Genomic DNA, 229,197 nt, shown 5'->3' with positions numbered 1-229,197 from the left:
CTTCCATTGTGCATGGATGATTGAGTTGGGGCAGACCAGCTGGTGGCTGCAATCCTGTACAGTGCTGAACTCACACATGATATCTATATCTAATGCAAGGCAAGGAAGCCCCATTTCTGTAGGTTAGTCTTGCACCATGGCACTCCCATTCTCATGCTGTTTAATATACTCCACACTGTATAGGGTAGGTCACCGCCAGGAGCCAGGTCTTCTTTCATTGGAATTTCAGAATTATCCAGCTCATTTCTCCACTTGGTGATGTGATTTGTTTCCTATGAGTCCTTGAGGATCCGTGTTTGATACAACAAACTCTTCCTGGACTTGAGCCATTGTGCAGCAGGCTGGTGTTCATGCAGAGGATGATAGGAATCTGCCTCCTGCTTCATTCACACCATATCTGCAGCGATGTCCATTTGGATGCGAGGTGGGACTGTTCTGCTGAGTGGGTAGAGCTTCTGGACTGCTGTTGGCTTGAAGCATCCAGTCACAATCTGGCACTTTCATTAACAGAAACTTCTATCTGCTTCACATTGATTGATTGATTGATTGATTGATTGATTGATTGATTGATTGATTGATTGATTGATTGATTGATTGATTGATTGCACTTCGCAGTTGATGATGACATTGAACTTACTGTCCACTGTTTTTGAGGAAAATGATGAATTGCCCTTAACATATGTGACGCAGTCTAGGAAACCGTACCTTAAGTCGGAAAATTGCATTTTTGGTTTGTTTTATATTTAGATAGTAGATAAATTTTCAATCATTTTTGTGTTAATCAGAAGTCTCTAGCTTAGAAACTGATCATTTTAAAGTAACTTTGAAGTTTTAAGTCAGAATTCATTGAATTTTGATAAAATTGATTGGAAATTAGGGTATAGTACCCTGATAATACACAGTATATTAAGGATTTAAGAAAATCTGACTGCTTCACTAGATAAAGGAATATCAGCTTTGCATATTAAAATAATGTTTGGGCCGATGACCTTGATGTTAAGCCCCTTTAAACAACAATATATGTAAACATGTTCAAAATGTAAAAACCTGAAAAAGGAAGTCTTGCAACACTCATATACGCAGAAGTTCTGTTTCAAGATTTACAAACAAGATATGGCTATACAAATAATAATAATAATGTTAGATATTTTAAAAGATCATTCTGAAACTGCATACAGTCAGTTTCCAACTAAGGATTTACATTACTAATCTATCTTGTATCCTATTGTAACAAAACTGAATTGTTGTTCATTTTTCTGGAATGTTCTTGCTGTAATTATGTACATATGTCTTTTCCTTTTGCGCACACAATCCACCTCGCTACTTGGTCAAAGTTTAGCGGCATTGATGTTGCCTGGCCATGGGCACAGCAAATCCCTTGTTTCTACTGTGTAGTAATGTAGTAATGTAGAATTTCCAAAAAGAAGCATGAAACATGTCCTGATGTTAATTGCTAATTAAAGAAAAAAAATTAGTGTAGTAAAGGTGGAACCTTTGACTGTACCTTAAAAGGTATCTCAAATGTTGTGACGTATTCAGGAGAAATTGGGTTCGAACCCCAGTGTTGGCAGTCTTGAAGATGGTTTTCCATGGTTTCCCATTTTCACACCAGGCAAAGGCTGTACCTTAATTAAGGCCACGGCCGCTTCCTTCCCACTCGTAGCCTCTTCCTGTCCCATTGTCGCCATTGTCCAAAACAAAAGTAATGGAGTGCAGTCAAACGAAGGCAGGTGATCTAGGAAATATTAGATTAGGAAATGAAGTCTTAAAGGAAGTAGATGAATATTGTTACTTGGGTAGTAAAATAACTAACGATGGCAGAAGTAAGGAGGACATAAAATGCAGACTAGCACAAGCAAGGAAGAGCTTTCTTAAGAAAAGAAATTTGCTCACTTCAAACATTGATATCGGAATTAGAAAGATGTTTTTGAAGACTTTCGTGTGGAACGTGGCATTGTATGGAAGTGAAACATGGACGATAACTAGCTCAGAAAGAAAGAGAATAGAAGCTTTTGAAATGTGGTGTTACAGAAGAATGCTGAAGGTGAGATGGATAGATCGAATCACGAATGAAGAGATACTGAATCGAATTGGTGAGAGGAGATCGATTTGGCTAAATTTGACGAGAAGAAGAGATAGAATGATAGCACACATCTTAAGACACCCAGGACTTGTTCAGTTGGTTTTCGAAGGAAGTGTAGGTGGTAAGAATGGTAGCGGTAGACCAAGGTATGAATATGACAAGCAGATTAGAGCAGATGTAGGATGCAATAGTTACATAGAAATGAAAAGGTTAGCACAGGATAGGGTGGCAAGGAGAGCTGTATCAAACCAGTCTATGGACTGATGACTCAAACAACAACATGGAGCACACAAAGCATAAGGAATAAATTTTCCCCATTTAACTGTTTAGTCAGTCATTGCCATCAGATGATTTAGATTCATTGTCACTTGTTTCTTTTATAGGTAATAAATTTCAGAGCAATATAATGTAAAACAAAAGCTACTGGGTGAGTTGGCCGTGTGGTCAGGAACGTGCAGCTGTGAGCTCACATCCAGGAGCTAGTGGGTTCAAACCTCACTGTTGGCAGCCCTGAAGATGGTTTTCCATGGTTTACCATTTTCACACCAGGCAAATGCTGGGGCTGTACCTGAAGGCCACAGTTGCTTCCTTCCCATTCCTAAGCCTTTCCTGTCCCATCGTCGCCATAAGACCTATCTGTGTCGGTGCGACGTAAAGCAACTAGCAAAAAAAAAAAAAAAAAAAAAAAAAAACAAAGAAACAAAAGCTAAATGTTTTCACCTATTCAATACTATTTATTGCAGCCTTAAAAATGTTACGTGTATTTGATGAAACTAGTTTCAGTCTTGCTGGAGACCATCATCGGACAAAATCAATAAAAGTTAATGCAAGACATGAATTATAGATAAAATTTGTGATGCAAGCATGTGTTATTGAAATTCAGTGCAAGGTAAGTAAAGATTTGGATATTCAACACTCAACTGTAAGTTCTCAGTTTTCTTCCAATTTGAAGAATGCACTTCACAGAAGACCAGGTGAAACGCTTAAAATACTCGCACTTGAAGAATCTTCTAGAATTCAGTTCAGCTGAAGCAAGTGTGAACAGAATGATGTTGATGGGAAAGTGTTCAGATGTTCATTTGTTTCTGACATGAATCATTAAAAAAAATAAAGCTGAGTTGTAGATGGGAGGCATAGTGTATCCTACGGTGGGGCTGAGGGATGTGGAATGGTCGGTGATTGCTGGAGAGAGTTTGGAGAAAAATAAAGAAGAGAGTTTAGAGTACTTAATTTATTTTTATTGAAAATAGGAATTAATAGACCAAATAAAGGGTTTGGTTTTTCTGATATCTCATTAAGGTTGAAATTGGGATTAAAGAATTGATCCAGGTGGATGAAACAATTTTCAAAGATATTGAGCAGGGAGCTCTTTTTATATTTTTAGATGTTGATTTCAACAACACATTCTTGCTTCATAAATTTTATCTATAATTCATGTCTTGCCTTAACTTTTATTAGAAACAAGATTTCCACTTCTGGAAGTGCATATGGTCCTGAGGTTCACTTGGCCTACACTAAAAATGAGTACCAGGTTAATTGCTGGGGCAAAGGCAGCCAGGCATAGAGCTAACCAATCTACCCCATCAAGTGCCGAGGTTACGGATAGTGGAAGCCTTTACCTTCCACCCCTCTAAGGGCCTTCATGGCCTGCACGGAGATGACTTTTTTTCCCCTTAACTGTTATTGATTTTGACTGATGATCATCATATAAAGTATGTAACATTTTTAAGGTTACAGTAAATAATACTGAATAAGTGGGAACCTTTAGCTTTAGTTTTACATTATACTTGTTTCTTTGATACTGTCTTCAAAAAGTGCATTAGAGATCAAACACTTTTTAAACACACCACCAACAATTTTTCATGTAGTGTTTGGAGATAATGTTGGAATTTCAAAAGCGTTGATTAGTAGAATTGTTTGCACAGTTTCTATAGCAGTAGCATCCATGAGAAGATTACTTAGTATTTCTGTCAATAGAAAAATATAAATAGGTTATCCATGATTCCTATTAAATATGCAGTTGTGACTGTGTTTTAGGTGCAACAGATAGTACACCTGTAAACCAATCACCTAGAGGCAATACATCTCTAAATATGCTGAAATTGTAAGGGATACTTTTTTCCATTATTGTTCAAGTAATTAATGATCCTAACCTCCAAATTAAGGAGTAGTTCTGGCCAGGTTCAGTAAATGACAGTATAGTATTTAATAACTCCCATATCAGAGTACAGTTTGAAGTGGGTACAAGTTACAAACGGATCCTGAACAGTGTGAAAAAGATGACGAGGTCTGTAAAAGCATGTTTCATGTTCTTAGCTGGTGACTGTGATTCAAATGTTGAGACATTTGAGTCTACATGATGGTGAAAACTTACCAATGATGGCTTCTGGTGTTTAATTTTTGGAGCTTTTTCCCATTGTGTCGTTAAAGGGTGTCTCCTACTTCACTAGCCATGTTAATAGTATGGTACCAATTCTAAGCTGAGGGGCATTTTTTAAACAAAAAAGATAGTAAAAAAACCTTTGTTTACAATGGGTAAACAGTATGTCCTATATATTCTCTATTGTGGCTGGGGATTTTGCAGGCCAATACATTTGACTGATGTCATGACTTTGAAGATTTTGAAGCTTTGCTATAGTACTTTGAGGTTTTACAATGTGATCTACCAAGCTCACCAGTTTGTAGAGCCTGACAAAGTCATCTTGAGCCTCTTGAATATACCGATGGGCACTCAGACCACCATAGAAAGGAATGAGATGAGTCTGCTGACAAACCATTATTCCAGTCCAGAACATGACATTTTTGTCATCAAATGGATGGACATACTGAATGTAGTTGTATTGTTGGAGTTCTGGAAGGCAGAACATCTGGTTTCAGATCACAAATTAATATTAGTCTCATCATGGGGCCGGATTCTTATGTAATTACACATTTCATTTCTTTACTTGTAGACCACTGAAAACAAAAATGTTGACAAACTATGGTTCTGATGTGAATATACTTGGGTTTCATTTTACATATTTTACATCTTCCTTGTAATATTACATATTTTACATATTTTATGAAGAATATAACATTTTTGTACATATAAACAATATTACTTTATCTAGTAATATTTATTTCATTTTCAAGGCATAATGGCAACAGAAAATTAGGTACCGGTACTACAATAAATTGTGTAAAATTTGCAGTGCAGTTCGCCTGGTGGCCATGATCATTAAGGTGTCAAGACCATATGGTGTGACACCATGGTTAGCCAGCTCGAATCCCATTGGTCGAAAAATGTTTCACCATCAGAATGTTGTCCGGCTGGGTAGGGGAGGTGGAGGTGGTGGTATACAATTTCTAATCACTAGATTGCATGCCAAAAGTCTGGATTCAATTCCAAACTTCTCCATAGTGTTCATATGGAGCGAGGGCATATGACACTGTTGGTGGTGATTCATTCATCAGATGTCTGGCTCCATGGCTAAATGTTTAGCATGCTGGCCTTTGGTCACAGGGGTCCCAGGTTTGATTCTAGGCAGGGTCGGGAATTTTAACCATCACTGGTTAATTTCCCTGGCATGGGGGCTGGGTGTATACGTTGTCTTCATCATCATTTCATCCTCATCGACGTGCAGGTCGCCTACGGGAGTCAAATCAAAAGACCTGCACCTGGCGAGCCGAACCCGTTCTGGGATCTCCTGGCACTAAAAGCCATATGCCCTTTCATTCATCGGATGGGGATGTTAAGCCTTGAGCAGACCCCTTTATGCGATTCAACAGGAGTAGGCTATGTGGCGGCACCAGGTTTCACCCTCTCCCTTCCCACTGCCACATATGTTGTTCATTTCATCTCATTAACTCCTCTGATGAGGCTGATGTTAGTGATGCGCAATGCTCTCCCTCGAGACTCCTAAGACTGAGTCATAGATCTCGAGATTCTCCTGTGCTGCAATCTGTGCAACATCCAATAACTACGAGTATAAGCTTAATAGTATATCATACGCAGTTATTGCATGAAATAACGTTCTCATGTGGAGAGGTGTGAGTTGATAAATTTTGGCAAAAGCCTGGAAAAGTACTGCATGTTCAACTATACCTTAATACCATTAATGAAAGTGAAAACAGAATGTTGGTATCTTAAACTGTTCACGACTCATTTGAGGTGGACATCTTAGCTGAATAACCCTGCATAATTTGTGCATAACTGTTGATAGGATGTACACTACCTGGATACTAGAGATGTGCTTTGCTCCATATGCAACCACCATTACACATGAGTGGAACATGTAACCTAAAATGCCCGAGTTTGCTCCAGTTCTTTCGACAGAGTAGTGATGGGAAATGCTCTCAAGACCGATTCTCCAGTGCTGTTATATTTGTGATGTCGCAGTAATTACAAGCATAAGCTTGATCAGCAGTTCTCATGGAAACGTGTGTGCCGATAAATTTTGTCTTGGGGCCGATGACCTGCAATGTTAGGCCCCTTAAAACAACAAGCATCATCATCAAATTTTGTCATAAACCTAGAAAAGTACTGCATGTTTAATTATGAGCCCCTTAATACCATTAACGAAAGTGAAAACAGAATGTCACTACCTCAAACAGTCCACGAGTTATTTGAGGTGAACATCTTAGCTGAATAACCCTGTATAATTTGTTAATAACTGTAGATAGGAGGTACACCTACCTGGATATATCGCAATTGTTGTCGGCAGGGTAGCTTCTTGTGATGCAGGCTGAGTCGGAGGTGTTCTCTGTGACGAATTTTTAAGTGTTTTATGTGTTTTTAAGTACTGGTTTATCCCAGCAGTATTTCTGCTGATGTATTTTACTTCTTTTGAATAAAGAACACAGCGGGCTGTGTTATGTGGCATTTCTTCAAAATAACCTACATCCACGACTTACATTGCATTTCGGACATCGTCTTAAAGTTTTCGCATACAATTAGACACAATTACACATTGCACCGTCATATATCGAAGTACCTAATTATGATGCAAATACTCTATGATATAGTAAGGAATTATTTCCTTCGTCACCAAAATATAGGTGAACACAAGCACTGGAATGTAAGGTCTGATAACGATGTACACCTACAGTATCCATCAACTTCTGTACTTAGCCTACTCATTCATGAATTTTCTGCTGCGTACAATGCCAGAATGCATATCCTTTACAATTATGTTATACTGTGTCAAAATAGACTTTGGTAGAAATGAACGAATGCCTTAGTTGCTTGTTAACATGTATTTACTGAATGGAGAAGCCTCCATTGTTGGCTGTTCGCATAATCGGCACAAACAACATTCAGCTCCTTCTACCTGTAGGCCTACGACAAGCTGCTCACCGCACAATGGGAGGGGAGGACAATGCTCTCGAGATCTCTCGAAATTTCTCACGAGAAACAGTGCCTGGGCTAGTTTCAAGAAATCTCGAGACCCCATCTCAGACTGCCCATCAATAGTTGACGTCAGGAAGGGCATCCAGTCATAAAAACTCACAAGGAATATTCATCTCATTTTCATACCCAATCCTGTAGAGAATTGAGACATGGGTTGGATATATGCTCCACGATTTACAGTGTACGGTATCCTTTTTAAAATTTTTGAATTGTTTTAATTATGCCTTTAATTTTATTATTTAATAAGTAACTATACTTACTGCCAAAATTAGAGAACAGTAGATCATGTAAATTATCTAAAGCAACAATGATAAATTTGTTGTAAAATTGGAGGTATTTAAAACAATTTTATTTTCTCAAATCATAATAAAATGAATACACAAATATTTTTTGTAAATTTAATGTATTCATTCTACTACGTATTTTATGAATATTACATAATTAACTGATATTTATTACATTTTTATGTATATACTTCTCACTTCGATATAAATCCGGGCCATGCGCGTAGAGGCGCGCGGCTGTGAGCTTGCATCCGGGAGATAGTAGGTTCGAATCCCACTATCGGCAGCCCTGAAAATGGTTTTCCGTGGTTTCCCATTTTCACACCAGGCAAATGCTGGGGCTGTACCTTAATTAAGGCCACGGCCGCTTCCTTCCAACTCCTAGACCTTTCCTATCCCATCGTCGCCATAAGACCTATCTGTGTCGGTGCGACGTAAAGCCCCTAGCAAAAAAAAAAAAAAAAATCCGGGGCCTACTCATCAATGAGTTTGGTTCTCTTAATGCAATTAACAGTGTCTAATAGACCGGTGACTAACTGCCTGTAGTCTTCACCATACATTTGATTTTAAATATGAACCCCTGTAGCGCAGAAGAAGTTATATTTACCCCTTAAATACAGTCATCCACTACTTTTCACACCCCTAATTCTAGGAACACTGTTGGCCTTGGAGATCTGCACGTCTCAGTAGCTTCTTCATTCTCAATCTACTGCCTGTCACCACAGCAGTCAAAGTTGGAGGTGCTGGGTTTTGTATTATTAACGTGACGTCCGGGGAGTGCACGAATGTGAGTGTGTAAGTCGGTGACAGACTGAACATTTTTTGCATTCATTGTGTTCATTCGTCTTCCCGTATCTGTTGATGACAGTAAGTGAGGAACTATGTCAGGTGACTAGCCCATTGTATGTGAATACGAACAATCCAAATTTTTAATAAAACGATTAGAAAATTATTCATAACCTAGGAAATGCTGTATCAGACTTAAACATTTATGATGAAGAGGGTGGTGATTCTATACATAGCGAACAAGACACGGGCTCTTATGTCTCAGACGACAGTGAAAATGGAGAGGAGATAGCCGAAGGAGAATCGGAAAAACTGGAAATCATTCAGAGAAAATACTCATATTGGAAAGGAGAGAATTTGGACCTTGTATATTATGTGAAATGAAGAACTTTCTTGGCCTTCTTGTCTACACTCTGGTTTTCAAATCAAATAACGAAGATATTTGCACTCTCTTCTGTACAGACGGGACAGGTCATGATATTTTCTGTATCACAATGTCATCAGAAATGTTTGCTGTAATTCTCAAGTGTCTGAGATTGGATAACTCTGATGACAGGGAATTATGTAAGATTTCTGATCCAGCTGCTGCTATAACGAACATTTTACAGAAATTCAATGAAAATTCGTAGAGGTCCTAAAGTATAGGGGCTAATGCTACTGTGGATGAAATTTTAGTAGTCTTTAGAGGGTGCTGTAAATTTAAAATGCATATTCCTTCCAAATTGGCGAAGTATGGCCTGAAGCTTCAATGTCTCGCCGATTCTAGGACTAACTACGTGTTCAACACTTTACTGCGGTAAAGGTATTGATGGAGCAGGAATTCTCCAAGATGAGAGGAAGTATGCTGTTCCTTCTCAGGCTGTTCTGACGCTGTGTAAGCCAATAGCAGGTAGTAACCGAAAGATTACCACTGATAACTGGTATGTTTCAATTGAACTTGCAGATGTACTGCAGAAGAATGGTTTGACCATAGTGGGGACATTGAAAAAGAACCAAAAGAAAATTCTTGAATCTTTCTTGCCGTCAAAAAAACGTTAAGTTGAAACAAAGTTGTATGCATTCACGGAAGACATTGCACTATTTTCCCACGTGCCTAAAATCGGTAGAGCGGTGATTCTCATATAGACAATACATCACTTCAGAGAAAACTATGTGGTAACAGGAAAATCTGAAATTATAGCCCACTATACTAACACAAACCGGGATGTTGATACTGTACGTGAAAAGAGCGCCAAATACTGTTTCCAACGTACACAGTGCTGGCCTATGGCTGTGTTTTGTGTGTCCTTGATACGAGTGTTATTAATACATGTATTGTTCACCAGTCCTTCAAGGAAAGAATTGTACTTAGCAGGATGGACTTCACGAAAGCTCTCATGAAACAACTGATTGTTCTCTGCAAGAAAGATTAATGAACAAATGCCTTCCACGAGAATTGCAATTTTCTATTGGTTGAGTTGTGGAAGCCAAAGTACATCTCCATGAAGATCTGGACCAGGAGGACAAACTGCCGAGGGATGAAAGGAAGACATGTCAAATTTGTCCACCAAAAAAAAAAAAAAAAAAATTAGGAAGACAGGTTACTTGTATTGCAAGTGCAAAGTTCCAATTTGTTTGGAATATTCAAGTTAGATGTGTCTGCAGCAGACTTTTCCTGTATAGGGAACAGTTGTCAATTTTAAGATCAGTGAGTCCTGTATAACATTAAATTACAATATTCAAGTTTTCAGTAAGGAAATATCTTTAGTTACTTTGATTCATGTCCATGTATACAAATTTTGGTGTGAACTTCCACAATGACGAAACACATTTTGTAAACCTGTTACATTTTATGTTTAATTAAGGAACAAATATATAGTGCAAAATGCAAGAAATGGTATTAGGACATTTTTACATATTTTACCCAACTTCAAAACTATAGTTGTGTACAAAGTATTCACGACTGCGATTGAAAGTTAAGAAATGTGGGTTTACAGTAGATGTTGGTTGACTGCAATGGTGGCTTGTGGCCTGAAATGAAGATGAAGCACTGGAACATCAAAGTGAGATGGGGCGGGGATAACATTTTTGTTAATCTTATTGATATAACAGATAATGCACTTATTGGATTGGCAACATTTGATCATTTTCTTTTACCTGAATTTTCAACAAAGTGGATCAGTATTTAGGTTTTTCTGGGAGATGTAGAAGGTTGCTAACCTCTGCAGTTTGCAGTGGCCTGTGGTGCAGGTGAAAGGGAAAGGGAGCGTGGAGTTGGGTGGAGAAATTACCATTCTTTGCTGTAAGCCACTTACAGCTAAACCGGGATATTTCCCAATTGCAATGTATTTGTTGTTAATAATAATAATAATAATAAAAAACAAGGAAATTTCAAAAAATACACTGTCTACAGCTGATTTGAACCTAACATGGATTATCTTACTGTACAATTTTAAAAACATTTTACAGAAACACACTGGGTTACAAGTTACTTGACTGCAATCAAAATGTACCTTAACCAAGCTAAAACCTGGAATGCCCACAAATGCGTGCATGTCTGTAATTAGTATGATGTAAAAGTGAAACTTACCTGCGTTTTGTAGGTTAAATTCATTCCTCTGTTTTTACAGGTGGAGTATTGTTCAATTATGTCATCATGGAATAGCTGTTTCTCCATTAGATGGCATATAATATCCTTATAAATTGAGATGTATGACTGAACTGCAAAGATCAGTCTTTATACGGTTGAGTGCAGGGTGAATTTGCTCCACCAAAACACATGTAGATGGGAATGTTACAAGTACAGGTCATGTTACAGGTCATTTGTGTTAAGAAGCTGTAGTTCTGTTTTCAAGCACTTTATCTTAAACAAACTTGGATAGTTTTTTGAAGGGTAGACAGTGTATTCAAAGGAAAAGCTGTGGAATGTACAAGAAATTTGAGGAATCAATGAGGGAACAAAACTGAAGTTGATCAATGTCTTCAAATTTAGTGCTAATTTGCATCAGAATCATATTAAGGATTTCAAGAAACTAATTGTTTATATTTCTGGAATAGACTGTCCTGTGATGGCTAACATATTATTGCCCTGAGAGTTTGATCCTTTCTTTACCTGTTCTGAAAATTTGGGCAAACATTTCATCTTTTCTTTTTTTTTTTTCTTTTGTTTGTTTAATCAACTGTGCCTTTTACTTGTCTCCCACAAAAAACATGTCCAGTGATTTCTTTTGAAAATTAGAAAAGACTTTAATTCAAAAGAAGATACACTAGAGTTCCATTAATCCAATCCCTGTTAATCCGAACTGAAATATTCAATTTTTTTTTTTAAAATTCTCCTTATTAAAATGAAAAAACATATTATAGAATGAAGATTTACTTGCATTATATTAGTCATATTTTACTACAATAACTTAATGTAAACATAATTACACATCATAAACCATCAATCACTGGTCGTTTATCTTTACAAAGTCTGTTAGTTTCTTTTGTCGTAGTGATTGGAACCTACTCGAAGACACAGTGTTAAACCAACGTCTCATAAACATCACATCAGTGGGCATAGCAGCGGAGTGTTGCTTGATGTAACGTACAGCCAGTTCTAGGGCGGCCGCGGCATCTGAATGTGGCACTAGTTGTTCATTGTGGTCTTCTTCGTTGTCACTCTGTTCCTCATTAACTCTAGATTCTTTCTCCACCATAGCTATAATTTCTTGCTCTGTTTGTAATTGATGACAGTCGGCTTCCATCCACTCGCTAATGTCATTTTCATTGTCATTTTCTTCTCTATGGGTTCTTAACTACCCTACTGTAATTTTATACAGTATTTTATTAATGCAACTGCTAAAGAATGGACATTTCAAATTACAGTATGTACTGTACTGTATTGTAGAAACTATTTTCCTCAGATGGTTGAGGTGCTGGCCTTCTGATCCCAACTTGGCAGGTTCAATCCTGGCTCAGTCAGGTTGTATTTGAAGATGCTCAAATACGTCAGCCTCGTGTAAGTAGATTTACTGGCACGTAAAAGAACTCCTGCAGGAGAAAATCCCAGCACCTAGGCATCTCCGGAAACCGTAAAAGTAGTTACCGGGACGTTAAAACAATAACATTATTATTAGAAAATATTTTCCGGTTAATCCGAAAATTTTGTAATCCGAACAGACTCTGGTCCCAATTAGTTCGGATTAATGAGACTCTACTGTATTAAATTTAATAACCAGTAATGCAAATTCAAAATCTATATATATAAAATAAGAGTTTTGTCTGTACATTGCTCAGAATTTAAAAAGGATGGTATTTCTGTATGTCTTGTCCATAGTAACAAGGAAATGCACTTTTTAATTTTACGTAATTTCTGTCTGTCTGTCTGTCTGTCTGTCTGTCTGTCTGTCTGTCTGTATGTATATATGTACACGCATCACAAGGAAACGACTGAAGATAATTTAATGAAAATTGGTATATACAGTCCGGGAATAAGACACTACAATCTAGGCCATAAATAATCTTATGCACGCTAAGAGAAATGGTAGTTTAGGGGAAGGCCTAAAATGTAATTCTCAAATATTTGTTATTAGTGCCCCTACCTTAATAAAAATCGGTATTCAAAGTCGGGAAGTAAGTCGCTACAATCTAGGATATAAATAAGTTTATTTACGCTGAGTGAAATTGTAGTTTAGGGGAATGCCTAAAATTTAATTCTCAAATATTTGTGTTATAAATGATCCTATTGACAAATACTACATAACTAAAGTTATATAGTATTACATTTCTGATCATTTATGTCTTATACATTTTTACCGTACCGGCTATGATAACAGAGATATTCATGAATTTGGATTTTTGTTGCTAAGTCTATATCAGCGCCGAGTCATGAGAAAATGTGTAAACAGAATTTAATGAAAATCAGTATGTAGAGTTGGGGGAATAAGGAACTACAGTCTACGCTATAATTAATTTAGTAAGACGCCGTAATATTATTACAGAGTCGAAAGAAAACAAAATGTGAAGTCCTACAATACAGAAAGCTCATAACATTGATTAACAACAACATTACATTTACCATTGTTTGTTATGATGTGCTTTGTGTCTCTGTTGCCACTCATCTCCGATAGATCGGATTACTGCTGTATACCGATTTTCTTTTTTTTTTTCCCTTTACGTCGCACCGACACACATGAAACTGGCGACGAGGGGATAGGAAAGGGCCAGGAGTGGGAAGGATGCGGCCCTGGCATAGCCCAGCATTTGCCGGGGGTGAAAATGGGAGAACACGGAAAACCATCTGCAGGGCTGTCGACAGTCGGGTTCGAATCCACTATCTTCCAGATGCAAGCTCACAACCACGCGTCCCTAACTGCACGGCCAAATCTCCTGGTCGTGACGAGTATAACAGCCTGCCTGAATATTGGCAGGAAGTAGCTGGGGAGTCAGATAACTTTCTTCTTTAACATGGCATTCCTCTGGTTCATAAAATTTCCGATACTACTGGTACGTGACAAACTGGTTCATCATAGCATTCGAGCTATTCAATCCCTACTGTGAGGCACTGATTGGAGTGATCAGTGTGCATATTTAGCAGAATAATGGCAGAGGAGTGTTCACAGCTCTCTGTGGCCCGGTCATTCCAGCTCTAGAACTTTGGACTGTTAGATCGGCACCATAGTACTGTTCGTTAAAAGTGAGAAAATATGCGGTTTTTCATTTGATTGAGTATTTAATATGATAACATTGCTTTCAATCGCTACTTTTCTACTGACGTTTTTGTAATTGTCTAAGTTGACTTCAGTTAGGAAAACCACAAAGTTAGTCTTTCTGAAAATCCCGTAGCAAAGCACAGATACATCAGCTAGTCATTCATACTCTTGAGGAACTCATTTGAAAGTCTGCTGTATGATTAGATTCAAAATCATTAGCTATTGTCTCAAACACCAATTTCAAATCAATCCATTATTTTGCAACTACTTTCACCCATTTTGAATTTGAACTGCATCTTATATCTATTACAGTGGGTATGTGCCTGCCAACAATTGTACAAATACTTAACTTCTCTTAGCAGAATGATGAAGATTATATCGGATTCCACCAATATCAGCTGATGATGATGATGATGCTCGTTGTTTAAAGGGGTCTAACATCTAGGCATCGGCCCCTAATGGTACGAAATGAGATGAAATGTAATGACAATTTAAAAGTCCAAAATCATCCCCTGACCAGAATTCAAAAAGTGATGATGAAGAATGAATGGATGGATATGAACTTAAAACAATCAGTGGATCCGACTCGCAATGCCCCACATTCCCACAAACTAATGTTAAACAATAGTATAACTGACTAAGGGATTGCTTCTAAAGCACAATCCTGAATCGATGATGCTTGTAGTCTAAAGGGGCCCAAAATCCAGGTCATCGGCCCCTCATAAGGGTACTTATCACCATGGTGTTTGTCCTGTTGCGGTACTAATCAAAAGTAGCAAAGACTCACGGTATTCCACACATTATGATACTACTCACAGGTAATGTAATGCACACATGTAACAGAGACCGAGGGTGTCTCTCACATTGCGCAAATCTATGGTGTTCCTCACATAGTGGTTACTAATCATAGGCAAGGCAGACCCATGGTGTCGCTCATATACTGGTACTAATCACAGGTACCGTAAAACTCACCCTGATTCACACACTGTTGCCACTAATCACAAACCCATTGTATACCTAACATAGTGGTACTAAGCACAAGTAAAAGTGACCCATGGTGTTCCCTGCGTGATGGTACTAATTAAAAGTAGTCTCATGGTTCTAATTCGATCATCCCTTGGTCGCCCCTTTTAGTTGCCTCTTACGACAGGCAGGCGATACCATGGATGTATTCTTCATTTGAACATGGGTAACAAATGAAAGTAAAATAATTTGCACCTATTGCAATATTTATTCAATGTGTGGCCCATAAAGTGAATCTGGTATTACAATACTCATTGGAACAGATATCTGAATGCCATGTTTCTTTTGGTGATATTGGTATCACTTGAGGGTTGGGGACACAAAATAAAGCAAGCTTTATGATGGCGTGATTATATTTTAAATTCGTGGACTAATTCAAATTTTATTAGCATTTAAACTCGACCGCACATACTTTCTGCACCAACAGTAGGGATGAATTTCGAGCGATTTTGTAATTTGTACACTTGAATGACAATCGAACCTATGTTTCAAAATGTCAACCCAACCATAACCCCCTCCATAAGATTAGACCGATTTATTATCATTTTATTAGAAAATGTACGGACAATTTCTATCCCATTGAAAATTTGACACTTAAGTGGGGGTGGGGGGGATGAATTGAAAAATTAGTTACATTTTTTCTTCGAGGATACTAAAGATGTTACGGACATGACAAGTAGTATTTAGAATCTCCTTTTGAAAATAAAGAAACAGGTCTTCTTTTGTTTTTGAAAAATCTGCTTAAGGTGGGGCGAAAGAATTGAACAATTAGTTGAATTATTTGTATGAGAATACTTATACCTAAAAAACTAAAGATGTTACATACATGATAACTGGTATATGGAATTTCCTTTAAAAACATACACTTTTATTTTCAGAAAATCAACTGGGGGGGGAGGAAATAAGTAAAGAAGGAGTTGAATTCTGTTTATGAGGACAGTTGTATTTCAAAAACTGAAGATGTTACAGACATGAAATTTGGTATTTTGAATCTCCTTTAAAAATAAAGAAACGTGTATGTTTTGTTTTTGGAAAGTCCGCTTAGCGGGGAGGGGGTGGAAAGAAGTGAAGAAGAAATTGAATTCTTTTTATGAGGATACTTATATCCCAAAACTGAAGATGTTACAGGTGTGGAAATTGGTATTTGGAATCTCCTTTAAAAATAAAGAAATATGTGTATATATATATATATATATATTTTTTGGAAAATCCAGTTTAGGGGCTGAAAAGAATTGATAAAGCAAGTGAATTTTTAAAATGAGTACCGGTATATCTACAGTGTATGTCAAAAACTTGATGTGTTTCAGACATGAAACTTGGTACTTGGAAAGTCCTTTAAAAATACAGGAACATGTATTTTTTTGTTTTTGGAAAATGCACTTAACGGGGGTGAAAAGAAGTGCAAAAAGAGTCTAATTATTTTTTTATGAGGATACTTATATCTCAAGAACTGAAGATGTTACAGACATAGAAATTGGTATTTGGAATCTCCTTTAAAAATAAAGACACATGTTTGTTCTTTTTTTTACTTGAGAGAAGACTGTTTCTCACGTGTACAGTTCTGTGTCACATGGTCATCTTAGCCCAATAGGCAATATCACAAACGTGGTTTACAAAGAGTTTCTGGGATAAATGAAACTCAATTTTTCGGTGAGGTTTTATACATGAGGGATTTTCAGATAATGTCTTAGTTCAGTACCAAGGAACGATTACTTTTATCAAATTACGAAATCCACGCGAGCGAAGCCGCGGGTAACTACTAGTTAAAAGATAAACTTGAGGCTTTGTAACACTTAGATAAAAAGGAGAAAGTCGAACAAAATTAGCAGGTGAATTCAGGATTGGAAAAGCAACGGTAAGTGACTGGAAAAAAAATCGAGACAAGACAGAAAATTTTTGCAGAACTGTGACAAAGGAGGTAAATCATGGAGCAGCATACATCAACATTTTCAGAGTTTGACAAAGTTGATGAAACCATTTTTGTATGGTTTTCACAAAGAAAACAGTGAGGCGTTCAGCTGAGTGGTTCAGTAATCCAAAAAAAAGCACTCTAGCTCTGTAAACTGATAAATAGTGACTTTTGTCAAAAGGTACATTCAAAGGTTCCACCTTTACAATACCAAAGGATTTTTTATTTAATTAACAATTAACAAATATCGGTACTTTTGTCTATCTTGTAGATACCATCAACCGAATAATTGTAAGAATAAGTCCTTGTCCTTGTCTATTGTACTCACTCAGCGATAATAATCAGTGGTGCTTAGTGTAAGAAGTCATTCTATATTGTTGGGCAACTTCACATACAATGCGAATAAAATGCGCTTAGTCACTACCAAATTGACATAACGCACTTTGCACGCACAGAATAAAGTGTTGAATATTACTCAGTGTGGTAAGTCACGAAGGGCAGGGCATAACACACTTTGCACACCCGAAGTCTGGCTGAAGTCACTTTAACACATAATACACAACTCAAAAACTTCGTAGCCACAATATGACATAACACACTATACACGTGCAAGCAGCTCGCTCTCCTCTCTTCGTTGCCACTATTAACTCAGTTCACACCATTTCTTGACTTAATGCACTTTACACAACCACCTGCCATTTAAGTCAAACAAGAATGAATGTTGCAACATTAACAGAGACAAACATATTAGACTGGTTTCTTGAAATCAGAAATAATAATCAACTTCCATTGTTAAGGATGATTCGCAGAGTCATGTTTTAAGGTAAAAATGCAGAATTCTCCAATGCAGCAAAGCCAATGGTAAACCTATAGTAGTGTAGTAGAAGTACAGTACTACTGTAGGGCTGTGTTAGATATTAATATGTTCCTCACAAAATCAACATATTGTATACCTCAAAAATTTATTGCAACATTCGGCTCTTTTTTTCATTTTGACAACAATTTCTCTATAAGAATCATTCCCGCACCCCCAGGAGAACATGTGAGTACCCCCTCATACCTCCGGGGTACGTGTACCACAGTTTGAGAATCGCTGCTTTAAATGATGTCTGTGACTTGACGATAGATCGAGGGAGTCAGTATGTAGGCAGGCACATAATCATACAGTGACTACCTGATATTCTATATGTATGACCTAGATATTGATGATTGCTTATGTACATCCTACCAATAGAACTTTTCATATTCTGTGTATTTCAACCTTATAAATTCTATCATTGATCTACAAAGTTTATTTAATGAAGGAGAAATGAATGGTAGTATATTTCTTACCTCATAAATGCAAAGACAGTATTAAACTGCCAACAAAAAGGAAAAAAAAAGTAGTACTAATAACATTTGCCTTTCAGCGTAGATCAGTCCTCTTAACAAAGTCAAGCCATAGTCCTCCTTTAGCAATTGGAAAGAAGGACAGAATGTCTAAAATGAGAGGAACTGGAGTCTTCGGTGATCTGCAAATCTCAAACTGTGACACAATAGTTGCCAAACCAACCTTTATCTGTGTCAATCCAAACTTTATACCTGAAAACAGAAAGAGATGTTTCATTGCACTTCTCATCAGGAGCGAACTCTGCATCATTAACTAAAGTGGTGAGCTTTTATGTTTGTTTGTTGTAATCATCAGACAAATTAGTGTGACAACTGTGAGATATTCCAAGACAAACATTTAGTCCAACTACTTGAGAAAACCATTTCAGTTTTCGTTTTACTTATAATCAAGAAATAATGGGAGAATGTATTGATTCTAATTTTGCAAGATTTAGGTTTCAACACAGTCTAAGACAGTTTTTACTGCTCTGTCCAATGGTGCAGATATCATATATGAAAACTGTTTACAAAGATTAAAATAATGTTCCTGTAGTAACATTCTGACATATTATATTGTATTGTAGTCTGACTCCTTGGCTGAATGGTCAGCCCTTGATACAATTTCCAGCCAGACTGGAGATTTTAACTGTGTGGTTAATTCCTATGGCTTGGAGACTGGGTGTTAGTGTTTACCCCAACACTTTCCTATTCATATTCACACCAAACACAACAGAAACATGCCATAGTAAATACATCCCTCCACTAGTAGCGGCTGGCTCTAAAAGGCAGAGGGCCACGTGCTCCTCCAGCTAAGTAACTATTATTGTATGGTTTTAAAAGTACTGACACTCTGAATGATGATGCATTCAGTTTTGGTACTAGGCACAACATGCAGCTAGTGGGGCAATGTTTTCACGTGACTCGTAGATAGTTTCCTCCAGCTTGCTTACCAGTCATGCTAGGCCTCTGCTCTTCTCTGCTCGCTCCTTCTTGGGTAAGTTTGGTTCACGCCTGCATAGAACCTACTATTTCTTAACCCATACAGAACAGGAGATTTGGCATTGGTGGAGCCAGTGCTCATATCGGAAATACACAAAGGGTTATTGCACTGAGTCCAACACCTGTTTCAAAGGTAAGTGTTGTAAATCTGTCTCTGAGAAGTGTGTTATCCTGGCTAATGAAATTAGCCAATATCCTACCATATTTAGTGTGGTCAAGTTAAAATTAAATCTGTCCTATGCACTGTGCAGATATACAATACTCAAATGAGGGATATCACAGATATACTCACAGGTACGATTAACCTGTAGGTGACATACGTAAAATTTGTAGTTCTTCTAAAACACTAAATTCTGTTAGTAATATTATAAATAGATCATTTCTACAACTGTCCCTAACTGAAAAGACAGAGATAAAGACACTTGGTCAACCAACAACTCATTTAAAACTGGAATAAACTGGGCAATAGAAAACAGTATAAATGACCTAGATATTAGGCCCCTTTAAACAACAACCATCATGTACAAAAAGGGCACGAATATTGAAATAGATCCCCGCAAGTGGTGTATACAGAACACAAATACTTGCGTGGCTGTGACTTAAGGAATGCGTTTTTATGTTTTCCGAGCATGTTATTCGGTCTTGACTTGGATGGAAACAAGTACGGTAACAGATCTCAAACAATTGAAAGAAAAAAATTAAAAAGCATGAAAGTTTCTCCCAACATTTTAATTCATGCATGGAATATAGTGAATAGAGTGACTCAACTGGATTCTGCTTACCACCAATCCATTAACAAACATGAAGATCAGGTTAGGAAAAGCAAGGCATCCATTTGTTTACTTGTGTGTGTTTAGTAAGTGTATAAATGTGTGAAAAAGTAGTGCCCCTCACTCAGTTCCACTCTACTGTCCACCACACAAGGTTAGCATTAGGGAGGGCATTTGGCCATAAAATAGGGTCAGATCGACATGTGTGACATCATTTTCACCCATGACCCCACAAGTGTGGGAAAAAGCAGTAGAAGAAAGAAAGAAAGAAAGAAAGAAAAAAAAGAAAACAGATATAGTAGGTATCCTTTTTCTTCAGCCATTCTGGTCCAACAGCCCTCATTTTTGTCAGTAGTCTCCCATGGTCTACCCTATCAAAAGCCTTGGATAGGTCAGTAGTGATACAGTCCATTTGACCTCTTGAATCTAAAACATCTGCTATACCTTGCTGGAATCCTTCAAGTTAAGCTTCACTGGAATAACCTTTCCTAAATCCAAACAGCCTTGCATCAAACCAGTTAGGAATTTCACAGACGAGTCTAATATAACCAGGAAGAATACTTTCCCAGAGCTTACAAACAACACATGTCAAGCTGACTGGCCTGTAATTATCCACTTTAAGTATGTCATCCTTTTCCTTGTACACTAGGGATACTGTTGCAACTCTCCATTCATTTGGTATTGCTCCTTCATGCAAACAGTAATCAAATAAGTATTTCAGATATGGCACTATATCCCAACCCACAGACTTAAACATATATCCCCATAAATCTTATCAATTCCAAATGTCTTTCCAGATATCAACATTCGTATCTTTTTGTAAATGTCTTTAATATCATAGGTAAATTTCAGTAATATGCCAGTATTAATTGCCTCCTCTACCTGGACATTTACTTTATATTCAAGCCATGTGGTGAATTTACGTCGGCACTGTCAGTAGCCCTGAAGATGGTTTTCCGTGGCTTCCCATTTTCACACCAGGCAAATGCTGGGGCTGTACCTTAATTAAGGCCACAGCCACTTCCTTCCAGCTCCTAGGTCTTTCATATCCCATCGTCGCCATAAGACCTATCTGTGTTAGTGCAACGTAAAGCTACTAGCACACAAATTTACGTGTGATCATGGAGCACTAACGGGTAAATACTGGGAGAAGGAGAAGCCTTTGTTTTTAGTATTAGTGGACCTTGGGAAAAGCCATGACACTGTACCGAGGAAAAAAATTTGGCAATGCATGAAAGATGAGACACAGTCATATACAAAGTGAAGATGTTGCACAGGGGGAACGGAAGCTGTCATCAAGTAGGTGGTAGTTTTGCAGACTTGTTTGAATTGAAGAGAGGAGTGCAGCAGGTCAGTTCATTCTTTTTTTTTTTTTTTTAGTTCAAATATTGGTTCCGTATCAACGTCAACTATACATATATTAAAATGTTATAGATCCACCTATTCAATTCTTCATTAAAAACCTCTTCTGATCATTGTTATGATGGATGTCATAATGAAGCCATTTAAAAGAAAAGGACATGGTGACCTCAAGCCTTAAGATTTGCAGATGACATTGTCATCTAGTGTGCACCAGAAAAGAAACTGGAAGAGAGACTGCAAAACTGGAGCAATGAGTTTAAAAGCTACAACCTAAACATCAGCAAGACAAAGACAGTAGTTAATGCAGTGCAGAAGGAAGGAGATGAACCAGTAGTCAAGCTCAATGAAGCAAAGCTGGATAGCATCCCTGATTTCAAGTCCTTGGACAGTGTTGTCTCAAAATACAACTGGCCAGATCATAAGGTGAACTGTTGGAATGTTGTGGTTTTCTCATAAAAATAAAATGTCATGTATCATATCTTGTACATATTTTAAGGAAAACAACATTGAGGTTATGTGTTGAGTGGTTTATCTCCGTTTGTTTTGTTCTTTGGATGTTTTGAATTGCCATGTGTGTGTGTGTGTGTGTGTGTGTGTGTGTGTGAACCAACGCTAGTACTTATTCTCTTTGAGTTGTAGTGAACCGCTCATAATACATGGTTGTATGTGAAGAAGGTGGTGTTTCAATAGTATAATTTGATTACCTAAACCTGTGTAACTAGCAGAAATGAAGATATATCAACAGGTTATGGGCCCAGAGCGCCAAAACGCCGCAGTAAATTTCGGACCATATAAGTGAAAATGGAGTAACGAGAATTAACGTCGGACGAAGCAAGGTGTGACATTATTGGCGGGGTAAATGGCGACCTCGTGGACCAGCGAAGAAACACTGAATAGGAATGTGGCCAAGCTTACAGTGGAGAACTATTTTTCGTGGGCATTGAAGGTGAAACAAGAGCTGTTGTTGAAAGATGTATGGGAATCAGTAATAGGGTATGAGGATACGCCAGGTTGTCAGCTGTCTCAGATAAAAACGAGATGACGAGCGCGAAACAATGTGATCACGTTAGCGGTTATTTTCAAATATGTAGGAGAAGATTTTGAAAGTGACATTGCAGATATTGAATCAGCGAAAAAGGCATGGGAAAAACTGGACGAGTTGTACAATGACGGAGGGCTAATGAATGGTGCTATGACCCTGAAACAGTTAACTCATTTTGTGAAGCCCAAGGACATGAGTGTTCAAGAATACTTCGCAAAAATAAATCAACTGTGGAGGAGAACGAGCAAAGCTGGATACGAGTTCACAGATCAACAAGTTGCAGGAATGATCATCGGAAATCTTACAGAGGAATATGCAGTTTGTATCCCTTCCTTCTGTACCCGATGCATTTACTGGACCTATTAAAAATGGCGCCTACGGAAGGTAGAGGCCAGCCAAGGCAAAGAAATGTGTAATAGGATATCGATATTGATGTATGCTAGAAGGCCATGACTAATTTAAACCTACCACTATGAAGGCGGTGTACAATGGTGTAGAATCGATAGAATTGTTTTTTTTAAATAAGAAGGATCAAACAGATTATTAAAAAAACTGACTTAAAAAATTGACGTGGGAAGGACAAGATATCCCGAACATCGCTTTCAAAAATAAGCAAGATTTGCAATATCTAACGTGAAATTTTAAGCTGAGAGGACGGAAATATTAAAAGAAACGAAGAGATAAACGTTGAAATACCGTAAAGAGGGAATAAAATCCAGTAGTTTTGAAAAGTCCATCCAAATACTTAGACGCAAAGTCGTTTGGAAACAAGAAGTGGATTGAGACGTGAGAGCTCGAGGTTGAGCTATATTAAGTGGAAATAATAGCAAGGACAGCCTAAATAAAGAAGCAATCATTATAAAAAATATATTTATACTACGCAGAACCATGATGAATTCATATTTTCCAGAATCGACGCATATTGTCTACTGTGTTCCTGAACAGATGATGGCTTGCTAAATCGGCATAGACCAACCTGGAGGGAGATGTCATCCTGGCTGTTAAAACCACCCGACCCGTGTGGAGGAGGTCACTCTACTTGAGATACCAGTGGTGGAGATCCTGCCCAGTTCCCAATCCAAGGCCTGCGACCAGACCGAAGAGCAACTAAGGCCCGAGATATTGAATGGCGAGCTAAGTAATAGTATTAAGTAGTATAATTTCTTATGTAGAGTATTACCAGTATATGCAATAGATCTGAATAGCCTAAGCGTGAGATAATTAAGTGTGCAGTGAATATAAGAAAGTGCAGTGTGAAATATTTAAGACGATATCTCGTGACAGAATGGTAACGTGTTTACTACATTATCTTATCCAAGGATGAAGGAATACGATTTAAAATGTGACATAGTGTAACAGCTGTTTTCAAAGAATCCCGGTTAGTTAGAAAGATCCTTGAGTGATGTAATACCAGTCAAACCCAGTTACGTCACAGAGGGATGCATGTTTGAATTGGTTAAGTTAAATTACCATACTCTTTGCTGTGTGAATATATTGAAAGAATAGATACTGAATTTGGGGTTATATGTTGAATTGTATGACAAAATGCGTTTTGAGGAACGAATTCTGCGCTATTGGAGTGATACGTATCGTTGTGTTTAATTAATATTGGAGGTTAAACGCGGTAATTATAGATGTTAAATGAATTAAATATGGGTTGAATTGAAGGTTAATAATGAAATAATGGAAGTATATATAGTATTTTAAATGATATATTGCGCAGATTAACAGGGAGTAAAACGTATATGATATATATGATGTGCGATATAGGAGCACATGTAAAGCGACTACGGAATATAAGTATGCCCCAGGGAGGAACTATAGCAAGGTATGGACAATAAAATTACGCATATTTTAATGAAGTGTGAAAGTGGTTTGACAATAATAACAACCGGTGATGGGTAAATGAATACATGATTGTATCATATTCTGAATGTATGGTAATTGCGTGGAAGATCAAACTTGTACGCAACTAGTATGATAATGTAGTGTTGAAATATCTTTATGTAGGCATTTGCACATCTATATATGAAAAATGCTTATTGGCTATATGTATATTGAACTGGAATACGTTACATAAGAAATTATATAGCTAGAGTAGGGAAATTATTCGAGATTTACGTAGGATATCATCGATGTTTTGTTGATCTGAAATATTATTAGAGCGAATATTTAGTTAGGAGCCGTAATTTAAGTGGCAATCGGACCGAGAAACTTAGTGCGTCATTCAATATTTCATTTTCTTCACTGTAGTCTGCACCAACGAACTCAGATAATTTTCAATGTAACTTAGGTCACTGATATTTGTATTCAGGACACTTTATTCAAATTCAGTTCATTTCCGCGATAACTTGAACAATGTTATGGTTGTATTTTTGATGAAGGTGTATAATTAACACCGTGAGGGATGGAATAACTTATTGATATACCGGATCTTGACCGTGGTCTGAAGACTTTGATGTAATATATACTTAAGTGACCAGATGTAAATTTTAATAGGAAGATGAAACAAAGCAATAATTAATTTCAGGAACACGCGACCCAGAATGTTAAGATATGTAAACTTAGTTTAGGAGTAAGGCAGCGCTGACCTAGAATATTTGATTCAGTAATTAAAATATTTGTTTATTAGGTTGATAATTTGAAGATTATAAGCAATATTTGACATTAACCATTTCTTTCGCGAATCTTGATAGTTTAATAAATGTGTTTCTTGATTAATTTTTATAGAATGGAATGAGTTTTCATTTATAATGGTAGTCAGTAGTTGTACTTAGTGAGTAAGGTTCTCGTTGTGTGGATGTGTTTTTTTCGAAAGGTTGACTGATGTTTACGTTCGCAAAATCCATTACTGAGCGTTGAATTACGTAATTCTGAACCGCGTATGACGCCGTTACCTTCTCTTTGAACACACGTTAAACCAAAACATAGAAAAATTAACCATTTTTCTGGAGGCATGAATACCCTGAGATATGTAACTGACTAGTTGGGAAAATACTGTGGTCACCCTGACCCGTAGGGTGCACTTGGAAGCTGATTTGGTGAAACTGACTATCTCGAAGGTGAAGGCGAGATTACTCACGGAAGAAAGCAGAAGGAAACTTCAGCAAAATGGAGGAAAGGCTTACGACACTGGAAAACATGAGGAGGATGAAGCTCAAGCCATGGTTGTTCAACAGAAGTGAGATATCAAGAAAGAAGACGTGGGACGAGGAAAATATAGTTGCTACAATTGCAGTAAACAGGGACATGTATCTAAATATTGTCGCAGTACCCAAAAGTGCTTCAATTGTGGTAAGTCGGGACATTATTCAAAAGTATGTCCAACAAGGAAGTGTGACGCATCATCGCAGGAGAGTAGATCAGTGAATGCGAGTGGAAAAGTGGTAAGCTCAGAAATCATACATGTAGTAGATAAGGTGATGAGCATGGTAGTTACTATAGGAACTGAGAAAATTAAAGATTGGCTGTTCGATTCAGGTGCATCCTATCATATGTGTCCAACAAAGGAGATGTTTATGGACATGTTAACAAATGTAACCGGGAATGTAGAAATAGGAGATAACAGTAAGCTGGATATCAAAGGTATAGGTAAGGTGAAAGTAAAAATGTCCACACGATGGACAATTAGGCTACATTTACAGACGTGTTGTACGTACCAAACTTGTGTGCAAATTTAATATCAGTTAGTAAGTTAACCAGCAAAGGCTTCAAAGTAGGATTTGCAGGTGATAAAGCAGTGGTTGTAGATAAGAATGGAGATGAAACATTGTTTGTTGCAAACAGGAGGAATGATGTGTATGTAGTACAAATAGAGGGGAGAAATGATATTGTAGCTGTGAGTGACTGTGATCAAATAATAGATCAAGAATGTAATAACAATGTAGCATTTAAAAGTGTTGGGCAGGTTAGGTTGTGGTATGAGAGATATGGACATGTTCATTCTGAAGCTTTGTTTAAATTGCCTATGTTAGAATTGAAAAGGAGTAATGATATTAATACTTGTTCTGTATGCATTCAGGGGAAACTAAGTAACAAGGGAGTACCTAAGTCTTGTGAGCGTAAGGCAGAAAAACCACTTGATGTTGTGCACACTGATGTAGTTGGAAAAATTAGTCCACCATCACTTCGGAAAGCTCAATATGTTGTAACTATGATTGATGAATACTCCAGATTTAATGTGACTGTATGTATGAAAAATAAGGATGAAGTGTTGGAGGTGTTTAATAGGTATCAGCCAAATGCAGAAAAGTTACATGGTTACATGGTGTAGGAATTAAGGTAGTGCAATCTGACAATGGTACAGAGTATACATGTAGCGGGTTTCAAGCACAATTGCAAAAATGCGGTATTACTCATAGGAGGTCAGTACCGTACACTCCACAACAAAATGGATTAGCAGAGAGGCAGAATAGAACGATGTTTAATACTGTTAGATGTCTGTTGATCCAGTCAGGGTTACCAAAGGAATTCTGGGGAGAAGCGGTAATGACTGCAGTGTACTTAAGAAATAGGTGCCCATCCTCAGCAATAAATTTTCAGATACTGTATGAACTCTGGTTCAATAGGAAGTTGGATCAGGAAGAAATAGGTAGATTGAAAGTATTTGGATGTCAGGCGTGGGCTGTGAGAGCAGACAGCAGGAAGTTAGATCCCAGAGCAGAGTCATGCATTACAATAGGTATTGCAGTACGTAAAGGTTGTATAGTAGAACATCTAGATGTAACTAGTGCTTACTTAAATAGTGAAATCAGTTGTACTGTATACATGGAACAACCAGAATTGTTCATAGAAAAAAATGTTCAAAACTATGTATGTAAATTGAAGAAAAGCATCTATGGACTACCTAATTCGAGTAAAGACTGAAATGCTTGTGTTGATGCTATAATTAGAAGACTAAATTTTAAGAAATGTGTCAAAGAAATGTGTGTATGTAAAGAAGTGTTGTATTATTGGCTTGTATGTTGACGACATTATTGCAATAGGTGACAAAGAGGTTGTTAAGTTGGTTAAAATAAGGTTGGCAGATGAGATTAAAGATCTAGGGAAAGCAACAAACTTACTGTCAATAAAAGTAGAACAGACAAAAGAAGGGTTTATGTTGAGTCAAAATTTATACATTGACAAATTACTTGCTGATTTTTCTATGAGTGACTGTAAACTGAGTAAGACTGTTTTACCAAGTGGGTATTCAGCAGCTGAAAATGATGAGCAGGAATTTGATTGTACCATTTATTGCAGTGCAGTAGGAAGTTTGCTATATTTGTCAAATAATACTAGACCTGACAATGCATTTGCAGTAAGTAAAGTTAGTCAAAATTGTCAAAAACCTAAGTTTAAAGATTGGAAAGAAGTGAAGCATATCATGAGATATCTCAGTGGTACTAGAGATCTAAAGTTGTGTTTCAAAAATTGTGAGGAGTCAGTACAAGTGTTCTGTGATGCAGATTGGGCAGGAGATACTAAGTCTAGAAGATCAGTGAGTGGGTATGTAACCACAGTGGCAGGGGGAGCAGTATCATGGTATAGTAAGAAACAGAGTTGTATTGCTAGATCTACCATGGATGCTGAATACATGGCAATGGCAGAGGTATCTCGAGAAGTAACTTGGATGAAAGATTTGCTATCAGAGCTAGGGCTGGAAAGCTTTATGGATATACGGTACCTTGTAAAGTTTTCGCTGACAATGAAGCAGCAATTAAATTGAGTAAAAACAATATTGTGAGTGATAGGTCAAAACATATTGACATCATGTACCATGTATGTAGAGAACTAGTAGAAAAGGGGTTTATTGAGTTTGTATATGTAGCATCAGAGAGAAATGCTGCAGACTTGTTCACGAAGAATTTATCAAGCAACAAGCTTAAGAGTTTGTATAAGCATATAGGTTTGCAATGAGAGGACAATTGATTGAAGTGTAGTATTTTATTTTTTTGAGAAAAGTGGGGAGTGTTGGAATATTATGGTTTTCTCAAAAAATAAAATGTCATGTATCATATCTTATACATATTTTAAGGAAAAACAACGTTAAGGTTATGTGTTGGTAATTCATATTAATTTAGTTGAGTGGTTTATCTACATTTGTTTTGTTCTTTGGACATTTTGAATTGCCATATATATGTGTGTGTGTGTGTGTGTGTGTGTGTGTGTGTGTGTGAACCAATGCTAGTTGTAGTGAACTGCTCATAATAAATGGTTGTGTGTGAAGAAGGTGGTGTTTCAATAGTATAAGTTGATTACGTAAACCTGTGTAACAAGCAGAAATGAAGATATATCAACATGAACAACCAAATCAGCAAGGCAATGCAATTCTACCATTAAGTAAGGTGGCTGCTGTGGGATAAATAGTTACCTCTGAAAACAAAGATACAAGTCTTGTTACACACCAGTTCTTACATACAGCCTTAAAACCACCACAATGACCAATAGGGATAATTCTAAACTCCATGCAGCTGAAATGAAATTCCTCTGCTCCATAGTACAGAAGGATAGGAAGGACAAGATCAGAAATGAGAAAATTAGAGAAAAAGTGGTTTGGATGCATGAAGAGGATGCCAGTGACCAGAACTGCAAGGAAGAATTTGAAAGAGAGGTGGAAGGAAGACAACCTGAGGGCAGACTGAGAAGACAGTGTAATGATTTAGTGAAGAAGGATGTACTGCAGAGAGGACACGACTGGAACAAGTTAGTGGACAAGACACCACACCCAGACAACTGGAGATGATGATGATGATGATGATCATCATGATAACTTACCATTTTTTTCTTTTCTTTGCCATTACTTACATAAACATACAAGTCATATTTAGGAAGACAAGAATATTAAAATGACAAATACAATGATTACAGGTCAGTGTGGAAAGAGGAGATGAGGACAAAGATGAAAACACAAAAGGACAAAAAAAAAAAATATCAACATCTTTGTTCACTGCTGTCTTTAAACAAATGTGTTCTTTCCTCATTAGTTCAAATTATTCTACATCCATTTCTTCTCAGCCCCAAGGAGCTTGTTTCTGCTTCTCCGCTTCATCAGAAGTGTGGGTATCAATATTCACTGAGGGGGTCAGATTTTAAGTCTTGATTTTGGGAAGGGTAGGATAAGAAGTAAGCTGGATAAAGATAGGATAAGAGAATAAAGAATAATACAGGCATAAGAAAACTAGGAACAGAAGACAAACACAAGAGGAGGAAAAGATCCCTGCAAGTCAATATAAGTAATGGAAAGAAACTAACTACACAGTTCAAAAGAATTAGGGGAACATGTTTTTTAGCATCTGGTATGTGAACGTTAATTTGGTAGATAGGCTTCCAATGGTCGTACAGCATACCATGAGACCTTAGCTACTCAGGGTATGTCCAATTGAAGTTATACTCCATCTGTAGCCATGCATTAAACTAACAGGTGACCCCTCAAAACAAAGTGAATGGCGGTGCGTCCAAGTGTCGTTGTGAGTTACACAGACTACTGCGGTCATTTGAGCATGTTGTACATAAACCAGCACATCCCATGAGACATCTTAACGAGGTTCAAGTTGCAAGGGCCATCATTTGATCCAGGAAGGATGGACTTTTTGTCGTGTTGCTGTGGATCTCAATGTCTCTCCGTCAGTTATTCAACGCATGTGGAATTGTTATAATGAGACAGGCCAGTTCACAAGGAAGGTTGGACAAGGTCGTGGACACAGGATGACCGATATTTGACCATCTGTGCATTGTGGCATTGTTCAGCAACTGCCAGAGAACTGCAACAAGACCTCAGGAGGGCCACTGGAGTTCACGGTATCTGACCAGACAGTAAGGAACAGATTAAGAGAAGTGTTCTTATGACCCAGACGTCCTGTTTGAATGCCCCGTTTAACGCAGCAACATTGTGCAGCTCGCCTTCTGTTTGCTCGTACTCACGTCAACTGACAACTTCACCAACGGAGACCTGTGTTGTTCACAGACGAGTACAGATTTCCCCTGACACAGTATAATGGACGTCAAGGTGTATGGAGACACTGTGGTGAGCAGTACATGCCAAATGCTGTCCAGGAAGGTGACAGATTTAAACAAGGTTCTGTGATGGTGTGGGGAGGCATCAGTATTGATGGCCATACGGATCTTGTCGTCGTCCGTGGTAATCTTACCGCTGTGGGGTACATCGAACAGATGCTACTACAGCATGTGTTGGTTGCTGCATATGGTGTTGGCCCTGAATTCGTCTTGGCCAGCAGTGAGTCCTGACCTTAATCCCATCGAGCATGTGTGGGATAGGCTTGACATAAGTGTTCGTGGGCATACTGTTCCACCACAGTCTCTCCAAGACCTCGAGCAGGCTCTCATTGAAGAATGGGACCTGATACCACAATGTGACCTCCGTCGACTTATACGGAGCATGCCACATAGGTGTCAAGCTGTGATAAATGCTCACGGAAGACATACACCATACTGAATCTCTCCAACTGTGATAAAAATCCACCCTAGAGGACTGTTTACCACTTTGTTTTCGCCCCTATTTTGACATTTCCATTTGTGTTCTGAAAATGAATGTGAATCCATTGATGTTCTTTTGTATACTTCAACGGTAAAGAATAAAGGTTTAGTTGGTAATGTACCTGGGTGTGAGGTATTGTTTGGTGGAGCATGGCATACATTCAAAAACATATTCCCCTAATTTTTTTGAACAGTGTATTTACAAATCAAGTCTCATATAGATAGACAGGAACATGAAAAGGAACATCTGATAGTATTAACATAATACGAGGTCAGTGTGGGAAGCAGGAGCTACAGAAAGAGGAGATGAGGATAAACATAAAATCACAAAAGATCAATTTCCACATCTTCATACATAGTTGTTTAATAAAGGGCTCTCTTCTCATAATCCTAGTTACCCTTTTGTTATGAATGATAATCACTGAAGAGTTTAATCAACAAATATCATAATCATGAACTACTTGGTTACCATTATTACATCAGTGGTATAATACACTATACTTACCTAAACACTGGCGTGGACCCTCGCCAAAAGGTATGTAGGTGTACCGCTTGATACTGGCCTTTTGTTCCTCAGAAAAGCGCTCTGGGTTGAACTTATCAGGTTGTGGAAAGTGTTCTGGATCCTTGTGAAGTGCTTCAATGGGGATTAGTACTGTGAAGCCTTTTTCTATAACTACATTATCACCATTTGGAAGAGACAGCTCGCATGTCCTGTTACAGATACGATCTGTTGCGATTGCAGGGGGATGGATGCGCAGACTCTCTGTACATTTAGCAATTCAAATTTAAAATACGTTTTATAAATTACTTATTATAAAAAGCATAAAATTACAAATTTAGCCTGACAATAATGTATTAGCATTAAAAAAATACAGAAAAACATTGAAAATATAGTAAGAATGTAAAGTACTGCTTGATACAAGTAAGTTACAAGATCATTTTCTATGTGGAAAAGCCATGGACCAAGGATCCTTCCAATATTTAACAACCTAATTTGTTGAGAATAATGAACATTTCATAAGTAGCTAGAGATGCTAAATCTACATTAAATTGCTAGCAACTTATTATCCCTTCGAGTATATTTTTGAAAATTCAAGGTCCTTTGAATTTTTAGTCAAGGGAAGTTACCTCCCATGACTTTATTATCACTCTTTATTTCACCTTGTTCAGGAAGGTCCACTGAACCAGAGAGATCTTCCCATTACATTGCACAGTGGTGCATAAATATTATTACATGTATGGCCTTTTATATACTGAATGTACTAAGCACAACATTTCTATTTCTTCAAACTATTTGTAACAGGCAAAGATTAATCCAAAATAATGTTTAAAATATTGCAGACTAGATAAGAAAAATATGAAGAGAAAGAGAAACTGTCCTTGTTGAGGGCATGACTGACTACATTCATATAGAAAAATTAAGGATACCCATAATTGCCAATGCAATGCAATGTGGTGTGGTATCATTTTTTACTAGCATGAAAACTATGTTATACTCCCAACCTGCCTGTTAATGTGGAGCCTCCATAGGCTCTTAATACAGCCAGTGGCAGATGGTAGGAAATCACAGACCTATTCATGTCATACAGAGAGCGATATGAAGATGAAAAGGAATTATAATAGGACAAACACAATGAGAAGTCAGTCCGACTCACTGGCTGAATGGTCAGCATTGAGGCCTTTGGTTCAGAGGGTCCCGGGTTTGATTCCCGGCCGGGTTGGGGATGTTAATCGTCTCAGATTAATTCTTCTGGTTTGGCGATTGGGTGTTTGTGCTTGTCCCAACACTTTCCTCTTCATATGCACACAACACACTACACTACCAACCACCACAGAAACACACAATAGTGATTACATCCTTCCATATAAGGTTGGCATCAGGAAGGGCATCCGGTCGTAAAACAGGGCCTGCGACCCCACAGGTGTGGGAAGAGCGGTAGAAAAGGAAGAAGAAGAACATAATGAGAAGTCGATGTGTGAAGAGGGAGCAAGGAGACAAGGACTAACATGAAAATACAAAAGATCAAGGACAGTCTCCACATTTTCATACATTACCATTTTCAAATAGTTAGGCTTTCTCCTCATCAAACCCAGTTCTCCTACATCCATCTCTCCTCAGTCCCCAACAAGCTTCTTCTCATCCTATACTTCCCACAAAAACGAGGTATGTCAAGATGGCCCCTCAACGAGTGTTGATGCTCTCTCTCCTGATGAAGCTTACAATCAGAAACAAGCTTGTTGGGGACTGAGGATAGATGTTACAAAGAGTTTCTGAGGTAAATGAAACTCAATTTTTTGGTGAGTTTTTATACTTTAGGGATTTTCAGATAATGTCTTAGTACAGTACGGAGGAACGATTACTTTTATCAAATTATGAAATCCACATAAGCGAAGCTTATTTCTGATTCTGAGCTTCACCAGGAGAAAAGGCATCAACACTCATTGAGGGGCTATCTTGACATATCTCATTTTTGTGGAAAGTATAGGATAAGAAGAAAGCCAGATAAATAACAGTAACTGTCAAATTGATGGTGATCGTCACGTATGACATCATGGGTGTCATTGTTTGCCACTTTGTTCCACATGGCAGAACAGTGACTGCACAGTACTACAGGGACTTCCTGGTGTGACAGGTATGAGGTGACATTCGGGAGAAACGTCCGGATCTTGTGGACAGTGCAATAATCCTATACAACAATGCAAAACCACATAAAGCAGAGTGTGTAGGGCAGCTATTGCAACATTGGGGATGGGAAGAATTGGAGCACCCACCGTACTCTCCTGATATTTCACCCTGTGACGTTGATCTCATTTGAAAGATTAAGGAAGCACTGTGTGGTAGGCGGTTTGCAACACGAGAGAACATTGCTAATGCTGTGTGCCAACAGGTGACCCGATTCACACATGGTGTGGCATATGCTGAGGCAGGTGGTATTCAGTGCTTCTAACATCGTTGGCAGCGTGTCGTGTCAGTAGCAGGGGACTACTTTGACGGCCTTTAGGCCCAGGTTTGTCATGTCAACTTTATGTGTACTGTGTTGTCATTCTTTTGCACCGGGAAGGCCATAATGACTTGTATACTACCGTAGTATGTTATGATATTTCAGTGCTATTCATTGTCCACACTTGTGGTTAACACCTTGTCCTTTCGTTTGTATATGTCACATTTTCCAACTGAACTGGTATCTTCAAGAAAAAAATAGTTGCCATGACTTTTGCCCCAACCCTTGTATTATTGAAATAATTCAAGTAATAATCTGAAGTGCATAAGGACAAAAATGAACTCTGATAAGCAAAAAAAGGTATTACGGTACAATGGTAACAGTTACTGATATGCGAACAGCCACGAACATGTTAACGGACATACCTAAATCCAGAGGAAGTACCTGTAATGAAGCTGGAAAATACTTTTTTTAAACAAATGTGCTTACCACTTAGTACCATATCCAGGTAGATCATCTCTTGTATAGCTTCATAACACAGCTTTCCATTGTGTTTCTTTAGTACTGAGTCCACTTCCATCCGAAGCTTGGTTTGTACCTCAGGATTGAGTGCTAGCTCATAGAGAGCAAAACTTAGTGCTACAGATGATGTTTCAAACCCATCAATGAAGAAAGTGAGTGCATGGGCAGTGATATCTTCCTCTGTGTACTCTAAAACAATGTAAAAGAAGAGAGGTCACCTGAGAACTACTATACTCCTTCTTATGGTTATAAAAAATATATTTTAAGAGGAAATCTTGGAATAGTGGAAAAGTGTAACCATTACATGGTCTTTGAATATTTATTTCTATATGTCCTGCTCCTTCTTTAGAAGAGAATACCAACATAACGGAGGTTGCTAGGCACAGGCCTCTTGTACCCAAGGTTAACACATAAAAATCCAGTGCAGTCAATCAGCATTTATAAGTGCTTGAAAAATTCACTACAATAGAGAAGGACCTAACAATTTTACACACCATAAAAAAAGAAGGAGATCTAATGAATATCTTTGAATTAATTTATATAGAATTAGACCAGAAACAAAACCCCAGTTTCAACATCAATGATATCACAGAAAACACGAACATACTCCTAGATGAAATTTAAACATAGATCCACAGAAAAATGTAATCTAAAAAGATACTAAAATGTATGCAAACTCCCCACTAATACCACCATAATACCACTCCTACTCTCCCCTCCGTTCCCCCTCTCATCCTCCCAACTAGCCAGTAGCCTAATATGAACAGCCAGCCAGCAGATAGCACACATACAACAAGAGCAAATGGGACCAGCGAGGAGGTATTTGAAACATTCTAACCCCTCTACTTCACTATAGCAAGGCTTCTTCATCATAATAAAAAAAAAAACCTTTTTTATATTTTTAGACTCCTTACATCAAAATTATTATCGACAGATAACACAACGCATCATACCTAACTTCAACTGTTGTATCAGAGGAGTTTCCCCTGCCAAACAGTAATAGACTGTTCCATTAGAATTCAAAACAAATAGTTACAGATCTTACATTAGTAACCTCAAATTAAGAGAGCACACTCCACTAAATCCCTAAACAGTGCCAAGGACAAAAAAAGCACTTCAATATCTAGAAGACCTGGGATAAATTACAGACTGCAGAGACTGGTGTTTAAAACGCTGGTGCCAGGCAGAATATTGTATGGGGCAGAACTATGGGGTTTAGAGGACAAAAAAAAAGACATGTTGAAACAGATTATATCCAGATTCAGCAAAATAATAATGCAATTACCACAATGCACGGCTAATGCCGGGGCATTACTAATGTGTGGGGAGTGCATCGAAGCTGATTGTGTCAAAAGAGCACTAAAATATTGGATGAGACTTAAAATAGGAGAAGGGGGTGTTCTTTTGCAAGCAGTGTATCTCCAACAGTAGAGGCATATGTATAAGAGGTGTTGGCTTACGAAAATTAAAGCGTATTTGAATAGGATCGGTATGGGGTATATCTGGAAGACATTGTGGTACAGGAAAGAGAACTGTAGACTGAGAGAGATAGTAGGGAGAGTTAAAGACATTCAAAGGCAGCATCTGATAGAAAGGTAGTGAGAAGTATAATAGCCTGTATAATGAAATCACCAAAGAAGCAAGAATAAGCATTACCAATGTAAACAGAGCAGAGAGAAGAGGTATGTTATGGTGGTTAATGGGGATGTATAAGAATAAGGGATGGACCAGAAGGGCAGATAAGTCACAGTGTTTATTATGCGAGAAAGTGTCCAATGTATTGGGTTAGATGTACCGGTAAATTAGTAGGAGGTGGTAAGAGGAATAGTATATTTGTTTTTTATGGGTATGGTGAGCATGTATCTGGGTGAAAGCCTGCTATGTTCAATGGTCAATAAATAAATAAATAAATGTCTAGAAGAAGAAGAAGAAGATGATTATTATTACAAACACTCATAACAAGCATATTACGAAGGCAGATCAAATATAAACAAGAATTCAAATGTACTGCTGCTTTTAATAATAATTCTGAGGCAGGTTTTTGTCAGAATGTTGGTGAGGTGCCTGGAGAATGGGTTTGCACACGTGAACGACGGTGTATAGCTAGGCTGCTTCAGTACGCCATGAGTGAGCAAGAGAGGCACACATCTGTTGTGCAATGCAGCATTATTAAATTTCTCGCAAAAGAGGGCACCAAACCTTCTGAAATTTTGAGATGGCTCTGCGCGCAGTTTGGGAGAGGAACACTTTCACAGACTCAAGTGTATGAGTGGGCAAAAAAATTTGTGGCAGGAAGGGAAGCTGTGGAAAATGAACCTCATGGAAGGAGACCACAGACAAGCATCACTGCAGACAACATTGTTGCCATTCATGTCATTATTGGTGATCTGCAAAACAAAATTTTTGCAAATTGTTTTAGCCGTAGGAATAATTTGTAAAAAGCAAAGGCAAAGTCACTATCCATAACCTCGGCACTTGGTGGGGTAGAGTGGTTAGCTCTATGCCCGGCCACCTTTTCCCCCCAGGAATTAACCTGGTACTCATTTTTTGTGTAGGCTGAGTGAACCTCAGGGCCATGTGCACCTCCAGAAGTGGAAATCTCGTTTCCAGGAATAAGTTATGGAAGTGTTCAAACCGTCATCTGAGATGACCTCCATTTCAGAAAATTGTCTGCCAGGTGGGTTCTCCGTCTCCTCAACCAGGAACAAGAAACTTTACACCAGGAAGTTTGTCAAAGACTCCTACATCGCTATGAGGAGGAAGGAGAGGATTTCTTGTGTTGTATTGTGACTTGTGATGAAACTTGGGTGCATCATAACACCCCAGAATCAAAGCAAGCAAGCATGAAGAGGTGGCGAAGAGATGAAGCAGGTCCAGTCAGGTCCAAAACGTCCATCTGCTGGAAAAGTGCTTGCAACTGTCTTCTGAAACTCAAAGGGCATTTTGCTGGCGGATTTTCTTCATGAACAAAGGACAATTAATGCAGCCTATTATTGTCATCTTTTGGATGAAGCAAAGACTGTGTATCGCAACAAGCGATGCCGGCAACTGTTCCCAAATGTCATTCTTCTCCATAACAATGCAAAGCTGCATACTGCCGCTTCAGCGTGGGAAAGAAATGGAGGGAATTCACTGGACACCTCTGGAACACCCTCCTTACAGCCCAGATTTATCACCCTGTAACTACCATTTGTCTGGACCACTCAAACAAGACCTAGGAGGACAGCAGTTCGATGCTGATGGAAGTATAGAAGAGTTCATGCACAACTGGCTCTGCACATGTCCCTCTTCTTTCTATCAGGATGGCATCAAAAACTTATCAATCCGATGGAGAAAATGTGTATTGAAGGCAGGACACTATGTAGAAAAGTGATCTCTATATGTGTATTTTTTGTTGATGCAATAAAATTTTTAAAAATAACTCCTGTTTATGTTTGATCTGCCCCCATATCAATGCTCAAAATTTTTTTACTGTCTCAGTCAGGCAGCCCCTAATAAAGGGATACATATGCTATATATTAGTTTTATGTGATATAGGAAAATAATTCGTAGTCTTACAGTTCAAACTGTCAGGCACACATTGTGATTTACAGAGTTCCTGAGTTGCATTCTTGCATAGTGTAAGGAGCAAGAATATTCTGGATTGTCCCTGCTTTCTTAGAGGCACATGTAAATTTCTTCTTCTCATGATTTCTGATGTATTACAATAATAATTCGTAAAAAAGTTTCCAGGAGGAAATCATAATTACATCAAGTGTGAATATTAAAGTATTTGACCTCTTTAGGTTTTTTCAATTGTGAAATTACTGGCATTTCACCCCAGTGTAGCAGTGGGCTTATTGGTTGGATTGCTACACCTTTCCTGGATGTTGGCAGCATGTGCACTATAGAGGCACCACTCCTATGTAGGGCAATGCAGTGATGGAGCACTCAGGGATTTATGTACCTCCACTTGTATAATTGCTTGCCTTTGGCTTCTATATAAAAAATTATGTTGCAAGGAGGAAACCGTAATTAAATTTCATTGATTGTGAATTCAAGCTCTTTGGAAAGGTGTGGCAATCAAACTGAAAAGTAGACACTGGACAAGGGAGTGGTGAGGTAGATGAGACAAGAGAATTTATAAAAAATTAGTAGTTTTCTCATGTTAATGCCAGGTGCTTCCCTACTTCTATGCATCAGCGGATGTCCAACTTCATAATTTCTAAGGGCAAGAGGGTAGGACGTCTTGCAGGACAGTCATTAAATGAAGTTCAGCACTTCAAAGAAAAGGATATGAAAGTACTGAAAGCAGCAGCCAGCTGTAGAGGATGAGTTTGGCAGTCACAGCGAGAGGACGTACGTGCTTCCTGCTACTCACTCTCCTCACTAGGCTATCTGTACTTTCCAAGTACTAGTCAGGCGCATGTACTTGTTAGTACATTTCTGAAGGACATTTGTCTACAGTATGTACTTTTCAGTATACACTACGTTCAGTGTCAGGCAGCACTTCTCAGTGCTAACTCTTTTCCAGGTTTCTATTTCAGGAGTACAAGGATAGATTCGCTTCTGATCCCAGTCAGACCAGCCGACTATGACTTCATACAACTCAGGCATCCAGAAGGCAGCCACCCAGACGTCACAGGCGACGTCTACCGTCGAGATGCAGACTACCAGGAGGCAGAGGCACAAGCAGGTGGGCACAGACCCATGCTTCTTGGCTCCTCGGAGCCAAGAACCGGGAACAGTGCGACCAAAGTCAAATTGCCGTACTTCACGAAGTACACGCAAATCAATAAGGCCAAAAACCATCCACCACCTACCTGGGCCACCCAGGGAAGGCCCACCACCTGGGCGAAGACCGTGAAGGTGATCCAGGCAGCAGAAGGCAGCATGGAGACAGATGTCCCCGGGCGTTCAGAGGCTGCTTCGCAGGCTCGGAGTGCTAGTGACTTGTTCACAATGCAGATATCATTGTGTGCCCCACAGGACAGGGAATGCAACAAGGTGTTGGCAAACAGGAGGAGGGAGGAGCCGGTGCTGCAATGGGGCCACCCACTACCCACGGGTCACCAGGCCAGGAAGAGGGCCACCAGGACAAGGCCTCTTCTCCCACCGAGAAGAGACCCACACCGCCAGGAAGCAGACGCTGCCCCCGGACAAGGAAGAAGAAGAGGACGCAGGCCCGTCAGGAGAGGGCCATTCATCTGCAGTCCAGAACTGCTCCCAGAACAGCAATCCACCGAGGAGCTAACCAGGTGAGGACCTCAGCAGGTAGTGGCAGTCAGGTGAGACCTGTACGTCCCCCTCAGCAGCTCTTCCAGTGTTTCCACTGCTTGAGGTGGGGCCACTGACAGGATAGGTGTGGGCTCCTAGTGAGGTGCAACCATTGTGGGGGTGATCACCACTACATGGCCTGCGCAGCACTTAAGGAGGTGCCGGTGTGCGCCAACTGCGCGGGGGACCACCCGGCCTCTCACTGCAGTTGCCCTGTTTACTGGGCCATGGCATGGGCAGAGAGGAAGGAGGCCCGGTGTCACGTCCCACCCCTATCCAGGAGTGTACCAGCAATATAAACATTTAAAAAAATACTCATTTAAATGTAACTTATGTTAATTATATTGTTAACCTTTCCCTTTGTAAGAAGCAAAGATTCCACTAAAGTGTTAGTAAAACAAAAACAAAAATTATAACATAAAGACAAAAATTACTGAATTTTAAACAACTTTTTATTTTTTATTTTTAAGATGGGCTTTGAATATAAACCTGGAATCTTCCTTATCTGTGGTTTGAGGATTATTTGTATTATATAATCAATTCTATAGACTCTGCACTCTTTTAGGTAAAACAATCTTAATAATTTCATTACACATTCTATTTAATATTAGGAGAGGATACTCACCCAGGTTCACGCCACCAACTCGTATGATGCTTGTGTCATCGTCAATTCGCCCCTTGTTCTTGATCTGAACCAGCATATTTAGGTAGTCATTGCGAATAACATTGTTCTCTTCTCGATATGAGACAGTTTCTTTGATTATTCAACTGAAGAAGTTGGATACATCCACGTTCATAAATCTATATACAGTGATTTGGAACATTGGAAATTAGTTTTTGATCAACATAGGCTAGTTATTTTTCCTTCAAACATAACAGCAAATGTACTTCTACCTTCATCTTATATTCAGAATGATTCTTATTGAATACAGTGCATAGCAGCTTCAAAGAGTTCCCAGAATTGGTTCATTTCACAGAAATAAATAACTTTAGATCCATTAACTCAACATTTCCTTCAGTCAACTTAGATAATGACACATTATTTCCAATGTGAATAAAATATAAAACCTTCCTGAAAAACATTTTTCAATATTTCAGTCATGTTCTTGTTACCTGCCTTGTAACCTATGTAGTGCTCATAAATAATATATACCCAAAAAAAATCTACAGTTTCATTATTGCTATCTGATCCTGGTGTCTAGCCCTCTTACTGTCACCACAAAGCAAAACAGGCAGTCTGTTAAAAAACAGGCTGCTGTTATACTAACATTGTGTGATTGTGTAGGTCTTTCATTGTATTGTGTATTTTTTATGTGATCAGTCTAGTGTTGGCTACTGAGTGTATGCTTGGAAGCAGTGTATCAATTCATTCAACTGTCCGAGTGAATCGAATTACAGCAATGGTGAACTCACGGCACACAAGTCAGCTGATTTGTAGCAGACAGTGTTGAGTGGCACACTCATGAATCAGTGAGACACAACACGCACGGTTCATTATCAGAACATTGGACATTGTCAGGAGCCAAACTTCCGCTGTGAGCAAGACATAAAGAGCCATGGCTCACTCAAAGAATTACACACTTATGTTTTTTTTTTTTTTTTTTGGCAGACTCTTGCTCTCAGCTCATTGAAAACAATACAGTCATTTATATTTCCACTAACAGAGAGGTTTAAATACTAGTTGGATTCATTTGCAGTGTTATAAAAGCAGTTAAATTATAATTTCAAAGTAGTATTATAACTAAGTTGACATTTGACAATTGATTCAACTCAACTCTCTAGCCTATACTATGACTAGGAATAATGCTCATGACCTCCAAGAAATATGTTTTATAATGGGAAGAACAGCTCAGCATTCTCTCAATTCATATATTGCATCATTGCACAAGACTTCAATTATCAAATCATGAGCTCACTGGTTGCACACAGACATATATTTTTACATTTAATTCTCTATACTTATTTAATGGAGTTGTCACTGTGATGCAAACGTTTTGTAATACCTAAACTTGATTTGAAGAATTGGCCGCAGCAGAAACTCAATCTGAAGGCAGGATGACATGCATAGGAAAGCAGTTGATAGAATGAAGACCAGATGGGATGAGTGAGCATTGAATGTTGTTGCTGCTACATTTGAGTACACACAGATGTAGTAGGAACAGTGATTGTAATGTGCTGTTTATCAGGTCACTGTATCAATTCAGTAATGTGAACGGAATCAAATGAATTGATTCTGTAAACTGAATTGAATATCCCATCACTAGATTAGTCAGTGAGCGAGTTATGAGTATAGACAATCAGTTGTTGATGAAGCTAGCCTCTTGCCCCAGCGCTGGGACAGGAGGCAGAGCTTGCGACTGCTCCAGAGCCACTTCACCCCTGGCCTTTTATAGCCGATTGGCTTGGCGCGTGTAGGGGGAAGAAGCACTGGCGCAGCCGCGCTGGGGTAAGAGGCTATAGAGCCGTGAGACCCCTCAGAGGGAGGTGGTCCCACCGTGCTTTTATTTAAAAAGGTTACAGTAGACTAATGGCAAAGCACATACATGAAATATACCCAAAGAGTGTAAGCAAAGATACATTCTGCTATAGATCAGTCATACCACAAGTTATTATAGATCAGTCATACCATATTGATACTGCTTTGCAGATCAATTCTAAATGATTATGTAAATATTTCAAGTGTTGTTGTATTTGTGTTGAGTGTAAAGATATATATACTGTAAATATAGTCAGTGATAGCAGCAGTGTCATTATAACTACATCGCTGCATCTGCGTCAATGTCTACATCATACTCAACACTGCTGATGCAAGATCCCAATTGTTTGATCAGCACGTACAAGCTTTCCTTGTTTTCTGAATCTTCCACATACTTTATGACTTGATTTGCACCAGTTTGTTCCTTTTCATTACTTACATACTTACACGCTATGTAACATTCTCTATGAACTGACACAATTCGAATCACACATATTATACAAAGGGCATCCCAAAAGAAAGTTTACAAGACATTTATCATCTGTAGGGCCGGCGACCTAGATGTTAGGCCCGTATAAACAGCAAGCATCATCATATCATCTGTAAGCATGATGCTGGACTGACTGCAATTGTAGAACTTTGTTATGTTTCAGTTTATATTTTTGTATCAGTTGGTAGGACTATGCACTACCATCTTTGTGACAAAAGCTAGTTAAATATAGCAGGTCAACTGGAGCAGTGGTCCAAGCAGGAAGTTTGATCTGTTTTTCGATTTCTCAATGCAAAGATTGTACCAGCTGCGGAAATTCATCATCAGCTGATGGAAGTCTATGCCAAATGTGTTGTGAGTCATTAGAGCGTGGCAGAATAGTGACAACAATTGATTGTGGACAAAGCAGACCCATAACAGTTCGCACAGCAGAGAAGTGATTTTCATCTCTCTCCTGCTTTGAAAAAATATCTTTGGCAGCATAGATTTCAAAGTGATGATGATGTCAGAACAGCAGTGAGACACTGGCTAAATGGTCAAGACAACACATTTTACAAGAGTAATGAAATGGCGAAATGGCGTATGGCTTTTAGTGCCGGGAGATCCCAGGACGGGTTCGGCTCGCCAGGTGCAGGTCTTTTGATTTGACTTCCGTAGGCGACCTGCGCGTCGTGATGAGGATGAAATGTTGATGAAGACGTCACATACACCCAGCCCCCGTGCCAGGGAAATTAACCAATGATGCTTAAAATTCCCGACCCTGCCGGGAATTGAACCCGGGTCCCCTGTCACCAAAGGCCTGCATGCTAACCATCTAGCCATGAAGCTGGACTTTGGTATTGAAAAACTTACAAATGCTCAATTACTTCATTAATCCAACTGGTCACAACATTTTTAATTAAATTAATTAAATTAAATTAATCACATGTTTTCTATTTAAGGTATTTTCTAATATTTATTCATCTTGTATTAGCTTTGATAGACTGGAAACTTAAAAGGTTATTCATTGTAAACTTTGGACACGCCTTGTACAATGACAGCAAATATTCCTGTCAGTTACTGAGGACAGACAGTTATAATCTGTAGAAGCAGCCATTATGAGGTAATTTATTTGTCATAAAACTTGTAGTAAAGTGTTAATCATGTACTGGTAAGGCAAAATTTCTCTGAAGTTGTTCTCTTTTATTTTATTTGAGATATGATTCCTACATCGATATATCCTTGGAAGTTATATCCAGGTACTGTATATTACTAGACAGTAGGAAGATGTGGAAAAGACTGTCAGTACAGCTTTTAGAACAGACCTGTAGAGTTCAGATTTCCTGCATATCCATTTCTGAATGGCATAAGTAGTATACGGTACTCAAAGGAGAATCCAAGATCCAAGTGACTTTCCAATCTTCAGACACAGTGTTAAGAGAGGGCCAAGAGTTAACTAGACTACTCTGATGGGGATGTGGGCCATTAGTTAATAAATTCTACAGCAAAAGTCTATAAGGTATTGTAGGTTTATGTCACAGATTTTTGTGATATCTCTCAAAATGCTGGCCATGTTATATTTTGTTTAAGATGTTTATCAAAGTACTTTCCACAAGTCTCTATGATCTAGGCTAATTTAGTATTATAAAATACCTGGTTTTATTAATCCAACTAATCATTACATTTACATGTATCAATTAAATGAAACAACATAACTGTTAACTCAATAACATTTTAGTCAAAATACTGTGGCCTGAAAATTGTTAAAGACCAAGTAATAGTCAGTCCACTTTTAATCTACCAGATCTCTAGCCAGAAAGCCGCCTCAGTGGATCAGTGGATCAGTGATAGAGTATCCAATTCATGATCACTAGTTCACAGATCTATCAATAAAAAATCTTGGCACTCCTTTTGACATATTAAAGATCTCAGGTGGTACATTCAATTAACTCAACAATCTGGAGAAATCTGCTTTCGGTGCTAGATATCACGATTGGAATATCTATAATGGTTGACAGGCTACCTAGGTTGCACCAGTTCTAAAAGTCTGCAACTCGGTAACTAAGGTGGTGGTGGTGGTGGTCGTGGTGGTGGTGGTGGTGGTAGTGTTCAGATGACCTACACATAGATAACTGTTTGTTTCTATTTATTGCAATAACATCCCCGTAAACTCTGCTAAAGTGTTAAATTTGCTCTGGGAAGCAGAACTTGGATTAATTTATCATCTTAAGAACATTATAGAAGTTGGATGATCAAGGTAGCAAACATGATCTTGTAAACTAACATGAGTAGGTGAGAGATGTCCTCTTGTGTTTGCTAGTGGTTTAATGTTGCACTAACACATCAAAGGTTTTCGACAACAGAAGGATGGGAAAGGGCTAGAATATGGGAAGTAGCAGCCATGGAAATCCACCTTTATGGCTGCCGACGATGGAATTCAAACCCACCATCTCCCAAATGCAACCTCACAGCTATGAGACCCTAACCACACAGCGAGATATCATTTGTTGAACTAGCTGAGCTAAACCCCTCCTCAGGACAAGAGGTATACCTAATTATAATTAACATGAGTTGAAGCTGTGAATATCATTACCTTATCATTTATAATATTTCATATCATAATACACACCTAGCTTTTAAGAATTTTCCCAAAGAAGGTAAGAAGAATAAAATCATAAATTTGATTTTATTCCACATCGATGTAGACAGAAGATCTCTTCCTTTATTTCTCAGCTCAGCATTTTCATATTTGAGTGAATTGCCTTCAATCCCAAAAGCACATGTAGCCACTATGTCTGTTGTGAACTTTGCTGCCAGCTCCTTGGCCTCTATTCCATCTGAAACATAATTTAACTGAAAACTATTGGACTCTTCTTTTTGTCAGCTGTGGTGATTTAGTGGAAAATAACACTGAAATAACTTTAAAATATACTAAGGCATACATATGCATACAGGGTAACATAATAAATAATAATAATTTCGTGTGGCTATTTCTAGCCGAGTGCAGCCCTTGTAAGGCAGACCTCTGATGAGGGTGGGCGGCATCTGCCATGTGTAGGTAACTGCGTGTTATTGTGGTGGAGGATAGTGTTATGTGTGGTGTGTGAGTTGCAGGGTTGTTGGGGACAGCACAAACACCCAGCCCCCGGGCCATTGGAATTAACCAATGAAGGTTAAAATCGAACCCGGGACCCTCTGAACCGAAGGCCAGTACGCTGACCATTCAGCCAACGAGTCGGACGGTAACATAATTATATACACATACTAAATACTTTTCTTTTCTTTTAACATATCGTCAAAACGTAGAGTAATAATAATAAGAAGAAGTGTAAGCTCTTCCACTTCTACACATAAGCCGACTGAAGAGAGTCATGCCCCGCTGCAGACCAGCGGCACTTTCATCTGAAATAGCAGCATGCTAGTATTGCCATAAGTGCATGATCATGTTTATCTGAAGTCTTCTCAAGATTTGCTAATCATTTTTTTTTTGCTACGGGCTTTACGTCGCACCGACACAGATAGGTCTTATGGCGACGATGGGATAGGAAAGGCCTAGGAGTTGGAAGGAAGCGGCCGTGGCCTTAATTAAGGTACAGCCCCAGCATTTGCCTGGTGTGAAAATGGGAAACCACGGAAAACCATTTTCAGGGCTGCCGATAGTGGGATTCGAACCTACTATCTCCCGGATGCAAGCTCACAGCCGCGCGCCTCTACGCGCACGGCCAACTCGCCCGGTGCTAATCATTTTGTTGCTATTCATTGTCTATGTAAAAAACGTCTAGGCAGTGTAGTTTTCACCTTATTGCTTAATTAGTTACTGAGCTTTATGTGTAAACCACATAGTATTTGAAGAGAGCAACATGGAAAAGCTGGAGCAGCAACATATCCACATGTTTTATATCCGAATGTAGATCTGGATATGACCGATCTTCCTCAGGTAGACATTTCTTCAGATCACTTAAAGACAGAAAAGCTTTTTCAAAATGGAAGAAGGCTATCCCTAGAAAGGCCAGAAAGCTGACTCATAATTATTTTGTGTGTGATATTCATTTTTCCGATAACTTCTTAGTGAAAGTAGACACGTTCTTAATAAATTGTGAAAGAGTAGATTCCAAGATAGAGGTGGAAATTAAAGTCACAGGCAGTCTCTCATATCTTTTGCAGTCTATCTAAATATTTCTCTTGGATATTCCACTTTTAAAAATAAAGTCTTCCAGAACTGGGATTAATTTATCGTCTTAAGAACTGTATGGAAGCTGGCTGATCAAGGTAGCAAACATGATCTTGTAAACTGACATGAGCAGGTGAGAAATGTCTGTTGTTTTTGCTAGTGGTTTACAGTACTGTTTCACAACACATCAATCACTTTTTCCAATGGTACACTAAGGCATTGATGCCAGTATGGAGGAAATATACATCCAGCCCCTGAAGCCACAACATGATGGCATGCAGACATATCTTTGTTGAATCGCTTACCACTGTGCCCATTGCATTTTCTGATGTGTTCTAAAATGACATCAGAGTGGAGGTATAGCCCACACAAGTCAGAATTATATGAAGTGAACTATAATTTAAAAGTTCACAGGAGGCCAAGATCGAGTAAAGAGCGCACAATTTCAAAGGCTGTGAATAGAGAACATAAAAATATCAAGTCGATTGTTTGAAAAGAAACAAGTACATGTTAATATATTATCACTCTAACTAATTTGCCGAGATACTGGACGGGCACAGAAGATTTCAGCTGCGTCAGAAGAGAAAGATATTAGTCAATTTGAAGCAAAATACTCATATATTACTTGTTTTATGAATAAGATACGGCGTAATACACAGTATTCAGTGCAGAAGAAAGGAATTGTGGCGTGCAATAAGGAAATTTGAATTAAATACGCCCATCAACTGGTCTGACAAGGATCGCAACAACATGTTGAAGCTTATTTGAGGATAGAGATTGGAGGATGGAAAATAGCCAAGAATTATTACCAAGAAAGCAAGATTAAGAAATTCTTAAACTTTAAAGAGCAAAATTATTACATAAAATTCCATGTAAAAATGAAAGCAAAGATAAGATTGGAAATACACTGAACCCAGTGTTAAATATTTTGAGAAATGTCAGCTCAATAAGCAAATATAAGAGTATTGATGAAATATTTGGTCTTCAAGAAACATTAAAATGAACTCCTACTTGTTGGGATTATTTTATGTTGAGAGAGAAGAGAGAAGATGCTTATGACTTGCTAAATTCGTGTTGGACCGACCTGGAGGTGAATATGTAACCAGCCAGCCAACCAACACGATGAAGGAGAGGACCTAGGGCCACCTAGAGAGTGATGCCCTCTCTGTGGCCAGGAGTGGTGACCGGGTTGTGGAGGTTTGCTGGAGTTAGGAGATGGGTAAAGGAGGAGATTTTATTAGGGTGATGTGGAGATGGGGCCTCTTCGCTAAGAGGCAGCCTGTTCCGTGCTTTTATTGGAATTGTTTTACAAGTACATACCGAAATATACAATATTATATAGTAGGAAGGATCCACCTTTCAATACTCCGTTGTTAAGTTGAACCAAATAGAAGTTATAACTTGTTCATTGGGACCGGTTTCAACACATTAGAAGTGTCATCATCAGCCAATTAGCAAAGCAGTGCAAAAATTAAGTCATAAGATCTAAAAACAACTAGCACAATGATCACAGACAAAAAATAAACTATATTTCATGTCGAAGCAATTCGAGTTGATGTTCATAACACAAAGATCACAGTCAAAAGAGTAAAAAGAATGCCACAATTTTGTGCCGAAACAAATCTAGTTGAAGTTCATAAGCAGGTCTAGTACAATCCTGTTATGCTGCATTCACATATGAAGACGTATGAAGATGTTGTATTTGAGATCGATAACGAGTTAAAGAATTTGTTCTAATATGCAGACTTGAAGGATAACTCGTTATGAAACTGAACTTGTGATATGCAGTTATGTATAGTTTTTGCTAGGCAGGTCTTGTAGGCATTTGTTTCTCCGGTCGAAGAGTAAGAGGTGATGTAATTGAAGTCTTAGGGAAACAGTGTAGGACTTACTTTCGACAATTCGAAGCGGATATATAAATTAGAAAATAATTTAAATCTTTACAAATAATAACACCAAGTAAAATATATTTTTAAAAAAGAAAAAGGAAGAAATTTTAAAAGAAATTACAGTGTGAAGCTCAACTCGAAACAGCTTCTCGTGGTGATTGCTAAATGAATGTGAGATGATAAATAGAGAAAAGGGTGGGGAATAATGAGGGTGGGCGGGAAAGGAAAATGGCGGGGGTGTACATAAGGAGGATCATGGGGGTGTTGTGAAAGGGGGAAGTGGCATGAGAGGGTGTTGTGTAAATTGTGAAAGATTGATTGCTTACTTGTTGACTTCAGGTTATTTAAAATGGAGATGAGAAAATCAAAAAGGGCATTGGGCTTCTCAGAAATATCATTTAGGTTAAGATTTTGATTGAAAAACTGGTCGAGGTGCATAAAACGGTTTTCAGTGATGTCTAGGAGGGCCTTTATTTAGAGTGCTGATAATTTCAATATCCTGGTCTATTGTAGTGAAAATATGTTTTGTGTCATGTATGTGTTGTCCCACTGCCGAAAATCTGTTGTATTTTATTGCATTAACGTGTTCAAAGTACCTAATTTTGAAGTTACGACCAGTTTGACCTATGTAAGAAGAGTTACATTTGTTACACTTAAAACGGTATACGCCTGATTTAGAAAAGACACTTGTTTTATTTAAGGAGTTGGAGTTATGTAATAATTCAAGGTTTCTATTATTAGTTCGAAAAAAATCACGGTACCGGTATTGTGTTTTTTGAAGACATTAGCAATACGGTGGGAATTTACATTGAATGTGAATGAATATTTTCACTACAATAGACCAGGATATTGAAATTATCAGCACTCTAAATAAAGGCCCTCTCCTAGACATCACTGAAAACTGTTTTATACACCTCGACCAGTTTTTCAATCCAAATCTTAACCTAAATGATATTTCTGAGAAGCCCAATGCCATTTTCGATTTTCTCATCTCCATTTTAAATAACCTGAAGTCGACAAGTAAGGGATCAATCTTTCACAATTTACACAATACCCTCTGCCGGGCTGAGTGGCTCAGACGGTTAAGGCGCTGGCCTTCTGACCCCAACTTGGCAGGTTCGATCCTGGCTCAGTCCGGTGGTATTTGAAGGTGCTCAAATACGTCAGCCTCGTGTCGGTAGATTTACTGGCACGTAAAATAACTCCTGCGGGATTAAATTCCGGCACCTCGGCGTCTCCAAAAACCGTAAAAGAGTAGTTAGTGGGACGTAAAACAAATAACATTATTATTATTATTATTATTATTATTATTATTATTATTATTATTATTATTATTATTATTATTATTATTATTATTATTATTATTATTATTATTGCAATACCCTCTCATGCCACTTCCCCCTTCCACAACACCCCCATGATCCTCCTTAGATACCCCCCGCCATTTTCCTTTCCCGCCCACCCTCATTATTCCCCACCCTTTTCTCTATTTATTATCTCACATTCATTTAGCAATCACCACGACAAGCTGTTTCGAGTTGAGCTTCACACTGTAATTTCTTTTAAAATTTCTTCCTTTTTCTTTTTTAAAAATATGGTATTTTACTTGGTGTTATTATTTTTAAAGATTTAAATTATTTTCTAATTTATATATCCGCTTCGAATTGTCGAAAGTAAGTCCTACACTGTTTTCCTAAGACTTCAATTACGTCACCTTTTACTCTTCGGCCGGAGAAACAAATGCCTACAAGACCTGCCTAGCAAAAACTATACATAACTGCATATCACAAGTTCAGTTTCATAACGAGTTATCCTTCAAGTCTGCATATTAGAATAAATCCTTTAACTCGTTATCGATCTCAAATACAGCATCTTCGTACGTCTTCATATGTGAATGCAGCATAACAGGATTGTACTAGACCTGCTTATGAACTTCAACTAGATTTGTTTCGGCACGAAATTGTGGTGTTCCTTTTACTCTTTTGACTGTGATCTTTGTGTTATGAACATCAACTCGAATTGCTTCGACATGAAATATTGTTTATTTTTGTCTGTGATCATTGTGCTAGTTGTTTTTAGATCTTATGACTTAATTTTTGCACTGCTTTGCTAATTGGCTGATGATGACACTTCTAATGTGTTGAAACTGGTCCCAAATGAACAGGTTGTAACTTCTATTTGGTTCAACTTAACAACGGAGTATTGAAAGGTGGATCCTTCCTACTGTATAATATTGTATATTTCTCTATTCAATATGGAACAATCATGAAAAATTTTTAACTTTAAAAGTACATACCGAGTTACGTATACAGATGTGTTATATATACAATGCAGCTACAGATTCAAGGTTTACTGAGTTACATATACAGATGTGTTACATATATACAGTGCCATTACAATTTCTGACTTTACATATATGTTGGTGGGAAGGAGAGATTTGGTCTGGGGTCGTTTAGGTGTAGTGTGAGGAGATGGATAGTGGCGGTGAAGTTGTAGAGGGAGGTTATGAGGAGGTGAAAAGGATCGTACGTTGGTTGAAATGGGAGGTTGAGACCTGTTTGGGGATGGGGGTGTAGTCTTGTGGGTATGGGGGAATTGGAGTGGGGGTGGGCGGGGGCGGTGATGTGCAGTGACTGGAGGTTGGCGGCTGGGTGGGGGTGGCGAGTGCGAGGGCTCTACTCTGTGATAATGGTCTTGGATTTGGACTCCGGTGCTTATTAGTTGTTTGAGGTTATTTTCAGTTGGTAGTTGCAGACACACCATGTATGTAGGGCCATGGGCGCTGCGTATCCTGGTGGCTCTTTGTATAGGGATGCCTGCTGCTCTAAGTTCTTGAAGTATATCGGTGTCTGTGATGTCAGGTGCTACTCCCCGTAGCACGCAGCTGAACCTAGCTTGTGGAGGCGGTGATGTCTGGTGCGTTGTTGCTGACGGGGTGACGGAGTTCGCTGGTGCCAACGGTGGAGCAGCCTCAGTTACTTCTTACGTGGTGGGGGGGTTGCTGTGGTGAGGAAGGTGTGAATTTTGGTGGGATATTGACATTATTGGTGAAGGGTGAAAGGAGGTGCAATTGGTGGTTGGAATTGTGGAAGGGGTACAAACAGAAGTTGTGATAGTTGTTGTGGTGGTAGTTGATGGTAGGGAAGGCGATATTGGGGGGGTTGTATAAGGTGGAGGTTCCTGGAGGATGGGAATATGGAGGGGGTGTGCGGCAAGCTATCGCAGGATATATGGGGGAACTGGTACCACTGCATAAGTCCTGTTATGAATTGTGACACCTGAGGTGAGAAGGCGGCGCTTGTCTTGTTCCTCCATTAGATGTACTATCACGTGTTGTTTTCTTTGCGGTGCGGTCCATCAGTCTATAGGCGTTGCTAGCCGGGATGTCCGCAGCTATCAAGTCTTCATATATGTCATCTTCAGGCATAGCGAGGTCCACGCCTGGGATTATGCAATATGACATGGTTGGGGAGGCGACTGCCAACTTGGCGTCTACCTATTTATGTTTTTATTGGGCTGACTAAGTTGCGGTAGAAGATGAGGGCCACCCAGCCGAAAAATTTTTTGAGGCGTGTATTGCTTCGATTCCGAGTTTGGTGAGGAGAGGCGAGGAGAGGACTCCAGCTGACCTATAGTATCCAGCCGGCCAAGGACTACAGATGTAGTGCAGAGAGCTACAAAGTCGTCATAGCCAGAGAATGACAAGCTAAGCTTACTAAATTATAGTTCTTGATTAAGTTAGAATGTAGTAATCTCATGAAATTTATAGTAACTGTGAAGTATATATAACAAGTGACTCAGTGAGGTGCAATGATTGAATTAAGTATTACAAGGTTAAGCTGTGATAAAATCTATATATCTTGAAGAAGTGATTATACACGTATTGAGTGTATTATGATAGCTGAGGAATTTATGATTATTTGCGAATCACACAGCAAAATGATAGTATATTCACGCATTGGATTTTTAAAATGGGTTTGGAAGCTGAACATGCTTATTAAGCTTCACAATGAAATGATATCGAAAGGGAGTGTAGATTGTATGAGTTATTCCTTGTCGATTTACGTCATGAAAAGGTTAAATATTATTCTGTGAGATGAATTATGATCCAATGAAGCGAATATAGATGTAATGAAGCTCAATGCGTCGTGGAAGTTGTGTTATATGTGAAGAGGTTATGATATGAAGGAAAATGGTAATATTGATATTTATAATTGATTGAATTGAGCGATATATAGAAGTTAATGGAGTAATATGAAAGAAATGAAATGAAGTGTTATGAAAGTAGATGCAGCAGAGATGTAATGATGGATGCTAAGTATAAATATTCATATTCTGGATCAATTATAGGAAGCAAGTACCGTACATAGAATGATTAATACTTCGTGGGAATATCGTAAGACAAGGTAGGCATGGCTAACCCAAACGCATATATAAGAGCAGATGGGTCTTGCTACATTAAAATAAGGCTGTGTTGTTAGGAAATTTCCATAGCAAATGTCATTTAGAGGTAATGCACGAATTGAAAGATAAGATGTATGTGTAGCTGTGTTGAATAACATTGACGTCAGAGATAATATTGAGCTATCATATTAAACTGAGAGGAGTCACTTAATTTTTCAATGCAAATAAGGCTTCATGAAAAGTCAAATATGGAATAAGAGGTTGAAATTATGGCTAGTTAAGAACTAGTAGAGTTAGCAATGAGGTTTAGATTATTTTTATTTTGGGAATATGTGATGATTTTCACGAATGCTTAAATATAGTAAGACTAGGCTGGTAGGTGCCAAGCTTATAAGTGGCAATAGATTTTAGTAACCTTAGCATGTCATTCAACGGAGATAAACAGAGATGAAGCAATATCGACAAAGCAATTTAGAATTCGTAATTTGAGAGAAAGCATTTAAATATGTATCATGTGTCATTTTAAACAGTGATATGATTGATTTCTAATTTTATTATTATTTAAATATTGTGATGAACTAATTAAACATTGAAATATCAAATGATGATGTGAAAACAAAGTGTTAGCTCATATCAAGATTGAGATTGAATCATTTTAAGTCAACGCTGATATAAATTAAATCCATGGATAATGTTAATTTATTTTAGAAGTCATCGAGCAAATATTTTAATGAGTTACTTTTTCTTTTCTTCTGAATTAAATTAGATCAATAAACTTCTTATTTTAGTTTGTTATATGTGTGAGTAATTGATTTCTAGATAATTATTGTAGGATAACTTAGTCTTAAGTGGATGTTTGCGATTTCTGATTATACATACGTTGGAAGGATATTGTATGCGGTAGAATGGAGACGTTCATTCGGTATTGAATTATGTCTCATTGAGGTCGAATTTCTCTTCTGAATTCTCGTTAAGCGGAATTATTTACATGAAGATTTATCCTGAGAGATTATTGTGCGACCGGAGTATTTTTATATGTGTCGTACCTGGACGCGGGTTTGGCGCACCACCTAGGTGCTTCTTCAGAGATAAATCGCTGGGTGTCAGGTTGAGACTGTAGGGAGGATAACACAATAATAATTATTGAATTAATGTTGTAATTGTCCACCTTTCAATACTATATATGCAATATTTTGATTTACATTCACTAGGGTCTAGTTTCGGCTTGGGCTGGCCATCTTCAGCCTTAATATAAAACATCTAATAACTAAACAAATGTACATATCATCTGTGCACTTTTTAGCGATAGATTTACACCCTAGCCAGGACTAACAGAAGTACATAGTGTGACGACTTCTGCTGTTTGACATGTTCCTACACTACGCGGCGCTGGTGAAGGTAAACAGGGATCAGCTGTCCCTTAACATGTGATTTTAAATGAGATCTGATGTGACTTAATTAGGAATTTATCGTTTAAATAAATTATTTAAAACCGTGTTTATTATTATTATTATTATTATTATTATTATTATTATTATTATTATTATTATTATTATTATTATTATTATTATTATTATTATTATTATTATTATTATGTTTCAGGAATGTGCATTCTCTTTACTGACCGATGACTGTGTTTATGTGCGATCTGTGTTTCGTGCAAATTAAGATTATAGTGCTCCTTGTTTTGAAAGTAATATGTGACAAATTCGTAGGAAATATTTTACATTTAGTAATGATTTAATGACATTACTTCTGAAATTGGTTCGTCAGTGTCTTAACGAATATGTCAAACGGGCATGTGTGTATAGAGCTATTTCATTAATTCACCACAACATCAAACTCAGTTGCAGTTATCAGCTATAACTTTAAAAACACATGTTCGACTGTTAGTGTATTAATACATGCTGCGTAATATAAACACATTAAAACTGCAGGCACCCACATGATGTTACGTACCGGTATGTCATACATATGTAATTCCTACATAACTACTTAAGTTAAATTATATATTAACATGCTCAAATTAATGAATCTTATCAGCACTTCACCCCATCACTCAGTTAACTGGACACCTTGGACATTTTCCGGGTATGTTTTGCGGTCGTAATAGCTTGCATTTCTTTCCGTACTTCTTTTGTTCGGAAATAAAAACGGCATCGTATGTAATGAAAAATTAATTTTGGTACCAAGTCCTGAGCATGTTCAGTACAGCACCCAAGTCTATAAGAAACAGTAATTGAAGGTAAACTATCCAGGCATTCTTGAAATATTTCACCCCAGTATGCCTCTTTTACACTAATATTTCTCACAACAACTTCATCTACACGAGAAAACAATACTAATTCACTCGATGGATAAATAAGATAGTTGGATGCGTTAAAATATTCTTCTAGACTTGTTAGGTCCTCCCCTGTATTGTCTTGCATAGAACCAATACATGCTGTACAGCCTATCACTTCGCTTGCATGTTTAATAATATACCCACAGAACTGTTGAATGACATTAATTTTTGAACTGGTGAAAGGAGCTATTTGTTCATCTTCCCAACTTGATAATGGTGGACCGAGCTAGTTGGCCGTGCGGTTAGGGGCACGCGGCTGTGAGCTTGCACCCGGGAGAGAGTGGGTTCGAATCCCACTGTCGGCAGCCCTGAAGATGGTTTTCCGTGGTTTTCCATTTTCACACCAGGCAAATTCTGGGGCTGTACCTTAATTAAGGCCACGGCCGCTTCCTTCCAACTCCTAGGCCTTTCCTATCCTATCGTTGCTATAAGACTTATCTGTGTCGGTGCGACGTAAAGCAACTAGCAAAAAAAAAAGATAATGGCGGCTGATCAAAGGTAAGCGTACTGTAATTTTTTTCTGAACTGTACTTGTGATTTTGGCATTCTCTTTGACAACCAGCTTTTGCCATGGCTCTAATCTGACTGATAGCCTTCGACCACTTTAAGAACAGAGTGGGATTTTTTGAGGGTGAAACAAAAATGACCCTTATCATTCGAATGTTTATTGTAACCCGAATTACAACCCGGGACATTGCAATTTGTAGGCATATTCACATGCGGTAGTAAATTGAAGCATATGTCAAAGAATACGTCCTACTTCTCAAATTTCCGTGGTTTCCCATTTTCACACCAGGCAAATGCTGGGACTGTACCTTAATTAAGGCCACGGCCGCTTCCTTCCAACTCCTAGGCCTTTCCTATCCCATCGTCGCCATAAGACCTATCTGTGTCGGTGCGACGTAAAGCCCCTAGCAAAAAAAAACTACTTCTCAAATGCATAATCTTTTTCACTTTTCAGTTCATGAAAAGTTAATGCCACCTATTTTGCACTTATACAACTGGATAATGTATAAAACTACTGAAATAGGCCACAAACTGTTTGCACACTTCCACAGTAAGCCGACGAAAAGCGCGCGTACTTGGTCCTTTTATCGACAACAGCGCTGCAGGTGGCGGAGAACATGTACACCATGTCGGTTAACATGTGATTCAGACGGAGTCGTCACACTATTAATTTCTATTCGTCCTGTCCTAGTGCTGAATCAAGACCAACTACAATATATCAGACCTTAATGCAGCTATCGAAATAAGCTAAAATGGCGGCCCGATCGGTTTGTTCAAATGTAAACATGAGCATGTGCGAAGCATCAGTTTAGTTCTTTCTGTTGATTTGATTAAGAAACGTTAGTGTAGTGGTGTTTTTTATTGAAATTTGGTTTTAAAACTATTTTTTATTTTATTTTATTTATTTATTTATTTATTTATTTATTTATTTATTGGTGACAAAAGGTCCCATGAGCCTCTGGCTCGTAATAGGGACAATACAGTACATACTTTTTTAAGGCGACACAATAATTACATTTCATGGACAATGGCTTTTCTGTAAAGTGACAAGTACATTTTTTTACATGTTAGGATCATAGTTTTTCAGATGTACATTCAGATATTGCATGGCTGTAATATATTAAATATGGACAATATATATATTATTGAATTAATTAACGCAAGTTATATAGAGATTATATCAAGATATCTGTAAAAGAGTAATATTCCTTAAGGTTTTTTCTTAAAACATATAACCGATTTAGAGTTCTTTATAACAGGAGGCAACACATTATATTCCCTAAACATTGATGATTCTATGCCTTTCACTCCATATTTTACTGAATAAGAGTGAGATGGATATATCCTTAATGATCCTCTAGTTTCATATCCATGAATTTCACTAAAATGGGAGATGTTAACAGTAGAATGGGTTAATTTCCTGTCTAGCTTGTACATAAAGACTGCTGATGAAAATGCAATTTGTTTATGGAATGGCAGAATATTTGACTCTGAAAAAACTTCATGTGATACATGATTTTGATGGCTCTTTTTTGTAGGATTTCCAAATTATTAATGTAATCTTTCCTACATCTTCCCCAAATAAAGCTTGCGTATGTCAGATGTGGGTGGATCATTGCATAATATAGGTATACACTTCAATTGTTGACGAGAAAAATTACTGTATCCTAATCTGTGCATTATTCCTATCAAAGGGGTAATTTTGCTGATTACATAATCAATATGGCTTTTCCAGGAAAGTGTTGAGTCTAATATTATACCAAAATACTTAGCTGAGTTGACTCGCTCTATTACTTTGTCCTTTAGGGTAACAGCGTTAGCCGCTGTTATCTTATGGGCTGTTTTATGAAAGATTAAGTATTTTGTTTTAGTCACATTTATGATCACTTTTTTAGATAAAGCCCAGTCCGATAACTTGTCCAAGTCACAATTTATGTCTTCCATAATTTGCGTTTCACATAGTCCTTTGTAAGTTATTAAGATATCATCAGCAAATACTTTACATTTCCCCTTTAGTGTTAGAGATTGTATGTCATTAATATAAATCAGAAATAGAATAGGACCTAGTACTGAGCCCTGCGGTACTCCCGTTTTTGTTTGCTGCTTAGAACTTTTAGTATCGTTAATCATCACATATTGTGTTCGATTTGATAAATAATTTTGGAACCATTTGTGTGCTAAACCCCTAATTCCTGCTAATTTTAACTTGTTCAGAAGTATTTTGTGGTCAACCAGGTCAAATGCTTTTTTAAGATCTATGAGTAGCCCTGCTGCTAATTTATTTTCTCTAAGGTCTTTTGAACATCTATTACTGTATCAAATACAGCATTATCAGTTCCTCTATTTGGGAGAAACCCATATTGATTATTGGAAAAGTAATTAGTTTTACACAGAAAATTTTCCAATCTAATTTTTACTACCATTTCTATGAGTTTTCCAATTGCAGATAATATACTAATTGGTCTGTAATTGGATGGATCTGTGTTATCTCCTGATGTAAAGATAGGTACAATTCTGGCACATTTGAGTAATTGGGGTATTTCTCCACTGAGAATTGAACGGTTAATAATTTCCACAATATATGGCACTAAACTTTCAACACAGGTTTTTAACATGACATTGGTTATTTTATCTTCTCTTAAATTATTTTTATTTTTTAGAGAAGTGATAATTTTGAGCACTTCACATTCATCAGTAGGAGACATGAAAATACTATTAGTTTGACTTTCAGCTGTTGTGCTGCCATGAACTTGCTCATCTTCAGGAAGACCTTTTCTTATATTTTCGGCTACATTAACGTGTAGTTCATTTAGATTATTGCATATGTCCTCTGTGTTTGTAATGCTGACATCATTTACCACCAGATGACTGATTTCATGTTTATGTCCTAGCTTCCTATTTAACACTTCATTGACTACATACCATGTTTCTTTTTGGTTTTTGCAATTCTGTAATCTGTGTTCATAATACCTTTTTTGTAACTCTCTCTTCAATTTGGTTATTTTATTACCGATCCTTTTGTATTCTTCAATTACTTCTGCAGAGGGGTTTTTTACTTTAGTTTTTGAAAACAGTGAGTCTTTGATGTGAATCAGTGTTAGTAATTCTTGGGTACCCCAAGGTTTTAGGGGAATGTCTTTGGGGTTCTTTCTTTTTATTGAAATTGAGCTGGTTTCAATTCCTGTGCTAATATACTCAATAAATTTATTATAATAAGTCTTTATATCCATTTCCTCACATTTAAATTTATTTTGTAGGATATACTGATTTAATTTGTTGTAATTTACAATTTGCTTACCACTATCTTTGATTATTGGTACTACTGGAACTGATTTTTCACTAGAAATTTCACATACCAGTAGGTAGTGAACACTTACGTTATTTGTTATATTGAATACATGACATTTTTTACGACTATTTGTGACAAGTATGTGATCAATTAATGTGGAGATTGTTTTCGTTACTCTAGTTGGGTATTTGTTATTACATGTTACATAGCCGTAAGTTGTTATTAAATTGTCATACAAAGTTCTTTTTCTGGAGGTAGAAAGCAAGTCTATATTTGTATCTCCAAGTATTATTGAGGTATGCCCTGAACTGCTATTTAGGATATTTTCTAGATCAAATAAAAAACTTGGCGAGTTACTATCCTGCGGGTTATAAATGGTAATGATTTCATATCTTTGATTTCCTTTTGTAATCATGACTTGCAGTATGCTATGAGATTAATTTATTTCATTTATGACATTGTTTTTCCATTTGTTTGAAACATAAAGCGAAACACCCCCACCTATCTGCTGTCTTACCACATGATGAGAAGTGTAGTTTTTTATTTCAAAAGCGTGGGTTAGTTTGTTGGTTAACCAATTTTCGGAGATTGCAAGAATATCTACTTCTTTAATCTGATCTAAGATAATTTGTATATTATCAAATTTATTTTTCATGCTTTGTGCATTTATGTGAGGGCCTTTCAATTCACATGATCTACTTTCTGAAACTCTATCTTTAATATAATCATTTAGGGTTTCACATTTAAATTCGTGTACTTTAAGAAATTTGTTTTCAGGATCCAGGTTTCGTTATGTAAGGACAAAAATTTGAAATTAAGAAAAGAGAGCTTGGAAATGAAGCGGGCACAACACAAGGAAAGGTTACCTCATTGTTTCCAGATCAGCTGGAGTGAGCAAGTTCATGCAGAATTTCAGGGCTAGGACGTGTCGATCGTATTGCATGCCTGGATGTAATTCATATTACAGCAGATGCAGTTATATTCAGATCAAGTGTACGGTACTTAATGCATCGTGACGATTTCGCACTTACAAGTAGTTTATTAGGGTGCATTAAAACATTCGGGGATAAATTTGTCAATAGTGAGGATGTGTTCCGTGTACTTAATGGCTGTGTTTTTTCGAATAAGGGCAAAACTCTGTGTTGGTGCCAATCCTAGTACATTTCTCAATTACTGTACCTTTTGAGGATTTTCATTCATTCATTCATTTATTTCAGTTAATTCCAACGAGCCTGCAGGCTCATGCATAGGAATTGTACAGGACATTACATACTGGCGGGCACTTACACATCAAAATATAGTTTGTGTATATAAGATAATTAGTAAACGGTTGAACATATGAACATATAAACACATACAATATATGAAATATGTACATCATCAATATGAGGATAACAGAGAATTATTTCTGACTGTATTTACATTTACATAACATGAAATTTGCAAAGGTACAAGAATGGATTATGGATTATTTTCATTTACATAACATAAGAGTTGCTGAAGAACAAGAATAGATTTCAGATTATTTACACAATTACATAACATAAAAGTTGCAGACGTACAGGAATTGATTACAGGGTATTTACAGTATATATACATAACATAGAGTTGCAGAGGTACAAGAACAGATTACAGAGTATTTACATTTACATAACATAAAAGTTGTAGAGGTACAAGAATAGATCCGGACAGTTTGCAAGATTATTTGGGAGAATGCTTTAAATGACAACTGATATTTTGATTTAAACAGCACTGTACCTTTCCCAAAAATAATGCTTGACTCTTTGTTTGAATTTTGCCAAAGTTGGTGCTGTTTTTATCTCCACAGGGATGTTTTAAATAACTGGATCACAGAGAACTTATAGCTGTTTATACCATATTTATAAGAGCAAACATTGTATAAGGCAAAGTCATTTGCATGCCTAGTACTATATGGATGGTTGTCAGAATTCAGAGTATATGTAATGTTGTGTTGTATAAATTTATGTTTTATTTTATACATGAGTACAGCTGTATTGAATTCTGCACTCATGCTTAGGGGTGGTATTTTTGCACTTAAGTATAGATATTTTATTGGTGTTAAGTAGGGAAGATTAAGTATATTTCTAACAGCTTTATTTTGTACTACCATTAGCTCATTAAAGTCAGACTTCTTACAGCGCATCCAGATTACATTCAAATATTGTAGGTGACTATGAATTAAAGAGCAGTAGATCTGTTTTAGAAGATGTTGTGGGATAAGATAACTAAGTTTCTTTAAAATTCCTGCAACAGGTGTAATCTTTTTAGTAATGTTTTCAACATGGTATGTCCAGTTCAAGTTCCTATCAATCACCAACCCAAGATATTTGACATTTCTAACTAGTTTTATTTCAGTATTCTGCATATATATTTTACTGTGTGGGATTTCATTCTGACCTTGTTTTGTCATTATCATATAATTAGTCTTTTGCACATTAATAGTTAATTTATTTGCTTGAAACCAAAAGCACAGAGTATTGAGGTCTTCCTGCATATCTTTAACAATGGAGTCTATATTACAACCAGTATAGAACAAGTTTGTTTCGTCGGCATACAGTGTGATACGTCCTTTCAAGCGGCAAGTTGCAATATCATTGATGTAGACTAGGAAGAGATTCGGCCCTAATACTGACCCCTGTGGAACGCCATGGGTTACCCTAATTGCTGAGCTCCTACAGTTATTCAGCACGACATACTGTTTTCTATCGGACAGATAATTATCAAACCACTTCAATGCAACACCACGAACTCCTGCTCTCTCTAATTTAGCTAACAGTCTTTCATGGTCCACTGTATCAAAGGCCTTCTTTAGATCTATAAACAACCCACCAGCAAAACTATTGAAATCTATTGACTCTTGCAGCATATTTATGAGATCTACGGTTGCTATTTCAGTGTTAGAGTTCTCACGAAAGCCATATTGTGCATTGTAAAAGAAATTATTTTTGTTTAAAAAAGTGAGAAGTCTCTTTTTAACAATAGTTTCTAATATTTTGGAGATTATGGAAAGAATACAGATAGGCCTATAGTTACTAGGATTTCTCCCTCCCCACCCTTGAAGACAAGAACTACTTTAGCTATTTTTAGCTCACTAGGTAATGTACCAGATGCCAAGGATTCATTAATGATATCTGTTAGCATCCCACTTAAAGAATACTGGAATTCTTTTAGAAAGTTGGCAGTTATACCATCCTGCCCACAGCTACTCTTGTTTTTTAGATTTGATATTATAGATCTTACTTCTGTTTCATCAGTTGGATATAGGTAAAATGAGTTCAAGTAACTATGAACCGCAAGTGTTTCAGTGCTCTGGGGAGGGGTTGCTGAAGCCAGGGTTTTAGCAATATTTTTAAAATATAAATTTAATGATTCACATATTTCCTGACTGTCTGTAATTATCTTGTTATCTATTTCTAGAGATGTACAATTATCGCCTTTTGTTGTTTTTCTGTAATGTATGATTTCATTGATTATTTTCCATGTTTCCTTTGGGTTCTTGTTATGAATTCTAAATTTTTCAGAGTAATATTTGTTTTTAAGCTCCTTTTTAGATTTGTCACATTGTTTCTACACCTGCGATATTCCTGATTGAGATTGATGTTATTCTTTAGGGTGGGATTTTTAAGTTTTGCATGTAAAATGTCACGTCGCTTAATAAGGCTGAGAAGTTCAGAAGATATCCATGGCAAGCTACCAATTCTTTGTGTTCGATGACTTGTGCTTTCTGTTTTTGTGTACTAAGCGGTAGCTGGTCAATAAAGGAATTATAAATTATGTCAATTCTACTAGTAGTGTTGTTTATGACTTTTGTGTTATGTTCAGTGATATTACTACTTTCAGGTCTATCATTATTTTGGTCTACATTAATTGCTTTCAGCCTTTTCAGTTCAAGTGATTGTGATGGAGATTTAGAATTTGGCAAAAGAATATCAAATATTAATATATTATGGTCACTTATATAGCTACCAACATTTGATAAATAATAATATATATCCCGAATTATTTATAGACACATGATCTATTAAAGTGCTTATGGTATCACATATTCGTGTTGGATATACATTATTGCATTGCTTGAAATCATAGCAAGAAAACAGGTTCATGTATTTTCTTTTTAGTTGGTCACTAGTTAAGATATCATTATTCGTGTCACCCAAAAATAGGTATAAATTGTTAGTTGTTTTACTTAGAAAATGTTCGAGGGATGCTAGAAATGGTATGGCATTATTCCTATTTGGGTTATATCCCGCTATTAAATCAATACTTTTATATTTACTACTACTAAATTTATCCCTATAAATTTCAACCCATATCAAGCTATAATCAAGTTCACAATTCATTTTCACATTTGCTTTCCAACAGTGCGAAATATAAATACCTAAGCCGCCTCCAGAAAAGATGCTTCTATAATTTGGTATATTATAGTATTTCGCCTCCTCACTTTTTACCCAAGTTTCTGTCACAACCAATATATCTAACTGGCCTATAACGTGCAACAGAATTTCTATTTCCTCAAGTTTGTTTCGGATACTCCTGCTGTTTAGGTACAAGCACCTAACCGCACTGTAAGATTTTGACGGGCCAGTAGAGCTGTTTCCGTCCAGGTGAGAAGCAACTGTATATGAACTGATGTTCTGTAAAACAAAATTATTTATGGAATCGTATTGTATTTCATAACAGCCTAATGGAAAAATGTGGGCCTATAAAGTGAGCCTATAAAAAGTGATAAAGCTATATATTTTATCTGTGAATGAAGATTACATTCTCTTTGATAAATAAGAGGACAAGGTATCAACTGATATACTGCCACTTACATTACGTATTTACGTTACCAACGAGTTGGGTGTTCAAGTGCATTATACGAAAATGCATACGCTACCAGAGAATTTAAAATTGATTCTCCTAGTGATTATCTGAAGTGAAACATATGTAGCAGTTTGGTGGATCATTATCAGAATAATTGTTATGAGAGAATTGAAATTCATGACAAGGTTTCGTTTCTAACAATTTTCTTGAACGAGGTAGGCTATTATATTTAAAAGCGTATGGTAATAGCAATGTCATTCAAATGAATGCATTTCTAAAACAAGTACTGATTTATAGGAAGAAGAATTACGGTCTGGAATAATTTGCCAAGGGTGCCCCCTACTATATCTACACCAATTAGATAAATTTCCAACTTCCACTTAGAAAAAGACTACCGTAGGTAGAGAATTGATACGTAATTGCCACTTGGACGACAGCCCTAAATTCGATTCATTGGTGATGGTGATCGATTAATTAATTGACTGAACTGAAACGCATAAAATATTCCCCCAGGACTGTTATTTTAGAATGCAGTCCTATATTACCGATTTCCTTTACCATACTAGATCACAGAAAATATTTATATTTTGAATTATCGACACACTGCTTATCTTAATTTAGGGTATTTCTAGATAATATTGGTCTATTACGCAAAGTTAAGTGTTCTGTTCGTTATTATTGACAGCTTAGCAACTCAATACGATAATCAAAAGGTTATGTTTACGTATCACAGGCGTGTTTACATGGAACCGATGCATCGGCCATGTTGTTTTTGTATTAAGGTCTGATATTATTGTAGATAGTCTTGGCTGAATCGGTCGACTTCGGTTATCTTCGAGATTCGTATTGGCAACCTCTGAAACACTAACTAAAAATCGCTTATCATGGCTGTGCGACATCTGGCGTACACTCTAAGTACTCGTACTGTTGTTGTTTACACAACAAACCCAAAGTATAGAATTCATGCTAGGAACACGTTTCGCATCGGGAAATGTTATATAGTATCATATATATATTGCGCGCGCGCGCGCGCGCGCGCGCGCGTGTGTGTGTGTGTGTGTGTCATAGTTGTTGGCGTAAGATAATAAAAGTTTAGAAAATTCATATCGATCGATCATATTATCGATTCAATTCAGATTTCATTTTCATTCAGTTGGCAGTACTATCGGAACCGCCAGTGCTCCCTTCTTACTCCTCAAACGAGTATAAAAATCTGTCACTAAAAAGTGCGCGTATTATATGCTTCATTTAGATATTTTCGTTGTATATAGGCCTACAGTAGAAGCTGATATAAAAATTATTTAAAATGTCCACATTTTGGAGTTTGTTCACTATATCAATCCCCTTAAACCCCCGCCCAAAACCGAAACAAACATGGGAATTTCCAGCAACCTTAGAAACAACTGGGACAAGTGGGAGAAAGTTATACCAGCATGAAATGAAACATTTACACGATTATTGGGTCATTGTCTTCGGCGGCAGTGGCTGTTACCCGTTTCCGAGTATACAAGTTCTCCTGTTACAATCTGCTATCACTCAGTGCTGTTTGTGCTTGTACTTTTGATGACTGAACAAACCAGTCTTAGCTTGAAACATACGCCCACGCAGATTTCACTAGAGGGATGACAAAGGACGAGATTGCATCTTACGGAGTATGCATAATTATCTTTCAACTTCTTCATGCCTGCAATGCTCTTGCTCATACAGTTCAAGATGCTTCAGGAAGATTACCTCAGTTACTGGAAAAGGCCTTTGACTCTGCCCCGAGGCCTGTTACAATTTGCGGGCAGTGTTGAGGTGCTTTGGAAAGATTACCTAACTTACAACTCATGGAACCATTATGCACATATTAGGTAGACTTCATTGAGAAAGAAGGGCTGGCACCAAAGTAAGTGTTTTTGGCAAGTGTCTCCCAGGTTTGATGGTTGTTGTTTGTGACCTTCTTGGTTTGTTTAAGCTGGTCTTCATAATGCTTCAAGGGGGCACCAGAGGTTCTTGTGTCTGAATCAAGTTCACCATAAAGGAATTGGCAAGGAAGCCTGGTGTCGCTAATACGACATACATGCCCAGTCTACCAAAGCTGATGACCGATGATTGAGGATTCTACGCAGTTCAAACGCACTTTTCCAATAACTGCAAGATTTGAGACATGGTTATCCCATTTGATATTTAATACTGAACAAAGTTGTGCTGAAGAAAATAATCAAGTTTCTTAAAGTCAAGGTGGTACAGGGTCCAGGTTTCACATCTATAGAGCAATGATGTGATGGTGACCTATTTATACACCATGAGTTTCGTACGAATTGTTAGTCTTTATTCCTAAAAACCCGCTTGGATAGCCGACCAAGTGCCAAATGATCAGCATGGAGTCTGATTTCCACATCCTCTTCTAAGATGCATATTTTAGTCAAGATGTTCCCAAGTTATGAGAAGACAAAATGAAGAGACTTCTGTCAAGACGATACCTTAAATCAATGCTAGAGTTGTTGATACATGATGAATCACAAAGCATAGCAGCTACATACAGAATTCATTGGGGCATGTACACACCTTTGCTTCAGTCCATGCGTGATACGAAGAGCATCAGAGGGGTTTATCTGATGGAGAACCTGACATACCATCATGAAGTGCTCAAACAATGCCAACAATACATCATCTTATCTGGATTTCCTTTACAACCTTCTTTCTCAATGAAGTCTACCTAATATGTGCATACTGGTTCCATGAGTTGTAAGTTAGGTAATCTTTCCAAAGCACCTCAACACTGCCCGCAAACTGTAACAGGCCTCGGGGCAGAGTCAAAGGCCTTTTCCAGTAACTGAGGTAATCTTCCTGAAGCATCTCAACACTGCCCGCATACTGTAACAGGCCTCGGGGCAGAGTCAAAGGCCTTTTCCAGATCATAAAATCATAAAACACTAAATAGGGAGGTTGCTGTTGTTCTCTGCATTTTTCATGGGGTTACATTCCACAGAAGGTCATGTCAATTGCGCCTCTTGAGGGACAGAAACCACACTGAGACTCAGGCAAAATATTCTCAGAGACAACCTGGAGAGAGCTAAGTAGAATCTTTGCACGAAATTTATCAGCTATGAACAGCAGGGATATACCACCATATTTGCCACATATACTGCGATCATCTTTCTTGAATATGCTGATGGTAGTAGCATTCTTCAGGTGTGCTGGATTTCAATTTGGAGAGGAAAATAAAAAGGGGAATAAAATAGAACATTCAGGAATGATACTAGCATCTAATGGTAAGTGTAAAGAACAAATGAGATGATAAAATATGGAATCAGAGATAGTTAATTAATTCAGTTCATTCCTGCTAATGCAACGATGGACACTCGGTGCTTTTTCTGCTACAGTTTTATGGATCAGTCATCGTATAGCCAAGATATCTCCCCTTGAGACAGTTACGTCTTTGATCTACTAAGCAGAGCCCTCAAGAGTAATCATTTCACTACCGATCAAGCAGTTCCTGATGCTGCGGAAGAGTGGTTCAACCAGCAACCAGCGTTGTTCATTGTGGAAGATACAGAGAAACTTGTTCATCATTGGTACAGGTGCCTGAATAGTGAAAGTGCTTATCTGTAGACCCTCTCAAACTATCATCAGAATGCTGTCATTTTATATACTGTATATTGTCCAATACATATAATATAGGTTTCTAGATACCAGTCAATATTTCAACTGAACAACCTTTATAATATTATTCATGAACAAGGTAATATATTATAATATATTTATAGATACAAATCTTAAATTCATCAATAATATATTTTTGCAAGTTATAATGTTATCTGAATGTATCATCTTACCTGGATTTCCTTTAAAACTTTCTTTCTCAATAAAATCTATCAGATCTTTGCATACTGGTTCCATGAGTGTTAACTGAGGCTTAATCTTTCCAATGGTGAAGGCTGGAGTCAGTAAGGATCTAACAGCCTTCCATCTGAAACAGAATGTGAAATAATCTTTTATGTAATTTAGATAGTTCTGTAATGAATGTGCCTAAAAATAAAAACATATTTGCTGTTTGTACAGTTGTCAATGATCTGTATTTAAGGCTGTCACCTAGGTGACAGATTCCCTATCAACTGTTTCTTTTTCAAATGTGTTCATTGAACTTGGAAATTAATTTCCATAATAAATTATTCCAGTCCCTTATTTCTCATCCTATAAATGATTATTTGTTCTTATTTTCCCTCTTAAATTTCAACTTTATCTTCATATTTTGATCTTTCATATGTTTAATAGTTCCACTCAAGCTTATTCATCTACTAATGTCATGTTTCTAATATTTTTGTAACATTACTCTTTAATCAGAATTCACCAAGAATAAATCGAGCTGCTTTGCTTTGGTCCTTTTCCAGGTCTCATATCAAGTAATCCTAGTGTGGATCCCATATACTGGAACTATATTCTAATTGGGTTCTTACCACAGACTAATATGCCGGAATTGATGGCTTGCCCTAAATTCGTTTGAAAATTACTTAACAGGACGAAAGCAATTTGTTACCGTGAATAACTACTCGAGCTCTGCCAATTATATAACCCATGGTATCCCACAAGGTTTCATACTAGGTCCTATTTTTCTCATTTATATAAATGATATTTCTTCATGTAATCTAAATGGCTATATCACATTATACGCTGACGACACCAATATCTTCTATACGGGCAAAAATAAGGACACGGTTTTAGTAAACATGCAGCAGGGCATACTCACTTTCTTGTATTGGTACCAGTGTAACAAATTGACTAAGAATCTGCAGAAAAATGAAAACATAATTACTTGTTTTTTGCAACTTGCTTTACGTCGCACCGACACAGATAGGTCTTCTGGCGACGATGGGATAGGAAAGGCCTAGGAATGAGAAGGAAGCGGCCGTGACTTTAAGGTACAGCCCTAGCATTTGCCTGGTGTGAAAATGGGTAACCACGGGAAACTAATATTCAGGGCTGCCAGCATTGGGGTTCGAACCCACTACCTCCCAGATGCGAGCTCACAGATGTGCGTCCCTAACCGCACGGCCAACTCGCACGGTCATAATTATTTCAAAACAGAAAATGCTTCTCTCAAATAGTAATAAATTACTCATAAACGATACGGAAATAGAAAAAGTAAAGTGAAATACCTTGGCTAAAATGAGAACCTGACCTGGAATGATCATGTTGAATACATAACTAAGAAAATCGCCCCAGTTGCTGGGTTACTAAAAAGACTTAGATATTTAATCCCTAAACACCTCTTCCTACAAATTTATTATTCACTAGTACATGTTCACTTGCAGTACTTATGTGTACTGTAATTTGGTCACATTGTATAAAGTCTTCCTTGTATGAAGTACTGGTGATACAAAACAGGGCAATAAGGGGCATATTTAACTTACCATTATACATAGTACACTCCAGTACAAGACCTGTACATTCAGACCAAAATTCAACCTCTCAGTATAATAGGGATGTATAGAACTAGCACCGATAGAGCACACTGCTGTTGCACTGGGTAAGCGCAAGGCACTCTTCATTTGTCTCCTGTGTACTCATGCCGCTAATATCCACGAATTTAAGTTGTTTCAATTGTTATTTTTCGTGACTATGCCGAGCTATTCCAGTGTTCCTCTGCAAAAATCAGGGAAGCCGGTTTTCGTTCCATCAGTTTCCACAAAATAAAGAAATGAGGAACAAATGGTTACACGCTATTAGAAGGAAACATTTCGGTGAGAAGAATCTGACCGAAAATATTATTCCCATCATCTTCAACTCGGAGACTTCACGAAAACTTTGTTGCGTAAGTGCGATTTACGAACGGAAATAATTCTTATTTTCTACCTGTAAAGTCATTAGGCATTTCGATAACAACTACCGAATTTGTGCATTTGTATTTAACACTGCAGTGGTCGCACCTCATAGCGTTACGTGAATGGTCGCGCGTTCTACTATTGTAGAACACAGGTTAATTTTTTCGCACTTGTTAACTGTATCAATTATTTTGGACTTGGGTGTGTAAAATATACGATATTAAACCCATGTTACGGGTTAAAACTTTTTATTTTTCTAACATATAATTAAACAAAATTACACTATAAGTGTTTTTCTAAGCGTCATATCAGCATTATTTTTACTTTATACAACTGAAAAGTGTCCAGACATATCCAAAATTTTTTAAAAAATGAACATTTCCTTGCAATGACACTTTGAGGAACAATGATTTGCTACAGAAAGTGTCTATTCGTAGCAGTCATCACATATGACTTTCTGGTGATCCGGGCACACCCATCTCTGGCATGTTTCACAAGTCTTTCTCGTTGATTTATTGCGACGCCTGCCGCAGAGGAAACATTTTCCTACTGTACCAGCTTGCACACTTGGCGCTGGAGCTTCTTCAGGGATACGAAACAAAAGTTTTCCTCTTCGTCGTATCTCTTTTGGCAAGGTTTCCATGGCGACGCGGCGTCTTATTGCTGGTACCATCAGTTCAAATGCCAAATCCTTCAGAAATTGCCTACGACTGATATTTGCATCATTCTTGTTGTCTTTTTAAATGTTGATAGCGTTCACACCCCCAACATTCAAAACATAAAAAAAGATTGTTAGCGGCCACCTGCGGGAATTCCTGGACACGTCAAAATGTCTACTCATTTTATCTGAAATGTCCACTCCATGCTTAGTCTGATTTATGTTGTGAAGATACAAGGCTTCTTCTCATCTCCAGTGTCGCCATCAATTGCCTTGTTGTAGTGCGTGGTTGATATAGCACACACTGCCTTGTTCTTCTGTGGAACGTAGGATACAAGCGTACACTTGTCTTGAAATCTAAAAAGGCTGGTTTTAGGTTCCCTATCTTTGTTCGGCAGAAAACATTCAGGAATCTCCGGCTTACTTTTTTCAAAGTCCCTACTTAAGTCAGAGATTTTTGGAAAAGGATTCTAGCCAGAGGGATCGATGAGAAGAAATTATCCGCTGTTATATTTCTGTGTGACCCAACTATCGGTTCAACTAGACGACACACGAGATCATTTACCTTGTTGCTCTTGCGAAACGGTCCGTCTGTCTGTTGCCCTACATACACTTCTAGATTAGTGGTATAATAGTTGGATGAAGACACTAGGGCATAAACCTTAATTCCAAACTTGGCGGGTTTATTTGGCATATTTTGCCGAAATGGGCATTTTCCACGAAAAGCCACAAGCTGTTCGTTTATGGTAAGGTAATCAGACGGTTTGAAGGCATTAGCAGAGTTTGAGACGAATTTATCGAAAATTAGCCTAATAGCAGCTAACTTATCCAGAGCTCTACGTTGTTCTCTGTCACGTACGTCATCAAATCTTAAACATCGAATTAGGAATCTGAATCGATGCTCACTCATCGTGACATAGATCACCTCACAACCAGTCCCACAACTATTGTCCCAGAGCTCAAACACATTACGCCTGCTTGATTTTAAAACACCGCACATATACATAACGCATAGCAGAGATTTGATTTCCAACTCATCCGTATATTTAGCATCTCTATCTCTGCTAAATGTATTTCTTATCGTATCTATATATATATTTGTGCATGAAACTACATGTCGAATCATTTCATCATCGATAAGACATGATAATGAAGCTAATGGAGTTGTTGTATGTTTTGCATTTCCTTGAGGCCCAGGCCTATGAAAAGCCGGTATTATATTGATGTCGGGTGTTCTTGAAGTTCGTGGGACTAAGGGTTCTAGATAACAGCGAGATGGTTCCTTTCCCTATTTTCTCTACCAATGTAAAACTCACGCATGAACATAGATGTTGCATCTGTATGTGTTGCTCCAACAGCAGGCTGTATTGGCACGGGTTCTTCATCCTCTTCGTCTTCTACTATTGGTCCTGGTGTGTCCTCAGTATCACTGTATTCTGCACTTTCTTCTACAAAATCCTCCTCTTGTTCGTCTTCATCTTCAACACCGAGCACACTTTCATCGTCACTTTCTGCCTCCTTCAACCACATTCGCACTTCCTCCCTGTCACGTTCCGACATTTTCAATTGTATATAATCACTCAATTGTCGAAACGGACATGGAGAGAAAAAAATACACTTGAGAATTACGAAACACAAATTGTACGCGAGTGGTCGCGCGATCTACAATAGTAGAACACTACATTGTTGTTCAGCTCAAGCTGAGTACGTGACAACTAGACGCGGGAAACTGCACTGTGGTACGTGGAAGGGTGTGGGGGGAAAGTACATTGACCCTCAAGGCCACACGTGTTGCCAACCGCTCAGGGCTGGAAAAGAAATTGACCTACTCTACAATAGTAGAACGCGCGACCACTGTAGTATTAAAGGTGAGAGAGCAAGATTAAAACCGGGCGCTGTTCCATCTCTTTTTCCGTGGACCACGAACACAACAAAAATAACAGAGAGGCCATACACCAAACTATTGCCGGATTACCACGATAAGCCTACAATATCGGAAACTGCAGAAACCATCCCCATTGAAGTACGTAAAGAAATCGTGAATATACCCGAAGAAGTGAATGTAACATTTGTGACCCCCATTTGCAAAGACATCAGTACTCAGACAATTATTACAGGTAATTTGGTTGTTGAGCAAATGATGAATAATCCTGATGCCGTATTGCTTTATACAGGGTTTGTAGACGTATAAAATTTAATTTGGTGTTTGCTCTTTTGGGAGAAAACAGATTCAATTTACAGATATTCCCTCTTGACCCAAACGGTGTTTATTCTTGACAGTTATGAAGCTAAGGACCGACAAATCTGACCAGGAACTAGGTCTTAACTTCGGAATCCATAAAGCTACTGTTGAGAGAACATTTAATGTTTGGATTAATTGCATGTACTGCCAATTTAAAGAGTTGAACATTTGGCCTGATAGAGAAACTGTCCTCGAAAACAGCTCCCTTGCTTTTAGACAGAAATACCCCTCGACTAGAGTTATAATTGATGCAACTGAGATTATAATAGCAAAACCCAAGAACCCTACAGCACAGCAAGCTACATTTCCTACATACCGGTACAATAATACAAACACAACAAAGGTATTAATAGGTATAAATCCATCTGGTTTCATAAGTTTCATATCTGATGCATATGGTGGGGTAATATCAGATAGGCAGTTATTTATTAGATCAGGAATGTTGGATCTCTTGGAAGAAGGAGAATCAGTTATGGTAGATAAGGGGTTCAACATTCAGGATCTGTTAAGCACTAAAGGTGTAACATTTAATATCCCACCATTTCTGAAAGGCAAAAGGCAGTTTACTCCATCAGTGAACATTGAAACAAGGAAGTTAGCCTTTAAAAGAATACACATCGAACGGGCTATAGGACTTGCTAAAACATACAAGATACTGCAGTCCAAGTTGCATATCAGTAAAATTCGTTTTTCAGAGAGGATAATATTTGTATGCTTTATGTTATGCAATTTCAGGAAAACCATTATGTCAGGTTAGGATAACTGGAACAAAGTATTCATGGTATAACTTCTCTAATTTTTCCACCATGTCATGAATGAAAATGTTATCTCTCTCTATTTCCAACACTAGCATGCCAACAGCAGTGTACACAACAAAGCTACAATAATGTCTGCCTGTAACAATCAGCTAGCCTTGCATTTGGAAGTAATTGTTGTGATTTTTCTTGAGTATCATTGCATGACTGCTTTTTCCCAAGTATGGAACACATTTGATTAAAATTGCTTCAATTTTATTACTTGGCAACCCTTATGCTCCAAGACTCTATCCTGTCCAATTAATCCATCAAAAGATGCTGCCAGATAATATCTGGTAGGATGAATAATGCGGCTTCATTTTTGGACTAAGTGGCCTGTTAGCTGAGAATACCTGTCCCTTGCTGAGTATTCCATTTAAGTCCCCATTTCATACCACTGGAGCAAAACAAAGTTCCCTTGAATAAGGATTATGCTAGGGCTTTAGGATTTTTGGGTGACAGATTTTCCAAAAATTACTTGTTGTCAAACGATATTTCCTCTCTTTGAACCATAGACTTTGCTGAGATTGTTGTCTAGTATTTCCCTCAATTTTCTCCCTTTCTTCATCATTGACTCTTAGAAGAATTTCAGCTTGTGTCGCACATGGATCCATACCATAATGGTGGTCATGAATGACATCAAAGCAGCTGGCCTGTTCTTTTTTCAGAGCAAAATGATAAGCAAGCTTATGTTGGGAACTTTTCACAATACCTTCAACATATTGCTTAAATCCAGGCTGATTGACTCCCGACAATGATCTAACTTCATGGCAGGGTTCCTGGAAAACTTATTCCAAGGGCAAACATTCCACTTTTATAGGGCTAACTGGCCTCAACCGTTTGGTAGGTGGATGGTGAAAAGTTTGTAAATTTTGTGTGCATGTTACTGAACACTGAATAATACCAGTCTTGGAGAAGTGCTTTAATGCATAGCTTACAGTAGCAATATGCTTACAACATGCCTTGGGGTCTGCTCCAGCAACAAATTCATATACCCCTCCTATAATGTCACTAGGTACTCCTAAAATAAGCTTCACATTATAGGTCTTATGTTATGTGTACTCGGATTTCACAGCGCTGCATATTAGAATTTCACCCGATTGAAATAAACAAAACAAACTTTTCACTAATCCCTGTGAGTGGGGAATGCAGACGAAGAATACGCCCACGGTATCCCCTGCATGTCGTAAGAGACGACTAAAAGGGGCGACCAAGGAATGATCGTATTAGAACCATGAAAATACATGTAAATAGTACCACCACGCGGGGAATACCATGGGTCTCTTTTAATTGCGCGTAGTACCACTATGTTAGGTAAAAAATAGGTTTGTGATTAGTAGTAACAGAGTGCGTTGCCGGATTTTGCGGCACCTGTGATTAGTACCACTTGAGGAGCGACACCATGATTCCGGCTTGCTTATGTGTTGTACCCACTGTATGAGGAACACCACGGGATAGCGCGAGTCCCTGTGGTTAGTACACGTATGTGATGAACACCATAGGTGTGCGTTGTCTGTAAATGGCGCCACAATGTGCGAAGCACCATAGGTCTGTATTATATGTGCTACTTTTGATTAGTACCGTAACATGACAAATACCATGGTTGTACTTTCCTATCGATAAGTATCATTATGAGGGACTGATGACTTGGTTTTTGTCCCCTCCAGCCAACAAGTATAGTCGATTCAGTATTGTGCTATAGAAGCAGTCCCTTGGTCAGTGATACTATTGTTTTACGTAGGTTTCTAAGAATGTGCGGCATTGCGGGTTGGATCCACTGATTGTTTTAAATTCATATCCATCCATTCATTCTTCGTCCTCACGTTTTGAATTCTGGTCATTGGAGGATTTTGGACTTTTAATTTGTCATTCCATTCGTCTCATTACGTACCATAAGGGGTCGATGACCTAGATGTTAGGCCCCTTTCAATAATCATCAAACTTTTCACTGAAAAGTCTGTATCCAGCATCGCACAATGATTTGTAGTTGGAAACAAGTGCTCCATCTATTTCCGATTTTCTGAGTGCAAAATAATCCATCAAATGCATATTTGTGATAGTTATATTCCCTTATGGCTAACGGTCAAACTTCAAAGGAACCGGCACTGGGAAACTCAAGAAATTCACATGCCTTTGGTAGTAAACAAGGCTGTATCTGCAGTTTCGTGTAAGCCACCAACTTAAAAAAAACATGAATCGAATTCTATAAGTGAAGCAAGTGCGTATTTAAATCTCTATTTATGATTGAAGTTTTTGGAGGCATATTTATATAGTTATCGATGTACAATATTCAAGTAATTGTAATCTTTATGAAAAGGCATGCTGTCTCCTATTCATTATTTGGATAATAAAGCGTGTTAGAATTTTGTAATTATCGCTGTACTAATTCTTCCTTCCTTCCGCTAGATTTAGCGCCTCTGGTCCGTAACTCATTTTGCAGCTGTTTAACGCTTAAACGCCGAAAATCGTCCATAATATACTAAGGGATATAGCTTTACAGTTAATTAATATAGTCTTGGAGTAAAATTAGAGAAGATATAATCAGCTTTAGCTTTGGAAATTCGGTCACAATCTGTACATTTCTCGCAGCTGACTGGGAGAAAAATAAGACGATTGGCTTGCGCTTACTCGGTAATACACAAGCGCTATCTGGCGCAAACTTTCTCTGCCTACAACCCTAATTACAGAGCTTAATTCTGTCATATTAATGTACTAGCAAGATACCTGTGCTTCGCTACGGTATTATACTGAAATTTATAATTGAATGCTTATTGTTTTAGATATATAATCCGCCGAAATTCGCGAACTGACTCGTTTTCTGCGAGAATCCACCAAAATTCCCGATCTGACTGGTTTTCTATTATTTCACGGCACGTTTCCTCCCATTTTTCAATCTTCCTTTCCAGCAATCGATTTCGTACTTCCCGGGCTAGGCTCAGGTATTCCTCCCGGTCAGTTGGGTCCGTAAATCTTTGCCATCTTTTCCTATAATCATTTTTAATATGGATAAAATCCTTCAGGAGATCCGGCGTGGAGTCTTATTGGGTGCCTTGGCGGCACTGAACCCGCGGCCGGACTGCATTCTTAGTCATTTGTCCAGGAGCCGTTACCAGCGCGGTCCGCACATTTGACGACGGTCCGGAATATTATTATTATTATTATTATTATTATTATTATTATTATTATTATTATTATTATTATTATTACTATTATGTGTTGCTGGAATGGCTGATGACAGGGAAAACCGGAGTATCCGCAGAAAACCTGTCCCGCCTCCGTTTGAACCACGGCACCCAGCTATGAGAGGCCGGCGCGCTGCCGCCTGAGCAACGGAGGATACTTATAAGTACATTAATAACAGTAAAATCAATTGGATACACCTCCTTCTACACCCCACCGCCGTTAACTTTATTTACCGCCACCCCCCGCCACCCCCAAAAAAATTAAAATAATGCTTGTTTCTTTATGTTTAAGGGAGATTCCAAACACCAATGTTCACGTCTATTACCTTCAGTTTTGAGATATAAGTATCCCCATAAAAATAATTTACTTTTTTCACTTCATTTCACAATACTCCCCCCCCCCCCGAAGTGAATTTTCCCCTCAAAAAATACTTGTTTCTTTAATAGTAAAGGATCTTCTAAATACCAATTATCACGACCCTAACTTCTTCAGAGTTTTTGATTTATGTGTCCTCATGAAAGGAATTCAACTCCTTTACACTCCCGCCCTCCAAGATGGTTTCCCCACCAAAAGCGTTTTTCTTTGTTTTTAAAGGAGATCCAAATACGAATTTTCACGTCTGTAACAACTTTATATTTATTAGATGTATGTATTCTCATAGAATTACGTCAATTAATTTTTCAATTCTTTCACCCCCCCCCCCCGCATTCAAGGGATTTTCCGAGAATACGTATTTCTTTACTTTTAAAGCAGATTGTAAATATCAAATTTCACGTCTGTAACATCTTCATTTTTGAGATATCAGTAGGCTAATTAAAAGAATTCAACACCGTTTTCAGTCACTTTTACCCCCCCTTCCACCCGAGTGGTATTTCCGGAAACTAAAAATACACGTTTCTTTATGTTTAATAGAGATTTAAAAAAAACATTTTTCACTTCTGTAACATGTTAAGTTTTTTTTAGATATACTGTAAAAATTCTCATTTTAAAATTTCACCCCTTTTGAGTTCCCCTTAAGCGGAGTTTCCAAAAACAAATCACCTATGTTTCTTTACATTTACAGGAGATTCCAAACACCCACTTTTTATGTCTGTAACATTTTACGTTTCCAAGATATTCTGTGGATATAGTCTTTCAAAAAATTCACCCCAATTTGTCACTCCTGTTTAACCGCCATTAATTGGATTTTCCGAAAACTAAAAATACGTGTTTCTTTATTTTTAAAGGAGATCCCAAACACCAATTTTCAGGTCTGTAATATCTTTCGTTTCTGAGATATATGTATCCTCATTAAAGGCATTCAACCCATTTTTCACCCTTTTACACCCCTCCTATTAGGATTTACAGGAAACAAAAAATACATGTCCCTTTATTTTTAGAGGAGATTCGAACTACCAATTTTTACATCTGTAAATTTTAAAGTTTTAAGTTGTACACACACTCATTTTAAAAAATTCACCCCCCCTTTTCACCCTCCAATATTTGGATTCTTCAAAAACGAAAAAATACGTGTTTCTTTACTTTTAAAGAAGATCCAAAATACCAATTTTCAGGTCTGCAATATCTTCAGGTTCTGAAATATAAGTAGCCTCATTAAAGGCATTCAACCCATTATTAACCCTTTTACACCCTTCCTATTGGGATTTTCCGAAAACAAAAGAATACGTGTTTCTTTATTTTTAAAGAAGATCCTAAATACCAATTTTTACATCTATAAACTTTAAAATATTTGAGATATAGATACACCCATTTTAAAAAAACACCCCCTTCCCCCCCATTAATTGGATTTTCCACAAACAAAAATATGTGTTTCTTTATTTTTAAAGGAGATCCCAAACACCAATTTTCAGGTCTGTAATATCTTCAGGTTTTGAAATATAAGTAGACTCATGAAATGCATTCGACCCCTTTTTCACCCCTTTTCACTCCTATTGCGATTTTTCGAAAACAAAAAAATACGTGTTTCTTTATTTTTAATGAAGATTCTAAATACCAATTTTTACATCTGCAAACTTTAAAAGTTTGGAGATATAGAATCACTCATTTTAAAAATCCCCCCCATTTTCACCCTCCCATTAATTGGATTTTCCAGAAACAAAAAAATACGTGTTTCTTTATTTTTAAAAGAGATCAAATGTACCAATTTTCAGGTCTGTAATATCTTCAGTTTCTGAGATATAAGTACCGGTATCCTGATTAAAGGCATTCAACCCATTTTCCCCCATTTTCACCCTTTTTCACCCCTCCTATTGGGAGTTTCTGAAAACAAAAAATACGTGTTTCCTTAATTTTAAAGAAGATTCTAAATACCAATTTTTACATCTGTAAACTTTTAAAGTTTTGAGATATGGATACACTCATTTTAAAATTTCACCCCCCTTTTCACCCCCTTAGCGACGGAATATCCAAAAATCCTCTCTTAGGGAGCACCTACATCTTAATATGAATATATCCCCAAAATTTCATTTCTATATGTCCAGTAGTTTTGGCTCGGCGATGATGAATCAGTCAGTCAGTCAGTCAGTCAGTCAGTCAGGACAAGTTATTTTATATATATAGATAAGAAACGTAATAGTTCACAACACCTACTTTAATAACTAATTCAGGCAACCACCGGTATCAAACTAGACATGCAGATTATTTGGCCTTGTATCACACCCACTCTTCAAGATATGGGAAGAATAGTTGTAAATTTTCAGCAATTCAAGCCAACAACAAACTTTCCGCTGACGTAAAGAATTGCCCCCACTTTAAAAACTTTCAAACGGAAGGCAAAGGAAAATGTATGGAATAGATACATCATAGGTCAATGTATATGAATAGGTAATGTTTAAAACAACTACTCCCTCTGTCAATCATCCTGTACATTGTTAATCACTTTAGTACTAAATATGTTAAGTATCTTAGTATGATTAAGGGAACTACAGAATATCGAGGTAAGGGATGAATACATTTATTTTTAACACTTTCTTTATTGATGTGTCCACTTTTACTGTTTTCATCACCTGATTTTATCATTGTAAGTATCAGAGTTTGTAGATCCGCCATTGAATATATCATTCATTGTACGGTACAATTCCTCTGTATGAGCATTTGGCTCGTTGGAATTAATTATTGCAATATCTATTTAAATTTACAACCTGACTTTCGATCCTACTTACCATCATACCATTGTCTGCTGTCCATCTCACATTGTTGAGGTCTTGAGGTCGTTTCGTCGTCGCTCACAATCCTGTAAATTATTTACTACCCTAAACAGTATAACATCATCTGCAAAGAGCTTTACTCTTCAATATATAATATCTGAGCTCTATTTTCTAGAAATTTAGCCACCCTTTCTACCACTATTTTGTCTAGTCCAATAACCCTAATTGTCTTCAGTAGTCTCCCGTGCTCTACACTATAAAACGCCTCGGATAGGTCAATAGTGATACAGACCATTTGACCGCCTGGATGTATTATATCTGCTACACAAACTACCTTCTACCAAACTAGTTAGTAATTTTGCAAAGGTATTTAATATAATCAGAAAGAATCCTTTCCAGTAGTGGAGCAAGGGGAATTCTAAAACAATGGGTGCTGAATCAGCAATTTCCCATGAGGTCATCGAACCCTAGTAGTGTACGTATGCGGTTTCTGACCAGAGGTTATTGACCCGAAGTTGAGTAGTGGCAATGCTGATTCGCGGATTTTGCACAAGAGAACAAGTCTAACCTCATAGACGCCATATTGGAGGGACCTAACCTAACGTTTACGGCCAGATGCCAATTTTGAAGCGGATTTTGCATAACAGAGCAAACCTAACCTCACACTCGCCATCTTGGAGGGGCCTAACCTCAGTTTTACGGCCAGATGTCCTTCCTGACGCTATCTTGAGTGGTAGGACAACGGGGATTTGCGGATTTTGCCGACGCCAACTTAAGTATCAGGCCAATGAGGATTCGCATAAGAGAGCACACCTAACCTCATGGAGGGGTCTAACTACACGTAGTCTAGTTTTTCCTGTCAGATGCCTTTTTCATCGCCATTTTGGAGGACCTAACTACACAGTCGCCATCCTGGGCCCAGTTTTATGGCTAGATGACCTTTCCGTCACCATTTTGGAGGGTCCTAACTACACCGCTGCCTGGTTGAGCGTATAAACACATGCAATATACAGGTTATTACTTCTGACTATATTTAAAGAGTATTTACATTTACATACCGTAACATAAGAATTGCAGAGGTACAAGAATAGATCCGGACATTTTCCGAGATTGTTTGGGAGAACGACCTAAATGACTACTGATATTTTGATTTAAACAGCACCGTACCTTTCCCACATATAACGTTGACTCTTTGTTTGAATGTTGGCAAAGTTGGTTTGTTTTTACCTCCACAGGCATGTTATTAAATATTTGGATAGCAGAGAACTTCAAGATGTTTACCATGTTTATAGGAACGAATATTGTATGAGGCAAAGTCATTTGCATGCCTAGTACTATATGGATGGTTATCAGAATTCAGGGTATAAGTAGTGTTATGGTGTATTGATTTATGTTTTGTTTTATACAAGGGTATGGCTGCACTGAATTCTGTACTCATGCTTTGTGGTGCCATCTTAGCACTTAAATATAGATTTTTGATTGGCGTTAAGTAGGGAAGGTTAAGTATATTTCTAACAGCTCTATTCTGTACTACCATTAGCTCATTCAAGTCAGACTTCCTACAGCGTATCCAGACAACATTCACATATTGTAGGCGACTATTGTGGGATAAGATAACTAACTTTCTTTAACATTTCTGCAACAGGTGTGATCTTTTTAGTTATATATTCAACATGGTCTCTCCAGTTCAAGTTTCTGTCAATTACCAACCCAAGATGTTTGACAGTATTCACTAGTCTTATTTCAGTATTGTGCATATATATATTCTACTGTGTGGGATTTCATTCTGACCCTGTTTTGTCATTACCATATAATTAGTTTTTGCACATTAATTGTTAATTTATTTCCTTGAATCCAAAGTCACAGCGTATTGAGGTCTTCCTCCATATCTTGAACATCCGAGTCTATATTGGAACCAGTATATAACATGTTTGGATCGTCGTCATATAGTGTGATATGTCCTTTCAAACGGCAAGTTGTAATGTCTTTGGTATAGAATAGAAAGTGTATCGGCCCTAATACAGACCCCTGTAGATCACCATTTGTTACCCTTATTGCTGAGCTCCTACAGGTATTCAGCAATGCATACTGTTTTGTATCATTAAGATAATTATGAAACCATTTAAAAGCAACAACACGAACTCCTCCTCTTTCTAATTTAGCTAACAGTCTCCCATGGTCCACTGTATCGAAGGCCTTCTTTGGATCTATAAACAACCGCCAGCAAAATGTTTACAATCTCTTGACACTTGCAGCAGATTTATGAGATCTACGATTGCTATTTCAGTGTTAGAGTTCTCACGAAAGCCATACTGTGCATTGTAAAAGAAGTTATTTTTGTTTAAAAAGTGAGAAGTCTCTTTTTAACAACAGTTTCTAATATTTTGGGGATCATGGAGAGAATACAAATAGGCCTTTAGTTACTAGGATTTCTGCCATACCCACCCTTGAAGACAGGAACTACATTAGCTACTTTTAGCTCACTAGGTAATGTACCAGGTGTCAAGGGTTCGTTAATGATCTTCGTTAGCATCGGACTTAAAGAATCCTTGAGTTATTTTAAAAAGTTGGCAGTTATACCATCCTGGCCACAGCTACTCTTGTTTTTTAGATTTGATATTTTAGATCTTAACTCTATTTTATCTGTTGGATATAAATGAAATGAGTTCAAGGGATTGCTGAAGCCAGGGTTTTATAAATATTTGAACAATATAAATTTAATGATTCACATAATTCTTAACTGTCTGTACTTATCTTGTTATCTATTTATAGAGACGTACAATTATCGCCTTCTGTCATTTTTCTGTTATGTATGATTTCATTAATTAATTTTCCACGTTTTCTTTTTGGTTTTTGTTATGAAGTTTTCAGAGTAATATTTCATTTAAACTCCTTTTTAAATTTTACATTGTTTCTACATTGCGATATTCTTGATTGCGATTGATGTTATTCTTTAGGATGGGGTTTTTAAGTTTTGCATGTAAAATGTCACGTCGCTTAATAAGGCTGAGAAATTTAGAAGGTATCCATGGCGAGCTACGGTACCGGTTCTATGTGTTCGATGACTTTGTGCTTTCCGTCTTTGTGTACTAAGGGTAGTTGGTCGATAAAGGAATTATGCAAAATGTCAACCCTACTACAATATTTGTTTACGATTTTTGTGTTATGTTCAGTGATATTACTACTTTTAGATCCATCATATTTTCCGTCTATATTAGTTGCGTTCAGCCTTTTCAGTTCAGACGATGGCAAAGGAGATTTAGAAATTGGCAAAAGAATATCAAATAATAATATATTATCGTCGTTTATATAGTACCGACATTTTATAAATATTATATTCCAGAATTATTTATAGACACATGATCTATTAGAGTGTTTGTAGTATCACATACCCGTGTTGGATATACATTATTACACTGCATGAAATCATAGCAAGAAAGAAGGTTAATGTATTTTCTTTTTTGTTGGTCACTAGATAAGATATCGGTATTCATCTCACCCAGAAATAGGCATAAATTCTCACTTGTTTTACTTAAGAAAATTTTCGAAGGCTGTTAGAAATAGTGTGACATTATACATATTTGCATTATATCCTGCCATTAATTCAATACTTTTATATTTACTATTACCGGTACTGAAGTTAACCCTATAAATTTCAACCCATATTAAGCTATGATCAAATTCACAATTCATTTTCACATTTGTTTTCCAACCGTGCGAAATATAAATACCTAAGACACCACCAAATTTGCCGTCCCTGCGTGAAAACACGCTTCTATAAGATGGCATATTATGGTTTTTTGCCTGCTCACTTTTTACCCAGGTTTCTGTCACAAACAAGATATCTACCTGACCTATAAGCTCAATCTCGGGGAGTTTCAAAGTTGATCACGTTGCAGTCTTCCGAAGATATACAAGAATACAACCCACTCAGGAGGAAACTAAAAGGCCACCATGTTTGTCAAGAAAGGCCAAATTTGAAGACGGGGAAAGTCGCGGACGTAGGAAATAAAAGAGCAACACTGGCAACGAATGAAGAAGCACTGGACAAAGATCAAAGCCCAGAGAAGACAGCTGAAATCACATAGTCGTTAGTAGTCCGGTACAAAATAAATAATAATAATCCTCTTGACTGGAAATTGTGATCTGTGTGAGATGAAGATGCTGAAATGTTGCCAGTCAGAAGTATTCCCATGTAATCGCAGTGCTAGGTTTCCCATAAAATACATTGCATAGTGATATTAACGGTACACACAGGCACACGATTACACTACTTAGCACTATAATTCCTACAATTTCTGGATCGGTCGAAACTTGCTAAGAACTGCCAGGAGCTGAATACCGGCCTCTTAGACTAATGAACAATGTGTAAAAGGCATGTCCCAAAAATAGAGATACAATAACGTAGAGCAGAGGCCAGTTTAAATGAATTGAGTTTATTAACATAAGCAAAGAGAGACGGTCTGAATATTAGCATAAAACAAATTAATGGGGATACAGGGAGTCAAATACTCACATACAAAATGTGCAACGATACTCCAACCACAATAAAAATCACTTGACTTATCAGTCTGCTTTCTTTGTATCTGATCCAACGTATTTCTTTCTTAAAAGGGGACCATTCACTATCTCGAGGTGAAAGTGACAGCTTTCACACAATAAAATCCAACAGCTCCCCAGATAACGTCAATAGTTTTTGTTTAAAAATAATATGGCTTCCGATAATCCCCATAGAGATTACATCCTCATAAATCAAAGACGCCAGTGAATCAAGACTGGCAGAAAAGTAAACAAATATGGAATACAAGATGGTAAGAAAGGAGTTGCCATTGTTACAGAAACAAATAAACATGAGTCAGAAGGCAAGTAAAATGAGAGCAAACTTCAGAAATAAACATATTAATCGGCTGAGGATGCCGGAAACAATAGCGAGATAAAATAAGTATAATGACAAAAAATACATGTCCATAATATACTGCAAACTAACACAGGTCCGATAACCAGTCCGCATCCACACACACTCAGAGACCAAACGTGCGAAGCAGAGGGTATAAAAATATAATAGTAAGACACGTTACGACAAAAATCGTATCAGCGTGACATGATTCAGTCAGCGGTTTATGAGCTCGACCTGAGAGCAAAGATTAGAAACCTGGGTCGCCGCAAAGAGGCCTGGCCCACCCAGTCTAAACACATAACATAAATAACTTGCAAGTTGCATAACACGTATTCATATCGGACATTTAGGCGAGCATGAATCGTACGGTATCAGCGTTAAAGCACAACGCAGAACATAAACTCGAGCCGAAACGTCGAGGATACAGAGAATTAGAAGGTCTCCAATCAAAACAACAAGCAAACTAATCACACACACAAAATAATCGGATCGGTGCCACCTTTCGCTCTATTGTAGGAACGAGTTCACAAAAAGAGCCACGAAAAGAAAGCAAGGACAGTGAAACAGGTCTGCAGCAAAATTATAAAAGAATAAAACATTAAACAAGGGATCTCTCAGTAAACAAACCAGCATAATTATGGCAAGTCGAGAAAGGGCAAGTAGGATAAATACCTCGATACTGAATAGTCATATTCACGACTGTAAACTTGGATACCCATCTAAAATAACGCTTAAATCTTTTATAGTACCATCTGTACGAGATGAAAGCCATCTCGCAGGTCAACGTCTCCATCTTTTCTCCAAACTTATTATTGTCAGATGTCCATAGATAACTCAAATCAAGGGTAAGCTAGAAAGAACTGGTTTGGCAATCCTCTGCTACATGAGGTGCCATCTATCTAACTGGGATGAACTACGCGTCAATTCTGGCATAGATAATACTAAGCAGCCATAACAGACCGACCTATAATGTCGTAAAGAACGTGATATCTGTAAAATACAAAAGCAAGGTATGGAGGTAATGAGGTGCGGCACAGAGCTCTCTGTTTTCACTGTCGGTCACACTAGTATTTAAGTCTGACAATTACGAGTTAAACAGTTACACTACACATACACTGTACATTATCGTGGTCACGTTTATGGTGCTTAAATACGAGAGATCTACTGTGTCTTGATAGATTTATCATAACCTCTTTGCAAGGAAAGAGTCAAACACTCCAACACTTCTTACCACCATTAGTAGTTGAAATGCTTTACACAAAGCATTACTACCTTGACCCTAACATTGTTCCTTAGTTTCTGTCTGGAAGCACGAAAGCTAAGTCACAAGGATGATTAAATTAAATTTAGTTATATCTTCAATTATCTTTTCACTCAGTAATAATCATCTGGTGCGGAACAGAGAAGTTCCTATGAAATGTAAAGAGATAATGTACAAGATGTACTATACCCATATATTTACGTACCAGTGTGCATCAAAGTCTTGGATATTGACAGCAAAATTCAGGCCAGTGAGATGAAGTTCTTAAGGAGTATGGTAGGAAAGACAAGGAGAGACAGAGTAAGAAATGTTGAGGTCATAAAGGACATAGTGGTAGAGAAACATTGATAGGACGGAGAATAACAAATTGAGATGGTTTGGACATGTTATGATGATGGAGGAGGAAAGGATACCGAAGCAAGTGTTGGAGGCTAAGATACAAGGAAACAGGGCAAGAGGGAGACTCAGAGCAAGATGGATAGACTCTGTCAACAACAGTATAGGAAATAGAAAACTGGACTGAAATACAATTACTGGAGACGAGTGATGGAAGGAGAGGCAACAGTGGGTAAGTGCCATCACCACCTGACCTGACAGGAGTTGGACAAGGGGAAATGAAAATGCTGATGAATAATCACTCTTATTATTAACAGCAAATCCTGTAATCCTGAAAGGACCTATGCAGTCTTCAGTTATTTAAAATATTAGCAATCAAACATTTAGAGCCTGAATGAAGAAAGAGGCCGTTTTACTCACTTTTCCCCCTTCTGAAAGAAGGGATTTCTTGCTGCTAAAGGGTCTAGTGTCTCATCTACAATGAACGAGTTGTCATGAAAACTGGAGAACTCCTTCACCATCACAGCCTTAATAACCTCTGGGTCTCGTAGTAGTAATACTGGCTTTTGGAACTGAAAGAAGCCAATAACAGGCTGACCAGCTCCTTTCCTAAAACAAAACACAATATTTATGGCAACACATTGGAATATACAGCAATATATAAATGGTATGTTAAAATGACTAGGGCGTTTTACTATCAGACATAAAACACAGTATACAGTGACAGTGCATGCACTTGTATAGTTAGAGTTAATTTGTGTATCCAGTTAACAGCCTCTGGAGTCAGCGTTAGAACGTCCTTCAGATCTCCCGAGTATGACGTAATACCACACTGCTGCACAATGTGTTGGATGGTCTCGGGAGTCGCTCCACAAATCCAAGATGGATCAGGAATTTTGTTCCATTTGTAGGGGAAGTCATTACATACTCCATGGTTTGTACGAATCCTGCTGGCAGTTTTCCACGTACGTGGAGGCTGATCAAAACCAGCTGGTTTAATTATAATGTCTGGTGGTGTATGTTCCATCCATTTTCTTCCCAATGATCATTTGGGGTATATTGAAGCCCGTATTGAAAAGTTCAACAGCTGATGTTATTGCAGGATATCTGGATTTTAACCTGTCAGATATTGCACTCGGAATGTAGTCATGAATTGGAAGTTCAGGGTGATCCAATATTTTGTTATATTCACGTAACGAAGCATCCTGTATTCTCAGTACAGGTGGATGAATGTGACTTAAAGTTGGAAGTCAAAATGTTGGTGTAGTTTATAACACACTGTAGCAGACACGCATCGTAGTATTGATCTGGATGTCGAGTTTGCTGGTATGGTTGCTGGTTAGCCAAACTGGAGCATAGTATTCTGCTGTACTATAGACTAGTCCCAGTGCAGAACAACGAAGTGTTACATCTGTTGATCCCCATGTAGTACCACATATATTTTGAGGGATGTTGTTCCTGGAGCGAACTTTGGCTGTTATATTATTCAGGTGTTTTCGATGAGTTAGGGATCTGTCAAGTGTGACACCCAAATACTTCGGAGTAGGATTATATTTAACTAATTTCCATAAAAATAGATTTTCAGTTGTCGGTTTGCGTGTTTGTTATGAAGATGAAAACACGAAGATTCTGTTTTACTTAGGCTTGGTCTGAGTCGCTACTTGTGGTAATACTGCCATAGGACTGAATGATCGTCTATCAATATCCCTTCAGTTTCCTCTGTGCATTTTCTACAGATGCCAATGGCTAGATCATCTGCATAAGCAAATTTCCTGCTTACAGTATGTGGGATGTCTGCAATATATAGATCGAAAAGGATTGGTGCGTGTACAGAGCCCTGTGGAAGACCGTTTTTCAAAGTTCTTTGCTTAATGATTTCCTTGCTTAGGATAACTGGGAAATATCTATCACATAGCATGTTATTTATTAATTGGGCTAGAGTTCTGCAGGGGATCGCTCTTAAGAATTTTAAAAGGAGGCCCTCTATCCATACTGTGTTATAGGCTGCTGTCAAATCAATAAACACTAAGGACGTGTTCATACCATCTTGAAAGCCTGCCTCGATATAAGTAGTAAGACTAAGGACTTGATTTGCACAGCTCCTTCCTGTTCGGAAACCAGCTTTTTCATGTGGGATATGATCCATAATTTGCTGTTGATTCGATTTACAATTATTCTTTCCAGTAGTTTATAGAAAGCACTGAGGAGAGCTTTAGGGCAATAGTTTTCTGCCTTATTTGTTTCATTTCCTGGTTTATGAATATTATTTTTGTGTCTTTTAGCTCATTAGGAATGCGATCAGTCTCCAGAATATCACTAAAGAATCTTGATAACCATAGATTAGCAGATGGACCAGCATTCAGTAGGAATTCATTATGTATACCATCAAACCCACAGGCTTTCGCACCTTTTTATGTTTTTAAGTGCTGAACTAACCTCATCTTGCGTAAATGGTTGTGAATATTGTGTATGAGTTTGGGAGTTAGCTTCGACTTTTCTAAGTTCCTTTTTTACCATTCTTGTATGTATTTTATCTCTAGGAGATCTTGATAAAGAGACAATTCGATCAGCAACTTGGTTAGACGATACCAGGGTTTCCCTCCTCTGAACAGGTGGGCTAGCTCCAAGCTTCTTCAATAAGTTCCAAGCATTACTACTGGAATGTTTGAAGTCAAAATTTCTTGTAGATTGCATCCATTTCTCCCGACGAGCTTCATCAAGTGTTCTGAGCAGTTCCTCTTCAATCTCATTGTCACCACTTCGGAGAAATTCTTCATAAAGATCCTGACTTTTATTCCAACCTGGTATATACTACTTTCAATAACCTCTTGGGATATGTTTTTTAGCTTTTGATATTACAGCACATACAAACCGCTTATAATTAGATGATATGGATGGTATCAATCTCAAGCATTTGTCAAGATCTACGGAAAAATCTGACAATCAGCTTTCTGGAAGTTCCATCTTGGTCTAGGAAAAAGATGAGATGACAGAAACCTAGACACCAAGTTCAAGGAGAACAGGTCTGTGCTGGCTTTTGGAGAAAACTTGAAGAACCATTCTGTTGGCGTAAAGGGGTTGATTTGTAGTATCCTTGGAGACAAAAATCAGGTCAGGTTTAAATCTTTATTCCAAGCAGCTGATCGGAAGTTGGATGGATATTTGGCATCAAAAATTAGGTGGAAGTTGTTTCCATCTGCCCAGTTTGACAAGTGTTCTCCATTGATATAAATTGAGTTCTACTTCTAGTCAGCATGATGGCTATTGAAATAACCACAGTAAACTGATGGATGTTGATACATTTCCAGGATATGTGATGGCCAAAGGATAGGAGGAGGCTTGTATACATTTACAATTATTAATTCACAGATTGATTATAAACACAAATTAGCACTAACAAATAAATTTATTTTCAACACAAAATTACAGTTATTATTCTTCGTTCATTTATTTACTGTCAGAGTGGGGAAATTCTACTTGCAGAAATTATGTACTTCCGCTTTTGTGGATGATCTGTTTGTAATTGGAGACTGCGTTAGTAATTTACTTTCTGATAATCTTAAATCTTGAACAGAAGTGAGGAGAGGGCATTTACTTTACAAAATGAAAATTATGTCGGCATTGAAAAGAAACAAACAGTTGTCAAATCAAGTCATATATATATATATTGCCCCCTCCCTTTATTCCCGGTCGGGTCAGCCGGAGAGCGAGCGTCCCAGACGTGGACCGTTCGCTGTCGGGCTTTGCTTATTTTTTAAAGGGCAGGTAAGACGTAAGGACTGACGACAATTGAAAAAACAAAAACAATAGGTTTGACATTTATTACAACTAGCACAAAAAATAACAAAATTTAAGAAATTAATCTTGAAGGTTTTAGTTCAGATTCTTCTCCACAAGTTGTCTGATACATTACACCTTCATTCTCCAACCAGAACGAAGCCCGGAAGTGACTATAATATAAAATAAATAACCATTAGCCCACACCTGGCATGAATAAAAATACAAATAATTGTGGGGAAAACCTCCTCTAACACTGGTTGGATTATTAGCAAATCAGAAAACTAAACAGCAATGAGTTTTCCATGGTTTCATAAACTATACTAGGCCATCGCGATAGCGTCTACCATTACACAAATTTATAAATTTTATTTTATTGAAGCGTCATTAAACTTTGCAAATAATATCATTAATATTACATATTATCTTCCTTCTTCGTGGATAAATTCCGTTAGCATTGTTTCATTATTCTGGTGTGAATTCTACTGAACAACACTCTTGAAATATCTTCATTACATAATTTTACTGAATCATGTCTATTCCAGACCTTGCCAAAATTTAATTACATCCACAAGAATTATTATTTCCACGAAAATCATTCTAAACTGCTTTGAATAATATAGGATATTAATTAGCTCATGTTACTCGAAGCCTTGAAAATGAATTTTTACAATATTTACAATTTTGGTTACTTTGCTCATGCAATTGGAAAAACTACGCACTTATCCATTTTTGGCTTGTACCTTAACATCAACTTACGTAAAATTCAAATTAAATTTACTAAAGGTTTTAATCATCTCAAAATAAATCATCACAAACAACTCTTGAATAACCTGGGCCCAATATGATGAACACGTGGCCAGGTAAGAACCACATTTCAACAAAACACAGAAAAATATTATTAAACTGCACTCATTCCAAAATCACACAAAATGATACACGATTATTATTTATATATATTTTACAATCGGATTCTGGAATTTGAATATTGAGTTTTGATTTTTATTCCCCTGTCCATGGAATATTTAGATGACGGTCTCGGATAAATAGTAGCACACGACACTCATAGAAATGTGATTAAATCTGGGCAATCACTTGTACTGAAATAATAGAGTTATTACCACGTTGATCATCGAGAAAATCAGTGATTCAAGATTCAGAAGAATTGGTCGACAAATAACACGCACATAAATATTGGTTAAACATTAACATCATCGGACAGGTGGTTCATGAGCCGCGATAAATTATTATTACCTCTAAATCTCATCCACATTATTTAACACGAACTCCAAAATTCGCAGAAGACAAGATTCTCTAGACACATACTTCCCAAATAAATTATACAATAAATCCATCAGGATCCGCCGTATTCCAGGCTCATAATCCACTAATAGAGCACACATCAAACACCCAGCTTCTGAAGGAGCGATTTATGAAGATCTGGAAATGGACTTTGCTGCCAGCATTATGTATTAAAATGTAGGCACTATCTGACATGGGGGAGATAGCGACTGGAAACAGATTTCCATGTAAGCAAATCACCATGTGAGCAGATTCATTCATCGACGGCGAGATCCAACTTCATCAGAAAGTTAAGTATCTTTTTATAATAATTTTTCTGTTCATCCTTATAGAAATAGTACTAGCTTATTTATTGATGGTAGTATTTCTGTTAGATTAGAGTTTTTGACAATATTTCCATTCTTCTTTCCTATGTATAATGGTAGTGTTGTTACATTGTGAGTGAATGATTTGTTGGACTCTATTAGTGTATTTAGTCAGTGATTGTCTCCTGATATTGTTCTGAATGTCCCTCCGAATGCTTAGAAAGCTATTTAAAAATCATAGACCTCTCCGATAAAAGATCATTTTATGTGAGATTAATTTCAAATGTGTGAACGCGTGTGGGATAAAATTACGTCACATTTGACATGTTGAATTTTAGGGTGTATTTCACCTTACGCATTTCATTGGATTTTATGCGATTTGGTGTAATCCGATTCAGTGTCGAATTCAGATTTTGTGGAATTAATAGTGAGCAATAATAATAATAATAATAATAATAATAATAATAATAATAATAATAATAATAATAATAATAATAATAATAATGAAATTGTAGATCGGGCTAAACTGAAATTTAATGGTCATGAGTGGTAAAAGTTACTTGCTATGTGTTATTAATTTATTTTTTACCCATTTTGGAACCTAAGTAGCATAACGACCTGCTGCGTCTTAACCAGAGCCCGTTGTACCACCACTTTTCAGAGTTCCTGTAGGGCCTTCACAGCTACCGTAGCGGTCCCAGGGCCCTCGAAATCCCCACTGTATTTTACCCCTACAGGCAGTCCCCTACTTCGGCTGTCCAAACTCCATAGACCAGGGGATGGAATTAATTTAATCACACACATTTTTTACTTACAATAACCTGCACTGGTCCAATGCCCTCTAACATTTAATTTATTTTCTCTGTTGCTGTTTATTCTCTTCTTGAATATCTGTACGGATTTAGGAAACGGATCAAACACTACCCCTGGTAAACTGTTCCACTCCTTCACGCCCTTCCCAGTGAATGAAAATTTACCTCAATCGCTTCTAGTAAAATTCCTTCTAATTGTATACTTGTGGTCAGTCGCCGATATAAATATTTTCCAACTAAAGTCTCTCACGGATTTCTCCCCATGCTGCTTCTCCTGTATAGGTTCTCTATAATCCTATAAGTCTAGTTTTATCCCTTCTCTTGCTTAAAGTTTCCCACCCAAATTCCTCTAACACTTCTGATACACTACTTTTTCTCCTGAAATCCCCTGTTAAAAATCGTGCTGCTTTCCTCTGCACACTATCTATTTCTTTTCTTAGGTATTCTTGGTGAGGATCCCAAACACTGTTTGGATATTCCAATAATGGACGAAACATACTTAAGTAACTTTTCTCTTTTAATTCTTTGTTACATCCTCTAACTAGCCTCATTATGACATGTAACGATCTGTATGCTTTCCCAACAATGTCATCAACATGACCCTTCTAGTGCAAATTACTTTCAAATCTCACACCTAAGTATTTGCACTTGTAATTCAGTTTTAAAGTTCCTGTTTGTAAATGTTGTAACAGTTGATTTGCCTCCATTAATCTTCATGTTATTTTCTTCAACCCATTGTTGGATACTCCCAAGGTCCCTTTGTTATTCTGAACAATAGTCAATGTTATTTATTTCCCTATAAACAATTATGTCATCTGCATAAAAATCTTATTTTTGATGTTATATTGTTCCCTAAATCATTTGCGTATATTAAAAAAGTAACGGACCGATTATACTACCCTGTGCAATTCCCTTCCAAACTTTCTCTTCCTGTGATATATTATTTCCTACTTTTAGGAAATAAGTAATTGGTAGCTACATTACTTATTATACTTTTAGTATAATCGGTCCGTTACTTTTCTTAATATACGCAAATGATTTAGGGAACAATATAACATCGAAAATAAGATTGTATGCAGATGACATAATTGTTTATAGGGAAATAAATAACATTGAGGATTGCTCAGAATTACAAAGGGACCTTGAGAGTATCCAAGAATGGGTTGAAGAAAATAATATGAAGATTAATGGAGGCAAATCAACTGTTACAACATTTACAAACAGGAGCTTTAAAACTGAATTTGAATATACTTTGGATGAGGTAGTTGTCCCTAAAGATGGCAAGTGCAAATGCTTAGGTGTGAGATTTGAAAGTAATTTGCACTGGAAGGGTCATGTTGATGACATTGTTGGGAAAGCATACAGATCGTTACATGTCATAATGAGGCTACTTAAAGGATGCAACAAAGAATTAAAAGAAAAAAGTTACTTAAGTATGGTTCGTCCATTATTGGAATATGCAAACAGTGTTTGGGATCCTCACCAAGAATACCTAATAAAAGAACTAGATGGTGTGCAGAGGAAAGCAGCAAGGTTTGTAACAGGGGATTTCAGGAGAAAGAGTAGTGTATCAGAAATGTTAAAGGAACTTGGTTGGGAAACTTTAAGTAAGAGAAGGGAGAAAACTAGACTTATAGGATTATATAGAGCCTATACAGGAGAAGAAGCATGGAGAGATATCCATGAGAGGCTTCAGTTGGAAAATAATTATATTGGTAGAACTGACTACAAGTACCAAATTAGAAGGAATTTTAGCAGAAGCGATTGGGGTAAATTTTCATTCATTGGGAAGGGCGTGAAGGAGTGGAACAGTTTACCAGGCGTAGTGTTTGATCCTTTTCCAAAATCTGTACAGATATTCAAGAAGAGAATAAACAACAACAGAGAAAATAAATGAAATGTTAAAGGGCATTCGACCAGTGCAGGATATTGTAAATAAAAAATGTGTGTGATTAAATTAATTCCATCCCCTGGTCTATGGAGTTTGGACAGCCCAAGTAGAGGACTGCCTGTAGGGGTGAAGTACAGTGGGGACTTCGAGGGCCCTGGGACCGCTACGGTAGCTGTGAAGGCCCTTCAGGAACTCTGAAAAGTGGTGGCAAAAGGGGCTCTGGTTAAGACGCAGCAGGTCGTTATGCTACTTAGGTTCCAAAATGGGTAAAATATAAATATGTAAATAAATTCAATGTTAATTTTAATCTTATACCAGTTGTATATTATTATTAGAAGTAATTTCACATACTGTATATGAGTTGACTATGTTTGTAAGATATTATAAGTAGAATGTTGTAAACAATATAAATTTATTAAGGATGATGTGTGTGTTTAATAGAACAAATTATTAGCGTAAATTGTATAATATTGTATTCTAGGAAAATTTTCTTCTTCTCTTGTTAATTTAAAATTTAGTCCTTGGCAATAATGTATTTTAGTGTACCATTTGCCACCGAGGTAGACACCTCATTTGCAAATAAAGAGATTTTGATTTGATTTTGAGAAGGAGAAGAAGAATGGTGGTGTAACAAGTGAGTTGAGGACTCTCCCGGAGGCTTTGTATACGATCTAACTTATAAGTTGTAATGACGTGTTTTTAAGTTATATAGTAAAACAGCACAGATATTATAATTGTTTTATTACTAACGAACAGTATCTTTTGAGGACAATTAATTCACCAAAATAACAGAAAACCTACCATCTGGTACCTTGGAACTTGAAAACACGTGCAGTGAGTATGATATGAAAATTAGCATTTCCAATATTATAGTGATGTCAGTAGGGGAGAAACGTAAGAGAATGTTGGGAATACAAAACTGGAACAGGTAAATCATTTCAAGTATTTAGGATGTGTACTCTTCCATGATGGTAGTATAGTACGTGAGATTGAATCAAGGTGCAACAAAGATAATGTAGTGAGTTCACAGTTGAGATCAACTGTATTCTGTAAGAAAGAAGTCGATCATAAAAGCCCAGTTACTTAATTTTATGCAACAAAGAAAATGATCAGTAAACAAAGAGTTGTTTGAGATTATTCTAGTAGGGTATATGGTATTACAATTTATTTATCATTACTTATTTAAATTTTATGGCTTTCATTGGACCACTTTAGTCAATTTTATTTAAAAATGTATTTTCTGTTTCCTGTCAGCCCACCTCTTCTTCATTCTCTCGGATCTTTCTTTGTTTGTCTGAAATCACCCATCCCTCTCCCCATCTGTTTTGTTTCTTAAAATCTTCTATTGTAATTTGTAGTTCCCTCATATTTTCTTTGATTTATGTAATCCATCTAATGTTGCTCATGCCGCTCCAGAATATTTATATAATTCTCCTGATGATCTTGTTTTTTGGTGTCCTGAGTAGATGTCCAAAGAATGAGATTCGTTTCTTCCTGACTATGCTCATTACCGGTTCCAACTCCTTTTAGACTGTTACATTAGAAGCTAGCCTTCAGTGTATTTTCTTGATAGTTTTTGTTTTATTAGACTATAGCTATGAAAGAAACGTTTGTACTCATTGGTGAGATTATCATCACAAAGGAGATTTACATTACAAGCTCCTACAAGAATTATATTCCTGTGCTTTATATTGTCAAGTACCTATGATTTCCAAGTCAGTATGGACTTGTGCACAGTTTGAAGAAATAGGATCATACACAAACATGATAATGTAGCTACCAATATATCATTGCTTAGATATCTCTAAAACCAATGCATTATACTACTTTTGCATATTTTAATGACTTTACACTGCTATCTTATCTATTTAATATCCTGTCCATCCGGTCCTGGTCAACTAATCTCATCCATATTAGGCTATCCAAAATCTGGAGTCACACGTCTCATTTCCCTTCCATTTAGCTTATTTTCACATCTCATTCCTCCTACGTTATTATTTTATTTATCTGTATGCTCCTATCATTTATCCAAGAGGATAAATTGGGTCAAATACGTGTTCATAGGAAGAGAAGTTAGAAATTGGAATAGTTTTTCAAGTGATATGTTTGATAAATTTCTATTTTTTGAAATTATTTTAAAGAAAATAATAGGTAAACAACTGATAGGCCACATCAGCAACTGCCCTAAATGCAGATCAGTGATAACTCATCGATTGATTGATCCAATAACATGCATGTCGTTTATCAACGAATGGATGAAAGTGCAATTCTCAGTATTATTGCTTATTTTTCTAATGACCTCTTTCATATTCCCTGTCACCTACAGCACCCTGACAAATAAATATAAGACAGCCATGATAACTTTTTTAGGTTTCCCAAGAATTGGTCAACAACCATCAAATTACACTGAACGACTAAAGTTTAATTTAAGTTCTTTATTACCTGTAGATCTTCTCAGTGATCTCTGCAAGGGACCGTCGGACGAGAATTACGTCCAGCATGTTTCCAAATAGAGGAACAGGCTTCACAAAGGGTATTTTTCTTTTCTTCCAGTGGCCATATGTTCGTGTGCTGTATAGGTACACCAATGGGGCTGCCGCCAGCACAAGGAAAAGTACTTCTGTCAGCATAGTACCGGTACCTGTTGCAGAGTACAAGAGAAATCAGTCAGACCAAGTCGAAACAGATCTGCTATCTACCGTTGCTCCTGCCAAAATATTATGAGAAAGATTCAAGTACATCTTGAGTTCACAGATTCTGAGAAGACATATTTCAGAAATTATATTATTGACAATCCTCTGTGATTTATAAAATATTTGGGTAATAGTCTGTACACATGGCCTAGCAGTGAAGATTGTGCAACATGGGAAACAGTGACTATATCTGTAAAGACTGCTGAAGTGGGTTGAAAGTGTTACAACAAATGGTTTGAAAACCCGTGATACAGTCGGAAAGTATATGCTGAAGATTATTATTCACCAATGTGGATGAAGATTAACGATCGCTAACTTTCGTATGGGCCGCTCGGTAACCAATCCAAAAGCTCCGGTTTTGAACGAGCTTGCGTTGACTGAGAGACGCTTGAAGATATTTCAGGTAGAACATTGCTTCCAGTGGACTTTTAGCGACGCAACAGCCACGTGGAACAAGCCCGTATATACGCGTGTGCACGTGCCACGATGTCATTAGTCATTACGGCGTTGGTAGTGTTGAAGAACCTTGATTGTGGAGTCGTGTCTGTACCGGTGCCATTACGGAGCAGATGACGAACGCATTACGGGGTCATAGGCTATTGCATGTTCATTCCCGGTGTGCATTTTGTGAAGATGTTACATGGTGTTCATTTGTTAGTCATACTTTGGATTATTCCTCTCCGAGAAAATGCACTGTGTTTGTTTGTGTGTGTGTGTGTTTTAGGTTTATACTGTATGTGTAACCTGGAGCTAATGCGTGTTGTGCACAGAACTGATTATTGCTAGATGAAATCGCAGGCCAAGAGTACAGTGCTTGGTCAGTCTTTGTTTGATTCGACATGGCATTCGTTGTTCATCTATTCAACAGTAGTATTTTTACATTGCGAAGTGGTATGGTTTGATTAACAGAGTATAGTGAGGTGACTGGGATGGTTTTTTTTAATAGATTTATAACCCGTAGTAAATAGATTCCACTATGATGATGCTATTTTGTTTTTGTAAATGAGGTTAAGAATGGGCAGTCATCTTACCCGTATAAAATCATCAGTCTGAAGCGCGGCCTTCAGAAGTATATATATTTGTGGTTTTTAGGTTATAGTTGTTTCTGGATGTTTGTCTTTGTAAGCGGCAAAACGAGTTATCTCACCACGTGATGAAACCTTTACTACATATTTTCAATCTTTCACTTATCAATGGAGCATACCCAGACTGTTTTAAAATCACACAGTAACTTCAATTCATAAATCAGTATGCAGGGATGATATGCAAAATTACGGGGCAGTATCTGTAAATTTTCGATGTTCAAAACTGTAAGAGAAATGCACACAAGTCAGACTTAAAGCTATTATGGAGGGATGAGGACATATTAGTTGTAGAAACAGAACTATGTGTGATAGTGGTGGTCTACTTTAATCCTGAACAAACCGCTACGGACATAATATACTGCCTTGGAGCAGCTTTGAATACTTTTCAAGGAACAATAAAGGCTGTTCTAGCCGGTGAACTAAATTGTAGAATGGATGTACAAAAATTCAAAGAGTAACAAAGTAATCAATTACCCAAGAACGGAAGCTTTGAAGTCCGTAATCGAAGCCAAGACTGGACATACATAATTCACAACGGGGCTAGTACAATAGACCTCATATACACCAGAGGAATGTCTGGAAAACGAGTGCCAATACAATACTGTCAGACAAGGGCGCCCATACCCGGGGGGCAAGGTGGGCGCCCCCCCCCCCCTAGCTCTCAGGGAAAGGCAAAAATCTAGTCTAGTCAGGTGTTTTCCTTTCAAGAAAATGATTTAAAAGTCAGTATTACGTAGAAGTAGTAGTACCGTTCCCCACCAAGAGGCAGGGAACACCGGGGGTTATTCTTCCACAGAATACAAGTCGGCATTTATCTTCCAAAATATTAAAAATACTACGTAACCGCAGGTCCTCCCCCTACAAACTGTCATATGGGCGCTGATGCTGTCAGAAGGAGATGCTATTTGCAAACATATCCCAGTCAGATTAGATGTAGATGGTGAAGCTAACGACGATATTCCAACAACAACAACTAACAATACAAACAAGAAAATAAACAGATGTATGGTGAGAGAAAAGATGGAAGATATACCAAGGAAGGAGATATTGACGACGCTACAACATGGATCCAATACTGCATCAAAAGCAGTGGCAGCTGGTGGTATCGGAAGCTGGGTATTACATCAAAATGTTTAATGTTGCATTTCTAAATGAGAAGCTTACAGAAATAACAAGAAACCCTTGTATCCTTAAGTAATGAACTACGTTCCTATTAATATTTAAATATATACAGCAATTAAACCACAGGAAATTAGATGCTAATTATACAGAATAACTACAATTATTCTTACCTCACGTGAATTGAAAATTTGCCCTCCTGCTTTTCATTAATGAAAACTTGTCAATCACCCGTTGATTGAAGTATACGATTTCCATCACCAGATCTCTTTCTATAGAAATCATTGTCAAGGCCGTCAATCTTTCCTGGGTCATAGAGTTCCTTAAGAAAGTTTTTATTCTCTTCAAATTAGAAAAACATCTTTCTGCTTCGACAGACGTCATATGGATTTTAACAATTAACTTCAACAGTTTCAAGCACTCAGTGAACGTCCTCTCTATGTTGTTGGTTATTATAAACTGTGCTAGACTAGCAACACCCGACAATGATCTGAATTATTGCGGTAAATAGATGGTTCATGACATAGTTTCTGTTTGTCCAAAAACGTACTTGTCTGCAAGAAACAATAATGAAGCTCCATGATGAGCTGAGAAGCAAAAACATTTTTTAGCCTGGGAAATTATCACATCGCAGAATTCCTTTGCTTCTCTTTTCCATTCAGTCGTGTCCAGTTTCTTTTTCTTCAATGAGCAATCAGTAGGTTCATTACCGCTCGTGAGGTCAATGTCTTCTCGGATCTTGGAGAAGTTTACTTCAAATTCTGAAATGGCCTTATGTGCAGAACCCGCATCAGTGTCTCCTTGTTGTAGCTGACCGAAGAGAACTTCCACTAGTGGCCAACATTTACGGGAGAATTTCAGCCAATAATTGAAATTACAACTGGAAATAACTTTTTTATGACCAAGATCCTGACAAATTGTAGTTTTACTCATTACAGAGTCACCTTCCAATATCTGGTTCATACACTCAATAAGGTCTTCCTTGCAGTCATAAACTATGTTTACGCATCGTGATTGAAAATTCCACCTAGTAAGACAAGCCCGTGTTAAACGATTCCTCACTACCTCGTCAAGTGTCGCGGTCCGCTGTGGGCTGTTGGAGAAGAATGCACAAATTCCCTGCAAACTTGAAAAAAATTCACATTGCGGTTGATTGGTGCCGCCTTGCTCATTACAAGATTATCTTGATGAGCATAGCAATGCACAAATTCTGCGTTGGAATATGACTTTTACAATAGCTTGTACCCCACCAGAGGAACCAGTCATAACGGATGCCCCGTCATGTGTCTGTGCAGTTAACTTTTGGGGAGTTTCATTTACTTTACGCTTCTTTAATTCTTCCAATAAACACGCAGCTAAAATCTGTGCGTCATGTTTTGCCGGAGACAGGAAACCCCAGAGCCTTTCTATTGGTTTCCTCTTACTGCGTAATGGTACACAACAGACATCTGGAATATATTCGAAATGTCATTGGTTTCATCTGCTATAATAGCTAAACATTCTAATTCCCTTATTTGTTTTGATATTTCTTCCTGGAATACCTCGAACATAATTTGCTAAATTTCATTTTGAATTGTTTTGGATGCTCCTTTGAAAACAGTTGCCTAAATGACCTTTCAGCACGGCATCCAATTCAGCGCTAAAATTTATTAGTCCTCTAAAAACACCTGGGTTTGATGATGATTCATTTTCATCGTTACCCCTTAAGGCCAGTTCAAAATAACTGCAGAAACGAATACAGTTTATTAAAATATTTAACACATATCAGATATACCTAACTTCTTCGTTATACACCGCAATTTTCCTTCTATGCGCACTACCGAGTTGTCCAGCTACGTTGACAGTTCCAAAGTATCAGTCTTAAAACGTTTTGAATGTGAACAGCTAAAGAATCGTGATTATTTTGGTACTTAAGTGCTTTATGTCCGTAACTCCTCCTTCGGTCCACGCGGGTTCCCCACCAAGCAACAAGCACGGGAAGTATAATAACGCATTTTTAACTTCGCAGCTACATAACCAATCACTGTTTGTATAAATATCCCTTTTAAACACCCTCTTAAACTGTCGATTTCCAGTATTCTGCACAATATTTAAGTCCGGTAATGGTCTTCCGAGTGTCTTTACGATAAGTTTCTCCTTATCAGAAACCTGAAAAACTCTCTAACTTGTAAATTACTTTCAGTTTTCATTTTCACTCACACTCCACTACACATGATATTACGCCTTGAAAAGTTAATACTTCAAACTAAACATTCAGTTACAAAAAAGTACTATTACACCCACAGATGAGAGATTTGAGAGCTAATGCCGTGAAATGACAACAACAAATAGTCGAAGTAAACTACATAAACACCGGCAGCTTTGTGACGAACTCATACTCACAATCCAGAATCCATCAGTCGTGATAACGCACAGAAAAACTATCTAGAACCAAAACACTCAATTACCTCAAAACACACCAAGATCTACGCGTGATAAAGGTAAACTTAACGTCTGTAGTAACACCAATAACTCCATGTCGCAATAGTCCAGCCGTTTACCCGCATGTGACAATGTTGGCACAAAGCTCGTTTTACGGTTGACAGAAGTATAACATGAAGTTATGCTGATGAGAAATCGTTTCCTCCGAAAGTATACCCTCAAATCAAATTTTGGGATAAAACGAATGGTTATGTTTGCCGATAAAATACTAGTGTTGGTAATATTGTGGGTGGTGCGGTACGGCTTACCCTAGTGGCGTGGAAATGAAATTACCGTTGGGATAGGAGAGAAAGCAGGGATGAAGTCATCTCTGCAGAGTGGTGCAATCTAACGGGGACATTTGGACTTGTTTTTCGATAGGGGACCTGCTGGACTCGTGTAACTCCCTAGGACCGATACTGGAGGGCGTGCTACCTGATACCGTACACTGTATACAGGCTTAGGCTCGTCCCTGCTGAAATTAAATAGCGGCGCGCTGTGCGCTAGGGAGTTACCGTAGGGAAGTCAACCCCTGAGTTTGATTCGAAGGCGGCGGAGTTTAATGGCCCGTTACGAAGCATTAGTACTGTAACTGTTCAATACCACGTTCATAGGCATGTCATGAGGTCCAGCTAATAATATATGCCGTTTTTCGCGACATTCTACGACATATAATGTCGAAATGAACATTTTTCGACCAGAGCGGGATATGAGTGGCACCGCGCCAGCTCGGAGAGCGGAGGTTTAGTTACGCGCACAAAGGAAAATAAAGCTATGTACGGCGAGACCTTGGAATTACGCCCTCTATTTGCAGACAGAGATGAGAAAAGCCACACCAAGCGCAGGAGAACATTTGGGTCAGAAGGCGGAGTCTATTACAGTGTTTTAACACAAGAGCTGGATATTTTCATCGATTTCCCTGCATATCCACTGGTGCCATCTTATAGTATTCACTTGTTAATAATAATAATAATAATAATAATAATAATAATAATAATAATAATAATAATAATAATAATAATAATAATAATAATAATAATAATAATAATAATAATAATAATAAGAACTTCTGATACATGCTATGGAAACTTATGAGTAAGGACTCATTTGAATCGGTGTATTTTATACAAAGTAATGATTTCATAAAATGTACTACATAACGAGAGTATCGGTAATGACGAACCTTAGACAGCTGTGCGTAAATACGGAACAGATGCTAGGTTCGCGCCGCTCGAAAGAAATGAGTCCCAACAGCGAATTTTCAAGAGAACGCTTAAAAGATTACTATAGATCCAACGATGCGATTTGCATGAAACTCAATCAGTGGAAAGTGGAATTTTTGGGCTACAATTTAACTGTTCACACGACTTTGAGAATTTATTATTAACGGACCGAATTTTGCAAGTTGGCGGGGCTTACCACCACTTTAGGCGAAAAGTTTGGTTTCACTATATAAGAAACCCCAACTAGTCCATAGTATTCCATTCTGATACAGTCTACCGCAGTTGTTACGTGTTAGTTGTGAAACGTCCGGCTCCATGGCTAAATGGTTAGCGTGCTGGCCTTTGGTCACAGGGTTCCCGGGTTCTATTCCCGGCAGGGTCGGGAATTTTAACCTTAATTGGTTAATTTCGCTGGCACAGGGACTGGGTGTATGTGTCGTCTTCATCATCATTTCATCCTCATCATGACGCGCAGGTCGCCTACGGGTGTCAAATCAAAAGACCTGCACCCGGTGAGCCGAACATGTCCTCGGACACTCCTGGCACTAAAAGCCATACGCCAGTTCATTTCAGTTGTGAAACTTCAGTGTGAGCAAGTGTGCTCAGTTATTGTAATTCAGCATGACTGAAAAATATTGTGCGCTATTCACATTGAATTATTGTGTTCAAACCAAGTCTGTCATATATCAGACAATTCCACATGAATATATAACCTAATCGTACGGAATGAAGGAAGGATAGTGTGTGTGAGTCTAGGTGCTGGTAGTTCCCGTATTAACATATTAGGGGAATACATAGAGGAGAAGGTCCAAATATGGGCTACTACTTCCTTTCTGTGAAATTACTGGAAAACCGTTGTAGACACAAATGAAGAAACAGCTGCAAATTTTAACTGGATGTATTAGCCAAAGCATACAAACATGGAAATTTGAAATGCAGTAATGATCTAAATACAAATAAAGATTTAATAAAATGTGTCAATTTGTTAGTTTTCAATCCAAAAATAGGCTAGTTTTAAAATGACTTAATAACATGAAATCATGGCATTAGGCACAAGAAAATGAAAAATCGCAGTAACGATACGGAAGACAAATAATAAATACACACGAAACATACCAGTAATACTGCGTACATTATTTACAAAAGTCGCAAATCTGTTGTTTCTTTTCGGCACCCACACAGCCACTGTGTGCCTACAAGCAGCACATAAAACAAATTATCCGAAATTCAACGGAAGAGTCTTCGGAAAATTGTCTCTCCCAAAACATGCATCTCGCGGCCTTGATCTCCCCGAGGACAAACCATAAAACTATCTCCATCATCATCCATTTTCATCGATATGTCTATAAACTCTTCCGAATCAGAATCTGAACTCCGTTAATTAAAGTTTCAGTTTTACTTTTCCTTGGAATTTATCTTCGCCTTTTCCACGTATGCTTTTCCCTTACTTCCTCCTTGTTATCTTTTTGAATCTCAATTTTCTTCCTTCACGTTATGTTCCTAGATCAAAATCTATTATCCTGCTGCTCATGTTTCGCTGAGGTTTAGCTGTCAGCTTCCCAACTGACTCGGACAGTCGAAACTTGTAAGGAGTCCCGGATATTAGGGAAGAACCAGTCGCTTTAGGTTCTCGGTTAGTAGTTTTCTTCGATAATGTAGGAAGTGCAATGTGAAAAGGACTCTCTACACCACCTCTTGAGCCTCCTTAAACCACTTCCCTCACTAGGCCATATTAGGACCATACAAGGTAACCCAAATTTAGACCATGACGTCAATGTTGTTTGAAGAGTTCAGATGGTCTACAGTTATTAAAAACAAACTCATGTATTTCCTCAAATGAGAGCTATGATATTTAAGAGCAATTATCACATACCTCGGTATCCTTTATTACGATGAATGACAAGCAAAGGCATGTTTCACTCTTACCTGTAAAACTTTTAGCAGCGCCTGGATTGACTCTACGCACTATAACACGGAATGTACGAAACAATTCCTCCACCAGACTGACGTCGCTTACATTCCTGCTTTCAATAAATCACTACTGATATGCATTTAGGGCAGTCGCCCAGGCGGCAGATTCCCTATCTGTTGTTTTCCTAGCCTTTTCTTAGATGATCACAAAGAAATTGGAAAATTATTGAACATTTCCCTCTTGTACGTTATTCCAATCCCTAACTCCCCTTCCTATAAACGAATATTTGCCCCAGTTTGTCCTCTTGAATTCCAACTTTATCTTCACCCTAGTTAGGGATTGGAATAACTGAACAAGGGAGACGTTTAATAAATTTCCAATTTCTTTGAAATCATTTAGGAAAAGGCTAGGAAAACAACAGATGAGGAATCTGCCACCTGGGCGACTGCATTAGATGCAGATCAGTATTGAATGATTGATTGCAACCCTCAGTCTTATAAGCTCCAACACCCACTGCCAGGCTACAGCATCATGCACCCCCATTATCACCACTAACCCATATTTGGACCTTCTCCTCTACTATTATAGTCAGTGGCGGCTCATGTGTATAACATTTAAATGTCGGGTAGCTTATGTTGACTGTGCGAACGTAGTGAGATGCCGATATGTTCTTCAAATGATTCATTGCCGTGAGTAAAGCAAGTGCAGTGTCGGAAGGCGCAAATCAAAATAATAGGAAGTGCTAATGTAGCCAGAGAATAGTGCCTGAATAACGCGCATATAAAACAATGAAAGCCAATAACTGTGACGTGTTGCAAAAGGAAAATGAGTAGTGAGCTACAAGAATTAAAAATCGTTACTTGGTTAGTTCATTTTAATCCACGTGTGTGTCTAGCCATAGCAGGTTATCTGATGATGCATAAAACATTACTTCATTAATAAATTTCCCATTTGCTTACGTGTACGAGATGATCGTCGAACCTAGGAGAGGAATCTACTAGAGTCGCACCTTGTGCCTGCATTCGTCTCTTCAGGGACCGCCTAGAACGTCAAACGGCAGTTTGCAGGTCAAGACATCACGTACGAGACCCAGACGAAGAAGAAGATGAACCAAGTACACTTCAGTAACGAGGCTTCAGTGATGGCAGCTTGAATCCCCCCAGCCGTTCCTTCGGATGACAGAAGCGTTAAGTATATTCCATTGTTCTAGGCATGAATTTCACATCGCCCATAAAATGTTAAAACTTGTGTATATACATTTCTCTAGAATGCAAATATCTCAAGGATAGGTAAGCACCATAGGCGTGTGTCGAAGGGAGTGAAGCTTTTTATTAATAGGTCTTTATATGGGTTTCTTCTGTGATTGGGATAATCACAAATTTATCCCGTGGAATTTCTTGCATGAATTAATAATAAGGCCCCTAGTGTTTGTTGTGTGTGAAGCATTTTAAAGATGGGATTAATACTTCAACAGACGTTCGAAGTCACTAAATTTCCATTAGTCCTTTTGAGTCGTCATAGTATTTCAATTAACATTTGTTTCAATGCTTCACGAGTAAGGCAGGCATTACGCCCCCTTTTAATCTTAAGACTGCAACCAGATGAAGATGAAGTCACGATTCCGGGAGCAATCCATGATTTATATAGTACGCGAGTGATGTGGTGTTAGTGAAATTACCTGGTGAAATAGTCTTCTAAATGAATGAGCAATGTGGTTTGGGATACTAGTGTGTGAGGTAAGGAGAGATGGTTCGTGTGACAGTGATTGAGATGAGAGACCGGAAGAATAAAAGAATAATATGTGGGCGTGGAATTTAGAATCCATGTGCTTTTTGACAGTTGCCATCTTGACAGGTCCTAAGCACGCGGGCGCGGAATTTAAGCAAGTGAACGTGGCTAACCTCACTGCTTTACGGCAAGTTGCATTTCCCGACGTGGATTTTAAATAAGAGAGCTGTAAGCATGTATAGGGCCGGGTCAATGATAAGAGGATATTTGGTAGCAATAAATAACGATGTGCCTGAACAGGGCAAGAGACGTGTGAAATGAATTCTGTGCATATGCTGGGAGCGAAAGAGAAAGCGTTCTCCTAGATGACGAATGCAGGCTACGGCTCAGAGATAGATTTACAACCCCTAATGTGAAAGAATGTTGAACAGGGAGATGGGTTCGCTCGGCTGTCAAAAGCTAGGAACATTCATAGGAGAAGTCTGCTCCAGCTGCACATTGTGTTAAGAGTCCAATGCCAATTATATTACCAGCAACGTTGTAGACTCGATGTCTCATTAGATGAAGTGATTCCACCCATTTTTCTTATCAAATTAGATCAAAAGTAGGGTTTTCCGATATGCGCCCCGAAACCGGAGGAACATGGGTTCGACACCATGTAGTATTGACAAACTTGGATCAGTACCAGGAGACCTGGAAAGGTCATAATTTCTATATGCATTCTTGTGTGGGAAGTGTATTATTTATTGATGTAATTTCAGGTGATTACTTCTGATTCCTGTTTATATGCGCATTATATTATTCAATGATGTTTACGGTTTCTTACAGGAAACCAACGTTGCTGGATCCGCTTTGTGATATAGTGTGATAAGGTATCCCAGAGAAACATGCATATGGATGTGTAATGGTAGTAGGACAAAGCCGGTTCTATAAAACACCGTGTCAGCATCTTTTCTGCTGAGTCAGCACACGAGGTCATTGACACCGGTCAGGGTCACTGACCCATGACGCAATGACCCCCTGACTGTGACGTCACGAACACGTGCTTTTGATTGTAAACAAAGCCACGTACTTTTTGACAGCTGTCACATTGACGAACCCTAACCTCACTTTTTCGGACAAGTGAGCATCGCTAACCTCACTGCTGCCATCTTGACAAGGCATAACCTTATTGTTGCCACCTTAAGCACGTGGTGGCGCGCAATTTGAAATCCACGTGCTTTTGACAGCTGTCATCTTGAAAGGTCCAAACCACGTGGGCGCGGAATTAAAATCCACGTGCTCTTGACAGCTGCCATCTTGACAGGTCCTAACCACGTGGGCGCAGAATTTAAGCAAGTGAACGTGGCTAACCTCACTGCATTACGGCAAGTTGTCTTTCCCGACGTGGATTTTTCATAAGAGAGCATGCTTAACCTGACAGTCGCCGACGTAGACATTCGCCATCTTGGATGGGCCTAACCTCAGTTTTCTTGGGCAGATGCCCTTCTCGACTTTGGCAGTCGCCATCTTGGAGGGGCCTAACCTCAGTTTTACGGTTAGATGCCCCTCCCGACGTGGACGGTCGCCATCTTGGAGGGGCCTAACCTCATTTTTACGGGAAGATGCCCTTCTCGACGTGGACAGTCGCCAACTTGGAGGATATAACCTTACAGGACCTAGTTTTACGGATAGATGCCCTTCCCGACGTGGACAGTCGCCATCTTGGAAGGGCCTAACCTCAGTTTTACAAGCAGATGCCCTTCGCGACGTAAACAGTCGCTATCTTGGAGGGGCATAACCTCCTTCCTCCTCATCAGCAGACTGCCCTTCCCGATGTGCTGCGGAAATTTTTAAAAATTGAACGGGACATACCCAGAGGGGCCTAACTTTAGAGTTTTAAGGCAAGCTGCCCTTCTCGACATGACCCTTTCCCGACACGATTTTGGAGAGGATTAAAGTTTTAAAGCAAGCTGCCCTTCTAGACATGGTCCCTTCCCCACAACTATTTTGGAGAGAGGATTAAAGTTTTAAAGCAAGCTGATCTTTTCGACAGGGTCCCTTTTCGACACTATTTTCGGAGAGAGGATTATAGTTTTAAGGCAAGGCAAGCATTAGAAATTATTTTTGTTAATAATACAATTAAAGAGCTAACAGATGACGATCTCCTGGTCTATTTTGCAAAGAATAGCGGATATGAGGATAAGTCAAATATTACCTTTTACCAGATCTACTTACGTTATGGTATTAAACTGGAAAGCATGGTGTAGCGTTGTCCTCTTGTTCTTTTTACCTCCTAATATGATTGACGCATACGTTTTCACTTACCCTTTTTACTCCTTTCGATTGTTAACAAGAGAGGAGGGAGCGGTAGGAGGAGGAGGATGAGGTAAGGAGAAGGTAATACCTTTTTACCCTCTTCAGTTTTTTTTATATATTCAAATTTTTCCTTTCGGATTGCAATCAGCACGCACGCAAAAATATAGAATTGAATGAAGGACAATCAAATACTGTGTGTCTCTATCCGACAAGACAAAACATGTTGACTATTAGACATTATACATTTCGTATCGTATTCCAAACAGAAAACTTGCCTTGATTATAATGCAAAAACAATAGTTGCCGTAACAGAATAAAAATATCGTACGGATTCGAACTTTCTTCCCTTTCTATTCATCATTAGAAGAAAAATATCTCTGATACATTTATTATGGGATTCGAACACTAATCTCTTTGTTTAAAACAGGGTATACATGATAACAAACGCACTTCTGTAAGTTATATATGCAATCAGCACACACGCAAAAATGTGGAACTGATTGTAGGACAAGCAAATGCTGTATGTCTCCATCCGACAAGACAAAACATATTGAATATTAAACATTATACATTTCCTATCGTGTTCTGAACAGAAAAAACTTATCTTGATTATAACGCAAACATAATAGTTGCTGCAACAGAATAAAAAGTCATGGGACTCGAACTCTGTTCCCTTTCTATTCATCATTAGAAAAATCCTAACCGCGTAGCCAATTCGCTCGGTATAGGAGTGTTGGAATGGCATTATCACATAATGCTATTAGAACTTTACATTATAAAGATATGTTTATTATTACTCTACACATCTCTAACCGCGTAGCCAATTCGCTCGGTATAGATGGGAAAGTAAGACAAGCAAATGCTGTATGTCTCCATCCGACAAGACAAAACATGTTGACAGGTTCAATCCTATTACAGAGGACATGGAACATACTGTTATTATCTTACAGTAAATATTTGAATAGTCATCATTCATTTCCTATTGTGTTCTGAACAGAAAACTTACCTTGATTATAACGCAAACCTAATAGTTACCGTAACAGAAAAAATCGTAGGATTCGAACTCGGTTCCCTTTCTTCTAAAAAAATATCTAATACATGCATTATGGGTTTCGAACATTAATCTCTCTGTTGAAAACAGGCTACACATGATAAAACGCACTTCTTTAAGTCATATATGCGATCAGCGCACACACACGCACGCACACACACACACACACACACACAATATGGAATTGATAGTAGGCCAAGCAAATGCTGTATGTCTCCATCCGACGTACAGTTGTCACAAATCACAATCACAATCAGCCAGTTCTATCAATAACTGATGTGGTCTCTTGAAGTCTGAAACTTAGGTATTTAAGAGTTGCCTCCGCTTCCAGCGATCTTGAGCGATGTTTTGCCAATTAACTCCGGCGATTTTACGGATGTCCTTGTCCCAGCGATCCGGTGGCCTTCCTCGCGGTCTCAGTTTATCTCCTGGACTCCATTCGAGAACAACCCTGGTCCATCTGCCATCCTTTCTTCGGGCCATATGTCGTGCCCATTGTCACTTCAAGGTTGAAATTCCCGTTATGATGTCAAAGACATTTGTAACTGCTCTGATGTCATGGGCGCTCTTTCTATCTTTTCTGGTAAACCCAAGCATTGACCTCTCCATTCCTCTCTGGGCAGTTCTTAGTTTCCGTTTAGTGAACGCATTCATTGTCCAGATCTCACAGGCATAGGTCAGGACACGGAGAATGCATTGGTCATGAACTTGCTTCTTTAGGTTTACTGACATGTTGGATTTGAAGACGGTTGAATATCATCCAAATGCCTGCTATCCTAATTTGATTCTTCGGAAAATTTCTTGACTTATATCTCCTTTCATGTTCTGTTGACCAAGATAGATGTATTCAGCAACATATTCAATAGTTATTCCCTCTATCACTACATTTTCTGAAGCTGCCCACTTGTTATGCATGACCTTTGTCTTGGACGGATTAATCTTGAGGCCTACTTGCTGACAAACTAGTAAAAGATCGCGTACTTGTGATTGCAGTTCATCCTTACCGTTAGCCAACAATATTATATCGTCCGCAAATCTCAAGTGATTCAGCCGCCTCCCATTGATTCTGATACCTCTATCTTTCCATTGAACTTTGGACATTGCCATATGCAGAGAAGAGCTTTGGAGAAATGGGGTCACTTTGTTTTACATCACGTTGAATGGGAAGATCTTCAGTTGTTTCACTGACACTAACAAAGGCAGAAGATGATTCATATATGTCCTTAAGTATGTTGATGTAGGCTCCTTCTACTCCCTGTTCAGCGAATGCCAAAAGGACAGATGAGTGGTTAACAGAATCAAATGCCTTTTCGAAATCAACAAATGCTAAGCAGAGGGGCAGTTGGTATTCATTCATTCGGCTGATTACTTCCCGTAGAGCGAGTATGTTGCTAAAACCACTGCGGAAACCCGCATGTCCGATGGGTTGGGCTAAGTGGAGAGTTGAGCTGATTGTATTAGTCAGGACCTTGGTAAAGACTTTGTACAGGGCGGCCAATAGGCTGATAGGACTATAGTTCATTACGCTGTGGATACTACCTCTTTTGTGAAGTAGGATGATCTTTGCTTTGTTCCAAAATTTGGGAATCGATCCTCGTTGGAGAAAAGAAGTAAAAAGTTTAGCCAAATAATTTGCCGTTGCCTCCCCAGCAAGTTTCAGAATGCTAACTGTTAGTCCGTCATCTCCTGCAGCTGTATCCTTTTTCATATTATCTATAACGCATTGACCTCTCCATTCCTCTCTGGGCAGTTCTTAGTTTCCGTTTAGTGAACGCATTCATTGTCCAGATCTCACAGGCATAGGTCAGGACACGGAGAATGCATTGGTCATGAACTTGCTTCTTTAGGTTTACTGACATGTTGGATTTGAAGGACATCTGGGACATGTGAAGTTGTACCAAGCACGGGAATGGCTGTAGTTTCTTCGGTTTTGCTGTATAATGAATTGTAGAAGTTTCTAATAAATTTTAGCAGTTCAACTTTGTCAGTCATTTTGCCTTTTTCACCATCCATTGCTATTATTTGTGTCTTGGCTAACGTTAACAATCGTTTAGCTGAATTTAAACTCCCTTTATTCTCAAGGCTGACCTTAGTATCTCTTAATTATGCTTCTTTACATCTGCTTTCATGTTTGTCTTCTTAAATCAATAATCATACCACTATGCAAATAAATTGACTTTACGCTTTTAGTTATTACTTAACAGGGGATACCTTGAAAAATCTGTGTCCCACCTACAATTCTACATCGTATTGTGTTAAGGAGATGGATTTGCGGGATTCGAACACTGACACATGCAACAGAAAATAGTCTGTATTACAGATATAGATTTTGAACTCTGATTTAGTTACCGTGACAGAATTAAAAAATCATTGATTCAAACCCTGTTCTCTTAACGCAAACACAATAGTTACCGTAACAGGATAAAAATCATGGGATTCGAACTTTGATCCCTTGCTATTAGAAACACAGACGCATGCAACAGAAAAATATGTATTACAGATATAGAATTCGAACTCTGACTTAGTTACCGCAACAGAATAAAAAATCATGGATTCAGACCCGGTTCTCTTATCGTAAACACAATAGTTACCGTAACAGAATAAAAAATAATGGGATTCGAACTTTGATCCATTTCTATTCACTATTAGAAAAATCTCTAATACATGCATTATGGGATTCGAACACTAATCTCTCTGTTGAAAACAGATTATACATGATAGCAAACGCACTTCTTTAAGTTATATATGCAATCTTGTCCTACCTATAATTCTACATCGTATTGTGTTAAGGAGATAGATTTGCGGGATTATAGTTTTATATAATTAGAATGAAAAGGGAGAGGAATAGAAGTGTGATTGGTGTAGAGTTGTACTTCCTCTTAAACCAATAATCACTAAAACCATGCGGATAAAATGTTACGTCAGCTGTGAGAAGGGGAGAGGGATCGGAAACGTGTTCATATATTGTTAACTTACCTTGTTTATAAAATGATTTTACCCTTTTAGTCACTACTTACGTCAGGCAAGGGGATACCTCAATCTAATCTAGCTACGAATCGAACATAGTCACAAAAAATTAAATTGTTACGCTGAATAGCTCGGATGGCCACTCAGGCGACACCCTTTTAGTCGACTGTTACAACAGGTGTTTAGTGTTTAGAACACTGAATTTTTGATTGTAACGTTTTAAGCTTATTCGATTGAACACTAGGGATATTTAATTGTCTACTGTAATGTTGATATTACTTGGTGAAAAATAAGAAACCACGTAAATCTCTTATCATGGCTGACGAACCACATAAACCTATTATCATGGCTGACGACATAGGTGATTAAAATATACAAACCTAGTATTTTTTGCATAGTAGTTTTAATTCGTATTACCTTTTCTGCGATGCCTACACAATAAAACATATTTGAAAAACGATTTAACTATATTGTAAAAATCAACGGGATGATATCTTATAATCGATCTACGAAATACAGAATTAAACGTCACATTCCTCTTAAAACAATAATCACTACCACTACTACAATACTAGTTTTACTTATTAAGTAATGTTAACATCAATTTTGAACCCACTGTCTTGGGATCCGGAGACTAACACTCTACTACTAGAACTTTACAGTATAAAAGTACTATTATTGTTACTCTACAGCTACACATTCCTAACCGCGTAGCCAATTCGCTCGGTATAGGCGTGTTGCATTGGAAGTATCACATAAGGCTACTAGAACTTTACAGTATAAAAATATGATTATTATTACTCTACAGCTACGCATCCATAACTGCGTAGCCAATTCGCTCGGTATAGTTGTGTTACAATGGCATTAACAGAGAATGCTACTAGAACTTTACAGTATAAAATATTATTATTAATCTACAGCTACACTAAGGTACATCCCCCAGCATTTGCCTGGTGTGAAAATGAGTAACCTCGGAAACCCATCTTCAGAGCTGCCGACAGTGGGGTTTGACCCCGCTATCTCCGAATGCAAGCTGATAGCTACATGAACCAAACCGCGCCGTAGAAGCGACAGTGGTCTTAATGAAGGTACATCCCCAACATTAGCCTGGTATGAAAATGAGAAACCACGGAAACCCATCTTCAGAGCTGCCGACAGTGGTGTTCGACCCCGCTATCTCCGAATGCAAGCTGATAGCTACGTGACCCAAACCGCGCAATAGAAGCGACCGTGGTCTTAATTAAGGTACAGCCCCAGCATTTGTCTGGTGTGAAAATGAGGAACCACGAAAACACATCTTCAGGGCTGCCGACAGTGGGGTTCGACCCCGCTATCTCCGAATGCAAGCTGACAGCTACGTGACCCAAACCGCGCAGTAGAAGCGACCGTGGTCTTAGTTATGGTATAGCCCGAGCATTTGCCTGGTGTGAAAATGAGAAACCACGGAAACCCATCTTCAGGGCTGTCGACAGTGAGGTTCGACTCCACTATCCCCGAATGCATGCTGATAGCTATGTGACCTAAAACCGCGCAGCCAGCGACCGCTGCTCAGCCCGACCGGGGTCATAGATATGTTATAGCACCCCGACAATATTAATTATACACTTGAATCGTATTTTTATGCATACCGGATACTTACATATCCATGTTTTAAATATAATCTCTAATACGTGAGTGATGGACTGCATTCAGTAAAAGAATGTGAACATTCTGCCTGCATGTCGCTAGCATACCCGGATATAACCCACATATCGATCAAAGTTCAATATCTGTCCTCATTTTTACAACACTGCAAGTTTCTGCCTGCCCGCCCGGATGTGACCTAACGTACGAAGCACTTCTACATTTCCTATACAGTTCCATGGAGTGTATCAAAAATATTCCATTCTTTTACTGAATGCAGTCCATCACTCACGTATTAGAGATTACATTTAAAACATGGATATGTAACCGTACGGTGTGTATAAAATACGATTGAAGTGTATAATTAATATTGTCGGGGTGCTGTAAGATATCTAAGACCCCGGCCAGGCTTAGCAGCGGTCGCTGACTGCGCGGTTTTGGTCAAGTAGCTATCAGCATGCATTCGGGAATAGCGGGGTCGAACCCCACTATCGGCAGCCCTGAAGATGGGTTTCCGTGATTTCTCATTTTCACACCAGGCAAATGCTGGGGGCTGTACCTTAGCGTAACAGTGGAGTAATAATAATCATATTTTTATAATGTAAAGTTCTACTAGCATTATGTGTTAATGCCATTGCAACAACAACTATACCGAGCGAATTGGCTACGCGGTTAGGCCTGCATAGCTGTAGAGTAATAATAGTCATATTTTTATACTGTAAAGTTCTAGTACCATTATGTGATATTGCCAATGCAACACACCTATACCGAGCGAATTGGCTACAAGGTGGCGACTGTCCACGTCTAGAAGGCCATCTGCCCGTGAAACTGAGGTTAGGCCCCTCCAAGATGGCGACTGTCCACGTCGAGTAGGGCATCTGCCCGTAAAACTGAGGTTAGGCCCATCCAAGATGGCGACTGTCCGCATCGGGAAGGGCATCTGCCAGTAAAACTGGGATTAGATCCCTCCATGATAGCGACTGCGAGGTTGTGCATGCTCCCTTATGTAAAATCCACGTCGGGTAGGTCAACTTGCCATAAAGCAGTGAGGTTATCCACGTTCACTTGTTTAAATTCCGCGCCCACGTGGTTAGGACCTGTCAAGATGGCAACTGTCAAAAAGCACGTGGATTTTAAATTCCGCACCCACGTGGTTTGGACCTGTCAAGATGAAAGCTGTCAAAAGCACATGGATTTCAAATTGCGCGCCACCACGTGCTTAAGGTGGCAACAATGAGGTTAGACTTTGTTAAGATGGCAGCAATGAGGTTAGCGATGCTCACTTGTCCGAAAAAGTGAGGTTAGGGTCCGTCAAGATGACAGCTGTCGAGTTGGGGTCAATGACCTTGGCCGGTATCAATGACCTCGGGTGCTGACTCAGTACAAAAATGCTGACACGGTGTTTTAGAACCGGCCTTGCCCTACAACTTGTAATTCATTAAGGTAGTCAAGTAAATTTAATATGCAAATTACGGCGATATGATTTACATGATTATGAGAATGTGCGTAACTGTATTTCATTAAATACTTCACCACCATGACAGATACCTAATAATTATATTCGCTTCACGAGAGGTGCAATTCCAGTGTATATTTTTAATCATGTGTTTGTTGTGTAGTGATATAACAAATACCAGCGGGTATCGATAATAAAATAAGGGGATGCCCTTATTCAGTGCAAAGTGTAAATACCTAGGTGCTTGTTTAAAGATGATTGGCGGTGTCAAACGATAGTCAGATATAAAATAGACTGATATGGACGTAGTAATATCCTCCAGAGAGTTGATTTATGTGTAATGATATGGCATTGTCTCGTGTAAAATTTACACTTGTGACTCCATCAGTTAATTAAAATTAAGATTTTTAAAAATTGGGAACAAATATACTTCTCATTCCAGTAGTTAGTGTATTCCTCTCATGTTATAGAACACTCTTCTTACAATATATTTAAATTAAGTGCCCATTTTTTTTATCGAACAGACCATTGACCCGTATGCTCTCGAGCTTAGCTGTTGAGATAGTGAAAGTAGGGAGGATGGGGGTTCGATGCCCGGGATAGACCTCCGAAGTTCTCATCATACAGATTTCCATTCAAGATTTATTTGTGAAGCTCAGTTACATAAATGATGCCCTGATGAGCCTGGGAGAGGTGCAGTACCTACATTGAACGACCAAATATGGTAGGTTTTCACATATTTTAGAATATAAACTGCAAAATAGGAAGAAAAGACGACAAATGAAGTGTAATATTATTGGGAGTTGTGCAACCCTGCAACAATACCACGCACCACCCTTGATCAATAATGCAGCAGCCCCACGTGTACAAGGGAGAAAAGCAAACCCATGGTTTGATGCATCGTACTATATTCAGAGGAAAGACCCATGAAAACACTTCAAAACACGAGAGAAAAGAAAGACAACAAAACGTTGGAAGAATACCGGCAGCAGAGGAAAGGCTATAAAGATGTCCAAAAAGAAAAAAAGGAATACTTAGAAGAGGCACGAAGGAATGTCATTGCGGAAGCTGAGCCAGAACCATACGGGGTGAGTCAAGGCCGCACTAGATAGACAGGCCACAAGGCTCGGACCGTGACGTCACGCGAGTGGCTGGCGTTCAGCATGGCAGTGTAGGGCCCGCTCTCACTTTCACCATGATATTGTTCATGTATTCAACCTTAATGATAAAATTGAACACTCCTTCAATTGTGGCTTTACTTAGGCTTGTATACTACACGAGTTTTATGCGGGGAGAAAACTGGCAGGGCAGTATATGTATATTTCTTTGCGTAAAATCTGTCACTTGTAACTCAACATGGTATCTTGTAAAAGATCAAAACGCATAATACGTATACAAAAAGTGTTAATCTTACTACGAAAATGCATGATGGCAATTCACAACAATAGTCTGAAACCTTTCTTAGAAATTAAGCTGCAATTTAAAACTTACCTAACAATTCCTAAAGTTTCAGCTTATACATTTTTATTTTCCTGAGGATTTCTTCTTCTCAGCCATGAGTTTGTCTACGGTAACTTTTCTATTGTTATTCAATAATATAACGGTAACTTTTCTATTGTTATTCAATAATATATTACAAAAGATTTATATACATTTGTCAACGAAATGTTTAAAACTATTTATTTAATCACTGTATGTTTAAACATGTTTTCGTTTTCCAGAACATTGTTGACAAGCGAAATCAGAATTTTTCTCTGAGAATCCTCATGTAAAAACATTAGTGTACAGGTTTACATTTTGTAGCTCTAAAAGTGTCTGGTACAACACCTTTTGGTCCAGGGCAGGAGCAAGCCAAGGCCGCACTAGATAGACTCAGATAGACATTTTTTTGTCTGACTCAGAGTTGTCAAAAGTCAGGATAAGTTGTCAGCTTGATTAAGCCAGTTATTTATTAAGATTTTAAATAAATGACCAGTATCAAACAACTTTGTGTGTGTGTGTGTTTCGTCAAATGGATTTTGAAAAGTGGTTTGTAAATTGCTTTTGCGCAGCTTTTCAAACATTTTCCTACTAACACTGTTATTATTAGAAATTATGCATGCTACCTTATAAGCTATAGGCCTATCTGTTAATACTTTAAAGACTTGCAAAATTAGTTCTTCTAAGAAATGTCACGTTAGGTTCTTACATGGAAACAAATCAACAACGTCTTTACTTTTTTTAAACTGGATGACAACATAAAAGTTTGTGCAGTTGTAGCTAATGTAGTGTTATTTTCTCCGCTTTTACTACTAAAAGCAACTCCCTCTACCTTTCCTCCTAGCGGGCGATCTGGCCGTGCGGTTAGGGGCGTGCGGCTGTGAACGTGCATCGGGTGATAGTGGGTTCGAATCCCACTGTCGGCAGCCCTGAAGATGGTTTTCCGTAGTTTCCCATTTTCACACCAGGCAAATGCTGGGGCTGTACCTTAATTAAGGCCACGGCAGCTTCCTTCCAGCTGTTAGGCCTCTCCTATCCCATCGTCGCCATAAGACCTATCTGTGTCGGTGCGACGTAAAGCCACTAGCAAAAACAAAAATAAAACCTTTCGTCCTTTACAGTTCAGCTCACGTTTTATGTAGACTCCATCCAACAAGTTACAAAATATTTCATGCTCGTTTAACAATTTTAGTTTCTTTTTCAAGTAATTCCAATGTGAATCATCAATACCCGAATTTCCCGTGCCTAGTTTTGCAGTAAAAGACTGTGAATAATCGGGTGAGGCATTGTAAGAAACGTTGATTGTCTTATCTTCTTTTACTCCCCAGGAAATGCGAAAAATATTGAAGTGAACCATGTTATTAGAATACAGGAGTAAAATACTTTCTTTGCAAAGGATATATTTAACTGTTCCTTACAGAATTATAATTTATCAGTAATGATACACTCATCAACTTCACTTTCAATTTCATCGATTATTTTGTGTACAGATTCTATTTTGTCGTGGACAGTCACTTTTGAGTTACAAGCAGGTCTAAACAGGAAGTTACAAATACTTCTCTAATTTGACCATTTTAATATCTTGCCCCCGTCACCTAATGCACGTATATCAGGGTTATCACTCATGAAAATATCATGTTTAATGGATTTAAAATCAAGAGCCTCGTTTAATGTTAAGGAAGTACCAATTTTCGGAATATTTTCCTCAGTCATATACATTTTGAAAATACAGACTTTGGCTGTTAAAGTTGACGGAGGGGCCGATGACCTTCGATGTTAGGCCCCTTAAAACAACAAGCATCATCATCATCATCAAAGTTGACGGAAACTTTGTCCAAATCTAATTTGCGTTTAATACTGAAATTACCCTGAACGTCATCGAAGTCCTTGATCCTGTCATATTTTTCCTCAGCTTTCTTTCTTTCCTTCCTCTTCCCGTTTTTCAATTTCTTCTTGTCTTTGAATAGGATTTTTGCTCAGTGTTGGAAGATTTTTAGACAGATAGGCAGGTACATTTTCAAACTTGGGAATAGCATCGTTTGAGAGTTTTAAATGGTTAGGTTTTACAGTTAAAAGAGACTCATCAGGTCTTTTGACAGAATCGTCCCTAATTACGAAACTTCGTCCAAGTGTTTTATGCACACAACTGAGCTTGCTGAAGGGATGAATTCTGTTCGATGGATGGCTATGATCCACTTTTGTTTCCGAAACAAGCCAGTAGGAAATTTAAACACTGAAATATTAGGCTGTTTTGAACTGTAGTTGATTCTACAACCAGGTGTACAATACGACGTGGCCTTAATTCACAATGTTCACACATGTTTAAATCATTCAACACCATCAATAGCCTCACTGCTACGAGGTTCAGATCAGCCTACAAGTCACTGGCGAGAAGTGAAGCGGCTGGCGGCTCGTGTGACGTAGTGCCCGAAGTGGAGGGGGAGCCTTATGGCCTGTATATCTATACTGAAATTCAAGTTAAGAGCTTAGGAAAAGTATCCTTCCGCATGTGAGCACGTCCCCTGTTCCCCCTTCCCGTCTCGTCGTGGTTCTCCATCTCCGCCACAACCAGCTTATCATTAACGCCGTGCGACCATCTGACAAGTGCAGTACTTCATTCTGAAATAGTGAAGCATCAAACGAAATCACTGCCTTTCACATAGCTGTACTTTGATTACGTACCATACCTATTTATTCCTTTATTGACCATGTAAAACCTACAGATTACTGACGAATTCCGAGGCAAGAGAAGCAAGAATTATTTTTGTTTCATAATGCGATTTGTGTGAGGCACATGGAGACTTACAACATACGTATACGATTCCGCTCTCGTGCAACGACTGTCAGTGGCAGTTTCTCACAGTTAAAAAAGCTGAAAAACCCACCGGTGAGTGGGATTGCAAAATACAATGCTTCCAGGAATGTTGTAAATATTGTAGTCTCGTCATTCGGAAGGTAAAAACGAACTCATGATCCTCTCATGACAACATTTCTGTAGGTAGAGGGCGGTTGCGAATATAAAGTAAAGTACACATTATTATTATTATTATTATTACTATTATTATTATTATTATTATTATTATTATTATTATTATTATTATCGAATACGCCAAAGATCCTATTCCCATACCGTGTTAAGGCCCTTCCTGTTTTATTTACGGCGAGTACTGAGCTGACACATCGTTCTTTCCCTGGAGACTTGGATTTTCCATTCCAAGCGAACGGCGTAAACACTGTACACAGAAATGCCGATCAGCTGCGCGGACTTTTTCACGTCTTCCACAGTCCACAGTGGATTCTAATCTCGTAGGCTACTGTAAACGTTTAAAACAATTTGGTTTAGATTTTCTACTTTATTTTCCTCTACTTTTGTTAGCTTTAAAGTATTTCACAGGGAACTCAAGCGTTACAGCATCACGCACGTCTTGCTCACAGCTGGCAGCCATTATGAATACTGAACAGTGAACACGCTGTTGCAGCCAGCATTGCCAACAGTTTTCTTGGATCCATCTTCAACGTCCCACCTATTATGCGAACTTATCAACAGTGGAATGAACTCGAACAAACTTACTAAGTACACAGTGCAATAAGATATCAATATCATATTAAATTATTATTACTTTGCTACATACACCACTGAGAACAATAACTATTCACAGCCATCTACGTATGAAATATAAGAGTTGGTAACGAACCCGAATAACATACAACCTGTGATATATTTTCCATATTTATACAGGCAAAAATTTTAATTTATCAAGTCAGTTCACCAGAATATCTAACCAAACTGAAGGAAGCTCCTGACTTCAGGAACAAGTAACAAACCTAGGGAACTATTTGGCGCTGCGGAAGCCTTTTCACCGACCAGAAGTCTGACTAACATCAAAGGGACCGCTAAGGTCTTAAGTTGACTCTCAGTATAGTTGGCCTTGGGTGAGTCCGCTGCGCCTGATGTTTCTGCTTTTAGATATCCCAATGAACGTCAGTGGGGTGATGGTCGATTTTCCTTTGCCGTATACCAAGCTACAGTCGCCTTTAAAGCACCTACTGCGTCATCACTGCACGACTTTTGCAAAAACATGTATGCGACAGGTATTTAAACAATAGATCGAACTGTCATACAGTAATGTAAAATGTACGTGCCAAGTATAAGCATTCGACTGGTTTTGAAATTATCGCTAAAAGGGATGACATATTGATCGAAAACGTGTGTAAGTTTGTGAAGCGGGACGTAGTTTTACACCAAGTAAGCTTTCTGATATACTGGAGGCAACACTTACTGTGCTGTAGTGGACCAACCTCAGACGTGTTGACGCATGTTGCGTTGGCAGGTGGGTTCGAATCCCACGAGCGATGAATACTTTTATTCACATTTTAAACTTTGGCGATCAAATAAGAGGCAATCCGTGCCACATTTAACCAATAGCATGCATGTTGAATGTGTAGCGGCCTGACACTTGGTGTAGCCTAGCAGTCCTGGTCATTTCCTCGTTATGTATTCAACAGATGAGTATGTCGACACGCTCCTCATCTACGGCGAAGCAAGACAGAACGCAGAGGAAGCACAGTGCCTGTACCAGGAAAGATTTCCACACAGACAACAACCAAACGCAAATACGTTTAGGAGGGTGGAAGCGTCGTTTGTGTAGAAATTCATCACTTTCCCGAACAGGTCCTGTTAGAGAGTCACCAGTTACGTCCGGTGAAACTGCTGAGATGGATTTGGACATTTTCCTGGAGAATCCTCACACGAGTACCCGGCAGTAGCACAACAAGACAGCATCAGCCAGTCGTCTGTTGTAAGGATATTGTATTCCAGTTTTTTCGTCAGTATCACCTGCAAATACATCAAGTACTCCACGGAAGAAATTTCGAAACTCGTGTTGATTTCTGTGCGTGGATACTGACGCAAGTGGCAAATGATCCAGCGTTTATACCTCACATTTTATTTTCAGACGAAGTACGATTTCATAACAATGGCTCTGTGAATCGTCATAATATGCACTACTGGAGTGTTGAAAATCCCCACTGGGTACGGCAGGCAGCATTTCAGGCACGATGGGGAGTAAATGTCTGGTGTGGCATACTGGGTGGTCACGTAATTGGACCATATTTCTTTGAGGATCATTTGACAGGAGCCCTGTACCTACAGTTTCTTCAAGACCAACTAACATTGCTGCTAGAGGATGTGCTCCTGGGTGAGCGTGTAACCATGTTGTTTCAACATGCTGGAGCTACCCCTCACATGTCAGCAGATGTTCACAACTACCTGAATTTTACACATCCTGGTCAATGGATAGGAAGGGGAGGAACTGCCACCTGGCCTGCTGGATCGCCCGATTTGACGCCACTGGACTTCTTCCTATGGGGCTATTTGAAGGATGTAGTGTACGCTCAGCAGCCGGAAAGTCTTGAAAGCCTACAAAACCTTATTACGGAAGCCTGTGAATCCGTAACACCTACAATGATACAAAGAGCCCGAATGGCAGTTCAACGGCACGCTGAAACGTGCATTTCTGCAGAAGGCCATTTATTCAAACACTTACTGCGCTAACAGGCTGTTTCTCAGTCAAGTGGATTCAGACTCCCAACAATTCTATCCTCGTCCATCCCTGCTTATAAAACATCCACATAAGCAGGCCCAATGGCCCAGAACAGTGCCAAAATGAATGAATGAATGAATGAATAAATAAATAAATAAATAAATAAATAAATAAATAAATGAATAAATAAATAAATAAATAAATAAATAAATAAATAAATAAATAAATAATGAAATAATGATATAACCCACGATCATCCTCTGTGGTGTAGTGTTTAGTGTGATTAACTGTCACCCCTGGAGGTCCGGGTTTGATTCTCGGCTCTGCCACGAAATTTGAAAAGTGGTAGAAGGGCTGGAACGGGGTCCACTCAGCCTTGGGAGGTCAAATGAGTAGAGGTGGGTTCTATTCTCACCTTAGCCATCCTGGAAGTGATTTTCTGTGGTTTCCCACTTCTCCTCTAGGCAAATTTCGGGATATTACCTAACTTAAGGCCACGGACGCTTCCTTCCCTCCTCCTTGTCTATCCCTTCCAATCTTCCCATCCCCCACAAGGCTCATGTTCAGCATAGCAGGTGAGGCCGCCTGTGCGAGGTACTGTCATTCTCCCCAGTTGTATCCCCGACCCAATGTCTCACGCTCCAGGACACTTGCGCTTGAGGCGGTAGAGATGGGATCCCTCGCTGAGTCCGAGGGAAAACCAATCCTGGAGGGTAAACAGATTAAGTAAATAACCCACAACGTGAGAGCATTCTGATACATTAGCTCTTTGGATGATTCTCGAAGTACGAAATGGGAATAAAATGTACAGGCTCGAGTTGGATTCGAACCCACCTAGCAAACTCAGCTGTATTAACAGCACTGCACTTAACCTATGACACCACGGCGACTCCAGCGAGTAGATTTCCAGAAAGCCTACTAGATGGAATACTACTTCCGCTTCACAAACGCACACATGTTTTCTATCGATATGGCATCGCTGTTAGCGTTCATTTCATACCCACCGAGCTCGATAGCTGCAGTCGCTTAAATGCGGCCAGTATCCAGTATTCGGGAGATAGTAGGTTCGAATCCAACTGTCGGCAGCCCTGAAGATGGTTTTCCGTGGTTTCCCATTTTCACACCAGGCAAATGCTGGGGCTGTACCTTAATTAAGGCCACGGCCGCTTCCTTCCCACTCCTAGCCCTTTCCTGTCCCATCGTCGCCATAAGACATATCTGTGTCGGTGCGACGTAAAGCCAATGGCAAAAAAAAAAAAATGGCATTTCATACCCTACTGAAAGTTCATAATTGGCACGTACTTTTTGCATAACCGTATGACAGTTCGATGCATTGTGTAAATGCCTGTCGCATACGGTACATGTTTTTGAAAAGGTAATGGTGCAGTGAGTGATTCAAGGCGATTGTTGCTTGGTATACGACAAAAGGAAATAGACCCATAACACCAGTGACGTTCGGTGGGATGCCTAACAGCATAAAACGTAAGGCGTAGCTGACTCACCCGATGTAGGGCCCTGCGACCAAAAAGTCAAAGCTTCCAAACCTACATATCAATGAAAATCTGGGAAGAACGTATCAAGAAACGAACCTGTGCAAAAGAATCAAGACATAAAACCAGACTCCCAGAAGACCTGTATATTACAGAATCCATCACAGAAAGAGAGAATTCAAAGGCTATGCAGAAATTGAAGAATAATAGGTCTCCCGGGTCGGCTGGAATCAGGACTGAACATTTAAAGAAAACTACAGATGAACTGTTACCAGTATGGATGGCGCTATTAAAGAGATGTTTGTAACTCGGAAGAATACTAAGTGAATGGAAGAAATCAACAATTGAGCTACTACTATATAAGGGAAAGAGGATTACTGATAAACCGAACTTGTGCCGGGGAATTGCATTGGAGTCGGTTGCCCTGAAGCTATTAACAGAGATACTGACATCCAGGATAAATATAGTTATAGACCCACTGCTGCTAGAAGAGCAATGTGGCTTCCGTAAAGAAATATCAACAACCATGGCAGCAGCTAATCTACTACGACATGTAATAAAGGCGCTGGAGAAACCTAAAGGCAAACTTTATGTACCTAATATTGATTACTCGAAGGCTTTTGATTTAGTCAACATAACTACAGTATACTTATAAACAAGTTTGAAAGGTTAATAGGCAGAACAAGAACAACGACCCTCATATAGAATGTTAGCAGAAAAGTACATACAAGTCTATGGCGGAGTTGGGAATTCAAGATGGATAATACAGACGAATGGAGTATTTCCTGATGATTCCCTGAGCCCCATCCTATTTAATGTTCTCACATATGATGTTGTTAACAGAATGCGAGAAACAACAAAGGCTAATTATACTTATAAGTGGATGATATGGCAATTGCTTCAAAGCAGATAAATGACTTGCAAAAGGCAGTAGACATATTACGAGACTGGGCCCAGAAAAACGAAGTTACAATCAATGAGGACAAGATGGTAATGATAATTTTTGAAACGGTGGAAGGCCAGCAGCTTTAGACCAAGTGACCTGCAACGGCAAGGAGCTGAAAATAGTCAATAATTTCAAATACCTGGGCGTTACCCTACAGGTTGCAGGAAGAAGCTTTGGACTACACATAAGATCAAAAACAGCCGCCGCAATGAAAGCTACAAACGACATTGGGCATATAAATCTCATATAACTTGAAACAGCAATGGTACTTCTTCAAACGAAGGTACTACCCGTTCTGACACATGGACTTGAGCAAATATGGGAATTTCTTAACTACAGGCAATTGGAAGTGATAGAAAGGACAAAATCCTGATTTCTCAAAAGAGCTCTCGGTGTATCGAAGTCAACCAAATCCAGACTGGTATACGAGCTTGCAAGAGGAACGATCCTGATAGAGGATATACGGATAGGTCTACTACTAACGATTACGGAAAGTTACAACAAGCTGCTCCAAGATCTACAGAATAAAAAGCGAGACATACCGATGTAATTCTACACAACAAATGCGATGCTGGAAGGAAGATGGACGCAGTCACTCTCTGAAATGAGGCAAGTCGTGACCAGGGTTACAGTTCATGGTTTTCACCATAGGATTTGCTGCCGAAAAGTGTTTCATGGCTCAGAAAAAAATTGCGTGTGCGAACTATGAATGAAAACCTACAACCTGTTTTCCAGTCATTCACCGGTTCAGGGAATGAATGAACGAAGCCCCCAGGATAGGAATTGTGCCGGCTGCCGAGGCCTGTCGCACTCCTCTGGGGCAATGATTAATGACTGGCAGATGAAATAAATGATAATGGAGAGTGTTGCTGGAATGAAATATGACAGGGAAAACCGGAGTAACCGGAGAAAAACCTGCCCAACCTCCGCTTTGTCCAGCACAAATCTCGCATGGAGTGACCGGGATTTGAATCACGGAACCCAGCGGTGAGAGGCCAACGCGCTGCCGCCTGAGCCACGGGGGCTTCCGTGTGCGAACTGCGTAACAATAAATGCAGAACTTACCACATAACCACGTGCCCAAACCGAAACAGGCCAGTAGTGGAATATAGCAAGGAGTGACATGACTGCTCAGTACTATGTAAATATGCTGTATTACTATCTAGGTCAAATTCTAAAAGGAATATGTCATATATGTACTGTTATGGCCATTCGGCCGCAATAAATTCTTTATTCATAAAAGTCAGACCAATTAAGCAGAATTACAACAGGGAGGGTAAGACACATGTATGTCCTAGACTATATAACTCTGTTAACGTCTAGGACAAAATAAAGAAAAACAAACTACAATTTAGAAATTAGATTGTCCTGACTGACTGATTCATCATCGCCGAGCCAAAACTACTGGACACAAAGAAATGAAATTTTGAGGTTACATTTATATGACAATGTAGGTACTCACGAAGGAAGGATTTTTGGATATTCCGCCACTAAGGGGGTGAAAAGCGGGGAGGGTGAATAGTTAAAATGAGTGTATCTATATCTAAAAAATTTATCAGTTTAAAGACGTGAAAATTGGTACATGGAATTTCCTTTAATAATTAGCATGATTTTTTTCGGAAAATCCTCCAAAGGGGTTGAAAAATGTGAAAAGGGGTTAAATGCCTTTTATGGGGATACTTATATCTCAAAAATTGAAGATGTTACAGTCATGAAAATGGGCATTTGGAATCTCCTTCAAAAACAAGGAAACACGTATTTTTTTGTTTTTTTGGAAATTTTCTTTAAGAGGGCGTAAACAGGAGTGACAAAAGTGGCGAATTTTTAAAATTGGTATATCTGCAATATATCTTTAAAAATATGTTACAGACGTGAAAATTGGTATTTGGAATTTCCTGTAAAAGTAAAGGAACACCCATAATAATCCACTTAAGGGGAAGTGTTAAAGGGGATGAATTTTTTAAATGAGCATATCTACAGTATTTCTAAACAACTTACCACATATTACAGAGGTGAAAATTGGTGTGTTTAATCTCTATTAATAAAGTAACACGCATTTTTTATTTCGGAAAAAACACTTAAGGAGTGAAATAGGGATTGAATTATTTTTATGATGATGATACTTATATCTCCAAAACTGAAGATGTTACAGACATGAAAATTGGTATTTTGAATCTCCTTTAAAAATAAAGACACGCGTATTCTGTGGCGGAGGAGGCTGTGGGGTGGAATCAACTTAACCGGAGGAGCGAGGTGTAAAAGGAGTTGAATAATTTTTATGAGGACAAAAATAATAAGTGCACTTAAAACAATACACCCCTAAGGGGGTAAAGACGGAGGGGGGTGATAAATGATGAAAATAATATGACCGGGTGACTTAGCTGTGCGGTTAGGAGCGCGCAGCTGTGAACTTGTATCCGGGAGATAGTGGGTTCGAACCCCACTGTCGGCAGCCCTGAAGATGGTTTTCCGTGGTTTCCCATTTTCACACCAGGCAAATGCTGGGGCTGTACCTTAATTAAGGCCACGGCCGCTTCCTTCCCATTCCTAGTCCTTACCCCTCCCATCGTCGCCATAAGACCTGTCTGTGTCGGAATGACGTAAAACAAATAGCAAGAAAAAAGAAGAAAATATGCATTTACATGAAACCACGAAGTTAAAATTTCAAATGTTATCCTAGGTGTTAAATAACAGAAAGTTTCAAACAAGAGAGTTAAATGGGGGTTAAGATCCGAAAACAAATATATTCATTCTTTCCTCCGAAACTGTTTAACGTACGAACAAAATTCCAATTACGGTAAATATTTTAAATCTTAGGTGTGAAATATACGCGTAGAGGCGCGCGGCTGTGAGCTTGCATCCGGGAGATAGTAGGTTCGAATCCCACTATCGACAGCCCTGAAAATGGTTTTCCGTGGTTTCCCATTTTCACACCAGGCAAATGCTGGGGCCGTACCTTAATTAAGGCCACGGCCGCTTCCTTCCAACTCCTAGGCCTATCCCATCATCGCCATAAGACCTTTCTGTGTCGGTGCGACGTAAAGCCCATAGCAAAAAAAAAAGGTGTGAAATAGCAAATATTTTTTAACGTTCCACCCCTAAAGTGTTAAATGGGGTTAGCTCCGTAGAATACATTATTCATCCCTTCAAACCCGTTCAGGCACGAACTCAATTTTTTAATGAAGAGCGATCTTCTGTATAATATATGTTAATAAATATTTATAAACATTCACCCCTTAAAAAGTATTCATTCCTCCATTACTGTTCGACTACAAAATCAAAATGTCACAGGTTGGTCGCTTTTACATCCTAGACGCTAAATAGGACAGGGTTTAAAACATTCACATTCTTCCGTATGGGTTTCAAATGAGTTAGATCAGAAAATAATAGTCATTTCCCCAAAACCGTTTGACGCACGAACTGAGGGCGTAGTTTACAGGCTCAGCTGACAGTGGACTCGCCTAAATGCAAAACGTTGAATAATAATTTTTAGTTTAAAACCGTAGCGAAGAACGGTTATCTTGGTCTATATATATATATATATATATAACTATCTGTTACCCACGGCTTCGCTCGGGAGGATTTCGTAAGTTGATAAAAATTAATTGCTTCTCGGAATCACACTAAGACATTATCTGAAAAACCCTAAAATATAAAAACTCGCCGAAAAATTACATTTTATTTACCCCAGAACCTCTTTGTTAGCCACGTTTGTGGCTTAGCCTTCTGGAGCTAAGATGACCAAGCTACTGGCAGAGCTAAATCTGGAACAAGTGACATGGAACCCTACATGTGAGAAACAATCCTTTTCTAAGTCGAAAAAGAAAGGGTTTCTTTATTTCTAAAGGAGAAATTTCCACGTCTGTAACATCTTAGTTTTTGAGATATAAGTATCCTCATAAAGAGAATTCAACCCCTTCTTTACTTATTTTCGATCTCCAGCTTAAGTTGATTTCCGAAAACAAAAAGTGCGTGTGTCTTTATTTTTAATGGAGATTACAAATACCAATTTTCACGTCTGTAACATGTTAAATTTATGAGATATACTGTATATATACTCATTTTAGAAACTGACCCACTCATTGGCTGAGTGGTCAGCATTGAGGGCTTCAGTTCACAGGGTTCCGGGTTCGATTCCAGCCTGAGAGAAATTAAATCGCGTGTGATTAATTCTTCCGGCTCGGGGACAGGTTATTTGTTTTTGTCCCAACACTCTCCTCTTCATATTCACTCGACACACCACTTTACCAACCACAACAGGAATACGCAATAGTAATTACATCCATACACATAGGGTTGGCGACAGGAAGGGAATCCAGCCGTAAATTCGCCCCCGCGCCCCCACAGGTGTGAGAAAAGCGGTAGAAGATGAAGATACTCGTTTTAAAAGTACACTTACTTAATTTTTTTATTTTTACACCCCCTTAAGTGGATTTTCCAAAAAGGTGTGTTCATTTATTTTTAAAGGAGATCCCAAGTACCAATTTTAACGCCTGTAACATCTTCAGTTTCTGAGATATATGTATCCTCATATGAATAATTTAAATCCTTCCTCACTTCTTTTCACCTCCCCCCCCCCCAGTCACCCCTTAAGTGGATTTTCTGAAAACAAAATGTGTGTTCTTTTATTTGAAAGGAGATTGTAAATACCAGTTTTCATGTCTGTAACATGTTAGGTTTTTGTGATATATATTGTCGATAATCTCGCTCCTGTAGAATCCTGGAGCTGACGTTACCATGGTTACGGCAGTTCATTTCTGTATCCGATTCCTAGAGCAGGGGTAGTGTGATGCCAATATCTCCGTAACGGTTGGTTTTAGGGCCTTAAAACATGGTTTTCGGGCCCGTAGGGCTTGCCGAGTTGTGTTTTTTGCGTCAAGGGGCTCAAATTGAGCTTTGTGTCGTCCTTGTACGACAAATTCGATATTTCGCCTACATTAGCCTACTATTTTTATATCTCCCCCTCGTGCCCCACACCTCGAATTGTTTTGAAGAATAAAGAAAGCCCATATCCTTCAGGGATAATTAATATTTACATTATTAAAACAACTTTAAAATCGGTCCAGTAGTTTCTCAGATTAGCCATTACATACAAACAAACTTTACCTCTTTATATATAAGTATAGATAATATGTCCTGACTGACTGACTAATTCATCACCGCCGAGCCAAAACTACTGGACATAAAGAAATGAAATTTTGAGGATATATTTATATTATAGTGTAGGTGCTCACTAAGAGAGGATGTTTGGATATTTCGGCGCTAAGGGGGTGAAAATCGGGGTGCATTCCTAAAATGAGTGTATCTATATCTCAAAAAATTAAAAGTTTTCAGATTTAAAAATTAGTATTTCTGAAATCCGTTAAAAATAATTAAACACGTATTTTTTGTTTGTGGAAAATCCAATTAATGGGAGATAAACAGGAGTGACAAATGGGGTGAATTTTTAGAATGACATCTATAGTTGTCCTATATCTCAGAAGTGTAACATGTTACAGACGTAAAAATAGGCATTTGGAATCTCCTGCGAAAGTAAAGAAACACAGATGATTTCTTTTCGGAAAATCCACTTAAGGGGAACAAAAAAGGGGGGTGAAATTTTAAAATGAGCATATCTACAGTATCTCAAAAACTTAACATGTTACAGAAGTGGAAATTGGTATTTTTAATCTCTATGAAATAAAGAAACATACATTTTTGTTTTCGGAAAAGAACACTTGGGTGGTGGGTAAAAAGGACTGAAAAGGGAGTTGAATTATTTTTATTAGAATACTGATATCTAAAAAATGAAGATGTTACAGACATGAAAATTAATATTTGGAATTTTCTTTAAAAGTAAAGAAATACATATCTTTTGTTTTCGGAAAATCCACTTAACGGGGGGGGGGGTTGAAAGAATTGAAAAATTAGTTGAATTATTTGTATGAAGATACTTATATCTCAAAAACGAAAGATGTTGCAGACGTGAATATTGGTATTTGGAATCATTATTAAAAGCAAAGAAACAAGTATTTCTTTGATTTCGAAAAATCCAATTAAGGGGGTGAAAGAATTGAAAAATTAATTGAATTATTTGTATGAGGACACTTATATCTAATAAAAAGTAAAGTTGTTACGGACGTGAAAATTGGAATTTTTAATCTCCTTTAAAAATAAAGAAACATTTTTGCGGGAAAATCTACTTGGAGGGGGGCAGGGGTGAAAAAGTGTTGAATTCCTTTTATGAGGACACATATATATCAAAACCTAAAGATGTTAAAGTCGTGAAAATGGGTATTTGGAAGCTAGTTTATTAGAAAAGTAACACGTATTGTTTTGTTTTCCGAAAATTCTCTTAAGGGGGAAGTGTGAAGGAAGTGGAAAAAAGTGAATTCGTTTTATGGGGATACATATATCTCAAAACCTGAAGGTTACAAACGTGGATTTTCGGTATTTGGAATCTCCTTTAAACATAAAGAAACACGCCTTCTTTTTTGGGTGGGCGAAATCAACTTAACGGGAGTGGGGTGAAAAAGGCAATGAATTATTTCTGTGAGGATACTTATTTCTCATAAAATGAAGATGTTACAATCATGAAGAGTTGTATTTGGAATCTTCTTTCAAAGTAAAGAAACACGTACTCTTTTGTTTTCGGAAAATCAATTTGCTAGGGGGGAGGTGAATGAATTGAAAATTTAGTTGAATTCTTTGTATGTTTGTTCTTTGCGACTTGAGAGAAGACTTTCTCACATGTACAGTTCTGTGGTGTTTGGTCATCTTGGCCCCAAAAGGCATTACCACAAACGTTGTTTACGAAGAGTTTCTGGGGTAAATGAAACTCAATATTTCGGCGAGTTTTTATACTTTTTAAATTTTCAGATAATACAGTACAGTACCGAGAAACTTTTATCAAATTACGAAATCCACGCGAGCGAATCTGCAGCTAACTGCTAGAGCTGTAATATGCATGTATCAGAACATATTTTGGTTTATAATAAATGATTACTCCCTCCCCAATTTCAGGTGATCCGAAAGTGGGGAGGGGAGTATTCTATTCTATACTCATAAAAGTCAGACTATTAAATGTTTTAAAGAACATATTATCATGTCCCCCAAACAGTTCGGATTTAGGCTAAGGATAGGCACCGCAGATGCAATGTATGCTCTAACAGATCACTTGTACAAATCATTAGATGAAGGAAAACGAACAATGACTATGATTTTGGACCTAACAAAGCATTCGATGCGGTAGATCACAATATACTATTAAATAAACAAGAAAAGTAGGTATTCCTGGAATGATACAGAGGCTCATAGCCTGTTTCCTTACAAATAGAATCCAGAGAGTATAAACTGACGGTAAACTAAGTAAACCGAAAATATTTCAAAAAGGAATACCACAAGGAACAGTCATTGGACCATTACTATTTCTGATATACATTAATGACCTGTGCAACTTAAATCTAGTTGTAAAAATACTTGCTTATGCTGATGACGCAGTGGACACTCATGAGAAGAGACTTACAATAAATGCATCAGAGCAATAAACACGATAAATGAATGGATGAAACCAATTTTTCGACTATAAATCAAAATAAAACACGTCATGTTATATTCTCAGACAACAGAATACGTCAACCTCCAGAAAATTTCCAAATCAAAATTCATAAAAATGCCTGCCCAGTTAATGACTGATATTGCTTTATACTACAGAAAGCTACTCATGTTCAATACCCTGGTATATTTACTGATGGCCACCTGAGATGGAATTATCACACCAATCATCTGGAAACCCGACTCCAAAGCCTTATGTACATATTTTACAGAATTAGAATACTGGTTTCCGTCAAAATACTACCAAGTGTTTACTACGCACTTGTTAATTTGATATTACAGTACGGTATCATAGGTAAGGTGCTTTAGATAAATATATAATTCCTGTATTTGTTGGACAGAAACGTATTTTGAAAATCATGAACTGCAAATCAAAACGTCTTCTTACAATAGAGTTATATAACTTAGCGTGGGTTTTAGATATGTCATATACCGTGTTGTTCACCAGCCCCTTTTCTTTTCTTAGGTAGGTAACCCAACTAACACGTATATCATAGTCATCCGAAAAACATTCGTATCTGCTTCTTTATGGGCTTAATACAACCATACCGTTTATATAATGCTCGCAAATATGGTAGAAATCATTAGCGTCAGCGCTATTTCTATTATTTAAACTATAATGAATGTGGAAAACTCTCACAGCTGTGAACATTACTGTATCTCACGTTTGGACAGGAAGTGTCTATAAGGACTACAACATGCTTGGTACGCGCTACGACTCACGGTAACTAAGGTGGCTAAATCACGCATCACTGCTGTTGCATCAGCCAAGCTGTCTAGTAGTAGGTTTTATTCACAGGGTGGTACATTTTTTTGTCTGTTAACGCTGTTCACAGTGACTGTAATGTGGCGCATATCATTCTTCTCTTTCTTTCTTAATCTCCAGGGTTGGATTTTCCCTTGGACTGAGCGAGGGATCCCACCTCTACCTCTACCGCCTCAAGGGCAGTGTCCTAGAGCGTCACACTTTGGGTCGAGGGGATACAACTGGGGGGGGACCAATACCTCGCCCAGGCGGCCTCGCCTGCTATGCTGAACAGGGGCCTTGTGGGGGATGGGAAGATTGGAAGGGATGGGCAAGGAGCGGGGAAGGAAGCGCCCGTGGTCTTAAGTTAGGTACCATCCCGGCATTTCCCTGGAGGAGGAGTGGGAAACCTCGAAAAACCACTTCAGGGATGTCTGAGGTGGGAATCGAACCCTCCTCTACTCAGTTGACCTCATAAGGCTGCCACCCCCGAGGTCTGGGTTCGATTCCCGGCTCTTCCACGAAATTCGAAAAGTGGTACGAGGGCTGGAACGGGGTCCACTCTGGTACCATCCCGCCTCAGCCACGGCCGCTTCCTTCCCTCTTTCCTGTATATCCCTTCCAATCTTCCCATCCTCCAACAAGGCCCCTGTTCAGCATAGCAAGTGAGGCCGCCTGAGCGAGGTACTGGTCCTCCTCCCCAGTTTTATCCCCGACCCAAAGTCTCACGCTCCAGGACACTGCCCTTGAGGCGCTAGAGGTGGAATCCCTCGCTGAGTCCGAGGGAAAAATCAACCCTGGAGGGTAAACAGCTTAAGAAAGAAAGAAAGGTCCATGGATCAATTTACAGTGATGACACACAGTAGGGGAGAGCCTTATCGACCATTAGGAGAAATTTCAAGTTATCTTGTGTACATAAATCTACATTATTAGGATATTTACGTTAAATGCGTTATTTGGGTTTCGGATCTCCGACAAAAATGCCTAGAATGGTCTCATTAAATCACGTTTGTTTTCATTTTAATGCCTTAATTTACATATATGTAGTACAGTATATATAGATCGCTCCAAACTGACTTCCATTCATTAATACAGATTATATTTCACCCGCTTCCCTAGTGGTTCTAGAGGCGTCTTACTCCCAAAGTATGTTTTGCAGGTAGTAAGTCATACTTGAAAGTCACACTGGAACAAACACACGTCCACTATCTCGGTCATTTTTGACAATTTATTTTCTAACCTTCTCACCCCCTATGCTGAAGGGGGCTGAAGTTGGACTTTAAAAATCCGGAATGTTACTATTCATCTCAACGACCCGGAAAACTATGGACTCGGCAGTATATTCGATTATTTTTATATCTCACTCCCCCCGCCCCCACCCTAAATGGGGCTAAACATTGATTTTTAACAAATCGGGTGTGTTAGTATTCATCTCAGCGACACTATTTTCGATTATTTTTAAGTTCAATCCCCTCGCCCCCACCACAAATGGAGATGAACTTGGACTTATAAAATATCCGGAGTCTCACTATTCATCTCAGCGACCCCGACAACTATGGAGTCGACACTATTTTTGATTATTTTTATATACCACTCTCCCATCGTTCCCCCATCACGAAGGGGACTGAACTTGAAAAAAATTCCGGAGTATCATTATTCATCTCAGCTACCCCGAAAAGTATGGATTCGACACTACTTTCGATTATTTTATATCTCAGCCCCTTCGTCCCCCGCCCCTAAGAGTTTCTGGGGTGTCCTACTCTCACGTGGTTTGTCTCCTGATACTAAAAATTCGAAGTGTACAATTCTCCCCGGCGACCCCGAATACTATGTCTTCGACACTATTTCCCCAAAGGGGGATGAACTTGGACTTATAAAATATCCAGAGTCTCACTATTCATCTCAGCGGCCCCGACAACTATGGATTCGACACTATTTTCGATTATTTGTATACTTATCACTCTCCCATCGCCCCCACCATGAAGGGGGCTGAACTCGGACTTAAAAAATTCCGGAGTGCCGCTATTCGTCTCAGCGACCCCGCAAAGTATGCATCGACACTACTTTCGATGATTTTTACAGTATATACCCTAGACCCCCGCCCTTAAGCGTTCCTGGGGTGTCCTACCCCCAAGTGGTTTGTCTCCTCATACTAAAAATCTGAAGTGTACAATTCACCTCGGCGATTCCTAAAACTATGTATTCGACACTACGATTAATTTTATATATCACTCCCCCCTCGCCCTCCACCCCAAAGGGGGATGAACTTGGACTTATAAAATATCCGGTTTCTCAATATTCATCTCAGCGACGCCGACAACTATGGATTCAAAATTATTTTAGATTAGCTTTATGTATTACTCTCCCATCAACCCCCCCACCAAGAAGGGGGCTGATCTGAGACTTTAAAAAATTCCAGAGTGTCACTATTCATCTCAGCGACCCCGAAAAGTATGGATTCGACACTACTTTCGATTAATTTTATATCTCAGCCTCCTCGCCCCGCCTGACCCTAAGGGTTCCTGGGGTGCATTACCCCCGCGTGGTTTGTCTCCTGATACTAGAAATCTGCTGTGTCATTATTCATCGCAGCGACCCAGAAACTATGGACTCGACACTATTTTCTATTATTTGTACACTGACTGACAGAGTAAATGCAACACCAAGAAGGAGTGGTCAGAACTTTATGCCAATTGCAGGGTAGACTGACGTCACTGAGGTATGCTCATGATGTGAAATGCGCCGCTGTGCTGCGCACGTAGCGAACGATAAATGGGACACGGCGTTGGCGAATGGCCCACTTCGTACCGTGATTTCTCAGCCGACAGTCATTGTAGAACGTGTTGTCGTGTGCCACAGGACACGTGTATAGCTAAGAATGCCAGGCCGCCGTCAACGGAGGCATTTCCAGCAGACAGACGACTTTACGAGGGGTATGGTGATCGGGCTGAGAAGGGCAGGTTGGTCGCTTCGTCAAATCGCAGCCGATACCCATAGGGATGTGTCCACGGTGCAGCGCCTGTGGCGAAGATGGTTGGCGCAGGGACATGTGGCACGTGCGAGGGGTCCAGGCGCAGCCCGAGTGACGTCAGCACGCGAGGATCGGCGCATCCGCCGCCAAGCGGTGGCAGCCCCGTACGCCACGTCAACCGCCATTCTTCAGCATGTGCAAGATACCCTGGCTGTTCCAATATCGACCAGAACAATTTCCCGTCGATTGGTTGAAGGAGGCCTGCACTCCCGGCGGCCGCTCAGAAGACTACCATTGACTCCACAGCATAGACGTGCACGCCTGGCATGGTGCCGGGCTAGAGCGACTTGGATGAGGGAATGGCGGAACGTCGTGTTCTCCGATGAGTCGCGCTTCTGTTCTGTCAGTGATAGTCACCGCAGACGAGTGTGGCGTCGGCGTGGAGAAAGGTCAAATCCGGCAGTAACTGTGGAGCGCCCTACCGCTAGACAACGCGGCATCATGGTTTGGGGCGCTATTGCGTATGATTCCACGTCACCTCTAGTGCGTATTCAAGGCACGTTAAATGCCCACCGCTACGTGCAGCATGTGCTGCGGCCGGTGGCACTCCCGTACCTTCAGGGGCTGCCCAATGCTCTGTTTCAGCAGGATAATGCCCGCCCACACACTGCTCGCATCTCCCAACAGGCTCTACGAGGTCTACAGATGCTTCCGTGGCCAGCGTACTCTCCGGATCTCTCACCAATCGAACACGTGTGGGATCTCATTGGACGCCGCTTGCAAACTCTGCCCCGGCCTCGTACGGACGACCAACTGTGGCAAATGGTTGACAGAGAATGGAGAACCATCCCTCAGGACACCATCCGCACTCTTATTGACTCTGTACCTCGACGTCTTTCTGCGTGCATCGCCGCTCGCGGTGGTCCTACATCCTACTGAGTCGATGCCGTGCGCATTGTATAACCTGCATATCGGTTTGAAATAAACATCAATTATTCGCCCGTGCCGTCTCTGTTTTTTCGCCAACTTTCATCCCTTTCGAACCACTCCTTCTTGGTGTTGCTTTTGCTCTGTCAGTCAGTGTATATATTACCACCCTTCGCCCCCACCCCAAAGGGGGCTGAACTTGGACGTTAAAAAATTTCGGAGTGTCACTATTCATTTCAACGAGCCCGAAAAGTATGGATTCGACACTACTTTCGATGATTTGTATATATCAGCCTCCTCGCCCCCTGACTCTAAGAGTTCCTGGGGTGTATTACCCCCACGTGGTTTGTCTCCTGATACTAAAAATCGGTTGTGTCACTATTTATCGCAGTGGCCCCGAAAACTATGGATTCGACACTATTTTCTATTATTTTTATATATTACCCCCATCGCCCCCACCCCGAAGGGGGCTGAACTTGGAAATTAAAAATTCCGGAGTGTCACTATTTATTTCAGCGAGCCCGAAAAGTATGAATTCGACACTACTTTCGATGATTTTAATATCTCACCCCCTCGCCCCCTGCCCCTAACGGTTCCTGGGCTGTATTACCCCCTCGTGGTTTGTCTCGTGATACAAAAAATCCGGAGTGTACAATTCACCTCGGCGACCCCGAAAACTATGTATTCGACACTATATTCGTTTAATATAATATATATCACTCGCCCCCACCCCAAAGGGGGCTGAACATGGACTTTTAAAAATCCGGAGTGTCACTATTCATCTCAGCGACCCCGGAAAGTATGGATTCGACACTATTTTCGTTAATTTTTATATCTGACCCCCTTGCCCCCCCATCCATAAGGGTTCCTGGGCTGTCTTACCCCAACGTGGTTTGTCTCCTGATACTAAAAATTCGGAGTGTACAATTCAACCTCGGCGACCCCGAAAACTATGTATTCGACACTATTTTCGTTTAATTTTACATATCACTCCCCCCTCACCCCCACCCCAGAGGGGGCTGAGCATGGACTTTAAAACAATCCGGAGTGTCACTATTCATCTCAGCGACCCCGAAAAGTATGGATTTGACACTATTTTCATTAATTTGCAATATCTGACCCCCTCGCCCCCCACCCGTAAGGGTTCCTGGGCTGTCTTACCCCCACGTGGTTTGTCTCCTGATACTAAAAATTCGGAGTGTATAATTCAACCTCGGCGACCCCGAAAACTATGTATTCGACACTATTTTCGTTTAATTTTATATATCACTCCCCCTCGACCACCCCCACCCCAGAGGGGGCTGAGCATTGACTTTAAAAAAATCCGGAGTGTCACTATTCATCTCAGCGACCCCGAAAAGTATGGATTCGACACTATTTTCGTTAATTTGTATATCCGACCCCGTCGCCCCCCTCACCCGTAAGGGTTCCTGGGCTGTCTTACCCACACGTGGTTTGTCTCCTGATACTAAAAATTCGGAGTGTACAATTCAACCTCGGCGACCCCGAAAACTATGTATTCGACACTATTTTCGTTTAATTTTATATATCACTCCCCCCTCGCCCCCTACCCAAGAGGGAGCTGAACTTTGACTTTTAAAAAATCGGGAATGTCACTATTTATCTCAGTGACCCCGAAAACTGTGGATTCGACACCGTTTTCAATTTTTTATATCTTGCACCCCCTGACTCCCCACTCCCAAGGGAGCTACGGATGGCTTACCCCCACAGTGCTCGTCTCCGGATAGTAAATCATAAGTGTACCAAGTTTGGTTGAAATTGCTCGAGTGGTTTAGGAGGAGATGTGTCACTTACACACATACATACATCCATCTACTGTATATATATAAAATAAGAGTTTTGTCTGTATATTGCTCAGAATTTGAAAATAATGGTATTTCCGTATCGGTCATGTCCATAGTAACAAGAAAATGCACTCTTTACTTTTCCGTAATGTCTGTCTGTCTGTCTGTCTGTCTGTCTGTCTGTCTGTCTGTCTGTCTGTCTGTCTGTCTGTCTGTCTGTCTGTCTGTCTGTCTGTCTGTCTGTCTGTCTGTCTGTCTGTCTGTCTGTACACCATCACGAGAAAACGGTTGAAGAGAATTTAATGAAAATCGGTATGTGAAGTCGGGGGATAAGCCTCTATAATCTAGGCTATAAATCATTCTACTCACACTGAGTGAAATGGTAGTTTAGGGGAAGACCTAAAATTGAATTCTCAACTATTTATGTTATTAGTGGTCGTATTTTAAAGAAAATGGGTATGCGAAGTTGGGGAATAAGTTGCTACAATCTAGGCTATCAATAATTGTATTCACGCTGAGAAAAATGGTAGTTTAAGGGAAGGCCTAAAATTTAATTCTCAAATATTGTTGTTATTAGTATTCCTATCTTGATGAAAATCGGTATGCAAAGTCAGGAAATAAGTCGCTATAGTCTAGGCCGTAAATTATTTTATTCACGCTGAATAAAATGGTAGTTTAGGGGAAGGCCTAAAATTTAATTCTCAAATATTTCTTATTAGAGGTGTAATCGATGAATGCTACATAACTAAGGTTATATAGTATTAAATTTCATATTATTCATGTCTTATACATTGTTACCGTACTGGCTATGATCGCAAAGATATTCATGAATTTGGATTTTTGTTACTAAGTCCATATCAGCGCCGAGTAACGAGAAAATGGGTAAACAGTATTTAATGAAAATCGGTATGTAAAGTCGGAGAATAAGAAACTACAGTTTACGGTATAAAATATTTTACAAATCACAGAGTCGAAAGAAAACTAAATGTGAAGGCCTACAATATAGAAAGCTCATAACATTGATCAACAATAACATTACATTGACCATTGTTTGTCGTGATGTACTTTGTGTCTTCCGTTGCCCCTCATCTCCGGTAGATAGGATTACTGCTGCGAACAGAGTATTTTTATTTGATTTACGTCGCAACGACATAGATAGGTTTTATGGCGACGACGGGATAGGAAAGGGCTAGGAGTGCCTTAGGCCTTAATTAAGATACAGGCTCACCATTGGACTGGTGTGAATGTGGGAATACCATCTTCAGCGCTGCCGACAATAGGGTTCGAATACACTATCTCTCGGATGCAAGCTCACAGCTGCGCACCGCAAACCACACGGTCAACTCGCCCAGTCGTACAGAGTGTAACAGCCTGCCTGAATATTGGTGGGAAGTAGCTGGAGAGTTAGATAACTTTCTTCTTTAGCATGCCATTCCCCTGGTTTATAAATTTTCTGATACTACTGGTACGTAACACACTGGATCATCATAGCATTCTGGCTATTCAATCCCTACTCTGAGGCACTGATTGGAATGAACAGTGTGCATATTTAGCGGAGTAGTGGCGGATGAGTGTTCATGGCAATCTGCGGCCTGGTCATCCCAGCTCTGGAACTTAGGACTATTAGATTGGCACCGCAATCTAACCGCAGCACTGTTCGTTAAAAGTGATAAAATGTGCGGCTTTCCATTTGATCGAGTATTTTATATGATAGCATTGCTTTTAATAGCTACATTCATACTTACGTTTTTGTAATGACCTATGTTGATTTCAGTTAGGAAAACCACAAAGTCAGTCTTTCTGAGAATCCCGTAGCGAAGCACGGGTACATCAGCTAGTTTTTATATATAGTAAGATTTTATGCCCACACTGGAGCACTTGAATCAAGCTATATACATCTAAGTCTTCAAATAATTAAGTGAGAATTTAACTTTCATCACCTTCCTCCTCTCCTAAATCTCTTCATTCTTCCCCACCTGGCTGCCCCTTCTACATCAGATATGACGTATTGTTTTCGAAGCAAAGTTTTTAGTTTAAGTCTTACATGTTTGTTCTTCAGAATCCTTTTGTCTCCTCTATTTGGAATTTGTTGCACTGTAATTTTCAACTCTTCTAAATCATCTTGGACATCTTTGAACCAATTTCTTTTTCGTTTTACTTTTCTAAATGTAACTAAACATTGTTTCAACAGCCTTGTTTCATCTGATCTTGTTATAAACAGATAAACGCAATTCTCATTTTTCTCATTGTGTCTTATCATTTACTCACTTTCCCGGTATACCACTGCATTAGGCAACAATCTCCATTGTGCATCTATTTAATGATTTTTATTGATTGTTCTACTAATTCTTGTCAACTTACTGCAGTCTATCCGTTGTTGATCTGGTGTTCAATTTAAATAGCGTTTCACTAACGTGTCGCTTCTGGCTTAATGGCGGAATAGTAATGTTGAAATCTGGCATTCATCCTGGCCAACATACAATTCGTTGTGCTTGATTTAATTTAAATATTCTGCACTTTATTGAAGCTCCCTCATTAGAATTCCTGATTATAATTTCACCAATATATTTGAACTTATATACATTTTTAATTTGTTTAGTATTTTTTGTAGAATAGCTGGTGCTCACCTTTGATGTTTGGGATTATTTTTGATTTTCCAAATACAATTTGTAATTCAACTTTTGTTGCTTTTGTTTTCATATCCTTCTATTTGAAGTTCAGCCTCTTCTATATTATTTGCAAGTAGTGCAAGATCATTTGCAAATGCTAAGCAATTAAGTTCAATATTTTTGCTAATATTGGTGTTTGGTTGACATGTCTTTTTCCATTCTCGCGTAACTTTCTCCAAAGCATTATGATAGTCCTACAGTTAAAATAAATCAAATTTAAAAATTTGAATATTAAGACTGCCTTTTTATGTACTGTACATGTTCTAGATCGTCCCAATATTTCCGGAGATATTTGGAAGGGAAATTTAATAATCGTAAATATATCCGTTATTCGTCCTTGTAGGACAAAATGGCATAACACTTAAAAGATCAGAAATGATATTATGCACAAATTTTTAGTACTTTTCTTCATACAGATACGGAGAAATTTGACATTTCCTATTTTACCACTTAATATTGCTACACTCTGAACTTAAAATACAATCAAAGTTGCTCATAACGGAACCTAGAATCATGTTTTTATAGGAACATGTTTGTGATCCCACAGAAATTCTGTTAAAATCCATGTAAATTAACCTTGATTAAACAGAAACTGTCCAGTGCAGAAATGGAAAGGAAAATTGGGCATACAACGAAAATTGTTACCTTCGAATACAACTGATATTGGCTATTTATGTCCCATCAGCACTGCATACGTGTTATGTTACTTGGATAACATAGACTAAAGGAGTGACTAAATCAATCCCTTGGAGCGCAGGGTGGGCATCAAGTACACAAACCTATTCCCTAATTGTATTTTGCTGTTAACATCCCCACTCACAAGGACATTCCTTGAGCAGAGTCATTGCATTCGCATTGTGTTTGTGTGTTCACACAGTGCAGTAGAGTAATTATCTTAAGTCTTAGTTACAATTGAATGCAAAAATTCAAGTTATTGATGAGCGTGAAAAGACAAATTATTGGGGAAATAAAATGTTGAAACGCTTTAAGTTGGAAAGATCCAAATTTACAAAATTTTAACAGAATATCTAAGCGGTAGCGTAACAGTTCAATGAGAAGAAAATTAAATAAGACAGAAAATGAAGAGATAAACTACATTGTGTGGGATTGGTTGTTTGTGCAAAGTCAAAGAAATTTAAAATTTCTGGCCTATGCTACAACAGAAAGCAAAGGAAGTTGCTGAAAAATTAGGGAAAGATGACTTTACACCTTATAACAGATGGCTGGAAAGTTTCTGAAAGAGCCTGTCTGTAGTGAAGCTGGAGTTTTTGTGGAGAAACTGACTGAATGGGCTATCAAACTCTCGTCACTTGCAGAGGACTATGAACCAAGGGGCATTGTCAAATGTGATGAGACACGATAATTCTTCCAAGTACTATAAGATAAAACCTTGCATTTAAAAGGCGAAAAGTGTTCCACTGGGAAACTTTAGAAAAAATGGCTATAGTTTTGTTGTGAGGATGTATGACTGGGGAGATGGAAAAATTCGTTGTCAGAAGAAACATGAAGGTAGAGAGGGTGTTAAATATATATTGTACAATAACTTCTTCATTATCGGTCTGAGGAACGTTTTAAAATCCGACAGTTCTCTCTTTTAGTTCTGGGCTATCCGTCTATGAATTCAGTACGTTTGTCTTACACAGGAGGTGTTATTGTTCGAAAAACACTCGTGAAAACTAAGTGTAACACCTTATTGATTCTTTTGGCAAGAACAAGGTGATCATCAGCGCTAATGGACTTGATTTATACAAAAGATGAAAACAGCAGACTGCAGTACCCATCTGATTTGCTGTTGTGGATTTTGAAAATTATTCATGATTGTGTATTGAAAGCACAACCAATTTGTGCATAAAAATCCGGGTGCGCCTATTTGTGACTATTTAGTGTCTATGTTGCAGGGTTCTCCTCACTTCAGTTGACCTTATTGAGTGAAGTTCTTTGCGAGTGTGCTATTCCCGAATTCTTAAATAATATAGCCACATCAACAACAGATATCTTTGAAAGACAGAAATATTTGAACGCAAAACCCTTAAACAGAAAGGTATTATGTATGTAGTTCCAAAATAGAGTATTTGTTATTTATTATTATTTTCTACGGCTTTTCCGCTCTTCAATGAATTTCTTTATTAAGGTGAAAGGTGTGATTCAAATATGTTTACCGATTGATTGCCTATATATTTGAAGATACTGTAAATTTAAAAACCACTTTGCATGTGCTGTAATGAACAATCGTGTTTCAATGCCAGTGATGCAGCGTTCCGCGGTAAAACACATTGATTGCAGGAGGCCGTTTTGTGTGTTAAAAGGTTACAAGATTGTCTATATTGTGTACTAGCAAATGTACCCGTGCTTCGCTACGGTATTCTGCATTGTATTCGAATATCGAAGTAAATACTGTACATACAGTAAATAATATCGTTTTAAAATGGCATGTCTCTTAGCGTTATCCGAGAAACAGCATAGGGAGGTTTCCAATACGGTGTTTCCAATGTAAAGTGCTTGTTACGGATTTGTAATGATAACGGCAGCCTTACTTGCCTACTGCCATTCACAATCGAATTGGGAAGTTTTCATTATAATTGCAGGCCCCATCGCCTACTGCGCGGTCACAATCGATTTGGGAGTTTTCGTTACAATGGCAGGCCCCCTTTCCTACTTCCAGACAGATTACAGTTTTCATTAGAATGTTTGGCAACTTCCCTACTACCAGTCGAAATTGAGTTGTTCAGTTATAATTATAATGACAGGCCCCTTTTCCTACACCCAGTCAGCTTACTACCAGTCACACCTAGTTGGTGAGTTTCCATCAAAATAGCAGGCCACTATGCCTAATACCAGTCACATTTTAGATGGATACATTTGTTTATAAGGGCGGGTACCCTTGTCTACAGCCAAACACAATCGGGTAGGGGACTTCTAAACAACAATGCATGCTCCCTTGCCTTCTGCAAGTCAAATCGAGAAGTGAATTATTCACTACAATGGTAGGCCTTCCTTACTAATGCCAGTTACACAAGTGTTGGAGAAGGACCCCATTCCTACTGCCAGTCAAATTCGGTGTGGGGAGTACTGATTACAATAGCAGACACACCCTTTCTCGATCGCTACAAGACGGCATCAGTGAATATATATAGATCGACATACGAAAGTATATGCATGCTTAAAATATTGCAGACCTTCATTTACAGATTGACTGCTGCAAAACGGTACGTCATATCGACAAAGGATTGTACCATAAGCGGCCTAAATGGCTGGTCGTATGATATCTGATCTATTCATGGGTCAGATTGAGTTAGAAACCTTGAATAGGGTAAAATTTTTGTAAGATTATCTCACATTGCATTACTTTTCAGATAATTATGTGACAGCTACATACATAGCATTTAGCTCACATATGGCTACTGGGTGGGCCAATTTTCGTGTAGGGTTTGATGATTCTATCTTTCTTATAAGTGATTGAAAGTATGAATTATGCATGTGAAAAGTCCAAATTTACTTAACATCGAGAAATAGACAAAAATCAAACGTAAAAGGGATACAGATACAACAAAAAGTCATAAGACCAAGGTTGTAGATCACTCCAAATTGAACGGAGATTGTGCCTTCCCTTATGTGATAGGACTTCGCGAAGATCTGCATCATCATTAAAATTGCCTCCATATTTCGATATTCTTCGGAGAAAAAGTGAAAAATTTAAAGCTCTTGGAAATGTTCTGTCCGTTACAGGCTAAAACGTATAATTTTGCCAAATTTCTGTTTTCTTGTTCGTCTGGCAGATTATGCCGCAATGTGGATTTTGGGCGAGGAGGGTTAAAATTAGGACTTTCAGGAAACTAAACCAAAAAATTATGCAGACGGTTGTTATTATTACCCCTTAAACGCGTAGCTGTGCGAACATTTCGCCAAAATAGTCAATGTACAGGCACACAGTCGTTAGGATTTTACTTATATAGATAGATAAGGAATCTGCTCCACGTGCAACACCTTTTGGTCTATGTCTGCTGGACTTACCCTGCAAATCCGACCATTCATGATATCACCCTTATTAATCTTTCTGTCAAAAAAATACACATGAAAAAAGTTTTAGAAATGGATTTCCAACAAATTTGGTCGATTTCCAGTCAGGTTGGTCATGTATTGTATATATTGTGGAAGAGTAAATTCACCATTTCGTTTCCCTATAAACCGCCAGTCCATTCCAGGAACAGGAACTGTTATTGACCTTTAAAATCTACCTTTGGAAAGGTGGATGCTGAATATAAAGTTTGGTTTAAATATCTTCAATAGTTTTCAAGTTGTAAGAAATACGCTCAACACGCGCCCGTTCTTAAGTTAAGTCCGGTTAATGATATCCCCCTTCTAAATCCTCTGAACGAAATGATGCACATGAGAAAAAAGGTTTAAAAATTAATTTCCATTAAGGCAGGTAGATTTCTATTAAGTTTGGTTGTGTATATTTTGTGGGAGTGCAAAATCACTGTTTCGGTTTCGTATAAACCCCCCAGTCATTTCATGGATTTAGAAACAATATTTGCCCTGAAACCTACCCAAGGACAGATGGATTCTAAATATGAATTTTGGTGGAAATATATCCAGTAGTTTCGAAGTTATAGACAAACAGACAAACAGAAAAACAGACACCAAAGCTAAAAATATGCAGGTGGTCATTATTACACCTGAAACGGATAACTGTACAGAAATGTCGCCAAAATAGTCAATGTACAGACACACTCTAGAAGTGCAGACCTTTATTTCGAGACTTACTGCTTTGAAACTCTGCGACATATCTGCAAACGGACCTCACCATCAGACGCCTCTTTCAGTGTTCTACATGGTTGGTCCCATGACATCTTCTCGTATCTCCTATATTTATGGGTTAGATTGAGTTAGAATCATTGGGTGTGAAATTTTGTACAGTTTTCGCATACTACTTTATATTTGTGATACTCATGTGACAGATAGAATCATAAAATTTGGCTATCACATTGCCACTGGTCATGCCAAAGTGCGTGCCGAATGTCATGATTCTATCTTTCCTATAAGTGTGCCAAATTAATGTTAACATATACGTGTGAAAGTACAAAATTAACTTGAAATCGAGATGTATAAGGAATAGAAATACGATAAAAAGTCATAGGACCAAAATTGTAGATCTCTCCAAAATGAAACGCGATTGTGCTTTCTGATTTGTGATAAGACTTACAGATTAGCCACCAACTATCCCGAAACGAAGGTGTGCACCATCGTTAAAATTGCATCCATATTTCGATATTTTCCGGGGCATACATTTGCATAGCTTAGAATATCTCCTCAAAGGAAAGAGTGTCAATCTTTCTGGATTAGCACTCGCATACATACGGTGTAATTAAGGAAGAAAATAATTCAGTAAAGAAAGTTGAAATTAATAGAAAATGGATTCAAACTGAGGACAGCCGGATGACGACAAATATGTAAATACCAAGTGAATGTATCGGAAAATCAAATGTCCCTCAATAAATTATGCTGGTGTGAGTTATGGATATAAGAAAGAGGTAACAGAGGAGAAATTTAGGCACAGGCATTCTTAGGTCAACAGATAAGATGACTAATGGTGTTATTACTTAAGCTATTCGAGGACGGTTATAAACTCCAACGATATTCCGCCAATATCCCGCAGAATGGCTGATTGACACCCTCTCTTGCCTTCTACCCAAGGAACAACCATGAATTTAAAGGTATGATGAGGAAAATGCCAATACGTTATTTCCCTGCTGCCAAGCAGGCAGAGACGTAGCAATGATAACCTGTAGGTTCGTTGTCGGTCTGTCGGTCACACACGCAGACCATGATACCCGCAGAAAATAGTAAATTTCTCCGTCATTTGAATAGTAAGGTAAATTATGAACATAACGAAAGTTGTTTATAATGAAGAGACGTTTCACATACGGTCCACGGAGTTTACAGGAAATCAATAGTATAAGAGAAAATGGAGGAAAACCGTTCTGGTTTTCCTATAAACCCCCCGTCTAATCAAAGGTTTTAAAATGAAATATAGAAACCTTCCTCGGGGTGAGTATATTCCAAATATGAAGTTTGGTTGAAATCTATCCGGCCGTTTTGCCGTGATGGTGGAACAGACAAACAAACAAACAGACAGACACGAAAAGTAAAAACCACCGATTCGGTCTTGAGTTGACCTAAAACGGATAAATATCTGAAAAATTGGCAAAACAAACGAAATTACAGACAGCGGACCCCCTACAACTTTATTTATAAGATTTGACTCGCGTAGTGAACAATCATATCGCCTTCAGCATGTGTCACAAACAAAAGTGTATGTATTTATAAAATTGCGCTTGCTTTTTTTCTGTATTATACTAGTAATGCTGTAGCATTTATTTTGAGTTAAAATTACGAAGAATTTCCACTGCGTGAGAACACGTTGACATCAATACTTCCAGAGAGAAGCACAGACATATAGTCAATAGACAGGCAGCGCTGTATCTCGTAGTATTGGTGCTCTTGAAGGCGAAAACTTGCGGCTGCCGCCATCTTACGTCATTACAGATCCACTTTAAACATATATGTTACTATGTTACGTGCAGTTTTGGTTATACTCTTTTATGGCAATTTCAATTTTATTTTCGGCAAACTACTGTGTGGTAATATGGTGACTACCTCCGTAGTGTTTGGGTGCGATTCTTCCTATTACGAAGAAAGAAAAACGAAGGAACAGGAGTTTCAATTCACTGGTAAGTGTCGCACATGTGCTCATGTACACTTGTCGTCTAGTTATTAATGCTATGGTATTAAATTTGCTATGAAGAATGCCTGATGTATATTTGTTGGCGTTAGCCCCCTTGTGATGGAGTGAGGTATAATAATAATAATAATAATAATAATAATAATAATAATAATAATAATAATAATAATAATAATAATAATAATAATAATAATAATAATAATAACAATAATAATAATAATAATAATAATAATAATAATAATAATGTCCGCCTCTGTGGTGAAGTGGTTAGTGTGATTAGCTGCCAACCCCGGAGGCCCGTTTTCGATTCCCGGCTCTGCCACGAAGTTTGAAAAGTGTTATGAGGGGGTGGAACGGGATCCACTCAGCCTCGGGAGGTCAAGTGAGTAGAGGAGGGTTCGATTCTCTCCTCAGAAATCCTCGAAGTGGTTTTCAGTGGTTTTTCACTTCTCCTCCAAGCAAATACCGGGATGGTACCTAACCAAAAGCCAAGACCTTTTCCTTGTCTATCCGTTCCAATCTTCTCTTCCCAGACAAGGTCCCTGGTCAGCATAGCAGGTGAGGACGCCTGGGTGAAGTACTGGTCCTCCTCCACAGTTGTAACCCCTCGACCCGAAGTCTCGCGCTCCAGGACACTGACCTTAAGGTGGTAGAGGTGGATCCCTCGCTGCGTCTGAGGGAAAAACCAACCCAGGAGGGAAAGTAGATTAAGAAAGACGAAAGAACAATAATAACAATAATGTTACTGCAACACTTGGTTATAGGTGAGTTTTAGTTTGATTACTAATGAAACAATAGTGGTCTAGGTCTCTTCTATTCTATTCTTCAAGGATATTCTAAAAAGGATGTCAAAATTACTGTTAAAATTAGAGTGGAAGGATTAGTAAGCTTGTATAAATAGACAGGCGTTAGGTTTATTATCACAGAATATAACTTCTAAGGGTTTGTGGTAAAGGTAGTAGTCAGTTCTCTATAACGTGATACTTATAAGGAAGCAGCTATACAAAAGGAAAATCCATTCATATCTTTGAAGAATAGGGGTAATCTCTATGTTTCTACGAAAGATGTTGTTCATGTGTGAAAACTTACTGAAATGTATTTTAGAGAGAATACATGTAATGGTTTAAGCTCAGTCATGAAATGAAACATACCTAACGAAGCCACAGATCATTTGTGTGAAAGAAATTTGTTTTCAAGGTTAAGCTTACGGGCTTTAGTTGATAACTTACCAAGGGAGATGTTCAATAAATTTCAATTTCTTTGAAATCATTTAAGAAAAGGCTAGGAAAATAACAGATAGGGAATCTGCCACCTGGGCGACTGCCCTAAATGCAGATCAGTATTGATTGATTGATTGATTGATTGATTGATTGATTGATTGATTGATTGATTGATTGATTGATTGATTGATTGATTGATTGATTGATTGATTGATTGATTGATTGATTGATTGATTGATTGATCTAAACCCAATGGACACACATGTTATCACCTTATTAGCATAATTTCATCACTCTTCTTGAAAATACGTGTGAATCTTGCTGTAAGAGAGTTGAATGGAAAGAGATCTGACCATAAATCGGTCTTATGACGATGGCTATTTTGAAGCATTTGTACATTGATATACCAATGTTTCTTTTTAACAGTAAAATAAAGGAGCTTTTAGTTCTAATCACTCAGTATTATTGTTATTATTTCGATGTGCTTTTAATTATTTTAATTATCTCCTGTCCATTATTCCCGTTTCGGTCACGATTTCACATTAATGCATCGGGGTTCTGTAGTGACGTGAGATGGCGGCGGCCGCACGCTTCCGGCTTCAGAAACCTGCTGCTCATTGCCAGTCTAAAAAATCTATATGTCTGTGGCGTGAAGCTAGAGACGCATGCCGCGCCACATCCGGCTACAGCGAGGACACGTCACCCAGGCTCAGCTGATGTTACATTTGATTGAATATTTCCAATAATAACTGTGGTACGAGGAAACTGACAACGACAACATGTGTATTTTAATAAGGCATATAAGACCTACTAAATTTTACGGCAATCGAGACATTATTGTGGCAGTTAATACTTATTTAAGTGAGCTAATGCAATCGGTGTGACGTGACGCACAGGCCATAACTCTTGGCTATATAAACTGAGTGTAAACCACGCTCAATATCCACTCTTCAACCCTCAGCAGAACCATGCTGATCGGCTGGTGGTTTAGAAAAGAATTACTGCATATTGTTAAGTCGAATCAAGTGCCACGTGTGGACATTTTAGTTGTTTTCTACGCTGTGATGATACTTAAACTTTCCTTGATCTCGTATCACGAGTCAACAGTTGTATAAATACCTCACGTCAGGACTTAGTTGCTTTCTGTTCTCTGACGATACTTAAACTTTCAACGATCGTGCATTAAAAGTCAACGATGGTGTAAATATTTCATGTGAAGGAGTTAGTTGTTTTCGTACAAATACAATAATAATTCTTGATAGTGTTGACAATTTATTCGTCTGTTAAATCAAGTTAGAGCTTGAAATCCTAACTCTACAATAAATGTTTATCATCGTTCTTCGTGACGGAACTTATAATTTTTAGTGTTAATGATTTTTCCGAGACAGTGTTGGAGATATTAAATAAGTTCCAAGTGTTCCCTCATTATTATGTATAAGAACTTGCAAATACTCACTTTTCATACAAATTCTAAGAATTTAGCTTTTATGCGTCGACAGTAATTCCAACGACAAGTGGTCTCCTATTAATTTTCACGTCGATATTGAAAAACATCGTTTATTTTCACACAAAGAGACCTTAATTTCAACGTCTACGGAATTTCATTTTCTTCTGCAACGAATTAATTCGCCCAGTGGAAATAATTAACTCCTCTTTTCTGGTGTTTATTTCAGAATTTGTACTTTAGGCGTAACTTCTTCATAAACTCTGCACTTGTAAACCTAACTTTGAAATAAAAGTGAAAGTGATTCATTTTCAAGAACGTCCATCGAGGAAGCAACATCTTGCATCAGGATAAGTGTTTCCATTGTGATGGCAATGGGATACGTTGTTCTATGGTGATGCCATCGGGATACGTGGTTCCATGGTATGAAGGCATCACTAACGGATCTAGGACTACACATAAACGCGGTAAGCTGCCAGTTTCTTATAAAGGTGTTATTACTCAAAACTGAAATAAAACCAGAACTTAACAACAAGATTAATGGCGATTTATGAAAACAAAACCTCTATCTGTACCCACTATAATGGTATACCGCACACACCCTGCGTATGCTGCTCGTGCTCTTCAAGCTAGCCTCAAGCGCGGGCATTTCACTGTAAAATATGCGATATCAAAATCGTGTTCTGCCAAGTTTAATCTACACTGTAACAGTCTTGAAGACGGGTCTTGTACACTGCCAGAAAAGATATGCAACAACCTCAAGGACTATGTTCAGTGGCACCAGGGTATAATACGTGCATTCTGAGGGATTGATGTGTTAGTGATTCATTTGTCACGGACATCGGGATCAGATGGTGCTCACGAGGTCTGTCCGTGCGCACTCTGCAGGCAGTAACACTGTGCTGATATTAGAGGTGAACAGTGTTTGCAACATTCATTCTAGGGTTCAACCATGCTCCGCCGACGAGTACGTCCTCCTGTTAACAACTGCAGCCATTTCAATAAGGTCACATTGTGAGCCTGCGGGAAGCTGGCACGTATTGCAGCACATGTTAAGCACAATGTATCGGTGGTGTGCCGCTGCTTTCAGAAGTTATCTTTTTAACACTCCCACATCCGTTTACCAGGCTCCGGACGTCCGCGTAGTACAGACGCCCGTCAAGACCGACGCACTGGGTGAAGAGCGGTTGCCGACCGAACATCATCCAGGAACGGAATCCGGTGACATGTTGCATCTGCTTTGTCACGAAGGACCACTGGGAACCGACTGCTTGCAGCGGGATTACGATCACGTGTGCCTCTGGCCAGGCTTCCACTGACACCACGACACCGCCAAGCACGTAAAAGTGTCGACTGGAGAGGGGATGGCGTTCTATTGTCTTGAGTGAAGTGAGTAGGTTCTGTCTGTATGTAAGTGATGGACGTACACGTGTACGGCGTAGGCCTGGTGAACGGCCTGTTCCAGAGTGCCCACGACACCCATGTCGCACCCCAGGCTTCATGGTGGGAGGGGGTGAAATCAGTTACAACTCGCGCTAACAGTTGGTGTTTCTTCAGGGTAACTTAATCAGTACCCACTACATTGCACAGGTTATTGTCACCGTGCTACTGTCATTCCGTTGACAGGAAGGTGATGGGCTTTTTCAACAGGATAATGCACGTCCACATACAGCTGCTACGATGCAACGTGCTCTACGTAGTGTACGACAACTGCACTGGCCAGAAAGATCACCGGATCTCTCGGCAATTGAGCACGTATGGGATGTGGTGAAGCGGGAACTCACGCGTTCTCCAGAGCCTGCAAGAACCATTGCCGAACAGTACAAGATGCTTGGGATAATCTATCGCAGGTTGCCATTCACCACCTTCATGATCGTTTGCATGCGCGAATACACGCCTGCATTGCCGCCAAAGGGGTACACTGTGTATTGATGCGACGGTTTGTGCACCCTTTTCTGTGACATGTGTGTTTCATTTGGTCTGAATTTGTAATCATGACGAACTATCTGTCACATCGCTTGTGAATAAAATGACCTTGTCCATGAGGATGTTGCATGTTTTTACCGGCAATGTACGTTTAAAAACACAATTCAATGGCCTGTGGTCGGTCAGCGCTGTAAAATTACACTCGAATGAGTTTGGGCGAAAATACTTCAAACGAAACACTCTGTTGTGCTATGATTTTTCTCAGCCTTGTTCAGAGCGTCCTGCTCGCGTGGACCACTGGTGGATCATTTCTCACCTCTCCTTGAGACAGCATGGCACTTAGCGCTTCCCCGCTAGCATTTACAATCAAAAGAAATGGTTTCTCAAAGTCCGGAAAACGTGGTACCTTTTTTCTCTATGAGTTTCTGCTTCAACACCTGAAACGCATGTTCCTGACTTTCGATCACACATATGATACCTCTTCCTTTAACATACCATACAACGGTTTTGCTATCTTACTGTAGTTAAGAAATCACCTACTGTAGTAGCCTGACAGCCATAAAAAGTCCTTTTAAGTATCTGGTTTTATTCGGCTGAGGAAAATCCCTCACTGCCTCAACCTTACGTTCATCCAGCTGGACACAATTCTCTTTAATGTCGTGTGCCAAGAAGGCAAGTTCAGTTCGTAAGCATTCACAGTTAACTGGCCCTAATTTCAGATTAGCTTCTCTCAATTTCTGAAACACATCACAAAGTTTCTGTTTATAATCAACTATCGAAATACCAAACACTATGTCATCAAGGTAGCTCAGGCGCTTAATGCCTTCTAGGACCGCTACTAAATTTTCATCAAATGAGTAAAAGTTGCTGGGGCATCCTTAAATCCTATCCGCATGCGCACATACTCATAATGCTTACTCTGTCATCATGTTTTATAACACCTGGTGGTAACCACTTGTTAGATCCATAGTAGTAAAATACTTTGCCTTTCCTAAGGCATCTAGCAACTCTGAAATTAACGGCATTGGGTAAGCAGTTCTAAACGTGGGGTGATACCGTTTAACATACGGAAGTCAACAACTTCCCCCCACTTCTCTTTTCCAGAGGTATCTACTTTCATCAGTACCAAAATAGTGGGACTAGATCAAGGGGAAGTAGAGCGAGTTATTATCTCATCGGTTAACATCCTAATTTCCCGCCGCCGTATCTCCTCTTTCTCTGCTTCCAGCAGTCTTTGCTGCCTGACATTAATAAGTGGTTGATTTACTGGTGTCGGAATAGCATGTTGTAGCACGTCTGTATATGTCAAGCTATCCCCTTCCTAATGAAACCCATCATGGAAGGCAGAGCCGTGTGCACGTGTGATAAATGATCCACCCGCAACTCTTTTCGTACCGTCTGAAACCGTGACTTAACAACCCGGTTATTATTATTATTATTATTATTATTATTATTATTATTATTATTATTATTATCATCATCAGTCACGGCCCGGTCCCGAACCTAGCTACTACCTTCTACTAGAACAGTCTCTTCAACTTTGTGTACTTACTATGTCCACCATTCTGACAACAGGCCTCCTCAAGCTCCATCTCCAATCTGTCATGTTTGATATGCTAACAGGTGTGACACAATCTTTCGACCTTGCTAATTATGTCACTAAGTACACTTCCGATTTGGCTTCCTGCTTCTCAATTAGGCCCTCAGCTGTATCCCGATCCGCCTCTATCGCTACGATCTTTTCAGGTCAGGCTTCGAGCCTCACAATCAACGTTTCTCGCGCACCCATCGGATAGTTCTTTCTAACCAATATAGCATGGATTTCCTTACAATTTAGGACGGTATCTCTTAGCATATCCTGTCCAATAATTCCATATTGTTTCAGGTTTAATTCTTTACCAGCTAGATGGAAATCCAGAGTCCTGCCTCCAATCGGAATGGGTACTTCACATTTAGTCTCTACCGCCGTTAACTCCTCCTAACTGAAAGATTTGTTTACGGTTTATAAAAGTTCCCCTTGGAACACAATTTTCTTTCAGTAATGACATCACTCCTTGATTCAATCAAATACCTCAATGCACCTCTTTGACCAGTTACATTAATCTGCACTGTACTTTCATACTTGGACGTACCAGGTTCATAGGGACCATCCCCTGTAAGGGTTTACACGGATGCCCATTCCTTGTGTCCCCCCCCCCTTTACTTTAACTCCACCTTTCGCTAATCAAACCAGCAGTCTTGGTTCGAATGCGACTACCGACTTAAAATACCGCATTGCACCTTCCACCACGCAGTGGTGTCTCGGACAAGCTCCTTTTCCTGCCCATTGGGCTCCAACCTGGTCCGCTTTCGTGTCTTGGATCACACTGCCGTTGCATGTGACCAAGCTCGCCACAGGCGTAGCAATGCCTGGGCATCCACCTCTTGTCTATCTGTGGGCATTCGGCCTTTTGATGACCTACGTTATTACACTCATAACACCTTAAGTGGGTTTGGGACTGCCGTCTCAAGCATTCATACAGCTTGTGGTCTGTTCCCTTACACCCTCGAGGCGTATCAGCCTTCGAGTGGACTAAATTCACGCTCCTTTTTGATTGCTTCTATTTATCTGCCTGTTTTCCTCTACACCGTTTTCTCATGACCCAATTTTCCACAATAGTTACGTTTTACTTTTTCCTTGGACAAAGTACCCTGTACTCTTCGGATCTTTATTCGCATTCGTATTTCTTTGTTTGCATTCCGTTTCTGCAATTGAAACATATAACGAGTACGTTCTTCACCTTGTGCGGAGGTTTCTCCGAGGTCTTCCTCTGCCACTGGTCCTTCGATTTACTTGCCGGACCCTCTGCCAGGCCTCCCTTCGTGAAATTTATGATTGACTTTGCCTGTGTAATGCTTTCTTCTCTCTTCCTTTGAGGACTGATTAAGGCCTCTTCTTGCCTAGCCGTGACTACCGCCTTCACGAAAGTTTTAGGAGCTCAATCCTGTGCCTTATTCTGGATCCATTCGTTCCGAATCCCCTGTATGAATTCCGCTATCCCTATTTTATGCAGGACCTGTCGTTGTCCTATATTGTATTCTTGAATCTCATAAACTAAATTGAATTTTTAAACAGCATTATGATGTCCTATACCTTGTGTGCCCACTGCGCTAGTGTCCATGGAAACCTGGCCATTATGGAAACAGTGGCACAGATATAAATCAAAGGTAGCCTGCTGGCCGTTATATTCCCAAAAAGCACTTACTGCATCTTTCCAATCTCTCTCCTGGTTCTAGCAGCTTTTCATGGGCTGCTCCCGTAATCTTATTAAATATGTATTTAATGAATAAGGTCTGATCAGTGTCTCGAATCATGCACTGCGCCACATTCACGTTGGCAATAAACTCACGAAGCCTATCTGGTTTATATAAAACGAACTCATGACCTATTAACCTATGGCCTTCCGTTACTTACACGAATGGTCGGTCCTTCCTGATCATGCACGCTATCATTACTGGAGCCCGATTCACTCAAATGGTCATCACTTGACTCTACTACTGGGTTACGTGACTCTGCCATATTATGTCCTATTGACTGTGTGGGTACCTACCCCTGGACGAATTAACAATTCTTTCCGCACTGCTCTGGCATTGATCCTGGAACTGGATTACTCAGCTGCTTCCTTCCACAGTGACTGGACTGGGCTGGAACCCTAGACTAGAATTCTTTCTTCACTTAGCCTCGTCTGCGGGATTCTAAATCTGGAGCCCTAGAACTTTCCTGGTGTGAACATGAGAAACCAGGGAAAACCATCTTCAGAGCTGCCGACGGTGGGATTCGAATGCAAGATCACACCTACGTTACCTAGTATCGGAAATATGAGCGATATAACCCTATATGTGGTGGGGCAATACAGAATAAGTCGGAAAATGTTTTAATTAATTAAGCTCCAGTACACTCATAGTGTTAGTCATCTGCGTATCAGTAAAAATACTAGTCCAGTCTGGTGACCTCTTTTTAAATCAGATGTACGACGGTTTGAGGTGAACGTCGTAGATATTGGAGATGATCCACCCGTATTAGCTTGGACGGGGAAATAAATGGGACGAAGTGGAGATTTACAGTGAGCCTAACAAGTCACAAAATTTATTAGAAAAAAACATTTAACTACTACTGCTCCAACGTAGGTTATAATTTCAAGTTACTAAACAAAAATGAAGACATGGTAATACAGACACCATTGAATAAACAACATTTAAAGAGAAAAGCTATTTGTAACCAGAATACGGAGTATGCAATTTTAAAAATACGAAAAATACACCTGCACAATACAAAGTTATTGGGAATAGTGAGTATTGTTTTAAGAGAAAGTACAACTGTGCTACATCCTCTCTTGACGCCAATCAGAGGAAGTTTTGGACAAATATATCTTAGAGCTGGTGTCATCCAAAAATGTGTGCTAAGAAATAGTGTCATGTAGTAAAATGCGTGACGCGATGTTACCTAGCAAGCGGGTAATTATTGGGGGGAGGGGGAGGGAGCATGAAATGAAATGGCGTATGGCTTTTAGTGACGGGAGTGTCCGAGAACATGTTCGGCTCGCCAGGTGCAGGTCTTTTGATTTGACTCCCGTAGGCGACCTTCACGTCACGGTGAGGATGAAAAGATGATGAAGAACGACACTTACAGCCAGGCCCGTTGCCAGCGAAAATAACCAATGATGGTTAAAATTCCCTACCCTGCCGGGAATCGAACCCGGAACCCCTGCCACCAAAGGCCAGCAGGCTAACCATTTAGCCATGGAGCCGGACAGGGTGGCATGATTAACCACAGGCAGGTGACATTGGAAACAACTATTAATGCAAACATTCCTATATAATAACAATATTCACAAACAGCAAAAAGCAGAACAATAACAGAGCTTGTTTCTCAAATACATTTTTGAACGAGTCTTATTACAGAGTTTTAAGTAATTTTCACAAGTAAACAGAAAAGTAAAAGTTCAAATTCATATATAGATATTTTGAAGGAATGTTTTACGAACGAAGGTATCAAAAATAATCACAATTTTAAAAAAGTGAGAGTCCGCCTCCGTGGTGTAGTGGTTAGTGTAATTAGCTGCCACCCCCGGAGGTCCGGGTTCGATTCCCGGCTCTGCCAAGAAATTTGAAAAGTGGTACGAGGGCTGGAACGGGGTCCACTCAGCCTCGGGAAGTCAACTGAGTAGAGGTGGGTTCGATTCCCACCTCAGCCATCCTGGAAGTGGTTTTCCGTAGTTTCCCACGTCTCCTCCAGGCAAATGCCGGGATTGTACCTAACTTAAGGCCACAGCCGCTTCCTTCCCTCTTCCTTGTCTATCCCTTCCAATCTTCCCATCCTTCCCCACGCAAGGCCCCTGTTCACCATAGCAGGTGAGGCCGCCTGGGCGAGGTACTGGTCATCCTCCCCAGTTGTATACCCCGACCCAAAGTCTGAAGCTCCAGGACACTGCCCTTGAGGCGGTAGAGGTGGGATCCCTCGCTGAGTCCGAGGGAAAAGCCAACCCTGGAGGGTAAGCAGATTAAGCAGAAGAAAAAAATGAGAACTTGCTTCATAAATATATTACTGTATATTTTTCATTTCAAGATACAACACGTGAAACGCTCTACGATCAGATGTACCACCTGAACAGTCCCAATTGGGAAATACAGTTCTCTGAGGGAATGCCCGCTTTCTGATCCCATTTCTTGATATAAAACCATCTACCTCCTTCTCCAGATGTAACGCTTTAGCGGCCTCGAAAACTACCAAACTCCACATCTTAAGGGGAGCTAACATCTAGGAGAACTTTTGAAGATTCTTTTGGAGCGGGGGGGGGGGGGGGGGCAGAAAACGTCTTCCCCCGCCCCAAAGTTGGCGCCACTGCTAGCAACAGTACCTTGAGAGCTGCACAGGCCATGGATCTGTATAAAGAGAGATGCACATGCCATGGATCTGTACGTCATGGGCATCCATCAATACTTCACTTCACAGACTGCACGGTTGCTAGGTAAAAGTACATAACACATTTTATTGAAATACATATTTATGATTATTTGACTTAGGCAAAGAAAATTTAATAACATTTTATTTAAAACAGTTTTTATGAAAACATCATGCGTAGAAAACGTCATTTTGTAACATTGAAAAATTATCGTCATCATCCTCATCTTCTTTTTGTTCTTCTTATTCTTCTACCAATTTTCCATACTGGTGAGGACGCGGATGCAAACTATGTCGAAAATGTGGCTATGGCCTTACCCTCCTCCTTCCCTTCTATCTTCAACATCTGCCGTAACCTAATTCCTGGATAATACTCTACCTTGGTTCCCTTTCCTTCACACACTTCCCCACATGCCTAACAGGTAGAGTCGCCCATGACGAAAGCCTCAACCCCACCAACCTCGTTAAATCCCCTACTAACCTGGTCTCCCTTAACCCTCTACTGCATGAATTATTTTTCGTTTCCGTTTGGTGAAGAAAATTTCAAGCTTTAATGTTCAACATACGCTCAGTGTTTTAGATTCTTGACTGGGCCTAATAGCTTAACACTCGTATGTGATGTGGATTACCTTATTGGAATATATATACGATTTTACGCTAAGCTTTTAACATTCAAAGACCGAACATTACTGCCTGCTGGCCATGGGTACGTATTGCAGGGCGCAAGTATACGGTAATGTCTTTGAGGTTGAGCCAGAGGTACTCCTGAAGCCTGTGGTAATATGATGGGGAGGGCCCACGTAAAATAAACGGTGGTTGGTACGCGTGGATGTTGACGGGGTGGAAGGATTTCCTTTGGTTGTAGGGCTGTTTTGTCTTATGTTATGTAAAAAAAACAAGGCATCACTGGAATATATGTTTAATTGATTGTACAGTTGAAGGTGTGACGTAAAACTATCTCTGCCTACAATATTTATCCATGTATACAGGTGAAAAGTTATTTGTTGCCTAATGGCAACAGTATGCAGTAGAGGGTTAACGTCCCTGACGACTGCAGAACCTACTTCCTCCTGCCTTCCCTTCCTCTCAAGGCCCTGTTCCACCACCATCTTCCTATCCACTACTCTCCTTTTCCCTTTCCTCTTGCTCCACCCCTCCTGTGTAACATCTGTGTGTTCCCCATCGTCCCTCTGCTATTCTGTCTGCAGTGACTCATATTGATTTCTCGTGAACTCAGTTCCTGATGAGTACCCTTAGCCCTCAATTTCCTTCCCCTTAAAACATTAGTCGACCTTCTTCTTCTTCTTCTTCTTCTTCTTCTTCTTCTTCTTCCTAATCTGTTTACCCTCCAGGGGCAGTTTTTTCCCTCGCACTTAGCGAGGTATCCCACCTCTACCGCCTCAAGAGCAGTGTTCTGGAGCTTCAGACTCTGGGTCGGGGGATACAGCTGGGGAGGATGATCAGTACCTCGCCCAGGCGGCCTCACCTGCTATGGTGAACAGGGGCCTTACGGGGGGATGGGAAGATTGGAAGAGATAGGCAAGGAAGAGGGAAGGAAGCGGCAGTGGCCTTATGTTAGATACCATTCCGGCATTTGCCTGGAGGAGAAGTGGGAAACCACGGAAAACCACTTCCAGGATGGCGGAGGTGGGAATTGAGCCCACTTCTACTCAGTTCACCTCCCGAGGCTGAGTGGACCCCGTTCCGTGGCAGAGCTGCGAATCAAACCCAGGCCTCTGGGGGTGGCAGCTAATCACGCTAACCACTACACCACAGAGGCGGACCGTTAGCCGACCTGCCTTACAAAATATCTCACCTTCCTTTCCCTCCCTCTTGCTTACCAACCTCACCCTGTACATTGTTTAAAGGAGACCTACCTTCATTCCTGTCCTCCGTTAAAAGTCATATTACCGGGCGAGTTGGCCGTGCGCGTAGAGGCGCGCGGCTGTGAGCTTGCATCCGGGAGATAGTAGGTTCGAATCCCACTATCGGCAGCCCTGAAGATGGTTTTCCGTGGTTTCCCATTTTCACACCAGGCAAATGCTGGGGCTGTACCTTAATTAAGGCCACGGCCGCTTCCTTCCATCTCCTAGGCCTTTCCTATCCCATCGTCGCCATAAGACCTATCTGTGTCGGTGCGACGTAAAGCCCCTAGCAAAAAAAAAAAAAAAAAAAAAGTCATATTATCTCCCTGAAACTCGCTCTATCTTCCCTCATCCTTCTTAATTCCCAGTCACACCTACAGTCCATACACCCGTCTTCCTCAACCATTCTTTTATCTTCTTCACAGAAATATGAAATAATATGATGATATCAAAAGAAATAAAATAGTATATTCTGTGTGTATATGTACAGATGTAAGAAATACAGGGTATTACTCAAGGTTGTCACGACAATGAATCCTGCTTGATACGAACGGATTAAATAACTACACAACAATTCTACTTAATAATACTGTTATTGGCTTAACGCCCCCCTAACTACTTTTGTGGTTTTCGAAGACGCCGAGGTGCCGGAATTTAGTCCCGGACCTACCGACACAAGGCTGGCATATTTTAGCACCTTCAAATACTACCGGACTGAGCCATGATCGAACCTGCTAAGTTGGGGTCAGAAGGCCAGCACCTCAACTGTCTGAGCCACTCAGCCCGGCACAATTCTACGTAGGCGTATTATAATCCAATTAATGGGAGGGTGAAAAGGGGGGTGAATTCTTAAAAACAGTGCATCTATATCTCAAAACTTTTAAAGTTTACAGATGTAAAAATTGATATTTAGAATCTCCTTTAAAAATAAGGAAACACGATTTTTTTTGTTTTCAGAAAATCCCAATAGGAGGGGTGAAAATCGGTGAAAAAGGGGTTGAATGCCTTTAATCAGAATACCGGTACTTATATCTCAGAAACTGAAGATATTACAGACCTGAAAACTGGTACTTTTGATCTATTTTAAAAATAAAGAAATACGTATTTTTTTGTTTTTGGAAAATCCAATTAATGGGGGTGAAAAGGGAGGGTGAATTTTGAAAATGAGTGCATGTATATCTCATAACTTTTAAAGTTTACAGATGTAAAAATTGGTATTTAGAATCTTCATTAAAAATAAAGAAGCATGTATTTTTTTGTTTTCAGAAAATCCCAATAGGAGGGGTGAAGAGGGGTGAAAAATGGGTTGAATGCCTTTAATGAGGATACTTATATCTCAGAAACTGAAGATATTACAGACCTTAAAATTGGTGTTTTGAATCTCCTTTAAAAATAAAGAAGCAAATATTTTTTTTGTTTTTGGAAAATCCAATTAATGCGGGGTGAAATGAGGGTGAATTTTTAAAATGAGTATATCCATATCTCAAAACTTTTAAAATTTATAGATGTAAAAATTTGTATTCAGAATCTCCTTACAAAATAAAGAAACACTTACTTTTGTTTTCGGAAAATTCCAATAGGAAGGGTGGAAAAGTGCGAAAATGTGTTGAATGACTTTAATGAGGCTACTTACATTTCAGAAGCTGAAAATTGGTGTTTGGGATCTCCTTTAAAAATAAAGAAACACGTATTTTTTGTTTTTGGAAAATCCAATTAATGGGGGTGAAAAGGGGGGGGTGAATTTTGAAAATGAGTGCATGTATATCTCATAACTTTTAAAGTTTACAGTTGTAAAAATTGGTATTTAGAATCTTCATTAAAAATAAAGAAACATGTATTTTTTTGTTTTCAGAAAATCCCAATAGGAGGGGTGAAGAGGGGTGAAAAATGGGTTGAATGCCTTTAATGAGGATACTTATATCTCAGAAACTGAAGATATTACAGACCTGAAAATTGGTGTTTTGAATCTCCTTTAAAAATAAAGAAGCCAATTTTTTTTGGAAAATCCAATTAATGGGGGGTGAAAAGAGGGTGAATTTTAAAATGAATATATCTATATCTCAAAACTTTTAAAATTTATAGATGTAAAAATTGGTATTTAAATCTCCTTTAAAAATAAAGAAACACGTACTTTTTTGTTTTCGGAAAATCCCAATGGGAAGGGTGGAAAAGGGGGAAAAAGGGGTTGAATGCCTATTATGAGGCTACTTATATTTCAGAACCTGAAGATATTACAGACCTGAAAATTAGTATTTGGGATCTACTTTAAAAATAAAGAAGCAGGTATTTCTTCGTTTTTGGAAAATCCAAATTATGGGGGTTGAAAAGGGGGGTGAATTTTCAAAATGAGTGTGTCTACATCTTAAAACATAAAAAGTTTAAAAATGAAAAAAAATGGTATTTAGAATCTCCTTTAAAGATAAAGGAACACGTATTTTTTGTTTTCTGTAAATCCCAATAGGAGGGGTGTAAAAGGGTTGAATGCCTTTAATGAGGATACATATATCTCAGAAACTGAAGATATTACAGAACTGAAAATTTGTATATGGGATCCCCTCTAAAAATAAAGAAACACGTATTTTTTGTTTTTGGAAAATCCAATTAATGGCGGTTAAACTGGAGTGACAAATTGGGGTGAAATTTTTGAAAGAATATATCTACAGAATATCTGAGGAAGGTAAAATGTTACAGACGTAAAAATTGGGTATTTGTAATTTCCTGTAAACGTAAGGAAATATAGGTGATTTGTTTTTGGAAACTCCCCTTAAGGGCAAATAAAAAGGGGTGAAATTTTAAAATGAGAATTTCTACAGTAATATATATAAAACTTAACATGTTACAGAAGTGAAAATGGTAATTTTATCTCTATTAAAAACAAAGAAACGTGTATTTTTAGTTTTCGGAAATACCACTTGGGCGGAAGTGAGGGGAGGGGAGTGTGTAAATGTGACTGAAAATGGTGTCGATTTCTTTTAATTAGGCTACTGATATCTCAAAAATAAAGATGTTACAGACGTGAAATTTGATATTTGGTATCTGCTTTAAAAGTATAGAAACACGTATTTTCGGAACATCCAATGAAGGGGGGGGGGGGGGGGGTGAAAGAATTGAAAAATTAATTGACTTAATTGTATGAGAACACATACATCTAATAAATGTAAATTTGTTACAAAAGTGAAAATTGGTATTTGGATTTCCTTTAAAAACAAAGAAAAACGCGTTTAGGGGGGGAACCATCTTGCGGGGCGGGAGTGAAAAGGAGTTGAATTCCTTTCACGAGGACACATAAATCAAAAACTGAAATAGTTAGAGTCATGATAATTGGTATTTAGAAGATCCTTTACTATGAAAGAAACAAGTTACTTTTTGCCGGAAAATTCACTTGGGGGGGGGGGGGAAGGAAGTGGAAAAAAAGTTAATTATTTTTATGGGGATACTTATATCTCAAAACTGAAGGCAATAGACGTGAACATTTGTGTTTGGAATCTCCTTTAAACATAAAGAAACACGCCTTCTTTCTATTTTTCTTTGGGGGGGGGGGGTTAAATAAACTTAACGGCGGTGGGGTGTAAAAGGAGGTGAGACCAATTGATTTTACTGTTCGTAATGTTCTTTTAAGGAGCCTCCGTTGCTCAGGCGGCAGCGCGCCGGCCTCTCACAGCTGAGTTCCGTGGTTCAAATCCCGGTCACTCCATGTGACATTCGTGCTGGACAAATCGGAGGCGGGACAGGTTTTTCTCCGGATACTCCGGTTTACCCTGTCATCATTCATTCCAGCAATACTGTCCAATATTTAATTTCATTTGTCATTCATCGCTCATTGTCCCATAGGAGTGCTTCGGCAGCCAGCACAATTCCTACTGTCGCCGCAGGATGGGGCTTTATTCATTCAATACCTGACCCTGTCGAATGACTGGAAACAGGCTGTAGATTTTCGATGTACTTATTTTGATCATAAACCGATCATTTTTAATCTTTCCTGGGTTCGATTTCAACAGACATCTTTTCCTTCGGAGAACGTTCTTAGATTACAGTAGAATCTCCTGGCATATAAATAAAAATGTAAGCACATTTAAAATCGACGATAGGAATGAGATTGCCCGTCAAATAGTTCACCTCTATAATATGGTCAATAATTCACGGAAGTATGTCATTCGTACAGCCAGAAATCCCGCACAGTTGCCTACGCGCGACAATGGTGCTGGTCACATTGTCAACAATGACAATGGCAGCAGATGCAATTTACCGCCAAGTAGCGGTCTTGCATCTCGCTGTGGGGTCCAGAACATCTAATAATAATAATAATAATAATAATAATAATAATAATAATAATAATAATAATAATAATAATAATAATAATAATAATAATGTTCTGGACCGTCGTCAAATTGTGCGGACCGCGCTGGAAACGGGTCCTGGCCTGGTAATGACTACGAATACAGTCCAGCCGCGGGTTCAGTACCGCCAAGGGACCCAAGACGACACCACGCCGGATCTCCTTCAGGATTTGATCTATACTAAAAATGCTTATAGGAAAAGATGGCATGGAATACCTAGACCTTCCCCGGGAAGTACGAAATCGATTGCTGCAAAGAAAGATTGAAAAATGTGGGGAACTTTGCCGTTATCTCTCAGAAAACGAGTCAAATCGCGAATTTCGGAGGATTATATATAAAACGTTAAGCATTCAATTATAAATTTCAGTATAATACCGTAGCGAAGCACGGGTATCTTGCTAGTTACAATATAAAATGATAGGAATGGCAGATAAAATAATACGAATAACAGCTAACTATAGAAATGTGTAGATGCACTAAATACGCAAATACGTAGATACAGTATTATTATTATTATTATTATTATTATTATTATTATTATTATTATTATTATTATTATTATTATTATTATTATTATTATTATTATGTGCAAACAGCAATGAAAACTGCCGATAAATGTTGAAAAATCCAAATGACTACACAAGGCGTACACAACAATAAAGAAAGATGCTGCCTAATAAAAGAGCTACACTACAATTCCAAACTGTACTTAAGCCTATGCTAACTACAACTGGTTAAATGAAAAATTAGAAATGTAGTTACAACTAAATTCATTGGGAGATTTTCACGTACGACACCTGTTATGGAAACGTAGTGAAGTATAGTGTATGTTGGTGCGTGCATTTCAGAGGGCTTTGCAGACTAACATGTAATAGCAACGGGAAACTACCTCACCCCTAGTATCCCAAAAATGCTTCGTCAATGGCATCTAGGCCATCTATGGCAGCTTATGGCGAGGATCAAACAAGCCTTTTGGCTGAATACTCAAAATACACAAGAATTACATAGACCTAATAATAAAGCATTAATTGATAAAACAAGCAAGTTCTTTGTGTAGTAAAATAATTACTCTACAATTGTGAGATTCAATCGAGGTGTAGCAAATCTAATGCAGTGAGTTCGAAGTTGCGATCATCAGTATTCTGTAATAAGGAAGCCAGCTCCCGGATAAAACTATTGTTACATCGGTCCGTTTTCAGTCCAAGTTTAAGTACGGGAGTGAAAGCTGGGTGGACTCCGGATATCTTATCCATAAGTTAGAAATAACAGACATGAATGTAGCGAGAAAGATCACTGGTACAAACAGGTGGGAACAATGGCAGGTGGGTAATCGGAAATGGAGATAAAGGCTAAGTTAGGAATGAACTCGATTGATGAAGCTTTAAGCATAAACCGGCTTCGGTGGTGAGGACATGTGAGGCAAGTGGAGGAGGATAGGTTACCTAGGAGAATAATGGACTCGGTCATCGAGGGTAAGAGAAGTAGAGGGAGACCAAGATGACGTTGGTTAGAATCAGTTTCCAATGATTTAAAGATTTAACAAATGACTAGCAGTTTCCCGCTGGCTCCGCCCGCAATGTACAAAGTATGGTGTTGTTCGTTACTATCCTCACGGATGTATTTGCAAAGTTTCGAATTAATGAAATAAAGCACATGATCTGCTGTAGTAATAGACTGTAATATTATGTCAACAAAACACCTGAAAATACATCACACAAAGAAATTGAATTAAACGTTCCTTGGAACAACACTACTCGCCGCTCTGTTAAAAAGTCCTTCAAAGATCTTCGTCATGGAGACAACTCATAACTTTTATCAGAATCTACCAATTTAAGTAGTTATTACCTCAAAAGAAAGCGCTTGATCCACTGAGTGTTTTTAAAACAAAACGAACTGTGTACCTCAATTGGAACGAAAGATATGATTGCTTCAAAGAGTCAAAAATCAAATCATTTGGGGAAGGCGGAAGTTTAGTGATTTATAGTACCTGATGACAAATCTGTGCATGAATGCCTTTCAGTTAAAAGAAGAATGAATTAAATCTACCGGATAGAATGGCCGGACTGACTGATTTTAGTGTCCGAGAACAAGTTCAGCTCGCCAGATGAAAGTATTTTGATTTTGCGCCCGAAGGCGACCTGCGCGTCGTGATGAGGATGTAATGATGATGAAGATGACACATTCATCCAGCTCCCATGCCAGCAGAATTAACCAATTATAGTTAACATTCCTGACCCTGCCGGGAATCGAACTCGGGACCCCTGTGACCAAAGGCCAGCACACTAACCATTTAGCCATGGAGGCGGACATTTAAAGACAAGAGGTAGAGAACTAAACGAGGCCACAAAACTAGTTACAAATATAGGATTGTGGAGTAAATTCGTAAACATATTACCGGGTAACCCTTTCAGGCCCCGTGTCCATTACAGTGGACATATCATATTTTCGCTTTAACAGAAATGAAAAGGCTTCCGCAGTGTTTTTGATCTTTTTTCCCATCTCGTGATGGCATAAACAACCAGAAGCAGGGCGTCGAGATGAGAGAACGCAGCTTAATTCCAGTACCTGGTGGCGGCGCAGCAGAGCGATGAGTCCATATTTCATTTTTATACGTAACTAGTTTTCTCTTTTAGAATGTAATAAATAGTGTGATACTTTAGTATGTATATTTCTTGACGATGTAGATTAAGATACAGGAGATAATGAAATTTAGGTATGTGAATGAGATGCTAGGCTCTTCTAAAATGCAAGTTGTAATTTAGAAATTTAGAGAGAGATGATAAGTCGTCAATATTAATTAATCGATTATTTTTTAAATTTCATTTTGGAAGCCACATCTTCTAAACGACTGTTTATTTCGGGATGATCACTCATTTCTTTAATAAAGACCTAACTGAGTACCGTATCTGTCTGAATATGAATTTATTAGACTACAGGGCCCAGAGCGTCATCTGAATTTTATATTTACGTGTGGATGGACTTATATCTGTAATTTGAATCATTTGTGACGCGGAGAAGTGAATGTTTATGATATGGCAAGTTATGAACCTCATTACATAATTTAAAGTATTCTTGCAATGATATGCAGTGATACATGGTATTGATAATGTAGAGTCTTCATAATTAAAGTAGCAATGCAACGGGATATGCGGATGAGGTAATTTGATGATAATATAGAGTCTTCGTACACAGGTAATAAGATAGGCTGTCGTATTTGAATAGGTATAGACGGTGATGATAATGAGATAGAATCTTCGATATATGCCATGTGAACAGTATAGGAATCGCCGAGATATTTTGATGTTCTGCCAAGAAGATATTAGACTAAACTGCGTATAGGTATTTCCATACCACTGTTGCTGCTATGATCGAGAGCCGGCAAGATCTGCTGAACCACGACGTGTATTTATTTTGATGATGGTAGAGTAGTCATTTTCAGGATACTGTACTCCAGAGAAGAAGTTCCGAGGAACCCACATCACCCAAAGTGGCTATGGTGGATAATGCTTAGTATTTTGGGAATGTCATTTGTCCATTTTGGTCCATTGCAGGAGGATAATTATTCTAGCCACGATTTCGTTTTCGTTTTGTTACGTTTGTGTTTGTTTGTGAGATGATTGCTTGGCATAGATATTTGAGTTACGGGACCTGACAACTTGATTTCTGCGATTGTTGGTCCGTAACCATGACGACGGTGTTTGAAATCTATTTCACATTTTATTGAATGTCTATATGTCCTCTTCCATGTAAATATTTCTTAATTTGCTTTAAAATCCTGAAGAGAAAATTAAGCTAGGTATAGTTCCGGGGCTTATGGGTGAAGCTGTACAGAGATGAACAAAACTTATTATCTTACCAAACCAAAATAATACTAAATATTAATTCATCTTATGTAATCAAACATTATTGGATAACTATAATGTAGTTTAAGGCTCCTGAGTGGAAAGGCGGATCGATGTGAAGTAATAAATGTAATATTTTAAAATTCATAATATCAAATTTAATTTACTTTTCCTATAGTTGCAATGATATGTTACGTAAATATTGCATTGCTGGTTAAAGCCTAGAATGTTTTGTTGAGAACCTCCATTCTTGAATTAATCTCCGGACAATTGGAAGGAACTTATGTTATGGCATGTTTCCACTCATGAATGTCTTTTTAAATAAACCAAGCCAAGAGTATTCTAAGCCCATCTTATCATGACGTCAGCGGTTGCAGAGTAGACTGCGGCGTGTGCTGTATTCTTAAATAAATTTATCCATCCAAATTTCCATTTTGTAACATTATGCTGCCTAAATATTTAAAACTTTTCACTACTACTTCAAGAGGTTCATTTCCTATTTTTATCACTCCCCTGGATTTTCTGTTGTTTCTGGTCATAATCGAAGTCTCGCTTTCCGGAGTACAAATCTTCATTCCAAAATTTCTTATCTCCTCATTCCATAAATCAACTTGTGTCTGTACTTCCTCTTCATTATCTCCCCAAAACTCCATTGTTTACTAGCGTATACCTATAGGCCTATGTACTGCAAATTTTTATAGGATTAACATATCCATAACTATCAAAGTGCAACTCCCATTGCAACTAAATATGGTTCATGAGGAAATTTCTATTACGATTCTATACAAATGACATGTATGTAGCATGGGAAGTATTTTCCTGAGATATATTAACGTGTTCATTTCAAGTTTCCAATTACATGCTAATATTTTAACTATCGAAGATAGGTTTTCATACCAGTGGCCTATAAAAAGGGCTCGCACAGGCTATTCGACGTGGTCGGCGGTTGCAGAGTAGACTTCGGCGTGCAAGTTGCCATGGCGTGTCCGTGATCCGACAACTCTGCACTCCATTCGACCAACCGAACAGAGGAGGGGTGGGTGGCCACGGCTCTCCTTTGGCTCCATGCCTCTGTATTCGGGAGACGGATAGGGACTGCTTCCCACTATCGGCTGTCCTGAGAATGGTTTTCCATAATTTTCCATTCTCCTGCACTAAGACGAAAGCTGGAGCAGTACGTCAACTTCTAGGAGGCTCGCCTCCTCCTTCAAGGGAGGAGGAGTAGCTACTCGAACGCAGTGGGTTGTTGTTCCCAGTTGCGTAAACGTTGTCCACATTCTGACATGCCCCTACAATTTACCCAGTTAACAGAATTTGATAGGAGACGCATTATTAGAATGCATGAGGCTGTATGGTTGTTCCGAGGAATCTCCAGTTGGAAGGAAGTGACCGTGGCCTTAATATGTACAGCCCCACCATTTGTCTGGTGTGAAAATAGGAAACCACGGAAAATCATCTTCAGGGCTGCCGACAGTGGGATTCGAACCCACTATCTCCCTGATGCAAGCTCACAGCCGCGCGTCCCTAACCGCACAGCCAACTCACCCGGTATATGCCTTTCTTATCAGATGTTAGGAAGTGTTGGGACCAGTGGATGCATGAGGACACACACACACGGCGACCGGGCTCAGGACGCCCAGACTAATCAGCAAGAGAGATCGCCGGATCCTCCGAGAAGCACGAGCAGAACCAACTGTTTCGTCACCCGCCATCCAGGCAGGTAACACCATCGTTACAGGCCCCTGTGTGGGTCCGAACTTTTTCCAGGCCCTTGGCTTAAGGGAATTTGATCTCACGGCGCCCATTTCGTGTCATGCAACTGACACCCGCCTACCATCGCCTCCATTTTCAGTGGTGTAGGGAACAAGAAACCTGGATTGCTAGCAGTAGCGTAGCCAGGATCGGCCAATGGGGGGGGGGGGTTACAGTTACAAAATTAAGATATAACATAATGAAAGTGCTTGTGCTTGTGCGTGTCTGGTACGCGCATGCATGACTGTCATAAGGATACTGATACAAGAGTGAATTACTGTATGTGATATTCAGATTGCAATACACTACAAAATTCTTACTTTAAAATACAGAACAAGAACAATATGATCGAGGTCAGCAGTTTTATCTCAAACGGTATGTTCAGTTTACAATCTAAAATCTAATTTTCGAGGCTTCCTAGAAAATAAATTTAACACATCTGTTGGTTTTACAACTGTGTTTCTGTGAATGTTCAAGGGAGCCAACCCGTTGAGTCGACTTTCACTTGTGGTATTTCTGAGGTAGGTTTTAAGGCGTCTTAATGTTGAAAATGATCTCTCACTGGCTGCAGTGGTGACAGGTAGGGTGGCAAACACTCTCAACAAGCAGTAGATTGCAGGGAGTTTATCTTGATCACATAAAAGAAGTTTATTGTTTACTGTCAGTTTCTATTTATTTTATTTTTGTGAAAGTTAAATGGGGGGGGGGTTCTAACCCCCAGTAACCCCCCCCCTGGCTACGCCCCTGATTGCTAGAGACTGGAATCGGGTTGTCTGTGCACTGATGACGACCATCATCGTGTCTGGCCCCAATCGGTCACACCTAGTAGTGATACGGTGATGTGTGCTTAACATTTTTCGGCCACATGTGTTGCCATTCATGGCAGGGCTTCTAGGCTGTCTATTCCAGCTAGATAATGCTTGGCCGCACACAACAAGAGTGTCACAGGAATGCCTACGCAACGTTGTCACACTGCCGTGACCTGCCCGATCTCCAGATGTATCACCAATCAAGAACATCTGGGACCAGCCTAGCAGTTTACAACATCTAGAGTACGAGTTGCAGCAGGACATCATACAAAACCTGCATCCCATCATGCCCGTCTACATTACAGCCTGTATCCAAGCTAAAGGTGGACCAACAGGCTACTAAAGCCTCAGTGCAAGTAGTCAGTGTTCCGCAATAAAATTATTATTTTGCTATAACACCGATAAACATTAAGGTATGCGATGAAAAAGTACAACAAGTAAGTCAATTTTGCTACTTGGGAAGCATTATCACTCAGGACAACAGGTGCACTACAGAAATCAGGAGGAGGATTGCTCTAGCTAAACAAGCCTTCAGTAACAAGAAACAGCTTTTGACAAGCAGGAACATTAACATTAAAATTAGGAAAAAAATTGCCAAAATGTTTGTGTGGAGTGTTTTGTTGTATGGTTGCGAAACATGGGTCTTAGCAAAACAGGATATAAAACGCCTGGAAGCAATGGAAATGTGGATATGGAGGAGGATGCTGAAAATTAGTTGGACAGAGAAAAAGTCAAACAATAGGGTCCTTAAGGAAATAAACGAAACAAGGGAATTGATCAACACTGTAGAAAAGAGGAAAACCAAATTCCTTGGCCACAGACTTCGACATAACACATTCCTCACGACTTTGATGGAAGGAAAAGTTCTGGGTAAGAAGGGAAGAGGAAGACCGAGGAAGAAGTATCTGGATTCCGTGATGGACAGGCTGAATTTGAAAAAATATGTTGATCTGAAACGCTCAGCAGATGAGAGACAAATGTGGTTGCAGCGACAAGGCCTTGCCTTTAGGATATGAATGAATGAATGAATAATATTGTGATCATTTACGTAAATCAACTTTACAATAATCCATATTAGGTTTCATACAAATCCCACACTTCCTTCTTGGTGCGTAAATTTTTCTTCTTTTCTCTTTTGTCAGTCAGTATATGTTTGGATAAATGTAACTATAGAACGTCCATTTTCCAAACCAACATTGGTTAAGAGATGAATTAAAAATAACATAGCATAATGACGATTAAATAAGTTAGATGAGCACCAAACATACCATTTTGGCAGGCATTGATTTTAAGGACAAATGCATTATTTTACTTCATGTAGGCCAAGGTGTCGAAATATTCCTCTATGGAAAGCAGTACTGTAGGTTACCTAAAATAACAGAAGAAGGTATTAAGGCGAATGGCTATTATTATTATTATTATTATTATTATTATTATTATTATTATTATTATTATTATTATTATTATTATTATTATTATTAATCTAGTTTTTGTTGCTTCTGATGTGGTATATACACGCATATTAAAACTTGTCATTACATTTTTATTGGCAGTATCAGTACAGTTAAGCATGCTTCATTCAAATTCATACTAATAATAAAGTACTTTAAAAGTTACCTCATTTATAATAAAAAGCCGGGCTGAGTGGCTCAGACGGTTAAGGCGCTGGCCTTCTAACCCCAACTTGGCAGGTTCGATCCTGGCTCAGTCCGGTGGTATTTGAAGGTGCTCAAATACGACAGCCTCGTGTAGGTAGATTTACTGGCACGTAAAAGAACTCCTGAGGGACTAAATTCTGGCACCTCGGCGTCTCCGAAGACCATTTCTTCGAAACGGCGTTTCATCTGATTCGCAATTATGTCACACGCTTCTTTAGCATCGGGACTTATGTTCACTTCTCTCCGCGCACGTTTTGTTGGGCGTTCAGAATTTCTGATGTCCTTTATTGCAGCTTCGAAATGCTGAATTTCAGTACGAATATTTAGGGCATGCGCTCGTCGCTTCTTCTGCGATGCAAACAAATTAATCAATGTCCGGTTCCGGAGTCACAGCACTGATGTCCTTATGAATACCAAGCAGAGCTAATGCGTTTAAACGTTCTTGTCCCATTGAGTTCCTTTGATAAGTTTTTTTTTTGCTAGTTGCTTTACGTCGCACCGACACAGATAGGTCTTATGGCGACGATAGGACTGGAAAGGGCTAGGAGTGGGAAGGAAGCGGCCGTGGCCTTAATTAAGGTACAGTCCCAGCATTTGCCTGGTGTGAAAATGGGAAACCACGGTAAACCATTTTCAGGGCTGCCGACAGTGGGGTTCGAACCCACTATCTCCCGATTACTGGATACTGACCGCACTTAAGCGACTGAAGCTATCGAGCTCGGTTTGATAAGTTTTAACTCTGTTTAGAGTACTGAAATAACGTTCTGACTCCGCGGTTGAAATTGGGGCTGTAAGTACTATTTCTGCTAGTTTGTGTACTTCCGATAAGGCTGCATCCAGATTGTTTTCCTAGTCATTATCGTTACACTCGCAAATGGATCATTCCCACAAATCACAATTCACTTTCTAACTTATCCTTCATAAGCATGGGAATATATTTCACTGCACTGGTTACAAATTCCCTAGGTAAAGCAACTTTCTGTTCTGCGAAAAATGGTGGATCAATTAAAGAAAAGTATTGTAAGTGTTGCACTTCTTCGAAACGGCGTTTCATCTGATTCGCAATTATGTCACACGCTTCTTTAGCATCGGGACTTATGTTCACTTCTCTCCGCGCACGTTTTGTTGGGCGTTCAGAATTTCTGATGTCCTTTATTGCAGCTTCGAAATGCTGAATTTCAGTACGAATATTTAGGGCATTGATTGATGATTTTCTGTAGTGTGTTGTACAGAATGTCAACGTGTATCAGAACAGAACTTTAAAAATGAGAGAACATATATGAATTCCTTATCATTCAAAATATTACCTAGTCCTATTGCCTTTCTAACTGTAAAGTCATTCCAATCATCTTCGTTTTGAATGGTGTCAAAACACTCAAGAAGAGCATCCTTATTGTTGGAGACAGTATTAACATCTCTGCTATGAAAATTCCACCGCGTTTCTACAGTTTTCGGATCACACTGCCACAGACAGATCTTAATAAATCAGTGCGCTTGGAAGAAACAGGAAAAATGATGAAAATCCCCGACATATTGATGAAAAACAACTTCACAGATTTCTCAGCACGCTTTCTTTATCACCAAGTTTAGCTGATGGGCGTAACAGTGGATGAAATGTGCATGAGGAAATGTATCTCTTGTCTTTACCTGCACCCCAGTAAAAAGTGCAGCACCATCATAGGACTCGGAAATTAACTTCTGTTCTAGCTTGTATAGTTCGAATAGTTGTTTCAGAACTGACATTAAACTGTCTGCAGTTCGATCTTGAATACGGTAAAAGGAAATGAATCTCTCAATTGGACCTCTACGAGCAACATATGGCAACAATATAACTAATCGTGACATGCATGATATATCTGAAGTTTAATCTTCCTGGATGATTACATACTGTATTTAGGTCTTTGTACTATCCTCTCTCTATAGACCGCAAGCATACAATCCAGTAATTCATTCTGAATTGTTTTCGAGGTATTTTTGACACGGTAGAATTGAGGCGATCGCTTAGAATACTGTCGAATGCCGCTAGTTCCGACAACAGAACCCAGAATACCCCGCGATTGTGTGAATTGTAACCTTCGTTCTGACCTCGAAGAGGTAGTTCATGTGTTCCGCAAAACTTAATAAATTTAATACATTTAATTGTTCTTATCTACAAGTTCTTTGTGACGCTGAATAGAAGCACGGTAGCCTTTATTTAATTGAGTCGAAATGTTTACAGAACCAAACATTATATTTTACATGTTTTCAATATGTGTTTCTGAAGTTTCGTGTTTCTTGACTCTTTCTGATATATGTTTATGATCACTAATGCTTGTCCCAGTCCAACTAATTTCTCCGCCAAACAATAAGTACACGAAACAGAAAAGCGACTTCTTTTTTCACTCACAGTCAGCCACTTCTTCTTGCAACTCTGATGCAGCTTAAAATCTCTAGGTTGGTGCGGGTCAAGTCTTTTTACTCCTAATTTTTCTTCTAAATTTAATGATGAGAATGGAGATTTCACTACCCTGTTCCTAATAAAAGGCTAGCTATTAATAATTTCACTACGTAATATTCACTATTTTATACACTACATACTAATCACTGTTAAACGAAAACCATCCAGAACTCCCCCTCTGAATTATTGAAGGACTTATCTGTTTCCTTTCTTTCTTAATCTGTTTACCTTCCAGGGTCGATTTTCCCCTCAAACTCAGCGAGGGATCCCACCTCTATCGCCTCAAGGGCAGTGTCCTGGAGCTTCAGACTCTGGGTCGGGGATACAACTGGGGAGGATGACCAGTACTTCACCCAGGCGGCCTCACCTGCTATGCTGAACAAGGGCCTTGCGGGGGGGGGATGGGAAGATTGGAAGAGATGGACAAGGAAGAGGGAAGGAAGCGGCCGTGGACTTAAGTTAGGTACCATCCCGGCATTTGCTCGAGGAGAAGTGGGAAACCACGGAAAATCACTTCTAGGATGGCTGAGGTGGGAATCGAACCCACCTCTACTCAGTTGACCTCCCGAGGCTGAGTGGACCCCGTTCCAGCCCTCGTACCACTTTTCAAATTTCGTGGCAGAGCCGGGAATCGAACCCGGGCCTCCGGGGGTGGCTGCTAATCACACTAACCACTACACCACAGAGGCGGGCGCTCATTTACACACCAGGCAAAAATCGGGTCTTTAGGTGTTCCGGGGACGGATTACCCTGGGCATAGGACTTTACTATCAAAATCGTAACGGGGAAAATTGGTCACCGTATATTAGGCCTATACTGCGTATGTGTCCGGTTCCATGGCTAAATGGCCCGGCCGTGTCGGGGATTTTAAACTTCAATGGTTAATTCCGATGGCTCGGGGTGTGAGTGTGTATACCATCTTCAATATTAGAATTCATCATATTGGTAGGGCCCCATCCTCACAGAAGCGCAGCTCACCTATACGGCGTCAACTCGAAGACCTCCACCAGGCCTCTTCGGGGATCACACGCCATTGTTATTACTACTTATGCAACACAAATAAGTAGAACCATGCTTCCGTAACGTACAATCATACTTAAAGACGTCCGAAATTACGGACTTATCAAAAGTTATGTAAAACCTTGAAATTAAACCATGCCAGAAGTTCATGGCAGATTTTGGTAGGAGGTACGAGAGGCCAGGACTCCCACCAAAATCATAAAATATTTCTTTAGAATTAGCAGTGAATCTTCGAAGGAGCCAAACGCTCCCATATTGTCATTTTAAAATTATACAATATAGTGCATCCTAACAGGAGTCGGTCGTGACGAAGTAGAAGTCATTCATGTCTATCTATCTATCTATCAAATGCTTTCATTCCCCACCCTGGAGGGGTGGGGCGGGCCACCTAGAGGGTGTCGCCCTCTCTCTGGCCATTCATGTCTATGACAACCAATCTCTATCAGTGCTTGGTGTCGCTTAGTAACAGAGAGCGTTGCTTAATCTGTGAGGGATTGTAAGGAACAATGAATGTGAGTTCTAAGTCAGTTCCGCACCTTGTATTCTGACGTGGTATTGAATCTTCTTAGGTTTTTTTCCTCCTGAACATCACTTCTGAGAAATGCTAATTTTCATATCATATTCGTTTTTCTATCTCCAAGATACTTGATTGCAGGCTTATAGCACAGTCTGTCATCAGCGCCAAGTCATGGGCATAGGTCAAACTGCTTACTTACCCAAATAATTTGTGCATTCAATTAATTTTTCTTTTTAGTCAATGATGTTAATTAAAATTTATCATCCAAGTTTCGCGCCCGCTGTTCGTCACTGCCAGAAAATAATAATAATAATAATAATAATAATAATAATAATAATAATAATAATGGCTTTACGTCCCACTAACTACTTTTACGGTTTACGGAGCCGCCGAGGTGCCAGAATTTAGTCCTACAGGAGTTCTCTTACGTGCCAGTAAATCTACCGACACGAGGCTGACATATTTGAGCATATTTCAAATACCACCGGACTGAGCCGAGATCGAGCTGCCAAGTTGGGGTCAGAAGGCCAGCGCTTCAACTGCCTGAGCCACTCAGCCCGGCTGCCGGAAATATGTCATAAGTAATAATAATAATAATAATAATAATAATAATAATAATAATAATAATAATAGTAATGCCTGGTACTAAATTATAGATTATATAAACTTGAGGTACTAGAAAGGAGAATCATGAGAAAAATCTTAGGCCCTGTGAAAACAATAGAAGTATGAACATTAAGATCTAAGATCTAATAATGAAATATACAGGAACATAGAAAGCATAACAGAAACCATAAGAAAAAGGAGATTGCAATTTTTGGGACATATTTACAGAATGGATGATTCCAGATTAACGAAAAAGGATTTTCAGGTACCTTTGGGACAAAAAGGCAACAACTAGCTGGATTCAAGAAGTAAAGAAAGATTTAGAAAGAAGGTAGTAAGTATGGAAGAATTTCAAGGAAGATTGAAGAAGAAGCCTCGTGTGAAGTGGTCCGAGGACAGAAAGAAACAGTATACAGTAGTGAAAGAATGAAAGAATATTGGAAGGAACGGAAGAGAAAACAAAAAGAGTATGAAGAACTGAATTGAAATTGGCACGTGGTCCTCAGCAGGCCTCATCGGAAATAATAATAATAATAATAATAATAATAATAATAATAATAATAATAATAATAATAATAATAATAATAATAATAATAATCATCATCATCATCATCTGTTTACCCTCCAGGTTCGGTTTTTCCCTCGGACTTAGCGAGGGATCCCACCTCTACCGCCTCAAGGGCAGTGTCCTGGAGCTTCAGACTCTTGGTCGGGGGATACAACTGGGGAGTATGACCAGTATCTCGCCCAGGCGGCCTCACCTGTTATGCTGAACAGGGGCCTTGTGGAGGGATGGGAAGATTGGAAGGGATAGACAAGGAAGAGGGAAGGAAGCGGCCGTGGCCTTAAGTTAGGAACCATCCCGGCATTCGCCTGGAGGAGAAGTGGGAAACCACGGAAAACCACTTCCAGGATGGCTGAGATGGGAATCGAACCCACCTCTACTCAGTTGACCTCCCGAGGCTGAGTGGACCCCGTTCCAGCCCTCGTACCACCTTTCAAATTTCGTGGCAGAGCCGGGAATCGAACCCGGGCCTCCGGGGGTGGCAGCTAATCACGCTAACCACTACACCACAGAGGCGGCTAATAATAATAATAATAATAATAATAATAATAATAATAATAATAATAATAATAATAATAATAATAATAATAATAAAAAGTAAACTCGTGTCCTCATCCCGAGGTAGTGCAGCTCTTTTCAGGCACACCCCCATTGGAGGTGAGCTTGCATGTACCATTTGAACCACATACCAGCCCTCCTGCCATTCTTAAATTTCTGGCAGCACCGGGAATCGAACCCGGGCCCCCGAGGACGGCAGCTAATAACACTAACCGTTACGCTACAGAGGCGGACATAATAATAATAATAATAATAATAATAATAATAATAATAATAATAATAATAATAATAATAATAATAATAATAATAATAATAATCTTTCTTTCTTTCTTTCTTTCTTACTCTGTTTACCCTCCAGGGTTGATTTTTCCCTCGGACTCAGCGAGGGATCCCGCCTCTACCAGTTCAAGAGCAGTGTCGTGGAGCGTGAGACTTTGGGTCAGGGGATACAACTGGGGAGGAGGACCAGTGCATCGCCAAGGCGCCGTCACCTGCTATGCCTTGCGGGGGGGGGGGGATATGGTATGGGAAGATTGGAAGGGATAAACAAGAAAGAGGGAAGGAATCGGCCGTGACTTAAGGTAGGTACCATCCCGGCATTTGCCTGGAGAAGTGCGAAACCACGGAAACCTTTTATAGGGTGGCTGAGGAGGGAATCGAACAGCCCTCACTTTTTTTTTTTTTGCTTTACGACGCACCGACACAGATAGGTCTTATGGCGACGATGGGACAGGGAAGGTCTAGGAGTGGGAAGGAAGCGGCCGTGGCCTTAATTAAGGTACAGCCCCAGCATTTGCCTCGTGTGAAAATGGGAAACCACGGAAAACCATTTTCAGGGCAGCCGACAGTGGGATTCGAACCTACTATCTCCCGAATACTGGATACTGACCGCACTTAAGGGACTGCAGCTATCGAGCTTGGTGCCTCCACTTTTACTCAGTTGACCTCCCGAGGATGAGTGGACCCCGTTCCAGACCTCGTACTACTTTTCAAATGTCGTGGCAGAGCCGGGAATCGAACCCGGGCCTCCGGAGGGTGGTAGCTAATTACACTAACCGCTGCACCAGAGAGGCGGACAATAATAATAATAATAATAATAATAATAATAATAATAATAATAATAATAATAATAATAATAATAATAATAATAATAATAATAATAATTTCGTGTGGGTATTCCTGGACAGGTGCAGCCCTTGTAAGGCTGACCCCCAACAAGCGTGGACGGCAGCTTCCGTGTATGGGAACTGCGTGTTTTTGTAGTGGACGGCAGTGTTGTGTGTCAGTTGCAGGAATGTTGGGAACAATTCAAATTCCCAGTCCCCGAGCCAAAGAAAGTAACCATTAAAGTTAAAATCCCTAACCCGGGGCACCTCTGAACCGAAGGCGACTATGCTGACCATTCAGTCAAGGAACCCGATGTAGAAGACATGACTGTGCAATCATGTGACGTCATCAGACACCACCGCTACCACTGATCGCAAAAACCAGAATGCAAGTTAGAATTGTCGGACGTAATTTGGAATATGTTAATAACAAAGATTATTTCATTAACAAATTAGTAAACAATAAATAATGGTGTTAACAAAGCACTACTTAATGCACGCAAATTAATATAACAAAATGCCCTCGTCATCCATCACCATTACTTTCAAACTGGTCAAGAACATACGTTATTCTAACACAGTCTGCCATTAGTTTGTTGTTCATGGCTTGATAGAGAAAATCTACCACAAATTGTGAATAACCAGACATAAGATAATGTGCAACTTATATTAACACTTAGGTACTTACAGTGTTCCCCACATCAATATCTATTAAAAGAGCTTGGTAAAAACAGCTTCGGAAAATCCGTATGCCCGTTCTACTGGACCGCTTTGCTTCAATTTTGTTTTAATCTCTCCGGAATTACCTGTCGGTGAATTATGAGACACTGATAGGTCTTGTTAAGTTCAGTCATTAATGATCACTCCGACAATAGCAGGCGAAGGCCTCCACTAGTCCGCAATACATTCTGCACTTAGCGGGTTGCACACAGTTAAGGAGCAATATCTTTATGCAAAGATATTGGCAAAGCTAAACAATTAGAAATGACGGCGGCTATAGACAAACTTGGTACACATATGACTTGATACTATCTGGAGAGAACTATCGTGGGAGTAAGACACACCTAGCACCCCTAGGGGTGGAGTGAAGAGGGAGAAAAACAATCGAAAACGACCTAGAATCCAATAGTTTTCTGGGTCAATGGGATGAATAGTGACACTCTGGATGACATCTAAGTCCAAATTCAGCCTTCATCGGCATGCTGGTCATACAGGGTGGGGAAGCAAATGTCCATAATGCCGGGTATCAGTACTAAATTTACGGTTTTGGGGTTCTCTAGGCTAACTGATGACAGTTGTAATGACAGTTGGAACCGTATACTTCATATCTATAGCGCTGCGTGTAAATACATACTGTTATCACTTATTATTGTAATTTGAAACATCAGCTATTCCACGGACAATTTGGGCTGCCAAAGTTCCACGCGAAACAAAATAATCTAAAACTAAAACTTCAAATTAAACACATTCGGGTTCGAATCCCACTGTCGGCAACTCAGTATGTGGTTTTCGATAGTTTCCTATTTTGCACACCAGGAAAATGCTGGGGGCTGTACCTTATTTAAGGCCATCTCCGCTTCTTTCTCGCTCCTAGCCCTTTCCTATTCCATCGTCGTCGTACGACTCGGTGTGATGTAAAACAGTTTTTTTTTACAATGTTCGTGATTTAGCAGTCAACATCACAATAAAGAAATCTACAAATAACACTTCACACATAATAACAGGTAATACAAATCCTAAAAGTCAAATTTTAAAATAGTAGCCTGGTAGCGCATGGACCAAAATTAAATGATGACACGTTATCTGATCTGCGGAGCAGCACGCGTCCTCCAGTAGTAATTAAAACCGGGAGGACTTCCTCTTGGCGAAAATTACAAGCTGAATTTGCATCCCGTTCAGCATCATGCCATCGTCCGCTCTCCATCTCACAACATTGTTTAGGTCTTTTTGTAGTCGCTCACAATCCTGTAACTTATTTACTACTCTATACAGTATAACATCATCCGCAAATAGCCTTATCTGTGATTCGAAGTCTTTGCTCATATCATTTACATAAGAACACATAAAATTCCAATAATACTGCCCTGTGGGACCCCGTCTGATTCAATACAGAATCAGATATCACTTCACCTACTGTAATCATCTGAGTCAGTCAGTCAGTCAGTCAGGACGTGTTATTTTATATATACGTATATGGATTTTTGTCACTGCTATAATCTGTTTCTATTTCACTTACCATTTTCAAATTAGTGCAGCTCTTTTGTGAAGAGCGTGCCGTAGTGTTACGAGAGACAGCTGAGCTGTGTTACACTCAATACAATTATAATAACTGCTGCCAGATGCAACCACATGGCAATTCCTCTATGCACAAGTTCTAAAATCAAACTATTTCGACTGATTCTACAAAACCGTTATGATCTGACCTGACCATTTCCGTGCAGAGTGACATTAGGCAACGTACCGTATATATACCGTATTGTGAAGTGTCTCTAGGTTTCCTTAAAGGCCCGGGCCCATCGGCACTGCAGGCCCTGCAAGCCCTAACGATACGCCCCTGCCTCTGGGTGAAACATACAACCTGACTTTTCATTCCGTTTACTGTCATACCATTGTCTGATGTCCATCTCACAACATTATCGAAATCAATCAATCAATCAATCAATCAATCAATCAATCAATCAATCAATCAATCAATCAATCAATCAATCAATCAATCAATCAATCAATCAATCAATCAATCAATAAATCAATCAATCAATCAATCAATCAATCAATTAATCATAATTGATGTGCATTAATATTGTCGCCCTAGTGGCAGTTTACCTAGTCTTTTCTTAAACTAGGTCTTTATGCAGTCGCTCACAATCTTGGACTTATTTATTACCCTATACAGTATAGCATCATCCAAAAAATGTCCTATCTGTGACATCTTTATCACGTTGAGTGCCAGACCGAATTTCATAGGATTGCAGTCTAGTGCCGTGAGCTAATAACATCGAGTTACTCCCTGGTGCCAAAACGTTCACAGGCTTAACCAAGCAAATGATCGCTGAAATGGGGATGTGTTTATGATATATTAAGTCAACCTATTATGTATATTACAGGGACGCGTTATATGCTGTTGATTATGAGAGATGCGTTAGCCTGTTCGTACTGGAGCAGTAAAAAAGTACGATCCCCGATTTTAGGTCAGTAAATGTTTGTAAATGTCGATCTTCCGATTTTTGGTGAAGAAATTTTCGTATAAAATGTTATATAAAGTAGTGAAAATCATGTAAATTTGGTCAATTGGGATGTAACAGAATATTATTATAAGAAGAATTAGTAGTTACGGAATATTGAATAAGAATATAATTTTATTTGTATAACATTTAATTTGAGTAAGAGAACCTAGCAGTGATGATTGTGCAACATGGGAAACCAGTGACTATATCGTTGAAGACGGTCATAATTGTTGCAACAGCTGGCTTGGAAACCCGGAATACAGCGGGGATGTGTATGCTGAAAACTGTAATTCATCAATATAGATGAACGTGCGAGATCGCTATTTGCTAATTACTGGGTTGAAACTAGATACTTCGTTTACATCATTGTCCGACTTGTTCGATATATCGTCCAGACTATCTGCACTAAGTATTTTACTGTTCGATTTACTCGTAACGACTTAAAAAAGAAAAGGAAACTCACAGCACTGCACGCTTACATAAACAATCCGTGCGCGAGATAGACAATGACTTTGTCACCCTACAAAGCACTCTTGACATACTCATATGGAGTCGCGCCATAACAGGAATTGAGGAATGGAAGGTGGACTATGAACGTACTTAAATAGACGACCAGCAGATGGCAGGAAGAGAACTTATACAGCTTCGAATCACAAACTTACTGCGCACCCAAATGGGTTCGCACAGTTCTCGATTTACAACGAACGTACGACCCCATATGGGGACGTGAAGTTGAAAATTTGACTACTCTTTCGTAACCATATGGGGTCGCTTGGCACTCAACGTGTTATCATTACAGGATCAGATAATGCTTCACCTACTCTAATTCTCTGAGTTCTATTTTCTAGATATTTAGCGACCCATTCGGTCACTCTTTTGTCTAGTCCAATAGCTCTCAGTTTTGTCAATAGTCTTCCATGATCTACCCTATCAAAGGTCAATCACAGCATCAGCAGTTAACATAAACCTTAAAGCTTGCTCGTTTTCTTGATTGATTGCCGAATATACACTTAACATAATCACAGCATAATGACAAGAATGATATGAAACGTGTTGCACAAGAAGTCTCCTAAAATCATAAAACAAGTTAGTGAGACGTAAAACCTATAACATGGTTATTTGTAATGTACAAGACTTGTATGTTGGAATACAGTTCAAGCACTGAGATATTCCATCAAATTATTGCGCTTCAAATGAATGTGAAGTGAATGCACATCGGTCTACGATGACTTACTTACAGGTCTTGTGTTGAACTATATGACAAAAGACAGCTTGAGGTATGATTCATATACTATAATATAGGCTGGCCCCTCCTCCCTCTATCAAGCAGCTCCTTTTCCTTCACGTGACAATATGTTATGCAATTAACAACTTCCGACAATCACGCAGCTTCCATTATTTGCGTTGTCCTTGGTCTTCCTTCAGTTCCAGGCAAACACACAGCACGGGTTCTAAGAATTATACAAACTTATTAACCCCAACGTACGATCGACTTACTGAACACGAATGACTTATCATATGTAGGTAAACATCTGTCTTGAAAACTCTATCTTGAAATGACCAACGTTCTAACTATTAGATAGAATGTAATAGGATATGCTTCGACCTGACATCTAAAATTCGAAGTTAGACGCTAAAGGTGTCCAGTTTAAGCGTAGTTTTTCCACAGAGTTTTCCGAATACACTCTAGGCAAATGGGATGACAGGGACAAAACCCCTCTTCTTGCTCGAACCTTGAAATACGTTGCACGCTAGGGGGTTTAGAGTTTGTAAGTTCGGCGTGACAGTAGCTATCACGAGTGCTTCTTGTTCCAGTTTGTTCTAAAATCACTGAAGGAAAGTACAGGTAGAGAACCGCCATTCCAGCACACATAAACCAACACAACTTATTACGCAGCTTTCATAAACAAGATGTACCGGTTTCTACTGCAAATCAGTGCTTTCCAAATTGAGTGTCGCCTGAAGGTTTATGGGGCTTCGCGATCTGGGCTCAGAAAGTGAAATTAAATTAAATGGCGTATGGCTTTTAGTGCCGGGAGTGTCCGAGGACATGCTCGACTCGCCAGGTGCAGGTCTTTTGATTTGACTCCCGTAGGCAACCTGCGCGTCGTGAAGGGGATGAAATGATGATGAAGACGACACATACACCCAGCCCCCGTGTCAGCGAAATTAACCAATGATGTTTAAAATTCCCGACCCTGCCGGGATTCGAACCCGGGACCCCTGTGACCAAAGGTCAACACGCTAACCAATTTAGCCATGGAGCCGGACTCAGAAAGTGAGAGAGAGCAGCTATAAATTCCAAAATACAGTACTGTACTCGGTGATTTGAAATAAATAAAAACAAATGATCTAATTTACAACATCCTATGATTACTCATAGATAAATTAGCAAGTTAGTTCCCAAATCTTAGCACAAATGCTTCTGACTGGACGAAATTAATTTTGTTTCATTGGAGGTTAGTGAATTTGTTTTGATAGACTAATTATAAGAGCTTGGAAGTGATATGAACTTGAAATTAAAACAATGTGGACAAGTTCTGGTTTTCACTTCAAGAAAAGTTCCCTCATCTAGCACAACGAGCTCTTGTTGTTTTATTTCAGTTTTCGACCACATATTCTTGCGAAGTAGAACTTTCTGTGATGACCAATATCAAAACAGTCAAATATGTCAATTTAAAAATGCTGGTTGAAGAAATTCAAGTGAATTCATAGCAAATTCGGTCGAACAAAATCAATTCGTAACATTGCCAAGAACATGTGAGCCACTAAACAACTAAAACTTAGAGTGAAAATAGGTGTTTTTCCTCCTCTTAGAACGTTTCTTTTAATTCACATAAAAATGTAACTAATACTGGAAATAATGTGTATTCGAGTTTCCACGAAGTTCCTGGAAGTTTTACATTTTTCGCAAACTTAAGTTAATTTCTCTACACTTTACTTTATTACACAGATTTCATACATATTTATCGATACCTTTAATCAAAATTAAAGGTTATTACTTGAGTTTGAGGGATAGTCATCCTTCACTTTTAATCATCCATTTGAAGTTGCCTTTGACGCGACGTGGTCTTACTCATGTCATACTTATTTTTTCCTATTGGTTCTCTCTTACCACATCAACTTCAAAGGCAACTTCATTTGCTATTGGTTCCGGATGACGTCATGTATCCTTCCGCGATCCTTTTTCTTCACCTCCAGTCTGACTGGCTGTATTATTTAATATTAAGTTTGTTTCCAATTTTTTATTTAAATTCTTATACAGATATTCTCTTAATGGGAGCATCAAAGGACTGCCCTGATAATGTTAAATTTAACAAGTTTACATCCCAGTTTCTCTGGAACCGTCGAAGGTGATAAAACAAAACGTGTATAGGATATAGTTTCATATCTAATACATTTACTAAACTACTTTCTTACTTCTACCTTTATTAGAAATCAAGATATCGATTTTTAAATCAAGTTCTTAAATTTTTTAATGTATTTACCGGTACCTTCCAAAAATATTTATGATCGAACAATGTGTGATATTTCTAAAATTGTAGATCCATATAAAAACAATTCTTTTAATGAAAGATACACTTTTCAGATTTCTACCTTAAGTATGTAGTTTCTGAGAAAATTGGAAACATTCGCAAACAAAGTGTAGTTTCTCAGAAATCACACTTGAAAGTCTAATGCCACTTACAAGACAGGGATGCTACCATGCTTCTTACCACATGAATACCAGGCATTAATTGATATCATAACAACCAATGTAGCCAACTTATGCAGCAGGAATTTTATTATAAATCAACATAAATTACCGCCTTATATAACAAATAGTTCCCGAGATATCTTGTCTTAACTGAACAAACGCTCACGAAATTTGGAGAAATAGCTTCGCAACAACATATATTTTGTAAAATTTATAAATAGAGTACTTTTAGTCACCCAAAATCAATTGAATATAAGTCCGGCTCCATGGCTAAATGGTTAGCGTGCTGTCTTTTGGTCACAGGGGTCCCGGGTTCGATTCCTGGCAGGGTCGGGAATATTTAACCATTATTGGTTAATTTCTCTGACACGGGTGCTGGGTATATGTGTCGTCTTCATCATCATTTCATCCTCATCACGACGCGCAGGTCGCCTACGGAGGTCAAATCAAAAGATCTGCACCTGGCGAGCAGAACATGTCCTCGGACACTCCCGGCACTAAAAGCCATACGCCATTTCATTTCAATGGAACATATATGGAATTAAAGAGAAACCTTAAAATAATAATTTTCCGTAAAAAATTAAAATATACCTATTTTACCAGTACCACCTTTTGTACTCCCCTTAAGGACTAGGGCCTACGTCTGATTTTTATTTTACGTTTTTCCTACTTCTGTTAAAATATATTACACGTCAGTCTCTTTCAGCTCTACTTTTTGGTGTATTTCTCGCTTCTCATTTTCGAATAAAATTGCTCTTTTCTCGCCTCACCACCTCTCTTTCAGTAAAACCACACTTCAGAACGTCTTTCCTCAGAACTACTTCATCCAGCAGTATGTTACTTACTCTCGAGTACCCGGGACTCTACACTTCGTTTGAGGCATTTTGTCCTCTACGCTCTACAATAGTCAAGGATATCTCTCTGTATCGGTTCCTCGTCTTCGAGGACATTTGGAAATCTTAATTCATGAATTAGTAAAACTCCTCATCCAGTGGGGGTAAGTCTGCTCGTCGGACGGCTACAAGAAATAATGGGTTCTATACCTACTCTCATGTTTCAGAAGTCTTTTAAATGGAAGAAAAATCCATGAAGAATTCTAGTGGCAGTTACTTGATGGTTTAAAGCAGTGGTATTCAAAGTGTGGTACGCGTACAATTAGGGGTACGTGGGGTCGTCTCAAGGGGTAGGCTAAGCAAATTTATAACAGCTTCTGTTTTCAGTGAGCTGTTCAGAAAAGAGACGAGTTTGCCAATTTTCAATGAAATCTTGTTTTGACGAAGCGTTTTGTCTACCACTGTTCATTCTAAAATATGTGTCAGTTTGTACCTCCCGTTGACTAGATATGTAAAAATGCTTATTCGTGCTGCATTGCTCTTTATTAATTTTTTGTTACATGATCCACACATTCACTTCAATTTCGTACTTTACTGTCTTCAAAATTCATATTCACTCTTGTTTTTAGTTTGATAAGCCGCGTATTAGTTGCTTCATATTTGAAAAAGAGATAAAGGGAAAAAGAGTGCCAAGCAAAATTTCATAATTTTAAGGGAGACCAGTTAGAAAGTTTGTTCAAATCGTGAAATCGTACTATTCACGAGAATGACGTATTAATTTCTTTCGAAGGTTCATTAATATTCATTGTACGTGATGTACAGGCATAATTTATTTTGGGCGACTTTATATAGGGTCAAAAGTCAGTACTTTTAATACCGTGTCATAGAATACTGTGGCTTGGTACTCGATTGCCGCAATGGGAGTGACACTTATGTTAGGAATATTTATGATAATGAAACAATTTCTGATAATTCAACATTTTTAATCAGAAACTAAAACTGACACCACAATCTTCAGTTAAAATAACATTTCCATCAAAAATATTTAAACTGGTAGCATTGGAAATTGAGGTGGAACTGGTGACTGAATAGAAATTTAAATCAACATAAATCCGCCATGGGAAAAGGTCTGTTTGTATCTTTGCACTATTTTTTTTTTTCAGAATATAGAATATTAGGGACTTGTAAGTGCACATGCATAACATTAAAACTAACAGATCAGCAGCTCCTTGATTATATTCTTAAACTTCATTAGTGTCTTCAGAATGAGGAATCAAACTGATTGTGAGGTAGCTGGTGACGGACAGGTGGGACATTGTCCAGGAGACTCAACACATTTTGCCGTTTGTTTTTCCTTACTTTTCGCACAGTAGTGTACTTTTGTTTCAAGGCCATTGTTGTGGTGTTGCCTCTTTTTCGTACTTTACTGCCTTCAAAATCCACATTCACTCTTGTTTTTAGTTTGATAAGCCGTGTATTAGTTGTTCCAAATCTGAAACAAATCACGTCCGTGAATTTAAATTCCATGCCACTTACACAGGTTATTTACTGGTGTTCAGGACTCCAACTTTTAGTGCAGCTAGGTTTCATGTCTATTCCACTGAACTCCTTCTTTCTCCCACATTCTTGAATGGTGCGTTTCCAGTCGGCGGGGTCGTACACATTCGGGTGATTTTCGTTGGTACTTCTCAGTGTTGGCAAAAATGCTGGCAAAAATGTGTGGTCAGATGTTAAAAACCAGTATTCAATCTCATTAAATCGTTTAATATGAATTACATAAGACCAGAGTGCCGTTATATTACAGTTCTTTTTCTGGCCCCCGCAATTATTAGAAAAAATCACAAGCTCTTTAGCATCGACGGCGTTTGCTCTGAGATATTTCAACATTGCTCTAGCTCTTTCGTCACTGCTTCTTCCTGCAATAATCTCGTCCCACAAAAACATGCAACCTAAGTCGTTACCACAGTTATGAATTACCAAATTGTATGGCCACAATTTCCGTAGATAAAATGCTAGTGAACACGTAAGTGTAGGTGTTGGTAAGGTCTGCTGTAAATCGGATATTATATGAAGTGAAGAATTTTGTTTTGCTAACTCACAGTATTCAGCCATCTATGCTCTCAGTGCGTCTGCACACCGGAGATGTTCTTCCTCACTCTTGGGAGATTTTTCTCTTCTTCGATACCATAATCTATTTTTACTTGTAGGGAGTCGCATGTCTTACACGTATCTGAGAGAGAAAGTTTGAAGCCAATATTGTACTCTTCACTGAAAATGCGTCTGTATTTATCCTCTGATACAGCTGGGACGTCTCTTTCAGCAGCACATTTCAAGTAAAGGTCATGCATGTGTTTAATGTTCATATTACTTCCTATGTACATTTTGTCGGGGTTTTGAATTCGACTGAAATACGATTTCTCCGAAAACCGTAAAAGAGTAGTTAGTGGGACGTAAAACAAATAACATTATTATTAGAAATACGATTGATACTTAGGAAAACTCTTAATGTGCTGGTGAACTAGTGCTACAGCTTCATATGAAGCACGATTAGGCCTGTTGTTATCTCTGCTTTATAGGAATAGCTTTAATACATCCAAATATATAAGCATTTTGCTTATCAAAATCAGCAAGATCCCAAAACCCATTAATATTGTTAATATCTGTTGTTCTTCGAATTCGAAACATCTCAGGGGATAGCGGCACAGCTCTCCGACTTTCGGCCCTGGAACATTTCCGGTCTTGCTCGCTAAATATTCTCTTCCTACTTTTCTCCTCCTCCTTTTCATACGTATCTTCTTAATATGAGACATATTAATTTGGACCTTTCTCAGGCGAACGTAACGGTGGCCTTGGTAAATGATCCGGGATATCCTAAACAATATAAAACAACAAGCCTTGGTACGAAAATACCCATGTTGTAATCTCTGTTATGTAACTAATAACGATTACTTTAACACGAGTACTACAAAATTGTGCACTAGTTTCTCTGTAACTCGTATAAACATCTGTCGTAAGTGACAATATATATTTCCTGGAAAAAATGATGAGAGACAGCAGCCAATTTTAAATCGGAACAATATAGTGCCAAGCCACACAACGCATATCTCAGATTTTTGGTTAAGAAAGGCCTTAAACCAAAGTAAACTTTGAACTGAAAAAGCCACTTGTTATAGATCCAAGAGTGTGTTATAACAGTTCCGAAAACATAACCTAATGACTTAATAAGTTGCATAACCTCAGTAGCAATGGCAGAAGCTTTCGCCATGGTCAAAATAATGCCAAGCAATACTTACCTCACTTCCACTTATCTGCGAAAGATAGTCAGGGTCTACATCTGAATTACTGGGATATTCTTCAGAATCACTAGATAACATAAGCTTTCTCCTACAATCCATTGTAACCTGGGTCTCTTTGTTGCTTGACACTGTTTTGCTCAGAGTGTTTCTAAGAACTATTGCGGGCAACAAAACGAAAGTCACATGCAGAGCCACCTGAGTGTGTTTCTATGCAAATTTCCAGAATTAACTGATAGCTCATCATAATTGTCAACAGATGCCACCGACAGCTTGGTTTCACAAAAAACGTTGCTTGGCTCTCTCTTGCTCCGACTCCTTCAACTGATATAATTATACTCGTATATATATCGTAGCTAGGCAAAGAAAACATCATAATTCTACTTACGAGAAAATCGTGTTTCTCCATCTGCCTTGTGAAGGCTTTCCGCGTTGCTTGAGAAGGGAACAGAATGGACGAATAATTGTGCTATCGTTAAACAATGAAAATGCCAGGAACAGTTCTTCGACCATTGTTGACTGCTCACTTTTGGGCTTCTTCTGTAAACTTTACTCCGAAGAAGTTACGAGGTTTCCGTTGCCCAGTTTCTGAAAACTTGACATCTAAGTAGCCTGCATATCAATTTCAACATTTCAAGCCCCGAGTTCGGAGTTCGACACCCTTGGCTAACCCTGCCGATGCTGCTGTACGCATTCATTCAGGTGATAGTAGGTTCGAATCCTATTGTCGGCAGCTATTTAGTTTGGCTAGTAAGAGCTTCCTCTACGTAATGAGTAATAATAATTTGTTTAGTGTACGATCTGAAAAAAAGGAAATTTCTTGGGTATTACTCTACCGCCTCTTTCTGTTATAAGCAGGTTAGGCGTCACTGAAGAGGCGTACTGAAGTCATCACTGAAAGGATATACTAGGGAAATAAGGAGTGATGTATTTTCTCGTTGCTTTCCTCACTGTACCAGAAGTTACTATTACAAATAAGTGTGCTACGCCCTAAAATAATCAATGAAAAGGCATGCTAGGAAAATAAGGAGTGAAGTCGGCTCCCGTTGCTTTCCTCACAGAGATTACAGACGTTTCCCATTGCTTTCCTCACTGGGCTAGAAGTTATTACTACATATAAGTGCGCTAGGACTACTGAAATGTATGTACTAGGGAAATAAGGAGTGAGATAGTTTCTCGTTGCTTTCTTCATTGTGCGAAAAGTTGCTATTACATATAAGTGTGCAACGCCCCTTAAAATCACTGAAAAGGCGTACTAGGGAAATAATGTGTGGAGTAATTTCCCGTTGCTTTCCTCACATAGAGTGAGGTAGTTTCCCGTTGCTTTCCTAAGTGAGCTAGAAGCTGCTATTGCATATGAATGTGCTAAGCCCACTAAATGCATACACGTACTAGCGAAATAAGGAGCGATGATGTTTCCCGTTGCTTTCTCGCAGAGAGTAAGATAGTTTCTCGTTGCTTTCCTCACTGGGCTAGAAGTTGCTATTACTAATGAGTGTGCTGTCTACTGAAATGGACGCACGTATTAGGGAAATAAGATGTGAGGTAGTTTTCCGTTGCTTTCCTCGCTGTACTAGCAGTTGCTATTACATATAAGTGTGTTATGCCCCCTTGAAATCGTCACCAAAAAGTGCAGTAGGCAAATAAGGAGTGAGATGGTCTCCCGTTGCTTTCCTCGCAGTAAGGAGCGAAGTAGTTTACCGTTGCTTTTCGCACTGAGAGTGCGGTAGTTTTCCATTGCTTCCTTCACTGGCCTAGAAGTTGCTATTACTTAGGGCCTATGAGTGTGCTAAGCCTACTGGAATGCGTGCTTCTGTAAATGCGTCTACGTAAAGTCTAGCGTTCGGTTTAAGAATGTTTTCTTAACTCGGGCAGGTGAATTAATGATAGGCTAAGCTGTGTGCGTGTTCGAACCTAGTACCCAACGGCAGCTAAACAGTGCATATGTTCTTACGTATCTTAATATCGTACGATTGTATAGGGAAAGATTGCTGAAAAAAAAGATCTCTCAGAATGGGACGACATCTAGGTAGCCTGTATATCAATTTCAACATTTCAACACTCGCCCCGGGTAACTTCACCGACACTCCCTAGGAATGCCACCCTTGTTTCAAAAATCATTGCTTGCAGCAAGTTGTGTTACGAGCTCAACTTCGCTTACCTTATGCATACTTCTCCGCTCCGATTTCGTGCACATTATATTGCGCTGTTCCACGAACCTTCAGCTTACAAGTCTGTCTCACCACTGCTTTGACTGTTGCCCCTCCACGCGCAATCACCGTGACGTCACCTGGTTCCAGTGTTTTCTCGAGCTCGCTTCGCTTCCGTATATATACTCGCCGCTTTCTCTTGTCCGGCGATCAGGTGTGATTGCTATGTTGTAATCGGCAGTGAGAGCTTGAGCAGTGCACGCGGCTGGACCGTGTGCATTTCAATTTTACTTCATTCTTCATTACGTACTGGGTGAGCAGACTTTTATTATTATTATTGTCATCCATTCAATTTTGCCCTCTCATTCACCATATGGGCTTGGCTAATGCTTGGATTTCAAACTCTAGTCCCTTCAGGACTCCACGAAATTTCGCTGTGCTAAACTATTGGCACTTGTGGTGGAAATGTGAAGGAAGAAGTGTGCTGGACTAGCGATACTATGGTGACCTTCAACTTTTAAAGTGTTGTGCAGGAACTTTGTTTTTCCTCGTTTGAAGTGGGACTTGATAGCCTGATCATTTCCCTTTCCCTGCTGTTTGTTTCTTGGTTTTCTTTTCCCGTTCCTCTTTCCATTCTCCTTTTCGTTTACCATTCGTATTTTCTCACAATATGCTAATAAAAATTTGGTAACTTTGTGCTCTGCCAAATTCGCACTGCCTCTGTTGTTTACATTTCGAATGTTCTAGTATCTTCCTGTCTTAAACAAGTGTGTGTTAGATTTTTGGGGGATATGGTGTCGTTTTATTACGTATCATTTGGGGTACTGGAAAGTTCCCTTTAACTTGTATTATTTTTACTTGTTCCTTTTCATAATTTCTTGCTGCTTTTTGCGCGGCATTCATGTGAACATTGTCATATTGAAACTTGAATATAATGAGAACATTAATTTATTCCTATAGCCCTTATCTCGTACTTGGGCACACCTAAGATTTATTGTGGTTTGTGTGGTTACCCCTTTTAGTGCCTGTATGAACCAAAATAAGACCTGTCAATAACTTGTACGATTCCCTTTTTCTATGGTGTATCGAATGGTCTAATTTTACTCTCTGTTGTGAAAACATTTGTTATCTCTTTGAAGTTGTTTCAATATATATGTTCATCTTTTCTAAACTTGTGCTTGTGGGAGTTTTCATATTTGTGTTCTCTTTTGTTTTGCTTAATATGTACCTACCGCGGAAGTTCCCCTTGGGAAAAGGCCCATAATTGTAATCGGCACATGACTTGGGATGTGATCTGCACTGTTTGTGGTTATTCGAAGCATGACATTTGAATCGTGCCATTACCCCCATTCTACACGTTTCCCTGCGCTCTGCTTTGCTAAGTTCTCTGTGCGGCATACCAGCACATATTACTCGGAGTCTTTCGCTTCCTTCATATCGAACTTCCGTTGATTTTTGCCTAGCGATTGCTGCAAGTACTTGGAAATACATACTCATAAATAATTGTGTCAATGTATCGCAACAGTTGGAAAGAAGTTATGCAGTAGACGTCGAAAAAGAAAGATAAAAAGCTAAACATGGCATTCTGAACCTGAGAGTGTGAAGGTTATATTCCAGTTGCAATACGTAAGTATATCGGACTTGTCGGTGTTTTAAGGAAAGAAATACAAAAGTATTATGTGCTTTCTGAGCATGAATTTAAAGATTCAATTTTTTGTTAGCTTCAGCTAATTCTGCTTCTAGAAGGGGTTTTATCCTTCTCCGCCTTAGCTTCTTCTACACATCCCTCTATTTCCGCCTTTGCCTTTACCTCGTTTTAGTTCTTAACACAAGGGACTAATCTCTGACTGTTGTAAACACTTTAGTACGCTACTTGCAGTCTCTAGTATTCAAATCTGTAAAGCAAATAAGAGTAATGTATTCTTTCAAGTTTTTTTTTTTTTGCAAAGCTACGCAATGAACGGCGATTTAGCCACTTTTTTTATGGGTTACAGGTGTTCCTTATGTCCTTTCTTGGAGTTTGGAAAGCTACCTACTGATCAGCAATTTAGACACCTTTTTTGGTCTATAGTGTCATTTTAAGTACTTTTTCGTGTTTATCGTGAAACTACTTACTGAACAGTGATCTAGGTACATTTTCATGAGTCACACTGTATAGTGTGTAGCACTATATAGTTTTATCGCAAAGCTGCTTACTGGTCTACACTGCCATTTAAGCTACTTTTTTTTGCTAGGGGCTTTACGTCGCACCGACACAGATAGGTCTTATGGCGACGGTGGGATAGGAATGGCCTAGGAGTTGGAAGGAAGCGGCCGTGGCCTTAATTAAGATACATCCCCAGCATTTGCCTAGTGTGAAAATGGGAAACCACGGAAAACCACCTTCAGGGCTGCCGACAGTGGGATTCGAACCCCCTATCTCCCAGATGCAAGCTCACAGCCGCGCGCCTCTACGCGCACAGCCAACTCGCCCGGTAAGCTACTTTTTTCTGGTCTACACTGCCATTTAAGACTTTTTACAGTTTTATAGTAAAGCTACCTATTGATCAGCGTTTTAGTTACTTTCTTATGGGTTACAGGTTGGTTTTAAACACTTTTACAGTTCTTTACACATCTACCTGTTGATGAGAGTTTTAGCCCGCTCTTTTAGCTGGCATTCAGTGTAATTTCAGCCATTTCTACAGTTTAATCACAGTTTATTCCGCCAGGAAGGATATGGCTTAAGATAAAAAGGGTTAGGATTACGGTGGGCCAAATTGACAAATTTTGAGGGTGAAGAATGTACGACGAGGACAATTGGTTCTGTATAACAGGCGAAATTTTACAGTTGGTATGTTAAGCCCTTTGAAATGCAGGCATCTTTTTTGTTGTGCTACATAACATGTGAAATTTGACAGTGGGTTGGCTGTCATTTGAACCGCGGGTATCATGTTTTAGTTGTCCTATATAATGCGAATTATGTTGAAGATGCTGTTTATAATCACAATAACACAAATACTGGTCTCTTTATGACTATGTAACGATTCGGGCGTCAATTCGAACCTTAACATTCTTTACCCGTTACCTCCATTTCGAACTCGTAGTTGGGCTGCCTGATTAGATGAAATGGGGTCGCTCAGCGGATACCTCAGGGTGTTCAGATGCCAAGTAAGACATGAAATCTTACTTCGAGTTACGCTTTACGTGAGTACGAAGAGATTAACAACTCACGGGTGACGCCTATAGAAACTCATGACATAATAGTAATAACCGTCAACCAATTTTTTAAATCAGAGTATTTAACTACGTGAGAACTGGTCATGACTAAATGGAGTACTTAATTAATCAACAATTCACTTAGCTAAGCAACTAACTTACCAACTAGGCTATAATGAAAGAATTCATGACACATAAAATTGTAGAAAAATAAACAAGATATTTATTGACTAAATATTATACTATTAAATTGGAATTTTATCCAAGGCATTACTTGTCATTGCGTATTAACAGATGTGGATTGTGAGTCAGCGCTGGCTCGTAGAAAGAGAAATAATATCTAGTATTAAAACTATGTAGATCAGTTCCATCATGAAATCAAAATTGAGTATATACATATTTACAATCGATCACTGGACATCTAAGGTCCATACTGAAGTTAAGTCATAGATACAACACCAATATAATCAAGTTGTTACGAGAGCTGATTTGCTTTAAGACTAATTAAACAAGTCTGAATAAAACACACGGTTAAGCTGAAGTGTATATAAAGTCCACTAATAAGCTCAAACTTGAAATTAAACCAAATCACAACTTTAAATTGCAGGACTGAACTGTATATCACAGTTATATTTAATCGCCAATCATATTAGAATTGAGCGTTGAGAATATTAAATAGTAAATTGTAGCTGATACTCAGTAAATGACGAGTCACTAATAAGTAAATCCATATAAGTAAACTCGAATAAGTAAATCTGGATGCGTAAATTTGAATGCATAAATCCATATGAATAAATCCGACCTCATGCTCTATTACTACTTTCACGTTGTGCATGGATAACCACTTACGGACTAAGGCATTTGTTCCTAGTGCCTATTAAATTTCGCTCCTACTCTAACATTTCCCTATATGTTGTTCGTTGAGAAAATGCAAGTTCGGAATACTACGATACGTTTTATAACTGTGTTTTGACCAAATGCATTCACGACACCGATAAATATGATATTATGTTTCTGAATACAACGACATAGCATTTGCATTGTAACTGCGCGTATGAATAAGTTAATCTATTCAGCTATCTAACTAACTTCAACACAACCTTTGGCTGTCATACACATGTCTTTTAGGCTCAATGTCCCTTTCCTTCGTTATATTCCATAACATTCTACTTCAATGCAAACTATTTTATTCATACGCGCAGTTACAATGCAAATGCTATGTCGTTGTATTCAGAAACATAATATCATATTTATCGGTGTCGTGAATGCATTTGGTCAAAACACAGTTATAAAACGTATCGTAGTATTCCGATATTCATTACAGCACATCTAAAGTTGACTCACGATTCCGTCACAAGCATAATTCTACAATAGTAAATTCTATTCATACCTTGGCTTAGGTCGATCCTGCGATGTGGGCAATCTCACGTATACGAATCTAAAGAATGTAGCGTGGCATATCTTAAATTGCAGGCACTCACTGGCCCCTACATAGTGCGTATAAAACTCCTCATATCACTATATAACTCATACTTTTCCTCAAATTAGCACAATTGTAGCCTTATTTCAACATTCATATAATATCTTAACATCGTAGCCTCAATATTAACTCGTCGCGTTCCCATATACATGTCCATGTCAAAGCTACCACACTATGTTTCTTAAAACAACATTTTAAAGTTGCTATATCTCATAACCTATGATTGAGTTCAATGCCCTTATTGCGAAGCAAAATAATGCGTGATTCCATATGTTTATTTTACACCGCGTGCAACCAAACGTGACGTCGACTTGTAGCATTACCAATACGAAATCTCTGTAATCTGCCAGTATGTCATTACTATCAGCTGTTTCCAAAATTCTTTTTCAAACCTCTCGCTACATACGTGTATTTTGACCGCTATACGATGACGTATATATCCAACACATTAGAATCTTATGCTATATTGCTAGATCATGTAACTATGGACTTAAGTATCTCACACTTCATTGGTAACATTCACTTGCATTTCTTATATATCGGTTTATATTTAACCCATCGGCACATGCCTAAGGCACATGTGTAGGCAAACCAAAGATTATGCGATTAAGTATTGTAAATGACTTAGCTCGCTCATGGTTGGTCCTGGTCCAGCTGTTCTGCTCCCAAATAGATGTAGTTGGGTCTGCGGTCAGGTCATGGGTTGGTCATCTGGTACATCATCTGCTTCCTCATCACGGGATTGCTGTCTGGTTTCCCGTTGCCTTCCTCATAATGGGTTGGTCGAATGGTTTCCCGTCGCCTTCCTCATCATGGGTTGGTCGAATGGTTTTCCGTCGCCTTCCTCATCATGGCTCGGTCGTATAGCAAGATGTACTGGTCTCCAGCTTGGTCCATCATGTATATTTAGCACATCATCCTGATGGTATTCTTGTCAGCAACTAAAATAAGGATTATAGTGCAGTGAACAGCCATTATATAATTCTTTTTTGACGTTTGTAATCCTTAAATTTATTATTTCCTTTGTGGCTCTCCGACGTATATCTTCGATCTCGTTGGTGTTGATTTCAGTGAATCTATCTCTGTCGGCCGCTTCTTGTAGATCTTGGGAAACTATTTTTTTCTGATTCAATAAATCGAGATGTATCTCTTCTTGTATGAGATCCCTTTTTTTAGATGCTGGCTTGGTGTCCCTTTGCAGAGTATAGATCAACTGCGCTGTGAATCCACCCACGCGTATCTCGCGGTACTTAGCTGATTCCTTTTTTTTAATATCTCTAATCAACTCTGCTTATTTTTTCGGTGAATTGACTTGTTTTCTTCTCGTTTCCGACGCTTTTTCCTTTAGTATAGCTTCTGATCCTTTCTTCTTCCTTAAAATTATACCGCGGTCGGTAGTTCCGTCTTCACTCTCCGTTGAGAAAAATTAAGAAGGAGTTTTTTTAACAATCCCAAGTTTTCTACTTTTTTTCGTAAAACAATACAGTAGACAGTCCACTGTCCGTTTCACTCTCAATACTCGACCGTTCCATGACGTGTATGGCCTTCTATGTCACCGCAACTGGTGTCTATTCTTTGCTTCCTATAGATTAAAGGGGCCATACCTTCACTCGGCGCCATTTTGAAAACTGTCGCGGAGGTGTGAACGGGCACAACTATAATTATGAAATTGCATAAAACTGCCCCTGCGGTACATTCATGATATTGCATAAAATGAGCTATCTCCCGTTATAATCATATCACATAACACTGATCTATTTGTAACTATAATCACGGCATTACAAGTGCACTTGTGGCTATAATCATCACATTTAAAAACCAGTCGACTTGCGAGTATAATCAAGAAATTACGTAAAATTGAACCACCTCCCGTTATAATCGTATCACATAAAATTAATCTATTTGTAACTATAAACACGGCATTACAAGTCTATTTGTGGCTATAATTATGATATCACATAAAAATCAGTCCACTTGCGATTATGGTCAAGAAATTACATAAAACTGGACTACTTGCGGTTATAATCATATAATATACAAAGTGCTCTATATGTGACTATAATCATGACATTACATGAACATTGAACTACCTGCGGTTATGATAATTGTTTCATATAAAACCCGGTCCTCTTGTACCTAAAATCGAAGGTATTTAAACTACATGCAGTTACAGTCACAATATCACATAAAACAGGGCTAGCTCTGGTTAGAATTACGATATTACATGAAAACTGAGCTAACTGCAATTTTAATCCCCCCCAAAAAACCAAACCTCATGGCACTACAGCCCTTGAAGGGCCTTGGCCTACCAAGCGACCGCTGCTCAGCCCGAAGGCCTGCAGATTATGAGGTGTCGTGTGGTCAGCACGACGAATCCTATCGGCCGTTATTCTTGGCTTTCTAGACCGGAATTTTAATCCCAGTATCGCGTAAAACTGGCCTACTTGGGTTACATTTATGGTATCACATAAAAACCGGTGTACTTGTGGCTATAATCACGATATTTCATTAAACTAGACTATTTGCAGTTACACTCATGAAACCGGTCCATTAGCGACTATAATCACGATATTACATAAAACTGATCTGGTTGTAACTATAATCGTAATATTAAATAAAAATGAACTACATGCAGTTAAAATCACAATATCACATAAAATGGGTCTATTTGCTACTATAACCAGGATAAGACATTAAACCTGAACTATCTGCAATTTTAATCACCTTATGGCATAAAAATGGCCTACTTATGATTATAATCATATTGCATAAAACTTGACTACGTGAGGTTATAATCATGACTTCACACAAAAACTAGTTCTATGTACCGTTTCGATCGTAAATAAAATGGCATTACATTAAACTGAAGGCGTGTATTTTAGTTATGCTATGTAAGAAGCAAAATTATACAGTTGCGTGTAACATTTCTAACTGAAGGTATATTAACTATCCTAAATAACACACAGAACTTCTTGACAGTTGGTTGTTAATTTCTAAATCTTTGAATTGAAGGTATATTTGTTTAGTTGTGCTCTATAACACACCCAACTTGACAGTTGGTTGTAAAATTTCCAGGTCTTCTTGAACTAAAGGTATATTAACTTCCGTATGCAACACACAAAATAGACAGTTGGTTGTAAAATCTCTAAGTCTTTTTAAACTGAATGTGTATTTTAATTCACCTATATAACACGATAGCAGTTGGGGATTCTGTTGTTATTATTACAATATCAAATTTCTCTACTTGCGGTTATAATCATTGCATTACATGAAAACTCAACTGTCTGCAATTTTAATCACAATATCGCATAAAATTGGTGCACTTGTGGTTATAATCAGGGCATTACATGAAAACTCAACTATCTGAAATTTTAATCACTTCAAACTGGTTTACTTATGCTTATAACCATGTCAGTACACGAAAACTCAACTGCCGGTGGTTATACAGTATACCATAGTAGATTTGTTTAAATAATGAAAAAATTGCTGATTCCAACCTACTAAACATAACTTGTTATGTTTAGTAGGTGTTTTTGGGTATCCCAAAGCCTCCTCCTCCTCAGCAGGTTGCTCTTCCCATTCGGATTAGAATCGAAAACTGTATCAATCGAAAGAAGGAACGGCGGAGTATATAAGAATAAAACTATTAGACAATAAAATGAGAAAAAGCTAAGCATTTTATTCAATGAAGATATGGAAGTGGCTGACCTACAATAATACTGTAAGGAAACAAGGAAGACGAGAGAGAAATATATAGATGGGAGATAGATAGGTAAAATCGAAAATAAACCTGAACTTTACACTATAGTTAACTAATTAAACAGAGAATGGAAACACCAGGTAGAAGTGCAAAGCTATGTAATGTTATAAGAGGAATGTGGGAAAAGAATATAATCACATGAAACTAGCAGCCCTGTACTAATCATGTCATTAAATGAGAAACTGAACTATCTGCAATTTCAATCACTATATTACATAAAACTATATCATAATCATGGTATTCCATGAAAACTGAACTATCTGCCATTTTAATCACATAAAACTGGTCTACTTGAGGTTAAAATCGTAGCATTATATAAAACTGAACTACCTCTAATTATAATCAAAATATCACTTAAAATTGGTCTACTAGTGCTTATAATTATTTCATTTAAAGATAAGTCTACTTCTTATTGTTTATATAGTAGATTTGTTTGAATACTGCAAAAAATGCTGATTTGAAAGCCAAAATATTAAGTTTTCGAAGGGAAAGTTGCAATACTCCTTCAACATAAAAGTCTCAAGTCGCAAAGTGAATATACCAAAGTGACAGAGTTAATAACCACGCGGACAATGAACTACAGCAAAACTAAATTTGGAGTGTAATATTACATGTTTGTTAATATTCACTACGATTAATCCAAGGCAGGATTTGGTGGTGGCAGCAAATACAACGGGTTGGAATATAGTACCATATCTGAAGTACTTATTTGATTATTTTTTGCATGAAGGAGCTATACCAAATGAATGGAGAGTTGCTATAGCAGCCCCTGTGTATAAAGAAAAGGGTGATAGACATAAAGCTGAAAATGACAGGCCAGTCAGTTTGACATGCATTGCATGTAAGCTTTGGGAAAGCATTATTTCTGATTATATTAGACATGTTTGCGAAATCAATAACTGGTTCGACAGAAAGCAGTTGGTGTTTAAGAAAGGTTATTCAACTGAAGCTTAATTTGTAGGATTCCAGCAAGATATAGCAGATATCCTGGATTCAGGAGGTCAAATGGACTGTATCGCGATTGACCTGTCTAAGAAATTTGATAGGGTAGATCATGGGAGACTACTAAGAACAATGAGTGTAATTGGACTAGACAAAGTGACTCATTGGGTGGCTATATTTCTAGAAAATAGAACTCGGAGAACTAGAGTAGGCGAAGCTTTATCTGACCCTGTAATAATTAAGAGGGTAATTCCTCAAGGCAGTATTCTTGGACCTGCATGGTTTCTTTATATAAATGATATGAGTAAAGAAGTGGAATCAGAGATAAGACTTTTTTGGATAGTGATATTCTGTATAGAATAATAAATATGTTACAAAATTGTGATCAACTGCAAAATAACATCGGTAACGTTGGGAGAGGAACAGTAGGCATGCTATGATGATAAACGGGGTTAAAAGTCAGGTTATGAGTTTCACAAATAAGAGAAGCCCCTCAGTTTTAATTACTGCGTTGATGGGTTGGAAGTTCTTTAATGGGGATAATTGTAAGTAGCTAGGTGTTAATATAAAGAAAAATCATCATTGGGATAATCACATAAGTGGGTTTGTAAATAAAGTGTACAGATCTCTCCACATGATTACGAGGGTATGGAGGGGTTGTAGTAAAGATGTAAAGGAGAGGATATACAAGTCTTTGGTAAGACCCCAACTAGAGTATGGTTCCAGTGTATGGGACCCTCACCGGGATTACTTGATTCAAAAACTGGGAAAATCCAAAGAATAGCAATTCGATTTTTGCTGGGTGGTTTCCGAAAAAAGAGTAGCGTTACAAAAATGTTGCAAAGTTTGGGCTAGGAAGATTAGGAGAAAGCAGACGAACTGCTCGACTAAGTGGTATGTTCCGAGCTGTCAGTGGAGAGATGACGTGGAATGACTTCAGTAGACGAATAAGTCTTAGTGGCGCCTCTTAAAGTAGGAAAGATCACAATATGAATGACATTAGTAGACGAATAAATTTGAGTGGTGTGTTTGAATAAAAGTAGGAAAGATCACAATATGAATATCAAGTTGGAATTCAAGAAAACAAATTGGGTCAAATATTCGTTTTTAGGAAGGGGAATTAGGTATTGGAATACTGTAACTTATCAATGGAAATGTTAAAAAATTTCCATTTCTTTGCAATAAGTTAAGAAAAAGTTAGGAAAACAACAGGTAGGGAATCTGCCACCTGGGCGACTGCCATAAATGCAGATCAGTAGTGACTGATTGATATTTGTTTAGAGTTCTAATCAGCAAAGTTTTTCATTATTTAAAAATCTACTATACCTACTGCATAACGAAGGTAGTTGTGTTTCCACGTAATGACATAATTTTAAGCATATGTAGATCAGTTTTAAGTGATTAAATTATTAGTTAGTTCAGTTTTACGTATTTTTATGATTATAACCTCAAACAGAGTAGTTTTACTTAATACATAGGTATAGAGATTCGAATTGTAGATAGTTCAGTTTTAATGTAATATCGTGATTATGGTCACAAATAGACCGGTTTCGTGAATGAAACTGCAAATAGTTGAGTTTTATGTAATATTGTGATTATAGCCACAAGTAAACTAGTTTTACGTAATATCACAATTCTAATCATATGAGGTCCAGTTTTCTGTAATTATAGCCACAAGTGGAACTGTTTTTATGTGATATGATGAGTGTAACTGCATGCAGGCCTGTTTTACACGATACTGTGATTCAAATTTCAGTTAGTTCCATGTTCATGTAATATCGTGAATCTAACCAGAAGTAGTTCTGTTTTATGTGATATAGTGATTATAACTGCATGTACCGGTAGTTCAATTTCGTTTAATATAGTCCATTATATGTACAAAAGGACCGGTTTTTATGTGATACCATGGTTATAACCTCATGTAGTTCAATTTTTATGTAATATCGTGATTATAGTCAGAAATAGATCGGTTTTTTACATTATATCAGGATTATACCCGCAGGTAGTCCAGTTTTATGCTATTTTTTAATTATACTCGGAAGTGAACGGGTTTTTATGTGATATCAGGGTGCAAAATGGCGGGGAGAATGGGATAAGGGTGGGGGGTTTCCATCCACCAGCGAAGTTATCTCGAAGGTTCTTCAACACTAAAATTACCCGGGGGGATTTCTTTCTATAAAATAATGAAGACGTTGTAGAACACATATACTACTGAAATTAATATGGGTATATAATTCCCTTGTAACTAAATTACCCATCCCCCGCCGGCTACTGCCTGAAATAAACACTAGCAGTTAAAAGCCCCATTATTCTCCTCCCTCCACCATTTCTTTCTGATTTCGCACCCTGTGTGGTGGTGGTGGTGGTGGTGGTGGTGGTGGTGATTGTTGTTTAAGAGGAAGTACAACTCCATATAACACTAATCAGAGGGAACAAATGGAAGGGATCCGACACTTCGAAATTTGAAGATATCGGCCAAAGGAAGACAAGGGCCACGAAGTGCGTGGAAATGAAATACTCCCTAGCCCTCGCAAACTTAATAGCGTCGGAGTCGGAAAAGAATAAGAGTTGACCAAGAGAGGTCGGATAGGATAGATGAAAGTGAGGAACCTGGCACAAGTAAGTGAAGCTATGCCAGGACTTAGCTAAGGGACCCTTGGTCACCAACCCATGCTCCACCAAAGTTCTGAGCTTCTGGGGCCCATTTTAGTCACCTCTTGCGACAGGCGTGGATACCGTGGGTGTCATTCTACCGCCCCCACTGACAGGGGATCGCACCCTGTGTGACGTAATGATTATAGCCACAAGTAGACTTGTAATGTCGTGATTATAGTTACAAATAGATCAATACTATGTGATATAATGATTATAACGGGGGCAGTTCAGTCACAGACAGACCTGCCTTTTGTGTTATTGTAATATTAACAGCATCTTCAACTGCACTCGCGTTTATATAGGACAACTAAAAAGTGATACGCTCGATCCAAATTTCGCGTGTTATAGAGCACAACTAAGAAAAATGCCCCAATTCAAAAGATTTAGCCAACCCACTGTCAAATTTCACGTGCTATATAGCACAGCTAAGAAGACGCCTTCATGTCAAAGGGCTTAGTGAACCAACTGTAAAATTTCGCCTGTTATATAGGATCAACTGTCCTCGTCGTACATTCTTCACCTTCTTCCTAACATGTTTTATATTAAGCCATATCCTTCTTAGGGGAAAACTGCGATAAAACTGTAAAAATGGCTGAAATTACACTGAAGGCCTGCTAAAAAATGCGGGCTAAAACTCTGATCAGCAGATAGATGTGTAAAAATATTAGTAAAAATGTTTAAAAACCAACTTGTAGTCCATAAAAAGTGACTAAAACGCTGATCAATAGGTAGAGGTAGCTTTACAATAAAACTGTTAAAATGTCTAAAACGACATAAAAACGTATGAATGAATGAACAGAATACTCCTCTCTCGTAGTCACCTACTTGGAGAAGTGTTCGTTTATTGTACACGTAATATAATACACGCAGTCTGTATTTTTACTTAGCATTTCAGGTACTTCCTAGGCTAACTGCGTCCTAGAGTCTTCTCTGTCTTTATTCTCTTTTAATGTGTTTTCCAACATTCCTCTTATAATATCACGTAGTAGTTCCGTTGTACTCCCGGGTATCTTCCATTCTCTGTTTAATTACTTAACAACAGTGTAATGTTCAAGTTCATTTTCGATTTTACTAAATCCTTCCCATCTATAGATTCCTATCTGATGTTTCTTTGAGAAGGCTCTCGACACATTCTGCAGGGGGCATTGCGCGAGAAGTTGGGCCGGCTAGGGGTTTCGAGCAAGATGAAAAGAGCGATTGAGGCTACATATGAAGGGGTATATTGCAGTATTCGAGTAGATGATAGGGTAGTATGTGGACTGATAGAGTCAAATACGGGATTGAAACAGGGATGTAAATTATCACTGACTCTATTCTTGTTATTTATAAATGATATACTACAGGCTCATGGCTGAGAGAAGTCGGCTTCTCCAGTATTAGGAAGCCTAGAAATCGCAGGCTTGATTTTTGCTGACGATGTTCTCCTGATGATACTAAAGACCGGAGAAATGAAAAAAGTATAAATGAGGCGAGAGAATTCTCTGAAAAATGGTCAATGAAAATTAACATTGGTAAGACGAAGGTGTTGATAAGTAAGTAGGGTGGAAGAAGAGTTGCAAAGAAGCATTAGATGATAAAGGAAGATAAATAGAGATAACAAATATACTAGAGGACTTAGGATTATACTGTATATAAGTTGCAATGTGAAATGGACTCACCAAATAAGACAAGCGAAATGGAACGCGCTGGCAGCACTTTCAGTAATAAAAATTTTACGAATTAGGATCCTTAATGTAGACAATAAGATCCAAAAATTGTTTTTTTAAGCTGTAGTAAAGAGCAGAATGTTATATGGTGCTGAGATATGGGGAGTGGAGGAGGCGAGTGAAATGCTGAACCAAATAATAAGTAAGTTTAGTAAAATTGTAATGGGACTGCCATACTGTACAGCAAATTGTGGTGCAAGACTAATATGTGATGAGAATATCCAAGTAGACATTTTAAAGAGAATTATGAGTTATTGGTTAAAGATCAAAAGAGGAGAAGGTGTCTGCTCCTGCAGAGGGCATACCAACACCAAAGGAACAGTATGTCCGATGATTATTGGTTAGGTAATGTTAAAAGTATCTCAGAGAGGTGGGGATTGGGTAATTATTGGGAGATGGACATGGCAAGGGAAGAGGCAATGCTATTGCTATTATTTGTTTTTAAGTTGCACCGACACACATAGGTCTTATGGCGACGCTGGGATAGGGAAGGCCTAGGAGTGGGAAGGAAGCGGCCGTGGCCTTGATTAAGGTACAGCCCCAGCATTTGCCTGGTGTGAAAATGGGAAACCATGGAAAACCATCTTCAGAGCTGCCGACAGTGGGATTCGAACCCACTATCTACCGGATGCAAGCTCACAGCGGCCAACTCGACCAGTGGAAGAGGCAAATAATATGAAAGAGAATTGTATGAAAGTTCAAGGATATTCAACAACTAGTTGGTGTCTGAGTGCAGGAGCAAGGTGACCCTCTCGGCATTTAATATGACGAACAATGAACCGAATGTAAGGATAAGTAACGTAAACAGAAGAGAAAGAAGAGGGCTGATATGGTGGATGATGGGCATTTACAAAAACAAGGGATGGACAAGGATAAAGGACAATGCAAGATGTGTTTTGTGTGCGGAAATGAGAGAGTAAATAAATCTCCTACAAGTATGTAAAGAAACTATAGTGATTAGAAGAAATGTTTTCAGTAAAAGTGAACTATTAGTATTAAGTCAGAATGAAAATGATCATAAAATTATAAGACGGTTGAAAAATGAATGGAATAACCCTTACCTGCAATTACAAATAGTTGTACACGAAAGTTACGGGAAAGGAGTAGTTATAGAAATGGAAGGAAGGATGGAGATTGTAGTGGTAACCGGTAAAAGTTATATGCACAATTATCAAGGCACTGAACGAGACAGGGGTGTACCCACAGCTGGTGGTAATCCATAGCTGCGGGTGTAGTCTATGGTGCTTACATGGGCGTTCCTAACTTATATAGCAGTTATATGAGTTGGGAAACTGATGAGATAAGGTCATGAGGTGATAGAGTGTCATTCGTAGCTGGCGGAAATCCGTCGCGGGGAGAGATAGGAAGCTTGCCCCCCTCGTTGGTGGTTATCCGTGACTGGCGAGTGGAGTTATATGCGCCCATGCAAGCACTTATTCTAAGTAGACTTATATTCCAGATAGCATAGAGTCTACTAAATGGATGAAACTCTGTATAAACTTCTGGAAATAAATAAAAGAACTGTAAAACTATTGTAAAGAAAGGAATTAAGTAATTTAATAGATATATACTTCAGTTTTTGTAATAGGAGGTGAATCATGGCTGAGAAATGATATAATGGAACTGGAGTGTGTATTGTAGAGATAGGATAGGAATGGTAGGAGGAGGGAGTTTTCATTCTGGTGAAAGAAGAATTTGTAAGCTGCGAAAAAAGTTAAAGATAGCAAACATGAAATTCTAGGTTAAAGGCTCATTTCTAAAGTTAATAGCAAAACTTTACGCTTTGGAATGTACACACCGGGAAAGGATAGCGCTGACGTTGATTCATAATTATTGGATAAGATAATCAGCTATATTGAAAATGATATGGAATGGAATGTGATTGTAACGGGAGATCTCAATTTAACATATGTCAATTGGGAAGGTAATGCGAACGACAGGAAGCATGACCAACGAATGGCAAATAAGGTAATATGGGAAGGACAGCTGATTCAGAAAGTTATTGAACCTACTAGAAGGAAGAATATCCTTGAAGTGGTGCTGGTAAAACCAGATGAGCTCTATAGATAAAATGAACTAATAGATGATATTAGTGATCACTGATCACGAAGCTGTTTTTGTGATGTGATAGACAGGAATGCCTTAAAAGCAGGACTATTAGGTAGTAGTGTTGACTATTGAGTTTATGTTTCGAAACAGTGTATCGATTCATACAAGTGCCCGAGTGAAACGATTCACAGGAACGGCAAGCTCACGGCACACGATTCAGCTGACTTGCAGCAGTCAGTGCTGAGTGGGGCACTCACGGATCAGTGAGACTCGATACACAGACGGCTCCCTGGCGGGACACTGGACATTGGTGGGGAGCCGAACTTCCGCTGCACCGAGACATACAGAGCCATGGCACACTGAAAGAATCGTACGCAGTCACTGATCAGTGGGACACAACACACACATAGTTTATTATCGGTACTCTGGCCATTGGCGGGTAGCCGAACTTCCGCTGCAGCGATACATACAGAGCTATAGTGCACTGAAAAAGCGTTCGCCATAACGGACACTCGCGCTCAGCTCATTTGAAAACAATACCCACTAAACAATAGAAGGATTTATGTACAGTGTTAAAAAGGTAGTCAAAACATGATTCCAAAGTGTGTAGCTTGTAAGTAGGTAAGCTATTAGGTTATTCTATTTACCGTATTATTGTTACCGTATTTACCACACCGGAGAGCCAGAAACAAGTATACTTTCAACGAGATGAATGACGACGTCTTTGCGAAAATATCCCAGTCCTGTGTGATCAGCGAATGTATATAGGGGAGGGGGAAACAAGTCCCATTATTCTTCATCAAGCTGTCGGACGAGTCGGGAGGAAGAACTTTACTGTCTTAAAGCCACCTGTACCAGTGGCGAGTCCCGACTACTGGTTTAGGGGATGTAACCGAAAAAATGGAATCATCAACGCAAACAAACCGTCATTCTAAACACATTTTTCAAGAGAAAACAATAAACAGGGCCAACAGAAAAGTTTATTTAAGATCTCACCTCCACTAATACAATGGTCAGTTTCATAAACATTTCTGTTGAAATGACGAACACAGGACTTCAGTTGTGTAGTTACATTCAGAGTCGGACGCGGTTGTCCTTCATTTACAATTCTGCTTTTCTCCGAAAAAGAATATATACTAAATGGTTCTCTTATTAATCGTTCGATTACAAAATGGTTAGAATAATTCAATTTGGATTGTGTGGTAGAAACGCGTGACTCTGGCGCTCCTACATCCATGCCTACTGAACTACTATCTGAGCGGTGTGATGCCATTTCAAAATCGCATCATTCCCGCATTTTCCTTGTTTGATATTTACACTACAAGCACACGAAAATGAATCATTAATATTACTACAACATACATTTGCCAAATATCATCATTTATAGCACAACAAAGGAACCACTCACAGCAAGAACTCCAGTATTCACGAAATAGCAAATAAATCCCGATCACTTACAGGATTATACCTTGCACCGCCCTCTTGACGGATTCAAGGATGATATAAGAGAAATAGATCCGTCACTCCTGTATAATAAAGTTCAGTGAGAAAACAGGTCATGGAAGCTATAGTGGCCCCTTTTTCTCCGCCAACATAAGGAAATAAATACCACGGTAGTACCTCGTAATAAACTTGATAATGATAGTTGTTACTTTGTTAAAATTTTAATTGTGATAGAGGTAATGATTGCATTTCGGTAGGAAAGTTGTATCATAAGCATCTCTTGTATCTTTTACTTGAAAAGTAAATTGCAATTACCGTATTTGTATGTTGGTAATCCTGTTATTACGCTAGCTTGTATCGTTGTTTCACCGTTCGCAATTTAATGTACATTTATATCTATTAAATAATAAATGCATTATTCATTACTGAAAATGTTAATGCAATTTAAATAAAACCCCAAAACACCCATACTTACCTAAATCAGATCTAACATAACCTCATTCTTTCGCTCGTTCGTTCGTTCGTTGAACCCTTCCCACAACTTTTATGTATGGGAATGGAAAACAGGAGAAGGAAAGGAACAAGTAAAACACAGCATAATGCACACAGTTTATATTTTGAATTTATTTATTCCAAATAACAGGTAAGAAGCACAAACATACGTTTATTTGCAACAGCTAGGTAGTTCAATGTGAAGTAAGTTCATGATCATAATACTATTTCTTCACACTAACTTGTATAATTCTAATTTCACTCCATACTCTCAAAGAACTGGATCAAAAATCTCGTTCAATGCGAAAGAATCTCAACAAATTTTCGTCTACAACCACTATTACTTGCCGTACGACCAAGTTCCCTTCGCGCGCAACGATAACAGTTTTGTGTTATGAATTTGCTGTACCGTGCAACTTCATGTGTAATGCCAACCACTGTCTTCTAAATTAACCCTCCAAAAAGGAAGATTAGTTATCACTAGTTGGCGGAGTTTGAGGGACCCATATTGGAACTGCTTGGGACGTTCCCTATGAAGTGTCACCCCCCTGGACGGATGTGGCTGTTCATTCCGTATTCCAACCCCACGAAAGAGAGCAACAAACAACAAGGGTCCAATTCTCGTGCTTCCATCTCTGGAGTAGTTTGATAATTGATAGCAGTCACTAACCAGCTACGATCGTTACATCCATCTCTGAGTATCGATAACTGTGCGTTTGAATTTTATATCAATAACTTCCATTAAAATATGAGCAATGAATATTTATTTTTCGTTGAAAATACAAGGGATGTAACACATCGATCGCATGTATGGGAAATTCGCCACAGACCTGTACCCAGTGCAGAGTGTGCAAAGAACTACTGCGGGGTTGAATTCAGGCACCACGGCGTCTCCTAAAACAGTCATATGATGTTAGTGGGATGAAAAGCCAATATCATAATTATTATTGAACAACTCAGAATAATTCAAATCCCCGACTCTGTGGTGAATCACTACAGTGGCAGACCGAAATCATAATTTAATTTAATAATAAATTATCATATACTGTACCTCAGCGGCTTATGTACTAGTGTGCCAACTTCTCATGTGAGGTGACAGACTCGCTTCCCACACATGCTATTTCGTGAAATACAGGCAAATGCTGGGGCTGTACCTTAATTAAGGCCACGGCCGCTTCCTTCTAACTCCTAGGCCTCTCCTAAACCATCATCGCCATAAGACCTATCTGTGTCAGGTGCGACATAATGCCACTAGCAAAATACACTCTGTGTTTGATCTTCTTCATACAATCACTATATGGAGGGAATTAATCACTAGTATGTGTTGTTTGTACAGTACGATGACAGAATGTATGCGTATGTTCTGTCTTCAGCCACATCGTTGGTTGTATCCTCAACAGCACCATCATCAACTGTTATAGATAGCCTAGACATCACTGAAGTGGCGTACTAGGGAAAATGAGGATGTATGTTCAGACATCAACCGTCATCATCAATCATAGATGCCATGGGCATCACTGGAGAGGCATACTAGCGAAATGAAGAGTGAGGTAGTTTCCTCTTACTTTCTTTACCGAACTAGAAGTCTGCCAAGCCGACAGAAATGCATGCACCAACCGTCCCTATAACTATTATTTTAACAGCGGGGACTGACTGCAGAAAGAAAGGCATTACATACCGCTCATACCTCAGTCACATTTATATTGAAAAAGTCAAGATTCGAAGATTATTAATAATAATTCGTTAGTTTTTTCACACACGTGTACGGTATAGTCAGACAGCAGGTCAAGCGTACAGCATACAGGGGTACGTGCTTTATGGCAGTATGTATACGTTTGCAGATAAGTGTGCACGATTGGGTCGCTTTAATGGCTGTAGCATTTTCCTAAATGGATCTTTCGTGCTGCGTACTAGGTTGTAGATTAAATTATGTTATTGGAGATACTTCAGTTTTTAAATTCCCTGAATATAAAGCTTTAAGGTATAAATAGATAAGGAATATATACCGGGAAAATTAAGTCAAAGGCCAAACGGTTTAACATATCGAACCAAGATTTGTGGTTAGAAAATATATTTTTCCAGCAGAAAGTGGTGAGTATCCTAGGGTAACGAACAAGATTGACCGAGCTCGATAGCTGCAGTCGCTTAATTGTGGCCAGTATCCCGTATTCGGGAGACAGTGGATTTGAACCCCGTTGTTGGCCGCCCTGAAGATGGTTTTCCGTGGTTTCCTATTTCCACACCAGGCAAATGCTGGGGCTGTACCTTGATTAAGGTACGGCCGCTTCTTTTTTACTCCTGTCCATTTCATGTCTCATCGTCGCAATAAGACCTACGTGTGTCGGTGCAACGTAAAGCAACTTTAAAATTATAGCGATCAAGATTTGAACTACAGTACTTCTGATTACCTTAGAACACATCCTGGTTCCACTCAACGTAGTACACGGTGATGGCAGATTTGACAATATCCTTCAAGAAATGCCTGTTTCGAAGTGTCGAGTGCCTTGAATGTGAAGGTTTTTCCTAAGAAAATAGGCGTGTGCCAACCGAGACCTTCTGTATAACAGCTGGGATAAGCTGTACTATTTGGTGATTCAATTTAAACTGCGAACATCTTTCCACCTCAAATACGATTGATATCTTAGTGAATATTTTAGAGGAAGCATTTATTCCTGTTAGTGATGTGGATAAAATAAGACGTAAGAAAATACGTTTGCTTTGGAATGATATTGGAATTGTTAGTTTGAGCTTAGGGTACAGTTTCCGATAGAGCTTCTGGTATGGGCTGCTACAATGTTTTACACGTATCCAGGAGACTATCATTTATTACAAAGAACTAACATTATGACTCTATTTTATCAAGTATATCTTTGATAGAAAAAGTACGTTTCCTTTATTCGAATCAAAAGTACAATAGCATAATACTACATTCAAAAGAAACAAACTATATAGACAAATATATACATGTAAAAGGTCTACAACAATATATGTCACACAGATGTCACACCGATTCGGCCCAAAATTTGGCCACTTCAAGGGCAGTTGGATTGGCCAGCACCAAGTCTTCTATTATGCAGTTTGATGGACACAGGGGACAGCATAGCAGGTGTTCAGTTGTCTGAAGTTCACCACAGTCACAAAAGGCCGTTTCGATGGGGAAGTTCCATCTCTGTAGATTCGCTCTGATTCTACCCACTCCAGATCTAAGTCTGTTTAAGGACCTCCATGTCAACCAGTCCTCGGTTTGACCGGAAGGCAACACTTCCCGTGGTTCCATCCATTTCAAAAGGTCAGGGGTCTTTTTTTCCATTTGGTAATACTAATTTTGTCCGATGATCCTTCCAGGTGTTCTGAAGATGTTAAAAATGCTTTCCTGGACTTCAGTCTTCGTTGGGCAGGTTGGTATCCAAAGAATGGATGTGAAGGCATTAAGCCTTTCGTTATTAGCAGCAACCTCTCTCCTGACATCACAAGGAGATATAGCGGCAAGGTAATTGATTTTCTCGAGAGGAGTTGGCTTTAGGACACCAGCAATTATTCTAAAGCTTCCGTTGAGTGCCACATCAATCTGTTTTGCGTGGGCAGATTTGTACCACGCTGGACAGGCATATTCACCGGCGGAGTAACATAAGACTAGTGCAGTAGTTCTAACAGTTTGTGGGTGTGTGCTCCAAGGAGATCCAACAAGTTTTCTAAGTAGTGTGTTCCTGGAAGAGACCTTTTGTTTTACATTCATACAGTGCACCTTGAAGGTGAGACTGCTATCGAGAATGACGCCCAAGTATTTGGGATGGAAGCAATGTTCTAGCGTAGCTCCATTCCATGTCACAACAAGTTTCCTGTTGGCTTGTCGATGTCGTAAATGGAATGCACAAACTTGCGTTTTGCTCGGGTTTGGCACAAGTTGGTTTTGATCGTAGTAGTTGCCGAGTTCTTCTAGGGCAGATTTCAGGGTACATTCTATCGCTTCAAAACTATCTGACAGGAAAGCGAGAGCAAGGACATCAGCATTGATAAAACTCTTGGTGTCTTCAGGCTGTGGCTGATCATTTGTGTATATATTAAATAACAAAGGCGCCAGTACAATTCCTCGAGGCAAGCCGTTCTTTTGAGTTTGCTAACGACTGAAATTCAACAAAGAATCGGCGGTTATGAATAAGTGTAGCTACCAGTCGTGTTAACTCAAGATATTTAGTACGACTGTGGAATTTTTTAACAGGAGTCTGTGGTTTATCGTGTCATACGCCGCTGTGAAATAAACAAATGCGACGCCTGTGACTTTTTCAACTCAAAACCATCTTCAATGTGCTGAGTTAGATGCAAAATCTGGGAGGTGCAATTTCTCCCATATCTAAATCCTGACTGCTGTGGAACAAGAAGTGGGTCAATAACTTCAGTAAGGCGGTTCAAAATCATTCGTTCCATGATTTTATACAAGTGGCATAGAAGAGATATTGGTCTATAACTTTTTGGATCTTCAGGGTTTTTGCTTGGTTTTAGGACTGCAATCACCCGTGCCTTCCGCCAAATCTTTGGGATGCTGGATGATGCTAGGCATTTGTTGAATAATTCCACGAGCCACAACTTTGTTCCAGAAACGAAGTGCTTTATTTGCTCAGTGCAGATATCGTCCAAACCTGAAGCATTACCACTTTTGCACATTGTAATACCAGTTTCTAATTCAGTGAGATTAAATGGTCTGACTACTACTCTTCAAATGCCTTTCTCAAGGCCGAAATTAACTATATTATGCCATAACGTAGAATAAGTACGTAGGAATACTATTAAAGCTTCCTCTAAATTCGACCAGGAACTCCTTATATCCCAATGCTATCGAGAGCCGGAAAGTTGCTTTAGCTATGAGCATTTATCATAAGAAAACAAATCATAAGATTTTACATACCTAATGAGTATACTGTTAATTTCTGAGTCCCCTACCCAATTTCTGAATATAATGTAGAAATAGTGTATCAATAGATATGTGCCTAGCTTCTATGCTCAAATTAACTTACTTTGAATTTTCTACCACAGCAATTTTCTCTTAATATTTCCGTAATTGCCCAGTTAGAATTTCATTGATGGATATCGTCAAATCTTCCACTATCCTGCACCTTAATTAAAGGAACGCTATCATTCTTTATTACTTTGTTAAGTAGAGTAAGCTGTTTGTTAGAAAAAATGTTTCTATTGCATGTCATATTTATTTACTAACATGTTCTGTTATGTCACTGTTCTGTTGATGATATTTAAACGATGCAAAGGTAAAGCATAAACCTAACCAACGCTTTCGTTAGTAAACCTCTTCTTGTTTACTGTGCTTCATTACAATGATTGTCTACAAAGTACATGTTTTTCACATTAACCTTGGAGTTTCTGGAGGAATGTAATCGAACTTGCGGAGCTTTCACGTCGAAATGAAGTTATATGACTGCTTAACCTTGAACAGTCGGTAGCTGATTCCAAGGTAGGTAGAGTATATTAGGTAGTCCATTCCCGCTCACAGCGTTCTCATTGGTTGATCGCGCGTGACGTAGCCGGAAGGGCTAGAAGCGCGCGCCTGCATTGCCTGCATGCAGCATAAACCTTGATAATTTGGTAAAATAAGTTCAATTTCTTATAAATAATTAAAAGGTTGGCATTATTATAATAAAGTGGCACTTAACATACCACCTTAGATCAGTGATATAATACTGTTAATAGAAAAATAGAAGAAACTCTGAGCAATTACATCTAAAAAGCCGGCTTAAGAACAATACATACATAGACACACTGGAATAGTTAAAGGTTTAATCATATTTAAAACTCACGTTCTGATGACTTAGGAAGTTGTTGAAGAAGCTGAAGCTGCCCACAGTCGACTCTTTTTCGCTGAATAATTCTTCATAGCATCTATATGGTATTTTTGTTGAGGTGACGTATTCTAATAAAAGTCCCAGTTCTGACGTACAGTGATATACGTAATATTATCGTCAAGTTCTGGAAATTTTGATTTAATTATAGATATCAAAGTCTGCTTTACTCTTTCACACTTAGAAATATAAATCCCGTTAAAACTTCCATACAGTACCTCAAACTGCATAACTTTTTGATACCATTCTTCGGTTTGAAATGATTGATAACCAGTCGTGAGGCACTTCCTGTGGCAAGGCAAATATTTCACTTTTATCACCCAAGCTGTCATCAACAGAGCGACATTTAAATGCCAAGTAGCCTGCAAGGTATTTGATTGCATCCTGATTTACGTCTTCAGTTTCGAAATCCTGGCTCAAGTCTTCCATCCTTAACAACTCCAAAGTTTCTCCCTGTTCATCTACGGGTACAGGTGTTGATGGCCCCTCAAACACATCTATACATAGTTCATTGCTTACGAAGCTCAAGAAATCTTCCTCATTATCAGCATCAGGATGAAAAATATCCGTATCACTCGGCGATGAATTATTTTCAGCTTCCACTGATACACTACAGGAGATAAGGATTTCATTACTCCCTGTGAGTAATAGAAGTCGAATTATGTTAGGAACTTCAAAAGGGGACGGATTGCTATAAAAAAAACTCCTAGGCCACGGACACGTGAAAAAATTCTCCAAGCGGTCTTGGTTTAATCTGACAGTTAAAATATAAGACTAATTTTCATGTTTCATGTCTTCAAAAAGTCCTAAGAGAGAGTTTATAGATATTATAAACCCCTTCTGAAACGGAAGAAAAGTTTTCCGTTTACCAAATCTCACTTGTATAATCACCTCCAGAAAGCGCTTCAGAGTATTTTCCTGGCTCCTTAAGTTTAAGCCGTATCCACTCCTAAGAGGAGTCTTTTCATCTTTAGGTGCCCTGGAGTTCAACACGTCGAAGGTGTCATTGACTAGCTCGATGAAGTTGCTTTCAGCGTCCTTGTTTAAAGAATACCGCACTGCCAGAGCTGTGTGCCTGAAAAATAACTGCGCAGCCATTTTCACATTCTGATGGGATCTGCCTTTACACTCAGATGAACCTCATTAATATGATGTGTAGTTGATAGGTCCCCTGTTTGAGTTTGTAATAGGTGTTCTGTTGTCTTCTTCTGAAATTCTGAACCATCAGCTAACGTCAAACCTTCATATAAAAAGTGGTATCACAATAATTTCAAGAGGTGGGGTACATCATAGAACACCCACACCTTCCTTTTGTCATCCACTGGATTGGTAAAAAAAGCTCTTGTTCTTGTGTACAGTACGTTTAGTTCCTTCCACACTTTGGCATTTTTGCCCCCCCATGTCACAAGTTACTGCGACAATATGAATGCCACAAGCCTCAAGTTTACTAATTATGTTTCTTAACAACTCTGACATCATTGTCACGTCGAAATCATAAAAAATGGGTTGCTTCCATGCAGCAAAGAGCCCTCGAACCATCGCTACCTGGACATTGCTGTAAGGCCCTAGTATGCGGTCATCGGATGAATCGTATGAAATACGTCCGTCTATATTCATTTCATCAAATGTAAAAACCGCGATCTTTTTAGACTCCTTGTAATTTACTGCGCTGGCTTCCAATAGATATAGCACCTCTGTTAAAATTCCGAGCCTACATTTAAAGCGCCGAATCCATTTTTATAAGGTTGGCCGACATGGTAAAGGAATGTTCCGGTTCCTCAAATAATCATATGCTTTTCTGGAAAGCGATCTCAAAGACAAAGCATTTGCTATGTCCTCCGAGGACCATTTCACTCGTTTATTGCCTCTTAACAGACATCGAATCTGCCCTGGCGTAAAACATTTTGACAGAATCTCAACTACTTCCTCTCTGTGTGCACTCTCCTTCACTTTCGGCGGAGACGGTTGTTGTCATCTTTTTGAGACTAGATACCTAGGCCCCTTGAGCTTCTTTAGAGCAGCCTCGCTTCGTCTTAAAATTGCGTTTTCCTTTTCCAAAATCTCCACCCGCTTACGGAGTTTTAAGATTTCATTTTGAAGCGATTCAGTGCTAGTCGCCTGGTCAACTTTCCTTTGCTTTGGTGACAAACTCTCTAATGTTAACAGCGCCCGCTTCTTCACGCTCCTAACTTCATGACGCAAATCTCTATCACTGGAAATCTGTAAAATTAAGATAAAACTTTATTAGTGATCACGTTTTAAACATATATAAAATCGAAACTACGATCGTTAAGTAAAATAAGCCTAATTACTTAACGTTCGAAGTATATGGATATACTGTCGTAACTCGGTGTTCTCACATAAAACATTCTGCTGGCAAACAACAGAACAAAGTAAAAAGATTCAAAAAATTGTTCCAGTGCCAGGAATCGAACCCAAGCCTTCTAAACGAAAGTCAGCTACCCTAGCCAGTATACAATACCGTAGCACGGCATAATTAGTTTATTCATACTTCCACGTAGCTGGTCAAATTTATTACGATTTATTAAATATTGTATGAAAAGTAGTAGAGAGATAGGCCTGCCTGCTCTGCTGTTTCGCTGGGAACGGTGCTAGTTGTTGAACACGAAGCTCTAAATCCATGCCAATTTGCAATGGACAGAGACGGAACAGCATCTGCCTGCAAGATTTTTCTCAGCGGTAATCCCAGTAGTTCATTTCTCAAATCTCGTTCATAATCCTCTTGACGAAAATATATGGAACATACTGTGGCATTATCAGGATTAAATTTGTCACTTCGCTTAAGCGCAACACCCACACTCGCCTAATCTCCTCACGTTTTGGAAATCTGTGGTACAAGACACCAGTTGTTTCCGATCCCAAATTAATACATTGTGCCATATCACAATTAACTATATATTTAGAAACCTTACTCATCTTTAACACAACACGAAAAATGTTACAAGACTGCGTATCGCAAAATAGATCTATACTGAAAGCGAGTTCATTATCGTTCACCGCAACAGCTGCCGACAGGAGACCTCCACGTGACGTCAGCATGAGGCGATACTACGCTGGAAGCAAAGCGCGGGAGTCGGGAATGAGCCCCCCTGAGCTGATCCCCCTATGATGTCCACAATTTTGGTTTTGATATCACGGTCTGAGATATTGTAGTCGGTCTTGCTCTTACCGTATAGGCACGGCCGACTGGATCGCTCACTGCGCTCCTTACACCAGGGGTGCTATTTAGTACATGCCAACCGACGACGTTCGGATCGGCAAGTCACCGAGTATTATAGGTTGCAGGGCAGATAGTTCTGAGACTCTTAATCTAATGGCATTCTTTGAATCTACTTGAATCACTGGCAGCCATGACACTTGAAGGCAAAACATAATATGCTTATTTCCTCTGAATCTGCCATAGAAAGATCTGGAGAAGTTGTTATATGATGGAATACAGTCTTTCAGAACACGTTCAAGGTTAAACTATCTAAATAAATAAATAAATAAATAAATAAATAAATAAATAAATAAATAAATAAAGGCTATGAATTCAGTAGAATGAAGTCAGGCGAGGGTTGACCGAGAGAGGTCCGATAGAAATATTAAAGCGGTGAAAGCTGGTAGAATATCGTATGTGGAAGGAATGATACATTCAGTCAGGGGTCCGGTGGTCTCAAATTTAGAATCTGGGATTACCCCGTTTAGTGACCCCTTACAGCAGGCAGAGGATGCCGAGCAGGTATTCTACACCGCAACCAACGTACGTATGTGCTGCTTGTTGCACAGCAGTTCTCAGAAGGTATCTATACGTAGAATAATGCACGAAACCTAACAAACTAGACCAAGAAGCAAAATTTAAAACATATACCAGAATGACACTGAAGATATGCCATTTAAAGGCATGGTATCTTTCTCTACGCGTGTGAAATCCGCAATGAACTGCTGTACGTATAACTTGTCTTTCTGTAGTGAATGACTTTTTTATTGTTAGTGCATGATGCAGAATTATCCATTTTTCTGCATACGTAATTCTTGTTTTAACCAAGCAAATCCCTACAATATTCACTGCGTTTATTTGATTATAACATTAATGCATCATTAATAGTGTTTGAAAATGTGTTTATTCTTAAATAAAACTTTAATTTGCAATAAGATATAATCTCATCAATTCATTGAACTGATAATACGGCTAGCTATCAAGGCCAAGAAGTGGCAGCCACCATGACAGTTACAGACAAACGTAAGTTCGCTGTCCTTCAACCAGGGGCGCTGCAACGAGTATGTTTAGCAGTCTATATATTTCATGTCGTTGGTTCTGGCTAGTGGTGGGGATGGAGTGAGTAGAACTGCAGACTGTGACGTCACAGCGGAGCACCGATTCGACTCGAATACTCCGTATAGCGATGCGGGTGCTTCAGTAAACCTTCCAGCCATGTTGCACTCACAACACCACTGTGCTGTTGTTCAGACTCCAGACTGAGAAGTCTGTTCTATTTGTATGTTTCCTGATATATACATCTTTGTTTAAATTTATTGCGCTATATTTTCTATTAATATTTGTAATTAGAAATGCAATGATGCCACGGAAGTCATCCCAAGCATGGCAGTATTTTACTAGCAGTCCAGGTAGAAAATCCGCTACTTCTAAAAATTGCAATAAAATATATTGTACAAATGGAGGAACGTCAAATTTATGGAATCACATAAACCGGCGCATCGTAAGGACATGGTACAAGATACAGTTGCACATCATGAAAGTAATTCCATTTCTACGTTTGGAAGAGACAGTGCAGGAAAAAATATGTTGCATAGGAGTTTGGCTACTTTCGTATGTGTAGACATGCAGTCACTGAGTGTTGTAGAGGACAGAGGATAGAGCCAGACCTGTAGCTTATATCCTTTCCAACAGAACAAAGATGAGCTAGGCCACCATAGCTCAATTGGTGGAGCTACCAACGCGAAATTGGGAGGTTGTGGGTTCGGATACCACTGGTGTTCGGTTGGCAATTTTTGTCCTGTACTTAACATCACTTCGACACATACTAAATGTACGTAACACGAACTAATAGGTTGAAAGTCGATTTCGATTAAAATGCGGTCGTGAAAATGCAATATTAATTCACCTTAAATGAACGTGCTCTTGCTTACCTTAGGGTATCTGCTACATCTGCACCCGCACAGGTGTAGTTTTCATGTGCTGGACAAATTCCTTCAGACTGAAGGTCGTCGCCTTCTGCAAAACAAGCTGAAAATCTGATGTTTCTGAATAGAAATTCCTCCTATATAACATCTGTTCCATGCATACAGAACACAAACGGTACTCCCCATACTGTCTGTGTACAACATGTTGTGTCTGATTTTAATACTTGTCACAAGATGAAGAATTGAGTTAATTTGTATACTTTACTTATTTCCATTGTCATTTAACTTCTTACCACATCGTTATTAATGAAATGTTTGACATTATATGAGTTTAGGCACATTTCAAAAAACCAGATTTCGTTTCGTCATTTATTACATTATGGAATACGGTACTCTACCCCACCTGCGTCCAAGTCGGAGTGTAGATAATCCCGGCATCGTCTCAGGGAAAAATTTATTTCATCAATATTCTACTTATTCACCTTAGGTTCCTAGAAAGATCGCCTTCCAGTCTTCTAAGTGTCGCTCAATAAACCAATTCTGTCGGTGAACGTTTCCATTCGACATTCAGTATGAATAATTCTTAACGCAAATGAATATGTTACCTTAACTCTACATACCTTATCATAACTTTCATAAATAATAAACCCAACTTATCATTATACTAATTTATTAGCATGCTAATTTGAGGAAAAAATAAAATAAATCCTGTTAACACGAGAAAAGAACAATGTTTTTTAGTTCAAAAATCAAACATATTTTACATTTCCCTCTGGCAATGAATCACAATTGAAACGGGATCATCCTCTTGATAATAACTCATCCAATCAATAATGAACTTCACAATATTGAATTATTTAACACCATCTGGTAACATCTAAATCACACTTCGACTCCTCTGTCGAAAAAAATTAAGTCTAATGATGAATATGATGCCCTACTGAAAATATAATTCACGTAGATTAGTTGGTTTTCATCTAACTTCATTCATATTTAATATACCTGACGTCCCTATACAATACCTTCATCCTTATTCTCTTTATTATTTAGGAAATTTCATAATTGGCTTCTTATGAGTTTGTGTTTCACTTATGAGATCCGAGGTATTTGATAAGTTTCCTTAATATGGCTACAGATTGTTGCTTTTCCTTCAAAAAATATTGTTAGAAATCAAATATATTTATGTATTGCTCCTATATTAAAACTCATCTGCAACATTAGCAAACATAAACAAGATAAATATACCTTTCATTAATCATCCACTGGTTTAGTGAACGAAAAGATGTGCTAAACATTCAGTTATTATTCTACCATCAATCATAGTCTAACCTCATTTTATATTCCGCCGTGCCATTCATTTGAAATAGCTCAATATCTCAACCTACAGTTCGCTTGGGAAAGAAAGATCCTGAATATGTCGATTACTCTTGTCACCATTATGCATGCGGAGGCTAACAGCTACTCACAGTATATCACTATGTGTCTTAATTTGACGTAAAATCAGCTGATCTCTTGCTGATGCACTCTTCTCAACATGAACCTAACCCTCTAATATATATTCAATACGATCCTCTATCGATATGTATCATACAACTTCGTAACATCTTCTTCTCACACATAACCTCTCGAAATATAAACATTTACCTCTCAACGTCTCTTCTAATACACAATTCAAATCTATATCTTCTTAGCCATCATTCTTCTCATTTCATTATTCCTCCTTATTACGAAAATGTTCTCCCTCGACGATATTACTTCCGCAATACTCATATAATTCAAGTAGGATCCACCTCTTCCTTTAATTCGTACAGGTGCTGCCATGTTAATCAATATAATTGCCTCCCGGAGCTCATCTACGCCTTATAAGACATGTACTCTTCCCAATGTTTTCAGATTCATAACTGAATAGCCTTTCCAAGCAGATTGTCATGATATATCGATTTACACTCACTAAAAGCATCAACATAACCATGTCACTTCACGTGTAAGTATACATATAAATTAAAATAAATAATATTCGTAGTTTCTACGACTAAGGTCTGTCGCTGACGGTTAGAATTTGGCACATAGGATAAATCTGAACTAAATATTTCATTGAAGGAAATTATTATTATCTAATGATATAAATACCTTTAAACAAGAAATTTATCTCATATCTCGTCACTACTTTGGGGACTGCTGCCTTCTCCTCGGATGTTACACGTGTTCCATGCGACCGGTTACCGCCTTTCCAGCGGATTCCATGCTGTCGCAGTTGCTCATGAAAGTAGAAATTAACATTGGTTTGGGCAGAATACATACATAAAATATTCATTTAGCCACTTAATATATTAATATTATTGTCTCTACGTGGAATTGCGTCTCCATTCCTAAGTGGATATGGTTTCTTGTTAAAAATTATATTTTTCTCAGGATAATTATGGATTCCAATTGCTAATTTATCACTCTTCAGTGTACTATATTGTCTGAAGTACAGAGTTTTGACTTCTCGCTTCGTCTCTGCAGCGGCCTCAATGTCACTTTTCGCCGGCATTTAAATTTAAAGATCTCGGATCTTCTCCGTATCTCGATTGCTGTTCTCTGCTATATATTATCCGCGCACTTTTTAGTGATAGATTTTTGTACTCGTTGGAGAAGTAAGAAGGGTTCCGTCAATACTGCCAACTGAATGGAAATGAAATCTGAATTGAATCGATAATATGATCGATCGATATGAATTTTATAAGCCTTTATTATTTTAAGCAAACAACTGTGTCACACACACAATATTTAATACTATATAACATTTCCCGTTGCGAAACTTGTTCCTAGCATGAATTCTATGGTTTGGCTTTGCTGTGTAAACAACAACAGTACGAGTACTTAAAGTGTACGCCAGATGGCGCACAGCGATGATAAGCGATTCTTAGTTTGTGTTTCAAAGGTTGCCAATACGAATCTCGAAGATAACCAAAGTCGACCGCTTCAGCACTAGGGTGTAATTCTATCACTAAAAAGTGCGCGGATAATAGTTCTCAATTATGTTTCAATCTTCTATTTAAATTATTCTTTCGTTCCGTAACGACAACAAATTCCGTCTTCCTTCTCCTCCGATGTCATACTTGATGACATCCTTTTTTTCTTCCCGTAAAGAATGAATTAGGTTTCAATTATTTTTAAAACAATACCTGTTCCATCTCAACGTTCTTATATATGGGCTTTATAACTCTACTCCTTCTAAACTTAGACTGATATGTGTTTCCACCACATTTCTCATATATTTATACTGCCTGAAGTTGCCGAGCGCCTTTTTTTCTGTCCCTTTCTCTTTCGCATTTGCGTGTAGATTGTAACGTAACGGTACAGCACGTTTATCCATGTGCGTTAATATTTATTTATTTTATGTATTTATTCATTTGCATGTTTATTTATTTCTTTAATGTCTACTTGATATGCCACATATTAAGCACAGATTTGTAATAACACTGTTTCTTATGTTATGTTTTAAATTTATATTACATTATAAAAATTGTGCAAATAACCAATAATAGAAGGTACGGAGCATAGTACCACTGGTCATAATTGATAGTTTTCTTTATAAATGTAAACAATAGCTTAGAAGATCAATGTAAAGTTTAAATTTACCGCTATAAAGTTGTACTCGGTTCTGTACTCGGTTTAACCGAGTATTGACGTCATATTACTTGCTCCGAACCGAATCGCTCCGTCCCCACCACTAGCTCTGGCGCCGAGCTATTCTTTACTCTGTCGAATCTGTGTAAGCGAGAGCTGTGTGACGCCACTCAATTCGGAAGGTAAAATATTTCTTCGGAACACCCCGGTCGAAGGCTAGAATTTTTGACCAATAAGAAGAAAAAATTGTGTACAAATGTTGATTACATTTTAGAGTAATCTAATAAGGAAATTGTTCTTTTACTGCATTCACTGAAATGGTATCGATCACATCTTTTGTTACATAACATACGCACTGCACAGACGAGTCATGAAAACCAGGTCGTAAGTACAGTTTGTAATGGAACCCATGTATGGCCAGTCTGTTTAGAGCACTCCTCAGTTCGTTGTTCGGCCCAGTCCAGCTTCGAATAATCATTGCGTTCGTCCTGCATAATTCCAAGTCAATTTCCGCTCGTTTTATTAGTCCAATTTGAAGTAGTTCCTGTTCTTGTCGTGTGGAGGGTATTGTAGTCTCAGTCTGATGTCTTTCAGAAGGAACTTTCTCTGCCTAGCTCATAAGCAAGTCTTGATGGCGAGATTTTGGAAATACCTAAAATTCTTTAGAATTGACATTCTCAATAACTCTATAGTCAGATTGAGTTAGATTTTCCCAAATTAGCTCCAAACCGTATGTCAGGGCTGGTAGAACCTTTGCATAGAACAGTGTCATGGCTGTATTTAGAGACAGTTTAGTGGGTTCCTTCAGATCATACATATTTCTGTTGGCTGCCAATGACCTTTCTCTTACATGAATTCTAAAAGAAATAGAAGAGGGCTGGAACGTAATCCCCAAGTATTCGAATGAATTCATAACTTCCAGGGCTGTTTCACTGCTTGTTATTCTGTTATTTGCTGCTCCTTTCCTCCTCCTCCTTTCCGGAAAACCATTTGGACTGTTTTCTGTTTATTGATTATGAGACTATTCATGTCGGCATACTCATCGGGCTTGTCCATTACAGCTTGTAGGTCATCTCTCTTGTTTGTTCCTATTGCTATGTCATCTGCATACTGGTACATCACAACCGATATGTTTTGGATGATATTTGTGATAGCTGATAAGGCTGTATTGAATAGTATTGAACTAAGGGGGTTCCCTTGCAGTACCCCGTTGCTTTGTAGAATGGCTGTTGAGGATGTTTTTCCATCTTGTATTGTGGCCCTGTTGTAAGCCAGTATTATATTTATGGCTATGATTAGTGGGTTGTCAGCTCCAATCATATTCGCTAGTTTTCTAAGGAGTATTTCTCTGTTTAAGATGTCAAAAGCCTTCTTAAAGTCCACAAAGATTACATAAAATTTCCCCTTTGACCACCTCATTGATTGATTGATTGATTGATTGATTGATTGATTGATTGATTGATTGATTGATTTATTATTTTTCTCCAGATCTACAGTAACAATACCCATTGATCCGTTAAAAGAGGAAAATAACAATGTCCAGCTTAAGCCAAAATTCACACTCTATGTGCTGTACAGAAAAAGTAAAGAAAATAATGTACGGAATGAACAGAAAATGAATAGAACAATTTAGTAAAATAATGATACTTCTTGGACATGGCATGAAACCCCTAGGATACTCCGGAAACGTGACGCCCCAAATGAAGGTCACCACGGTAGTCATCCTCGGCCTCTTCATGTCACGTCCAACTTCTCTCCTGAATATTTCTATTGTTTTCAGAATATGCAATTTAAGCTGTATTATGAATGTCATAGACCTTCGTGCCCCTGCTGAGTAAACAGCGAACCTTTGCACATTCCATTCCTCCTACATTTCCTCTACTTGACTCCCTCTGAGTTGCTGTTTCCATACTTCCGTTGCACACACATTCTGCTACTACGTACTCTGCTCACGTTGCAACTTTATCACTGCACTACTTATCTGTTCCTGCTCGTCTTATTCAACCATGCTTAATCTAATTTAAATAATCATATACAACCAACTTTGCTTACCGATCTACCATTAATTAATGAATCACTTACCAATACCATTTAAACTGTGCTGCCTCTCTTATCATCCATCCATCATCACATTTCATACTTAACACTTCAATTCCAGTCCTCCATCTAAACTTCACTACCTCTCTTATCATCCATCTATCGAACTCCACAAACCATCCATCTTATTCCAGGCCACATTTACTTCAACAATTAGAATACACATACAGACACCATCACTTGAATAAATACCATCTAAACTTCGTTACCTCCCCTCATTTCCATCCATCATCTAAACTTCGCTACCTCTCTTATCATCCATCTATCGAACTCCACAATTCATCCATCTTATACCTAAAGACACCTGAATAAATACCATACAATTACAATACACTTAAAAACACCTTATCACCTCGTTACCTCTCTTATCCTTCATCCATATATACAGACACCATCACTTGAATAAATACCATCTAAACTTCGCTACCTCTCTTATCATCGATACCATTTAAACTTCGCTACCTCTCTTATCATCCATCCCTCATCATCACCTTCCATTCTTAACACTTCAAATCCAGTCGTCATATCATCACTTGATTAAATACCATACAATTACAGTACACTTAAAAAATACCTTATCGCCTCGCTATCTCTCATTCTCCTTCATCCATCATACAATACGCTATCATCCATCCATCGAACTCCTCAGTCCAGCCTTCTTATATCTAAAAACACAAATAATCATCTACAACCAACTTTGCTTACCGATCTACCATTAACTAATAAATCACTTACCAATACCATTTAAACTTCGCTGCCTCTCTTATCATCCATC

At 38.8% G+C, this 229,197-nt stretch overlaps 1 protein-coding gene across 1 annotated transcript; it reads right to left on the bottom strand.

Moving 5' to 3' along the window:
- Positions 1-16,719: 16,719 nt before the first annotated feature.
- LOC136857942 (cytochrome P450 6k1) lies at positions 16,720-185,278 on the bottom strand. The gene is made up of 10 exons (XM_068225210.1): positions 185,263-185,278; positions 106,174-106,333; positions 97,115-97,313; positions 87,006-87,194; positions 68,083-68,216; positions 45,460-45,667; positions 40,511-40,647; positions 34,597-34,818; positions 31,668-31,928; positions 16,720-18,727 (listed from the first exon to the last, which is right to left on the bottom strand). Exons 2-10 carry the CDS (start codon positions 106,184-106,186, stop codon positions 18,552-18,554), a joined length of 1,539 nt encoding a protein of 512 aa, XP_068081311.1. The 5' UTR covers positions 106,187-106,333; positions 185,263-185,278; the 3' UTR covers positions 16,720-18,551.
- Between the last annotated feature and the right edge of the window lie 43,919 nt (positions 185,279-229,197).

The sequence above is a fragment of the Anabrus simplex genome, chromosome 1 (genome assembly GCF_040414725.1).
Source record: "Anabrus simplex isolate iqAnaSimp1 chromosome 1, ASM4041472v1, whole genome shotgun sequence".
NCBI lineage: Eukaryota > Metazoa > Arthropoda > Insecta > Orthoptera > Tettigoniidae > Anabrus > Anabrus simplex.
This window is presented reverse-complemented; position numbering and strand designations above follow the sequence as displayed.

What these genes read in the sequence shown, in the direction of transcription:
- LOC136857942 (XM_068225210.1), bottom strand. An exon ending in AGTTGGTGGCGTGAACCTGG is followed by an intron (nt 34,819 to 40,510) that starts GTGAGTATCCTC and finishes ACATTGTTTTAG; the next exon opens with AGTACACAGAGGAAGATATC. An exon ending in CCTGGATATGGTACTAAGTG is followed by an intron (nt 31,929 to 34,596) that starts GTAAGCACATTT and finishes CTAAATGTACAG; the next exon opens with AGAGTCTGCGCATCCATCCC.